Source organism: Toxorhynchites rutilus, chromosome 1 (genome assembly GCF_029784135.1).
Source record: "Toxorhynchites rutilus septentrionalis strain SRP chromosome 1, ASM2978413v1, whole genome shotgun sequence".
Classification (NCBI taxonomy): domain Eukaryota; kingdom Metazoa; phylum Arthropoda; class Insecta; order Diptera; family Culicidae; genus Toxorhynchites; species Toxorhynchites rutilus.
Genome location: NC_073744.1, coordinates 139,090,241 through 139,364,581, shown reverse-complemented (window position 1 = coordinate 139,364,581; position 274,341 = coordinate 139,090,241). Strand labels below are relative to the sequence as shown.

At 37.4% G+C, this 274,341-nt stretch overlaps 3 protein-coding genes across 8 annotated transcripts; 2 read left to right on the top strand and 1 right to left on the bottom strand.

Moving 5' to 3' along the window:
• Nucleotides 1-4,151: 4,151 nt before the first annotated feature.
• On the bottom strand, nucleotides 4,152-22,975 carry LOC129762295 (endoplasmic reticulum resident protein 44). 2 transcript variants are annotated; one of them, XM_055760437.1, is made up of 7 exons: nucleotides 22,596-22,975; nucleotides 21,758-21,833; nucleotides 21,601-21,692; nucleotides 5,896-6,289; nucleotides 5,463-5,729; nucleotides 5,198-5,396; nucleotides 4,152-5,124 (listed from the first exon to the last, which is right to left on the bottom strand). In XM_055760437.1, exons 1-7 carry the CDS (start codon nucleotides 22,641-22,643, stop codon nucleotides 4,962-4,964), a joined length of 1,239 nt encoding a protein of 412 aa, XP_055616412.1. In that variant the 5' UTR covers nucleotides 22,644-22,975; the 3' UTR covers nucleotides 4,152-4,961. The 2 variants fall into 2 exon arrangements, with proteins under 2 accessions (XP_055616412.1, XP_055616413.1); XM_055760438.1 differs by lacking the exon at nucleotides 22,596-22,975 and adding an exon at nucleotides 22,027-22,047.
• Nucleotides 22,976-42,187: 19,212 nt separating this feature from the next.
• Nucleotides 42,188-247,667, top strand: LOC129766399 (protein FAM107B). 5 transcript variants are annotated; one of them, XM_055766925.1, is made up of 7 exons: nucleotides 42,188-42,409; nucleotides 63,076-63,691; nucleotides 101,644-101,709; nucleotides 157,461-157,555; nucleotides 231,117-231,265; nucleotides 231,738-232,041; nucleotides 245,836-247,667. In XM_055766925.1, the coding sequence occupies exons 5-7, from the start codon at nucleotides 231,202-231,204 to the stop codon at nucleotides 246,119-246,121; spliced, it is 654 nt and encodes a 217-aa protein (XP_055622900.1). In that variant the 5' UTR covers nucleotides 42,188-42,409; nucleotides 63,076-63,691; nucleotides 101,644-101,709; nucleotides 157,461-157,555; nucleotides 231,117-231,201; the 3' UTR covers nucleotides 246,122-247,667. The 5 variants fall into 5 exon arrangements, with proteins under 5 accessions (XP_055622900.1, XP_055622905.1, XP_055622910.1 ...); XM_055766930.1 differs by lacking the exon at nucleotides 101,644-101,709; XM_055766935.1 differs by lacking the exon at nucleotides 231,117-231,265 and having other exon boundaries at nucleotides 42,189-42,409.
• On the top strand, nucleotides 150,342-151,189 carry LOC129761481 (uncharacterized). The gene is made up of 2 exons (XM_055759202.1): nucleotides 150,342-150,764; nucleotides 150,824-151,189. The coding sequence occupies exons 1-2, from the start codon at nucleotides 150,342-150,344 to the stop codon at nucleotides 151,187-151,189; spliced, it is 789 nt and encodes a 262-aa protein (XP_055615177.1).
• Nucleotides 247,668-274,341: the final 26,674 nt, after the last annotated feature.

Sequence of the window (274,341 nt, the reverse complement as noted above, 5' to 3'; positions counted from 1 at the left end):
TCAATTTGTACCCCAATATGTTCCCGAAAGACGTAATCCTACGTCAAAAACAGTCAAGCGAAAGAGTTTATTTGTTTTCTTATGTTTTCTAACCATTTAACACTGCGACCAAATACATTCGGTTTAGTGATGTTTCAATCAAGTGCGATCAACGTAAGACCACGTCTTTCGGCAATTTATTAGAGGTGCAATGAATGTTAGGAAGGAATTCCCGCTCTACGCGCACTGGCAAACGATGTTTACTCAACAATTTCTCAAACGAGAAATGGGTGTTGTGAGAAAGGATGAGCGAACCGAAAAATTATGTAATCTGATTTGATACAACAGATATTTTGTCTATTGGAAATGGAATACAAATCATATCACAATACAAGCGATGTATTATGTATTATACAACTTTCGTGTGATTGCTTTCGCTGAATATTCTGCCTTCAACGTAACGCTTCCGTTTCCGAAGTCCCCCAAATATTCAATCATTCATTCATTCAGAATAGATTCAGATGCAACTAAAAACAAATGATCACTGAATCAACGATAGTCCTACGTCACCCTTGCGGTTATACCACATATATAACCCATTTCCTGTTTTTTGGTGCACAACCTTAACACCTGCTTCACCATAGCAACAGTTCAATGCATTGATGACAGAAAACAATCAATGTTAGCTGCTTGGAAAAAGGCTGAATATTTGCCTCAGCAGAGATTCATTACCAACACCCTAGCGTAAATATTTCCCTCCCACTATCTTCCCTCCTTGTTTATATTTATCATTACGACTGCATAATTTGCAACACCAAACAATCGTCAATCATAGCATAAAAAAATTAGGCGATTGTTGCATCGTTACAGGGCCAATGCACACTGGAGCAGAATCAAATGGGGTTTCTGCGTAGCGAAGATGCACTATTTTTACGTACGGGTTATGAAGCACGCACGTACGCATACAAATATCCGTATATCGATGGCTTGATGCAACTAAATATACCCACACTTATCTCTGCTTTGCGCTCTTCTTAACAGAAGCCCTTTCTGTTAATATTGCCAGTCTAGATTAGCTTAGCTGTAATCCTTTGTGGAGAGAGTTTTCCTACCCGTCATGCGAAACCAAATCACTGATAAATTCCAGAACATTTATTTTCTTGGCAAGCTGCCGATAGCCTAGCTTGATGATTCCCCACACAATTTTGTAGCTCAGAACCTTAATGTAATGGCGTTAGTTTGATGCAATGATTGCAATGCCAGAGACATCAACGAATGAATAACTTGGTCGCGTCCACAGCTCAACCCGAAACGAAGGCATGTGATGACGCAAAACAAGGAAGAAAAAGCGATGTTCATTGTTTTGAAAACAGAACGATACTGAAAGTTTGCCTTCCTTCCTTGCTTGAGACTTTAAACTTCTTCAGTTCATTCGACTCTAACCTTCTAAAAGGCCCTTGAAAAATTTTACTTTATCCATAATATTACTCCTCCACCCCCATTGCCTTGAGAAAGGCATTCGATCCCTCGCCGTCCAGCTCGCCTAGCAACGATGTTGTACAGTCGATTTCCTCACGAAGAATTAAAGTTTGCCTCAGCGAGATTAACTGTTTATACTCTAGGCAAATATTCCCCTTCGTTCTTTTTCTTTTCCTTTGTTCACAGAGACTTTACATCTTAAGATTTCCCCTTCGTTGCTCGTCAATAAGTTGCTCGTTATTGACAGCACTGTTCGGGAAAGCACACAAATGGACAGAACAAATGTATGAGGAAATGGGAATGCTTCCAATTTTCATCAATTTAAACCATATACAGACTATGGGATTGTTATGTATAGCATATCAAACAAATCTTAGAAAAATTCCGTTTCGATTGGTATGCAAATCGTTAAAATCTGTTCGTAGCAAAAATAGTTATTAACGTTAACTTTATTTCATAAAAACGTGACATGTTTTCTGATTTGGCACCCTTAATGAAAGACGTAGGCCAAATCCGTGGATCAAACAGCAGTACGATCCGAAATGTTGCATTTCAACAAGATGGGGCTCCGTGCTACACCTCGAACCTTACTCAGAACTGGTTGCAGGAACAGCTGCCGTTCTGGATGAAGGATATGTGACGGCCATCCAGCCTCGATCTTAATCCGCTGGATAACTCAGAATGGCGCGTCATGAAGGCCCAAATACAGTAAGCGTCAGACCAATATTGCAGCAAGTAGAAAACTCGATCGGTGATTAAAATAATTCAAGACTCTCAGAAACATTCCCCTTTTGAATCTATCTATATATATAAAAATGGATTTTTGTCTGTCTGTCTGATTCTTGTGGACTCGGAAACTACTGAACCGATCGACATGAAAATTAGTATGTCGGGGAAGGTTTTTATGATAGTTCGAGACTGCCATACAAATAAAACACAAATTTCTACATTACTCGAGAATTAATCAAGCAAATGAAACGAAATTTGGCATGTGGAAGTTATAGGGTGCAATAAATGATTCTATGGTGGTTAGATACTCCTCCCCCTCTCTTAAGGGAGGCTGCCATACAAATGAAACAAAAATTTATGCATAACTCGAAAACTAATCAAGCAAATGGAACCAAATTTGGCAAATAGAGGTTTTAGGGAGCAATAAATGTTTTTATGGTGGTTTGACACTCCTTTCCCTTCTCTAGAGAGCGAGGGGGGAGGGTGCTGAACAACTCGAGAACTAATCAAACAAATGGAATCAAACTTAGCATATAGAGGTTTTAGGGATCGATTAACGTTTCTATGATAGTTCGACGCTCCTCCCCCTCTCTAGAGGGGGATCACATACAAATGAAAAACAAACTTCTGCAAAACTCGAGAACTAATCAAGCAAATGGAGTCAAATTTGGGATGTGAGGGTTTTTGGGTACGATAAATGTTTCTGTGATGGTATGACACCGTTCCCTCCTCTGGGAAGGCGAGAGGGTCCCATAAAAATAATGAACATATTTCAACCAAACATGACAATTGAAAATTTTAGGAAAACTCTAAAGGAAAATGGGAAAATTCGAAAAATTCAATTCGCATATGTTCTACAATTACATATTGACAAGCATTGTTAGTTCATTTGACGTTTGCGCAAACGAAATTGATTTTCGTTCGAAAGTGGAAATGGATTTTAATATGATAAAACGCACTCCTATATCGTCTTCTATCTATATAAATAAAAATGGATCGCCGAATTTGTTGATAAGAGCCCCCGAGAAAGGAATGGTCCGATTTAGGGCTGTCTTCATTCTATCATATTTTCTGTATCAAACATTTATTCCATATAACGGAGAAATATGTTATTTGCAAGTGGATGAAAAATCTTGCACGAGAATTGTGCCTGAAAATAATCTGATATTCACCACTATTCTTTATTCGAACATTAAATGGGCAAAACGATTCTATTATTTCGAACATTAAATGGGCAAAACGATCGAAATAGGAAAAGCGAAATTATAACTCGAACGAAATAACGGTTGCGAACGAAATGGAAATCCGTCGGAATACAGAATAGGGCTGATTATAATATTGAGTTTTGGTAGAAGTACTGAAATTTCATAGTAAGAAATAATTTTAAAGGGTAGATTAGAAGATCAATCAATGAACAGTTCTGCGATTGGACCCATGAACGTTTGCGTAAAAGGAAAACGTGGATGTGATAACAAAAACCAAATTTTGGGCGGAACGAAGATTGCCGGGTCAGCTAGTAAATAATAAAAAACCAAACCAAAATTCAAGATTTTTTCAACTCTGAAATTGTTCAATGGTGCAAACATTATCACGCATACGGTACAAGAAAACTTTTCCAAATTTTTAAGCTTGCCAACTTCTTTACCTTTAATATATTCACAGCGGGTGTTTAACCCCGAAATTCCTACGTTATGGGGAGGAATGTAGACACGATATTCTAACGTAAATCACTTGTGGACTTGGCAGAGTGAGCTGATTCGTCTTCTGTAGAACTATCTTTTAATGTAGGAACGCATTTGAGTGCTTACTGATCTTTATTTCGTAAACTAGTTCGTTTTCCTACATGAAAATATTCCATCGCGAAAAAGGAGAAACAATTGAGTTCTTTTTAGACAACTGTCTTATAAGAGACATTTTCTACTAGAACTTGTCATCACTGAGTTAGAAAGTGTCTACCAGTATCATTTGTTTAGTTACCTCTATATTTATACATATTTCATGTAGTACGCATTAACAAAAAGGATTTACACAGTTACCATGCTACGCCTATACATACCGAGAAATTACCGCGATTTTATCGCACCGGAAGCAACCTGACGCGTTATAAAGCACGATACGGGCTCGTAATGTGTAATCGCAGATGCGTTCAATTAAACTCATCTAGAACTCCTCTCACTAGTCGTCGTCGTCGTCGTCGTCGTCGTCATCGGAATGCGCCTCTTTCCTCTCCGTTCTACTGTAATGCTGTAACTAAGTATCACTTGTAATTTTTTCCCCAACTTCTCTGTCTATGATCCATCGCTGGATTTTTGTTTGCTGATAAACTAATATTATTTTATTTTACTTTGATGTTGTACACAAGAATAATTTTCCTAGATTGAATCACTGTTCGATAGCACAAAATAATAAAACTTAGCACGGCATTCATAACTCGCTATCATTCGTCCACAGTCATTCTCGCTTTGTTTTCACAATTTAAAACAAAGAGCCTTTTTTTGTAGTTGCCCGGCAAACAATCAAATGGGAAGATAGAAAAATACCGATCAAAACATTAAAAAAAAACAACTGGATCTATTTTTTATCACTAGCACAATTGGGTTGGAAATCATCTTAACACAACTGGACGAAACATTCGAGGAGAGAAAAACAACAGCGAACGTTTTTCTGATTATATCAAAGAACGAACATAAAAAACGAACATTTTTTTTGACACTTTAAATCCAAACTGGGAATAGTAACGAGGGGAAGTACGCGCGGAGCATCCATTCCTCTGTTTAAAGCTCGTCCTTCAGCAGTGTGTACCGTTTGTTCGAGGGACCCAGATTCTTGAACGTGGACTCTGGTGGGGTCGTAGGTTTCTTCACATCCTGATGGATTTCGATCCCCACCACTTCGATGGTGTTGTCATCGTTTCTCTCCGGTCCGTAGTGGAACTCCCTGTTGGGTAGATAAGGCGAAATTATGCAACCTGAAAGGGAGCGACACTGGGAGCAAAAAACACGACACATACCGATGCAGCTTGCCGCTGTACAGATCACTCAAGAACTGTTTGAGTTTGCCCGGCACAAATATATCCTTGTACTCTGGGAACAGGTACATATGCCGGAATGAATCGATCGCAATCAAAGGCAAATCGGATGGGCCCTTTCCGAGGTGATGCAGCGGATGGGCGAAACGTTTCCCGTCGGCCGTCAGGAAGTTAATGTTCTCTGCAAGTGAAAATTGAGATTATCCAACGATCCCTGACAATCTAGGCTTTCCAAAGTGCAACTCACGTTTCTCCGATATCAGCTGCGTTTCGACAATAGTCTTGTAGTCCTTGATCGATTGTAGATCATCGGGTGCATGGAACAGAATCAGGAACGGCAGACCCTCCTCGGTGAGTTCTTCCGCGTTTTCGAAGGTAATCTCACGCACCAGCGGAACGCACTTCTGCTGGATCCAGACGTGAAGATCGTCAAAGTTTTTCATATCTCCCTTAAAGGTTTCATCGTTGGCATCCGTAACGGCGACGTCGGGTCGGAAGACGATGATGGGTTGGCCTAGAGAAAACAATAATTCACGTTCAAGTGTGAAATCTACTATGCAACGAATGTAGTGTTATATGTTGACTACCTAACATTCCTTAACGGTTTGGAAAGCGTCCAGGAGAAAAGCCAATTGAATACATTGATAATGATCTCATTGAGAATCGCGAAATGATCTTACCTGGTGGATGCATCGCCGCTACCGTATCTCCGAATCCGGCGTTGAACACGCAGTCTTCCTTCAGATTTGTTGCCACCCGTCGGAACATGTTGTACTCGGGCATGTCCCTCCGGTCGAAGTAACCGATCACTATCCGCTTTTTGGTGTCCAGAATCTCGAGATCCTTCAGGTTGTGGAACTCCTTGATCGGATCCTCTAGCTGTTTCTTAACGAACTCGGTGAAGGCTTCGACCGTCCGCGCTCCACGATACTCCCGCTTCGTAGGCTGTCCGTTCCGGATGATCTTCAGCGTGGGATACTTGGAGATGTGGAAACGCGTTGCGACCGCAGATTCCTTGTCGCAGTCGACCTTGCCCATCACGACTCGGCCCGCCTCGGGGAACGCTTCGCGGACCTACGAAAAGCGCAATCCAACAATGAAATTTTCTTATGGTGTCATGTTGAATGTACTCTTTTGTGTACAGTGCGTGAAATATAGGGCCCTATTCCAGAAAACGAGACGAGCAATTCGTCTCGTCTCGTCCCGGCTTCAGTAACTGTCGAGACGAGCAAAATATCCTATTCCAGTGCACGAGTTTCATTGAAATGTTTTAAGTGCGATTCACATACAACATCCACGTTACGTTCACGTCCCGTCACGTCACGTTACGTCAGTTATTCTACCATGCAATTAATATGAAAACTTTCACATACACCGGTAACGTAACGACCCGTCAGCATACGTTCAACGAGAACGACCGGTAGGATTTGTAGAAAAGAATAATTGACGGAGAGGAACGGTTCCTTGGGTTTTTGTCTGGGCTTTGTGTCTCGGCTTTTGTTTTGATTTTGGTTGTACAGTAATTTACATCTAATTCGACATTCAGCTAATTGGACAGACCTGTGATGCAACACGTTTAATTGGCCATTTTACCTCTAATTGGACATTTTGTAAACATTGAGTTCGGGACCCAAATTATGGCCCCACATTGAAAGTCGCCACCAGTCGCGAATGTCCAATTACTGATCAAAATCGCCTCCAATGCGACACTAAGTGGTGCCTCGGCATGTCGCATTATAAGTAACTTACTGTACTTTTTATGCCAACATATCTCTTAGTTCCAAATTTCGGAGTGAAAATCATTCGCGACTAGCTGAGAGAAATAGTATATATATATTATTATTGTTGAATAAGGGTCGGACTACGGGGTTCAAGCATTCAAATTCAATGATTTTCATTGAATTTTTCAAAATTTAGGACAGATTCTAGGTATGTTGGTTCGAAAGAGGGCATTGCAATTTAAAATTGTTGTAGGTGGCGACACCATGAATAACATTAAATAAATCAATCGTTTGACATTTGACGTGACGGGCTGGTGGAAGCATTGACTGCATGTGTGAATTGGTGGAGACGTTGACTGAACGTAGACGTTCTTCTCCGTAACGTTCTATGTGAATCGCACATTATTTGGTAGACCGGAGAGACTTCAGTCAGTTTTTCTCGGTATGATCAGTGATGTCAGATGAGAAGACATGTTTTTGTTTTGAGAAAAACAACAAACAATTTTAAAATTGATCAATCGATACTCTTTTCTCAGTGCCAAAATATTAAAAAAAAAACATAACAAAAAGGAATAAGTTTCATATATCTTTTGGTTTCATTGATATTTTTCCTCGAGGTTTCATCACTTAGACCTTTTGTTATAATGGATTTGTTGGGGGCAATGTTTGTTCGCCTAATCAACGATTTATCAAGGAAACTTTTAAATCTATATAAAAAATTTAAAAGTTTCGATTTAAAAGTATATATATATATATATATATATATATATATATATATATATATATATATATATATATATATATATATATATATATGTGTATTTCCAATAAATTTTTTTTTTGTTTTGAATTACTCATTTTCGTGCAACATGTGAAGACCTTTTTCGTGCCATGTTAATATATTCAAAATAGTCATCTAGCATCCCTGGATATGAGTTCAATGTTTACATTTGGTTGTTTTGTTTGGAAGAGGCCCATTCGAAAATCTGTAAAATCTTGCAATTACTGAATTGAATTTGATGGTTGCAGTTGAAAGCATACATTGCTTATGCAATACTAGTTTAGCTGTAGAAGAATACCGATGCTCTCAATCAACAAGGTGAACAAACACATCAAACAAACTAGACGATTCGACTGATTCATTGACGAGCGCGGCCAAACGGTCGTCGAGCCAGACGAGCTACTCGTTTGTTTTTAGTCGAGCTCGGCTTCTGGAATATGAAAACAAACGAGACGAGCGCTCGTCTGCTCGTCTCGCTTTCTGGAATAGGGCCCATAGTAAGCAGCCGATCACAGGATATTCCAAACTGACGCTCTACACTCTACACTTTATGTGAAATAAATTCACAATGCATAAATAGTATCCTAATTTCTTGAACAATTTTGTTTTTTGACATTTTTCGTTCGATAAATTCAAGGTGTATTTACCTTGGATCGATCTTTCATTCCTTACACACACTCAGTGCTATTTTTCTCTTGCTTAAGTTTGTGAAGGGTTGAACTTCACTATGAAGACATGAAGACAATGAATTTACGCGATTTTTTCCTAAACCCTCTACATACCAAATTTGGTTCGGTTTGCTTGCTTAGTTCTTGAGTCATGCAAAAGTTTTTGTTTTCTTTTGTATGGCAGCCCCCCTTAAAGAGGGGGAAGGAGTGATGAATCATCATAAAAGCATTTCTTGCCTCCTAAAACCTCTACATACTAAATTTGGTTCCTTTTGCTTGCTTAGTTCTTGAGTTATGCAGAAATTTGTGTTTCATTTGTATGGCAGTCGTGAATAATGCAGTTGTTGAACATATGGGAATGTAATTTTATTTTCTCTTTTCATACTTTAGAAATGAAACATGACTATTATGTATAATAATGAACATCTCACATATTCTTTAATTAGTTCTCGTTTGAATAGTGAGAAGCATTTAGTATAGGTCAAGGCAAAAATCATTCTGTAAGAACCATTTCTATAATTTTTTTTTTGAATAAAATACCTTCTTTAACTCATAGAGAACCTGAATCTATCCACCTCACGATTGTATAATCTGGAACCGGTTAACAGCATCGGTCAGAAACATAATCTTCATATAACACATCTGATGGATTTCATGGAATTTTCTAAAAGTAGAAAGTGATGCAGATTATCTTTAGACGGATATCAAAATTATGAAAAAAGGGACAGTATCTTGTGAATGCTTTGCTGTTTGCTGTTTGTTTATCTTTTCCTTCCTTAACAAGACAAGACAAGATTCAAAATGTTAGCAAAAAAGCTAAATAAATACGAAATTAAACATACTCCATTCCGCGTGACTAGCTTTTACCATCTAAACACAAGTGAAAAATATACCAGTTTTCCTCCGTGACATGACAGTACCGTGGTATTCATAATAACATCGAGTTCATCAAAGTTGTCACGACGGATGAACGCTTCCGGATTCTACACACACGGTGGCAGCCGTAATAAGGTTGTATACAATTCACTTCGTTTTCACGGTGAAGTGACGTTCGTGATTAGGCCCATAGATTCTTCGTGATTGCGAAAAAGATAGCAACGAAGATGGTCAAAAGAAACACTACCGAAATGTCAAAATTCAAGTTAGAAGGAAAATAGCAGATGATTGAAGTTAGGTTTGATGCAGTGATCTATAACCAGAAACCATGTCCCCATGCATTTCAATTAATCACATTGTCGAGCAATAAATACGAGATTTTTCGAAAGTTTCCCCAAATAAAACCGTATTTTCTAGAGGTTCTAAAATAAAAAATCCTCAAATATTGTGAAACACAATTTTCTGCATTACTCGAGAATTAATCAAGCAAATGAAACGAAATTTGGCGTGTGGAGGGTTTAGGGTACAATAAATATTTCTATGGTGGTTATACACTCCACCCCCCTCTCTTAGTGGGGGGGGGGCTACCATACAAATGAAACACAAATTCCTGCATTACTCGAGAATTAATCAAGCAAACGAAACCAAATTAGGCATATGAAGGTTTTAGGGTGCAATAAATGTTTCTATGGTGGTTAGACACTCCATAATCCCCCCCCCTCGCCACCTGAAGCTGCCATACAAATGAAACTCAAATTTCTACATTACTCGAGGTTTAATCAAACAAATGCAACCAAATTAGGCATCTGGAGGTTTTAGGGGACACAAAACCTTTCCATGGCGAATAGACACTTCTCCCGTCTCTCTAAGGGGGAGGGGGCTGCCATACAAATGAAGTATACATTTCCGCATAATTCAAGCAAACGAAACCAAATTTGGCATGTGGATGTTTTAGGATGCAATCAATGTTTCTATGGTGGTTCGACATTCCTCCCCCTTCTCTCAGGGTGGGCTGTCATACAAAAGGAAAACAAATGTCTGCATAACTCGAAAACTAATCAAGCAAATGGAGCCAAATTTGACATGTGAAGATTTTAGGGGGCCCGAGAAACGTTTCTATGGTGAATAGACAGATCTCCCTCTCTAAGATATCATATTTTCTGTATCAAACATTTATTTCATGTAACGGAGAAAAATGTTATTTGCAAGTGGCTGAAAATCTTGAACGAGAATTGTGTCTGAAAATAATCTGATATTATAATGATGAGTTTTGGTAGAAGTACTAGGATTTTTTGACGTAGAACTACGTCTTTCATTAAGGGTGCCAAATCAGAAAACAGGTCACGTTTTTATGAAATAAAGTCAACGTTAATAACTATTTTTGTCACGAACGGATTTAGACGATTTATATACCAAACGCATCGCAAATTGCCTAAGATTTGTTTTTTATGCTGTATATTACAATCCTCTTATGTGTAGTTGGTTTAAATTGATGAAAATTAGAAGCATTCTCACTATCCCATACATTTGTTCTGCTCATTTGTGAACTTCCCTAACCGTCACATCTCTTTGAGCTGTGGACAGGGATGCCTATAATTTTGCTCTTTAAAAAGCTGGAAGAAAACTAGAAAAAACTAGAAGAAAACTGGATCCTGTAAATCCGTCAGATTTAAAAAGATGGGTAAAAACCCATTCCAAGGATTAAGAAATAAATTTGCTTCGAAGCTTAATATAGTTTATAAAATAGCGAAATAAAAAATTAATTTTTCATATCATTCGAGCAGATTAAAACGGAATTTCCCATTACTCGAAACTGTGAAAAAATATTTGAGGATTATTTTTCGTGAACCTCTAGAAAATACTATTTATTTGGTAATACTTGAAAAATCTCATATTTATTGCTCCATGCACACCATGTCCTTCATGTCATGTCATGTTCAGATTAATTGGGTGCATGAGAACACGGAAACTAACTTCAATTCTCAGTTTTTTTTTTCTGACGCGAATTTTGATTTATGTAGTATTCCGTTTCACCATATTCGTTGTTATCTTTTTCTCAGTCAAGAAGAATGTTGAATAAGAAAAATCAACCTACGGTGTGACATTTTTGTGTGACGTCTTTCAGCTCGTTAACATTTGAATGCGGACATTGGAAATTGCAAAAACAAATGAGAGATGAAACACGTTGTGCAAAATTGTCAAACTTACGTTTTATTAAACTGATTTAGGCAGTGATCTATGTATTAACATTCTGGAATAATTGTTTATCAAGTTTAATTGCCAAAGAAACACTGCTCAAGTGTTACTTTGGTATTGAAATATAAAATATTTGTATTGATATATTATTTCTCTCCAATTTTAACATACATACGCATACTTGCACAATAAGCACTGTAGTGTTTATATATTTTATGCAAAACATGCATTCTCTCTTTATTCGAAAAATGCATTATGCATATATGCATTATTGGAATTTTATGTTCATATCAATCAATGTCAATGGAACACATTTGATGATTATATAAACTGAAATCCAGCATGGCACTCGAGCTCTATAACCTATATGGGTGAGATTTTTTATTATGAACATTGCCAGTCGTGATTGAGCTGGTAGTTCAATTGATCTGAACTTCAGAATGTTTTGGAGAACCTAGAATATCTGATATTTATATGAATTCAAATTATGAATGATGTTTTGCGAAATCGATGCATCAATAATTTTTTTTTTCTTTATTTGAGATACAAGTTGAGAAGTTAACTAAAACTGTGACCAGCTATTCATAAAGTGAATTCAGTTGTAATGCAAATATCTTAACCTAACCTAAATATAAATTATAAATTCACTTTGCTGTGCTTATATTTAGTTGTTGATAATATACACTTTAAAATTTTGTTTGAATATTATAATATTTGTTTCATATTTGAGATTTGATGGAAGCATTGAAGTTCGTAATACCGGTATGAAACACATTTCTAATGGCTAATTCAGTGCGAGGTCTATTGATGAAAAATCTATCTCGATTTCTTGTCAAATGTGAGTGTATATCTGTGTATGGGATTAAGTTTATATTGCTTTGAATGATCCCATGTTTTATTTTATAAATTACAAATATTATGCTAAATTTATACAAATGATTTAATGATAAATGGGTTGCCGTATACAACGCCTCTGAAGGATACAAATTAGGAAGGCGTTTTATAGTTTCTATAACTTTATTCTGCAGTACTTTCAATATGTTAAGGTGTGTCTCAGCAGCAGAGCCCCAGAGACAAACTAAATATGATAAGTGCGGTCGAATATAAGCATTGTATAATTTCCAACAGTTTTGCAAACCTAGACATTTTCGAACCTTTTTTATGGCGAAAATGTATGGTATAATCTTTTGTTTGACTTTTTTGATATGGCTATGCCATTTTAATCTGTTGTCAATTATTAAGCCTAGGTAACTTGTTTCATATACTTGTTTTATTGGTACATTATTAATTGACAAAGTTAATGTAGGCGTAACGTTGGTCATACTAAATACCATAAAATTCGACTTATCAGCATTTACTGACATTCTATTAGCAGAGAACCATTGGTGCATCGAATTCAAATCATGCTGCATCATGTCATTCAAAACACTCAAGGTTTTTGCACGATATTTGCTGACAGTGTCATCTGCATAACATTGCAAGATTCCGTTGAGAGGCAATTTTAGAAGATCATTAACGAATATATTAAAGAGTATTGGTCCCAATATGGATCCTTGTGGGACACCTGTGCAAATGAATATAGGATCACTCAAAGCGTTGTTGACGTAACATATTTGTTTCCGACTTGAGAGATACGATTTTAGAATATTGGAAGCTGAATTGCATATACCGTAATATTTTAGCTTTTCTATTAATATGTTGTGCGGGATGCAGTCAAATGCTTTCCTGAGATCTATAAAGACGCATGCTACAAATTCATCTTTATCTAAACCTTCAATGACAAAATTGATTAGTTCCAGTGTTGCCGATTCAGTATTTGATTTTGGAATGAAACTGAATTGGTTTGAACTAAGTACATGGTTTTGGAAGAGATATTCCTTCAACTGCTGATTTAGTACTTTTCTGGTATTTTAGAAAGCGCTGGTAAAACTGATATTGGACGATAGTTCACTTTATCTTGTTTGCTTCCTGTTTTATACAAAGGTATTACCTTGGCAATTTTCAAAGTATCATCAAATGTTGCACATCTTATCATATTATTTACAAGTTCAGTTATTTTCGAAACCACAAAGGTTTTACATTTTTGCAAAAACTTGACAGATATTTTATCTAAACCACTGGCAGCGCTTGAATTCAGATCTTTTATTATATTTAATATGGTACTCTCCTGGACATATGAAAATTCAAATATTGTATCTATTCTTCGTGGCATATAATCGCGAAAATCATTTGCTATATCGTTTGTAGAGGCATGTTTACCAACATTGATGAAATAGTCGTTGAAACAATTAGCAATTGACTTATCATCAAGTAACACAATTCCATCCTGATGGATTGATAATTTTTGAAAAGTTTCGTCCGATTTTTTTTTATCAAACAGAACTTCTTTCAGCAAATCCCATGTTTTTTTTTGCATTATTACCACACCTATCTAATTTTGATTTGTAATAATTTTTTCCCAATTTTTTTTTATTCCTAAGTGTATTTCTCTCAATGATATATTTTCTGTATAATTCAGTTCTCAACTGAGAGTTAATTGGAGTTTGTTTATATAACTTAAACAATTTGTTTTTATTTTCAATTTCAATCATTAGTGTTGGACTGCTGTACGGTTTTCGAATCTTGAACGATCGGTTTCGCATTTCTTGTTTATTTTCATTGACAATGTGAGTAAGATTTTGTGTAAGATGATCGAAACTGCTACAATCCTGAATAGTTTGCAAAAATGAATGATTGAGAAAACTATCGTATGCAATATATATTTTCGTTTTCACCCTTTCTCTTCTTGGGGGAGTAATTTTAATAGACAAAATAAGAGTTCAATGATGTGATAAGTGGTTTTCCGTATCTTTGACTTTAAGCTGTAGTTTGTGTTCGAATTGATTCGTAATAAAATGAACTATCGTTGTAGTAATCGTATTGGACAAGCGAGTTGCATGGATTGGATTCATGCTATTCAAGAGTAAAAATCCTAAGCTTTGCAATCTACAACGATAGTTTTGAACAAGTTCATTTGAGTCGTCTAGTATATTCAAATTGAAGTCACCGCATATGTACAATGCTTCATGATTTGAAATTATTCGTTCAAACATATCCAGAAAAGGATCGACATTTCTTCCAGGGTTGTAGACCCCCATTAGCTTGATTCCAAAGTCGAGTAATTCAATCATTAGAAAATTATTGACTTCACAGTTATGCTCCATGATTAGTTGACTTCTTAGATGACGAAGCACGAATACAGATACGCCTCCACCTCGATGTTCTCTACAATTATGATATGATGTATAATCGTCAATGTTACAAATTTCACCTTTATGTAACCATGTTTCAGAGAAAACAATAACATGAATAGTTTGTTTCATGTCGTATATCATTTGCGTCAATTCATCCATTTTATTTCTACAACTTCTTGTGTTCAGGTGAAGAATATTCAAATTCGAATTGGACAGCTCAGTTACATCAGTTTTATATACAATGTCAAATAAACTAGGATAATAATCCATCAATAATTACAATAATAATATTTATTTAGAGAAATCAAAGATATGATGATTTTAGTTTGATCCGTTTAGATCACGTATATCGGAAACTTTTTTGGCTCTTGAGTTTTCATCTTTTCGAAGGAATATTTCACCATTCGTGTACCACACAAACATGAAATTATGTTGCCTTTTATATTTACGAGCTGCTCCTAGATGTTGATTTGCTGGCGTAAGATGATGATTGAAGTAAATAGCAGTTGATAGGGCGTTGACGGGCTGCTCTCATGATCTTTTCCTTCATTGTCAGGTTAACAAAGCGAACTAATATCGGTTGGATTCCATTTAGATTTTTCGACGACATACGCCTTACACTTAGGATGTCCTCAACACTACAATTGATGTTCAACAAGGAAAAAATAGATTGCAGCAAATGATGCAAGTTCTCCTCTGCTGCTTTGATTACGTTGGTCACCAACAGATTTCCTTCAAGGTTAGCTTGCTTCAGGGCATTTAATTCAAAGTTTAGTTCCTCCAAATTATGCTGATTAGTGATACAGTCTATTTTGACCGATTTCACATCGTTTTTCAGAGAAACAATATCATCTTTGTGATTGGCAATTACAGTTTTCACAGCTTCAAATTCTTCGGAAATGAACTGTTGCGATGTCTTGATGTTTTCCATTTCATTCTCGAGTTTTATCACAGAGTTTCTAATTTGGGTAGATATTTCATCGATTCTAGCATTCGTTTTATCACTAGCTTCGAGTATATCTTTTCTTATCAGCTTATGTAATTCAGCTAATGATATTGACGTAGGACTACGTCTAACCGGAAGATATAGGGGGTGAAATGGAAATCTAGGCACTGCACAAGTAGGAAAAAATGCAAGATTTGGAACGCTTATAACTCGAGCATTTCTCAATAGATCGCAAAGGTTTTTGCATCAATTGATAGGAAATATATCTACGCATATATCATAACGAATAACATTTCATTTTTCTTGAGATAAATAATTGAATAATTGTGAAATATCAAGCATTGTCAAAATGCACTATGTGCCCATTTTTGATTGGTCCATTTTGTGCTCCTCAAATCGTACCGACCAAAACGGGCAACCAGAGCAGCAGCGAAATAGAATGAAGCACGATTGGGAAGGAAAAAGAAAAAAATGAACGAAACATTGGTCGCAGTCTCACACATGCGTAACTCTCGAACCAGCCAGTCAGCTTAAAAATCCCCGCTCCGCTGCCGTAACGATCACATTCTTTGTGTGGACACCGACTGGACAACATCGTTGCTGGACGGGCTGGACGGCGAGGGATCGAGTGCCTTTCTCAAGGCAAGAGGGCGGAGGTGGTAGCGCTGGAGTAAAGGATGTGTCACATCAAATTGCATCACGGAAAAAACGCTGTAGAAATTTAATTTTTAGGAATTATATCTTCAGCTTTCGCTTATAATCAGATAAGAGTGTATAGATCACGTTGGCCATGCTTCACTGTCAAGTTTTCGTAAATTTGGAAAAATGTCGTCGAACGAAAAAGAGCGTCGTGAATTAATCCTGTGCACTCATTTCGAGAATCCGGGGTTGTCACATCGGGACATCGGTAAGATGCTGGGAATCGTCCAATCCACGGTCAGCAGAGTACTAAAACGATACTTCGAGAACCTAACCATCGACCGGAAGGTGAAGAACGGCAAAAATGGATGCTCCGTCAGTGAAAAAGATCAGAAGCGCGTAGTTAAGCAGTTTAGACGTGATCCGAGATGTTCGGTCCGGGATGTCGCCAATAAGCTGAAATTGTCAAGTTCATTCGTCCAGCGGACCAAGCAGCGGGAGGGCCTGCGTACATACAAGGTTCAGAAGGCTCCTAACCGCGACGAAAGGCAAAACATGGTGGGGAAGACGCGAGCCCGGAAGCTGTACACCGAAATGCTGACGAAGCCGCATTGCCTGGTAATGGACGACGAAACCTACGTCAAAGCGGACTTTCGTCAGCTGCCGGGCCTGTTGTTCTTCTCCGCAGAGGACAAATTCAGCGTTCCGGAGGAGATTCGCAAGCAGAAACTATCCAAGTTTGCCAAAAAGTACATGGTGTGGCAAGCGATCTGCTCTTGCGGAAAGCGGAGCGCCCCCTTCGTGATGACCGGCACGGTAAACGGGCAGGTTTACCTTAAGGAGTGCCTACAGAAGCGCACGAGGGCCCGACCATCTTCTGGCCGGATCTCGCTTCGTGCCACTATTCAAAGGACGTGTTGGAGTGGTACGAAGCCAACGGGGTCACCTTCGTGCCAAAGGAAATGAACCCGCCCAACGCGCCGGAGCTTTGCCCAATAGAGAAATATTGGGCGATTATGAAGCAGGCCCTCCGGAAGAACCCAAAAGTTGTCAAATCGGAGGCGAACTTCAAGAGAAAATGAATTTCTGTTCAAAAAAAACTACAACCTGACGTTGTACAGAACCTTATGGACGGGGTAAAGAGGAAGGTGCGAGCATACGGGCTTGGGCTCGAAGTATGAATAAAAAGAAAATACCAAAAGTTGTTTAATAGTTTTTATTTTACTGTCTAAAATTTTCAAAAGGATCGGTCTACTGGGTGAATTTTTACAGCGTTTTTTCCGTGATGCAATTTGATGTGACACACCCTTTAGAATAGAGTAGAGTTTTCAAAGGGCCTTTCTCAAGGCTAGAGACGAATGAACTGCAAAAGTTTAAAGTCTCTATAATACAATACCTTCCTTCCTTCCGTAACGATCATTCTCATTCAAACCGTACACCACATCGGTTCGCATCACAACACATCAACAAACCAACCGAAGCAGCCATGTCTGGACATGGCAAAGGAGGAAAAGTGAAGGGAAAGGCAAAATCCCGCTCGAACCGTGTTGGTCTGGAGTTTCCCGCAAGGGTAGCTAGGCCGAGCGCGTTAGTACCAGTGCACCAGTCCACCTAGCCGGCGTTATATAGTTTCGGCCGCCGAAGTGATCGAGTTAGCTGGCAAAGCTGCTCGCGACGATAAGAAAACCCGCATTCGGAACAGAACACATTCGGTTCGGTGGACATCAAGACAACAGGCAGTTGCAGCGAGTGGCGAGTGGCAAACGCAATCGCAAAACGGCATCAGGTAGCAGAAGAAAAAAGTTTGTTCTTTATACAAACTGCTTTGGTGGCAAATCCAGAACAAGGCGGCATCGAGGGCGTTCGAAATGGTTTTTTTTTCAAAACCACGAGTACTAAGTTTTCTAAATTGGAACCATTCCATAAAACAAGGCGCTTATCAGGGCCATTAAACCTTCCAAAAAAGAGTTTAGGAAATACAGTTCAATGCTTTCTAAAACATTATCCAAAATAATAATAAAACACAAATTGATTTTTTCATAATTTGTTTGCCAGAATCTGATGAGTATGTGAATTTGGCAGTTGTTCTGAGCTTATTGATAGTTGGGAACTTTCCAGATTATTCAATTTTCACCAATTCTTAAATTGTTTCCAGATTGAAAGTACAGTAATTTACAATTAGTTCGACATTTAGCTAATTGGACGGACATGTAATGCGACTTATTTAGTTGGACATTTTTGTAAACATAGAGATCCAAATTATGACCCCACATTGAAAGTCGACACTGTACCACTGTCATCGCAAATGTTCAATTACAGATTAAAATTACCTCCAATCCGATACTGAGTGGTGGTATTGCTACGTGCCATTGAATGTTATTTACTGTAAAATATGTCACAAGCTGGATGGGAAGAAATTTTCCAACTGTAAAAGCTGTGGCGAGTGGCAAATGCAATCGCTAAACATAAAGGTTTAGCCGAACAAGATGGGGATATCGAGTGATAAGAAAACAATAAACTCTTTAGATTGAAGATAATTTTGTGATCCTGAAAAGGACCCTTTTTAGCCTGCATGTGAATCCAACGAGCGAACAAATCGTAATGAATGTATTTTTTGCCATCGCTCCCTTTTAACGCACATTCGTTCGTCTCGTTGGACTCGCCCCTCTGGCTGAGTCTGCTGATTTGTCTCTATCCTGTGAGTGTGTACCTAGAGTATAAAACACGCGGACCCCAAAAAAATATCTTATTTTCTTTCAAACCGTAAACCCGTGTGGTTGTACGGCATCGGCATCGTGGACGTAACAAAGGAGGACAAGTTAATGGAAAGGCAAAGTCTCACTCGAACCGTGCAGGTCTCCAGTTCCCTGTTGGTCGCATTCACTGATTGCTCCGCAAGGGTAACTAGACCGAACGGATTGGTGCCGGAGCACCAGTATACCTAACAGCGATTATAGAGTTTCGGCCGTCGAAGTGCTTGAGTTGGCTTGCAAAGCTGCTCACGACAATCAGAAAACCCGCATCAAGAACAGAGCAGCTTCGGTTCGGTGCTCATCAAGGCAACAATTAGTTTCAGTGAGTGGCAAAGTGTTTCTCCGGCACGTCCCATTAAATGTAATTTACTGAACAACATGTCACAAGCTGGATGGGAAGAAATTTTCCAACTGTGAAAGCTGTGGCGAGTGGCAAACGCAATAGCTAAACAGGAAGGTTTAACCGAACAAGATGGGAATATCGAGTGATAACAAAAACACAACACCAAAGGTTCTTTTCAGAACCATCAACATATTCATAAAGAGTAAACAGTAAACTAATCCATTTTTCAGGTAGATAGGTAGGTATTCACGTAGGAGAAGAAAATAAAACAATATATTTAAAATATATATTTAACAAAAGCTGTCCCCTTTGTATAGTCCTACGTCACTCCGGTTATGTCCCCGACATTACCCACCCGTCTTTTTTCACTTGGTCTTCATCAGCCGGGTGACGTCTTTAGAGAACTCCCATTGAACTGACAGGAGCCAACATATCGGGTATGCCACTGACGTTTTCCCTTTGTGTTCATATGAATTGGGTATCCCACTGACAGTTCTGCTTGAGATTTTGCTAACGATCCTAGCATCAATCATAGCACCCGGCTGGTCTTCATCACCCGATGAACCAACATCAGACCCACCATCATTATCCTTGTGACTATGAGTGGTGTTTCTGGTATTCACTCGAGATTGTTTATTCCGCTGTGCATCCATACTATTAGCGAATTCGTTTTTAAAACTGAGTCAGTGCCAAACTGACTCTGTAATAAAAAAAAACGTTTTCAGTTTAACGAATGCGGTGGTTTGTTGGTGTGCGTTATATAGTCTGATTTGTTTATATTTACGACGGCAAATGTACAGTGTCGACGTCTGGTGGTGATATTAGTGCTTGGGAGGTAAATTGTTCTCCATCAGATCAGAAGGGCCAAGTGCAGTGTAAACATATAAAAGTTTGAATGAAAATTTTTACTTATATATTTTTTAATATTGTTTGATTACCTAACACATGTAGTTCTGACACTCACTTAACCATTTGTCGATGCATTTCCTGTTTGTTCCACAAATAATTACTATTATAATATAAAACCATCATTAGACACAGTTTTCGTTCAATATTCTGCGATATCGGAAAAAAAACTTTTATTTAATCACATAAAATAAATATTCGATACGTTAAAGTAAATTTTCATTCATAATTTTGATTTTGAAATTTATTCCACCTGAATATCCATCATTATTTTCACCTCCCAATGAAAGCACACGTAGCTTAATGCCGTCTACTCTACTCTTCAAAATCAGAATCCGAATTGGATTACGATTCCAATAATACAAAAGCAAAAGCAGCAGGTTTTCCATTTTCATAGTCTTTATTTTTAGATTTTCCAAAACAATATTCGGAACTTGACAGTTCAGTATAGTTGTATTGGTGAACCCGAGTGCCAACCCGTGAAACATCTCAGTGCGAAACTAACAGCTTTCGGGGCGAACTAGTGTGACACTGAGTGCGAAACTGAGTGAATAAAAAAACGTTTTGACAGCAGTTAGTGCGGCACTAGGGTTGAAACTGAACAAAAACGAACTCGCTATATCAATTTCACTCGGAGAATCACTCATTTGCCGTTTATTTTCATTACGTTTAGTCATAGTAGATAGTACATATACACTAGAAGCACTAGCAATACAACAGCAGCAATACAACAGATTCGTGGAGTAGAACTAGTAGTCGTAAATCCGACAAATCTGTCTTGGAACGTAATTGAGTGCCGACTTCGTTTGTTCTTTTCAGATAAAGTTAGATCACTTTCGGGACAATAGCCCTTGTTCATAATTCAGTCAAACCGAAACCAATTTCTATATTAGTATAGATATAGCTACGACTTCACTTATTCTTTGAAAAAAATCTGATAGAGGGTCTATAGAACTTCCACTTGATCAAACTTACAAACGATTTAAGCGCGAATATACCAATGTTCAAGCAATTTGACTTTCGCGCGTTCGTGATCACAACCTTCCCGGTCGGCTATTACTAATAAGTCAGGTTAAAAACATCGTAAGGATTTCCACCTAATAAAAAAACCTTGTTTATCATCTTCTATTCCTATGAGAAAATAATTTCTAATCAGACTGTTGGGAAATCAGATATTTTTAAAGAAGGAATTAGTGACTAGATTTTGTCAACGTTACTTTACTTAAGAAAGATGAGCTCCATTTTTCTCTTATCTCAGTCTCAAGTAACACATCTCCTAATTAAATAAATTAGCTGCACAAGATAAACCAGAAGTGCACTCACCTTATCCGCCGCTTCATCGAATATAGGCTGCAGGATGTTGCTGAACCTACACCATTCTGCATAGAAGTTAATAAATACTAGTTCATTTGAGGCTGCAAGAAAATTAACACCATTGATAACGGCTTGCGGCGCTCGACCCAAGAACAAGATAAATTACCTATCGTCATAGCAAAATTATCATTGTTGAGTTGTACCGCTCCACTGTCGGTGGGATTGTAGAACAGATAGGCGATCTGAAACGAAGGAAAACGTGGTCAATTCGGTCGCGTTTGATTCTTCGTTTTAAGAAACGATGAAATAGGGTTCATTAAATTTCTCTATTACAGCATGCGAAAGGTCCATACGCATCATAATAAGGCTAATGAAGATGTACGGACCGGAGAAATATTGCGCAAGATAGATGAGACTGGATTTGACGATTGAAACCTGAGGTATCCTGTATTGACTACAATTTGTTACTTTGTTGCAGGCCCCAACTATTTCAGTGACACGCGTACCGACGTAGTTTCAAGGTGTCAACCTGTTCTGATATCGTGACATGTTTTTTTTCTGCCTTTTTTGTTGCGCTGATAAAATTAAGAACGGTCCAAACAATAACACTCATTCATATCGCGCTTTCCCACGCCCCCTCACCCAGGTACCTCTATCAGACGCAACGCACACTCTCTCTTTCGGTGTGTAAAAATGTCATCCTCTGATTCGTCGGAACCGCTGCTGTGTTGTTCGAAGCAGATTGGTTGAAGCATTTGCACACCTCTCGCCCGCGATTGAGTGTCCATAAACGATGAAACAGCAGCAACTTTTCAGATTATTAAAGTATGATTTTGAGTCATGATGCTGGCAAAATTGAGATGAATATGCAAATCAATTAAATATCATCTTCTCCAGGTGAAAGCACAATCACTTTAGCCATGGCGACTATATGAAACCAGCAGAAACGCGAGGCGCGGCTAAGAAGGTAGCAATCAAAGCCGAAAACACAACTCAAAACTCACCATTAAAAAGCTGAATATCGTTATTTTTCCACTACTCAGCAGGCTCATCTTTTTTTTTTGTTGGTGTCAGTCAACTGTTTCGCGAAAGCTGAACAAATTATTAACTAGCGTGGTGAATGCCACCCCGGGCCCCAGCGAAGAATCGGGTGCAAATGTCTGATTTTAATCGAGCACAGCAATGCCGCAGTTGCGTATGTTGACGAATGCAGTCTGACCAGAATCCAACAGCAATTTGATATATTTTTCCGCGATCTGTTGCCAAAAGCGAGAAACACTAGATTTGCCGACGGGTACGAGACAACAGCGACACACACTCATAGGCAGCGGCAGAACGGATAAATTATTTCCGAAAAGCAGCAGCTCTTGACGTTTCACGGGACGATCAGAAGAGACATGAAATGCGCACGTAGATAGATTGTTAAACACGTAACGGCGTTCTGGCGTTATTTGTGGTGAAATGGTTGAGCGTTCAATTGGATAGGGATGTTCAAATCTGAGAGAGAGGAGCCAGCTCGTGTTTGTTGTGATCGCCCTTATGTCAGCGCGAACCAGTCACGGTGAACCAAGGGGAAGTATTGAAATATGTAGAAAACTTTAACATAACATTTTTTTGCAAGAATTTTTTTGTGAAAATGATTTTGACGTCGGACTACATCTTTCATTTCTATACTGGGGTGTAAGTTCAAAGCTTCAAGAACGAGAGCGTTACATTAGAGAAACAGGATTTCGAGCATTGTTAGTTGATAGAAATGGTATGTTAACCGCGTTAACCGGTATGTAATTCGAAAGATAGAATGTCCACGCGTTTTATGTTTGTTAGTTATTGATCCAAAAACTAGTTTCAATAGCTCAAAAATTGCTTTGAAAGCAAGCTATTGAAATCACAAAAATCTGTATAAGCAGGTGCCAGCTTGGAAATCCACTCAATTATGATTGTATAGCGGTTGGATTATGTTATCGCTGCTCAAGATTGATATGGTGAAGCTAATTATATCACACCTTTTAGTTTTGTGGACGAGACTGATTGGTTCACCTTCACTATCTGTTCGGGCGGTTTGAGGAAAACCCGCCGACAACAATGGTCACACACTAACTAGAAATAAACTATCAATTTGTAGGTTAAAAGTTCTCTATATTTCTCTGGTATTTTTCTCTTGCACTTTCACGTTAGGACGTGTTCGCTCTAACTGTTTGGAAAGGAATGATTTCACTTCGTTACGCTGCTTTACTTCATTGCCCACTGATGGGCTGATGCGCAGTGGGGATGACGTGACTGCGATGATGTTACTGTTGTTATTGTTTTAGTGCTTTTTCTCTATGTGGTTCGTTCTGCTTCGGTAGGATTATTTTGGAATTTTGTCATTTGTATCATGGTCGAATGGAATGTGAAACTGAATATCATGCGCGGACTGTACACTGGTTTTGTAGAAAATGGGTTTGTGGCTACTTATAAATTTCATCGTTTGTGGCTCTCAATAGGCGGATTTATAATACATGAATCTAACTTCCGTTGAAAACGGAACACTATCGGTCACTTCGATTGGACCTTCAGTGCTTCTATTGCCTTGATAAGCGACCTGCATGTCAATTTTGAAATTTGAATATGAATTGGTCACCAGCGATAAGCAAGAAACGAAAAAGACGTCGAGAGACTGGCAGTATAACTCTCATTTTCTTCCGAATCGTGATCACTGCCTATGCAAACAGTTGGTACTGCATCCTTTTTAGTCAACCTATTATTATTTCCATCAGACACAAAAAAAACTTTCCTCAAAATGCACCTGGTAGAAACTAATAAAATAATATATTCCACATACGCTGCGGTAATATCGGGGACATAACCGGAGGGACGTAGGACTACGCCAAGGGTTGTCAAAAATATAAATATTGGTTTATTTTTATTTGTTCGAATTTAGGTCAAGTTTTTTTTTTCCAATTCGTTTATTTGTAAGGCTCAATCGCATAAGCTTTGCGGAGCCGCTAACTCAAGTTTTGTTTATACAAAAATTTCATCTTAAATCTATGTTTAGTAGGTTTCGACCGATTACTCGCGGTTTACTCGAGGTTAGAGGGGCAACAATTTTTGTGGGACAGGTCAGGTTAGGGATATGGATATGAGGTATCATTGTCTCAACCGAGGGTTGCCGCACGCACTGTAGCATTGTGCATAATGACCAGGGATAGCATCTGGTGTTCGACTAGCTGTCGAGGGTGGGCGACGGTGAGATGAGGGGACAAGACAAACAAACTAATAACGAAAAAGAAAAAAAACACAAAAGCATTAAATTCTTATACTAGACCGTTTCACAAACATATAGATCAACTGCATATAGCAGATGTCGCGAGTTCCCAACACGTCTCTAACAGGAACATAGGGTTGTCTTCCTTGGACCTCAAGGGCATTCAAAAGGTACTCTCTGGCTGCGTAATTATCCGTACATTGCCAAACTGGGTGATCGATGTCATCGTAACCGTTTCCATACCGACAGACATTGTTTTGAACAAGATTTATTCTGTGGAGGTGCACATCTAGCGAGTAGTGGTTGGACATAAGTCTACTCATTACACGAATGAAGTCACGACTTACGTCCAAACCTTTGAACCACGCTCTCGAAGAAACATTTGGAATAATTGAATATAACCACCGCCCAAGACTTCCAGTGTCCCAATCGGTTTGCCAACTCAAGAGGGAACTCTGACGCAGTAATTGGAAAAAATAATCGTATGAAATCTGTCTATCAAACAATTCGCCTTCCTGGGCACCCACCTTTGCTAGAGTGTCCGCCTTCTCATTGCCAGGAATTGAGCAATGAGAGGGGACCCATACAAAGGTTATCTTATAAGATCTTTCGATCAGTGCACTCATCTGCAGCCTCACTTTTGTGAGGAAATAAGATGGGTGCCTACTAGTTCTCATCGACTGGAGAGCCTCAAGCGAACTGAGACTATCCGAGAAAATGAAGTAATGGTCTGCAGGCTTGTTGGAGATCATCCCCAATGCGAAGTCGATTGCTGCCAGCTCAGCAACATAAACGGAACAAGGTTCCTGCAGTTTACGGAAGGCGCTCGAATTTTCATTGAAAACACCGAAGCCAGTGGATCCATTGAGGCGAGACCCGTCAGTGAAGTATCTTTTCATGCAATTGACTTTTGAGTACTTTCGGTTAAAAATACGGGGAATGTAAGTTGATCGAAGCTGATCTGAGATTCCAAGTATTGCTTGTTTCATCGACAGATCGTATTCAATTGAGGAACTGCTGATGGTGAAGTGAGCACGGTCTGGAGTAAACGATGGAAGACAAATATCTGACGAAATATAGTGGTGGTAAATTCTCATAAACCGAGATTGTATATTTAGATGAAGATTTTTTTCAAAGTTTTCAATCAAAAGTGTGTTCGTGACTCCGCATTTCACCAGTATTCTGAGAGAAAGTTCCCAGAATCGGTTCTGTAGAGGAGTTACTCCTGCCAGAACCTCGAGACTCATGTTATGCGTTTAGTGCATACAGCCAAGAGCTATACGCAGACAATGATATTGAATTCGTTCCAGTTTTAGAAGGTGACTTTTAGCTGCTGAGGGAAAGCAGAAAGAGCCATACTCCAGAATGGATAGAATAGTTGTTTTATAAAGTGTTATGAGATCTCCCGGATTAGCTCCCCACCACGTGCCGCAAATCGATTTAGGTCAAGTTATTTCTCTTCAAAAAAACAAGCTCTAAATACGTAATTCATTGTTTCATATTTATATACAGTGCAGATGTAATGTAGACAAACTAAATGCGCAAACCATTATCAAAGCAGTGGAGCTATAAAACATCCGAATAAAACTTCACCCTCAACATTAGCATGTTGATTGTTTGGTGCCAAGAGCAAAACTTCATCTCAAATGCTGTGGAAAACATCGTTCCCAAATTAATAATCCACAAATTTGTTTCTGCACCACCTTTCGCTGAACGGCTACAGTAATCCGAACCGAACCGGTAATGTTTTGGCAGCGTAGTGATAGCAACCGCCGCAAAACGAAACATTCGAAACACCTTTTGTTTTCAATCGAAGAAAACTGCTCTCGCCGCTGGAAAATGCCTTCTTCACGCCCAGCTTGACTTTCAATCCGGAAACCATGAATAAATTCGCGAAAACTGAATGAACGATCGGAGAAAGTCACAAATGAGCCCAAAACACCCATAAATTCACACAAGATCTCATCCGGCAAAGGAATCATAAAAATTTGTTTGTTATTATTTCGGATATTGTTTTAGAAATTATCGAAATAATTCTTCAGGACAGCTATATCGAAATAGTCAGAAGTAAAAGAAACTTGTGGGCCGATGCTGCTGAAAGCCATGATGTGGGCTGACCTAGTACATCTTTCATTATATCCCACATGATCAGTGTTCAAATTTTCGTTTTCCCCCCATATATTCCTGTTAGACGTAGTCCTACGTCAAAAACCAAATCGAGGATAAAAACGCACAAATGTACTCACTAACAAAGATTCACGTCAAGTTTGAACACTTTTCTCATAGATGAATGACAACAACTTGCTTGATTGAAATTGTCCGATTTGAATTTTCTTGATGAGAAAGCGCAAAAAGAATAAGAAGAAAACAAACTATCTGTCATTCAGCTGGCTCCTCTCTCTCAGGTTCAAATACCTGAATGAGAAACATTGCCCACTCTACATTGTTGTGCCAAATCGGTCCCAGAAAATGGTGTCGATAACGGTACCGATATCGTGCCATTTTGCAATGATTTTGTCGACCTGTCCCTCGTGTTTGACAATCTGTGCCAATCTGGCACTACGTCTACCGAATGCAGAATTGCTCGACCCTTATTATGGCTCTATTGGTTTTTGAGAAAGTTGAAACAAAAAATAAAAATATTTTTTTTTAAAATATTTATCTTTATTTTAATTTAAAGCTATTGTTTCATTATTTTCAACGATAACATAGCATTATGAATCCGCTTGACGGAACAAGTAACGTTTTTTGTTAACTATTTTAAAAGAAGCATTTGCAACTACTGAAATTAAGGAATTTTCACTTTGATTTTCAGCATGGCCGGGTCCAGAACAACTGTTCCAATGCTACCGGTTTCCACAGGGTTTTCATTTTCGATGACATCTAGGAATTCGTGCGTTAGTGCAACTGGTGTTTATGTTCCTCCTGCTCTGGGAACATGAATATTTCTGCGATACTCACACGAGTATAGCCACACATCGGGAAGGCAGTTGATCTTCACTGCTAGCGTTTCCTATTTAATCCGCAACGATTGTATCATCAGTGAAATCCCGACAGCTGTATTTTTCTTCGCTCCTTTGTTCCTGAAATGAAATTGAGAAAATAAAATTTATATCAAATAACAGTAAATTACAAACTAGAGATATTTACGGGTCTTCAACTTAGTTATTGACGTAGAACTACGTCTTTCATTAAGGGTGCCAAATCAGAAAACAGGTCACGTTTTTATGAAATAAAGTTAACGTTAATAACTATTTTTGCCGTGAACGGATTTTGGCGATTTACATAGTAAACGAATCGGAAATTCCCTAAGATTTGTTTAATATGCTATACATTAGAATATCCTGGTTTGTAAATGGTTAAAATACATGAAAACATTAAGCGATTCCATTTTTCCATACATTTGTTCTGTCCTTTGTGTGCTTTCCCGAACAGATCTGTCAATAACGAGCAACTTATTGACGAGCAACGAAGCGGAAATCGTAGGATTTAAAGTCTCCGTGAACAAAGGAAACGAAGAACAATGAAGGGGAATACTTGCCTAGAGTATAAACAGTGAATCTCGCTGAGGCAAACTTTCATTCGGCATCGGACTGTTGAGCAATCCAGTTTACTTTGCTTTCGCTGCGCTTCGATCTAAGATTGGACCCCACCAGTGGTAATCCAACTTGGATATAGTCGTGTGGTTTTTTCAGTTCGTTTTTGGCGTTATTCGTATCGTGTGTTTTTTTTCTGCGTCATGAATTAGACGCTTCGCGTAGTGTGTGATGGGCAAGAAGAAGAGGAAGGCTGGCTCGAGCACTGCAAAAAGCGAACGCATTGCCAGGGGCAATCAAATTTCGAGGCAAGCGTCATCTAGTGAAGCACGCGATGTTGGTGCAGTGAAAAGCGCTCGCACTGAACCTAGCCTTCGCGAGTGTGACACCGCATTGAACAACAGCGAAGTAGGCGACTTTGGCGCGTCGGTCGAAAATGTAAACGCCTTTACCCATTCGCATCGATGGGTGTTACAGCACAAGCTGTGTGGCATAATTCAGTATTTTTCCAAGCAGTTAACATTGTTTGTTCTTAGTCATCATAAGGGCTTCGTTGGTGCCTTTGACATTGCATGAATGCATTAAACTGACGTTATGGCGAAGCAAGCATTAAGGTTGTGCGCCAAAAAAAATCATTTGGGGATTACCAAGCATCTTGAATGTTGTATTGGAATATTATAAGTTATTTGGGTTCGCGTGCCAGTCGCAAAACTGCCTTCAACTAGGATTGCGCTAATCTTGATCATAATCAAGCAATGCTACTGTTTTCGAGGTTGTTGATATTAACAAAAATAGTTTATTCTCTTTGTTAGATACCAAGAAAGTGCAACTTTTTACGAGGCCAGTAATATAAACAGAATCGTTTCTTTTGAGAATAACGCAAAATGATGAGTAGTTTTTATATTCCTAGTAGTTTCAACTCACCAATATATGGCTCTGTATGCGTGCTATGGCGAACGCTTGTTTGGCGCTTGGTTTACGTTGTACGAACGATGCCTAGAGATGCAATTTCACTGAGGCAATACTAAATAACATGTAGCATGATATTTGATACTTGCATGTGTTGTCATTTTTGTTGTTTCCTCGCGGTGCCAAAGATATATTGATGTAGTTATGATATGTGGAATAATGGTGCTGGTGCAACATGTATATAATCGACTGTAGCCGAGTCTATGTCAATTGCGAAAAAAACCAACGGAATAGCGTTCGACGTAAATTTTCAATGCATTGACATGAAATTAATTGCGACTTATGATCAGCTGGTATATTGTTCTGCGAGGGCAAGAATGAATCATCAATCAATTATCAACTGATTCTACAATGAAAAAAAACATTTCAGAGATTATTCTACTAAGCAGTTGTTTCCTAAATTTGACAGCACTATAGAGTAATATCCGAAGGTATAAACAAGCGACTATATAAAATAACAGCGTAGTTCTACGTCAACAATGCGGTCGTATCTTGGACACAACTTCCTATAATTTTTTCGTAATAAAGTTGTTGTTCGTAATTACGAGGAGACGAGTTTATTAATCCATCATTGGCTGAAGAAACTTGTCAATCAATCTAATTGGTTTTGCTCTATTCGAGAGTGGCATTTTTTCTTCGTTTTCAGTTGTATCTGTCCTCTAGGATGATGTTCGCCGTTTGTAGCATTTTGTTTACATGAAACAACGATTCTCTCGGTCGTCTGTAGTGATCCCCGATAATCGTTCGATTAATCGATTAATCGAATACTTCCTACAGAAATCGAATATTAATCGAACGAATACTGCGCCACCTATAATCGAAGCGAACGAATAATTTACGTCGATTAATCGTTCCAAGCCCAGCGATAAAAAAAACGAACGGCCGCTACAGTTTTATCCTGAAAATCAATCATTATTTTTGACGCTCCCCTCCACTCGTAAACGAAGCTCAATGCCGTCAACGCGAATTGAGCTTCGTTTACGAGGTTAGGGGTGCGTAATAGATAATAATTGTATTTCAGGCGGAATGAACACTTTTGATTCCAGATGGCTTTCTAGCAAATGAGAAATATTAGTCTAACTAATTATTTCCCTCAGTATGACGATTAATCGATTAATCGATTATTTGGGGCGATTAATCATATCGAATAACAAACTGCTGAAAAAAATTCGATTAGCTGATGAACGATTAATTTCAAAAATCGGGGATCACTAGTCGTCTGCATCGCTCGCAGGTTTCTACTATTGCTGTTGCTTTGCTTACCTCGACGCAACGTATCATCAATTTTGTCTCCGAACTCCGTGGTGAGTAGAATAATTCCCAGCAAACATTAAATCGCATAACAAGCGTATATATAACATCATATGCCCTAAAATTTGGTTGGCATATAATGCGCCTAACTGGCATATGCATGCAAAAGTGGAGGCCATATACATACATGGCAAATGCTTACCGAATTTGTTTGGATGAATATGCAACTTTGTCCGGCTATAATAGCGATTATGTTGAAATTGATTTGCGATCTAATATGAATCTATTCATGAATTGTCAAAGCACCAAATACGACTTTTGCCATACTCATATACGATTCATTACAGACATTACATATAATCCACTTTTATCAATATACATTATGTTTAAACATGTTTTTCAACTAGAAAATGTTCATTCCTATCGTTTTAAGATGTTTTCCTCTCGTTTTATATATGGACTGATGAATTGTTAATTGTTAACAAAAAAGTGTTTGTCCGCGTTCACGTTCACTACCTTTATATACAACAAACAAAGAAGAAATAGCGGAGAATCCGCGTTGACGGCATTGAGCTTCGTATTACGGAATGGGGGAGTTGGCATGACAATAAGGGTTTGCAGAAGAAATGAACACACTTTCAAAATGAAAATTATGAATGAAAATAATTTTTCCCAAATCAAATTAGTACTCTATGTATTAAAATCACTTTTGCTTGCAAGTAGTGAGAAAATATCATGCAAAAATAATGTCTCAAGATAATTTTATATTATAATGGTAAGTTTTGGTGAGCATATTTGAAAATATATAGAAAATAGTTTAAATTAAGGTCAGAAAAACGTACTTGTAGTAGGTAAATAACGCCAAGAAAAAATTTTCATACACATTTTAGTAATTTAAAACTGCCTTAGGGCCGACTAATCTGATAGAGAATAGTTGGCTTCACACAAACTGATGTAGTATCCAGATGTCGACACCATTCCGCAGGTCATTTGCATTTCTCGTATTCAAAAGGTTTATTCGAGTAGGGAATGTGATATTATGATGAAAATTACGGTTATGTAAAGTGTTGTGAATTAACATAATACTTTGGATATCACACAGGCCTGAAATTAGAATAATTATATTTTGTATGGTGGTGTAAAGCGCAACTGTCGGATATAAGTGAGGAAGGTTGAAAACTACTTTCACACATCTGTTTTGCAGCGTTTGATTTTTTTAAAATTTTGATTTGGCAGCATGACCCCATACTACAATCAAGTATTGGAGAATGGAATGGATGCATGCGAAATAGAACTTTAATAATGCTTTTTTTTTTTGTATGAAACAGTGTACTCTTCTCATGAGGCCACATAGTCGGCCTGATTCTACGCGGCGTGTGAGGTGAGATGACAATTGTCACATCATCATCACGCAACTCACTCTATTCCTACAGTCGTATCGGATGCCGTGAGAGGTTCATTTTATGTATGTGAGAGGATGAACAGCAAGTGACAAGGCGTTCATTCTGCTGGTTGCCAAGTCTGATCAGAGATGCCACATTCGCACATATGTTCACGAATTTGCAGACATTTAACTTTTGTCACAACCTTTTATTCCTGCCGCAGGCTGTTCAAAATAGTGACAAAACATTATTGGTTCCAAATGATGAACGAAACTGGCCAGTTTTGCAGACACTAGTACATATTTACAGATATTTCAGATTTTCATCGCATAAATTGGAGAAAAAAACATCTGACATCCCAGAATTTTATTTATTTCGCTCAGAGAGATTAGATCATTTGTTTAGGATTTAGTCCGCCCAACAAGCAGACGGAAACGGTTGTTTGCATCCTGCAGAGTTTTACGCTTTCGTTTGTTTTGATCGTAATTGCTGCTGATCACTGCGTATTTTGTTGCCCCGGCTCCAGCTCCGATGTTTACCACGGCTTCTGGAATGGATATGTAGTTCAGTGTTGATGACTCGCTACTAGAAATATTGAACATAACACCCATGTAATAGATATATTGTAGAAAAAATAAATTGATTTCATATAATAGAAGGATTTCCAGAGTACTCATTCGCCCGATCGACAGATAACATACTACCGCTTTCACAAGAAATACAAACTGCTTGCAATTCGTCACACGCATTGTGAAAATTTAATATAAATTGAATATATTGATACAATACTATTACTGTTGGGTTATTTAGGACCAGAAACGATGCTTTCTTTCCATTTTTGATAAGTTAAGCATGAAGCGCTGTCGGCACCGCAACACATATCGACGATTGTCACTTAGAAATCGTCACGTAGATTTGAGAGCGGGAATACGGTGAGGGTTCATTCAAGTGAGATTTCTCACGGCATACGCCTGGTGGAATCGCGTGACATACGTGACAATTGTCATCTCACCTCACACGCCGCGTAGAATCAGGCCGAATGTTTAATGTGAGTATCCCAGGAAAGGGCAGAATCTAGATAACATCCTAAGTATTTGACAGAGGAGACTTTTTCAATCTAAAGAATTCCCATTCCCATGGATCACGGTGTAGAGGAATCTTTTTCTCGTGGCGAGTAGTAGAACATATACTTTGTTTTAGTAAGATTCATGGTTAAATGATTGCCGCTGAAATATTCTATGAGTTTCGCTAGATCTGATTCCATGTCCGCTACAATGGTTTGAATATCAGAACGCGGATAGAATAACGCCGAATCGTCTGCAAAAAGTCTTGGTATTCCGTGAAGCGTTAAATTGCCAAAATCATTAATAAAAATCAAGAAGAGTAGAGGACCTATGTTGCTACCTTGAGGAACTCCTATATCAATCGGACGCAGGCTACTACGAACACCGTTAATTATTACGAATTGTTTTCGATCGGACAGGTAGCTTTTTATCAGATCGTTGGCAACTCCTCTTACCCCATATCGATCAAGTTTTTTCAGTATAATTTCGTGGTTAAGAGTGTCGAAAGCTTTCTTGAGATCGATAAATAGGCCTCCTACGATCCTTTTTTGATCAATTTCGCAGATCAGTTCATCGACGAGCTCTGTAATAGCGGTCATTGTTCCACAATCTATCTATCATCTAAGTGTTTATTATCGTCTTCAAAATAGGCCCCTTCTGGAGCAGCACACTTTTTCTAACTAGCAATCCAGCCATCAAAAACTTTTTCTAGCTATATTCAAGAATTGCTTTAAGTTCACGCAGCGAATTCGTTTTTATGTCTTCAATAATTCAATACTGTTAAGTTTCGGTTATCCGCGTTGACGGCATTGAGCATCCTATTACGAAATGGGGGAGTAGGTATGACAATATGGGTTTGCAGAAGAAAAGAACACACTTTTAAAATATAAATTATGAATGAAAATTATTTTTCCTAAATAAAATTAGTACTCTATGTAAATGAAAATCAATTTTGCTTGCAAGTAGCGAAAAAATATACAAAAATTGTGTCTAAAGATAATTTTTTATTATAATGGTAAGTTTTGGTGAGAATATCTGAAAATTCATAGAGAATAGTTTAAATTAGGGTCAGAACAATATACTTCTGGTAGTGGAGGCGATCTGGCGTAGTGGTAACATCCACACCTCTCACGCAAAGATCACAAGTTCAATTCTCACTCCCGACATTCTTCCAAAAAAGGAAGTAAAAGTGACGAACCAGCCGAAATGTGTTGAAAGTCACTATAATAGAGAGTAAAAAAAAAATACTTCTAGTAGATAAATAACGCCAAGAGAAAAATTTAATTCAAATTTTAGTAATTGAAAACTGCTGCTCAACGGGAATAGGAAAAAATTACACCAAATTTCTCGTCGCCAGTAATAAAGGGTTGGATGAACTTGGCATCAAAATTCGATCGTTCAAGCATGTCTTCTGCTACCAGGGCCCTGCTGCATAATCATCCTCATAATATCAGGTACAAGTTACAAGTCTAGAAGCTACAAGTTCTAATATTTTGCCTTGCATAATAATCATACATCGGACTAATAATATTAGTATTTGTTTTATTAGTAACGCGTATGGTTTATGTTTTTTTTCCACTGTTGATATGTGAATTCCCTGACATAACCCGGTATAATTGCATTGGCTTGGCCATGTAAGGTTGTATTCAATTGTTGACGTGACTTGAGTGCGCTTCCACGATTTGTAAGCTCGATATAAGGTCCAATTATTCGCAAATTTTTGGTTCTATCTTCGCAAGAGTCATCCGAAACGATGTAAAACATTAGCTTCATGCTGAAAAGCGAAATTTATTTTCGATGCCTAATATTTCACTCTACGTCATTTTATCATACAAATTTTTTTTTTGTTACTAGATTCATCTAAAACGTACATTTCCGTTGTAGAAATATTCAAACAAAAAATCGATTATTAAAAAAAATTGGTAAATGAAATTACGGGTCCACTCGAAGTTGTAGAAAAAGGTACAAGTCGAAACTAATAATTTGCTGTTGTATTTTGTTCTAGACTCATTATGCAACAGGAATCTACAAGTTACAAGACTAATATTATTAGCGAAATTTCGATCATGCAACAGGGCCCAGATTGCGATAAAAAATAAACCAAAATATGACGAACGGTCTCGTGAGAGATATTTAATTCACGGGATATCTATCTCGAAATTAAATGACGATTTTCGAGCATCATTCCTTTTATTTTGTCTATGATTTTCATCAACTGAAGAGCTCGTGGTCAATAATTTCGTTTTGAGAAGGCTGAATTCAGCCTATTGAAACTGAATGTTGAAGCAAAAAATATTTTTTGGGGCTCTTTCATTTAATTATATCTTTCTTACTTTAAATAATAACCAATAACGCCTAAAAATACACAATAGCAAAACTGCAGACACGTGCGCGAGCATACAAGGAGGGTTAAAACTTTGTTTTATCGTCTTGTACTACATTCATTTTCTAATAACTTTTTTGTGAATGACTTCAATGTTGGTAGATCGCAACCAAACATTTGAACAATAAGTCGCCCGTGGCATTCAAAGGCGGCCGAATATCAATGATTTGCCTCGTCAGGGATGGGCATCCACCTCTTCAACTGATGAAAACATCGGCAAAATAAACGAAATTGTACTTGGAAATTGTCATTTAAGTTCGAGAGAGCAGGCCCGTGAATCAAATATCTTTCACGAGACCGTTCGTCATATTTTGGTTGATGTTTTGGGCATGAGAAAAGTCGCAGCACGACTAGTGCCCAAAGAGCTCAATTTTCTTCAAATAAATCATCACAATCAAGTGGCTACTAAATTCTGATCCCAGGTTTCATCCAACGTATTATTGAATAATTACTGGCGATATGGCCAGTGTGACTTTCTCCAATTTCCGATACTAAATTTACCGCTTCGTGGGAACCGTTTTGACAGCATTGACGATGGTTGCGCACTATACGTGGATTCAGATGAATTATAGAATATGCTTTTGAAACGTTTCAAATTACTAGACCTCTCATATATTTTCGACTGTTTATTTTATGGACTATTTAAATTGTGACCGAACTCGAAGCTTGACCCGACTGACCGAAAGAGATGGGTTTATTTCCATAATTTGTGGATTGTATGTTGGTACTCTAGATAAAGATAAAGATATATAAAGATAAAGAATCTATCTTTCGCTCAATCAGATTTCGCTGCGTGAACTGAAGGCAGTTACTGAATACAGCTATAACAATTGTTTCGATGACTGGATTGTTCGTTGGAAAAAAGTGTATTCCTTTAGAAGGGCACTATTTTGAAGGCGTTAATATAAATTTAGATAATAATTGAAGCATTTTATTTAAAAACACAATTTCCAATATCTGACAAAATGTATGACGGGTATAATGCTTTCCAGATGCTACAGTTACTGCTTTTGATAAGCGTCATTAGAGCATATATAGGATTTCATAGATGCGTCAAGTTTTGCTTTGGTCATTAAAAAAAATAAGTCATCTATCTAGTCAGTTTTCGTCATGAAACAAAAAAACCGATAATAATTTTTATTTTATAGAATTATTTATCATTGAATATTTATTAGTATGATCTATGTTCATTAATTATCCCTCCTATACTCGAGCACATGATCGCATAAAAATTTCAATATAAATTTCATTAAAAAAGTCATAATATTTTTTTGACATGTTTGTTGTTACCTTAAGCATGGTTACCTTAACCTTGTTGGAAGGTACTGCTTCAATCCAAGATGCTTAATGATGTAAACGTTTCGTTCTTGACACTATCAAGGCGCCTAGAAGTATATCCTAAGGTGAGGCCGTTTCGTCACTAAGTTGGTTAGGGGAGCGGTATATGAAAACAGTACGGAAGAAAGCAGAAGGGGAATTATTTGCTTGAAGCGTGAAAGAGACAGACTGATCACGAGCGAGCTTGGGCACAAGCGTATTGTGCTTTGTTTACCAACAAAACACAGTAGACTTCCAAGATGGCTGCAGAGTGGATTTAGCATGTTGGCCCACCTTAGGATGCACTTCTAGGCGCCTTGGACACTATCAGGGCATGACGTGAGACGAGTAGCGAGACGTAACATTCAGAATTATTAACTTTTTGTTTGGTTGTGTGGTTATGGTTTCACATCATCTCGCTGAGGAAAATAACTGAAGGAAAAAATAAAAATAAGCAAATATATATTCGTGAAGAATAGTGCACAACCTCCTTTTGCTCTAGCCAATGACTTGTAACGACCCTTTCCGGATCTTCTGGATCTGGTAATCTCCTTCCCGGTATATGCACAGCATTCTCCTCCTCCCTGAGCGAAATCAGTGGAACCACAATCAGCGTTATTTCTTGTCACCATCGCCGTAAGCTGATAGTACTCTTTTCCCCGCCGATGGGAGCCAAACAGAAGTACATTTTGCTTGGAAAGAAAGGCATTGATTGCGCAGGTAGAAGCGAAAAGATATACTAAAAACATCCTTCTGTACTGTTATGATTCGACAGTAAAGCGCGAGCAGCTATTTTGCCAACGAATACATTTGTCACCAATAGATACGATTTATTTGTAAACAAATTTGTTTTTTCACGAGCAATGGCCGAACAGCAATTTTTCACATTGCGGTCCACCTATAGTACAAGCCTTGCTTCAATCAAGAAAGCGTCCTTCGTAGAATGTGGCGTAGTTTCCATATGAAACACAGGATAAATATTTAGACATACAAACTGACCTCTTGTCTCGTGATTTAATCGTGAACAGTATTCGAGCCAGCTTTTTTGTCTGCTATGTATGAGTCCAACCGGAAAGTTGCCTCACAAACATTGACGACCAAAGCGATTACTTTTACGTATCTCTGCGAGAACAGTTTAGAAAAAAAAACATGTTTTTACATCTTTTAACCTCTCTGTGATATCTCTTGGAGGTCCGCGAGGCACATCATTACAATCAAAGGGGGTTACAGAGGTACAGTAATTGGAAATCCCAGGTTTAGACGCTTAGGAGGAAGGATTTGTCAAACTATAAAGAAGGTCGTTATCCGATGTAGGGACGATTTCGGGTTAGAGTCGCGTCCAAATAAGAGACGAAGTTTATCGGATCTGGAACTCAAATATTGTTGGAAAGATGAGTAGCAATGGACAATACTTTCACTGTTCTCTGCGAGTTTTGAGGTAGGATTACGTCATTCATTTCTGTACTGGGGTGTAAGTTCAAAGTTTCGAAAGCTAGAGAGTGACGCTGGACTGCAAGGTTTTGAACGTTAATACCTCTTTACCGGCTGAATGGACTGGTACAATAATCACTTCATCCGAAAGATAAAATGTCAACGAGTTATATGATTGTCATTTATTGGTCCAAAAAATCGTTTCAACAGCTTAAAAATTGCTTTGAAAGCCAGCTATTGAAGTCATAACAATCTAGCTCACTGATGATGATTGATGATCGCAATGTGTTCCCGAACACGGACGCAAAATCTAGGCACCTGAAGAAACCGTCATAGCGAATACATGCAAGCTGTGGTTTCTTTTGCTCGCTTGCATTAGTGTTTGGGAAACCATAGCGGACACATGCAAGGCGTGAGTACTTTTACTCCCATCAGTTTCTGTTCCGCTTTCGCATGGAACAGTCTTGAAAAATTGTTTGTGTGTGAATGCGTCCGAGCGCAGGAATATTCGCACCAATTTCCGCATCCAACTTGATGTTCCCGTGATGCAATCCAATAGCATCAGTTTCTGTTCTGCTTTCGCATGGAACAGTAATGAAAAATTGCCACATCACAATAAAAACGAAATGAATTTCATGCAGGATTATATAGACTTTATTTCGTTTTCACCGTGAAATGGCGCCCTCAGTTTATATTCTGCGCATGGAATGATCATAAAAATTCTCGTGTTATTCTCACGAAAACAAAAATGAATCACGTATCAGGCATCTTCAGTTGCTTTTACAAGGCCACTCAAATCCCATCGGTTCGTTTCGGGACCTCCAACAAGTTCGGAAGAGTTGAATATTATGTTAACTCTCCTGTACTCGCGTGCAAAATCATAACACGTATACTCGCGCACGGTGTCACAGACCGAAAATTGAACTTCTCTGTAATGTTGACATTGTGTATTTTTCAGGCTTCATTGGCTTTTTTTTGAAAGAGAGGGTACGATTGAATGAAAAAACACCAAAAAATATGTTTTCTTCGTCTTTATTATGTTTTAATAGTCATCTAATTCAGCCTCCTCAAAATAGAGTAATTTTCGATACTTCAACACAAATAACGAAATTCGAATACTGCATATAATTCATGGAAGTATAAAGAGCTATAAAATAGCATAAAAACGTATTAATCGATTGTGGTTTCATTGGAGTAAGAATCAGAACATATCATAACTGCATGCTCGAAACAAACATATTTTGACGTGGGACTACGTCTAACCGGAATATATGGGGGGTAAAATGAAAACATAAACACAGAACATGCAGGAAAAAATGTAAGATTTCGAATGCTTATAACTCGAACATTTTCTACTGGATCGGAAAGATGGTTGCATCGATTGATAGGGAATATTTCTACGCATCTATCACAATTAATAAAATGTTATTTTTCATTAGATAAATAATTGAATAACTGTAAAATGTTTAGCGTTATCTAAACGCCCAAACTGCCTCGTTTTGATTGGCCCGTTTTACGGTTTCCCCAACACAGACTTCAAAACCAAGCAGCGTTGGAGAAATCGACATTGCAAATACATGAAAGTAGGGGGAGCTTTTGTTCCCACCGAAATGTGTTTCCCTAACACATACTTCAAATCCAAGGAGCTTGGGAAAATTGGCATTGCAAATTCATGCAAGTCGGGGGCATTTTTGTTCCGAATAAAAAGTGTTTCCTCAACATAGGCTTCAGAACCAAGGTGTCTAGGGAAATTTGGATTGCAAATTCATGCAGCTCGGGAGTATTCTTGTTCCGACTGAATCTGTTTACCTATAAAGACTTCTAAACCAAGGTGTCTGGGGAAATCGGCATTGCAAATACATGCAAACCGCAAGTACTTTTGTACTCGCTTGCCTTTATGCAGACTAGAGTGCGTTTCCCTAACACGCTCTCACAACGCAAATATATGAAATTCAATTAAATTCGGAAATTGTTTCATCCAATCATAAATTTAATCAATACAAACAAATGATTACTAAGCTAAGGTAGTCCCACGTCAACTTTGCGGTTATATCATAGATATAACCCACCCATTTTTTACATTTCATGCGGTTGTTGCGTGTTTTTCGAGTATTTTTCGAAGAGAAGAATGCATAACGACCTTCTAGATAATTACCAGATGATAAAGGTTCTGGAATAGAAAGTTTGCATATTTCTAATATACTTTGTCTCTGTTTTCATGGTAAACTAAGGGTGCTCATACACTGTTTGACCGAAGCCAAATATTTGACCCTTTTTGACAGATAAAATTTGGTCAACGTGTACTGATCGAATATATTCTACACAAAACATGACAAGCAAATATTCAATTATTGGATGCCTAAAATATTTTTTCAGTCTGTTCTTCGAACCTGTCGGTACATGGTTAGGTTACCTTGGATATTTCAGTTGATTTTTTTTCCATGTTTGGTGTTTGATATTGTTTACTACTGTTTAAAATTGAAGAGTGGCAAACAAAATAGTGTTTGTACAAATATCAAATCAAACCTTATCTGTCAAAAAATATCAAATATTTGACCTCCGGGCAAACAGTGTACGGCCACCTTAAGAATTAATGCCTTTTTTAGATGGGACATAAAAAGATGATATAAAAGGATTTCTAGGAATTTCTTTTTATTTTTCTTGTTTTCTTGGCGATATTGTCCATTATAAAAAAAGTATCCCCGAAACTGTAACTATTAAAAATTACCATAAGCTACCGATTAGTTTATAGTTTAATCTTTACTATTCTTCAACAAGTGAAATTCTTTCACAAGTGTGTATATGTATGACCATTATATTTAGCGAATAAATAAAACATTTATATTTTGCTTTTGAACGTATGAATCTAACGACGAATATATCGACGAATAGTCAATATATGGATCCGTTCAATCCAGTTAGAAAAGGCACTGAAATCAAATAAGAATAGCCCGGTAATGATCGTATGCATTATATTCAATCAATATTCCGCGCCACTAACATTATTTTATACATTTCATTCAACAATATTCTAGAATATAAAAGAGGCACTTGTCCAAAAAAGTTACTCCTGTACTCGCGTCGGTGTGTCAGACCGAAAGTGTTAAAAAAGTGGCATACGTCTCCTTTGTACCAACACATGCGTTACGCTAAACGATGACGAACGACGAATAACGAAGCTAGAGAGAATCGCAAAGTCGTAGTGTTGATATTTTCTGAGAAATGAACGAATTATTGATTTCTCGGTCTGACAGACCAATGCGCGAGTATAGGAGTGTTAATAACATTTCCATACTTATACTCATCCACCCACACACTAAAAAGAAAAACTTTCATCTTTCAGAATATTCATTCATTAATTAATTCAGAATTGATTCAGATGCAATTATAAGTAAAGATTACCGAGCCAACGGGAGTCCTACGTCTACCCTGCGATTATATCACAGATATAACCCACTTCTTGTTTTTTCATATGGAACATTAAGTTTCCCGAAAACAGCGAATTTAGGAAGGTCAAGATGTCAATATGTTTCAATAAACATTTTTTTTCTTGAACAATTGTTTTTACTGCAAACAAGCGGTGACCACGAATTTGGTCTTCGGATGAATGTTAAATTTGACAAGCTGGAGCTATTCGAATAGTAAAAGAGAATTACGAATAATGTTATGTTTCACTTAATAATCTACCAATTTCCAAAATTCTTTGTTGCCGATATCATTGAAATATTTATAGTCGCGAAACAAAACATTCTTATAATAATTAAATAAGGCGCAATTCTTTTGGCGAAACATGTTGCGAAATATAATTGTCCAGCATGCGGTCGCTTGAAATATTTCATCGCCTACAGCATAACTTCTCTCCGAACACTCTCCTCGTATCTTTGTTTTGTTCCATTCATGCTCTCTTTGTCTCGTGGCAGCATAAATTCTCTCCCGCTGGAGAGAATCATAGAGAGAGAAACGCACAACAGGTCATTTGGTGGGTTCAAGTTGCATACTTTCCGAGCCCAAGCAGAATTCAGTTACGTTTTGAATTGCGCGCTGAATGGTTGGTAAATTTACTGTGCCTAGCCAGTGTTGTGTGTAGTATTATCGAAGAATCGATCGCCTCCCGTGCAGTGATTTGAGTAAAACGCCGCGTGTGATTAGTGTATTATTATTGTGGTGCCCACACACAACCCAAGCCGCCGCATCGTTTCCATTGTCATCGTTTGCATTCGCGTGGCAGCCGCAGATTTTTCGTAAGGATCAAATGATTTTGTTTTCGTTTGGGAAGTGGTTGGTGAAATTGTGCGAATCCAGTGGTTAGAAGCTAAAGGAAGCGGCGCAACAATTAGTAAACACAGAGATTGCTTTCGTTTCAAATCTCGGTGTAACGAAAGCTGAAGAGTGAGCAGGTCCGATTCGAAATTTGCCTCGCGGCCACGCACACAAAAAATAAAGAGCAAAGCGAAGGGGCAAAGAGTGATGCTGCCCTCGGAAAGAATTTGACCGACGCTAGGAACCTTTTCGTGTTGGATTTACTGGAAGAATTCGTGACGTACCAGACGTTTGGCTTTCTTTGGCTGTGTAATGTGGCGTGAATAACTCGTTAAGGACTGTCTAGCATGGTCCCGCGCCAGGAACCGGATTGAGAATTGAAACCGTAGGTTGGAAAATATTCGCGTATAAAGAACTTGGAGTGCAGTTTTGAATTGATTGTATCTGGAAAGCATTACCCAAAGACTGTTTTACCTACGCAGAAGTTATTTCATGTATTATACTTCCATTCTGTATATAAACTCAATGGTGGTCTCATTTCGAAGGTTTAAGCTGAGCTATAACTGAGTTAACTGATTATTTAAGATAATCACCGGACCAGCAAGCAAAATAAACAATACACAAATAGATTGGAGAGTTATATCTATGATATAACCGCAAGTTTGACGTGGGAATACCGTTGGCTTAGTAATCATTTGATTGTATTGATTAAATTATTGATTGAATGAAACAATTTTCGAATTCAATTGAATTCAACATATTTGCTTTGTAAGTAAAGATATTGAACAAATGCCATGTAACAGCAATTCATGCATTGCAATGAATTATGTTCTTCGTTGCAAGTAAATTTTAAGACAGCATTTTGCCTTATTATCAAATGGTATGCGTAGAAATTCAGTGAGTATAGGATATGAAGGCATATCTTGCACTACAGTCTTGAATAACCGAGCCAAAGGGTAGAAAAGTTCCCCCGGCTTGCATTAATCAACTTCATCAACTTCAACTTCTTTTTATACTTCTTTTATACTTTTTATATCTGAGATAACGATTTTCCCAGGCTCCTCAGTTTAGAAGTACGTGTTAGGAAAACATATTCCGGTCTGCATAAAGGCAAGCGAGTACTAAAGTACTCGCCGCTCGCGTGCATCCGCAAAGCGAATTTCCCCAGACTCCATGGTTTCGAAGTTTGTGTTAGGGAACACATTTTCGTGGGACAAGAATTCTCCCAACTCGTATGTATTTGTGATGCCGATTTCCCCTAGGCAGTTTGGCTTTGAAGTCTGTTGTTTCTTCAAATTTAGTTTTTTCTTGAATTTTTAAGAGGATTGCGCGAAAAAAAATATTTTATTTTGAATTTAGAGACCCAGTACTGCTCTAATATTTATTTAAATTATGTTTTTTATATGTCTAAATTTGTCGGTATATTACGAGTATTGCATTGTACAAAGATTTTGTTTCCCCGTATCTTAAAATATATGAGATTATCTTTACATTGGATTTAGATGATTTACCAAATTCATAGGAGTCAGCAGTACGATAGAGCTCTGTGAGAAAAAATGAAGTCCTTGTGGAAAGATCCTTCGGATTAATGAGAAGAACACTTAAAAAATCCTAATTATTATTGTTTTTTTTATTTTAATCTTACAATTGAAAACCACGAATACATCGATTTCAAGAAAATAAAAATAATAATGCAGACGATGAAGAAAATTATTTTTTCTGGAAAAAATTTCGCCACATGTAGAAAAAAAGACAAATACGAACGCATTTAACCCTTTTAGTACCGACGAAAAGAACGTGCCTAAGCGAAGAATACCGGGCCGAATCGGCGAATTTGCAGAGGTTTGCGAAAATGCTCGTAAATACGAAATGATATTTACAAAATATAAAAAGCAGCATATTCGGATATACAGGGAGAATAAAACGATACGATTTGTGATTCATTATTTATTGAAAATCATAAGAATAACATGAACATAAGACATAACAAAAATCGTACAAAAGTGATTTCTCTTTTTCCGATGGTAATTGCACATAAAAAAGTCATCATTTGGTCATAGCTCTATATACATTTTTTCAGCCATTTCATGCCAAACCGATATAGTGGTTTTCGTCAAAAGTGGTAGTTTTGTTCTTTATCGCAAAATATTAGACCCGTATTTTTTTTTGTTAGGGTTATCGTTTTTATTTTAGGGTGGCCCGAAAATTCAATTTTTTCGCATTTTTACCAAAAATGCCTTTTTTCAAAAATTTATAACTTTCGACACACTGGACCAATTCAGATGTTCGACATATTACATCGAAGCCTTTTAACTGTTTTTTTTTGAAAAAATACTAGAGTAGCAGAAAATTTGAATTATGTTTTCGTTATTATTGATTGTATTCGTTTTTTATAGTTTTTATGGTCTCGGGACCAAAGACGCTATATTTTTTTATATTTTTTCTGGAAAGCTGAGGATTTTTCACACAACATATCTCGAAACCAGGGAGGCGTTTTTTTTCGTTTTTGAGTTATTATTTTTCACAGTTAACCGATGGTCCGAAAAATTATTTTTTCTCATTTTTTCCACTACAAAACATCATAGCTGTTGATCTACTGAACCGATTCAGATGATCGACATATCAATTTAAAGCCAATGAGCTAGTCTTGTTTGGAAAAATATTATACTCTGAATAAAAATGGATTTTGTTTTCGTAATTATTGATTATATTGATTTTTTATAGCTTACATCGTTTCGGGACCAAGCGCGCCATATTTTTTATGTTTTTCCGAAAAAAGGCATTTTTGGGAAAAAAGAAATACATTATTGTGTTGCTGTTTTAGTAAAGTTATTGAATAAATTCAATTAGAAGACGAAGCTAGCCTTTCTCATGATGTTTCCCTTCGTACTGCCGATTAAAACTTGATTCATTTAGAATCCGGAATCACAAAACCCGCTGTATTTCGGGTTTGATTAAAAGTACAAAACATGTTTTAACATCTGTGTTGGCGCTTACAAAACAATCCTTCTACGTTGTGTTCTTTTTGTAGATTTTCTTCTAACTTCACTTTTTTTCTCCTTTCTATTTTTTTACTTTTATTCAATTTTCTAAAAAACGTCCTATCTGGTTGAGAATCTGTTTATGAATTGAATGTTTATTCTAGCAAATGTCAGTACAGAGCAGCGGCGAAAATGCAATGTTGCCAGACACGCTGGTTTTTTATTCCTAAAATCGGGCGAAATTAATTTTGCTGCATGGGCGTGCAAACGCTTGCATAGTGTATCATCAACAGCATCAAAATACAGATAATTCATTGTTCTTTAAAAAAAATCCTTTACGCTTTGAAAATGTGTACGTTATATCGAGGTAAAATGTACGTTATATCGAGTGACGTCATATCCAGGGCACGTTATATCCAAGTTTCCCTGTATTCGGCTTTACCGAGCGACTAAGGCCAATTACCGATGCCGATTGGCGTAATGTGGACGCATCCTAACATATTCAGACCGGCGGCACTAATCAGCATATAATATAACAAAAAGTTAAGTCTAATAACCATTTTTCACTTGTGTTGCATCGAATATGAACCATTTTAACATTTTATAAAGTTATTTTGAAACACAGACCTCTTGTGATGAGTACAATAAGGCCCCAACGGAGGCGCAACGATATATCGTCGTTGGTATTTTTGGCAAGTGCACCAAACGATGATATATCGATACACCTCAGTAAGATGTACTTTCAGTATTTTTTCTTATTTTTGTCTCAAAGCTATTGAGAACGGCGTGTAAAAAACGAAAAGGTCCATTTTTCACCATAGATCCTATGGAGTACCATATAAGGACTCAAATATATGGTACTACTGCCAAAATGTTCTATTTAGTGCCCTGTACAATATTTTCCATACAGCTGGTGATTTGGTTTGGGGATAATTTTAACTCCCTTACCCAGCCAGAGCCTTGGAAATAGAAAAAAAAAATTTTACCGCGCAACACTGAAAAAATCGATATGAATTAGACTAGTACTGAATCTATAAATCCCTAAAACAAATTTTCAAAATTTCAATATATTTTTTAGTACCTAAATTTTTGATAATTTTTCTTGATACACCGTAGTAAGATGCACATTTTTTTTTTCAAATTTTTATCTCGAAGCTTTTGAGGATGGCGTGAAATAAACGAAAAAGTACGTTTCACACCATTGACTCTATGTTAAACCACATATGGGTTCAAAAAAAAACCGCCAAAATTTCTTATTTGATATTCTACAAGAAGAAGCTTGTATCCTCGATTTCGACTAACCAAAACGATGTTTTTTCCGCTTGGATAACAGTTGAGATTTTTCATAGTTTTGTTCGATAGTTAGTTTAATGACATGTATACTTTATTCAATTTAAAGTTGTTATGAAGTGCCGAAATTGACGCAAAAATCTCATCTATCTATATAAATAAAAATGGAAGACCAAATGTGTTGCTGAGCGGAAAACCCGAAGAAGGAATGGTCTGATTTCAGCCGTCTTTATTTTGTAGTATTAGTCTCTATCCATAGATCAATGTTATTGTAAGAAAAGGTTTTGAAATTTTTGAAAGCATCGAGAGAAAGTTCGAAAAACACAATTCTCATATGTTCCACAATGACATTGTTGTGAGTCCAATTGGATCTCACGTTTGCGTAATTAGGCTTTGTGTTCCGTTAGTGCGAGGCGAAAATAATTCTCAGGTGGAAAATAAAAATTATGAATGAAAATTTACTTTTCTGTATCAAACATGTATTCCATGTAACGGAGAAACATGTTATTCGCAAATGAATCAAGAATCTAGAGCGAAAATTGTGTCTGAAAATAAATTTATATTATAATGACGAGTTTTGGTGGAAGTAATAGGAAATTTATGGAAATTGTCAAGAGCCAAAATGGAAATTGAGGGGCTTAGAATGAAAGGGGTGTAAGTGATTTGATCGATTTCTCTACATCGACTCTCTCTTTTGGCCATAACATAGATGCAAATACATTCCGTAATGTATTTGACAATGTGGAAGATAGGTCATAACCTCATCTATCGGACTCTAGCAAACTTAAATTGGAACGTTTTTGCAGTTGAGTTATTAAAATAAACATCAACTAAAGAAAAAGTTGATGAAGAGAAATCGATCAAGTCACTTACACCCCTTGCATTCTAAGCCCCTCAACTGTAAAGATCAATCAATGGAGAGATCTGCGATTGAACCCACGAACGTTCAATCGTTTCCAGTAAGGAAACGTGAATGTTCGAATAAATTCATATAAAAAAAAATGAGTGGGTTATATCTATGATATAACCGCAAGGTTCACGTGGAACTACCTTAGCTTAGCAATCATTCGTTTGTATTGATTAAATTCTTGATTGAATGAAACAGTTTCCAAATTCAATTGAGTTCAATATATTTGCTCTGTGAGTGAAAAAAATGCCGTGTAAAGTCAATTCATTTATTGTGATTGATTGTTCTTCGTTACAAGTAAATTTAATGACGGACCTTTTACGTTTGGTATGATGACTAGAACAAAATATATGTACGGAAGAATTATCAAACGTTTGATGAACCAGCCTAAGGCTGAAAATCTTTCCAATAAAGACAAAAAAAAATTATCAAACGATTATTTTATTTTACATTTCCCTCTGAAGTTTACATCCCAAAAGTGTACATACTTCTCGAATCTCGAATTTGCTTGAAACTGGGAAGTTCATTCGCTTCTAGTGGCTGCACGATTTTCCCAGGTTCCTAAGTTTAGAAGATCATGTTAGGACAGACATATTCCACTCTGCACAAAGGCAAGCGAGGACAAAAGTACTCGCAGTTTGCATTTATTTGCAGAGCCGATTTCCCCAGAAACCTCGGTTTTGAAGTCGGTGTTAGGGAAACACATTTCAATCGTAACAAAAATACCCCCGATTTGTATGAATTCGCAATGCCGATTTCCCCACGCTTCATGGATTTGAAGTCTGTGTTAGGGAAACACATTCCAGTCGGAACAAAAATACCCCCGACTTGCATGAATTTGAAATACCGATTTCTCCAGGCACCTTGGTTTAGAAATCTCTATTAGGGAACACTTTTCGGTGGGAACAAAAGCTCCCCCTACTTTCGTGTGTTCTTTTTCTTCTTTTTGGCTTTAAGAGGGTTTAAACTTTTCAGTTCACTCGCCTCTAGGCTCTTTCGTGTGTTTGCAATGCCGATTTCGCGGCTTGGTTTTAAAGTCTGTGTTAGGGAACATTTTTCGATGAGAACAAAAGTCCCCCTTCTTTCATGTATTTGCAATGCCGATTTCCCCAAGGCTGCTTGGTTTTGATGGCTGTGTTAGGGAAACCGTAAATCGGGCCAATCAAAACGATGCAGTTAGGGCGTTTAGATAACGCCTAATATTTTACAGTTATTCAATTGTTTATCTAATGAAAAACAACATTTTGTTAGTTGCGATAGATGCGTAGAAATATTCCCTATCAAGTGATGCAAACATCTCTCCTATCCAGTACGAAATGTTCGAGCTATAAGCATTCGAAATCTTTCATTTTTTCCTGCATGTTCTGTGTTTAGGTTTTCATTTTACCCTCCATATATTCCGGTTAGACGTAGTCCCAAGTCAAAATTGAGCGGGACGAAGTTTGCCGGGACAGCTAGTCCATCATAAAAATTTTGAAATTGAAGATTTTTCGCGATGCGATCGATTTTTGTTCTTCAACTTGTACCCCCCCAATATGTTCCCGAAAGACGTAATCCTACGTCGAAAAATCAACCACTCAAGCAATCGAATGAATGGTTAAACTAGATGTGGTGTTGGGGCGAATGTACTCTATTTCAATTTTTCCCCATGCAATTGGATTAGCTTTATTTGTAACCTAGAAATAAGCCGAATTAACTGTTCTCGACCGAAACTTGAAACACTTATTTGGGATCCTCTTTTCATCCTAACAGACCTCATGTTCAGCGTGAACAAAGATGAAAATAGAACCAATTCATTTATTATTCAACATCGACGCTCTTTTCTTGGATATGGATATGTCAATGCAATGCAAATGACAACCTTGAAAGGGAAAAGGAACAAAATCAATTGTGCTCACCGATACGATATTTTGGCAAATTTAGTTCCGGTACAAAACCATCACAGCTACTCGCCATACAACCGAACCCAAACACCTTGATTACATAATCAGAGCGCGCCCACAGTACGAACGCATCCCCTCGCGAACATTCATACAATCGCAAAATTATTGCTGTTTCAATACTTCCACAGCGGCCAAGCGGAATTAAGTTGACGCACAGTCATTACAAACCCGCGCTCGCTACAATTGTAGAGCCCATAGTAGAGTAGAGTCTTAGGTCAAACCTGATTTTCGACTAATTTCGTGGAAACAATTTCGCAGAGGAACTGGAAACGCAGTAATGACAGCGTCGTTTGGATAATAAGTCAAAGGCAAGAGGAAAAAAAAAGATTAGCTACATAATCAAATACTCATTTTCTTCCGCGGTGTTGTTCGTAGTTTTTCGTTTTCTATGCAAAAATCAAACAAGTCAGGTGGCTCCAAACACAGAGTGGTCGACTACAGCACAAAAATGTTTTGTTTATAGGTTTTGAATCTTAAAAAAAAATCGATTTGAATGATTCTTGGAATCGATCGTTTTCAGATGAAATAAACAATTTTCCCATGAGCCTAACTAGAATGAAGATGGGAATAGTCCAGCCAGACTCGTAATTCTATGTTTTGTCTCTGATGTCGTTATAACCATTTGATGCCGTTGTGGTTTTCTGCGAAGTGGCTGATTTTGTCTTGTTTTGTCAACATTCTTAGTTTACGTTGTGCAATCTTGATTTGGTTTTTCGATCGTTGTGATCAATTGTGATCGTTTTTTTTTGCCAGATATGTCTAAGTCGACGTTTTTCTGCAACTGCTACTTTTATGTGTAGACAGAATCATTTTTTGACGTAGGACTACGTCTTTCATTTCTATACCGGGGTGTAAAATCAAAGTTTCGAAAACGAAAGCGTTACGCCGGAGACCGAGATTTTGAGCGTTAAAAGCTCTTAAACAACTGAACGAAATGGTATGATGAACACTTCATTCGAAAGATAAAATGTCTACGCGTCATATACTTGTTACTTTTTCATCCAAAAACTTGTTTCAATAGCCTTAAAATTGCTTTCAAAATAGGCTATTGAAATCACCAATCGGTATATAAGCGAGCGCCGCTCGTAAACCCACTCAGTTATAATTGAACAGCGACTGGAGCATGTTGTCGCTGTTGTGATGAAGGTCACTTCGTTTATCATGAAAGCGCTGATGAACGGTGTTACCAAGAGCCTGTTTGTACACCTTAGGCCAGAAGGGAATCCATCAGGAGGAGAGTGATGCCACGGTTCCGCTTGAAACATCGGAGCAGCCGACACACACACATACACGCGCGGAATCCTCGTTGCTATCATCGTTGCTGAAAAATAATCTACCAGTTCCCCTGGGAATTGAAAAATACATTCATGCGAAAGAGTATTTTAATGTTTTCTATCCATACAACACTGCAACCAAATACATTTGGTTTTGTGATTTTTCAATCAATCGCAATTGACAGGAAAGCTTCTATTATTTTCCCCCATCAGTAGATAATTTTCGTATCCAATGTTGGATGCATAACATGAAAAACGGAAAAATTTTCACATCGCCAAAATCATGTAATATTCGAGTAATCATTTGCTTCTTACTCATATAATGCTGCGACCAAATACATTTCGTTTTTTGATTCTGGGTTTTCGTAAATATTTTTCGAAATGGACCAATTTTTTAACAGAAATTTACTATGACTAACTAAACTCTAAAACTAAAAGATCTACAAAATTTTGGTCATAGAATGAACTGTTTGAAATTGTATTAATTTTAATGAAAAATATCGAAAGCTTTTTGAAAAAAAATTACACATTAAAACAAATTACAAATTTCTAAAAGTGAAATCCGTATTTTTTAAATTCTCGAAAAAATATATGAATAGCTCATATACAGGTCGGACTCGATTATATGTATATGATTCGATCATATACAGTTTAGACTCGACTAAATACAGTTTCAAAAGAAACATTTTTTTTATATTTCAGAAAAAAATGTTATATTTCAACATTATGGTGAAAGTTAATTGGCTATTCTAAGTACAGAATATTGAGGGGATTACAAAAAAAATACATACACCTTTTTGAATTTCTGTTGTTCATAATGTAGGTCAAACTGGTCAAGTTGAATGAAACCGTTTAAAAAAGTTATTGGCTATTTTGTTACAGCGGCCATCTTGGATTTAAATTTTCCATAAATAACTGTGATCTACTGGTCAAGTCCCTTCACTTGATCCCTATTTTGATGGGGTTTGTTTTGAGAAAATATGAAATCCGCCATTTTGTGGTGGCGGCCATCTTGGATTTTTAAAATCATGAAATACGCAGTTTTATAATGACTGCAGAGATAGAGGTGTATTCCAAATTTCAGATCAATCGGTCAACAGGAAGGGGTTCAAATTTTTATTAATGTGGCGAAGCGCTACATACAAACATATTACAAACATACAAACATACAAATTACGGGACAAGCTGATAAAACCGTTTAAAACCTCAGCATTCAAGAAGAAAATATAGAATATAGAATATAGCTATAAAAAAATTATAGGAGGGTTGTGTCCGAGACACGACCGCATAGTTGACGTAGGATTCTGTTAGGCTATCTGTTGTTTTGGATATGTTTGTAAAATCACATTGTTAAACTCTTCGATAATGATTTGGTGGCCCGGAAAAGGCCCGTTTTGTCTGGTTGTTAGGTATTTTTTGTTCATTCGACCAGTGTTCACAACCGAGTGATGATGATAGAAGGATGGTGATTAGTCATTGGATGATGCGTATGACGATAGAAGATGCCAAAGAGGAATGAGATATTATGAAAGCTGCCCTCGTTGGCCCTGAACGAGATGGATCCTGTGTTATGTATGGATAAAATGAAGAAGAAAAAAACTCATCAATGTAATATAAGATGATTATCATTATCGAACACAATTATCAATTTTCCTCACCAGAAAAATGTGTTACTTTATTATAGAGAAAATATATTTGAAATGGAAAAGGTAATTTCATTTATAATTTTTACTTTCTGAGTGTTTATTCAACCCATTTTCATCTTCGCTTTAAACCTAACGGGCACGGAACTCCTTCATTTTCCCAATTTTTCTCGTCGCATGAACTTTCCTTGGGATAAAAAAAATCTTTTCATATTTCAAATCATTTCAACACAACCGCTACCATATACAATTGTACACTTACACTTGTGCTAGAAGTTTTACAATGCATGATCGGTCATTGATATGAAATTTCACGAAGCAACCAACATAAAAGCTCCACATTTAAATTTTATTTATATTCTATTAAACATAAATTCTATTTAGTTCATTGAAACATAATTTTTCAATCTCAATCCATCGAAAAATTCTTATTGGATCGAAAATAAAAAAAAAACACTCGTTCATCGCTCCCAACTTATTCGCCAGCACGTATGCAATCAGCAATGCCCACGCTAGTTACAATGGGCACTATCCATTAGTGCGCGTCGTTTGTTAAACTCAGGTTAGGTTTAGAATTATAGAGACTTTAAACTTTTTCAGTTCATTCGTATCTAGCCTTGAAAGAGGCCCTTGGAAAACCTTACTCTTTCAGCACTACACCTCCACCCTCATTGCCTTGAGATAGGCACTCGATCCCTAGCCGTCCAGCTCGTCCAGCAACGATGGTGTCCAGTCGGTGTCATCACGAAGAATGTTGAGTTTGTTGAACTATCGACCACGATAGTATTTATATGCTGTTTTCCCCCTGGTACCTTGTATTTGAAATCTCTGTTAGGGAATACATGTCGGTGGGAACAAAAGTTCCCATTGCTTTGATGTATTTGCAATGTCGATTTCTCCGTATCTTCAATTTCGACCGATCAGAACGTGGTATTTCCATTTGAAGATTTTTCGATTGTTTGATAGTTAGTTTCATATGAAATATTATTTTATCCATTGTGATGAATTGTTATGGAGTGCTCAGATCGATTGATGCAAAAATCTCGTAAATCCATCAGGAATTAACTGATCAATAATTGTAAGTACGTGAGCCGCCGCACGCGTTGTCAATTTCGACCAATCAGAAAAGGGTGTTTCCGTTAGGATAGAGGGTTGAGATTTTTCAATTGTTCGATAGTTAGTTTCATGACATATATTAAAATGTTATGGAGTGCTGAAATTGATTGACGCAAAAATCTCATCAATCCATCATGAAATGACTGAGCAATATGCGTTTGAAATTGGACAATTTTCACGATGTGCTCGATTTTCGATTTTCAATTTGTAACTCAATATGTTCCCGAAAGACGTAATCTTACGTCAAAAAATAATGAAATAAATTCAGGTAAAAGTAACACGAATCGATTAACATATTTTCTGAAATGTTTCAATCAGCTAAATGTACCGATCGTCGTCATTGTTTACGTTTGTGAAATGTCCATTAAGTACAAATTCAACCATGTATTGATATGCGTCGGTAGTTTCCAGAACTAAATTAATTCAACTTATTTATTGAATAATTCCGTTATCCAAGTTGAGATCCAAAATGAAAACTGGACGTGTAACATTTATTTTAATAAGTTTAAATGTTTACAAAAATGTGGGCTTTATTTCTTTCCGTTTCAACTAGGGCAGTGCATGTTTTGAAAATATGAAACATAATATTATAGGGTTTAGATAGGACATATTCACAGAAAAATGAAAAAAAGATCAATGCTACCCCATTTTACGGTACTTATAAAACTTACTTGAAACATTTATTCGAACTAATTTTTACTCCCTAAAAAACTATTTCTGTATTGTTTATTTTTATTTCTAAGACATCTTAAAAAGTTACGTTTTATCGAGGTAAAAGTTACGTTATATCGAGATAAAAGTTACGTTAATTACGTTCTAAATTTATAACTAAAATTTTTACCAAAAATTTTAACTAATCAAATGTCCCTTGTTTGCGAAAAACAACATGAATCCACAATAATAAATGGACACGGCAAAGACATTTACCAAAAGACGGTGATGTTATCACTCTGGTAGGATGGACACAAGGTAATGCTCGCGGAGAACAATTGATCGTGAAGGTCAACGAATGGTGCCTACGCGAGAACAGCTTTCTAATTATTCCGTTTTCGGAAAAACGGCCTCTCTTTCATGACGATAGATAACAGAACCCGATTGAGCTCGATTGAGGCCATGGTTGAAAAAAAAATCGGCTTGCATTTCATCGATCAGAGCTGAAATAAATCGAATCAAAGCCATCGCCACCGCTATCATGTAAACAAATTGCACAGCAATTGCATCGATGAGGCGGCCGAGCGAATGTTGTTTCGCTTTTGTTTTGATCACCCGAAAAGCCCGACTAATCGCGAGTTGCCAATTTCCGCTCCATGCAAAAAGCAACGATGCAGTTAGAAATACTGTTGAGCGTGAATTGCATGAGTTATCTAACAGCGAAATACAGCGTTGGAAGAGATACTAAGGGTGCTCAATCGCTATTCGACCGAACCAAAATATTTGACACTTTTTGACAGTTAAATTTGATCAACGTGTACTGATCAAATGTATTTGACACGAAACATGACCAGCAAATATTCAGTTATTGAATGCCCATTTTTTTCGATTTGTTCATCAAACCTGTCAGTTGCAATGAGTATTCCAGTATTTTTTTCCATGTTCGATGTTTAACATTATTTGCCATAATCGAAGAGTGACAAACTAAATATTGCTTGTACCAAATCTAAACCAATTATCTGTCAAAGAGTCCTCGTTTACCAGTCATAACAAACAATAATCCCAGGTTCATCTGAAATAGTGCGTTTCTCTTGTATATTAACTCTTTGTGGTCGTTTGTCTGCTCTTAGCCAACACAGCAAAAAATCATGCTAATCTTATATTTTATACAACCAAGTATCAGTTTATGCCTTTCCTACACGAAGATTGATGTCTAGGGAACCTGTTCATGAATCAATACGGTGCTCCTATGAGTAATAGATAACGGTACTCAGTATCAAACAAAGTAGTCACCAACACAAGACAACACACAGTGCGTCGAATGAATTTAGTCATTGTAACACCTTGGTGTGATGGAAAAGATTGTTCATAAGTATCAGAACTACTGTTAGCATAAATGTCTCATGTTATGTTATTGAATAATCGCACAAGTGTCTCAAGCGACAACATCTTTTTCATATAAAAACTTCACATTAATATGCATAGTTAAGTTAATACATATGAGGGGCCCAAAATGAAAGGGGTGTAAGTGACATCATCAATTTCTCTACGTCGACTCTCTCTTTTGGTCATAACATAGCTGCAAACACATTCAGGAAAAAGCATGATTTTAGACTCTCCCCTCCCTCTCCTTGGACAAGCGTGGACATTTTCATACCCCTACCCCCTTTTGTCCACGTGGACATTTTTCCTTTTTTAATTAAAACAATTGGGGAAATAACTGAATTGCGCCTAAATTCCATTTTAACTCCATTTAAGTTTATTTTATTTCAAATTTTACTAGCTGTACCCTGCTGTACCAGCTTTGCTGTGGCCCATTGTTTTTGTATGGTAGAGAAATGACTAGCAAGTACAAAGTACAAAGTACAAAGCACATGTTTCATATAAGTTTAATTTTGAAATACTTGTGAGTATACAATATTTTTTTGTCATCATCAGCGAAGGTATAAAGGTTATCTGGTTTGCCAACACGGTAACACGCAATGTACAGTTGAGCAGGCGAGGAACAATCCGCATCTAAATATAAACTTCGCGACTTCAAAGATTGATCTTGGGTTTACTAATTATGATTGCAAACGCCGATCGAATAAAAATAAATGAATTTAAAATCATCTTTAAATACAATTTTAGTACCCGTTTTTTGAAACATTTGCAAAAAATGTGTTGATATCACATGAAATACAAATTGCATACAATTCATTTCGTTTTCACCGTGAAGTGACGTTCGTGATCAGGTCCTACATATCCGCGTTGACGGCATTGAGCTTCGTATTACGAAATGGGGGAGTAGGCATGATAATATGGGTTTGCAGAAGAAATGAACACGCTTTTAAAATCATAATTATGAATGAAAATTATTTTTTTCTAAATCAATTTAGTACTCTATGTAAATGAAAATCACTTTTGCTTGCAAGTAGTGAAAAAATATCATACAAAAATTGTGTCTAAAGATAATGTTATATTATAATGGTAAGTTTTGGTGAGAATATCTGAAAATTCATAGAAAATAGTTTAAACTAGGGTCAGAACAACGTATTTCTAGTAGGCAAATAACGCAACGAAAAAAATTTCATACAAATTTTAACAATTTAAAACTGCCGTAGAACCGACTAATCTGATAGAGAATAGTTGGCCTTATACAAACTAATGTCGTATCTAGATGTCGACACCATTCCGCCGTCAACGCGAATTTGATACAAGAAAGGTTATTTACGTTCACAGCTTTATTTCAGAAGAGTGCTTACTCCATCTGGAAATCCATAAACATCTTCTATTACTGGCGAAGAAGCAAATAGTCTGATTAATTCGAACATTTTACTACAGAGATATTCTTGATCGAATGAAAAATTATCCTTTCCCTTTGGATTATGAATATTTCATGATATAACGATCGCAGAGCACATCGATGGGCAGTTGTGAAAGTATGAATATGTTCTATACAATATCCAGTCATTGCTTTGACAAATGCATTGTTTCAGGACAGAGTTACAGCGTTCCAAAAATCACCCAAAATTTACGATGTCGCATTCCGCTTCTCCATTTTTTGTTGTTGAGTGCAGTTGTTTGTCCCCTCCGGTAGGGGAAAGTAGGTAAAGACGGACACCCTAAGGTGTAATCTCAATTTTTACACATATATAGCTTTCATGATCGCAGTTGTACAAATTGAAACTTCAGGTCCTTTTCTATCATAATTACCGTTGATACTAGTAAATTTATTCCAACATTGATGTATTCTGGGTCATTGAAAAAAAATGCATCGAAATACATTTCTTCACATGGTCGGGAAAGCCGGACATCTGGAATGGGTAAGACGGACACTAAGGTGGGAAAGATGGACACTTACGGAAAAGTTGTAGTTTTTGTATGTATTTTAGTGTTTTCAGCATTGGGGAGTGTTCTTGAATTACGCTACGATTCGAAAGGCTACTCATGTATTTCGTGGACAGTTTCATCCTTGGAAGGGAACGACAGAAGAGGTCAAATACATACACTCCATGCAAAAAATTCTGGATTTTTGCGGGCCATTGTCCTCGCAAAGGAAGGAAAAGGATCTGAAATAGCCAACAACCTGTCCACGCATATTTTAAATGACCTCCTAGGAAGACGATAATTCATTTGTAAAGTTTAAAGATACACTTAAAAATTTCAAAACGAAAGTTTATTTATAAAGCATTAAAAACAATTCATCGATGGTTTAAGTTCATTTGAGTATTTAAATTAATTCAATTTTCAGTGGGAATAAAAAATAAGAAAAAAAGAAGAATCAAGAGCAGTTCTGACAAATAGTTGCAGCAGAGGTAAAGCATTCAGCGTGGAACCATGAAAGGCATTGTAAGCATATTGTCCAACCTGTCCTGAAATCTGAATCAGAAAACTGGCTTCCGCATTTCTCGCATAGATTATCAGATGAGGTGTCCCCTTTGCCCTTATTTTGCTTAGGCTTCTTCGAAGAGCGTTGTTTTTGTTATTTTTTGATGGATTTAATGTCTTTCAATGCTTTCGCCTTCTTCAAAGTGTCAGCGTATTGAGCAGACGTTATGTCAGCTGCCTTTTCTGCTTGTCGTTTTCTCTTCGTGACTCTCGGGGTGACCATTTTCGGTAACGGAAGTATGATCGACGGAGATATTTCAAACACCGGGTTATTGGCCGTTGAGATGCTGTCCGGTTCTGCGAAATCAGCCATGATGTCTTCGGGAAGCACTTGAACTTCTTTATCCTCACAGGAAATGCGATTTACGGTCGATTGACTAGACGCACATTCAAGATGCAATCGAAACGTCTCTTCTTCACGAAGAATTCAGGATCGGGTTGATCAGTCACCGTGGCCGGGGCAAAGTCATCATCGGAAAAAATATTACGATCAAATGGCCAAATTCCTGTTTTTTCGAACCCATTCTCAGCAATTTCCGTAGTAGCCGCCTTGATGAATGCAGGTTCCATGAGCTCGGCAACGTCATATTGGCTGACAACTTTACCTGGATTCTGTTGTAGGAGACGCTCTACTTCCTGTGCGTAGTACGTCTTGAAAAGTGCCATAAAGGATACATCAAGCGGTTGAAGTTTGTTGCTAGTGTGAGGTGGTAAAACTAGAACCTTAACAAAGTTAGCTCTAGCTTTCTCGGTAAAAGCTAGGTTCTTCGTGTGCGACGAGTGGCCATCAATTATGAGCAAGGCAGGACTGTCTTCAGAAGGTTTTACATGCTCCAAAAAGTGATCGTTTTTTGCCTTTCAATGCCGCTACCTTAGACTTCTTCGGAGGAACCTGTAAGAAAGTATGAATAAAAATTAAACTGATTTTTAAACTAACTACAATGCCAAAACAAATACTAACGGTACAAACACTAGTCTCATCGGCGTTCAAAACACGATCTGGCGTTGACAAAACACGATCTTGGCGTCTTTCAGCGCTTCTTCCAGCAAATCGTAAAACGCAGATGCTGCTGGCTTATTGAAGCCTCTGGCTCGAGCGGCAGAGGTAGCTTCAGGTTTACGGAACGACAATTTGGGATTTCGTTTCAGAAAATTGCTTAGCCAAGCTTTTCCAATAACTTGTTGAACGGGTTTGGCAATCCATTTTTTTCGGCCAGATCAAAAGCAAGCTTTCGAACATTAGTCATCGTTATTCCATAGAACCTCTTTTCCAAATCCAACAGATGTTGCACTAGCTCCTCTTCTTGTTGAGAATTGAATACGGAATCAAGAGGTCCTAGCCGAGTTAATACAGTTGGACTTGTGAAGTGGCGAATCAGTGTGGATCTTGGAATTGCGTAACTTCTTGCTGCTGTCTTCACCGGCGATCCACTTTTTACAGTCTCAATGGCTTGTTCTAACTGCTGAGTTAATACAGTTGGACTTGTGAAGTGGCGAATCAGTGTGGATCTTGGAATTGCGTAACTTCTTGCTGCTGTCTTCACCGGCGATCCACTTTTTACAGTCTCAATGGCTTGTTCTAACTGCTGAGCGGTCCATGACTGCCGGTTACTCTTGCGCTTGTAATTTGTAGGCATCTTTATAGTAAAACCAAAAAGTTTTGTTAAATACCCTAGGAAAATAGTAGTGTCCGTCTTGCCCGAACTTGCAGCTTTTTTATCGAACGACCGTAGCTCTTCCTATACGCGTTGAAAAACCTCTGATTTATCACAGGATAGTTAATGATGGACTAAATAAACACTTACCCGTTGGAGGAACACGTAAAAAACAAAAAATCACGAACTTTTCGCTATTTTCTACGGAGTAAAAATTACATCGAACAGTGTACCCGAGAAGATAATTTTTGTTTTGTTTACAAGCTTGACAGTTCGCTCGCTGGAAATCAACAGTGTGTCTCGAAAGTATTGATACACTTTATTGAAAGTATTTGCATAACTAAAATATTTCAAAAAATTTTAGTTAATGAAATATTAAAAGTGTCCATCTTACCCGCAGTGTCCGTCTTTACCTACTTTCCCCTATATGATCGATCACTGCAAATGTCGATTCATATTCACTCTTTATTTCTGATTCACTTTTAGTCGGTAGCGCAATACGAAACCTTTTCCGCCATAGTTCGGAGAATTTTCTAAGGGTCCTTATCGAACATTCTGCTTTGAGTGTCTAGATGACTTTCAAAGGGCTCGCGGGGAAATCAGACAACTTACGATTCATTCATTCCCAACTATGAAATCAAGCTCAAATCTCAACTAGGAAAGAGTTGTTGAACATTTCTTGCGACCTATTTTTTTGCCTCAAATTAACCCAAATTCAAAAGTACGCTACGTAGAACGATTTAATTGCATTAATGTGAAAGATGAGACAATTTTGCGGGAAAAAGCTTCATTTTGTTGATAGAAACAAACAAGCTTGTCATATATTTTTGGCAGAACATTACCTCGAAAAATTTTAACTTTTCGAAAAAAGAAATACAAAAAAAAATAGTTTACACGAAAAACTATACAGACATTATTATTTTAAGACCAACTGTTCTCGAGATAGAACAAAATCTATATAAAATCATATTCGATGAAAAAAGCCATATGCGTAATAGCATGAAAACTCAATCATAATGGAATCGTTTAATTTTTATAGTTTGGGCTATGAACGTTTAAGCATAACCCCTATCTATAAAAGTCATAGGATCATAGGAAATAGCTCGGTCGTTCAATGAAGAATGATATTAGTAGGACTATATGAAGCACTCTCAGGCATTTCAATCCGTTCATTGATCAATACGGAATACTCAGGTTTGGCGGAATGTTTTAAAAGTCTTGAATATGGAACAGTTTTCATTTAATTTAGAATATATCGGTGATTATATTTGTAAAAGTATTTATTATTCGTGTCCACGTGGACAAAATCTGTACCCCTCCCCCCTCTACGTGGACAAGCGTGGACATTTTCATAACCCCTACCCCCCTAAAGTTGTCCACGTGGTTGGTGATCAGAACCTCATATATCGGATTCTATAGCAAACTCAAATTGGAACGTTTTTGTAGTTGAGTTGTTAATTAAAGAGAAAGTTGATGAAGAGAAATCGATCAAATCACTTACATCTCTTTCCTTCTGAGCCTCTCATATATGGAGTTCACAAAAAAAAAAGTTTAGTTTTCATAATCTTGCATGTATCACTGCTTTATCGAGGAATAATAATTACGATCAGTTCGATACCCATGCCCAAATTTATTACGACCGCAAAGGGTTAAAAGTGGAAATAAAGTCAAAAACAATTGAGGGCCTTAGAATGCAAGGGGTGTAAGTGACTGGATCGATTTCTCTTCATCAACTTTTTCTTTAGTTAATAAATCAACTGCAAAGAGGTTCCAATTTAAGTTTGCTATAGAATCCGATAGATGAGGTTTTGACCTATCTTCCACATTGTCAAATACTACTGGGAATGTATTTGCATCTAAGTTATGACCAGAAGAGAGAGTCGATGTAGAGATATCGATCAAATCACTTACACCCCTTTCATTCTAAGCCCCTCAATTGTCATCCTCGATTGGCGTGAAAAATATATGTTCGGTCTGCTAACTATGATACTGCTCGGAGAAGACATATTGGAGAAGGTGTAATATGCGACACCTTGCAACCTTGCTAGAAACTTGTACAAATACGCCTGTTTTTTTACCTCTAAGATCCGCTACAGCGTTCTATTTGATTGCCGTTCTGATTGACCGCTAGGAGCGTTACAGTGAAATTAATCGTTCGTTCAGATTTTGCGTGAGTTGAACTTTCCACCTTTGGTAATTTCCATAAAATTGTAGACCTAGTGTTATGTTAACCTCGATTGTTCGTCACGAAACGTTTGCGAATGATACCCACAACAGCCAGCCCTTCAGTGTCAAGTGTAGAAGAGTTCATCGATATTTTCCCCATTTCATTTCGAACCCCTTTCTTCTTCGAACACAATGGGAAAAGTTCGGTGGAGGTTTATCTCACGCATCCTCCCCTTTACCATCTAACCTCGGCAGCGGTATGTTCTGGTGGCAACTTCACGCAAAATTGTAACAGATACTGTTTGAAGGTGAAGTTTTTTTTCTGTTATTCCTCTCAAACCCATTACTGCGAGCACACGGGGATCTGTTCGTTATGGTTCACATTTGCGTGAAGCTGTGCGCGGCGATGTGATGCACTTGGCCTTCCCGCAACCCTCGAGTGCCCCTTTTGCGCACATGCGGATGTACATAATAAGCAGGTGCCACCCCCTCTGTTCCCTCCCGGTACTCTACCCTTTGCGGGTTGGCTCCTCTGACCAGAGAGAGAGCGTTATGCCACAAACAGTGGCGGTGGTCGGTTAAAACGGATACGCTCATAGAGGTAATGAAATTATGATTACATTTTTATTGTGCGATTTTAGCTTTGTTCAAACTGAAATGATAACCTGAAATGAAACAGACACAGATTTTGCACGGTTAAGCGTTTGGGCAGAGGCATAACGGATGACCAACACAGAAAGAATGTGTTTTTTTTATGATCACGAAAACGCTTATTTCTGTTCACTTGTTCCGGGCGCTGAAAATAGAAACAATCGGCCATAGAGGAAGCGAAGTGGAGTGGAAGCTATTATAAAACAATAAAAATGCACTGCTCGAAGCTAGATAAGGATCTGCAGAAAATTATTTGTTATTTTCCAACAAACAATGCGTTACCTACTCATCACTTCCAGTTCCGAAGCGCACATCCCGCTTACGGGTTTACGACAGGATAAATGCCCGAAAAAGAAAGGAAACATTTCACCAACCCGAACTTCCTCTCAAAAACCGCTTTCCGCGCGCTCAAATCCGCACTTTACTGTGCGTGTTTGTGTGTACATCATCTCACTTGTGCCATGATGTTTATTTCTCCTTTGTTTTATTCCTCTCGGAAGGTTATCAACACTCGCACCGCCGCTCGTTGCATCCGAAACGTCAACAAACTGCTCGCTGCTGCCGCCGCTAGCGCTGGTGTCTGGTGCCCGTGAGCCCGAGTGTGTGTGTGTCTATATGGAGATTGGAAGCTGCCGTCGCGCGTAGAGAAGAGCATAATCAAAACAACCTGAAGGGAAGGCCAAACAAGTTTTGCGCATCCCGCTGCTGCTGCTGGTCTGGTACTCTTCAATCTTGGTAGTGGTGGTGGTGGTTGTTGTTGTGTACCAGTGTAAAGTTCGCACCTGTGCGACCCAAAGTGTACGTGTGTATTTGTTTGTTTGAGTGTGTGTGTGTAGTGAAAACACAAGGCAAAAAGGGCACAAAAAATATCCCACCCGGTTTATATTGACCGTAAACAGTGGTGCAGTGAAGAAGCACACAGAAACCCATCATCCAGTTGCCCCGCGCTCTGTCATCAAAACAAAAACAGTTGCTGGCGGGCGAAGAGGACGCCGAACTGACAAAAAGAGAAGAGCGCGGAGATAGTGAGAGCAAATCTGTCCTCCGCGCGTTGCACAGATAAATACGGGGACACAAGGAAAAACGTGACAGCGAGAATTTGGCTCCATAATAAGGGTAAGTTGTCGGCAGTTGTCTAAAGTTTCATTCAACCCATTCTTGAGAGATATACGCTGGATAGGGTTACTGCGGGATGGAGCGTTTGAGATGTTCACTTTGCATCTCTCACTTATTGGGTGTCTCATATTTCATGGTTGAAATTGCTTCTATATTAGAATTAGAAAACAGTGATTAGATTGAGTTTATAAATTAGTTCAATAATAGATGAACTGTATAAAAACGTGTTATTTTTGTGCATATAAAGATATTATACACTTCGACGTTATTTGTACATGAAGAAAATTCAGCATTCGTTATAAATCGATCAATTCTGTCCCGACACTTGGTGGCTATCCAAAATGTCATTTGTCATTTTCATGAAGCCAACCTTTATTTAAACCTTTTTCTTATAAGTGCGTTTCCAGGATCAGTGATTGGTTCATTCATTTTTGTCACTCAAATTGTCCAAAATTAGTCTAGACTGCTTCTGCTATGGAGCAATTCCAAATTAAATCGTCCTAAAAATATAGATTTTAAAATCATGTATTTTTGATTCGAATGAAAGTTTATATTCCGTTTGGGTTGGAGGAAATATGACATTAATAGAAATTTAACCCCCTTCCTGTTGACCGTTTGATCTGAAATATGGAACACATCTTTATCTCTGGTGTCATTATAAAACTGCATATTCCATAATCTTGAAAATCCAAGATGGCGGCTGCTACGAAATGGTGAATTATGTATATATTTTCTCAAAATCCCATCAATATGGGTTTCCCCAAAACCCCATCAATATGAGTATCGAATGAAAGGGCTTGACCAGTATAACACAATTATTTATGGAAAATGTAAATCAAAGATGGCGAACGCTACAAAACGGCGGATTACATATTTTCTCAGAACCCATTCAATATATATATCAAATGAAAGGGATTGATTAGCAGAACACAGTTATTTATGAAAAATGCGAATCGGAAATGGCCGCTACCACAAAATGGCGCCACATATATTTTTTTTTTCAAAACCTCATCAATATGGGTTTCAAAAAAAAAGTTCTCGACTAGTAGAACATAGCAGATGATGGAAATCCAATTCCAAGATGGCCGCAGAACCCAAGCAACTAATTACTTTCCAAATGGTTTCATTCAGCTTGACCTGTTTCTATGTATGTTTGTATGTTTGTAGGGTTGTCCCACATAATTAGAAAAATTACCCCGCTCCTGTTGACTGATTGATCTGAAATTTGGAACATATATTTGATTCTATTGTCATAGGTATCATAGTATTTAAGTTATCAATTTTTGTAAAAAATTAAGAAAAAAAATTCGGCTTTTTCCAAAAAGTAGTCTAATTCTTTTTCAAATATTTCAAGTATGCAAAGTTGCTTAAAAGACCCATATCTTTACACCCACAACGTTTCACTACTATCTGAGATGGTGCTGCCAACTCCTAAGACGAGTTGGCATGAAATTTGTCTGTTGATATATTTATATGAAAATTTTAGAAAAATACTTTTTTGAAAAAAATAATTTTAATTTTCACAAAATTTGATGTTTTTCATGAAAACTTAAATTATTTTCTACATTTCATTCTCCAATTAACATTTTGTAGGTCTCATAGTAATTTTCAACAAGTCGAAAATTATAAGGGCTATTCAGTAAAGTGGAATATCAAAATTTTATCACATTTTTTTCATTTTTGAGATTTTCAGTTTTAGTTTTCATTTTTCATGCGGATTTTGACGAATGAACTTAAACCTTCGGATCACATCGATTTTCGATATCCTAACTTTTCGTGTGATTTTTCGCAAAGTTTGATTTTGACAAAACCCGTAATCTTATTTGTACTTCTCCTTTCAGCTAAAGGTTACATTCGAGAAATTTTTGCCCCCGGTTCACTTCAATGTTCCAAATTTTCTCGCCGTATTAACATACCTTGGGCAGAGAAGAAAAACAACAAACCAACAGCTCAAATCGAACGACCCGTTTCAATATACGAATATTGAAAATAAAAATAATCTGGATTTCAAGCCGTTACCAGCAAAACTGCACTCAGTGTTAAACTTACACTTTTATTATGCGTTTTTCAAGTTTCAATCGCACTAACAACACCTGTTAACACAGATGGGTCGGTTTCTTTCACTTTTCCATTTTTTCACAGTTTTCCACAGCAATTGCTAATATTTTGACTCAAGTGTAACTTTTCAATTGGGCGTATCGATTTTAGTAAGAGAAATCATTGATAATTTATATCTCAAAAACAAAAACTCTCTTTTTTATTTACGATAAAAAGCTTCACACTAAAGTATGTAGTTTTTGTTTTTTTTTAAGAATAGAAGTCATGCAGAAAATGAGCCCATGATGGTTAAACTATTTTTGACAAACTTTGTGGAACATTGAATTTTTGAATTTTAGAAACTTTTAATTTTTGTATGTTAACAATCATTTTTAGCCAAACATTATGAATTCTGATATGATTCAAAACAAAAAAGCTCATTTTCAGTTTCCTTCTGAATGCAGCCATTCTTGAGATATTTAAAAAAATATTTCTAAATTATTGTCTTTTTTATAGTAAATAGTCCCTTTTAATATGTTGGTCGTGTTATACCGTCATGTTCAAGAAATTTCATGAATATAATATAATAACTTCCAACAACTTTTCCAAATACATCATTATGGAAAAAATATAGGATTTACGTTGAAAAACATTTGAAGACTTGTGAGTTAATACAAAACGTAACATCTCGAGAATGGCTGCATTTAGAAGGAGACTCATAATGAGCTTTTTTGTTTTTAATCACATCAGGATTCATAATTTGTGACCAAAAATTGATTGGTCACATACCAGAACTGTAAGTTTCAGAAATTCATAAAAATTCAATGCTCCACAAAGTTTGTCAAAATTAGTTTCACCATGTTGGACTCATTTTTTGAATTTTCTACATGACTTCTTTTTTTAATGAAGAAAGTAAAAAAATAAAAAATACATATTTTAGATATTGCAAATTAAAGCTTTTTTTTCGTAAAAAAAAGAGTACTTGTTTTTTCAGTGTATATTTAAACATACATTTAAACATCAATACTCTATATTTCATTCTAAGGCACTATTTCGGTACGACTCATATTTTTTGGGAAATAAATGATCAAAGATTTCTTTTACTAAAATCGATACGTCCTATTGAAAAGTTACACTTGAGTAAAATATTCCCAATTGTTGTGAAAAAATCGTATTTTCTCCAACCGAAACGGAATACAAACTTTCATTCGAGTCAAAATAATCATGTTTTGACATTTGTCGATTCATTGCTCAATCGGCGGAACTTTAAGTTTTTTTTATAAATCTATATACCTTAGAACCCTTGTTATCCGCGGACTAGTCTGGCTAGCTCATCGCGAAAATCGCGGATAACACAATAAAGGAATAAAAATAAGTGCGAAAAACGAAAAAAAGACATTTCAGCATGAAAACTATGTTTTATCAATACAGAAATCATTAAACTATGAAAGCCATGACCAAAACAAAAGTGCATGAAACAATCACTCACTGACAAATTCCGGAAAGGCCAATAGATTTACTATGGAACTCGCTGTCGCGCATAATCCGTACTGCGGATCATCCGCTCGCGGATAATCGGGGTCCACTATAGTTCAAAAATAGCAGCTTTTATAAAAATCTGCCTTATGAGGTAGTCATAGATAATTGTCGGAATTATCATGAAAAAAGACCGATGAGTTATATCTTGGACATACCCGGAGAAATGTAAGATTATACCAAGGGCTGCTAATCTAAATATAGTGTAAATATATTGTTTTCATTTGTTCGAAAAAATTCAAATGACAATGTGACTTGTGCGTGAAGTACTCTAGAAATGCATTAGTTGGCTCGAAAAATTAATTCTTTATGAAAATTGTTGTGGTTGTAAAAGACAAAAATTCGGTGTTGTCATTGCGGCTTCCAAAAACATCGCTCCATACGAAAAGGAAACAACAAATTGTACAATGTTGCACCTTTCGCGAAACGGCAACAGGAAACCCGAACCGAATCGGCTGCTTGGGGACGGCACTACTTTCAATCCGGAAATAGTGCACGAATTGGCGAAAATTGAATGATCGATCGGAAGAAGTCGCCAATAAACCCAAAAACACCCCTTCACACATGCTCCCTTCTGGAAAAATCAGATCGCTTTTTATAATTTCGGATGTTACTTTAGAATGCATTTCACTTTTTGAAATAATTCATGAGTGAAAGTTTTAGTGACCCTGAAAAGAGCCATTAGTTGGCGTGGTTTTATGGAAGTAAGCAAAGATGGTTGATTCGTGAGTCATGTTGTATTCGCTTCATGATTCGATTAATGAGTCATTCTTGTATTCGCGAGTACTGTACTGCACAAGCTGGCAATATGTCGAAATTTGTGTCCTTATTGCCAATGCAGTAATGCATCTCTTCTTCTAGACACACACACTGTAACCACAGGTGATTCTATGTTTTTTCCATTAACACGATTGACAACGCATAAAACAAAAAAAAAACTTACGTGTGATCCAATCGTACACAAACACTCTCCATCTAACGGTATGAAATCCGCCGAGAAATATCTTTTCATCGAGTTTCTTGCTCGTATTCGAAAAGAAAAATCGAAGAAAAGTTCAGGATTGCAATGCAGTTTGGCATTTTTTATTCATAACATTCCTTTCCTCAACAAAAATTTATAACTCAAAAACCTGAAGACCTACGGAATATTCGACAGTAAATGAAATGTGTTAAATTATTTTAATTTTCATTAAAAATATTTCTAAATAATATACGATTTTTTAAAATTAAAGTTTATTTCTCACAAACGTTTTTCTAATTATGAAAAAATATATGAAAAGTCCACACAATAAACTATAAAATGTAGAAAGTTGTTGTTGGAAAAACTCTTCTTGCAGAAGTGCCCTTCTCCCGATGTATGAATGACTTGTGGGTTGTTGTATGAGCTATATTTATAATTTTTTACCACAGTTTGAAAAAAAAAATCGTTTTGAGGAAAATGAATTAGAATTTTGAATTTTCTTTTTCAGTGCATATTTTAAGAAAATGTACATTTTTTTATGTTTTGATATACGGGTTTTTTCAAAATTTGATATTTTTTAATGGAAACTTAAACAATTTTTCATTTCATTCTGTGATTAATTTTTTTTCAGATCTCTTTCAATTAATTTTTTTTCTAAAAATATTTAAGAAAAAAAACTCAAAATGAAAGGAACTTCTAACTCTAGAAGTACAACACCTAAATAATTTTTAAACTGTATTTTATTTAAATTTTAGAAAAAAAAATGGATATGGTATGGATGGCTTGTTGATAACCAACAAGCCATCCATACACCGGAAGAACAGCACCTTTACAGGAGAAGAGTTTTTCTAACCAATAATAACAACTATTCCATGTTTTCTTCGAAAAATTACTACTTACGGCAAACGTCTAAATTTTGTATTGAACAAATCAGAGATTTTTCTTACGCGTCAGCAGACCACACTGCTCCCACTACTTCTTCCACTTCTCTCTCTCTCTCTCTCTCTCTCTCTTTCTCTTTCTCTCTCTCTCTCTCTCTCTCTCTCTTTCTCTTTCTCTCTCTCTCTTTCTCTTCTCTTTCTCTTTCTCTTGAGAAAACGAGAGAGTGAGAAATAGAAAGAAAGAAAGAAAGAGAGCTCTTTCTTTCTCTCTTTCTTTTTCAATATCTCTCTCTTTTTTGTTCTCTCTCTCGCTCGTTCTCCCCCGCCTCTCTCTCTCTCGAGTTCTCTCCCTCTCTTTCTCTCTCTCTCTCTTTCTCTCCCTCTCTCTATCTATCTTTTTCCCTCTCTCTATCTCTCTCTTTATCTCTCTATATCTCTCCCTCTCTCTATCTCTTTGTATATCTCTCTCTCTATCTCTTTATATATCTCTCTCTCTCTATCTCTTTATATATCTCTCTCTCTCTATCTCTTTATATATCTCTCTCTCTATCTATCTCTCTTTCTCTCTTTCCGTCGAATGAATGCTTTCGTTCAGATGATGCGTGACATTTTTCGATAGTTCAATAGATTGTTTTAAAAATATATGTAATTTTTCCAACAATGCACAATGGTCCAGGAGGTGCATTGAAGTGGAAATTAACATTGAGAGCTCGACAGTTATTTTCTAGGCAATAACTGTCTTCGACAAAGTTGTTACATGTGATAGAGCGCTCATTTTTATGTTTTCAAAAATACGATGACAAAATTGTCGATTAAATGAAAAATCAAATTTTCTTATCTTTATAGATAGATGTAAACATAGTTCGATAATGTTGTAGTTTCAGTTATTTGATACATCTTTGTAGAACAAAGTTTTCTATCTCTTGAAATAACTGATATAGCGCCCTTTTTTCTAAGTTGCATTAGGGTCAACATGAAAAAAACTGTTTTTTTGCTCTAACTTTTATGTTTCGAATTCTACATACAAACTGTCTCCGAAGGCTATTAGAACATACTAATACTAACATTTTGCGATGCAACTTGTCAATATCTCAACTTCACTCAAAGTTATTGGTATTTCTTCCCAAAAATATGCTCTGTTCAATTGTTCGTCATTCTTTCTGAGGCAAACATAAACATGATGTGTGATTTTAGAAACTATGTTATTTTATGTGTTTGAGTAAATTAAAATTGAAATCATGAGTTTTTGAGTAAAAACCATCAATAACTTAGGATGTAGATATTGACAAGTTCTGCATCGCAAAATGTTGATCTTGATAAGCTCTAAAATTTTAATTTTCTCAAACACATAAATTAACATAGCTTTGAAAACTACATAATATATAGAGTGAAATTCGTTCTTTCAAATTCCGTCAACAAACATTTTTTATGTTTGCACCAGAAAGAATGACAAACAAATGAGTTAGTTAGAGCAAAAAAAAAGTTTTTTCATGTTGTGCCTAACGCAACTTAGGAAAACAGCGCTATATCGGTTATTTCAAGAGATAGAAAAAAAATTTTGTTCTACAAAGATGTCTCAAATGACTGTGGCTACAACATTGTCAAACTATGTTTACCTCTATCTATAAAGATAAGAAAGTTGTATTTTTTATTTATTTGACAATTTCGGTCATCTTATTTTTGATAACATAAAAATAAGCGCTCTATCATACGCAACAGCTTTGTCGAAAACAGTTTTTGTCTGGAGAATAACTGTCGAGCTCTAAATGCTTATTTCCACTTAAATGCATCTCTTGGACCTTTGTGCAATGGTGTGCGTGTTTTCTTCGTTCATCAGAAAACTTTGAACTTCAAATATCATTTTTTGAGCAGCGCAGCGCATTAGAAGTAGTGATCGCTTTATCCATAGCCGACTATCACAGAAAAGTGTGCGGCATATGATGAAACTATTAACTGTGGATAACGGAAATCCAACGTGCCCCTCGTTTTTATTTCAGTATCATCAATGCCCTTGAATCAAGGAAGGGGTGTGATAAATGCTAACTGCTACTTCCCAAGTTAGTTTTTAGTTTTTAGTACATTATCTGTATTATTATTATGTTTTATCACAATAAAATCGTTTAACTTAAAAAGTACATTTTCTGTATTATTCGTATTTTCTGTATTATTAGTATATACTACAATGAAAACCATTCCACAATTTTTTAAAATGTTCGATTTTTGACATTTTTTTTTCGGAATGTTTTTATGATGTACTGTATTCTATTAGTCAAATCATTTAATTTGATACTAACAATTATGAGGTTGCTAAATATACATGGTCGACCATTTTGCGTCGACGACCTTTCTGAATTTATGTTGTTCATAATGTAGTTTGACCTCCAAGTCAAGTCCATCCGTTTGGTACACTTATCAAAATTAACATTTCTCAAAACTGATATGAAATCAGTCTATAAAATGACGGCCAAATTTCATTTTTCAATAGAAAGTAATACGCAGTATTACAATAATAGCAGAGTTAAAGATGTGTTCCAAATTTCAGATCAACTAGTCAAAAGAAGCGGGGTAAATTGTTTATTAATTTGGAACAACCCTACAGACATACAAATATACATACATACAAATAGGTCAAGTTGAATGAAACCGTTTAAGAAAGTAGTTGGCTATTTTGTTAGTGCGACCATCTTGGATTTCAATTTCCCATAAATATCTGTGATGTACTGGTCTAGCCTCTTCATTTAATACCCATTTTGATGTTTGTTTTGAAAAATATGTAATCCGACATTTTGTAGCGGCCGTCATCTTGGATTTTTAGGATAATGGAATACACAGTTTTATAATGACTGCAGAGATAAAGGTGTGTTCCAAATTTCAGATCAATCGGTCAACAGGAAGGGGGTCAAATTTGTATTTATGTGGTACAGCGCTACAGACAAACATGTTACTGGGCAAGCTAAATAAAACCGTTTAAAAAAATATAATTTTCTTTATTGATATAGACGCGTCAAAATATTTCCAATCAATTTATGCAAACATCTTTGCAAACCATTGAGATGTCGAGTTGTAAGCGTTCGGAATCTTTCATTATTTGTTACAAGTTACAGTGTTAATTCATACAGTAATGTACTTTTAGACGTTGATCGATGTGAATAAAATTTGCTAATCTTAGTATAACAACTTTCTCGTAGTTAACTGAAGTCTAATAATGCTCCTGTCATGTGGGAGAAGTTTAAAAAATGTAAAATGTCTGAACATAACCGATTACAGTCTGGTCAACTTTAAGCGGAAATGCCTTCAAACCACTCTAAGTTAGGTTGTAATCATTTTAAATGTATCAATTAGACGGATTCGAGTTTATTAGCGTTCATCCTATGAACTTATTGAGTGATGTTTTGTAAACATAGGTTTACAGGAAAGAAGGCGTGATTTTCTTCAATCACAAAACTATTCTGAAATACCGTCACTATCGCTGAAACTAGAGTTCGTCGTAACGTAGCATTCAACGCGGCGAAGCAACCCGAAGCTACACAGCAAAAGTGGTTCCGTAATTCAAGCCAAACAAGATAGAGATGCAACAGACCATAGGCGTCGACCAACGTCTGGTCTGGCGGCGAAGCCATGGAACGAACTGTGTGCATTTCCAATTTCGATTGATTTTTCCACGCGCTTTACGTCATTAGAGTTGCTTCCACATTGGGGTGTCGGTCAGGCCGGGTTGAAAAGGGAAAAGTAGGAAAAACAAGCCCAACATTGTAGTGTCGATATCCAAACACCGAACCGAACGGCTGGGCATCACCTGTTGTGTGCGTTGTTGCGTTTCGTCGATGTTGGTTTGCCCTATATCCTGGGGCGAAGGCGCGTATGGGTTGGGAAGAAGCTACACGCTTCGAAGCTGCTCTATTTTTTTAATTATCATTTTATTTCAATCAATAATAACGCTCGTGTCAATCTGGTGTCCGAAGTTGGAATGCCATTCTGATCTTATTTCGCTACGGCGCGATCGCACGGTTTTGCGTAACTTTTCCACCCGGCGGAAAGTGAGAGGAAAGTAGGTGAACTTTCTTCATGCGAACACCACCGCAACACCCGATCGATCAACAGCAGCAGCAGCATAGTTGTTGTGGTGTAAATATGAACACCTTTTTTTGAGACTACATTTTCTGTCTGTTTCGTTCGTTGGTGTCCGATTCGTGAGGGATTATTGAATGAATCGAGGCTGGATTTGATATGGATACCGATTGCGTCTATTTTGCAAAGTGTATAATATATAGTAGAATCGTGTTCGGTTCGATCGGTGGTCCAACTGATTTGGTCATCGGTTGGCCCATCGATTCAACCAGTTGAAAGCAGCCTAGATCGTGAGCAGTCTAATGTGTGCACGTAATAGACATTGATTCCAGATTTGTAAGCTGCTGACATTTCCCGCGGTTTCCCGCGGAGAAAGTCTTATTCATTCCACAGACCACATGCTATGCTATCAGGCTGACATTTACGTCTTCGGTTGACGGTGTTTTAACGTAAATTTCATGATGTTTTGGCAATACAATGAAGGTTAATTATTTGACAACAAAATCACGTTTTGATACTAATTAAATTGCCACCAAAATACTACATAGTTCGGTGCAATTATCAATAGGGGATTTTTTTCGAGTGTTCGACTATCGTTTAATAAATAAAATTGCGACCCCCAGACCTTATTCTTGTTTCCGTGTTAACATGAAACGCGTTGTTAAAAATAACAGAACGGAACACTGGGGAAGTTACTGTAAAATACATCCGCGGCCAGATTTCAAGTGAATTGATTTTTTTTCGCATATTTTAAGAAAAAGATGATTCCCCAAGGAGGATCAATTTGAATTTTGTCTGAAATGTTTCATAGGATTCAACCAAGTTGACCAAGTCTATTCCTCATGCGAAATGAATTCTTGACTTACACGAAAAGCTTTAAGCAACGATCTCAAAGAAGTATTTGAAGGTAATCTCCAACCGAACCGCGTCTTTGAAATACCACTCGATAGTGTTAGCAGCTTGTTATATTTTCACTAAACTTTCCAAGTTCTTTGAGTATTTTAACGTACATAAGAAAGTTTTTTGGAGTACTATTGCGTGTATATTAGGGTGCCAATGAAAATGGTCATCTCGAATTTAAAAAAAAGTTACCCCATAAAAAATGTTCACCCTATGCCCTATGCCAAATATCAGCTCAATCGGACCTAAGGAAGAGTGGCGCAAAGCGGTCAAAGTTTGAGTTTTTTGAAAATCAAAAAATCTCCCAAGGAAATCGTGGTTTTCAAAAAAAAAAAAGTTTGATGCCAAATGTCTTAAAATTGCATGAAACGTCGAGATGTAGTGTCATCTCGAAAAAAAAATTGTAAAAAATCGACACTCTAGGACTCACTTTTTTTCGAAATACGAGACAAAACGTATGGTTTTGGGTACCAATAAGAATAGTTATCTCGATTTTTCATTCGGAACTACCTGCGAAATGTTGATTTGCACGATAATATACCCTATGCAAAATATTAGCTCATTCGAACCTCATTTATTAGTGTCACAGATGTTAAAATTTGCGTTTTTTTGAAAAACTCAAAATCACCGAAAATCGGGGTTTTCAAAAAAAATTGTTGGTGCCAAATGTCTTCAAATTGCATTACTCGTGGAGATTTACTGTTATCCCGAAAAAAAAATTTGCCAAAAAAATTTTTTTTTCTTGGCACTTAGTCGTTTTTTCGTAGAAAAGTCGACTTTTGACAAAAACATTTTTTTTGAGACAACTGTAAATCTCGACGTGTCTTGCAATTTTAAGACGTTTGGCATCAAAAATCTTTTTTGAAAACCCCGATTTCCGGTGATTTTTCGGTTTTCAAAAAAACTCAAATTTTAACGTCTGTGACACTAATAAATGAAAATGCTCGAAAGAGCTAATATTTTGCATAGGGTATATTATCGTGTAAATAAACATTTTGCAACAAGTTCCGGATGAAAAATCGAGATAACTATTTTTATTGGCACTTAACTTCTTGTGGTCGTTTGTCTGCTCTCAGCCACCTTAGCACGAAATCATGCTAATCTTATATTTTACTGAACCGAATATCAGTTTATGCTTTTCATAAACGAAGGTTGATGTTTAGTGAACCTGTTCACGAATTAATACAGTGCTCCTATGAGTAATAGATAACGGTACTCAGTATCAACAAAAGTAGTCACCCACGCAAGACAACGCATCAGTGGCAAAAATGTCCCATAAACAACGGTTAGTAAAAATAAAATTATGAATAGATTATACATTCATATGATTTACTCTTGCAAACTGTTCCGAAAGATTTCACACGAAAACGAATTATAAAATATATTATTTATATAAAAACATCACATTAAAAACATTGTTAAGTTAAAACATATATATAGTTCGCAAAAAAATGTTTATTTTTCATAACCTTGCATGTATTACTGCTTTTTCAAGGAAAAATAATTCCGACCAGTACGACACCCATACCCAAATTTAATACGATCGCATACGTTTCGTCTCGTATTCCGAAAAAAATAAGTCCCAGAGTGTCGATTTTTGACCAAAAAAAATAATTTCGAGATGACACTAGATCTCGACGTTCCATGCAAAATTTTTTTTTTCCAAAACCCCGATTTCTTTTACTCCCCCTTGGATGATTTTTCGATTTTCAAAAAACTCAAACTTTGACCACTCTCCCTTAAGTCCGATTGAGCTGAAATTCGGCATAGGGAGTTTTTTTTCGAGGTGGTGAACATTTTGTATAGGTTAACTTTTTGAAATTTTAGGGTCGATTTTTTCTCATACATTCATTGGCACCCTGTATATATGTCACCCAAATGCAACATTTCTCCGTACGTCAGTATAAATGCATACATCCCATGTTTTCAAGTTATATACTGATTGAAACCAAACATTGAACAATTATAAAATATCAAACCTTATCTGAACGAAAGTCTGACGTTATGACCGGTATTCGCTTCCTCAGTTTTGTGTCTAAAAATTACGTACGGTGAGCACAATTCGCCGTACAGTAGATGGGGATGTAATTTTACTAAGAGATATTGAAAAACTACTTGGATATTTAATACGCTCAGCGTTTCAATGTCGCTCTAGACAGCGATCAATCAAGAGTACACTTTAATGCTGAGCCTGAGAGTTAATTTGCAAATTTTATTGCTGCCTTGTGAATGGTTTGCGCCGTTTAGTTCAAGCATTTAGTTTACTTAAATTATATCTGCACTAAAAATGAATAAGAAACAAAACAATGACCTTTGTTTTCCTACGTCTCTCCGGTTCTGTCCCCGACATTACACACCCGTCTTTTCTACTATTTTCACTATACATGTATCAGGCAAAAACTATTTGCTGATGATACTTCCATGAATTTGTGAGCTCGGAATCATGGTCGATATCCATTAGAGTGCCAATGAAAATGGCTATGGCTCGAATTTTCAAAGAAAAAAAAATTTTTTTTTTGTCAAAAATCGACACTCCGGTCGTTTTTTCGGAATACGAGGCAAAATGTATGGTTTAGGGTGCCAATGAAAATCGTCATATCGATTTTTCATATGACACTTCCTTCGAAGTGTTGGTTAGCACGATAAAATGTCCCCTGCAAAATATTAGCTCATACGGACTTCATGTTCTATTGTCGCAGATTTCAAGATTTTTGTTTTCTGAAAATTGAAGAATCAGGACTTGGAGTAAAGGAAATTGGAGTTTTCAAAAAAAGTTTTCTGATGCCAAATGTCTTAAAATTGCATGAAACGTCGAGATTTACTGTTATATTGAGAAAAAAATTCGTCAAAAATCGATTTTTCAGACAAAAACGACTAAGTGCTGAAAAGTAAATTTTTGACAATTTTTTTTCGAGATAACAGTAAATCTCGACGTTTCATGCAATTTTAAGGCATTTGGAATGAAAAAAACTGTTTTTGAAAACCCGATTTACTTTACTCCCCCTTGGGTGATTGTTCAATTTTCAGAAAACTAAAATTTTGAATTAAACATTGACCGCTGTGCGACACTAGTAAATGAAGTCCGATCGAGCTGATATTTAGGGGTGCTGAAAGTGTACGATATTCTTCTTCTTCTTCTTCTTCTGTAGGAGCATTGAACCACTGCGACCATTAGTTTGATCTATTGTGGTGCACTCCAGTTTACTATATATGCGCTGTCAGTTCGTTCCATCACTCAAGGAATAAGTGATAGTCGCACTAGGACTTTGCATCTCCCCCCAAGAAGGTATGACTTCTTTTAAGAAGTTTCTTACCTTTTTTGGTTCAGCAGACCATATCTCGTTAGGCATAAGAATGCCCTTTCCAAGAATCCGCAGTCTTTGCTGAATCAATACACTGCATTGACACAGTAAATGTTCCGAAGTTTCAGCATCAAAATTGCAGAAACGACATTTATCATCCGTTATTTTCCCAATTTTTTTGAGATGATACCTGCTCGGACAATGTCCGGTCAATAGCCCAGTCAACATACTCAGATCGGCTTTATTCAAGCTGAGTAGGCTGCGTGTTATTCTATTACAAGGTGTAATGAATGATCTTGATTGTCGTGATGTTGATAGAGCTCTCCAGTTGGCTTCAATCATCGATATTTTCCAGGATTTGAGCTCGGATTTCAGACAGGATGTAGATAATCCGCAAAATGGCTCAGGTCCGACGAATTTAGTTGAAGATCCTAATCTTGCTAGAAGATCAGCTTTTTCATTACCTTCTATACCGCAGTGACCAGGCACCCAGTATAGATTAACGTCATTAGTTACAGCTAGTTTTTTTAAAGAAAGAATACATTCCCAAACTAGCTTTGACTGACAAGTATATGCTTTCAATGCATTTAGAGCTGCTTGGCTATCTGAGAAAATACAGATACTGGCATACCTGTGTTTCCTAGCCAAACAAATGTTTGTACATGTTAGAATAGCATGTATTTCTGCTTGAAAAACTGTAGGCCACTGTCCCATTGGAATTGAGACATCTATCCCTGGTCCAGTAATCCCAGCTCCTGTAGATTTTCCAATTTTTGACCCATCTGTGTAAAACACGAGTGATCCCGGACGAGTTATTGGACCACCTTCTTCCCATACGCTGCGATTGAATTCAATCACTTTGAAAGGAACGCTGAAGTTAGTCTCTGTTTCCATCCAGTCTTCGTTCATGATTAATATAGGATTCAGTTGAAAATCTTTCAGGATTTGCAAGTGCCCCTTAAGATCTCCTTGTTGGAATTGTTTCGTACGTTTAAGCCTAAGAGCACCTTTTTCCGCTTCAAGTTGCACATATTGGTGCAGGGGTAGAAGGTATAAAAGAGCATCTAGGGCTTTGGAAGGAATACTGGGCATTGCTCCAGTTATTGATAGGCATGCCAGACGTTGTAGTTTATCAAGCTTTTTCTGAGCTGATATTTGTGTTGTTTTAGGCCACCACACTAACGAAGCATAACTTAACCTGGGTCTCACAATTGCCGAGTATACCCAGTGAATCATTCTCGGTTTTAGACCCCATTTTTTTCCGAATATACTACTACATGCCCAAAGAGCAGTTCGGGCTTTAGAAATAGCATACTCTAGGTGGTCGTTCCAGTTTAGCTTTTGATCAAGTATGACACCTAAATATTTTGTTCGTTTGGAAAGCTCCAATTGTACACCTCCTAATCTAAGATTTGCAATCTTGTACTTTCTTTTCCTGGTGAATGGAATTATAACTGTTTTAGAAGGATTGACGCTGAGTCCTTCCAGTTTGCACCATTTGAGTGTGTAGTTTAGGGCTGTCTGCATTCTGTTGGAAATAGTATGCTCACATATACCCCTAACTAAAATAGTTATGTCATCGGCAAATCCAATGACTTCGTACCCCTGGTTGGTCAGATTGTTGAGAAGTTCATCAACAACAAGAGACCACAGCAAAGGAGACAGAACTCCTCCTTGAGGGCAGCCTCTTGTTGGTTTCGTCGTTAGAGTTGATCCTCCTAATTTGGCTGTTATCATTCGGTTGGCTAACATAGCATGTATCCATTTGGAGATGCACATGTCAAAACCACATTTTTTCATAGCTCTACTTATAGAATTGTGTGAAGCATTATCAAATGCTCCCTCAATATCAAGAAAAGCTGTAAGTGAGATTTCTCTTGCGTCTAAAGACTTCTCTAGTTTTGAAATTAACGTGTGAAGCGCTGTTTCAGTTGATTTATTCGCTTGATAGGCAAATTGAGATTTGTTTAATGGTCTCCTGTTCAAATATGATGATTTGATATGGAGATCAATAATCTTTTCCATCATTTTTAAGATGACAGATGTTAGACTAATTGGTCTATACGCTTTGGGAGTTGTCCTGTCACGATTGCCAGCTTTGGGAATAAATATAACCCGGACTTCTCGCCATTTACTAGGAATGTAGCTTAGTACCATACTAGCTCTAAACATCTCCGTTAGAAGAGGGACAGTGATATCCTTGCATTTTTGTAACAGCACCGGATAAATCCCGTCTGGTCCTGGAGATTTAAAGGGCTTCAAGGAATCCACTGCCCACTCAACCCTTGACTTCGTAAAGACCGCCCTAGCCATTTCATTAGCTCTATTCTCGTCTCTGATTGGACAAGATTGAGCTGTATTGAGGACCTGTGCGTTTCCCGAAGTCATTTGGATTGATCCTGGGAAGTGTGTTTCCATCATGATACTAAGTGTCTCCTGAGAATCGGTTGTGAACTGTCCATTTTCTTTTCTTAGACTACCAAGATCATTGGTATGATCCTTTGAGAGGGCTTTATGGAGTCTTGCTACAGCAGGTATGTTTTCAACTTGCTCACAAGTGAGCTTCCAAGTCCTTCTTTTGGATTTGCGAATTTCTTTATTATATTCCGTTAGACAGTTTTTGTACTCTGTCCAATTAGAAGTAATTTTTGCCTTGTTGAAAAGTTTTCTAGATAATTTCCTAAGCTTTTCGAGTTTTTTGTTCCACCAAGATGCATCCTTACTTGATGTTTTCCGCGTTAGTGGACAGCTTTCTTCAAATGTTGATGAAATATTGGTTCCATATTCCGACGAAACTAGCTCAAGCTGTTCAGTGGAAGAAATAATTTTCAATGACATCGAATTATTGTTGAGAAGTTTGGAATGATAAATATCCCAGTTTGTTTTTCTAGGGTCTCTGAATTGTTCTATCAGAAGATCTCCTGAATTATAATTAAACATTATATGTTTGTGATCAGATAGCGATTCTTCACTTGACACATGCCAATTCTTTAACGTATCTGATAATTTAGAGCTACAGAGTGTTAGATCAAGAACTTCTTGTACGATATTAATTGTGTACGATATTAATTCGGGAGTTATTTTTATGTAACAAAACCATGATTCGGCAGAAAATTGTGTTTAAATTAGTTGAAAATGCAACAAGTTGATAGGTTTTTCACTGTAAATGTGCTATTTAGGATCTATTGTGTAAGATCATGCAGTTTTTTTTATAAAATAAATGGTGCACTTGATGATTTTTTCTCCTATAACAAAACAAAGACGGTCAATTGAGGGCCCTGAGTTTGAACTCACGATCGATCGCTTGGTAAGCAAACGCGTAACCAAGTGGCTACGAAGACCCCCAGGTTGTGTTTTTGACTTAGAACTACGTCTTTTAGGAAGGGTGCCAAATCAGGAAACAGGTCACGTTTTTGTGAAATAAAGTTAACGTTAATAACTATTTTCACAGCGAACAAATTATGATACTTTGCACACCAATGGAATCGGAAATTCTCTAAAATTCGTTTGATATACTATGCAGTAAAATCCACTGATGCCTAAACAGTTTAAATTAATGAAAACTGGAAGCATTCTCATTTTCCCATACATTTGTTCTGCCAATTTGTGTGCATTCTCGAACAGAGCTGTCAATAACGAGCAACTGACCGTTTTCAACATATTTGATTTAAATAAGCCATCCGCGATTCGAATTCACACCACTTCTCGTGTGGTAGTCATCGAAGCAACATGGTTGCCGCAGAGCGTCGAGCGGAAGAGGATTGTTTTCTTTCGGGTGAAGGAGGAGTATGGAATAGAGTTTCTTTCCACAAGGGCCCTTTTCAGGGCTAGAGGTGGAAAACAAAAATAGAATAGAATGATACACAGATGCGAGTGAGCTGGCATAGCACAACGAGCGGTTATCATTCATGCCTAATGCTGAATTCACACACATACACACAAAGCTTGATACAAGGAGAGAAAGCACTCTGTATCGAGGTGTACTACGACAAAGACGAGCAGCGTACGAGAATTTTTTGTGCTAGTGCGGTTATGGAAGAGTATCCAGAATTTTGGAATATAGATATACACTGATATACAGATATACATATATATTTGGATAAACGAATATTTCATGAAAGTATGCTTTAAAATTCCAGCAGGGTAACCTTACTGTTGCATGTTGTGGGGTTCGATCACATGTCAAGCAGAATATAGGAGCAAAAGGGTTCATAATTTGTGATCGATATCTGATTGGGAAGGAGAAGTCTAATGCGAGTATAATTTCTCTCTTTGATTAATGAGCTTCTGAAAAATGATAAATGAATCCTATAAGAATTAAAAATAATCGTATAACAAAGTTGGATAGATGTTCACTTAAAGAATATTGAAATTAAATGAGGTTGTAATAGAATAAATCATTCAAAAAATCATCAATTCCCGCAGACAAATGTTGTATTTTTCTAGTGAAGTAGCCTAAGGCTAATACAAAAGAAATGTACGGTCTGATAAATCAACTCAATTCGTAATTCCAGACAACCGACACAATTTTCCCAAATCTATAACGAAAACATAACAAACAGCTCACTTTTATTACCTGTGTTTAGCTATATTCCTCCGAGCCCTGATAGCACCCACTGACAGCGGAGAATTTTGACCGACTTCGGACAGGTTAGTTTGCCCCGAATTGCTGCACCCTCTTTGTATATTGGCTTAGTTTTTCCTGCTGCAGTTTTTTTTCGTTGTTTGTTTCGTTTCGAAAGGTTGTTTTTGCAGTCGCAGTTTTTTCATAACCACCTAATAGCATATTTAAATCTGAAGCCAAATAAAATTAAAAGAGAGCTCAGCTCGAAATGGTGAAAAAAAAACTTTTTTTTTGCTACTCTCGTTTATGCCACTCTGAAGCCTAGCGGTGGGCAAATATGTACATCGTTAATGGAATTTGTGTGCTGATGCGAGCTAAAGTCCGAAAAGCTGGTCTCAAATTAGGCGCAAGCCGATTGTTTTTTTGTGGGATATTTTGGTCCGTAGCACTGTGAGCGAACTATGGGAGTTTATTGGGGTGGCGTTGTGGTAATGTAATCGAACTGTCGAAAGTGTCAATCTCGCCCTACTTTCGATGCTGCTTTTGAATGTGTCCCGATAAACGTTACATCGTTGTTAGGCAGATAAGCGCTACCAATGGACTATACAAAGTTTATGGGATAGTTTCGCGCGTAACTCATGGAAAAAAAAACTCACAACACGACAGATGCCGGCGATTGGCGATAGCCGCGAACATGTTTCACCGATTTGAACCAGTTTCACGCAATGAAAAGTGCTAACCTCGATCGAACGCTACCTGATTTACAAGCGGGCGGCGCCATAGATTTCCCGCGCCCACCTGTCTTGAGTACCTTGGTCATATCCCGACTCTGGTGCGTTTTTGGTTTGGTAACATTCGGTGTGTATGGATTACGAAATATTGTGTATGTTCGCAAATTCATTTCCGACAGTTTTGTACACGAAGTATCCATTAGAAGATTTATTGAACACGATTACTCGAATTATGTATGTAATGGTACAACACCTTTAGTTTTAGAAGTAGCTCAAACCTTCTTCTGGGTATACATCATCATGTACTTTGGCAGTATACATGCCGATGTTCTAGAAAAAGAAACAACCAAAGTCTCTGATTACACTAAAGCAAATTACCAATCAATTAGGTGTAAGCTTAACTATATCAATTGGCAGGATTTATTTAGAAGTGTGGAAAACATTGAAGTAGCAGAAATGACTTTTTACTCGATGATCAATGAAATTATAGAGGAGGAGATACCAACAAGACAAAAAGGAGAAATATAAACACAAAATATCCGATTTGGTTTAATCAAAACATAAAGAATCTAATAAATAAAAAACAGAAGGCACATAAAATTTATAAGAAATACAAATCTGACGCTAATCTCGAAAAATATCTGAACATTTGCGAACAGCTCAACTCAATTACAACACAACATAAAAACAAAGTCGGACATAAAGTCTAACCCGGAAAGTTCCTTTAATTACACAAAAACAAAATTAAAAAGCAATGGTTTTCCATCACCTTGACCTTGACCGGGGGGAATGACCCAGAATAAATGTGCAACTTATTTTCAACATTTTTTCAAGAAGTTTATATTGAAACAGCTGAGGAGGACCGAGATCGTGACTTTTTGCATTTCTTCCAGCATTTACATGTGATGTTGGAGTTAGAAAACTAATTGACATTGAAATTTTTGACGCATTAGATAAGCTTGATGTTTCGAAAGGGCCAGGTCCTGACGGAATTCCACCGGTTTTTATAAAAAAAATGGCATCTGAATTAACTCATCCACTTTTATGGTTTTTCAATAAGTCATTGGAATCATAAAGGTTCCCAAAAATATGGAAAAACTCTTTTCTTGTACCAATATTCAATTCCGCAATAGGTCCGATGTAAGAAATTATCGTGGAGTAGCAATTATTTCTCGCATTCCAAAACTCTTTGAAGCCATAATAAACCAAAAAAATGGGTGGGTTATATCTATGATATAACCGCAAGGTTGACGTGGGACTACCTTAGCTTAGCAATCATTCGTTTGTATTGATTAAATTCTTGATTGAATGAAACAGTTTCCACATTCAATTGAATTCAATATATTTGCTTTTGAGTAAAAAGATTGAACAAATGCCATGTAAAGTCAATTCATGCATTGTGATAGATTGTTCTTCGTTACAAGTAAATTTAATGACAGACCTTTTACGTTATGTATGATGCCTAGGACAAAATATATGTACGGAAGAATTATCAAACGTTTGATGAACCAGCCTAAGGCTGAAAATCTCTCTAATGAAGACAAAAAAAATTATCAAACGATTATTTTATTTACATTTCTCTCTGAAGTTTACATCTCTCAAGTGTACGTACTTCTCGGACCGCGAATTTGCTTGAAAATGGAAAGTACATTCGCTTCTAGTGTCTGCACGAATTTCACAGGTTCCTAAGTTTAGAAGATCATGTTAGAACAGACATATTGTAGTCTGCACAAAGGCCATCGAGGACAAAAGTACTCGCAGTTTGCATTTATTTGCAGATGATGATGATGATGTTGGATTAAAGAGGCTTTAAACTTTTCAGTTCATTCGCCTCTAAAATTTCCCCACCCCCCATGGATTTGAAGTCTGTGTTAGGGAAACACATTTCTGTCGGATCAAAATACCCCCGACTTACATGTATCTGCAATGCCAATTCCCCCAAGCTCCATGGATTTGAAGTCTGTGTTAGGGAAACATATTTCAATCGGAACAAAAACACCCCCGATTTGTAATAATTCGCAATGCTGATTTCTCCACGCTATATGGATTTGAAGTCTGTGTTAGGGAAACTCATTTCAGTCGGAACAAAAATATTCCCGACTTGCACGAATTTAAAATGCCGATTTCCTCCAGGCACCTTGGTTTAGAAATCTCTGTTAGGAAACACATTTCGGTGGGAACCAAAGCTCCCCCTACTTTCATGTGTTTGCAATGTCGATTTCTACATCGCTGCTTGGTTTTGAAGTCTGTGTTAGGGAACATTCTTCGGTGAGAACAAAAGTCCCCCTACTTTCATGTATTTGCAATGCCGATTTCCCCAAGGCTGCTTGGTTTTGATGGCTGTGTTAGGGAAACCGTAAATCAAGCCAATCAAAACGTGGCAGTTAGGGCGTTTAGATAACGCCTAATATTTTACAGTTATTCAATCGTTTATCTAATGGAAAAATATCATTTCGTTAGTTGCGATAGATGCGTAGAAATATTCCCTATCAATTGATGCAAACATCTTTCCGATCCAGTAAGAAATGTTCGAGTTATAAGCATTCGAAATCTTTCATTTTTTCCTGCATGTTCTGTGTTTAGGTTTTCATTTTACCCCCCCATATATTCCGGTTAGACGTGGTCCCACGTCAAAAACTTTTTCAACAACTAAAAAATTACGAATAAGCAACACGGTTTTTTGAAAGGACGATCAACAACAACAAATTTGCTGGAATTTGTTACATTCACTTTGAATGTAATGGATAATGGTAATCAAGTTGAAGCTCTATACACTGATTTTAGAAAGGCTTTCGACCGCTTCTGCTTCTGCGACTGCTTCTCAAACTTCAAAAAATAGGGAGAGAAGTCAAGCTATTGAAATAGCTAAAATCATATTTGACTGACCGCACGCAAATGGTAAGATTTAATGGGAAAATTCCTAAACCAATATTTGTTACATCCGAAGTTCCCCTAGGCTTGGGGTCACTTTTGTTAATTTTTTTTGTTAATGACGTTTGCGTTTTTCTTAACAGTGTTAAGGCACTTATCTACGCATATGATATGAAGCTGTATACGGAAGTAAAGACTGAAGAAGACTCTCAAACATTCAAAAATGAAGTTGACATATTTTATAATTGGTGCACTAAGAGTTTATTACAGCTCAATGGAAAGGAAATCAACCCATCAGTAGATGTCAACGAGTAAGAGACTTCGGCGTCTTAGATTCGAAACTAACCTTCGTTGATCATTATAATACAATCATCCATAGAGCTAATAAAATGTTGAGCTTCATCAAATGCTTTGGTTACCATTTCCACGATCCGTACACAATAAAACATTGCATATTACATTCTCGAACACTGTAGTATTGTATGGTCCCCCTACATAATTTCACACGAAGACAGAATTGAATCTGTACAAAAGCAATTTTTATTATTTGCACTTCGTAAACCAGGCTGGTCTTCATACCATCTCCCTCCATGTGAGGCACATTGCATGCAAATCAATATGAAAAGCTTAAAAGAACGTCGGAACTCTGTCATGATTCTATTTATTATTGACATCATATCACAACGAGTGGACTCAGAAGAAATATTAGGAAACCTAAATTTTACGCACCGATTAGGCACCTGAGAAACCCTAACATTTTCTACATAGATTACCGAAGAACGAATTATGCCAAATATAGTCCTATTAATCGTATTATGAGCCCCTGTAACCAGTGCTGAAAATATTCACATTCACGACATTCAAATTCGGCGAATTTCTGCCTTGCTTGTATTGATAATCTACTGCTCAAGCGAGAGTCGATAAATATGAAACAACACTATCAATGAACCCCAGTGCCATGAAGTTCATTTTCCATTTGCATCTTCCTTTTAGTCATGGTATTCGTAAGGTCGAAAATGAAGATCATTGCGTGTTAGTGAAAATCAGAGCATGAAATTCAACGTCACCAATTGAGAGTGCAATCGATTAATGGTAAAGGATGGCAATTCATCACACAAAATTCTTGTTTATGACGACTCCGGCAATGGAATGTATAGAACAACTCTTGCTACGTTTTATAAATCCACTTACGATTGCTCGGAAATGGCATACACCACCATTTATATGTGCAATGGGTGACACGTTTTCAATAAAAATTCACTGCAAGCGATGAAGATCAACTTAACGTACGCGATAATCACCTAAATTTATTGACAGTAATGAAAGTGCCTGAATGTAGGCTTTTCGAAATTCGTTCATGCTGTTTTCGATCAATATACCAGACAAAGTTCACGCGTCTCGACTCTTGTGTTATACTCATTATGGCAGATATGGTGTTGAGTTTCAACAGAAGAGAATTCATCCGATACTGGGAAAAATCTGATTCCTTCATTCGTGAATAAATTTTGATAATCTGTGGCACTGCCTGTAACGAACACAGTGAAATAATTGATGTAACCATGTTAAGGTCAATGCTCAAAGACTATCTCAATAGAATAAGATATGATTAAATTTCACTGTAATATTTGGGCAGCATATTTAGTCTACGTTGGTTTGACGAAATAAATAAATAAATAAAAAAAATTTTTGATTATGTTACTTGTTAAAATCGTCTTTTGAATTAAACGGATAAATTATCCATCCAGCTCTCTTTAGTTTTTTTTCAATTTTAAGTAAGTACAGGGTTTTCCAACTTTAAATTCCGAAAGTAAATTGAAATAAAACACACTTAGAATTCGAATTTCGATGAAACTTTTATTTCAAATTAAAGTTTGGTTTATGCCAATATGTGTGAAATACAACATCATTCAAATGTCCACCTAGGGATTCCTCGCACACCTTATTCCGGAACAGGTAATTTCCGATGACTTTTCGGCACATATGGGGCGGTATCTCGGTCATAACTTCACGAATGTTGTTTTTCAAATGTTCAAGAGTTTGCGGAGAGTTGGCATAGACACGGTCTTTCGCATAACCCCACAAAAAATGTCTAGCGGGTTCAAATCGCATGATCTGGACGGTCAATTGGCATCACTAAAACACGAAATTATGCGTCCCTCAAATTTCGTTCGCAATATGGCCATGTTCGGTCGTGTTGTGTGGCACGTGGCGCCGTCCTGCTGAAACCACATGTCATCCGAATCCATATCTTCAATTTGTGGCAAAAAAATCGATTAACATGCGGCCATAGCGCTCACCATTCACAGTTACCGTCTCGCCGTCCTCATTTTCAAAGAAATACGGCCCGATGACTCCACCAGACCATAATGCGCACCAAACAGTGACTTTTGGCGGATGCAATGGCCTCTCAACAATCACGTGTGGATTTTCTGAGCCCCATATACGGAAATTTTGGGTGTTCACATAGCCACCGAGCTCGAAATGTGCCTCATCGCTGAAGAAAATTTGTTGCGAAAATTCCGCATTTTGCTGCTGTTGTTCGTTCACCCAATCGACGTATGCCCGACGCATTCCATGGTCACCATGCTCTAATTTTTGTACCAGTTGAACTTTATATGGATGTAGGTGCAAATCCAAATGCAAAATTCGCCACAATGATGTGTTTGATAAGCCCAATTGCTGAGCACGCCGTGGAATCGAAACATTCGGGTCATCCTCCACACTGGCAGCAACAGCAGCAATATTTTCGGCCGAACGCACATTACGATGATGCACAGGTTTCACAATATCCGCTACGGATCCAGTCGAATTTACGCACTACATTAGCGATTGTGGGCTCTGTAGGCCGTCCATGACGACCAAAATCCGTCCGTAATGCTCGAAAAACATTTTCCGGTTTTTCATCATTTTCATAGTTTAATTTAACAAAATTAACACGTTGTGCGATGCTAAAACGATCCATATTGTAAAATGGCAGACATTCAACTAACGATATGACGCTTTGGTTGACAGCTATGTCAAACGGTTGTCAGCGCAGGGCTGTATACTTTCGGAAGCCCGAAATGGAAAACCCTGTAGTTTTAATTAGTATTAAGAATGTATCGGTCTACAATTTTGATTGACGACAATAAAAAAATAAATAAATACATAAATAAATAAATAAATAAATAAATAAATAAAGAAATGAATAAATTAATAAATAAATAAATAAATAAATAAATTAGTAAATATTAGGCGGTATTTCCGCGAGGTGTCGTTTTAAGCGCGTATTTCTAGTTGTATTCATTGTATCGAGTCATACTATAGCTTGTTTGAAAGGTATTTTTGCGCGCTATAATATAGTCCTTGACAGTGTTTTGTTTGGTTAAGTCGTTCGTGAGTTATAGTGTCGCAAATATGGAGCAAAATAAAGGGAAAATCCGACATATTTTACAGTACTACTATGACAAAAGCAAAAATGCATCTCAAGCTGCCAATAAAATTTGTGCAGTTTATGGACCCGATACAGTTTCCATTTCCACCGCACAACGATGGTTTCAACGTTTTCGTTCTGGTGTAGAGGTCGTCGAAGATGCGCCACGCTCCGGAAGGCCTGTCGTCGAAAATTGCGACAAAATCGCTGAATTAGCCGAGAAAGACCGGCATAGTAGCAGCCGTAGCATCGGCCAAGAGCTGGGGATAAGTCATCAAACCGTTATTAACCATTTGAAGAAGATTGGATTCACAAAGAAGCTCGATGTATGGGTGCCACACACGTTGACGCAAAAAAACATCTTTTACCGTATCGACGCATGTGAATCGCTGCTGAATCGCAACAAAATCGACCCGTTTCTGAAGCGGATGGTGACTGGCGATGAAAAGTGGGTCACTTACGACAACGTGAAGCGCAAACGGTCGTGGTCGAAGCCCGCTGAAGCGGCTCAGACGGTGGCCAAGCCCTCATTATCGGCCAGGATGGTTCTGCTGTGTGTTTGGTGGTATTGTCAAGGAATAATCTATTATGAGCTACTTCCCTATGGCCAAACGCTCAATTCGGACCTGTACTGCCAACAACTGGACCGCTTGAAGGTAGCACTCATGAAGAAGAGACCATCTTTGATAAACAGAGGCCGCATTGTCTTCCATCAGGACAACGCCAGGCCACACACTTCTTTGGTGACGCGCCAGAAGCTCCGGGAGCTCGGATGGGAGGTTCTTTTGCATCCGCCGTATAGTCCGGACCTTGCACCAAGTGACTACCACCTGTTTTTGTCCATGGCGAACGAGCTAGGTAGTCAGAAGTTAGCCACAAAAGAGGCCTGTGAAAATTGGCTATCCGAGTTTTTTGCGAATAAGGAAGCGAGCTTCTATAACAGGGGTATTATGAAGTTGGCATCTCGTTGGGAACAAGTCATCGAACAAAACGGCGCATATTTGACTTAAAACAGATGATTGTTACTAATTCTATGAACAAATGAAAATTCAAAAAAAAAATACCGCAGGACTTTTTTGACAGCCTAATAAATAAGTAAATAAGTAAACAAATAAATAAATAAATGAACCTATTGCATTTATGAAGCCGAGAAGCTTATAGGGTAGGAAATTGACCATCTTTCAGTGGTTCATGATTTATATGCTCCGACATTCCACAATGCAATCTACTCACAATTATCCAAGAATCATTCTTTATATCTTGCGACATGCAGATCTAACCCAACGCGCAACCTCATCTCAATGAACTCAATTATCGTTCATTTCTACCGAAGCCCCCTCCCCCGTCCTGGCTCTAGTAATTGGTCATATTTAAATTAAACCTAATGAATGCGTGCCTTTCATTCTTAATTTCCACGGCGAACGAACACCGAGATGCTGCGACGGGTTGACACGGCTTCAATCTGTCTCCGGAGGCAGCGCAAAGAACGAACCATCCCCAGCCGAGTCAGACTGCAGACTTCTTCTAATTGAATTAATTGATAATCGAGTCTGCATCTTTTTGATGACATGCATAGAATGTGGAGAGCACTTGTTTCTACACACTCTCGGTTCTCGGTTGCATAGCAGAGCGGGACCGTCAGGGCATGTCTCGGGCGACCTTTCTCCGACAGATGGCAATCGTTGACCTCTCTTGTCTCATCTAGCGGAATATTATTAACATACCCGGGCACACTTACCCAAGCTCCGATGAGGGTTGATCAATTAGCGACTGTTGTGCGCGTCGTTTGGTTGGTTTCTTCGAGCTCGAACCACATAATTTAAATTAGTGACGGTTTCGCCGCCCCTAGTCGTGTGTGTGATTCGCCACCTCGTTTTGGATTTCAACAAAACGATGCAATACACGTGTTGATTTCAGCGAAACGAAAGTTGTTTATTTCTGTTCGATTCGAAGCTGATAAGGTTTGATAGAAAATAAAACCGCATTAACGTAAGGGAAGTTGCTCGCGAAGCTTTTCCGCGAAACTGATACTGTTTGCTATTGCATAAGAGTCACTTTTTTCCGATCGCATAATTTGGCAATTCAGTTTCCGTTGACACCATTAGGGCTAATTGGGAGAAAAATATATTTTTATCTTGCAATGTATGCGAAATTGATTAGGCTTGTCCAAAAAAGGAACTAAACAAGGAGGAAGCAACATTAAATTAAACTCTTACCCAACATGGTCGACACACGAATTCATTGTCTCCGACGGACTAAACTCCTCGAGTTCGGGAATCTCCATATGTTTACTAGCGTGTCTAATTCTGGAAAGTAGGTCGATTCTCCAAACTTACCCAGGCGTAACAGGGAAGGATGCCAGACTTTTCTTTTGTGTAGATGGACTTATTGGATTTTTTTTTTCATTTTTTCGAAACCTCGAAAAGTCCGCATGTAACTGATTCCCCATCCTTTTGACTAACCTTAAAAAAAGTAAAAATACAAAAATACTATAGAACTACAAACAGATTCAGAATTTGGCTCCTTTGAATCTATGTAACCGAACCTATAATAATGAAATTCATAAGTCTCGTGAATTTGAAAATGAATTTTAATTTTAAGGATAAGGATAGATAACGGGTGTTAAATAAAAAATGAGAATTTTTCCAATACCTTTCAGTAACTCAAATAAAGAGCGTGAAATTTTCTTTCTCCAAGAAAATTGCTTTTTGAGCTCCCTAGAAACAGTAGGCGTGTTTGGTTGCTAGTTTGAATTTAGTCAAAGCAAAGTTGGCGTCGAAACAGCACGTGCTCCGCGAACGCATTGTACGGTTCTACGAAACGCATTTCCAGCAAGGAAAAAAGTTCACGGTGGCACATTTTAAGGAAGAAAATGTACCTGTCAGTACGGTATATCGTGTCCTGGGTTCCCTGAACGTAGAGCGGAAGGTCGGAAGTGGTCGTCCGGTGACGATAATGACGAAGCAGAGGAAGACATCGTTAAAGAAGCTGTTTGATAACAAGGACGCAACCAGCCTGCGTGACGCCGGTCGGAAATATGGCTGCTCCCACGTATTGATCCATCCCTCAAGATGGAAGGAATCGTCTGTAGGAAGAAGACGAGGTCGCCGGAGTACACGGAGGAGCAGATTGAGACGGTTAAATCACAGTGTCGGTGGATGACCAAAAAATACCGCGGGACGTCTTTCGTTCTGGACGACGAAAGCTATTTTTCGCTGTCCAAAACGCATATGATAATTACTACTTCAGCGACAAGTTATCCACATCGCCTGAAGTGAAATACAAGTTCAAGCACAAGTTTAAAAAAAAGGTTATGTTGTACATCGCCATTTCCGACCGGGGCATTTCAAAGCCTTGGTTTAAGCCGAGCGGTCTGGCAATCAACCAACAAATCTATCGAGAAGAGTGCCTCGATAAAATCCTGCTGCCGTTCCTGAACGAGCATCAACGCGGATGGGAAGTACGTCTTCTGGCCGGACAAGGCGTCTTCCCATTACGCCAAGAAGATGCTGGCGTATCTTGAGGAGATACCGTTCGTGCCGAAAGATCGTAACCCAACAAACTTGCCCCAGTGCCGCCCAATAGAGGATTTCTTTGGCTCACTCAGTGCCCTAATGTATAAAAACAACGAAGCAACTGACTACAAGAATCCAGAATTGTATCCGGAAAATGGACATAAGTGCCGTACAACTTTCTTATGAGAGCGTCGCGACAAAGTTGCGTCGAACAGCAGACCACGGCCCTTATTCAAACATTCACTGACATTTTTTTGAAGAAAATACATTATGTTGTTAATAAAAAATACTAAAATCGATGAAAAAAAATATTTTTTTTTATATGTGATTGAAAAAATTCTCATTTTTTATTTAACACCCGTTACGCACACAATTGAATATAAGCGACTGGCGCACATATGACACCGAAAACCTTGGCAATCTGTCATTTTAGTTGCTGAAAATGCTGAAAAAATTATATTTGAGTGAAACAGAACAAATAGTTGTCCGTGAACTGAAGAAAACTGGTATGATTAACCAGGAAATAGGAAGGAGAGTAAACAGATCCGAAAAATTTTGAGGCGAAACACTAACGATTTGGGGTGGTTTTTCACAGGGGCCAACATTTGCAATTGCCGTGGATCAATTATTGTTTGTTGACTTACTAAAGCACTAAAATAAGGCACTGCGTTTAAACGAATTTTCTACAGATTATGCTTGTTAATTATTGATCCAACAACTTGTTTTAATAGCTCAAAACAAAGTTGGTCTCGCTTACACGCCTTTGCATTATGCTCTTCTCTTTCAATCCCATTTCTTTTCTGCAGCCAAACTGAACGGAGCATTTAGCGAAAACCAAACCGGAAAATAGTTTTGATAGCTTGAAAATTGATTTGAAAACAGGTTATTGAAATCATACAAATCCTTATAGAAACTGGCGCCCGCTCGGAAATCCATTTAGTTGTGATTGTGAACCGGGTGTAGGATGTTCTCGCACGCTCACCAATGCAGTATGCTCTTCTCTCCCAATCCAATTTCTGCCACAGAACTAAACGAAGGTCTTAGTGAAAAACGAAGCATCGATGATAATTCGATACAGATTGCGTACAAATGGTGCCATTGGCTATGGATTCGATAGCGGAAAATACGAAATATATCATATGATTAGAGAATATTTCACCGAGTGAAGCAGTTATAATATCCAAAGTACTCGAATGTCGCAATCGTTTGATGATTCTTATTGAAGGGGAGGACAGTATTATTTGCGCTGGGTATTTCCGAAGAGGAATTGATTTCTACTTTGAGCATTAATAATTGTTTTCCTGCTCAACGAAGTGATATAGTAATAATTTTATTTGAAAAATAAAATATCTAAGAGTTATATGTTTGTTATTTATTGACCTGATAAATATGGTTCCATGGCAAGTTATATCAGGAATTCATGAATCAATGAAATCTTCATCGGTTCTACATTTCTATGGCTTTTTCTTGAATTGCTTGAGAGATGGGAAGTTGAATGACACTTTTCGACATATCAAATAAAAGCTTATAAGCTAGTCATTCTTGGAAAAATTTCAGGTTTTGGTTTTGTCATTATTGATTATATTTTTTTATAGTTGTCGGGACCAAGGGCGCCACATTTTTATATTTTGTATGGAAAGCTGAGGATTTCTTACATAACATATCTCGAAACCAGGGAGGCGTTTTTTTCGTTTTTGAGTTATGATCCATTTTTTCCCAAAAATGACTTCTTTCAAAAATTTATTTCTTTTGTCATGATTTTTTGTAGTGAAAAAAATGTGAAACATTATTTTTCGGACCATCGGTTAACTTTGAAAAATAATAACCCAAAAACGAAAAAAATGCCTCTCTGGTTTCGAGATATGTTATGTGAAAAATTCTCAGCTTTCCTGGAAAAACTTTAAAAAATATAGCCCATTTGGTCCCGAGACCATGAAAACTATAAAAACAAATACAATCAATAATAACATAAATCAAATATTGTGCAACTGACGAATTTCATGTCAACTCGTCTAAGGAGTTGGCAGCACCATCTCAGATATTAATGAAACGTTGTGGGTGTAAATACATGGGTCATTTAAGCAACTTTGCATACGTGAAATATTCGAGAAACAATTAGACTACTTTTTGGAAAGAGCTTAATTTTCTACAAAAATTTATAACTTAAAAACTATGATACCTTCAAAATTCATGTCGAAGGATGAAATGTAGGAAATTGTTGAATTTTTCACAAAAAGTTACCAAAAAAAATTTAGAAAAAAATTTCGCTGACGAAAAAGTTATTTTAAAAATTGAAATTCATTTTTCTCAAAACCATTTTTTTTTACATTTCCAAAAATATATATGAATAGCCCTTACAATTTCCAACAAGTCGTCCATACATTGGAAGATGGGCATTTTTACAGGGAAAAAGTTTTTCGAACAACAACTTTTTCATGTTTTCTTTGAAAAAAATACAACTTATCCTAATTTTGTTTAAAGTTAAGATAGCGATATAGTGTATTCGACAAAGTTTTAGATCTTATTAAAATATAAACTTTTGTCGAAGACATCAACTTTATCTTTTATAGTTTTTAGAATATATGTCATTTTTGTTTGAAAACTCCTGAAAAAAAAATAATATTTTGCTCGTAACATTTTTGTGTGTAAATTCTCACGTTTGACAGTTGGAATGTTGACGTCTTCGACAGAAGTTCACATTTTAAAAAGTTGTTGTTCGAAAAACTTTTCCCTGTAAAAGTGCCCATCTTCGAATGTATGGACGACTTGTTGGAAATTTTGAGGGCTACTCATATATATATTTTTGGGAATTATAAAAAAAGACGGGTGGGTAATGTCGGGGACATAACCGGAGTGACGTAGGACTATACAAAGGGGACAGCTTTTGTTAAATATATATTTTAAATATATTGTTTTATTTTCTTCTCCTACGTGTCTTCTCCTACCTATCTACCTGAAAAATGGATTAGTTTACTGTTTACTCTTTATGAATATGTTGATGGTTCTGAAAAGAACCTTTGGTGTTGTGTTTTTGTTATCACTCGATATTCCCATCTTGTTCGGTTAAACCTTCCTGTTTAGCTATTGCGTTTGCCACTCGCCACAGCTTCACAGTTGGAAAATTTCTTCCCATCCAGCTTGTGACATGTTGTTCAGTAAATTACATTTAATGCGACGTGCCGGAGAAACACTTTGCCACTCACTGAAACTGACTGTTGCCTTGATGAGCGCCGAACCGAAGCTGCTCTGTTCTTGATGCGGGTTTTCTGATTGTCGTGAGCAGCTTTGCAAGCCAACTCGAGCACTCCGACGGCCGAAACTCTATAATCGCTGTTAGGTATACCGGTGCTCCGGCAACAATCCGTTCGGCCTAGTTACCCTTGCGGAGCAATCAGTGAATGCGACCAACAAGGAACTGTAGACCTGTACGGTTCGAGTGAGACTTTGCCTTTCCCTTAACTTGTCCTCCTTTGTTACGTCCACGATGCCGATGCCGTACAACCACTCGGGTTTACGGTTTGAAAGAAAATAAGATATTTTTTTGGGGTCCGCGTGTTTTATACTCTAGCGGTACACACTCACAGGATAGAACCAAAACGGCAGACTCAGCCAGAGGGGCGAGTCCAACGAGACGAACGAATGAGCGTTAAAAGGGAGCGATGGCAAAAAAATACATTCATTACGATTTGTTCGCTCGTTGGATTCACATGCAGGCTAAAAAGGGTCCTTTTCAGGATCACAAAATTATCTTCAATCTAAAGAGTTTATTGTTTTGTTATCACTCGATATCCCCATCTTGTTCGGCTCAATCTTTCTGTTTAGCGATTGCATTTGCCACTCGCCACAGCTTTCACAGTTGGAAAATTTCTTCCCATCCAGCTTGTGACATATTTTACAGTAAATTACATTCAATGGCACGTCGCATTACCACCGCTCAGTGTCGGATTGGAGGTAATTTTAACCTGTAATTGAACATTTGTGATGACAGTGAAACAGTGTCGACTTTCAATGTGGGGTCATAATTTGGACCCCGAACTCTATGTTTACAAAAATGTCCAACTAAATATGTCGCATTACAGGTCCGTCCAATTAGCTAAATATCAAGATAAGTGTAAATTACTGTACTTTCAATCTAGATGCAATTCAAGAATTTGTGAAACTCAATAAGCTCAGAACAACTGCCAAATTCACATACTCATCATATCCTGGCAAACAAATTATGAAAAAATCAATTTGTGTTTTATTATTATTTTGGATATTGTTTTAGAAAGCATTGAACTGTATTTCCTAAACTCTTTTTTGGAAGGTTTAATGGCCCTGAAAAGGGCCTTGTTTTATGGAATGGTTCCAATTCAGAAAACTTAGTACTCGTGGTTTTGAAAAAAAAACATTTCGAACGCCCTCGATGCTGCCTTGTTCTGGATTTGCCACCAAAGCATTTTGTATAAAGAATAAACTTTTTTCTTCTGCTACCTGACGCCGTTTTGCGATTACGTTTGCCACTCGCCACTCGTTGTTGTCTTGATGTGTTCTGTTCTGAATGCGGTTTTTCTTATCGTGGCGAGCAGCTTTGCCAGCCAACTCGATCACTTCGGTGGCCGAAACTATATAACGCCGGCTAAGTGGACTGGTGCACTGGTACTAACGCGCTCGGCCTAGCTACCCTTGCGGGGAACTTCAGATCAACACGGTTCGAGCGGGATTTTGCCTTTCCCTTCACTTTTCCTCCTTTGCCATGTCCAACCATTGCTGCTTGTGTTGGTTTGTTGATCTGATGTGATGCGAAACGATGTGGTGTACGGTTTCGATGAGAATGATCGTTACGGCAGCGGAGCGGGGATTTTTAAGCTGACTTGCTGGCTCGAGAATTACGCATGTGTGAGACTGCGACCAATGTTTCGTTCATTTTTTTCTTTTTCCTTTCCAATCGTGCTTCATTCTATTTCGCTGCTGCTCTGGTTGCCCGTTTTGGTCGGTACGATTTGAGGAGCACAAAATGGACCAATCAAAAATGGGCACATAGTGCATTTGGACAATGCTTGATATTTCACAATTATTCAATTATTTATCTCAAGAAAAGTGAAATGTTATTCGTAATGATAGATGCGTAGATATATTTCCTATCAATTGATGCAAAAACCTTTGCGATCTATTGAGAAATGCTCGAGTTATAAGCGTTCCAAATCTTGCATTTTTTCCTACTTGTTTAGTGCCTAGATTTCCATTTCACTCCCTATATATTCCGGTTAGACGTAGTCCTACGTCAAAATACGTTTTTGAGAAGAATGAATTTTAATTTTTTAAATATTTTGTTTTTCAGCGAAATTTTTTTTCCAAAAAATTTTTGGTATTTTTTTGTAAAAATTTAAACTATTTCCTACATTCCATCCTTCGACATGAATTTTGTAGGTATCATAGTTTTTAAGTTATAAATTTTTGTAAAAATTGGGTTTTTCCAAAAAGTTGTCTAATTTTTTTTGAATATTTCAAGTATGCAAAGTTGCTTAAATCACCCATGTCTTTACACCCACAACGTTTCATTACTATCTGAGATGGTGCTGCCAACGGTCAGTCGAGTTGGCATGAAACTCTTCAACTGTAGTATTTTTTGTAGATTGTAGATCAAAAAAAGACCAGCTAATTGGCTTTAACTTAATATGTCGAACATCTAAAATGGTCCAGTGGTTCGAAAGTTATGAGTTATCGAAAAAAGTCATTTTTGGCCAAAATGCGAAAAAATTGATTTTACGGACCACTCTAAAATGCTGACCATTCGCATTTAGAGTGGCCCTAACAAAATAATTATAAAATGTGACTCTAATAATTTGCGATAAAAACAAAACTACTACTTTTGACGAAAATCTGAGAACCACTATATCGATTTGGCATGGAATGGCTGTATTAGGAAACACTAAGTAATAAGACGCTATCGTAACAAGCATGTTTGGACTCTACAAAGAATGTGATTCAAATTTCGATTTAGCACATAATACTGATAATTGTTGATTTTCGAACGATGTATAAAAGCTGTATGGAACTACGTCTGTTATGAGGACAAACAGTGATTTATCGGAAACGTCTTTTTTTTCAAAATTACTCAAATGTTTTCGAACAAAAAATGTTTGTTTGCATGATGAGCAAACGTGTTACATTGCGTAGAATGCATAACGGCGAAAAAGTGAATTTTGTTCATTTTGTTGTCGCTTATGTCTCCTATACAAACATGGGCAGTAAACACATTAAGCGGGTTCTTAAATCATTATAGTTAAAGTCAATGATGGTGCAGATTTCATTATAGATGAAGAGAATAATTTACTTCATTCGCTCATTAAGCGCTTAAAGCCTCCATTGAATGTTTGCAAATGAGGGAAAGCACTTTTTGATTTTTTAGATTGAAGTAAATTGCACTATTCCCTACGGATCCGTATTTCCGTGATGAAAATCCAATAAATCTCCAGATCTGGCATCCCTGCCTAGCATGATTATTCAATATTGTAAAATTGAATCATCGCTACACCCCACATCTGGTAGGATGGCCCTGATCGACGTTCATCCTATGGCGGCCCTCTGATGGGAGCAAATATCTGTGCACATTGCTGCCCCATCCATGCAAATAGCGGCGATTATGACACGGAAAGATAGTTCGCGTGCATCTTTTTGCCTGTTTCAACAAAACGGTGTGCGGCGGTGTATATATATATTTAACTTCTAGGCAGCTATATGGCAGAAATGTACGAGCTGCTTTTTAGCCGCCCATCCGTAGCGGTGATGGCGGCAGCGGAGTTTGCTGTGCAGAAAACCTAATTTACACAGTGTGCCATAAGCGCTTTGCGATTTTAATTTCACTCGAATTAAAACCTAATTATTTCATCATCATTTTAAATCTCTTAAGGAGCTCCGCGCTCTCGCTTTCGAGCCGAACGATCTGTGCTATGCCCTTCCTTTCGCTTACAAGAGCGGTTTTTTTTTGCGGAAATATACTCATATATGTGCAGAGCGAAAAGCATGACAATTTTGGTAAATTGAATTTCACATCGAGTCCAAATTGTCATTTCTCCGCCATTCGCTTCGACATTCTTCTCCACATTAGGGACTCGAACCCGAAAATGTGGTAAAAGCCATGGAAATTGATACCTACACTTGGTTTCGTTTTGAACGAGACAAGTGCGGTAACCACTTTTTTGGGCCAACCTGTCAATGGTTTGCGGGTGCCCCGCATACATCATCCCGAGTGGCCTCGCGTCGTGTCATCGTTCGTCGCGTTGAACTTTTCCTGTCAGAAGCACTTTTCGAGCAGCCGAGAAAAAGGGCAAAATGTCATCCAACACGTCGACGCCTGAGGGGTAGGCATATTTTCTACGGCTGCGGGACGGAACGGCGCGACTGATTGGTGTTTATTGAATTTGAAGCTTACCTCACCTTGGTTTCCGCGTGGAACGAACTTCGTGCGCAGCGGAAAAATTAGTGGAGCCTACCATGGTGGAATTTCAAAAAATAGCAGAGAGCAGCCACGACAGAAGACATGATAAGACACAATTCCTCCCCCCATGAGTGGGGGAAGTTACGAGTGTTCTTTTGCGTCCGCTGACATCCAGGTTCAAGTCAGCGACCCGAACAGTGGTGTTATGCGAGCTGTGGTAAAAATGAGAGAGATTGGATTTTTATTCAGACTCTTCATATTCAGATATTCAGACTGATAATTAATTTTTATTTATTTTTATTTTACTTGTCTTCGACCTTGACTTCGTACAGACTAATCCTATTAACCTCGGGTTGATATTGCTATTGTACAGGGTTTTCCATTTCGGGCTTCCGAAAGTATACAGCCCTGCGCTGACAACCGTTTGACATAGCTGTCAACCAAAGCGTCATATCGTTAGTTGAATGTCTGCCATTTTACAATATGGATCGTTTTAGCATCGCACAACGTGTTAATTTTGTTAAATTATACTATAAAAATAATGAAAAACCGGAAAATGTTTTTCGAGAATTACGGACGGATTTTGGTCGTCATGGACGGCCTACAGAGCACACAATCGCTAATGTAATGCGTAAATTCGAACAAACTGGATCCGTAGCGGATATTGTGAGACCTGTGCATCATCGTAATGTGCGTTCGGCCGAACATATTGCAGCTGTTGCTGCCAGTGTGGAGGATGACCCGAATGTTTCGATTCCACGGCGTGCTCAGCAATTGGGCTTGTCAAACACATCATTGTGGCGAATTTTGCATTTGGACTTGCACCTACATCCATATAAAGTCCAACTGGTACAAAAATTAGAGCGTGGTGACCATGGAATGCGTCGGGCATACGTCGATTGGGTGAACGAACAACAGCAGCAAAATGCGGAATTTTCGCATCAATTTTCTTCAGCGATGAGGCACATTTCGAGCTCGGTGGCTATGTGAACACCCAAAATTTCCGTACATGGGGCTCAGAAAATCCACACGTGATTGTTGAGAGCCCATTGCATCCGCCAAAAGTCACTGTTTGGTGCGCATTATGGTCTGGTGGAGTCATCGGGCCGTATTTCTTTGAAAATGAGGACGGCGAGACGGTAACTGTGAATGGTTAGCGCTATGGCCGCATGTTAACCGATTTTTTTTGCCACAAATTGAAGATATGGATACGGATGACATGTGGATTCAGCAGGACGGCGCCACGTGCCACACAACACGACCGAACATGGCCATATTGCGAACGAAATTTGAGGGACGCATAATTTCGCGTTTTGGTGATGCCAATTGGCCGTCCAGATCATGCGATTTGAACCCGCTAGACTTTTTTTTGAGGGGTTATGCGAAAGACCGTGTCTATGCCAACTCTCCGCAAACTCTTGAACATTTAAAAGACAACATTCGTGAAGTTATGACCGAGATACCGCCCCATATGTGCCGAAAAGTCATCGAAAATTACCTGTTCCTGATCAAGGTGTGCGAGGAAGCCCTAGGTGGACATTTGAATGATGTTGTATTTCACACATAATAGCATAAACCAAACTTTAATTTGAAATAAAAGTTTCATCGAAATTCGAATTCTAAGTGTGTTTTATTTCAATTTACTTTCGGAATTTAAAGTTGGAAACCCCTGTATGATGATACAGATCTGCATTTCCTTTACATTAGTCTTGGTACCATTTACTAATTTTCTTTTTTTCTTTTTCTTTTTTCAGTGAATCATTAATGAATCATGAATGAACGAGAATTTTTAAACGCTGCCATGCGTCGCCACCGGTCAGGTACAGATACATTTTATCAATGGACATACATAGTGATTTTTAGGCAAAACATAGGAAAAATATCGCGAAGAAAAAACAGGAAGTGGGTTATATCTATGGTATAACCGCAAGGGTGACGTAGGACTAGCGTTGATTTAGAGATCATTTGTTTGAAGTTGAATCTAAATCCATCCTGAATGAATGGATAAATAAATTTTTGGGTGACTTGAAAAACGAGAGCGTTACGTTGGAGGCTCAAGGTTTTTCGTGTTATGCATCCAATATTGGATACGAAAATTTTCTACTGATGGGGACTAATTTTCAGAAGCTTTCCTGTTAATTGCGATTGATTGAAAAATCACAAAACCAAATGTATTTGATTGCAGTGTTATATGGATAGAAAACATTAGAATAAACTATTTCGCTTCAATGTATTTTTCAATTCCCAGGGGAACTGGCAGAGTATATTTCAGCAACAATTAATTCTTTTCAGATTTTCCTCGATACTCGAAGCCCACCAGTGGTTAATACTAACTCGATAACCACCTGTTAATAGCATTTGATAGAAAAATATTTGGTCGCAGTGTTACACGGATAGAAAACATTAAAATAAACTCTTTCACATGAATGTATTTTTCAATTCCCAGGGGAACTGGCAGATTATCTTACCAGCCCTCCAGTGGTTATTGCTAACTCGATAACCACCTGTTAATAGCACTTGATTGAAAAATATTTGGTCGCTGTGTTATATGGTTAGAAAACATTAAAATAGACTCTTTCGCATGAATGTATTTTTCAATTCCCAGGGAACTGGCAGATTATTTTTCAGCAACGATTAGATCTTTCCGGAATTTTCTCGATGCTGAATGGCATCCAAACGAAAATATTCCTTTCAGTTTGGTCTGTAAAAAACTTTTCTGAACACTTATCCATCAAATTTGGAGCCCTGAAAAGGGCAGTTGATTTTATGCTAAGCTAATAGCACGCTCTCCTCGGATACAATGGGCCAGCTGGATGTCCTTGGGCATGATGTGACGCGTTTTGCATGGACAGCACACAAATTGTTATTTTCGAATAGGCCTCCTGCAGCATCATAACCGCGGAACTTTGGAAGCGCAAATCGGTTTTGAAGTCCTGAGCAATTCCACGAATCAAATGCTGCAAAGGTAGATGGCGGATCAGCAATTCCGTCGACTTCTGATAGCGACGAATTTCACGCAAAGTTCCATAAAAGTATAAAATGTAAACCCCACCCTTATTATATTCGTAGCTTACTCTGAGAGAGAAAAGAATAACATCGAAGTAAGTATACAGTAAGCTTATATAATAAAGAGGGTGGGGTTTACATTCTGGACTTTTATGGTTTATAATATGATGCTTCCTTTGCTTTCGTTCATTTCTTACTCTACTCTCGCACCGTGAGGACTCGTTTGTGTGGGACTAAGCACACAGCTCGTTAGTCTTTCGGTGGTGAGGCACCACGAAAGCAGCTCGGATAAGTGCACCAGCCGCGAGGAGTGTGACCACATCGCTATCGACCGGGAACTTTGCGTGAAATTCGTCGCTATCAGAAGTCGACCGAATTGCTGATCCGCCATCTACCTTTGCAGCATTTGATTCGTGGAATTGCTCAGGACTTCAAAACCGATTTGTGCTTTCAAAGCTCCGCGGTTATGACGCTGCAGGAGGCCTATTCGAAGATACCAATCTGTGTGCTATCCATGCAAAACGCGTCACATCATGCCCAAGGACATCCAGCTGGCCCATCGTATCCGAGGAGAGCGTGCTATATTAGCTTAGCATATAATCAACGGCACTTTTCAGGGCTCCAAATTTGATGGATAAGAGTTCAGAAAAGTTTTTTGCAGGCCGAACTGAAATGAGCATTTAGCGAAAATCGTGGTGTCAATGATAATTCGATACCGATAGGCGCCATGGATATGGATTTGATAATGAAGAATATGAAATACATGACATTATGTAGTGAATATTTCCCCATATCGAAGAAAACACTTTGATGAAACTGCATTATAAAATCATTTGTGTACGAATGCCGCAATCTATAGGCGACTCTAATTTGCGCTGGGTTATTTCCTCGGAGGACTCGATTCCTCCTTTGAGCATTAATAATCTCTTTCTGGCAAAACGATGTGGTATGAATCACATTATTTGAATGATAGAATGAAGAAGTTTTCTGCCAATTTCCTTCAACCTCCAAACGTATCTTTCTCCCGTTTGTCGTTTTCGCGTTCGCTAATCCTTTCTCAGAACACCCATTTCTAGTTTGAGAAATTGTTGAGTAAACATTGTTTGCCAGTGCGCGTAGAGCGGGAATTCCTCAAGATTCATTGCACCTCTAATAAATTGCCGAAAGACGTGGTCTTACATTGATCACACTTGATTGAAAAATCCAAAACGAAATGTATTTGGTCGCAGCATTATATGAGTAGGAAGCAAATAATTACTCAAAAATTACATGATTTTGGCGATGTGAAAATTTTTCCGTTTTTCATGTTATGTATCCAACATTGGATTCGAAAATTATCTACTGATGGGGAAAAAAAAATAGAAGCTTTCCTGTCAATTGCGATTGATTGAAAAATCACAAAACCAAATGTATTTGGTTGCAGTGTTGTATGAATAGAAAACATTAAAATAAACTCTTTCGCATGAATGTATTTTTCAATTCCCAGGGGAACTGGTAGATTATTTTTCAGCAACGATGATAGCAACGAGAATTCCGCGCGTGTATGTGTGTGTGTCGGCTGCTCCGATGTTTCAAGCGGAACCGTGGCATCACTCTCCTCCTGATGGATTCCCTTCTGGCCTAAGGTGTACAAACAGGCTCTTGGTAACACCGTTCATCAGCGCTTTCATGATAAATGAAGTGACCTTCATCACAACAGCGACAACATGCTCCAGTCGCTGTTCAATTATAACTGAGTGGGTTTACGAGCGGCGCTCGCTTATATACCGATTGGTGATTTCAATAGTCTATTTTGAAAGCAATTTTAAGGCTATTGAAACAAGTTTTTGGATGAAAAAGTAACAAGTATATGACGCGTAGACATTTTATCTTTCGAATGAAGTGTTCATCATACCATTTCGTTCAGTTGTTTAAGAGCTATTAACGCTCAAAATCTCGGTCTCCGACGTAACGCTTTCGTTTTCGAAACTTTGATTTTACACCCCGGTATAGAAATGAAAGACGTAGTCCTACGTCAAAAGGCATCCTTTTATAGATTTTTAAAGTTATAGTCTGTAATGTAGCCGCTTGAAATACAGTCTAAAAGTTCCCTTCCCTGAAAACGTTGCTATAGTAAGATCAAAAATCGGCCGAACGATGGGATTGCATATAATGTTACGGATTTTCAGAAGGTATACAATTTTTACTGAATCTATATAAATAAAAATGTAAGGCAAAATCTGTTGGTAAGTAGAAAACCCGAAGAAGGGATGGTCCGATTTTAGCCTTCTTTATTTTGTTGTATTCGTCTCTTCCCGTAGATCAATATAGTGGAGAGAAAAATCGGAAAATTCGGAAAATTGAATTCCCACATGTTCGAAAATTACATCATGATAAGCGTTGTTAGTCCATTCGATATTCGATGTGTTCGTAAGTGGAAATGGATTTTCAGGCGAAAACACGCATTTCCATATCTTTTTTTATCCCTTTTGTTTATTTTAGGCTCATTAGCATTTTAGCTGTAACAGAGCCGAATTTGAATCGTGTACATGTCACATGTTTATCATATCTATATTTAGCACATTACACAGTTGCCATTTTTCGTCGTTAGAGTATTCCCTTCTATACCATTGCATATGGTACACATTAGCCATTTTCCGACAACGCAACCGCAAACGCAAAAAATCATCGTGCAAAACAACATTTCGTAGTAAGTTCCGAATGAAAACTCGAGATAACTTTTTTTTATTGTCACCCAAAACCAAACTTTTCGTTTCGTACTCCGGAAAAAAGGCACAGTGTCGATTTTTGACAAAAACACTAGATCTCGCTTGATGACACTAGATCTCGACGTTTCATGCAATTTTAAGACATTTGGCATCATTTGTTTTTTTTCGAAACCCCCAATTTCCTTTACTCCCTCCGTGGGTGATTTTTCGATTTTCAAAAAACTCAAACTTTGCCCACTTTGCGCCACTCTCTCTTGAGTCCGATTGAGCTGATATTTTGCATAGGGTGTTTTTTAGAGGTGAACATTTTTTATGTGGTAACTTTTTGAAATTCGAGATGACCATTGGCACCCTAATCTGCATGCGTGGGTTTATTCTGTTCGTTTTATCTCTCTTTTCGGAAAGCTGCCCGCATTGTCGGTAGTGATATGAGTCGGCAGCGTGATAGGTAGGGTCGGCAACGAAAAAAGAGAATATCACGGTGACACAACTAATGATATCCGATTTTTGAAATTAATCGTTCATTAACTAATCGAATATTTTTCAGCTGTTTGTTATCCGATACGATCAATCGCCTCAAAATAATCGATTAATCGCCACATTGAGAGAAATAATTAGTTAGACTAATATTACCAATTTGCTAGAATTTTTTCATCGTTATTATTATGAGAGATGACGCGTGACCTGTACAATCAACAATGGTGTGTGCATTTTCTATTGTCATGTTTACGCAAGACGGCGCATTAGTAGTAGTGATCGCTTCATACATCGCTGGCTTGCTCTGACGCGCTTGAAGATGCAGAAAAGTGTTTGAATGACAGCGGCTTCAGATGAAAGGGTTGAACCCGGTAGTCTTTACTGCTTTTTTCGCAGTGTTGTGTTGCGTGCGGGCTGTGTGGTGTAATAAAATGTAGTCATCAGATTAAATTCTCTACGGTGGAGAAGTTTCACCCAACAGAAAAGAAAATCTTCATCGTGAGCAGCTTTGCAAGCCAACTCGAGCACTCCGACGGCCGAAACTCTATAATCGCTGTTAGGTATACTGGTGCTCCGGCACCAATCCGTTCGGCCTAGTTACCCTTACGTCCACGATGCCGATGCCGTACAACCACTCGGGTTTACGGTTTGAAAGAAAATAAGATATTTTTTGGGGTCCGCGTGTTTTATACTCTAGCGGTACACACTCACAGGATAGAGACAAATCGGTAGACTTAGCCAGAGGGACGAGTCCAACGAGGCGAACGAATGAGCGTTAAAAGGGAGCGATGGCAAAAAAATACATTCATTACGATTTGTTCGCTCGTTGGATTCACATGCAGGCTAAAAAGGGTCCTTTTCAGGATCACAAAATTATCTTCAATCTAAAGAGTTTATTGTTTTGTTATCACTCGATATCCTCATCTTGTTCGGCTAAACCTTCCTGTTTAGAGATTTGTTGCCACTCGCCACAGCTTTCACAGTTGGAAAATTTCTTCCCATCCAGCTTTGTCACATGTTGTACAGTAAATTACATTCAATGCGACGTGCCGAAGCGCCACTCAGTATCGCATTGGAGGCGATTTTAACCTGTAATTGAACATTTGCGATGACAGTGGTACAGTGTTGACTTTCAATGTGGGGTCATAATTTGGATCTCTATGTTTACAAAAATTTCCAACTAAATAAGTCGCATTACATGTCCGTCCAATTAGCTTAATGTCGAACTAATTGTAAATTACTGTACTTTCAATCTGGAAACAATTTAAGAATTGGTGAAAATTGAATAATCAGGAAAGTCCCCAACTATCAATAAGCTCAGAACAACTGTCAAATTCACATACTCATCAGATCCTGGCAAACAAATTATGAAAAAATCAATTTGTGTTTTATTATTATTTTGGATAATGTTTTAGAAAGCATTGAACTGTATTTCCTAAACTCTTTTTTGGAAGGTTTAATGGCCCTGAAAAGCGCCTTGTTTTATGGAATGGTTCCAATTTAGAAAACTTAGTACTCGTGGTATTGAAGAAAACCATTTCGAACGCCCTCGATGCCGCCTTGTTCTGGATTTGCCACCAAAGCAGTTTGTATAAAGAACAAACTTTTTTCTTCTGCTACCTGATGCCGTTTTGCGATTGCGTTTGCCACTCGCTGCAACTGCCTGTTGTCTTGATGTCCACCGAACCGAATGTGTTCTGTTCCGAATGCGGGTTTTCTTATCGTCGCGAGCAGCTTTGCCAGCTAACTCGATCACTTCGGCGGCCGAAACTATATAACGCCGGCTAGGTGGACTGGTGCACTGGTACTAACGCGCTCGGCCTAGCTACCCTTGCGGGGAACTCCAGATCAACACGGTTCGAGCGGGATTTTGCCTTTCCCTTCACTTTTCCTCCTTTACCATGTCCAGACATGGCTGCTTGGGTTGGTTTGTTGATGTGTTGTGATGCGAACCGATGTGGTGTACGGTTTGAATGAGAATGATCGTTACGGCAGCGGAGCGGGGATTTTTAAGCTGACTGGCTGGCTCGAGAGTTACGCATGTGTGAGACTGCGACCAATGTTTCGTTCATTTTTTTCTTTTTCCTTCCCAATCGTGCTTCATTCTATTTCGCTGCTGCTCTGGTTGCCCGTTTTGGTCGGTACGATTTGAGGAGCACAAAATGGACCAATCAAAAATGGGCACATAGTGCATTTTGACAATGCTTGATATTTCACAATTATTCAATTATTTATCTCAAGAAAAATGAAATGTTATTCGTTATGATAGATGCGTAGATATATTTCCTATCAATTGATGCAAAAACCTTTGCGATCTATTGAGAAATACTCGAGTTATAAGCGTTCCAAATCTTGCATTTTTTCCTACTTGTTCAGTGCCTAGATTTCCATTTCACCCCCTATATCTTCCGGTTAGACGTTGTCCTACGTCAAAAAAATGGACCACCATTTTATAATTTTTATGAAAGAACATGTTATTTGCAAGTGGACGAAAAATCTTGCAGGAGAATTGTGTCTGAAAATAATCTGATATTATAATGATTAGTTTTGTTAGAAATACTAGGAATCTTATAATAAAAGGTAAATTCAACGGTGTCGATTAGAAGAACAATCAATGAACAGTTCTGCGATTGGACCCATGAACTTGCTCATAGTAAGAAAACGTGAATGTTTGAAGATATTGATAACAAAAAACAAATGTTGGGCGGGACGAAGTTTGCCGGGTCAGCTAGTCAATCTAATAAAAAATATTTTCATTGTAAAAAACAAAAATCTAGTCGAGAAATAAAAAAAAACAAAAAGAGAAAAAAATAAGAACAATAATAAAGCTAAATAGTGAAAAAGGAAATCAAGAAATAATGATTCTTTTTCATTCTTATTCATTCGAGAGACATTCAGCCGCCTGGGTTGGTATGATTCTAATGTAAAGAAATGTTGGAATGCAGATGTAAAAATGAAGGAATGAAAAAACAAGAAGAACATCGGAATGAAAATGACAAAGACGAAAAGTTGAAAAAAACTAACCATTTCATACAAATTAAACAATGAATCAAACCGGGTCTTACTCAAACGAAACGGATATTTGATACGTTGAGAACAACAATGAAATAAAATGTTTACAGTTGAAATTTAAAAAATATATATATTAATGAAACGTTGCACATGCATCCCTAGAAAGGGGAATATATACCATGGGTAGAAATATTTTCTGACGTGGTACTACGTCTAACCGGGTTATATGGGGGTTAGGGTGGCAATGGATGTATGAAAAAAAAATCATCATCTAATTTTAAAAAAAGTCGATTTTCGACCAGACATTTTTTTTCAAGATAACATCAGATCTCGACGTTTTAAACATTTTTAAGTCATTTGGCATTGAAATTTTTTTTTCAATTTTCTAAATTTCCTTTACTCCTCCCATGGAAGATTTTCGAGGATGAAAACTTTGAGACACCACTAAATCATGTCCGATTGAGCTGAAACTTTGCACAGATCATTTTTTCGGGCCAATAAACAAAATGTACATGGTCGGTTTTTGAAATTTGACATGATCAATTTCGCTGCCACCCTAATGGGGGCGGAATGAAAACCTAAGCGCAGAACATGCAGCAAAAACTGAAAGATTTCTAATGCTCATAACTCGAGCATTTCTTCATAGAACGGAAAGATGATTACATCAATTGATAGGAAATATTTCTACGCGTCTATCACAATTAATAAAATGTTATTTATCATGAGATAAACAATTAAATAACTGTAAAATATCAAACGTTATCTAATCGCCCTAATGGCCAAGTTTTGATTGGCTCTCTTTATGGGTTCCCCAACACAGACTTCAAAATCGATGTATCTGTGGGAGTCCGCTTTGCAAATATACATGCAAGTCGGGGGTATTTTTGTTCCCACCGAAATGTGTTTCCCTAGGATGGATTTCTAAACAAAGATGCCTGCGGGAATCCGCTTTGCAAGAAAACAAGAAGTGGGTTATATCTGTGATATTGCTGTGGCCTTTTAAAAGCAACTGAAGATGTTTGATAAGTGATTCATTTTTGTTTTCGTACTCCATACTCCATACGCAGAATAGAAACTGAGGGCGCCATTTCGTTTTTATCGTGATGTGGCAATTTCGCATTCACACGCATACAACTTTTCACGACTGTTCCATCCTGAAGCAGAACAAAAACTGATGCTATTAGATTGCATCACGGGAACACCAAGCCGAATGCGTAAATGGGTATGAATATTTCTTCGCTTGGACGCATTCACACGCAAACAATTTTTCATGACTGTTCCATGCGAAAGCAGAACAGAAACTGATGCGGGTGAAAGTACTCACGCCTTGCGTGTGTCCGCTATGGTTTCCCAAACACTAATGCAAGGGAGCAAAACGAATAACAGCTTGCATGTATTCGCTGTGACGGTTTCTCCAGGGTCCTAGATTTTGCGTCCGTGTTCGGGAACACATTGTGATCACCAATCATCATCAATGAGCTAGATTGTTATGATTTCAATAGATTGATTTCAAAGCAATTTTTAAGCAATTGAAACGATTTTTTGGACCAATAAGTGACAATCATATAATTCGTTGACATTTTATCTTTCGGATGAAGAGATTATTATACCACTCCATTCAGCCGGTAAGAAGGTATTAACGTTCAAATCCTTGCAGTCCAGCGTCACTCTCTCGTTTTCGAAACTTTGAACTTACACTCCGGTACAGAAATGAAAGACGTCGTCCTACGTCAATACATCTATGCAAGCTGCGAGTACTTTTGTTCTCGCTAGGCGTCATATCAAACGTAAAAGGACCGTCATCAAATTCACTTGTAACGAAGAACAATGTTTATAACGAACATTGCAATGCATGAATTGATCTTACATGGCAGCTGTGTCAACTTTTTACTTACAAAGCACATACTTATGTAGAATTCAGTTGAATTCGAAAATTGTTTCATTCAATCGATAATTTATTCAACACAATACAAATGCTTACTAAGACAATGGTAGTCCCACGTCAACCTTGCGGTTATATTATATATATAACCCACCCATTTTTTTGACTCAAGAGTAATTTTTCGAAAAGGCGTATGCATTTCAGCATGAACTTTATTTGTAAAATTATATCTTGGAAACTATTGGTTGCATAGAAAAATGAACTGTGAACGAATTAAGGGGAACTAATGAGGCTTTGTGAAAAAATATACAAGGAGTTCGCCATTCGCCATTCAACAAGCATCAAACACGCGCCTAACTGATGCACACAGTTGCAGCGAGAAAACTTCAAGTGGAAATTTCGCTAGCGTTTACAGCTCGAGGGGAAACATAAAACGCAAAACGAGCAGAATAAGCGACCTTTGTTGTTTTGGGCACACAAAGATTCTAATAATTTTCCTCAGAGGAGATGCAATACTTATATGCTAGCGACAGCTTACTTATTTCGCAAAAATTCTCATTTCGCTATCCCCCTTCGTTGTTTCTATTCTTCTTCATCTTCTTATTCTTTTCTTTTTCTTTTTTTTATTCTTATTTTTTATTTACGGAGACTTTAAATCCAACGATTCATTCGTCTCCGACTGTTTCTATTCTAGCGGCTGCATAAGTTGCGCGTTATTGACAGCTCTGTTCGGGAAAGCATACAAATGGACAGAACAAATGTATGGGAAAATGGGAATGCTTCCAATTTTCATCAATTTAAACCATATACAGACTATGGGATTGTAATGTATAGCATATCAAATAAATCTTAGAAAGTTTCTGATTCGATTGGTATGCAAATCGTTAAAATCCGTTCGCAGCAAAGCTAGTTATGAACGTTAACTTTATTTCATAAAAACGTCACCTGTTTTCTGATTTGGTACCCTTAATGTAAGACGTAGTCCTACGTCAAAAGAAAAAAAAATCCAACATTTTGAATAACCTTAAAACCATAATTTCTTTCCATCGTATTTGGAACCATGAATTTTTGTCACTCGTGGAAATAATTATTCTTTTAAGCCGGATGCGTGTACAATGTTTCATTTTGAATCAACATCAATCTTTTTACGCTCAACACTTAGATTTGCAGCCTAAGACAACTTGCAGATGATGGAGTGGTGTCCGTCGTAGGATCAAACGAATCCGACCTGCAAGAACCCTTACAAGATACATTGAACAATTTTTCAACCTGTGCCATTGGGCTAGGGATCGAATTCTCCACGGAGAAAACAGAGATGGTGGTTTTTCTAGGAAGCATAAACCAGCAAAACCAAAGCTTCAACTTTTGGGTAAACCGATCACTCATGCTATGTCATTCAAGTATCTTGGGGTCTGGTTCGACTCCAAATGTACTTGGGGGGTCCATATTAGGTATCTGAGTAAAAAATGTCAACAAAGAATAAACTTTCTCCGTACAATTACCGGCACCTGGTGGGGAGCCCATCCCGAAGATCTTATTATGTTGTATCGAACAACTATTCTCTCAGTGATGGAGTATGGCAGTTTCTGTTTTCAATCAGCTGTCAAAACACACCTCATTAAACTCGAGCGAATTCAGTATCTTTGTCTCCGTATTGCGTTGGGATGTATGCCCTCAACGCATACCATGAGTCTCGAGGTTTTGGCAGGCGTACTTCCACTCAAAGATCGCTTCAATTTATTATCTCTTCGGTTCCTCATCCGGTGTAAGGTTATGAACCCATTGGTGATCGGAAATTTTGAACAGCTGATCGAGCTAAATTTTCAATCTGGGTTCATGAGTCCATATCATGAATTCATCTCCATGCAGGTTGATCCTTCTTCGTATATTCCCAACCGTGTTTGTTTTCCTGACTACATCAATTCCTCTGTGCATTTTGATCTGTCCATGAAGCAGGATATCCATGGAACATCAGATTATCTTCGATCGAGGATCGTTCCAACGATCTTCGATGCAAAGTATGGGGATATCAATTGTGATAATATGTACTTTACTGATGGGTCCTCTATGAATGAGTCCACAGGATTTGGAGTGTTCAACGAATTTTTTAGCATCTCCCACAGTCTTCAGAATCCTTGCTCAGTGTATATTGCTGAATTGGCAGCGATACACTGGGCGCTGGACAGCGTCGCCTCACGACCTGTTGAACACTATTACATTGTAACGGATAGTCTTAGCTCTGTCGAAGCTATCCGTTCAGTGAGGCCGGAAAAGCACTCGCCGTACTTCCTTGAGAGAATACGAGAAATTTTGAGTGCTTTATCCAGACGCTGTTATGTCATTACCTTTGTCTGGGTCCCTTCACATTGCTCAATTCCGGGTAATGAGAGGGCTGACTCATTAGCAAAGGTAGGTGCAACTGAAGGCGATATTTATCAGCGTCAAATCGCCTTCAATGAATTTTATTTTTTAGTCCGCAAAAATACCATAGTTAACTGGCAACGCAAATGGAACGAAGATGAATTGGGCAAGTGGCTCCACTCGATTATCCCTAAGGTTAGCCTCAAACCATGGTTCAAAAGTCTGGACTTGAGTCGGGACTTTATTCGCACCTTCTCCCGACTCATGTCCAATCACTGTTCGTTAGATGCGCTACTCTTTCGTATTAATCTTGCCGACAACAATCTTTGTGTTTGTGGCCAAGGTTACCACGACATCGAGCACGTTGTTTGGTCATGCGAGCTGTATCTTGTCGCCAGATCGAATTTAGTAGTCACCCTTCGGGCCCGAGGAAGGCAGCCCATGGTGCCGGTGAGAGACGTGTTGGCTCGGTTAGACCTTGATTAAATGTCCCAAATATATGTATTTCTTAAAGCTATCGATCTTCGTGTGTGATTGTCCTTATACCCTTAGTTTTTCCTTTTCCTTTTCCTTTGTGAGAGATCGGATCCCTTCTTAAGAATAAGATGAAATGTAAATACATATTAGATATAAGATAGGTTTAAGAATTGAGTTTGATGAGTGTGATTGAGAGTGTGAGTGTGATCATTGTCAATATATCCTCATATCTCCTGCTTTTCCTGAAGAAAATATGTCACCCTTCTAAACTCGAGTCGACCGCGAGTAATCGGTTTCCTATATTATTAACATTAGAATTAAGGAAAAATGTATATATACTAGTAACAATACAGTAAGGAGTTCGGCTCCTTTAAACCTATGTAACTGAGCCTGTAAAAATAAACGATTTAAATAAAAAAAAAAACACTTAGGCGGCGGTGACACTGGATGCAGAGAAGTGATCGTACGAATTGTATGCAATAGTGAAAGTAAACAACCACATTGAGTTGTATTGGTGTGGTTACATTGCTTCCCCCTTGCTTCGTTCGAATTCGTCTGTTTCTATCGAACAAAATTGTTTGTTTCTATTCGTACAATCAAATTTTCGTGCGTACTCCTATCCAAAGTAACCTTAGCCTTAGACGGCCATGAGTACAGTACTGCACACGCGAAATATTCCACAGTTTCAAACGTGTGCGCTACAGCGAATGTTTCACGTTAAAACTAATGTGTTTTTCATTTTATACTGGCTTCAATACATAGTAGGACACTTCGATCTCATAGTTTGGCATCACTGCCTGTGTTATTCTACCAATTATAATTTATCACTACCCGAAATGCTCCGAAAAGTTTTTATGTCTGAATTTTTTTTAATAGAAAACATTTTACGAGTTTGAAATAATGTTATAAAAAATGTAATTTCGACAAAAAAAATTGTTTTATAATGATTTTTGTCGATATTTTTTACTCGTTTATCTTGAGTTGGGACCGCGTGTGCAGTACTACACACGGCTAGTTTTTACCCTTATATGGCAGGTGGGGATGGAATTTTATGCTAGATGGGTCCCTGGCACCATCTAGTATAAGAATCAACCATTGGACCTTCCAGGTTTTTACGAACTTTTTGGCCAAAACAGCATGGCCGTCAAAGTGTTAAATAAGTTGATCCTGACCGGAAGTGCCCAATTTATTTTTTCATGCAATTTGATTCATGAACTGTTGAACTAGTAATTTAACCTACAACTGTACTTGCCAGATATGCTCACTCAAAAGAGAGAATGATCACAAAATAGTGGATCGAAAAACACAATCCCCTGGCTGACTGTCCCGATTTATTACTTTTCGAACTATCAGTTGCAAAATGTTAACGAAATTTTTAGTCGACTGTCACCCACTGTGCCATTCTCAAAGGTCTATCACCTCAAGTCCGAATGCAAGCCAACGGTGCATCCGCCATCTAGTATACCTCTCTTCGCGCCTGTCAGCACAAAGCAAGAGATGAATTTTCCGTTCACCGTCAATGATGGGGAAGGAAAAAGTGTCGCTCCAGAAGCGACGTGGGGGCCGTACTAACCCACCTGCTGCTGCAGCGCAAACGGTGGAAAATGCAGAAAACACAAACTTTATACAAACGCGCGCGCTATGGCATGGAAACAACAGACCGTTTCCTTAATTGCGCCGTAAATTAGTAAATGAACCTCTACTGTGGACCCCTGCTGATGCTTCTGGGAGTGTAGTAATTTGACATTGTAGTAATTTAATCCTTCCACAGCATATGCAACACAGTGCCTATTTGAATTATTGTCCTGTGTTAGCAGTGAGCTTGGTGATGAGAGTTCTTGATCAATGCCGATTGTGTGTGCGAATGTTTCGTACAGCAGCCCTGAAGATTGGGAATCCGGCTACCGAACATCAATGTTGATGCAATGATGCAACGGTGACCTCCCCTAGCAGTCATTGTTGACAAATTGAATGCTCTTTCTCTCTCTGTTGAATGCAGTTTTGGTTCTCAACAATGGGATATTTAAATTGTGGGCTGGCATTGTTTACTCCGACGGCTGGTTTTTGTTTTAAGAGACTAACCGTGTAATACCGGCTGTAACAAAAAAAATAGTTGCCTGAAGCCAACCCATACGGACCATAATTGCTTCTGCGCGCAACAAGTGAAAAATGTGAGTTTTTATTGCAAATAGCTGCTAGTATTCCGCATGAACAATTTAAACGGGAACTAAACAGCTTCATTTGTTTGTTATAATTTGCAGATGAGCACATCATAAATCGCAGAAAATCCAAAGGCTCTCGGAAAGTTTCGACAGAACCGAGCTAACAATCCATGAAATGAGCTTGACTTGACATAATTCACAGCGTCTACAGTCGCGATTGCAATCTCGTAATAACAATAAAATGAACTCTTTTTTGTTGTTGTCGTTGTTGCTGCTGCGCTGCTCGATTTACTGCTTAACACTTAATGTCATTCATCTTCTGTCGCTGCGCGTTTTTTTTTGTTATATTCATCTACCCGTCATCTTCTTTCTCTCTCCTCCATCACATTGGATCTCCGGCAACTCTGACTTTGTTTGTCGGCTTTCTTCCATAACTCATATTTTATTTATTCGCTTTTCCCGCCACAAGCCGAGGCGAGAAGAGACCCACGAAGTTCCCATGTTTGATGAAAAGAAGCCATTGTATTCGGGCATTGTGTGTATGTGTGTGTGTGACTTCATCTCGCACGAGATATCGGATTCTGCCAAGGTTGCGAAAAGTTGGCTAATAAATGGGTCACTTTGCGTGAAACAGTTAATTGGAGTTAAAATCCTCACCAGAGAGAACATAAAACGAATCGTCTGAGTGTGATATGGTGTGTGAATTTATTGGGACTTTTTGATAGCAGCGTTTTACGTCGTAAGCATCTGTATTGCATAGTTCCTTGCACAGAGTTGCTCAATACATTTCCTGACTTTAAGCAAGTTATTTGTTTAGATGATGCAGAGGCGTCTCGTCCGCCTGTTCAAACTGTTCATAGGACAGGTAGACAATCTCAGAATAAAATGTATTTCACATTTGTAGATGGATGAGGAACTATCGAAGGTAATTTTTCTGTGATTTCCATATTATCTCGAATATCCTTATTTTATTTTCTATTTTGGTGGAACTCAAACCCACCGTGAAGAATATAATCTGATAGTTACATCTGACTTCAACACAAACCTTAACGCTACGAAATATGCATTAATGACTACTGGGTTCAAACCATTCATCTGAACCCTCCGTCATCCAAACATAGGGCAAACACAGCCAACTACGTATGAAACGATCACTACTACTAATGCGCCTCTTTGCGTAAAAATGACATTTACGGTTCAATATTTCTGCTGAACAAAACCGATGGAAAATACAAACCACCACTCTTCAGTGATTGTTCGTGGTTGTCATCGATTCTTTTTCTGTTTCTCTTTCTATTCCTGCCGTCATTAAAATTTTAGAAAGGGCACGAGTCCGCGAGAGTATACAGCACCAAACATCCCGAGCGAGCATGATGCGAATAAAAAAAAGGAACCAATTCATTCAAATTCAAATTCCATTACAATCCTGAATGGTGCCTACAAAATTTTGTCTCAGATCCTCTTCCGCCGCCTATCGCCAATAGTAAGTAGATTTGTGGGAAGTTATCAGGCCGGATTTATGCCCGGTTGCTCGACGACGGACCAGATTTTTACACTACGGCAGATCCTCCAAAAGTGCCGCGAGTATCAGGTCCCTACACACCACATCTTCGTCGACTTCAAGGCCGCATATGATACAATCGACCGACGACAGCTATGGAGGATCATGGACGAACACGGCTTTCCCCGAAAGCTGACAAGACTGATTCAGGCAACGATGAACGGTGTGCAGTGCAGTGTGCGGATCTCAGGTGAGCTGTCGGAATTATTTGAGACTCACAGGGGACTTCGACAAGGCGATGGACTCTCCTGTCTGCTCTTCAACGTGGCGCTGGAAGTTGTTATGCGGAGAGCGGGCTTCAACATGCGGGGCACGATTTTCAACAAGTCTAGTCAGTTTATCTGTTTCGCCGACGACGTAGACATAATCGGAAGAACACATGCGACGGTAGCCGACTTGTATACCCGACTGAAACACGAAGCAGGGCTGATTGGGCTTGGGATCAATGCGTCTAAGACTAAAAACATGCTAGCAGGAGGGACTGATCGCAACAGAGTTCTTCTTGGTAGTAGTGTTGTGATCGACGGCGACGAGCTCGAGGTGGTAGAGGAATTTGTCTACCTTGGCACGTTGATAACAACTGACAACAACAACAGCCGTGAAATTCGAAGACGCATTGTCAATGGAAGTCGTGCCTACTATGGGCTCCGCAAATCCTTGAGGTCCAACAAACTCCGACCCCGTACGAAGTGTACCATGTACAAATCCCTAATTCGACCGGTTGTTCTCTATGGGCACGAAGCATGGACGATGCTTGAAGAGGACTCACAAGCGCTTGGAGTTTTCGAACACCGAGTGCTCAGAACAATATACGGTGGTGTACAGGAAAGCGGAGTATGGAGAAGGAGAATGAACCACGAACTGGCGCAACTCTACGGCGAACCCAGCATTCAGAATGTCGCCAAGGCGTCCAGTGATGGGCAGGGTATGTTGCAAGATTGCCGGACAGCAGCCCTGCAAAGATGGTGTTCGCATCGAATCCGGTAGGAACAAGAAGGAGAGGAGCCCAGCGAGCGAGGTGGTTGGACCAGGTGGAGCAGGACTTGGCAAGAATCGGAGCAGCCGGGAGTTGGAGAACTGCAGCCATGGATCGGGATTATTGGCGAAAAATTGTGAAGAAGATCTAATCTCTCAATGGGATGTACAGGGTTTTCCAACTTTAAATTCTAAAAGTAAATTGAAATAAAACACACTTAGAATTCGAATTTCGATGAAACTTTTATTTCAAATTAAAGTTTAGTTTATGCCAATATGTGTGAAATACAACATCATTCAAATGTGCACCTAGGGCTTCCTCGCACACCTTGATCCGGAACAGGTAATTTTCGATGACTTTTCGGCACATATGGGGCGGTAGCTCGGTCATAACTTCACGAATGTTGTCTTTCAAATGAGTTTGCAGAGAGTTGGCATAGACACGGTCTTTCGCATAACCCCACAAAAAAAGTCTAGCGGGTTCAAATCGCATGATCTGGACGGCCAATTGGCATCACCAAAACGCGAAATTATGCGTCTCTCAAATTTCGTTCGCAATATGGCCATGTTCGGTCGTGTTGTGTGGCACGTGGCGCCGTCCTGCTGAAACCACATGTCATCCGTATCCATATCTTCAGTTTGTGGTAAAAAAAAATCGGTTACCAGACCATAATGCGCACCAAACAGTGACTTTTGGCGGATGCAATAGCCTCTCAACAATCACGTGTGGATTTTCTGAGCCCCATATACGGAAATTTTGGGTGTTCACATAGCCACCGAGCTCGAAATGTGCCTTATCGCTGAAGAAAATTTGATGCAAAAAATCAGCATTTTGCTGCTGTTGTTCGTTCACCCAATCGACGTATGCCCGACGCATTCCATGGTCACCACGCTCTAATTTTTGTACCAGTTGGACTTTATATGGATGTAGGTGCAAGTCCAAATGCAAAATTCGCCACAATGATGTGTTTGACAAGCCCAATTGCTGAGCACGCCGTGGAATCGAAACATTCGGGTCATCCTCCACACTGGCAGCAACAGCTGCAATATGTTCGGCCGAACGCACATTACGATGATGCACAGGTCTCACAATATCCGCTACGGATCCAGTTTGTTCGAATTTACGCATTACATTAGCGATCGTGTGCTCTGTAGGCCGTCCATGACGACCAAAATCCGTCCGTAATTCTCGAAAAACATTTGCCGGTTTTTCATCATTTTTATAGTATAATTGAAACATTTATAGTATAATTTAAACATTAAAATTAACACGTTGTGCGATGCTAAAACGATCCATATTGTAAAATGGCAGACATTCAACTAACGATATGACGCTTTGGTTGACAGTTATGTCAAACGGTTGTCAGCGCAGGGCTGTATACTTTCGGAAGCCCGAAATGGAAAACCCTGTACATCACCTTTCTAGAGGCATTTCCCATTCCATATGTGGTAGCATTGCCCTTTTCATGATCTCAGCATAATGGTACTCATAAAATTGACCAAACATCTCCTAAAAATTATGTTGTTGGAGCGTTAAAAAAATTTTTTTGAAAATTTTAGTTTGACACTCCTCCTCTTTCTCTAGGGATACTTTTGGAACACTCTGAAGAAAATGGGAAAATTAAATTCCCATATGTTCTACAATTACTTCGTGACAAGCGTTATTAGTCCATTTGATGTTTGCGCTAACGAAATTGATCTTTGTTCGAAAGTGGAAATGGAAATTCAGATTAAAAAACGCACTTCTATATCTTATAACAATATAAATAAGAACGGATCGCCAAATCTGTTGGTAAGCGCAAAACTCGAGGAAAGAATCCCATGTTACAGAGAAACATGTTTTTTGCAAGTGATTAGAAAATCTTTAACGAGAATTGTGTCTGAAAATAATTTGATTTTATAATGACGAGTTTTGGTAGAAGTACTAGGAAATTTATACTAAAAGGAAATTGTAAAGGTTGAATTGGCATATCAATCAATGAACAGTTCTGCGATTGGACCCATGAACGATCGCTTAGTTCTTCTTCTTCTTCAATGGCACTAACGTTCCTAGAGGAACTTCGCCGTCTCAACGTAGTATTACTTGCGTCATTTTTATTAGTACTTAGTTGAGATTTATATGCCAAATAACACGCATTGAATGCATTCTGAGTGGCAAGCTCTAGAATACGCGTGATCACAGTGCAAGTCGGAGGAAATTTCTTTGACGAAAAATTCCCCCGACCAGAACGGGAATCGAACCCGAACACCCGGCATGTTAGTTGTGACGCTAACCACGACGCTAGCCAAGGGAGCACAGATCGCTTAGTTAGAAAACGTGAATATTTGAAGGTATTGATAACAAAAATCCATTTTGGACGAGACGAAATTCACCGGGTCAGCTATCTATATAAGTCATTCCATGCCAATTTTTGTCAAAAGTCATAATTTTGTTCTTTAACGCAAAACATTAGACCCGTATTTTTTCATTAGGATGCCCATTTCCATTCTAAGTTGGTCCGAAAAATCAATGTTTTCCACTTTTTCCAAAAATGACATTTTTTTCCAAAAATTCATAACTTTTGGACCACTGAACCGATTTAGACAGTCTGCCTTTTGGTAGCCTTTTTTTAATATTGAGCCTGCAAAAAATGGATTTTATTTTCGTAATTATTGATTGTACAGTAAAACCTGTTTTTGTGTGGTTTTTTGTGCGATTTTTTTTGTGCGGATTTTTTTGTGCAATTTTTTTTTGCGGTTATGAAAAGGAGCATATTTGACGAAGTTATCGTCCAATTAGTTTTTTCCGATGGTTTATATGCATTTCAGTGCGAAACAGGCATATTTGCGTTTCAATTATCCACTTCTGAAATCATTACCATCCTCCCATCAAATGCTCTAAGTTTTTGCATGACATGATTTCTAACAGCAACACGTTTCGACATGCAACTAAAAGCACGCGCAACCGAAAAGGCAAACTGTCCCATGGCAAAGCAGGGAAACAAAAGGAAATTGAACGGTGAACGGCGTAGATTTGAGTTATTTTCTTGGTGGAAATTTTTTTATACGGTCCCTATGTACCGCCCATTTTTTTTTTCAAAATGTGTATCGGTTTGCAGGTTTGCAGAACATGTCAATCGCGATAATTTATACATGAAAATGTAACGAGTTAAACATTCATAGTAATTTAAAAAAGGATGTTTCAAAACATGGTGTTGTTGGAAAGACTCTTTTCCTGTAAAAATGCGTATCTTCCGATGTATGAGTTAATTGTTGGAAATTGTAATGGCTGTTTATATCTATTTTTTCAGAATTTAAAAATTTGTTTTTGAAAAACAAAAATTTTAATTTCCAAATTATTTTTTTTCAATGATTTTTTCTTTGATTTTTTTTAATGAAAACATAAATAATTTCCTACATTTCATTCTCTAATCAACATTTTGTAGGTCTTACTGTATTGAGCTTTTTTTTTAAATTTCAGTTATTTTTCACATTTTTTTTCGAAAATGAAGAATGAAATGTAAGAAATTATTTCGGGAAGTAGTTTTTCCAACAACAACTTTTTCATGTTTTATTTGAAAGATTACTATTAATATTTAACTCGTAACATTACCCACAAAAATGTTATGAGTAAAACATATTTTTTCAGGAGTCTTCATACAAAAATGCCATGTATTCCAGAAACATTAAAAGATAGAAAGTTAATATCTTCAACGAATGTTCATATTTTAATAAGATCATAAACTTAGTCGAATACCTTATACAGGTAAACTTCGATATAACGTACATTTCACTTTCAAAATTGTACGTTGTATCGAATTGTACGTTATATCGAAGTATAATAAAGTACTCACAAACGTAGTCTATAATACATAATTGTGTTGCTGTTTTAGTAAAGTTAATGAATAACTTCAATCAGAAGACGAAGCCAGTCTTTCTCATGATGTTTCCCTTCGTACTGTTCATTAAAGCTTGATTCATTTAGAATCCGGAATCACAAAACCAGCTGTATTTCGGGATTGATTAAAGGTACAGAACTTGTTTTAGCATCACAATACAGACAATTCATTGTTCTATCAGAAAAAATTATTGAAAAAATTTTTCCTCCACACTTTGGAAATGTGTACGTTATATCGAGGTAAAATGTACGCTATATCGAGTGACGTTATATCGAGGGTACGTTATAACGAGGGTACGTTATATCGAAGTTTCCCTGTATCGCTTTACTGACTCTAAGCAAAATTAGGATTAGTTGTAATTGTTTCAAAGGAATTCTTTTCATTGTTGAAAAACTTTTTCTTGTGAAAGTGTTCATCTTTCAATGTATGAGTAACTTGTTGGAAATTGTAAGGGTTACCTTTTTTTTTTTGAAAATTAGAAAAAATAGGTTTTTGAGAAAAATTAATTTCAATTTTCAACATATTTTTTATCGACGTATTTTTCTTCAAATTTTTTTGGTATTTTTTTATGAAAATTTAAACAATTATTCCATCCTTTGACCAAATTTTTTTTTGTAAATATTGTAGTTTTTGGAACATAAACTTTTGTAAAAAATAAAGAAAAATTGTTTAGCTTATTTCAAAAAGTAGTATAATTCTTTTTCGAAGATTTCAAGTATACAAAGTTGTCTAAACCCACAAGTTGTCAACCCACAACGTTTCACTGCTATCTGAGATGGTGTCTGCTAGACGGCATGACAATCGATGCGATGTCTCTACCGAACAAAATTGCACCACTGTGTCTGTGTCTGTTTCTCGTTTGCATTCTTCCTTTGCATCAAGAAAAACCGCTGTGTGTGATATCAGCATTGGGAAAGACTACTGTCTGTTCACTGAAGCGAGAGTGTAACTTGGATGATGATAATGTTTTGAGTTTCGAGATTTTCCAGTTTATTCGCATCTAACCTTAAGGCCAATTGGATATAATTTGATATATATTTTTGGATATAAACCTGACGCAGACTAGGTCGAATAAAACCTGATACTGACTTTTAATTCCGCTGTTCCGTTTCTTACCCGATTGTTGCACACAAAAAATGGTTTAAAAGGGTCGCAGGTTGGGTATAGCTGATATAGAACAATGGGAGTGCTTCCAATTAACATTAATTTAAAGCATTTAAGGAATAGCGTATTGTAATGTATAGCATATCAAACTAAACTTAAATTTGTTCATGGCAAAAATTGCTATTTACGTTGAAACTATTTCATTGATGCGTGATTTTTTTTTGATTTGGCATCCTTACTGAAAGACGTAGTCTTAGGTCAAAAAATAGTTTCAACTTGAACTGGCCGTCATTTGTTTGCAACATGTGCGATGAAACAATCATATTCCATAGCGCTTTGAAGTTTTGCTGCGGTTGGTCATATCGATCTAAAACCATCCGCATTGAAGGTTTTGCTTTATGACTGGTTGGAAAAAATACAAAAATACAACTGCTGCAACCTTATTCGTTAGAATTTGCATCTGTGGAAAGAGGCAATAAACGCATTATGCAGATTTCCCAGTGAGGTTCGCGCCTGCAGCTGCATCCTGTTGTTTACCATCCGTGTTTATACCATTTTTCGCTTACTAAAACTAAGCTATAAATCGAGTCTCGATTATCATTTGGAAAGTAAAAATATGTCAGTTACATCCTTTCCAGATTTCAGCGTCTGGCATCTACTATCTCGTTGGCAGGTGGCCAACCAGAGAGGCCTCCATTCGACAGTGGCTTACTTGCGCAAACTTTAGCCTACTGAAAAACAGACAACGATCTGTTTTCAAAGTAGTTCTAGTTCCAATTGTGATACTTTCCCATGCTCTATCTGTTGAACATCTGTTTCGCTCAGTGTTGAAAATAAAAATCAATACACAGCACTATTGCACTTAGAGCTTCGTGTGCTCGTTTAACCTGACTCATTGAGATGAGAACGAATGAACGAACGAAAAAAACATCTGTCATGCTTATGGTAGCAAAAACCAAATCGTTTCAAATTCCACAGCTATATTTCTTTGCTTTAATTTATTCCCTCCGGGCACTCTTCTCCGTTTGTCGAAAAGGAGATCCGCCATATCGCGTCCTTTTCTTTTCATCTCTCAATCTCGGTGTATTCTTGTCCTCTTCTTCGTTTTTTTTTGTGTGTTCCTTGGATCTCAGAATCCGTTCATTTTACTTTCCTGCAGGCCAAACGCTCGTGCACTTCTGACAGACAGTGCTCTCTCTCACATGTGTAGACACAAAGCCCAAGCTTTTTCGTTATAGTTTTGTGGGATCTCTTTTCCCTCAACCCGGGATCATCCCGGATGTGACCAATCTAGTTGACTCCCCGTACACTTTCCAGAGTTTTTTGTACGTCTGTTGTGACTGACTGCCGTTCTCGCGGGCGATGACACCGTGACGATTTTAACACCCAAATAAAATGGTCCGGCAGTGATGGATGGACGTTGCTGCTGGGAGGCGTTCTTGATGAGTAACGCCTGGGGGTGGTGATGGTCACTCGCGCGCTCTCTACCGCTAAAGCATTGGAGCGATGAAAATGCGTTTAGGTAATAAACATGCAGAGCAGCGGACACCAGAGCCGGTAGCAATTCTGTTAACGTTGATGAGATTGTAGATTGGATCTAATGAGATTAGGGTTGTGGACGGACGGTGGCTTCAATTCGCTTGACCGGGTGATGCTTATCGTTAGCTGATGGGGGATTAAATTTTTCTGATAAACGGACTCTGTTGAAGTTGGGGGATGCTGAACAGGCAGTAATTTAAATAAGCATAAAATTCAACTGAACATTTCAACGAATCGGCTCACAAATAGAGCAAACCTATGTTGAATCGTTTCCACGCTGCCATAATACTTTAATTTTTTTGGGGGCCCTCAAAATACCATTTTTGATTCTTTAGAATAGAACGAACTCAAAATTGAAGATCTTTCTACTGAAATCATTACTTGAGAACTACTTTCCTAATCGTGGACCTAATTTGGTCTTCGATAACGTAGTTAGGAAAAAAGAAATTCTAAAAATACATTGGTGAAATGTTTATTTCCAAAATCCTATCATTTTTCAAATAAAAAACACTGACATTATCAGGTATGTAAATTATTAGTTTGGGGTAAAAGTAATCCATTATTTTTGGGTGAAATTCAAAACTATTTTTAGTATGCTTCGAATTGTCCGATTTGTGTCAAATATACACCGTTTTGTTGGAAAATTTGTTGCCATTCTAAAGGTAGCTTCATACTGTCTCTATCATAGATGTCATGGTCCTTATTAGCGAAAAACCATAGCAATAGATTTTTACAGTCTTCTCTTGATCCCAATTTCTTATCACTCTGGGAATTTTCCAATGCGAGAAAAAGGTGATAATCGTTTGGTGCCAGATCCGAACTACAGGTCGGACTCGATTATCCGGGGTTCGATTATCCGGAATTTTAGACTCGATTATCCGGAGTATTTTATTTTTGATTTTCGGAAATTTTGAATAATTTGTATAATAATTCTATTTTAAATGGCTAATATGGGTATCAAAAGAAAGGGCTTGGCTAGTAGAACACAATTATTTATGAAAAATGCAAATCCAAGATGGCGGCCACTACAAAATGGCGGATTGCATATTTTCTCAGAACTCCATCAATATGGGTATCAAATGAAAGGGCTTGACTAGTAGAATACAGTTATTTATGAAAAATGCAAATCCAAGATGGCGGCCACTACAAAATGGCGGATTTTATATTTTTTCAGAACCCCATCAATATGCGTATCAAATGAAAGGGCTTGACTAGTAGAATATAGTTATTTATGAAAAATGCAAATCTAAGTTGGCGGCCACTAAAAATGGTGGATTACTTATTTTCTCAGAACCCCATCAATATGGGTATCAATTGAAAAGGCTTGACTTGTAGAACACAGTTATTTATGAAAAATGCCCAATCAAAAGAAAGTTCTCGACTAGTAGAACATAGCAGATAATGAAAAAACCAATTTCAAGATGGCCGCAGTCCCCAAACAACTAATTACTTTTTGAATGGTTTCATTCAACTTGACCTGTTTCTATGTATGTTTGAATGTTTGTTGGGTTGTCCCACATTAATAGAAAATTGACCCCGTTCCTGTTGAATGGTTGATCTGAAATTTAGGACATACATTTAATTCTACTGCCATAAAACTGCGTATTCCATGATCTTGAAAAATTCAATTTGGCCGCCGCAAAAAAAAGGCTGAATGGCTTGATTAGGAGAATACACTACACTATGAACAACATAAATTCGAGAAGGTCGCCGCCACAAAATTGTCGACTATGTACTTTTTTGCAATCCCCTCAATATTGGTATTAAATGAAATGATTTGACTAATAGAATACAGTACAGGTCGGACTCGATTATACACAGACTCGATTATATGTGATTATATACAATTTTGGATTCGATTATATTCAGTTTGGAAAAAAATATTTTTTTATATTTCTAATATGTACAGTGGGGTGATTTTGATTTTTGACGATTTTGCTTGAATTTTCACCAAGAATTGTTTATGTTTATATCGACATTGCAGCCAAATTAAGAAAGACAGAAGTTGTGCGCCAAAGAACAAATTGTGGAGCGGTTGAAGAACTTCATTTTAATTGATAGAAACAATCTAGTTTAATAAAAAAATTTAGAATAAAATAACACATTAAAAATTATTAACTTTTAAGTGTTTCACTTCCAAAATGTTATTAAAATTCACTAATTTAGTTGTTCCACTACTATATCCTGTACTAAATTTTCTCATCTTTCAAATGAAAGCATTAGAATCGTCTTCCGTAGCGTACTTTTTAATGTAGAGCCAGTATGAAGCAACAGTCCGAAACAAAAAAAAAGTTCTATAACTCTGTCATTGTTGAAATTCCAACATATGCGTAGGAGGATTTTTTCAACAAATATGATCGTCTATCACCTCCTGAGAGAATCTGGATAAATTATTTTTTTTCGTGTGAGAAAGGTGTTTTCTGACTTTGAGGGGATGAATCAAACATCAAATTCCTCTTTTATTTTCAAAAAAACGAAAAATACATGCAAAAACAAATAAAGAAAAAAAAAGTTTAGACTCGATTATCCGGAGGAATCGATTATCCGGATTGGAAAAAAATAACAATACTCTGGATAATCGAGTCCGACCTGTAAATGGTGGATGCATGAAAACATCCTAATCAAGCTCTCGGAATTGTGTGGCTTTGCGTTGTCCTGATGGAACACAACACCTCTTCTGTTGGCTAATTCTGAACGTTTCTAGTCAACCGCTAGCTTCGAACGGTCCATTTGTTGACAGTAGAGATCATAATCAAGTGTATTGTACTGAGAAAAAAATTGAAAAAAAAATTAAGACAAAATAAAAACAATTTTTGGGAATAAATTAAATTTCACGTATTTTACTGTTGCAATATCGGTGCCATAAACATCAATCGCAATTGCAGCGGCCTGGCTTGCATTTTCGCATTTATAAAATAAAAAGTGTAAAATGTAACGAATTTTCTCTTTGTTGATCTCCATTGTTAACACCATGTAACTCATAACTGAATGGAACATACAAAAAACAACAAAAGTATTTGTTTCATTGTGAAATGCCACCTTTCCAACGAGCCTAATTTTGAAATTGTATGATCAATATTACGCGAAATATTGATTACTAAAACCAGAATAATGAGAATGAAGAATGTGAATAGAAGAGCTGGGCGTGAGACGTCCAGAGATGCCAACCTTCCTGATTTTTCAGGACTTTTTGGTATGTTCCATGATAACACTCAATTTTGACTGATTTCCCCTAAATGATTTTGATTATCCGCGATAAATACACTGGAATACCTGTCAAGATGGTCGAAATGATAAAATTAAATCAACACAATGCATAATGCTTACTCTTTCTTTTGTTTATTATCTATCTATTCCAAAACGATATTATTGAAGCGTGAAGTTGCCGTGGAAGAGAGATACTCTACCAGATTAGCACACCCAAAAGTAGTTTCAAATTGTTATATTTTTAACGGAAATAATTAACTGATATTTTTGAATGCTTATAACTTAATCATTTGTGTAAACCTTTACTGATATTTCCACAAAAACTTATCATTATAATATACAATCATCAGATCATCAGATGAGTTTGACCGAAATACTTAGATTGATTGCATTGACGCGCTCCATAAACGCAACGAAAATGCCGTTCTAAAGCAAATCGTGATGGGCGATGAAAATGGACCATTAACGACAATGTTGAGAGGCAAACAACTTGAAGTAGGCGAAATTAACACATTGCGGACCGCTCACGAGATTTCTCGTGTTTCGCGTTCCGTCTGTTACGGATAGATCACGAACTAACCCGTGTTTTCTACACTTGAAGGTAAAATCCTCGGTTACCCAAGAGTCTAACAAGGCCTACCGATGCCTCACCTTCGTCTCATCCACATCGAAGGAAACGATCCCATTCGTGGAATCCGAACAAATGAAGCGTTCAAGTTTGCCACAAAACGTGCGGTTCTTAATATGTTAACCACCATTAGCTTATCCTTAGCTGGTCTTCGTTCGAACAAAGTCACTCTCTGTGTCTGATGGGATTGGAAAGAAATTCTGTATAATGATGATCGAGACAACGACAAGCTTCATGTCTCATTGACAACACGACAAATTATTTTGGAGTATGTTCATCAACTAATCCGATATTGCACCTTTAGATTATCACGAGTTCAGGTTCCTTCCAGTTTTCAACAACAGTTTTTGACGAGAATGAACACATATTTTGGGAGGATAGAGCTTTTTTGGCTGTGTGAAAGATGGCGAAAGATTGTGCAACAAAACTATACATATACAATTGAATGAATGTATGTTTGCCTAAACCCAAAGTTAATTTTTAGCACATTTTCTGGCATCCCGATTTATTACATTAAATGAGCTGAAAGATAACATAAAATGTTCTACTCCCCAATACATGTATATCATTTGTATAATATATATGCAAGAGTCATATAAAAGATTTTCGTATAGTTTGCCAAATACACGACACAGACAGAGAAATATATATTCTCGTTCATGTTCTTCTTTATCGGCTTAGAAAACACCTTCCAACTTCATTTTATGATGAGGTGTAATATTATCACGCTTCTTTATAATAGCACTGGCAGCTATATGGATAGCGTGGTCGTGTAAAGTAACTTCGCATTCCAGCCGACCTTGGTTCGATCCCCATTGACGTCGTATGGAATTTTTTTTTGCACGTTTAACAACTTGAGCATCTTGTGGCCAGGCGTTGTCGTGGAGCTTGTATAAGCAAAGATACTCAATTACCTATTATCTACACATCAACGAAGTTTGTATGAATTCTGAAAGGTTGCTGTCAGTTCCATAGTCGAGTTGGCATGAAATTTGCATATATTAAAATTCATTCGCTCTAGCTTTGGAAGGTCAATTAGACGATCAGAATCAATCATAGGCAAATATGAAAATCGTAGCCGTTATTGTTAAATGTGAAAATTTCAAAACTAACTCTCAGCGTTATAAAAGACTGACGGTTTCTCGTTAGCTGGAGCGAAATTAAAATAGGAATCTTCTTTTTGTTCTTCTTGAAAAAGCTGCAAGAATACAGCAGCGTTTTTCACCAGATGGCATGAAAATGTTCCATCAATACTCCGAAGGAATTTCGCTCTTGGGCTTTGTTTCGAGCAAAACCACTGCGTCCGATATAATCATGAGGAGATACAGTTATCTGCTCGCTAGCTGGAGTGTGTGTATGTGTTTGAAATCACGATCGGCTCATTAATGCCCAATTAGTTGGAACGGGCGGAGTTAAACTTGCAATATTTTCTCTCTCTACAGTGTCCTTGTTGCTTATTGGTTGCAGTACATGTTCACTGCATTTGCATTTCGAGCGGCCGACGTGCGCACATCTGATACTCAGAGGTAGCGTTTTGTCTTCTTATTTTAAAATATAAATTTACTAAACTTCAGTGTTATAAATAATTGAATAATGTATACCCTGACATTAGGCCATATGAATAAAAACAAAATTCAGCTTCACTTCACTTCAATCGAGCAGTGATATTGAGTTTTTACTACGTTTGGCATGTAAAAAGGTAACAACTAAGTATTCACTTTTCGAAAATGGAAGTTTACCTGATTTTGTATGAACAAAACAGCATTTATCAAGTGCGTTTTGATAACAAAGGGTTAACAAGAACCTTTCTACCCAACTATGGGGAAACCAAAGGTTTTTATGTGATTGTTCTTTGATATTATCGTGATTCCTTTCTGTTTACTTCAACAAAATATCGAAGTTCAACGCCCCGCGATGCCGGAACAATAGCAGAACTGAAAGTGTCGAGTGGAGGAGAATATCTTTTTATATTTTTCCAATAGATAAGTTGTTGAGATACATTCAATCGATGGCCTTAAAGTGCTTTTTGCTTTTTTTTTCTTTGCCTACCGCTGCATAGACAAATCAGGAAGTAATATACCTGGTACTATATATATACTTTGCGGATCACAAGCCAAAACAATTTGCTGACAAATGTTTGACAAAGTAAAAGCTATGTTCGAAATTCTAAAATTAGTAAAGAAATTAGTAAAGTGACCTGTTATTCATACGAATTCAAGTAAATACTAGAAAAGTTTACTTTACTTGAAAACGTGCAGAATAAGTAAATACTTTTTTTCACTCATATGGCCTATTGTTTGGTTATAGGCTTCGTTTTAACATCATTTACAGGTATCGATACAGCATGTAATTTACTTAGCATTTATAAAAAAGGGATTGTCAAAACCAGTAATTAAATGTTTACGTTAGCAAATCCCTTTAAATACAAGCATCGTTAATTTTTCAGTTTTTGTAATTGCTTTAACAATTTGGTTCGCTGTTTTCATGTCAAGTGCTAGAAAAGGTAAGAATCTACTATGGAAGGATGAACAAATGATCTTTTGAAATCTAAAACCTTCATCAAAATTAGTATTGAAAAAGTGTTCGAACTTTGAGTCAGTGACAAAAATGGTGTTCGGAATTTGAGCCAAATGTAATTGAAAGTACTTTTAGTTTTTTACCATGAATATGTATTTGTAAATCAATTGTATTGTAGTCAAGTGAAGAAAAGGCTCTATTGTATCCAAGAATTAAATATTCATTTAAATATTTAATTTGATATTGTACCCAAAATCAAAATTATTTCGCGAAAAAGTACCATTTTGAGAATTTGAGACAAAACCGACATACATATTGTATCTCGCTGATACGTTAGTTGCTCGTTATTGACATTACGGATAGGTCAACACAGAAATGAACAAAACAATGTATGGAAAAGTGGGAATGATTCCAAAGAACAACTCTGAACTAGTTTTTAACGTTAAAACTATTTCATTATAACGTAACCTGTTTTCCTGTTTGACACCTTTACTTTTTAGCAGAGATCGAAATTCTCGCTCGGCTGCGCGATAAATATTCAGTCAATCAATCTAGTTTTCGATGAACCGTGTATTGTTGATATTTTCGTCTCTTCATTTTCACCGAAAATTCTTTTTCAGAGAGAAAGAGATGTGGAAAATCTCTATCTCGGAATTTCAATGAGAATATGGAGCGAAAAATCAGAGCTAACTTCACCAACGTTAGTCTGTTAGGAAGGCGTCCAAACGATTTGCATTTGGACAGCGTCTGAATTGTACAAATATTAATCCATCTCATGTTCACTTCACGATGAAACCTAATATTGCCGCATGTTTTCATGCAATGTTTTCAGCTGTACTGAAGAAGTGAAAAACCATTATCGGCATCAATGAGTCAATGAAAACGAAAACATTTTTCGGCAATCATAACTCGACGAAAAATAAAAATCGGCATTGAATTTCTCGCGAGAATCGAAGTGAGCGTATGACATTCTCTCGCCTCTCATTATCTCAGCTATTTTTCCCCGTGGGTGAAAACGGATCTTTTTCGTCTCAAATCGGCGAGCATTTCGATCTCTGCTTTTTAGTGGTTCTACGTCAAAAATTCTAAATTAAAAATATCGAAATGAGTCCTGTAATTGTTTTGCATGTGTCCAGGAATGTTTCCTCTTGAGTCCAGTAGAAAATATGTATCGCAATCCACTATGATAGGAGTTAAGATCAAAATTTCCCATAAAATTACACCTTTTGACGTAGGACTACGTCTTCGATTTCGATATAGGGGGGTCACTCTGATAAAAACGAATCGAAACATTATGTGATTTCAAATGCATATTACGCAAAATCGTTTTTGCGATATATGTCATTCTATTAGATAGTACATTATTCAGCAATTTCTTTGATTGAAATACAAATAGTTAAGATAGTAAAACAAGCGAAAAATTTCACGAATAAAGCAGGTATGTTTTTTAGATTTTACTTTTTTATTTTCATGTTTGCACACCATTTTAAATCTTTTATTGCGTTATCTTCGATGACCTTGCTTGAGTATAGAGTTCACACAATACCGCGATCGTCTTCTTTCAGAGAAATACAAACCCCCACTCGATATATCATATTTTGCACTGATTGGCTCGTTTGAAAATGTCACACCCTGTATCACCACTTAAACACCATATCCTTAGAAGTGTCTCATTGGTTTAGCACATAATTCATGGCGTGATGTGGTGTGAAAGTGAACATCAAAGACACTGGCTGCAATCCACTTTATTATCTTAGCTCTAGAACTATTGAGCACGTTTTATGACACGACTCAACGCGAACAGGGCCGCTCTGTCTGCACAGAGAGCGAAAATATGCATCTTTCGCCTAAATCTAGGACAAAAAGGCAAACTTGCTGTTTGATAATATAGATTACGTAATCGCCATGGCGATTACGAGAACAACAGCGAGCCCTTGCTCACTTTCGCTTTCTCCGGAGCAATTATCGTTTGTCTTTCCCTCCCCGAATTAGCAGCGATCGAAAATCGACGACGACCGATCCGAATCGGGCAAGATTTCCTTGAACCGCGCGATTGCATTTCCAATAGATCCGATACTGCAGCTGGAAGCCGTCGGAGGGAGGGAAGCTCCACTTCCTCTCCGCCCTCATTATTCCATTCACCCCCATTAATTGTTGCTGCATATGTTATCTCCGCAAGAAGAGGAAAACTACAACAAAACTGTGGAAATCATTACCTTCGCATCGGGTTTTTTTTTTGGCTGCGAAAAAAAGAAGCGCTAAGCGATTCCCGGCAGAGCCGTTCCGTGGCGTCATTAACTCATAAGATGATGAGCGGCGGCACTAAAATGTATGCGAGTGTTCGCGCGGATGAGGAAACTGTATTTGGTCAGCTAGCAGATGCATACACGGACCTTGAAATTTTGTCGGTATGAATATATATGTTTATATATCGATGAGAACAACGAGCATTAACTTTGTTTGGCAACCGAATGCTGTTTTTTATTATTATATCGTTATAAGGTTTTTTTTTGTTTTCCAAAATTGCCACATTGCGAAACGCGCTGCTTTATGTTGATTATTCTTTATCGCAATCGCCTGCGGATGAAGAAGTTTCTCCGCCACATTGCGGCTATTGGCGGGCGTTAATTGCCTCAAGCTGGGGCATAATGGCCTAGTGATGAACTAATCAAACAAATCAAGGTTAAATGCGTTGAATGAGCGCGTTTTCGTGCGCCGCTTTGTTAAGTGTTTAGGTCTGGAACTTGTTTAGTTTTAGACGACTCATATTCCAAGGTTATTGGCTGACTCTTGACCGATTTTGGGAAACATACAATGCACGCTAAGTTTATCGGAAAAGTGTCATTTCAAATCACAGAGTTCATAATGATAAATAAATACCATCGCTAACTGGCAACGTAAATGGAACGAAGATGAATTGGGCCGGTGGTTTCACTCGATTATCCCTAAGGTTAGCCTCAAACCATGGTTCAAAAGTCTGGACTTAAGTCGGGACTTTATTCGCACCTTCTCTCGACTCATGTCCAATCACTGTTCGTTAGACGCGCTACTCTTTCGTTTTAATCTTGCCGATGGCAATATCTGTGCTTGTGGCCAAGGTTACCACGACATCGAACACGTTGTTTGGTCGTGCGAGGAGTATCTTGTTGCCAGATCGAATTTAGAAAACTCTCTTCGGACTAGAGGAAGGCAGCCCAATGTGCCGGTGAGAGATGTGTTAGCTGGTTTAGACCTTGATTACATGTCCCAAATATATGTCTTCCTAAAAGCTATCAATCTTCGTGTGTGATTGTCCTTATATCCTTATATTCTCCTTTTCCTTTCCCTTCGCGAGAAATCAAATCCCTTCTTACTAACAATAGAATAAGGTGAAATGTAAATACATGTTAGATATAAGATAGGCTTAAGAATTGAGTATGATGAATGTGAGTGCGAATGTGAGTGTGAACATTGTCAACATATCCTTATATCCCATCCTTTTCCTGAAACAAAATGTCACCCTTCTAAACTCGAGCAAGCCGCGAGTAATCGGTTCTCTACTTCATTAACATTAGAATTAATGAAAAATGTTTATATATACTTGTAACTATACAAATAGGAGTTTGGCTCCTTTAAACTTATGTAACTGAGCCTGTAAAAATAAACGATTTAATAAAAAAAAAAAAAATAATGATAAACTTCCTAACAGCATCCGTTTTCGAAATATTTCAAATTTAATTTAGATAAATTGAAAAAAATACGAAAATCACGTTTCTTTAACAACAGCAATAGATTTTCCGAAACGTTTGATAATTTTGCTCACAAACATCTCTTTAACACCAAGACGATTCGATGAATTGGTCAGAAGTTGTACCTACTTTCCGCTTACTACTCTCCCACGATTACGTACCTGAAAGTTTCTGTACTTAGTGTATAAAATGGTTCGTAGTTTGATTCTGATAATTTGTGCCATTTGAGGACACATACAAGGATCACCACAATAGATCAAATTAATGTTGGCTCGAGGCTCCAACAGAATATTTTGAATACAAACATGAACATATTTGAATAATTTTATAAGTAAAAGTGATATATTTGGTGCAACGGTGCCATTAAAAAGTTATGAGTGTCTACAGCAAAACTATGTATTTCAATGTCACCCAGCACTTTGTGAAATATTTTGTGTTGATATGATTCAATTTGGGTAGTACATAATAATTGCAGAAATCCACGGTGTAGACTCTTAATAACCAGTCGTTAAAGACGTTAATTGTGCTCCCGTGGCCGAGTGGTTAGCGTCAAACCTAACATGCCGGGGGTTCGGGTTCGATTCCCGTTCTGGTCGGGGAAATTTGTCTTCAAAGAAATTTCTTCTGACTTGCACTGTGGTCACGCGTATTCTAGAGCTTGCCACTCAGAATGCATTCAAGGCGTGTTATTTGGCATAGAAATCTCAACTAAGTACTAATGAAAATGACGCAAGTAATACTACGTTGAGACGGCGGAGTTCCTCTAGGAACGTTAGTGCCATATAAGAAGAAAAAGAAGAAGAAAGACGTTAATGGTTGGTCGGACACCGTCCAGCAGTAGATGGGCAACATCGAGCCCGAACCGGGCTACAAAAAAGGTTGTTTTAATTTTTTTAAATGTTTGTGCTCCCTTGGCCGAGTGGTTAGCGTCATAACTAACATGTCGGGTGTTCGGGTTCGATTCCCGTTCTGGTCGGGGGAATTTTTCGTCAAAGAAATTTCCTCCGACTTGCACTGTGATAACGCGTATTCTAGAGCTTGCCACTCAGAATGCATTCAAGGCGTGTTATTTGGCATAGAAATCTCAACTGAGTACTAATAAAAATGACGCAAGTAATACTACGTTGAGACGGCAAAGTTCCTCTAGGAAGGTTAGTGCCATTGAAGAAGAAGAAGAAGAAGGACTGTAAGTGTTGTGTCCTAGTCCCGGGTTGCGTCTAGTGAGTGAATAGTCACGATATAGAGGCAGCCCCTTTGATCGCCAATGTTAACCTGTCATTCCTTTCCTTATCCTAGTGAATGCAAGTACGTGATTGGCATAATTATCGCCTATTTAAAGTTGCAATCATCTAAACTGGCTTCTATTCTTAAGCGTCATCAAATGTGATCTTTGTGCGATTTCGCTGGTTCAGGAGATTTCAGGTTCACGAAAAGCGTTTACAAAGTATTCAGTCTACCCTAGCACCAGCTCTGACTCAATTTTCACTTCCTCGCTTATTTATTTATTTATTTATAATTATACTACATCCCATTGAGAGATTAGATCTTCTTCACAATTTTTCGCCAATAATCCCGATCCATGTCAGCAGTTCTCCAACTCTCGGCTGCGCCGATTCTTACCAAGTCCTGCTCCACCTGGTCCAACCACCTCGCTCGTTGGTTCCCTCTCCTTCTTGTTCCTACCGGATTTGATGTGAACACCATCTTTGCAGGGCTGCTGTCCGGCAATCTCGCAACATGCCCTGCCCATCGCACACGTCCAGCCTTGGCAACTTTCTGGATGCTGGGTTCGCCGTAGTGTTGCGCCAGTTCGTGATTCATTTTCCTTCTCCATACTCCGTTTTCCTTAATACCACCGTATATTGTTCTGAACTCTCGGCGTTCGAAAACACAAGGGTATACAAGGCCTTCGATACAATCGATCATAATGTATTACTAAAAAAATTGAATATCTATGATATTCGAGGAATAGCCAACGACCTCGTGCAAAATTATCTCACCGATAGACACCAATATGTTGCATTGAATAATGCCAGAAGTATCCTGCGTCCAATAAATATAGGAGTACCCCAGGGTAGTAATATCGGGCCTACATACATTAATGATATAGGTAACCTTCCGTTGATAGGAACAGCTAGACTATTTGCTGACGACACTGCATTATTTTCTCCTTGTTCTGAATCAAAAACCGTCGCCTCAAATATTGAAAATGATCTAAATGTTCTTCTTACTTATTTTCAAGACAATCTTTGGTCACTTAATCTGTCAAAAACAAAATATATGTTCTTCCACTCACCTAGGTAAAAAATCATCGTTTGTCCCGACCCAAAGGTCGGGGATATTTCAATTGACAAGGTTAACCACTTCAAATATCTTGGAATTCAGCTAGACACGACCTTATCATGGACACAACAAGTAAATTCTTTGGAGAGAAAAATTTCTTCACTCTGGGGTTTATTAAAGAGTATCCCACTTTGTGGCCAAGAAAGCGTTAATCAATTTCTACTTTGCATGTATACACTCACTGTTGCAATATGGAATAATAGTATGGGGGCATGCATGTAAAACAAAACTAAAAAAATTACAAGTGTTGCAGAATAGATGTTTGAAAATCTTATACAGACTACCAATTCTTCATCCTACTTCGGACTTGTACTCTGACGATTCTCATAGTATACTGCCTCTTATTGGACTGCGCGAATTACAGACTGTAAAATTTATTCACAGCGTTATAAATGACAATAATATCCATCACAACCTGACAATACCTACAGCAAATCACCAACACTCCACACGACAAGCCAAAAATTTAATGCGAAGTCGGGCAACAACCAATGTTGGTCAACAGCGCATTTTGTTTAATGGACCTTCCCGTTTCAATGCTTTGCCACCGGAAATCCGAGCAATAACACGTTCAGATCTTTTTAAAAATAAATTGAAGCTATACCTAAAATCGATCATAAGAGTTTTCCTAATATAGATTTCTAGCAACCACAATAATCCACCTCAGTGTTTATCTTTCTTATTTTTGTATACTTGCCAGTTTTTCTCATAATTTTGTACAATCTATGTTTTATATTCAAATTTTTGTTGTTTCTATTTATCTTTTTTACTATGTTATATTCTTATATTATATTGGATCCCTTAAAAGAAATACTATTTTCACTGGGATCCATACATCTTTGCTTTACATGTTATTGTCCGCTCACATCGTACCTAAATATCTTGTTTTGTCCTGTGGAAGTGGAATTTTTCGCAAAAAATTATTGGTGTCCAACTCTAGGATTCTCGAATAAGAGTTTCTTCGAGATGGGGGTGAGTGGAGGGGAAAAAAAAAGTCGGCTACCGTCGCATGTGTTCTTCCGATTATGTCCACGTCGTCGGCAAAGCATATAAACTGGCTAGACTTATTGAAAATGGTGCCCCGCATGTTGAAGCCCGCTCTCCGCATAACAACTTCCAGCGCCACGTTGAAGAGCAGACAGGAGAGTCCATCGCCTTGTCGAAGTCCCCTGTGAGTGATCAAATGATTCCGACAGCTCACCTGAGATCCGCACAATGCATCGCACACCGTTCATCGTTGCCTGAATCAGTCTTGTCAGCTTACGGGGAAAGCCGTGTTCGTCCATGATCCTCCATAGCTGTCGTCGGTCGATTGTATCATATGCGACCTTGAAGTCAACGAAGATGTGGTGCGTAGGGACCTGGTACTCGCGGCATTTTTGGATTATCTGCCGCAGTGTAAAAAGCTGGTCCGTCGTCGAGCAACCGAGCATGAATCCGGCCTGATAACTTCCCACAAATCTACTTACTAAATCTACTTTTTATATATGCGGCAGATTACCCCGTCCTTCTACTCCTCCAATAGCTGTTCGGTGTCCCAGATCCTGACTATCAACCGGTGCATACACTCTAAAAGTTTTCCCGGACCTCCCTTGAAGAGCTTCGCTACGAGGCCATCCTTACCAACTGCTTTGTGGTTCTTCAGCTGACTAATGGCCTCCTTAACTTCACCCATCGTCGGGGGTGGTACGTCGTCGTTGTTCACTACACCGATGTAGTCCTCCTCAACACCATCTTGGTCTCCTGTCTGCGCGCTGTTCAGGTTGTTCCTGCACATTTCGGCCCGCGGCACAAAGCCTTTGTTCGAGGCGTTTAGTTTCTTGAATAACTTCCGCGATTCTCGAGAACGATAAAGCAGCTCCATCTCCTCACACTCTTTCGCTTCCAGGCGGCGCTTTTTTGCTGCTTTCGCATCAGTCTGTATCGTTCCACGTTTTGTCGAGTCGCTCGTTGCTGCATGGCTGCGCGTGCTGCATCCTCCTCGTGCAGGAGCGCTCGGCACTCATCAAACCATTCGTTCCGTTGTTCTCGTTGTTCATACCCGATGACGGTCTCTGCTGTGCTGCTAATTGCTGCTAATTGCTGCTATTAAGGTGTTCAAGCGTTCATCGAGGGGAACAGCACCCAGTTCGTCTACCCTCGGTAACGCAGCTTCAAGACGCTGCGAGTATGTTGCAGCAACGTTCGACTCCTGTAGTCGTCGTAGGTGGTACCGTGGTTTCTTATGTTATTGACGACTGACAGTTTAGAACGCAGTTTGACCATCACCAGATAGTGGTCTGATAGTGGCTGTTAGCGCCACGATAGGTTCTGACGTCGATGATATCCGAGAAGTGCCGACCGTCGATCAAAACGTGATCAATTTGTGTTTCTGTTTTCTGTGGTGATCTCCAGGTGTAACGGTATTGGAGGCTGTGCTGGAAGAAGGTGCTACGTATGGCCATGTTCTTGGAGGCAGCGAAGTCTGCACAAGAAGTCTGCTCAATCTGCACATTCTTCCGTTGATCGGCAACCAGCCAATCACCCGTTTCTGAATCTTCCCCATCACAATGAAAGCTGTACCCAGTTCGTGTGTGTTGCCGCAGTTCTGGTAGATGGTATACCCACCTTGGAACGACCACACCATCGAACCTTTCCAGCACACCTCCTGCAGCGTTGAAATTGCTGATTACGTTGAAATTGAAATTACGATGTTGAAATTGCGAACTCTCAATATTTCCGAAAGAATTCGGGTACTCGCAAGGAATTTGAGAGACTTGCAGTTCCATGTTCCGAGTTTTCAATTATTTAATCTCTAGGCCGTGTTCTTTGCGTGGGTCTAGTCCGATTGTTCTGTCTTGAATTTCTTTGTGAATTTTCTTGTGCGTTTCATTTTTACGGATGGCTTGCAGGGCGTGCCCCAACCTCTTGTCTCGCCGAGTCCCCGCTGGCACGAAGATAGTGATCAGCCGCCCCTGACATGGGGATCAGACGCTGTTTTGAGCCGTACCTCCATGGTGAACAGACGCTCGGGGTTGGTTACCCGATCTTCACTATGGTTACTCGTACCCCAGCCGGCACCACGGGGAGGTAGGGATAGGAGTTACTGGACAGGAAACTAAGGACCACGAACGGGGTCTATTTTATGCCTGCAGGTACGCGAAGTACCGATGGTACGCTTAGTCCAGTCATTTACCAACCAGTCATTTCCTTGCTTAGTAAACATGAAATTCTACAGCGCAATTATAGTATCAGATAGCAGATCTAAGAAGCAAGTTAACTCGTAACAAAATGGGTTAATTGACCACAGTGGTGCAGGGTTTCAACTTTTAATCTTTATTTTCAAATTTGTTGGTATCATTGTGCATCATTGACTGCAATGTTTGCTGTAATGTTAAATAATATTTTCAAGAAGCAATAGTTTTGTTACCCCAGAGATGTTCAATGTACAGAGGAATTAAATAAGAATCCGGGATCACTCTTGAGTAGTTGCTAATGAATTCGTTCATATCACGCAATGCGAGTCGCTTAGGAAAACGTACACTTTAATATGACAACTCAATCAACATAAAAAATCCAAAATAACTCAAACAAACACTTGCCTCACCAACATAAAACGCTCAAGGTTCGAAGTTGACATTGAAACAATGCCGTGCTCACATTCCAGAGCAAATAAAGTATAAAACATTAGGCTTATCTCGCATCAAAGTGAAAACGAAAACATGTCACTATCAAAATCCCTCGAATCGACATCATCTTCCATTAAGCTCTCGTTTCAAACCCGAGTCGAAGGCGTGATCTAATTCCGTCACGCGTAAACACTATACATATTTGGTGTAAATCGAGCTGTCGAGCCTGTTTACAACTTAAGCCTCTACCTCTCTCACTTCCTCACCTACTTCAACTCTAATGAAAGCCAAAAAAGAAATAAAAACATAGCCGCAATCTGTTTGCTCAACAAACTGTTTAAATAAGGCAAAACAATCGATTCTCTCTCTATTCCCGGGATGAAAAAATATGGCCACGGCAAACTCCTGACGCAAGCAACACTCTTTAAGCGTAGAAAAACTTAAATAAGGCACCATCGTCATCTCCGGCCGTGCAGAGGTTACATTGTGAGATTCTTTTCGGGGGGAAACTGGGTGGCAATGACGACATCCTCCCACCCAGTCAGTCAGTGTACAGTGGGTTACTTGGCTTAATCGGTTCCGACGTGATGCATACATAGGCTGAGTGTATGACACAGTAATGTAAATATAGGCTGCCTCATATCAGCCCAGACGCAGCAGCAGCCAGCGATCCGAGGCCTCCAGGAAAGGCTATGTTAGCATAATTTCCTCGCCGTCGCCGTCGTCGTCTGCTCGGATAACCCTCACCAGAGCGTTTACCTTTTCAGACTCGCGTATATATTCACGAGGTGTAATTACGGCTGCCCCCGCAGACAAACAAATATAGGGGAGCGCGAGCGTCTTTTGTACAAACACAAACAAAAAATAAACAACAGCCCCATCGTGATCATCGGTCGTCAAGTTTAACGAAATTAGTTTACGACGACGACGAAGGCGACGCAACATGGCGTTCTCCGACATTGTTGTTCCCGCGCCGGCGAAAAGCCGCACTTTTGAAAGTCGTAAAATGAGTAGTAGTATAATTATTGTTAATAAGAAGCTAATGCTTCGCAATTGCCAGCGCGCGATTGCGAAATATCGTAACTGTCGCTGAATTGTTTTGTGAGGTTTCGTTTTCCATCAACTGACTGACTGACTGACTGACAAACAAAATGGAGCGATGCTCCATTGTTAAACGGGTAACAATAGACAAACTTAAAAACACGTGTTGTGCAAACGGATTTTACGACCTTTTGCGGGCGTCCGAATCAAGGGAATGCTCGAGTGGAGCCGTTTTGCCCCCGGGGGTCGTGTTGTTGAACTGAGTTGGGCAAAAACTCAGTTATGAACGCAATAACTTGTAAATGATATACTATTCCGGATTATTAAATTTGAATAAACGGCTGTGATGCGCAGCTATAATAGTTACGTTCCGGTGAAGTAATTTTTTAGCCCATACCATTTATTGGGGGTCGAATAATTTTCCTCGTTTAAGCTTATTTTCATCGATCTCGATATGTTTTGATAATTCTTTCGTTTCATCATGAGTTGAACGATTTTCCGGTTACGAGCAATCAGGAATTATACAACAACACTACCCTTCAGAAAATTAATTCAGTTTTAGGAATTTATCGGTCGTCTCCTAAAAGTATTTGTACAAAGTTTTTCACCTTTCCCTTCGGTCTGGTTCTCCTTGGGTTGGGATATGTGCCCGATATCCACACTTGGGATTCAATTCTGTTTCGATTCTTCCTCTTTCGCAATCAACATTTGGTTGGATAACACAGTGTATCCCTTACAAAGGTTTTTTTTTTTTATTTTTTTTTATTTTTTTTTTTATCTGTATTATAGTGATTTTCAACTCATTTGGCTGGTTCGTCACTTTTTACTTCCATTTTTGGAAGAATGTCGGGAGTGAGAATTGAACTCGTGACCTTCAGCGTGAGAGGCATGGATGTTACCACTACGCCAGATCGCCTCCCCCTTACAAAGGTCTCTTTTAACACATTATTTCATTTCATTTCTATTTAAAAAAAATTGTGAAACAATTTTTCGCCTTCAATTTTTAACCGAAGAACACAGGTCTCAGCGTTGAAAAATATTTACTTCACAATCGGTTTGAAATGCGCTACACATAAACCCTAGGCAACGAATCGACTACTACTCCAGAAATCATAATCCTTTCATGAGGAATAAAACATATTTACCTTTGAAAATTTTAAACTATTGAAACAGTTGAAAAATTGGTGGCAATATAGTTGCCACTGCCCGTTAACCCCGAAAACACTGTTTGCCGTTGCCTTGTAAATCCACTTTATGGCACCTTTGGTTATTCAAAAATCAAAACAATATTACTAGTACAGCGATACTGCAAAACAAAACTGTTTTTTTTTATAAAGTTTCAAAGAAAAGGCAGCTTGGTTTTGATGTCTCTGTTAGGGAACACATTTCGGAGGCAGCAAAAGTTCCCTCTACTTTGATGTACACGGAAACTTCGATATAACGTCACTCGATATAACGTACATTTTACCTCGATATAACGTACACATTTCCAAAGTGTAGAGGAAAAAAATTCAATATTTTTTTCCTGATATAACAATGAATTATCTGTATTGTGATGCTAAAACAAGTTTTGTACCTTCAATCAATCCCGAAATACAGCTGGTTTTGTGATTCCGGATTCTAAATGAACCAAGTTTTAATCAACAGTACGAAGGGAAACATCATGAGAAAGGCTGGCTTCGTCTTCTGATTGAAGTTATTCATTAACTTTACTAAAGCAGCAACACAACAATGTATTATAGACTACGTTTGTGAGTTCTTTATTATGCTTCGATATAACGTACAATTCGATACAACGTAAAATTTTGAAAGTGAAATGTACGTTATATCGAAGTTTACCTGTATTTGCAATGCCGATTTCTTCGTATCTTTAATTTCGACCAATCAGAACGAGGTATTTCCGTTTGGAGATTCTTCGATTGTTTGATAGTTAGTTTAATATAATATATTATTTTATTCATTGTGATGAATTGATTGGATTGCTCAGATCGATTGGTGCAAATATCTCGTAAATCCATCAGGAAATAACTGAGAAATAATTGTAAGTAAATGAGCAGCCGCTTCTGTCGTCAATTTCGACCATTCAGACCTGGGTATTTCCGTTAGGATAGGGGGTGAGATTTCTAAATTGTTCGATAGTTCATGACATATATTATTTCATTCAATTAGAAAAAAATGGGTGGGTTATATCTATGATATAACCGCAAGGTTTTCGTAGGACTACCTTAGCTTAGCAATCATTTGTTTGTATTGATTAAATTGTTGATTGAATGAAACGATTTCCGAATTCAATTGAATTCAATATATTTGCTTTGTGAGTAAAGAGATTGAAAAAATGCCATGTTTCATGCATTGTGACAGATTATGATCTTCATTACAAGTAAATTTAATGACAGTCCTTTCACGTTTGGTGTATATTTAGACAAGATATGTGAACGGAAGAATTATCAAACGATTATTTATCTTACATTTCCCTCTGAAGTTTGCATCTCTCAAGTGTACGTATATTTCGAACCGCGAATTTGCATGATATGATGAACTTCAGGCACTCAGTTTCGATTTTGACATGTACGTCGAACGCATATTGTTTAACCAATAGGCGTTATCGCAGCAAATGTATATCAACATTTTGCCTAATCATCAAATGGTATGCGTAGAAATTCAGTGAGCAGAAGATATGAATGCATATCCTTCAATACAATCTTGAATAACCGAGCCAAAGCGTTGTGTTCGTACCCGCATTTGTAATCTGTGTTAGGAAAAAAGTTTTCAGAGTGCAAAAAAAAAACATACGGTTGCAGAAGTACCCCCGCCTTGCATGAATCAACAATATTCTAGTCTGCACAAAGATAAGCGAGTGTAAAAGTACTCACAGTTTGAATTTATTTGCAAAGCCCATTTCCCCAGACACCTTGGTTTAGAAGTCTGTGTTGGGGAAACACATTTCAGTCGGAACAAAAATACCCCCGACTTTCATGTATTTGCAATGCCAATTTCCCCACGTTCCATGGATTAGAAGTCTGTGTTAGGGAAACACATTTCAGTCGGATCAAAAATACCCCCGACTTTCATGTATTTGCAATGCCGATTTCTCCAACACTGTTTGGTTTTGAAGTCTGTGTTAGGGAACACATTTCGGTGAGAACAAAAGTCCCCTTACTTCCATGTGCATTGCAATGCCGATTTCCCCAAGGCTGCTTGATTATGATGGCTGTGTTCGGGAAACCGTAAATCGGGCCAATCAAAACGAGGCAGTTAGGGCGTTTAGATAACGCATAACATTTTACGGTTATTCAATTGTATATCTAATGGAAAATAACATTGTATGATTTGCGATAAATGCGTAGAAATATTCCCTATCAATTGATGTAAACATCTTTCCGATCCAGTAAGAAATGTTCGAGTTATAAGCATTCGGAATCTTTCGTTTTTCCCTGCATGTTCTGTGTTTAGGTTTTCATTTTACTCCCCATATTCTCTGGTTAGACGTAGTCCCACGTCAAAAAAATGTTATGGAGTGCCGGAATCGATTGACGCAAAAATCTCATCAATCCATCATGAAATGACTGAGCCATAAGCCTTTTGAATTGGACAATTTTCACGATGTGCTCGATTTTCGATTTTCAATTCGTACCCCAATATGTTCCCGAAATACGTAATTCTACGTCAAAACAGTGCCTTGAAGTACACGATTTCAGCCCTTCTCGTTATCTGAAAAAAATCCAGTAAATTGTTAGTAAGTAAAGCTGCCGCTATGGTATGAATTTTTGTTATGAAGGATACATCTTCCAAAAATTGTCTTATATTATTAAAATGATAATTTCTATTGTTTCACTAGCTGATCCGGCAAACTTCGTCCCGCCCAAAATTTGTTTTTTGTTATCAATACCATCAAATATTCACGTATTCTTACAAAGCGCAAGTTCATGGGTCCAATCGCAGAACTGTTCATTGATTGATCTTCTAATCGACCCCGTTGAATTTACCCTTTACTAAAAAAATCCTAGAACTTCTACCAAAACTCGCCATTATAATAACAGGTATAATATCAGATTATTTTCAGACACAATTCTCGTGCAAGATTTTTCAACCACTTGCAAATAACATGTTTCTCCGTTACATGGAATAAATGTTTGATACATAAAATATGATAGAATAAAGACAGACCCCTCCCCTCTTCTCTTCTTAGAGATAGGGGAGGAGTGTCTATTCACCATAGAAACGTTTCGGGCCCCCTAAAATCTTCACATGCCAAATTTGGCTCCATTTGCTTGATTAGTTTTCGAGTTATGCACAAATTTGGTTTTCATTCGTATGACAGTCCACCCTAAGAGAGGGGGGGGGGGGAGTGTCGAACCACCATAGAAATATTTATTGCCCCCTAAACCGTCACATGCAAAACTTGGTTTCGTTTGCTTGATTAATTCTCGAGTAATGCAGAAATTTGTGTTTCATTTGTATGGCAGACGTTTGTGCGCGCTTTGAAGGTTGCAGTACACTTTTGGACAGGCCAAGTCGTTGTTATTTTCGCATGTTTGAAAATTTAATTAGAAATATAAATTTGAATTAGAAATATGAATTAAGTTTGAAACCAGAAAAAACCGTTATGCAATCTGAGTGTCCGAAATTCGAATTTATTCTATCCGAAATAATTAGTGTCCGGAATTTGATTCCTGTCCGTTCCAATAGAAAAACACTTTCATTCGATATTTTTTATGTTTTCAATTCAAAGTGAAAAGCCTTAAAAGCAAATTGAATGAATTTATTAATAATGTCAACCAATTAATACCTGGGCATAAAGTTTAGATCTGTTTTCTGCATCAAATGTCTTAAGTGTTCGAAACATGATTCAAAATGGTAGTATAATTCTTGTTAGATTTGAAAAGTGCGATTTAACATTGCAGCAGCCTTTAGAGTCGAATCATTGAAATCAAATCTCTTTCTCATGTACTAGGACAAGGGTGGCCAAACTTTTGGGCATTACGGACGACTAATTGTTCAAATGTTAGGCGGCGGTCTACCAACGTTGACTGTATAGAAAATAAAACAAAGTTTTAACTCTCCTGTACTCGCGTGTAAAATCATACCCGTAGCTCGCGCACGGTCACATGCTGTGCTTGTCTCTAAAGTTTTGCCATTGTGTATTTATAGACGTTATTTGTATTTATTCAAAGTAGTAAAAGTTATAATTAAATAAAAAAACTCCAGGAAATATTTTTTTTCTACGACTTCATTTAGTTTCAATAGTCTTTCAATACAGCCTCCTCAAAACCAAATTTGGTCTGTATGTGAGACTGTATGCTCGAGTATAGGAGGGTTAACAAGTTGATCCCCGAATTTTTATTGCTGCGCTTTCCATTCAACCCGCATCAAGAGCGTTTGCACAATATCAGCGTCGGTCCCAGCTCCCAAAGATACTAATAGTCAGTCAGAATTTCGACTAGTAAGTAGTCAGATTTTGTATAACATTTTTTTTGTAACTTTTGTCAGTCCCAGTCAGTTAGCGCTTTCCTACCAAAAAGCTCAACGTCGGCCACGCGGGGCTCAACGTGTCATTAAAGGAAAAACATAGGTCATACTAACAAATGTTCAATGATAAATTCTTTTATAGAATAAACATAATTATCGGTTACTAAATAATTGATGAGTAATACTCTATTTTCTGTAAAGTCGATTCTTATAATTACCACACCGAACAAACTTCCGTATTTTGTAAATCGATAGAATCTCATCGAATCGAAGTTCTTTCTCGAACATCGACGAATTTCATATTTTGAAACGTTGCCGAAATGTTCCCCAAAGCAAAACACCAGAAATGCAACAAGCAAACCAAACAGCTCGAAAAGTTATGCCAACAACTTTCACACGACTGTATATATAACAGCAAAATAGAGCTAATCAGCAAAGTTTTGTTCAGTTTTGTTTTGTTGTTTTGTTCAGAATAACATAATATTTTAGAAATTTCCAATTTCTCATTCATCACTATATATTCATGGCTATATTTCTCGATAGAAATCTGCACAATTAATTCACATTACTTATCATAGTTTTAGAATTAAAATAACAATAATGCAATCAAACTCGAATTCTTCAAAGGCGAAGTTTCTCCAAAAATTCAGTTTTCATTGATCTTTGAAACCTTACGCCGAATGTTTCCAGCATTTTCAATTGGTCATTTAACAAAGGATATTCCTGGAGAAAACTTTGTTGAAATTGTTCCTAGTGATTTTTTTTTGCTTTATTATAAGCTATGGTCGAACAACTGGATATTAAATAACTAACAATCTGAAAGATAATACAGGGTCTTTCAGATTAAACGCTAACGCAAAAAAAAATCGAGTAGCTCCTTATAAAAAAAAATTTCTCCGTCGATGGTATCACCGCATTCCCCACTTCGGGACGATAATATTCGGCTACTCGTTCAATCTGATCGGATGTTTTTTTGTGTTAAGATGTACAATTTACAAGAACGTGTATTTTTAGTGAAATCATATTACTCGAGCAACCGAAGCCTTAATGGAACTTTGTCCTCTTAGGCGGCTCGCACACCGGAGCGATAAGCAACTAACAACTATCAACATGCAATAAGCAATATTATCGCCAATGGGTTTTTCCATTTAATTTTTGTTGATCTCGCACACCGACGCAATACGATATCGCTATCGCCTTTGTAGAGCAACACATATTGCTAGCAACACAACGTGTCGGTTGAAAAGCAACTTATCGCCCATAATTTGGTAAATTTCGTTCAATAGGCAGGTTGTTTGCATAATTGCTTTGGTATACGAAGCAAAACAAAATAAATATGTTGCCTGTTGCATATTGCGTATTGCAGCTTGTAGTTGCTTATTGCTCCGGTGTGCGAGCCGCCTTATGGTAAGAATTTCAACATTTCTCGTTGTCGATTACTTCCTCTGGGGATACGTGAAGGACCGTTGCTATGTTAATAAGTCCCAAAATTTGGAGGAACTTAAAGAAGAAATAGTTCGGATTTTCAGCCGCATCGAAGTCGTAATGTCAGAGTTGTGCATGAAGAATTTTGTTCCCGTTTTGAACGCGTTTTCAACGAAAGGGGTGGTCACATCGAAAATGTCCTAAAATAAGCTTTATTTCAGTTTAAAAAAAATAAAAAACGGTTCACTTTTGTAGAAGTTATTAAAATTTGTTGCGTGAGCATTTAATCTGCAAGACCCTGTATTAAAACGGAAACTTCAATGAAGAAATCTATTCTTAAAACCGATATGTTTTATCAAGGTTAGCATAAACACCTTATAAAATATTCACGGCAAAAGGTGGGATTATAAAGTACTAGCCGACCTGGGAAACTTCGTCCCGCCCAAAATTTATTTTTCGTTATCACATCCAGATTTTCTTTCTAAGCGCACGTTCATGGGTCCAATCGCAGAACTGTTCATTGATTGATCTTCTAATCTACCCTTTAAAATTATTTTTTACTATAAATAATATAAGACTAACTGACCCGGCAAACTTCGTTCCGCCCAAAATTTGTTTTTTGTTATCAATACCTTCATCGGACAATTCCTTTCTCGAGTTTTGCTCTTATCAACACATTCGGCGATCCATTTTTACTTATGTAGATAGAAGAAGAGATAGGAGTCCGTTTTTTCACATTAAAATCCATTTCCACTCTCGAACGAAGATCAATTTCGTTACCGCAAACATCAAATGGACTAACAACGCTTGTCAATATGTAATTGTAGAACACATACGAATTGAATTTTTCGAATTTTCCTTCTGAGTTTTCCGAAAATTTTCAATTGTCATGTTTGGTTGAAATATGGGCATTATTTTTATGGGCCCCCTTAGAGGAGGAATGGATGTCGTACCATCATAGAAACATTTCTCGTACCCAAAAACGTTTACATCCCAAATTTGGCTCCATTTGCTTAATTAGTTCTCGAGTTATGCAGAAATTTGGGTTTCATTTATATGGGAGCACCCCCCTTACAACATCCCCACCAGTTGCTAAATTCGGTTGCTAAACTCAATTAGGCAACCCTTCACTATAACTTGGCAACCACACCGGGAGTTGCCATTCTGGTTAGTAAAATAATAACGCACCCCCTGGGTAGCAGCTTGTTCGTGAATTTGGCAGCACAGTAGCAACTCATCGCAAGGTTGCTATTCGCAGTAAACGTCAAAATGTTGTTTTGATTCTCCGTTTTGATAAAGTTGTTTTATGAAATAGTGATTTTTACGTGATAATATTACTTCGAAATGAGTGCATCGAAAAGAGGAAGCAACTGGACGATTCCTGAGGACGAGGCGTTATGCCTAGCATGGTTGAATACATCACAAGACGCAAGTGTTGGCATAAACCAACGGTCGCAAGCCATGTACGACCGTGTTTACGGAAGTTTCCTTGAAATCTGCACGGAAAAATCAGTACCAGGGAACCCAGAACTTCGTGCCCCGAGTGGGATTAATGCTAGGTGGCATCATATAAGCAAAATGGTCAGCAAATTCGTTGGTTGTCTGGCGCAAATTGAAAACCGATGTCCAAGCGGAGCTACGTCGGAAGATTTTATTAAACAAGCTGTTACACTGTTTGCGTTGACGGAGAAATCATTCTTCACGTTAATGCACTGTTACGTGCTACTACAAAATGCTCCGAAGTGGCTGCTGTATCACTGCGTGAAGGTACGCATATCATTTCTGTTGAGATAAACACACATATTTAAAAAAAATGTCTATTTTAGGCACCAGCTACCCAAAAACGAGGACATTCGGAAACTGCTGAGTCGGCCCAAAGTGATACCAGCATGACTAATGCTGAGTCTACATCCACCAGTCGTCCGATCGGACAGAAGGCCGCTAAGGGTCGGAAGATTGTACTTGGATCCGAATATGCTCAAGCTGGTTTAAAAATCGCCAAAGCTGGAAGTGAACTGGCTGCAGCTGCAAAGGAAAGGCTCACCTACAGCAAGCAAAAAGCCCAAGCTTTAAGCAGGATGGCCAATCACACAATCATGTCGATGAATCTTGATGGTTTGAATGAGACTGCTCGTAAATTTTATTTGTTGGAACCACAAAGGGTTCTTGCCGAAACCAGACAGCAAGCCTGAGATGAACTGGAATCGAGCTCGATTCATTCAGATGATGAAGAAGTGCTAGATGTGGGAGTTTTTCTATAACATGGAAAATATATTTGTAATCAGTAAATTCTTGAGTTCGGACAATGTTATCGAAACTTATGTTGTTCAATAAAAATTGAGAAAAAATTAAGCATCATTGAAAAAGGTATCAAACTACTCTTCATCGCCTTTGACACTCCACAAGTGCTCAATCAGATCATTCTGAAGTTGATGATGAAGCCTGGCATTATGCACTTCTTGATACCTATTCAAATACGCTGCAAAATCATCCACAGGTACTTCGTCATTAATGTTTTCATGTACAAAGCTTAGTGTAGGATCATCTCTTTCATCTTCGATTATCATATTATGAAGCATAATGCAGGTACGCATAATGGATTTCAAATCGGCTTTACTCCAAATTCTACCTGGGTTTTTAATAATGGCGAACCGGGCCATCAACACCCCAAAAGCACGCTCAACGTCTTTCCTAGCAGATTCTTGCTTTTCTGCAAAATACTAAAAAAAATAAAAAATAAAACATTAATCTACGGAACAAAAATTTGCTCCATCAAGCTTACCTTCCGTTTTTGACCAACGGGAGGAGGGATCGTTTGCACTAAAGGGTGTGTCACATCAAATTGCATCACGGAAAAAACGCTGTAGAAATTCGCCCAGTAGACCGATCCTTTTGGAAATTTTAGACAGTAAAATAAAAACTATTAAACAACTTTTGGCATTTTCTTTTTATTCATACTTCGAGCCCAAGCCCGTATGCTCGCACCTTCCTCTGTACCCCGTCCATAAGGTTCTGTACAACGTCAGGTTGTAGTTTTTTTTGAACAGAAATCCATTTTCTCTTGAAGTCCGCCTCCGATTTGACAACTTTTGGGTTCTTCCGGAGGGCCTGCTTCATAATCGCCCAATATTTCTCTATTGGGCGAAGCTCCGGCGCGTTGGGCGGGTTCATTTCCTTTGGCACGAAGGTGACCCCGTTGGCTTCGTACCACTCCAACACGTCCTTTGAATAGTGGCACGAAGCGAGATCCAGCTAGAAGATGGTCGGGCCCTCGTGCTGCTTCAATAGTGGTAGTAAGCGCTTCTGTAGGCACTCCTTAAGGTAAACCTGCCCGTTTACGGGACATTGATTTCAAACGACACTGGTGGGGTTTTTCCGTTGTAGATGTTGGAGAAAAGCGAGGATCTATTCATCACAGTTATATCGTTATTGGATCCGGGCATGCCAAAAAAGGCATGCCAGATCCATAGATCATAGGACGCAACTATCTCGAGGATGATCGTTGGTTTCTTCTCTTATATTGTCCCGCCCAGGCAGTAGGACAGTTCTTCCACTGCCAATTACTACAATCAAGGGATCTAAACATGCCCGGAAAACCACGTTCCTCCCCGACACGTAGCAGACGATCCAAATCAGCACGAGTTGGTGACCGCAAATATTCGTCACTATATACTTGATCCACTGTACGGCAGAATTCCAACAGGCACTTTCGAGCCGTGGATTCACTATTCCGAACGTATTCGTCTATTGCATCCGATGGAGATCCATAGGCTAACTGACGAAAGGCAGCCGTGCACTTTTGGAAACCTGTTAATCCCTGTTTTCCAGTGGCATCTGGTCGCTGAATAAAATATTCGTTTCTCTCCTCAACCGCCATTTTAATCCTTAAAAACAACCTGCGACGCATACGGAATCGTCGTCGAAACTGATCATCGGTATATAGCGGAGCCTCGGAAAAATAATCACTGAAGAACCGAGCAGCACCTTCTTTAGCGCGACGGTAAATGTTCGGTCGTTTTCCTGGCCGCGAACCACCCCGGTTCTGTTCAGACGGGCCCTCGGACGGGTATAAATATGGACAGGTCAATGATGTACGAAGCGTAGAAGTTTATCGAAGGAATAATTTCGCTTTCTCTCATTGTTTGTGCGTCCAGTAACTGAAATAGAACAAAAAGAGAAAACGATATAAAAAAGAGTTCAATAGTATTCCCTTCACTTTCCATCATGCATTGGATGTGATTATGGATGTGACTGTCCATTTCAACCCCACAAGTGCAATTATTTCAATAATTTAAATTTACCACTTACGAACAAATTTACTTTTCCGTACATACCTAATATCGCTTAACTCACAAACCGAAATATCAAACATCAGTGAATTAAATTTTGCAATTAAATCACTCAAAATGCTTAATATCTAAGTCGGAAAAATTACATCCATACGCGGAATCACGATTGATTTTCTGTTTTTGTTTCCCTATTCCACTTCCAGTCAGCATTCATTGTCATAGGATGGTTTAAATATTATAGAATAGAAGAATAGAAGGGGTTCCCATCAACTGAAATTTGAAATTCATAATGCAACTATACAAATCAACCACCTGTCCATCATACCCCCACTGTCCGTCTTACCCGCGGTTCCCCTACTAGGATAACCCCACTTGTTATAAATTCAACACTTGGAAAATCTGTACCCATCTATACTTTTGGGCAAAAATCTGTAATCTGTAGCGCACAGAATCTGTACCGAGAAAATCGGAAAAAAAATGGTTTACATTCAAAGTTCGGAAGCAACCTAGAAAACATATTTATACAAATTGAAAACCACAATTGCTCGATGAATATTTCATATGCCTAGCAGCGGCAATTTGCATGCCAAACTTCAGTTGCTGTTGTGTGAAACAGAAGTAGTGAACCATTTGGTTTAACTTCAACTAGCTTTGTCTCCGTATTGCGTTGGGATGTATGCCCTCAACGCATACCATGAGTCTCGAGGTTTTGGCAGGCGTACTCCCACTAAAAGATCGCTTCAATTTATTATCTCTTCGGTTCCTCATCCGGTGTAAGGTTATGAATCCATTGGTGATCGGAAATTTTGAGCAATTGATCGAGCTAAATTTTCATTCTGGATTCATGAGTTCATATCATGAATTCACCTCTATGCAGGTTGTTCCTTCTTCGTATATTCCCAACCGTGTTTGTTTTCCTGACTACATCAATTCCTCTGTACATTTCGATCTGTTCATGAAGGAGAAAATCCATGAAAATCCAGATTATCTTAGATTGGGGTTCGTTCCTACAATCTTCAATGCAAAGTATGGGCGTATCAATTGTGATAATATATACTTTACTGATGGGTCCTCTATGAATGAGTCCACAGGATTTGGAGTGTTCAACGTATTTTTTAGCACCTCACACAGTCTTCAGAATCCTTGCTCGGTATATATTGCTGAATTGGCAGCGATATACTGGGCGCTGGACAGCGTCGCCTCACGACCTGTTGAACACTATTACATTGTAACGGATAGTCTTAGCTCTGTCGAAGCTATCCGTTCAGTGAGGCCGGAAAAGCACTCGCCGTACTTCCTTGAGAGAATACGAGAAATTTTGAGTGCTTTATCCAGACGCTGTTATGTCATTACCTTTGTCTGGGTCCCTTCACATTGCTCAATTCCGGATAATGAGAGGGCTGACCCGTGGCCGAGTGGTTAGCGTCATAACTAACATGCCGGGTGTTCGGGTTCGATTCCCGTTCTGGTCGGGGGAATTTTTCGTCAAAGAAATTTTCTCCGACTTGCACTGTGATCACGCGTATTCTAGAGCTTGCCACTCAGAATGCATTCAAGGCGTGTTATTTGGCATAGAAATCTTAACTAAGTACTAATAAAAATGACGCAAGTAATACTACGTTGAGACGGCGAAGTTCCTCTAGGAACGTTAGTGCCATTGAAGAAGAAGAAGAAGAAGAAGAGAGGGCTGACTCATTGGCAAAGGTAGGTGCAATTGAAAGCGATATATATCAGCGCCAAATCGCCTTCAATGAATTTTATTCTTTAGTTCGCAAAAATACCATCGCTAACTGGCAACGCAAGTGGAATGAAGATGAATTGGGCCGGTGGTTTCACTCGATTATCCCAAAGGTTAGCCTCAAACCGTGGTTCAAAAGTCTGGACTTGAGTCGGGACTTTATTCGCACCTTCTCCCGACTCATGTCCAATCACTGTTCGTTAGATGCACTACTCTTCCGTTTCAATCTTGCCAGCAGCAATCTCTGCGTTTGTGGCCAAGGTTATCACGACATCGAGCACGTTGTTTGGTCGTGCGAGGTGTATCTGGTCGCCAGATCGAATTTAGAAAACTCCCTTCGGGCCCGAGGAAGACAGCCCAATGTGCCGGTGAGAGATGTGTTGGCTCGGTTAGACCTTGATTACATGTCCCATATATATGTTTTCCTTAAAGCTATAGATCTTCGTGTGTGATTGTCCCTACATCCTTATACCCTCCTTTCCTTCCTTTGCGGGTAATTCGTCCCCTTGCTATAAATAGTAGAATAAGTTGAAATGCAAATAAACTATAGATATACGAATAGATTTAAAAATTGAGTGCTCATCAACATTGTTACAATTTCCTTATATCCCATCCTTCTCCTAAAAATATGTCACCCTTCTAAACTCGAGTACACCGCGAGTAATCGGTTTTCCACCTTACTAACCATAGATGTAAGAAAATTTTATATATATATATAGTTTTAAAAATATATTTAAGAATTCGGCTCCTTTAAACTTAAGTAACTGAGCCTGTAAAAATAAACGAATTAATAAAAAAAAAAACTTCAACTACGAGTATCAACATCTTGCATGTGCCAACCAGCCATTAAGAAGCATTTAGCGCAGCTTGTTTACATCCATTCAATGTACCCTTCCACAATTTGGTGTTATGAGAAATTTCGTCGTTACACAAACACCACCCTGGCATGTAATTAACGAATGAGCACGCCAGAGCCAATTCTTTCGCGTGGGAGGCAAAAGCCCCGCAGGGGCTTATGCTGAAAAGAGCCTACACATAGCGAACACTAAATCAAGGTCTCATTTGCACTATTTTCTCTGCTCATCTCTCGACGACACTCGACATGAAATGTACAGTTTTTTTTTTCATCCACTGCACGTCGACATCATTATTCTGCTGGAGCCTCGGAGTGTGACACCGGTGTCATAATTGGGCCTCCCCAGTGTTAATTTACAAGTACAGAGAGTGCAACGTGTGTGTGTGTGTTCCAACTCAGCTATCACACCATCTGCGGATATAGTTATGTCTTTGGTACGGGCCACGTAAGCCTCCATCGAACATTTCCTGCTTTCCGCAAACACAAAATATCAATTTTTCATAACCATGTGGACGCACCCAGCGCTCGAAGCGGGCGGGCCATACCCTGGGCTGGCGCGGAATTCCTGATTAACAATCAAGATTCGCGACACGACGCTCTGCGTGCTGCGCGCTTGTGGGTGGCGGCATCCATTGCTCAGCGAAAATAATAAAAAAAAAACAACCGACACAATTTCTTCACGCCTTTGGGGCAATAGGGTAACGTTTTAGTACACGAACAACACCTAATTAACACCCCCGGCAACATGCCGATGTTAATTTCGGCATCAAACATAGATTGTGCGTTTGTTTGTTGCCGTTTGTTCCTTCCATCATCAACCTCGAGATACGATAGGTGTTGGTAATCGATTTGGAGCAACGATTTCGTTGATTTGCAAATTGCGTTTGATGATGAGAGAAAAAAAACAGTGCGTTTCGCGATGCTATTTCTATGCATCGCGGCGTTGACTGTTAATTCAGTGGAGCATACAATTGATACCGGTGTATCAGAAGCATGGCATGGGCGGCGTCGTTTGTTCAATCAATCACCATTAATTGAGCTATTAACCGTGTGAAAAAAAAAACGCATCGATGTGCTGTGCAATGATGCGTTCGATGGATTTGGTCATAAATTTTGTTGCAAACATAACGTGGCAAAAACTAAACAGACTTAAAAAATCAACCTTTTTAGCCTATAATATTCCATGAAATGTCATTCATTGTATTTTTTATTCCAAGCTGGTCCGAAAGCCCGTCACAAATCAATAAGTGTATCTAAGTTTTCAATAACTACTTTTATTCTCGATAAAATATTTAAAATGAAAATAATTGGGTAATGAGACACTTAAACCACTAAGTGTTGTCACAGTGACAACTAAATGCGTAAATAAACTTCTGGTTTCATATTCCTCTTATCTGTCCTTTGTTTCCAAAATAAGTAATCGTAAACGGTGATAGCAGGTCATATCGTTTACAATCTGTTCCTATTTCTATTTGTTTATTTCGGTTATCATATGTTTCCGTATGTCTCACTGATATGCATACTTGTACAGATAGAACTCGGAAATCTAATCAAACTCTTTGTTCTGTCTATTCTTTCAGATTTCCTTCAGCATCTTTGAACTGCTGATAAGACGACGACAGGCCCAGAGAGAGGGCACAAACCAGCGTTCGGCGTCAAGCGCTGTTGACCAGTGGTAAGTGGAGTTCATTTTTTCCAACAACGAATTGTAAGTCTTAGTATAACAGCGCGTTTATCGTTTCGACGATTCCAGAGTGGGAACTTGAACTAGTCGAAAATTCAACCGAGTCACGAAGGGCAGTCTCTACGCATACGCGCTGCTCACGCACATACTTGACACCGATAAGAGGGCGTGCACGCGTCCGTTGTTTCGTTTCCGTTATTGATGGTGGTATCCCTAATGGGGAAAATATTCCGATATTGGTTTATCTGGACGACGCACACGTTCTCAAGTGTATGCCCCTATACACCCTAACTCGTACAGCTGTACCCAAAGCGTGATCTCCTGGAGGGCATTTCCACTTCCCATTAAGGTGAAGGTGGAAGCTAGCCACAAATGGCTGCCACAATGGCGCTCATTTCTTTCATCTCCCTCCCTCACCCCTCGCCCGAAAATCAGAAATTTTGTGAAACAGTGTGAAGAAAATGATCGTTTTCCTATCAAGTAATATCAACCAAACTATAATCGATTACTCACAAGATATTAAATTTTCATCTGCTGTCGCACTGTATAGTGAAAAACGTCGGAAAACTCGAGCTAGTGCTCTGAAAGTTAAATTTCCATTATTCAATCTTCGGCAATGGTTTTGTTTGTATTGGTGAAAGCATGGTTATTTTTTCGACACTGATGCCAGACAACATCATCGAAACAGCTATAAAAACCACTCAATAAAATGTTATTCCGGAGTCATAGCGTCCCATGTCATGAAAATCAATAGAATAAAATTGTGTTGATATCAATACAATTATTATTTTTACGTTTAATGGGTCTATAATGTAAGTTTTAGCAACTTTAACATTGGGTAAGAAAATTGTATTGCAGAGCTCGGAACACTGCCACGGCTGCTTATGCTTTCAAAACCAGAAAACGGTAAAGTATTACATTCAATCAAAATGCCTCGGCCAACGAAGAGAAGGGCTCTCCAACGTGAATATGTGAAAACAATACGATCAACGAAGGAAAATAATAAGGAATTATCAACATCGAATTACTGTACGGAAGAACTTGTTAAAACCAAAAGAGCCCCATTTCGCATGTGTTATAAATTTGCTCATGTTACGCTCGCGTATGATCAGAATTTTACTTCATATGCAAATACACCTTCTATATATATTTAAATTTGCAATTTTTCATCGGAACATATCGTTCATACATTTTACTTTAGTATTGAATTGTTATTTTTTTTCAAATGTATTCAAAAACTCGTGTCAATGAAGCACCACACAGTCTGATAAGGGAATTGATCTATTTACGTGTGCTTTCCTCTTCTCTAACAAACACTATTACCCCATTTTTACACGTGGGTTTACCTATACTACTACAATGGCTAGCTTCCACCTTCACCTTAAGGTGAAGGTGGAAGCTAGCCACAAATGGCTGCCACAATGACGCTCATTTCTTTCATCTCCCTCCCTCACCCCTCGCCCGAAAATCAGAAATTTTGTGGAACAGTGTGAAGAAAATGATCGTTTGCGCACACTTCCCACCAAGTAGTATTAACCAAAATCTAATCGATTACTCACCAAATATTACATTTTCATCTGCCGTCGCAATGTAGGGGAGTCGGGGGTAAGACGGACAGTGGGGGTTTAATGGACAGGTGGTTGATTTGTATAGTCGCATTATGAATTTAAAATTTCTGTTGATGGGAAACCCTTCTACATGCTATTCTATAATATTTAAATCATCATATGACAATGAATACTGATCAAAAGTGGAATAGAGAAACAAAAACCGAAAATCGAACATGATTCCGCGTGTGGATGTAACTTTTGCGGCTTCGATATTAAGCATTTCGAGTGGTTTATTTGCAAAATTGAATTCGCTGATGGTTATATTTTGGTTTGTGAGTTGACAGAGAAGCAATATTAGGTATGTACGGAAAAGTAAATTCATTCGTAATTGGTAAATTTAAATTATTGAAATAATAGGTTGAATGGACAGTCACTTTCATAATCCCATCCAATGCATGATGGAAAGGGAAGGGAAGAAAATTGAACTCTTTTTTCCATTGCTTTCTCTTTTTGTTCTATTTCTGTTACTGGACGCACAAACACTGAAAGAGAGTGAAATTATTCCTCTCGCGAGCGATAAACCTCTACGCTTCGTATATTATGAACCTGTCCATATCCCCCCCACTACATGTCCATTCTATTCGCACCGATAAAAATGTTCCACTTTTCGGCTTGTTTTATTTTCAGTAAAAAACATGGAAAAACATATTTTTATAAAACATTTGGCCAGTTATTTCGAAAACCAGTATATTGAACTGTAAGAAACTGCTTTTAAAATTTTGAAAACATGAGTTTCCAAAGATCTTCTTCTTCTTGAATGGCGCTAACGTTCGCTGTGGAACTTTTGCCGTCTCAACGAATGCATTAACTAGCGTCATTTATTAATACTTAGTTGAGATTCCTTAAGCCAAATAACACGCCTTGAATGTATTCCGAGGGGCAAGCTCTTGAATACGTGTGACCACAGTGCAAGTCAAAGGAAATTTCTTTGACGAAAAATCCTCTGGCCAGGACGGAAATCGAACCCGAACACCCGGCATGATAATGTGCGACGCTAACCATTCGGCCACGGGTGCACTATGCTTCCAAAGATACTCCCATATAGCGGAAAACGTCGTAAAACTCGAGCTATTGCTCTGAAAGTAAACTTTTCATTTTTCAATTTTCTGCAATGGTTTTGTTTGTATTGGTGAAAACATCTTTATTTTTTCGACACTGATACCAGACAACGGGCCTGATCACGAACATCACTGTCACAAACGCTTTCACGTCACTTACACTTCACTTAATCTTTTTGTGTCTATGTCACGGACAGTTGCGTGTAAAAATAAACTCCGTGAAGTGAAAGAGTTCATTCACGTTTATAAGAGACATGTGAGTTGCATGATTCCGGGCGTTTGAACGTTATTTTTTTTTCCAAAATATATATTTTTATCAAGGCTCATATGGCGTTAGCCTGACGGGGCCGGAGTTCAATATTTTGACAGTTTTTCTTATTATCTATGTTAGTAATATGTAACCGATTACTCGCGGTCGGCTCGAGGTTAGTATTACAAGTGTTCTCGTAATTGGGATGTTGCTGTCTCCAATGCTCTGTACGTGTGCCCGACACGGGATACTTCCTATTGGGATGCAGCTGACCATTAATCAGCAACGCCCCCCTAGTATGTACCCCATATCTAGCGTGGTGCGTCTTCTCGACTCGAGGAATCCAGGATAGAATGGTCACTAGCCGGCGCAATCATCAGCTCGTGTAGAGTTGTCATGAGCGGTACAACCTTTGGCTCTTGTTGAATCATCAGTGGACTGCACAACCTTTGGCCCGTGTATCTGTAAAGAGTGTGTGTATGTATTGCCGCGACTAAGTAAAAGTTTATAGATCGGATAGGAGGGATATGAAACAGGGACACAACGAAGGAAACATCATTAAACGTTGACATCGGCGTTTCTGAGGAACAGGTATAGATGAAGCAGAAGATCAGGATCACGGCTAACTAAGTTATCCCGGACGGGGATATCCGATTGTCTGCCTTGTGCTCTCAGTGCTCTAGAGAGCTGAGAGCGAGCAGCATGGAACCGGATACACGACCAGCCAACATGCTCGATGTCGTGGTAGCCACGTTATGTCGGTTGCATAATTTCGGACGTTTGAACGTTATGTAGGTAAAACAAATAAGTGTATGAGATAGTTAGAGGCGAATGAACTACAAAGTTTAAAGCCTCTTAAAAACAAAGAAGAAGAAGAAGTGTATGAGATAATATGCCATTTAATTGAACGTATGTTTTAGAATGATAAGTTTGCGATTATACCTCGATGATTTCAATGCCAACTATTCGGACTCATTCCATGAATCATTTGCTTGGTGCGTTAATTTGCTGAATCAAACGCTGGTTCAAAGATGAGGAGGAATAGTTGCTCTTGAATAATGTAGTTGCTGAACATATGGGAATGCAATTTTATTTCCTCTTTCTATAAATTACTCTAGAGATAAAGCATGACTATCATGAGTTTAATAATCGATATCTTGCACACTATTGTACTCAGCTCTGTCTTACTCGTTTGAATAGTGAGAAGTATTTAGTATAGGTCAACGGTAAAATAATTTTTTTAAGAACCGTTTCTACAATTTTGATGAATAATAATATCTTCTATATCTCAAAATAAACCCGAATTTATCCATCTCATGATCAGTATAATCTGGGCTACTCTCATATGGAATTCTGAAGTTTAATCCTCTTATCCTTCCCATTCCTGGTAATTTGATATACGGGACATGCGGTTTGATATAATTATTTAAACAGAAACTGGTCAGTAGCGTCGGTCACAAGCATAATTTTCATATGAAACATCTGACGAGTTTCAAGGAATTTGCCAAAAGCAGAAAATGATTCAGATTTTCTTTAGACGGATATCTAAATTATGGAAAAGGAACTAGAGAATAATTTAAAAATTATTAATTTAAAAGCATTGCAATGATAGATTTACTTTTTCCTTATTTGAAACTTAAATATTCTTTCATTCAAAGTATGTCTTCAGAACAATATCGTTGAAAATATCTATTACGTAAAAACAAAAGATCAATGGCCCTATTCGATGTAACTATCGTCCTGATTCGGGTCTTGTCCACCAATTGGGGTTGCAACTCTCTGTTAGTCTATTCCATAAAATAGAAACAAAAAAATTCTATTCAATTAGGAGAATCGAAATTAGACCTTTCGCCATGTTTCAATCGGTCTAAGGGAGCTACATTTTTAGTCCCCAATTACATCCCATAGTGCATTCATCGAATCCTAATAAACAAATTCACGTCCTCTGGATACGTCAGGATTTCGTTCTAAAAATGCCACCAAGCGGATAAATTGCTGTTTTTTTTATCTTTTCTTTCTTAAAAAGCAAGACAAAACAAATATACTTGTTTTTCCCCGTGACGTGACAGTATCGTGATATTCATAATAACACCGAGTTCATCAAAGTTGTCACGACGGATGAACTCTTCTGGATTCTACACACACGATGACAGCCGTAATAAGGTTGTATACGATTCACTTCGTTTTCACCTTGAAGTGACGTTCGTGATCAGGCCAAACATCATTGAAACAGATATAAAAACCATTCAATAAAATTTTATTCCTGAGTCATAGCGTTCATGACATGACAATCAATAAAATAAAATTGTGTTGATATCAATACAATTATTATTTTTACGTTTAATTACTCTACAATGTAAGTTTTAGCAACTTACCCATGATTGGGTAAGAAAATTGTATTGCAGAGCTCGGAACACTGCCACGGCTGCCTATGCTTTCAAAAACAGTAAACGGAAAAGTATTGCATTCAATCAAAATGCCTCGGCCAACGAAGAGAAGGGTTAAGGCTCTCCAACGTGAATATGTGAAAACAATACGATCAACGAAGGAAAATATTAAGGAATTATCAACATCGAGTTACTGTGCGGAAGAACTTGTTGATAACAAAAGAGCCCCAATTCGCTTGTGTTACAAATTTGCTCATGTTACGCTCGCGTATGATCAGAATTTTACTTCATATGCAAATGCACCTTCTATATATATTTATATTTGCAATTGTCCATCGGAACAAATCGTTCATACATTTTACTTTAGTATTGAATTGTTATTTTTTTCAAATGTATTCAAAGACTCGTGTCAAGGAAGCACCACACAGTCTGATAAGTGAGTTAATCTATTTACGTGTGCTTTGCTCTTTTCTCACAAACATTATTACCCCATTTTTACACGTGGGTTTACCTATACTACTACAATGGCTAGCTTCCACCTTCACCTTAAAGTCAGAAAGTCATATTTTTTTCTGAATTCACGGAATTTTTCGTGTTTTTTTTGCAATCCATCGGATGAAAAGTCCTATGTTGCGTAAATAAACAAACCGATGAAATACCGATGTTTGAAATTGATTTAACTATGACTGATATCTCCTAAGAATGTGTATTATTGGTGACTTAAAAGAAATCATCTGAATTTTCATTTTTTATCCATTAAATAAAATGTTACACCGGAGAAAAAGCATTTGAAAAACTAAAAGAGCCTGGCCGGGTAAGGGAGCAAAAAGTGCTCCCAAACCAAATCACTAGCTGTATGGCAAATATTGTGCACCCATACCTCGCTATACGGCCGCTCTTTATACGGCATTTTTCCAAATTTCGTATCTAGGCCGTGAAGTGAGGTATGGGTGTATAGGATATTAAATAAGGAATTTTGGCGGTTTTTTTTATCAAACCCTAGGTGGTTTAGCATAGGATCTGTAGTGAAAAACGTACTTTTTCGTTTATTTCACGCCATTCTCAAATGCTTCGAGATAAAAAATTGAAAAAATACTGAATTTATCAAAAATTTAAGTACTAAGAAAAATATTGAAATTTTGATTTTTTTTTGGGATTTAGAGATTCGGTACTACTCTAATTCATATTTTAATGGCTTTTCTAGATATTTGTGATTTTTTCAGATTTTTTTCAGTGTTGTGCGGCACAAAAAAATTTTTTTTTATATTTCCAAAGGGTCTGGCTAGGTAAGTGGGTAAAAAGTGCCCACAAATCACATCACCAGTTGTATGGAAAATATTGTATGGGGTACTAAATAAAACATTTTGTCAGTAGTACCAAATATTTGAGTTCTTATATGGATACACCATAGGATCTAATGGAGAAAAATGCACCTTTTGGTTTTTTTCACGCCTTTCTCAATAGCTTTGAGACAATAATAAGAAAAACATATTGGAAGTACATCTTACTAAGGTGTATCGATAAATATCTTCAAACATTTTTTCATCAAAAAATCTAAGAATAAAAAAAAATACGCGGTACAAAAAAAAATTGATATATTTTCTGGCATTTCGAAATTTTGAAAAAAATATATAACTTTTAGACCCTCTTCTGATCTAATTTTTATTGAAATGCGTTCGCATGTGTCTTTTTTTCTACATGTAGCGTAATTTCTTCCTGAATTTTTAAGTGCATTGCGAAACACAAAAATAATTTTCTTCATCGTCTGCGTTATTATTTTTATTTTCTTGAAATTGATTATTATATTGTATTCGTGGTTTTCAATTGTAACATTAAAATAAAAAAAATAATAATAATTTGTATTTTTTTAAGTGTTCTTCTCATTAATCCGAATAATCTATTTCACTTTCTATTTTCCTATGAATTTGGTAAATCATCTAAATCCAATTTGAAGACAATCTCATATATTTCAAGATATGAGAAAAAAATCTTTGTTTAGCTCAATGCTCTAAATATACCGACAAAATTTAGACAAACAAGTAAAATTTAAATAAATATAAATGGGTCTCTAAATTCAAAACAAATTAAAAATTCCCAAAGGCCAAAAAAAAAGATTTTTTATGAAAAAATTGTTTGAAAATATTGATGGATACACCTTAGCAAGATGCACTCTCAGTGTTTTTTTTTTCATATTTTTTGTCTCAAAGCTATTAAAAATGGCGTGAAATATACAAAAAAAATTTTTTTTGAACCGCGCAACACTGAAAAAAATCTGAAAAAACCACACATATCTAGCAAAGCCGTAGGAACACATTCAAATATGCATTAGAATAGTACTGAATCTCTAAATCCCAAAAAATGTTTTCAAAATTTCAATATTTTGAGTACTTCTTTTTTTGATAAAAAAAAATTGAGCATTTGAGGATGGCGTGAGATAAACGAAAAAGTACGTTTTCCCTATAGATCCTATGCTAAACCACATAGGGGTCCAAAAACCGCCAAAAATTTCTTATTTAATACCTTATACAATGTTTACCATACAGCTGGTGATTTGGTTTGGGGGCACTTTTTACTCGCTTACCCTGCCAGGCCCTTTGATACAAAAAAAAGGTCATTCTAAAATGGCTGATTTTTGACGTGGGACTACGTCTAACTGGAGTATATGGGGGTGAAATGAAAACCTAAACACAGAACATGCAGGGAAAAATGAATGAAAAAATGAATGTTTGCATCAATTGATAGGAAATATTTCTACGTGTCTATTGAAATTAATAAAATGTTATTTTTCATGAGATAAACAATTGAATAACTATAAAATGTCAAGCGTTATCTAAACGCAATAACTGCCAAGTTTTGATTGGCCCGATTCACGGTTTCCCCAACACAGACTTCAAAATCAATGTACCTGTGGGAATCCGCGTTGCAAATATACATGCAAGTCGGGGGTACTTTTGTTCCCACCGAGCTGTGTTTCCCTAACACGGACTGCAAAATCAATGTACCTGGGGGAATCCTCCTTTGCAAATACATACAAGTAGGGGGTATTTTCGTTCACACCAAAATGTGTTTCCCTAACACGGACTTCAAAATCAATGTGCCTGTGGCAATCCGCTTTGCAAATATATGCAAGCTGCGAGTACTTTTACACTCGGAAAATCAGATACTAGTGGTGAATGAGCTTTCGCTGTTCGAGAACTACGTAAACATGAGAGATGTAATAATTGCAGAGGGAAATGTTAAATACAATGATCGATTGACAATTCTTCCGTTCACATATTTTGGTAGTCCTAGGCATTATATCTAACGTAAAAGGACGTTCATCAAATTTGCTTGTAACGCAGAACATAATCTATTACAATGCATGAATTGATCTTACATGGCAACTGTTCAAACTTTTTACTTACAAAGCAAATAGGCTGAATTCAATTGAATTCAGAAATTGTTCCATTCAATCGATAATTAAATCAATACAATACAAACGCTTACTAAGGCAACGGTAGTCCCACGTAAACGTTGCGGTTATATCATAGATATAACCCACTAATTTTTTTTTCAAGAACGACAACATACTTGTCTTCCCTTTTATTCGAGACGCTTTGGAAAACTTGTATAAATGTGTTTAGGTAGTGTTGAATTATAGAAGCTTTAAATTTATTAAAAAATTTGTATTTTGTTCTGTCAATTTGTGTACTTTCCCGAACCGAGCTGTCAATAACGGGCAACTTATCGACGAGCAACGAAGGGGAAATCGTAAGATTTAAAGTCTCCGTGAACAAAGGAAAAGAAGAAGAACTTTCATTCGTTTCAACATCGTTGCTGGGCGAGCTGGTGAACGGTGAGGGATCGAATGCTCAAGTCAATGTGGGTGGGAGAGTAATACGAGGAAAAAGTAAAGTTGTATTCAATGTATCAATGCATTGAACTAACGCTATGGTGAAGCAGGTGTTAAGGTTGTGCACCAAAAAATTATTTGGGGAATACCAAGTTGTTCAATAAGTTATAATAAGTTATTAATTTATTTGGGCCAATTGCAAAACTCCCTTCAACTAGGATTTCATTTGCGCTAATCTTGATCATAATGAAGCAGTGCTACTCTTTTCGAGGCTGTTGAGATTAACAGAAACAGTTTATTTCGTTTATTTAGTCTCCAAGAATGTAAATGTCGGTCTGGAATTTTGTATGTGATTTGGTTTCGCTTGCCAATAGCAAAACTTTCCTCACTAAGGATGATAACTGCGCTTATCTTGAGCATGTATTGTTCTGCGAGGACAAGAATGAATCATGAAATGATTTTACAATAAAAAAAATATTTCAGGGCGACTAAACTGGTAGAATGGTTATTTATAAAATTTCGTAGCATTATAAAATAATATTCGCAGCTATAAACAAGCGACTTGAATTAAACTACAGCGTAGTTCTACGACAACACGGTCGTGTCTTTGGCACAACCTCCTATATATATTTTTTTTAATAATTATTTAAATACGTTGATCAATTCTCAAGTTATATCGCGACGAACGTACACCAACACATTTTTGTTTATATATAGATATTAAAATATATAATAATATAAGAGTTGATGGGCCTCTTTCTCATTATAATGGGTCGCTTTTGAACAAGGTCAGTCCCTTGAAAGTGAGCTATTACGAAGAAAATTCAAAAAATGAGCTTAATATTTTTTGATGATTTTTATGACAGTGTTTGTTATTAATGAGAAAACAACAACTTTTTACCAATTCATTGAATTTTCTATTATTATTGAGTAAATGTTTTTTTTTAAGTAAAAAACAATTGGTCACTATGTGCCAGAATGAACCTTGGATATTTCTCAAAATTTGGCTGGGTTTTTTATTTGATTCTTTTCTTTCACGTTCTTTGACATTCTCCCTGCTTTGGCTTTACTTTGACTTGTTTCTTTTCTTCCCTTATCATATTTCAAGATATTTTATCTTCACTTGGTCCTTCTTGTTATACAAACCTAGCCAAAGTTCTCGTTGCCACCGCAAACACGTACTAGAGGTTTTCGCTTGTGATCAATGACACATGAAATGCCAGTTCCACGATAGGATCCTTGAAGTAGTTGTTAATGAACCAAGCTAGAATCTCGTCATCCAATCCCTTCTAATCTCGCCTAAGCTGCTGTTGATCAGGTTGGTCCTGCATTTTCATTTACTGGCTGTTATATATTTGATGTTAATGTACAGAAATCAATCTCGTTCACATTCCATGAGCAAATGCCACGGGTTTTGAAGCTTTTACTAAGGTATTTCTTCGAGTTCGAAAAACGTTCTACCACTGTTTCCAAAAGTTCGCCTTGTTTATCCTGACAAAACTAATGCTGCTGCATAACTCAGAACAATACTTTAAACCAAATTTTCTTCAACGGATCGGAAAAAAAACTTCATCCAGCGGCTAGAGGAATCTGTCTGAAACATAAATCTGATTATAGAATGGATGAATGGTCGTGAATGATGAATGAAAATCCGTAAAGATTGTACCGAATCCCGTAGAAGGTGTCTATGGATCCTTATTTCCGTTCAATATTGTAGATGTGAAGATATTCCCATAGAGCTGGTTGCATCTTTGACCGGAACGTATCTGGATTTCAGGAGCATTCTGAAGAGACCACTGGTGCTACTGTTGCCAATGCCCGTTGGTGAAGCGTGGAGCAATTTTTCTTCGGTACCATGTTTCGCCAACTCCTCCTCCAGCAGTAGCAATACCAGCAAGAACTCGCAGAACAAAATGTAGACGTTGAAACGAGCTGTATAAACAATTTACGTATCTACAATAATGGATGTGTTAAAATCACTCGAGTCTTCTCCCGAGGTGGGGCTGATAGTGTTGTGGTGGGCAGGAATCTCAACCGGTAAGACTCGAGCACATCTGGTTCATATTTTTCGCCTCATTGGTGTTTATCACTTGGGCGTGTGGATGATTGCGCGCCGTTTCCGCCGGCTGACTGAATAATTAAATGGTTAATTATTCGGGAGAGCTTATGTTTCAAAACGTCGGCTATCAGTAGCGGCGCAACTGGGAAAATCACCGTTAGAGGTGTGCACATCGGGAGTCCCGTGATAAGTAGCCTGGAACCGTCTGGCAAACGACCTTGTACTTGATAAGCTCTGTAATTGCGTAGGTGTTGTGAGAAATTTACCGGGTAATTATTAATCTAGAGCTCATTCGTTGAGGAGCTATGAAATTGGAAAACGTTTGAATAAAATATCATGTGCGAGCTTTAAGAAGTAACCTAAACCAAGTAGTGTTCCATATCGGTCACATTTTTTCTTTCTTTTCTTTACATTGTCGAGTAGTGCACCATGGTGCACCTTGTGAACCACTTGTCTCCAGTGTTGAGTTCGACTTTCATGTGTTTCCTACTTATCTTCCACCGTCATCGTCATCATCATCTTCATCCGTGCATCAGGTTCCATTTCCATTTTCTCAAGCTACGTCACGTAGGTTTTTCCGCTTGCTTTTCTTGGGCTCCCTTCCGCCCATCACCCCCACAATCTTCGGTTAGTTACGCTTGAACGGGTAGATACCCTTAAAAATGAAACTATGAAAACAAAACCGAGCACAAAAAAGGCATAGACCAGGAAAAGAGTTCGATCGAGAGCGGCCTTTTCACGCCAAACATGGTTTTCTGGCCAGCCTCACTCTCGTTTTGGCGGCGGCGGCGCGGGCAGAGATAACGAAGTGACCATTTATGGTCATAATTAAAATGCGCGTGTGTGAACAGTGCTGAGCAGAGAGGGGAAGGGAATGCAATGAGGAGTCCAGGGTCTGGTGTTTATGCAAATATTGAAATCGAATTTGCGAAGGTGATTCGCCTCCGCTTTGGTCGCGATAGTGGAAACGTGCAAGCGAATCTAATTAAAGATTACTAGAAGGTATGCGATAAGGTTTTTTTTTGTTTGCTACCGCTATCGATTTCATAAAGTACCGATTGTTTATGACTTGAGATAAGCTTATATTTGGTGATGTTATCAAATAGTCTCCGAATATTAACCCGAATCGGGAAGTGTCTAATCCTTGGATATAAATTACATAATTTTTATAGAATAAAAAAGAAATCATCATCATTATTGAAGAAAAATTGCTCGAGGGATAAGTTTTCATAAGATCATTAGCTTGTGCAGGACATGTCCAAAAATCAACCACACTCGCATTCTGCAGAATTGCGTCTGGCTAGTGGTTGAGGAATGTGAGTTTCTTGACGATCCGTTGAGATCCGTTCAATGACATTTCATTCAGTGGAATCCGAAATGATTATAACAAAAAAAATATATCAAAATTACAAAAAAACTATTAGCTATTAGCTAGTCTAAATGTATCTGTTCTGGGATAGTCTTTTGAGTTTATTAATTGTTTTTCTTTCACACCCCTGAAAATCTGATAGGTTGGAGATTAGAGAAACATAGTTCAAAAGGACTATCATACAAAACAATGCTGAATTCTCCAAAAAAATCATATTTTAGGTGCTTTACGGTCTTCACAATTAAGAAGTTTGGTTTAACACCTCTCACCCCTTTGCATGTTTATTTATCTTATTTTTGACATGGAATTTCCACCATTCTTCATTCCACAGGAGCGGCTAATAGCCCGCATTATTACGATTTAAATAGTTGGAGTTATTACAAGTCTTCGGTTTTGGTATGAATTAAGCATGAAGATAAAATACACAGCATTTAAAATCTACAAGTTTCTTATTTCTTATTATTGATGTGTCTATGGATAGTGGACAGGAATATTGCAGGGAAAAATGTATTTCTCTGGTTTTATTTGATGTGATAAATATATTTTTGCCCAAGTCATTGATTAACTTCTGTTTGAGAATGTTCCAGAATGATCTTCTACTACCGAGATATTTCCGATTGAACAGCTTTTTCGTCTTCGATTATGCATGTTTGATGAAATAATGATGGAAAAACAAATCGATAGGTAGTTTTGAAGACTAGAAAAAATATACACAAGTTTTTTTTTGTATTTTCCACATCGGTTCTATAAAACTAGAAAAACAGGTTTTGAAGCACATTTTTTAAAATTTACTCCACTTTTGTTGTATATATATATATAATATATATATATATATATATATATATATATATATATATATATATAGAGAACCTCCCATCCGAGCTCCCGGAGCTTCTGGCGCGTCACCAAAGAAGTGTGTGGCCTGGCGTTGTCCGGATGGAAGACAATGCGGCCTCTGTTTATCAAAGATGGCCATCTTCTTCATGAGTGCTACCTTCAAGCGGTCCAGTTGTTGGCAGTACAGGTCCGAATTGAGCGTTTGGCCATAGGGAAGCAGCTCATAATAGATTATTCCTTGACAATCCCACCAAACACACAACAGAACCTTCCTGGCCGTTAATGAGGGCTTGACCACCGTCTGAGCCGCTTCAGCGGGCTTCGACCACGACCGTTTGCGCTTCACGTTGTCGTAAGTGACCCACTTTTCATCGCCAGTCACCATCCGCTTCAGAAACGGGTCGAATTTGTTGCGATTCAGCAGCGATTAACATGCATCGATACGGTCAAAGATGTTTTTTTTGCGTCAACGTGTGTGGCACCCATACATCGAGCTTCTTTGTAAATCCAAGTTTCTTCAAATGGTTAATAACGGTTTGATGACTTATCCCTGCTCATAGCACGCAAAAATACCTTTCCAACAAGCTATAGTATGACTCGATACAATGAATACAACTAGAACTACGCGCTTACAACGACACCTCGCGGAAATACCGCAGGACTTTTTTGACAGCCTAATATCACGAAATCATAAGTATTTTCAACTTGTTTTTTGTTTCTTCAATCAAATGTAATCAATGTAATCAATGACGATATATTTTTTTTTTTCGTTTACCGATCCTCATATTCTCCACCTACCATTCCACCCTGTTATGTGTCAGACTGATATTCATTAATCATTTTCAGTTAGACAGTTCCCACCAGAAGCTGATTTTCTTTTTTTGTTCGTTACAAACTGTTTGACGGTTATGAGTACATATAATAAACGGGCCTTTCCAGGGCTACTATTTGGATTTTCAAAAGAGTTAAACTAACAGATTTCTGAACAATGTATTCCTCCACTTTAAAAAAAATCTCTACGTGGTACATCCTTCAAATTGATACTTTTTGAGAGATGGAAGATGATTATAGAACATAACGGTTCCTATACACCATAATAACCCCACAAATATCGTGTATTCATTTCGCATCAAGATTGGAAAAAACTTATGCGGCACCCTAATATAATCGCTTGTGAACATGTGTATGTCAACTGGAAAGACTGCCGCGATAGCTGTTATAGCAGGCTCATAGAAGGTTATAGGTTATAGAAGGTTATATAAGAAAATTGCACTGAATATGCATCGTCAGCATGTGTATTATTCCCGCAATAGATGAATACTCAATCATCCAACATTTCTACTTAAATCAACTAAAATCAAAACCTTCTACTGAAGAGTTATTTGTAAAATTGTATATTTTTTGCTAGGAGAAGGCTTGTGTGAATTTAGGAGTGCGTTCGGACTTATTTTTAACTTTTTTCGATCGATCGTTTGATTCTTGCAAATTCGTGCATTTTTTCAGGATAACAAGTAGCGTCAAGAGCTGCGCATTTCACACCGATAATGAATAAGGTATTTTTCAGCGGTGGGAGCTTTGTTCTTTGGAGAAAAACTGAAGGTGGAAATTTGTTCCGCATTGGTTGCATTTGACAATTTGTTCAAATTGACTTCCAATTGCTTTGCGAATTGTTCGTGGCCCTCAGGGCAAACATTCATTTGTTGGCCCTTGTCAGTGCTACCGAGTATTTGTACCAAAAGTACATTATTAAATTTCTACATTTATTCGTGCCGTCAATAGTGTTGTAGTTTTATGTAAACAATGCGGTCGTGTACTGGATACCATGCTATTGATTATTTTCTCTCGAAAGTACAGCAAAGCGCCGATTGTCCGCGGTGCGGAGTATCGAAATAATCAGAAACATCTTAAAAATCTGAAAAATCTATAATAATCAAAAAAAAACCCAGAAAAATTGAAAAATTTTAAAAGTTTAAGAAAATGCGTAAAGGCAAAACAAATTAAAAGCATATGAAGCGCCCAATATTTAATTTAATTAGTTCCGCGTATGGTGAACTTGGCCCACTTTACGTTTCCAATACTCTCGAATTGCTTATTGTTTATTCGTCAAATTTCCGGGGGACAAGTTCAAAAACGCGGTGTTTAATTTCGTTCTGTTTGATTCCATAAAGGGACCCGCGCAAAGTCAGCACCACGGGAACGTGTGTGTACGATACGAGCGCGCCCTAAATTTAAGTTAGTAAATAGAAAGAAAACAAAAAATGTAAACATTCACGAATAATAAAAACATTCGAGCCGGTCAGGCTCGAGAGAGTACTGAACAGAAATTCTATCGCGCCGGTTGCGTTAATTTATTTCGTTCCTGCTCCGAAATCTTCCGTTGGGCGATAGTGTTAGTCGTTTGAGTTAGTTAAAACCAGTGGCAGAAGGCCGGCAACGCACATAAAATATCAAAAGCATGAATAATATAAAAACATTAAAAGTATGAAAAATAAAAAAATATTTAAGATTTTCCATTTTAAAAAAATTATGCATAATTTGAAACATCCCGAAATTAATATATAAAAAATATATTAAATATCTGAAAATTAGGAAAAAATATGAAAAATTTGAGAAGTTTAAGAAATGCGTAAAGGCAAAAAAAAATTAAAAGCATAAAATATGAAAAGCATGAATAATATAAAAACATTAAAAGTATGAAAAATAAAAAAATATGCATAATTTTTTTTTTAATGGAAAATCTTAAATAATTTGAAACATCCCGAAATATATAAAAAATATATTAAATATCTGAAAATTAGAAAAAAAAATATGAAAGATATTTTTTTTGTACAGACCCCGTTCGATTTTGGCAACACGCCCGAATATTTTGTGTTGCCAAAATCGAACCGTGCCAAAAACGAACGGTTTTTTTTCATATTTGTTTTTACTTTTTAGTAGACATAAATATTTTGGGATGAATGAAAAGATACCTAACGCGAATATTTTAATTTTTGCAACACGATAACATACATTACGCATTCATGTAAGTGTTATTATCATGAATCAGATTGACTTCCATTCAAAGGCTCCCATTGTCCGTTCGGCATTGTTTACAAACGCTGTTTCTCGTGATTGATTATTTGATCATTGTTCATTTTGTTGAAAGCGCACTGTTTACGATAAAATTTTGATGCCAAATGTCTTAGAATTGCATGACACGTCGAGAATTACAGTTATCTCAAAATATTTTTTTTCGAATATCGACTTTTCAGATGAAAAAACGACCGAGCGCCAAAACAATTTTGTTTTAAATTTGTTTTTCGAGATAACCGTGAATATCGACGTTCCGTGCAATTATAAAACATTTGACATCAAAATTTTTGACGTGGGACTACGTCTAACCGGAGTAAATGGGGAGTAAAATGAAAACCTAAACACAGAACATGCAGGAAAAAATTAAAGATTCCGAATGCTAATAACTCGAACATTTCTTACTGGATCGGAAAGAAGTTTACATCAATTGATAGGGAATATTTCTACGCATTTATCGCAAATCATACAATGTTATTTTCCATTAGATATACAATTGAATAACCGTAAAATGTTATGCGTTATCTAAATGCCATAACTGCCTCGTTTTGATTGGCCCGACTTACGGTTTCCCCAACACAGCCATCAAAGTCAAGCAGCCTTGGGGAAAACGGCAATGCAAATACATGAGAGTATGGGGACTTTTGTTCTCACCGAAATGTGTTCCCTAACACAGACTTCAATTCCGTGGAGTGTGGGGAAATTGGCATTGCAAATTTATGCAAGTCAGGGGCATTTTTGTTCAGACTTAAATGTGTTTCCCTAACACATACTTCAAATCCATGGAGCGTGAAGAAATTGGTATTGCAAATTTATGCAAGTTGGGGGTATTTGTGTTCCGACTGAAATGTGTTTCCCTAAGACAAACTTTAAATCCAAGGTGCGTGAGGAAACTGGCATTGAAAATACATGTAAGTCGGGGTCATTTTTGTTCCAACTGAAATGTGTTTGCCTATTACAGACTTCCAAACTAAGGTGTCTGGGAAATTGGCTTTGCAAATGAATGCAAACTGCGAGTACTTTTGTACTATGAACCTGGTAAAATCGTGCAGACACTAGAGGCGAATGAACTTTCAAGTTTGAAGCCTCTATAGTATGAAAAGTAGAAGTTGAAGTTGTTGATTCATGCAAACCGGGGGTACTTCTGCACCCGCATTTTTTTGCACTCCGAAAAGTGTTTTCCTAACACTGATTATAAAAGCGGGTACACAACGCTTTGGCTCGGTTATTCAAGATTGCATTGAAGAATATGCCTTCATATCCTGTGCTCACTGAATTTTCACGCATATCATTTGATGATTAGGCAAAATGTTGATAACCATTTGCTGCAATAACGCCTATCGATTAAACAATATGCGTTCGACGTTCGTTCGACGACGTTCGAAACTGAGTGCCTGAAGTTCATTAAATCAAGCAAATTTGCGGTTCGAGAAGTACGAGCACTTGAGAGATGCAAAGCTTAGAGGGAAATGAAGAATAAAATAATCGTTGAATAATTCTTTCGTTCAAATATTTTGTCCTAGGCATCATACCAAACCTTACAGAACTATCATTAAATTTACTTGTAACGAAGGACATAATATATCACAATGCATGAATTGACCTTACATGGCATTTATTCATTTTTTTACTATACAATTAAATTCAATTGTTTCATTCAATCAAAAATTTTATCGATACAAACAAATGATTGCCAAGCTAAGGTAGTCCCACGTCAACCTTGCGGTTATACCTTATATATAACCCACCTATTTTTTTTTTGAAAACCCCGATTTCCGGCAATTTATCGATTTTCAAAAAACTCACTTTGACCGCTTTGCACCACTCATGCACATGCACATGCAGATGAGTTCACAAATGTCCTATGTACATATTATGTTCACCAATTTCCTACTTTTTGGATTCCAATCCTTATCCCGGAACCAGTTGACCGATTCCAGTCATTTTTAATGGCAACATAAAGGATCATAATATCTTTCTTTTGTTAAGCTTAAATTGGTTGAATGAAAGACGAGAAAACTAAAAAAACAGGATTTAAGAAAACCGTTCGTTTTTGGTACATGTGCCAAAATTGAATCTCTACATACAAGATTCTAACAATTTGAAAAAAATCGCGTAATTTCGTGCAAATTTCGCCATCACGGAAAAAAATGGCATAAACAAAGAATCCAGTGTATCTGAAAATTATGACAAATATAATAAATATGACAAATTTAAAAATTCTTTAGAGCTTGGGCTTGAGCTTGGTAGACTGTACACTTCGTAGTTGCTCTCCGTGATTGACCTGAACCAGCGAAATAGCACAATGAACACGTTGAATTACGCTTGAAAGTAGCAAATCATTCTCATTGTACAAGTTTCGGTGAATGAGCTTCAAATAGTCAATAACGGCCACGGTTTCACAGTCACCATGGGAAGGGAAGGAATGTTAGTAGGATATTCGCTGTCCGAAGGCCAGAAGGGTCGCCTCTATAGCGTGGTTTCCTAGCGATTATCAGAGAAGGGATAGTTGTTAATGGGGAAAGGTAAAAATTAGGATTCACTGTGGTAAGTGGTGTGATTAGGAGTTTATCCATTTCTTTCTTTGCATAATAACAGTGCATGATAGCCATTACAACCATCCTCCCTATGGGCTTTGGACCCTCTGTTCTGGTTCTCAAAAGTTTCACGTTTTTTCCGAACATTCTACTATAGATATCTGTCATTCGCAGGCGGAGTTGAAATTCGTGCTATCACTTAAGCATTTTCTACATTTCCGATAATTTTGGCCCCCAACGGAGCGTGATATGTTTACTCATTTTGCACCATCGATCCATCGCATTTCGCCATCACGACATGATATACATGCGCGCTGAATGTCGAATCGTGCCATATCTTTCAAATCGGTGATATTCGTCAACCTTGAATTCAAATCAATAAAATCAAGGATCCCACACCATTCATCGAAGCGAAATTTTCTCTGAAGTGTCCGGGCAGCATTGAGCTCGGTGAATATTTGATGCCATGACAAATTTTGTTATACCATAATTGACCTTCAATTCAAGTGTGAAGGCATGCCTTTCAATCGAAATTAGCTATGGTTGGCTATAAATGACCGGTGAAATAATTTATCACGTCACCACTCACAGCTCACTCCGTGATATATGCTGACACGATACGGATGCGACCAGAAACAGAAACGCCGGAGCCAACCGGAGGTGCAGTAAACGGTAGAAGTTTAACACCAGTCGAGTCACCTCTCTAATGGCGCATTGGCGGTCATTTCTGGCGTATAATTTATCGTGGCTAACCACAAGCATCACTTAGCGTCGATTACAGATTTTCTCTCCGGTGTCATTTCGTCGGTCGCCATCACAACGCTCTCGAACCCGATTAGGATGGACGCTGAAACTTTATGGAGGGTCCGATCATTGGACACACATCCTTGACAGCGCGTGTTCATAATAAAATGTTGCACCGAAGAGACGCTACGGGCGGATATGTTTCCAGTTTGCGTTCGGAGGAAAGTGATCGGTTTTGTCATTATATGCATCGGATGCACGCAGCGATTATTGGAAAATCGATAGGTATCTTGTACGTCAAATTTAGCTGTGGAATGATATATCAAACGCAACAGATTCGAAAATCGTATAACAGATATAAACACCTCGTTTGGCATTTCCTTCTGTGTGTTGTTGACCCGGTTTTGAACCATCAAAATCCAACACGAAACTAAACCAACTCAAGCAATTAAAGTTTTTCGACAAGTCGAATTCGTTTATTGGGGGAGATATTCATAAAACCATCAACAGGCTTGCTACCAAATGGCGAGTGGGGGCATTGAGCGTAAATTATAAGCTGCCCTGCCCTGAAGAGATCAATAAACGGCGAGTCTCTGTCTGGGGCAGGGCTTCAAGCCGCACCGAAACTAGGCCACATCCGCTGCAGAAACATGCATAGTTAAAATAGACCGATATCAATTTCGCTCTCATGTGAGCAGGACGACGACGTCAATGATTAATCAATTTGGTGGAAAATTCGATACCATGCAGGGCTTAAAATATCCGCGCGAGTTTACCCCCATATCGCAGTCGGTGGTGTTTCCTCGCGGTAGGATATTAATAGATAGTCACCACAAGGATTATCAAGGACATTTATTCCGGTCGCGGACTTCAATCGCTACCGAAGGGCGATTGGCTTTTTTTGTGGGCGATTTGCTTTTGTTCCTTTCATCGGGAAATGACGATCTTTTTTTTCCGCTGTGCAGCACAAAGGGTGATTGTTATATATTTATGCAATTTTCATCACGAGGAGAAGCTTAATTCAATCCGAGGGTTAGGGAGTTTCCACGAAAAAAGTCTGCGTCGGGACAGATATCGACTTGTGCGGCGCTGTTATGTCCTGGGAAGGAGCCATCATCGTAGCTGTTCAATCATCGCAGCCGTCATGCGAAAGGAAGAAGCAACAAATTTCTTATCCGTTTTTATATCCGCTGCTATGTCTGGCTGTGTGTTTTGGAGCGTATATCCCTTCCCCCTCGTCTCACTGTCGGCGGCATCAAAATGAGTGAGACCGTTTATCGTTATCGTTGAAGCCAGAGCCGATGGAATGGAACTTTGGAAAGCAACAATCAGCAAGGGAGGAGGAGTTTCCTGTTTAGCGAAAAGTGACTTTATCGAATTTTTACGCGTACACTTCAGCCTGATAGCTTTTAGTGATCAATTGTGTTATCGATGGAACTAGAAATAAATTTATCGGGAACGGGAACGAATCATTGCTTCGGTATGTATTGCTCTACATGACCGAGCATTTTGTAGCTTTGAAGCTACATCTGTATATTCTTTATTTGTATATTTATAATTGAATCACTATCAATTTGTTCAGGCTTTTTTAGAATTTTTGAATTGTATTCAGATTTTTTAGATTTTTCATGTTATAATTTTTTTAATTTTTAATTTTTTTATGGTTTCAATATTTCTAATTTTTCTGATTTTTTTTAATTTTCAAAATTTTGTATACTATTCATATATTTTAGATTTTTCAGATCTTAAAATTTCAGTTCACCAAATTCTAAGATTTTTATTATTTTTCAGAATTTTGAAATAAAAGTTCTAACAAACGTGAAAAATCTGAAAAATGCAAATCTAAAAATCTAAAAATCTGACTTTCAGATTTTAAAATTCAAAAATCCTGAAGAAGGGCAAATCAACCAAAATAGTCGATTTTCATGATGTGATTTATTTTAAATCTTGCACAAAAATTTTCTTGATAATTTTTTCGAATACAGCTCGGACTCGATTATATACAATTTTGTACTCGTATATACAGTTTGGAAAAAAAAAAATTTTTATGCTTCAAATATGACTTATTTCAAGAAAAAATGTAACCTTTCAATGTAAAGCTGTAATTTAAGTGGCTATTATATGTACAATGGGGTAAAAATCGTGATTTTTGAAGATTTTTCTTCAATTTTCACCAGGAATTGTTTATCGATATTGCAGCCAAATTGCAGGAGTTGGGTGCCAAAGAACAAATTGTAGAGCGGTTAAAGAGTTTCAATTTAATTGATAGAAACAATCTAGTTTAATATAAGTTTTTAGGATGAAATTAACACATTTTAAATTATTAACTTTAAAGTTCGTCACTTCCAAAATGTTATTAAAATCCACTAATTTAGATGTTCCACTACTATATCCTGTACTAAATTTTCTCATCTTTCAAATGAAAGCAGAATCGTCTTCCGTAGCGTACTTTGTAATGTAGAGCCAGTTTGAGGCAACAGAGTCCGAAACAAAAAAAAAGTTTCATAACTCTGTCATTGTTGAAATTCGAACATATGCGTAAAAGCATTTTTTTCATCAAATGATCGTTTGTCACCTCCTGAGAGAATCTGGATTAATATATTTTTTTCATGTGAAAGGTGTTTTCTGACTTTAAGGGGATGAATCAAAAATCAAATTCTTATTTTACATTCAAAAAACAAAAAATACATGCAAAAAAAAGAATTAAAAATTGTTTTTTTGACTCGATTATATACAGTGAAAAGAAATCAGAAACTGTCCGCGGTGTAGTCATAACATGAAATCCAGATTTCTGATTAAATTATGCTGCTTGACAAAGTTCTTGTTGATGCACTATTCAAGGCAAATAACATTTCAAATGAATTCTAATCCAGAAAATGTTTTTAAAGTATTTAATATTAAATTCTTCTTTCAGTAATTTTTTATAACAGCGTACATCCCGGTTTTTTTACGCGGGAGATGCGTACCTCGTAAAAAAAAAGGCACTTATGCGGCACTTATTTCCTTCATAAGCGCTAAGCTCCGTTATAAGCACTAATAACCGTAAAATGCTCTGAGGGAACATAAGAGAAAAATGTGAGCTGAGGGAGAGATGTGATATTGCACGGGTCTTTTTTTTGTAACAGGTCTTTAAATTGTAAAATTTGAAAATTCGAAACATTTCAAAAAACTTAAAATCTGAAAAAAAAGAAAAGAAATGAAAATCTGGAAATAAACATAAATCTAAAAATCTAAAAATCTGAAGCATCTGAAAATTATGAACAATCATTTTTCTAGACTTTCAGATGTTCAGATTTTTTTCCAGAATTATGTAATCAAAAATCTGAAAGTCCTTAAAAGAATTAAAAATTTAAAGATCTGAAAATACAAGAAAATCTGAATCTATAAAAAAGGAAATCTGATGATTTTCAGATGCTTTGAATTTTTCAATTTTTAAAGAATATTCAGATTTGTATTTTTTTTAAATTTTCCATTTTCTTTCAGGTTTTCAAAATTTTCAATTGTTTTATTTGTTGTTTTAGATTTTTTATATTTATTATTATTGTTAGATTTTTATATTTGTTCACATTTTTCAGGTTTTTCAAATTAAAACAAAATATTTTTTTAGATTTTTAGAATTCTCGGATTGATAATTTTTTATATTTTTCAAATTTTAAAAATTGTTAAAAATTTTCAGGATTTTCATGTTTTTCATAATTTTTATATTTTTTATTTTTATTTATATTTTTCATAATGCCAACTTTTCTAATGTTTTCCATATTTTCAAAATTCTAAGATTTTCTTTATTTTTCAGTTTTTTATTTTTTTCAAATAATATAATTTATTTAATATTTTTTATCTTCTTCTTCTTCTTCAATGGCACTAACGTTCCTAGAGAAACTTCGCCGTCTCAACGTAGTATTACTTGCGTCATTTTTATTAGTACTTAGTTGAGATTTCTATGCCAAATAACACGCCTTGAATGCATTCTGAGTGGCAAGCTCTAGAATACGCGTGATCACAGTGCAAGTCGGAGGAAATTTCTTTGACGAAAAATTCCCCCGACCAGAAAGGGAATCGAACCCGAACATCCGGCATATTAGTTATGACGCTAACCACTCGGCCACGGGAGCACAATATATATATATATTTTATATTATTCATATTTTTATTGAATTTTTTCTGTTAGGTTGAGGAAAAGGTATTCCATTATTTTCTCGATGGCATTTCACTCTAACTGTTTTTTTTATTGTTTCATTCAGTTAGAAGTTATGAGGAAGTCAACAAAGAGAATTCGGTACGTTTTACACTTTTTCTTTTACACATTTTACTCGCATTGCAAAACTTCCTGAGTGATAGGCAATTGGGATCAGGAGAAGACTGTAAAAATCGATTGCTAGAGTTTTTCGTCAATAAGGATCTCTACTACTATGAGAGAGGCATTATGAAGCTGCCCTTAGAATGGCAACATATTTTACAACAAAACAGTGCATGTTTGACCCAAATCGGACAACTCGAAAAAAAGATTTTAATTTTAGGTAAAAAATGGATTACTTTTCCCCAGCTTGATATTTCACTTTTTTGTACTCCCACATTACCCCACATTTTTCAGATTAATTATTATTTTTAAAACTTTTCGTTTTTATTTTTAAGATTTTCCTGATATTTCATTTTTTATTCCAAAATTTTAAGAATTTAATATTTTTGTTCAAATTGATATTTTCAATATTTTCTTTTTTCTTATAATTTTTAGTCCATTAGTCCATTATTTTTCAAATTTTTCATATTTTCATATTATTCTCATATTTTTAAAATTTTCCAAAATTTCAATATTTTTAACAATTTTTTTCGGATTATTCAGATTTTCAAAAAAATTTCAAACTTTTTCTTTTCTTTAAATATTTTTCATGATTTTAATATTGTTCATATTGTTCATATTTTTTTAATTTTTTATATTTCAAGATTTTCTAGCCTTTCCAAATAATCTCATATTGTTACCTTTTTTAAATTTTCCTTTCTTTTACACTTTTTCGGAATGTTTAGACTTTCAATTTTTTTTTAAATATGTTTATATTTTTCATATTTTCAAGATTTTCTCAAATTTTTCATTTTCCTAACCAGTTAACTGTGATTGACGAGTATACTCGTCATACGTATAAATCAGTGACCATTAACTATTTCACACATTAAGGACCGCACGTTTTGGGGCAAGCTTGTACACTTCATTTGTTCGGATTCCACGAATGAGATCGTTTCCTTCTGTGTGGATAAGACGAAAACGAGCCATCGGTAGACCTTGTTAGATTCGTGGGAGACCTAGAATTTAACCATCAAATGTAGAAAACACGGGTTATTTCGTGATCCATCTGTAATAGACGGAACGCGAAACACGAGAATTCTTGTGAGCGGTCCGCAATGTGTTAAATTGCAATTTTTGGGAAAAACAAAACATATTCTCAAATTTATCATTTTGAGGCTAAAACATTTTTGAGATTTCTCTTAGTTTTATTCACATTTTTCAAACTTTTTCGATTTTTTATATTTGTGTTAGCTTTTCCATATTTTAGTACTTTTTTAGATTTTTCATATTGTTTATATTTTTTATACTTTTCATATTTTAAGATTTTAAGCCTTTCCATTTTTTAATCTTCTCTGATTTTCCGATTTTTTAGAATTTTCTTTTTTTGTTAAACTTATGTTTTTCATACTCGTCACAATTTTTAGTATTATATTCAGAATGGAATTTCAGATTTTATCTTGCATATTTTTCATATTTTTATCAGTTTTTTATATTTATTATAAATTTTTCAAATTTTCCGATAATATGAAATTTGTTCACCTTTTTTTCTGATTTTTTTAAATTCCATACATTTTTTATGTAATTCTTTCAGATTCTCAAATTTCTAATTCAGATTCCATATCCAATGGCAGATTTTAGACTCTCAAATTACGAATTTAAAAAAAAACATTAGTTTTCCAGATTCAGATTAACGATATTTGAAATCATAATACCCGATACCAACTTCAAATCTTGAATTTCATTGAAACGCCATTTTATTTTATTTTTTAGAATTGTGTCTTTTGAAAAACTTTTGGTAAATACTATGAATTAATCTTAATTACGATGTTATATGAATGTGTTGCAATAAAAAATGTAAAAAATTGAAACTTTTTATTTTGGATTGGATTTTTTTAGTTTCTTCATTTTTAAATGAAGTATACCATTCTCATGACTAATTGATTGATAAATACAAATTTATTAAAGAAGATATAAATATATTCATATCTATGTTGACAGAAAAAAAAATTTATTTCATTCATATACAGGTCGGACTCGATTATCCGGAGTATTTTTTTTTTTCTTATTTTTAGATTGGAAATTTTGAAAAATTTGAATGATAATTCCATATTGAATAATCAATATGGGAATCAAACCCTTTCACCTCGACTAGCAGAACACAATTATTTATGAAAAACGTAAATCCAAGATGGCGGCCACTACAAAATTGCAGGTTACATGTTTTCTCAGAAACCAATCAATATGGATATCAAATGAAAGAGATATCTAGTAGAAAACAGTTATTTATGAAAAATTCAAATCCAAAATGGTCACCACCACAAAATGGCGCCATATAGATTTTTTTTACAACCCCATTAATATGTGTATCAAATGAAAGGGCTTGACCAGTAAAACATAGTTATTTATGAAAAATGCAAATTCAAAATGGCCGCCACCACAGAATGGCGCCGTATTTTTTTTTTCAAAGCCCCATCAATATGGGTATCAAATGAAAGTGCTCGACTGGTAAAACACAGTAGATCATAAAAAAAATCAAATCCAAGATGACCGCAGTTCCCAAATAAACAATTACTTTTCATTCATTCAGCTTGCCCTGTTTGTATGTATGTTTGAGGGATTGTAGGGTTTTCTCACATTAATTGAAATTTGACCCCGTTTAATTCTACTGTCATTATAAAACTGCGTATTTCATGATCTTGAAAAATTCAATTCGGCCGCCGCTAAAAAAATGGCTAAATGGCTTGACTTGGAGAATACTAGATAAATTCGAAAAGGTCGCCGCCGCAAAATGGCCGGCTGTGTATTTTTTGCAATCCCCTCAATATTGGTATCCAATGGGTTCTGAGAAAATATGTAATCCGCCATTTTGTAGCGGCCGTCATCTTGGATTTTCAAGATCATGGAATACGCTGTTTTATAATGACACCAGAAATAAAGATGTGTCCTCAATTTCAGATCAATCAGTGAACAAGAAGGGGGTTAAATTTCTATTAATGTGGTACAGCGCTACAGACAAAGTTACAAAGTTACAAAGTCACAAACATACAAACGGATCAAGCTAGATAAAACCGTTTAATAAATAAGTGCAAATCATAATTATTTTACGTTTGCCGAGAGAAAATTCGTTTTTTAATGATTCGATTATCCGGAGGATTCGGTTATCCGGAGGGTTGAAAAAAATAAATACTCCGGATAATCAAGTCCGACCTGTATTGTACTCCAAATAAAATGGTTTAATACAAAATTAAGGAGATATAGACGAACTCGACTAGCCATTGGGAGCACCATCTCAGATTGCAGTTAAAGATTGCATTAAAAATATCAAACAAATTCTTTTTGACGTGGGACTACGTCTAACCGGAGTATATGAGGGGTAAAATGAAAACCTAAACACAGAACATGCTGGAAAAAATGAAAGATTCCGAATGTTCATAACTCGAACATTTCTTACTGGATCGGAAAGATTTTTGCATCAATTGATAGGGAATATTTCTACGCTTCTATCGCAATTAATAAAATGTTATTTTCCATTAGATAAACAATTGAATAACTGTGAAATGTTAAGTGTTATCCAAACGTCCTAACTGCCTCGTTTCGATTGGCCCGACTTACGGGTTCGCTAACACAGCCATCAAAAACAAGCAGCCTTGAGGATGTCGGCATTGCAAACACACGAAACTTGGGGGTATTTTTGTTCCGACTGAGTGTGTTTCCCTAACATAGACTTCAAATCCATGGAGCGTAGGGAAATTGGCATTGCAAATACATGCAGTTCGGGGGTAATTTTGTTCCGACTGAAATATGTTTCCCCAATACAGACTTCAGACCAAGATCGGCCTTTCAAACAAATGCAAATTGCGAGTACTCTTGAACTCCCTTGCCTTTGTGCAAACTAGAAAATGTTTCCTTAAGACGTTCTCCTAAACATAGGAACCTGGGAAAATCGTGCAGACACTAGAGGTGAATGATCTTTCAAGTATATTTCCTCTATAGTATAAAAGGTAGAAGTTGAAGTTGTTGATTCGTGCAAGCCGGGGGTACTTTTTTGCACCCGAAAAGTGTTTTCCTAACACGGATTACAAAAGCGGGTACGAACACAACGCTTTGGTTATTCAAGATTGCATTGAAGGATATGCCTTCATATCTTCTGCTCACTGAATTTCTACGCATACCATTTGATGAGTAGGAAAAATGTTGATAACAATTTGCTGCGATAAAGCCTATTGATTAAACAATATGCGTTCGACGCACATGTCAAAATTGAAACTGAGTGTCTGAAGTTTATCAAATCAAGCAAATTCGCTGTTCGAGAAGTACATACACTTGAGAGATGCAATCTTCAGCAGGAAATGTAAAATAAAATAATCGTTTGATAATTCTTCCGTACACATATTTTGTCTCAGGCATCATACCGAACGTAAAAGAACTGTCATTAAATTAACATTTAACGAAGAACATAATATATCACAATGCATGAATTGACCTTACATGGCATTATACAATCATTTTACTCACAAATATATTGAAGTCAATTGAATTCGGAAATTGTTTCATTCAATCAAAAATTCAATCAATGCGGAAATTGGCATTGCAAATACATGTAAGTCGGGGGCATTTTTGTTCCGGCTGAAATGTGTTTACCCAACACAAACTTCTGAACCAAGATGTCTGGGGAAATTGGCATTGCAAATTCATGCAGGTCGAGTGTATTTTTCTTCCGACTGAAATGTGTTTCTCTAACACAGACTTTAAATCCAAGGAGCGTGGGGAAATTGGCATTGCAAATACACGCAATTCGGGGGCATTTTTATTCCGGTTGAAATGTGTTTACCAATTACAGACTTCTAAATGAAGGTGTCAAGAGAACTCGGAATTGCAAAAACATGCCAATCGGGGGCATTTTTGTTCCGACTGAAATGTCGGAACTGTCATTCATTTTACTTGTAACGAAGAACATAATCTATCCAAATGCATGAATTGACCTCACATGGCATTATACAATCTGTTTACTCACAAAGCAAATATATTGATTTCAATTGAATTCCGAGATTGTTTTATTCAATCAAAAATTAAATCAATACAAACAAATAATTCCTAAGCTAAGGTAGTCCCACGTCAACCTTGCGGTTATATCATAGATATAACCCACCCATTTTTTTTCATTTTCTCGAAAAAAGTTTTTTTTTAATTCTGAAAAAACAAATTTAAATAGCCTTTAATCTAACCAAGAGTTGTGAAATTTTTGAGGCATTGAGACTGTAATTTGATGATTTAGTTCATCGAATGTGCACAGCACCAATCTTTCAAGCACCAACTTCTTGCTGAAGATGATTATTTCGGGAATTCCAAGCGTCAAACACTGTATGTAACCATGGATAGAATTCTTTCTGCCTTGTCTTTTGTGGATTTGGAGGAGGTGTGATATATTAAGAGCTGCCAAAACCTGACAAAACTTGTAAAACTGTTTGGGATCGAGATGAATGGTTTGCTGAAGATGAAAAGTTATTTTTGTCTACAATTTTTCATACCATAAACATTTTGTTTTCTATACAAGAAATTACGATTACACAATCATATTAAATCAATGATATGGTTCTAGTAGAACAGTACTACAACAGAAGAATCAGAAACAAAAACGTAAATCCAGTTCATAATATCACGCTGTATATGCGGAAGCTCGAGCAGCTTTCGCATTACGAATTGCATCTTCTCATTACTCTTGTAATTGGGCAAACTCCGAATGTAACATGATAATCCAAGCTAACATAAGAAACAGTCACTTATGTTCATAGAAAGGTACTTTGGCTAATCCAGGATGGAAAGAATGTAGAAAAACCACACCATCTCGAACACATAATTACCATCCCGCCAGCGAACCGCACAAATATATTTCCCCTTAATGTGCATAGGAAAAACAAGCAATTCCGATTTCCCTGAAGTGCAATGTTGTGCCATCAGCAGGAGATGGTAGCGATTATGAAGTCGGCCGGATTCATTCGACAATAATACCAGTTTTCACTCGTCGCAGAATCTCGTGCTTATTATCCCGTCTCCGTCTCCGACAACCCGGTTCAAATGATGAAGATTTGTCTGAATCCCCCTCGCGTACCAAATTCAACTACCTCCGAGAGAGATTCGAGTGAACGGGAGTGGGTCCTCGTTATGGGCTGCACGTGTGCCTTGCCGTTGAACTGTCGTGCTCGTGCCTTGTTGCAATGGCATTCCTGCGTGCGGTTCGCTACAGCCAGGAGCTCCCCGATCTACGAGGGTGGTGTGGTGGCCCCCACAACACGGAAGAGCAACAAGTTTGGCCCCCTCGCCGAGAATTGCGGGAAGATGAGATGCAAACATGTTTCACGCGTTGTTCCGTTTTACCTCCGTTCGTTAGCTCCCGACCGAACGGCACCACAAACGTCGTTGGCTGGTTTTCTGAAACCGCAATTCTGCATTGAAACAGGTTTTTGGGGGGCAATAGTTGCGATCGATGCAACGAATGTTGGTGTGAGTGGGCAATAAGAGAGTAATAATAAACGAGTGTTTTGGTAATGTACCCGCCGTGAAGGCGGCGAACACAGAAAGATATACAGTCATGAAAGAAGGTGTCGAGGTTTCGCGGCTCCAGCCTGCCGCCACAAGACATTGTAGGTCGCGAAAGGGCAAAGGCCAAGGCTCGCTTCACCAGGGCCAATGTGAACTTGAGTCATGAACAGCCGGTGAACAAACAAGAAGGTAGTATTTTGGTTCGATTGAAGACCCAGGATTCTCACCTTCGCTACCGAATCGAGCTTGCTTAGACACTCCACTGACGTACGTACCAGCAAACATGTATACACCGTAAATATTGGAGTAAATAACGCCACCACCGTAACATTGATCACGGACTGAGAGTTATTGAACCCGCGAAAATGTACACATTTCCATACAATAATATGTATAAACTCTCACTCTTCCCTGTTGGCACATTACCCTATGCTAAGCTTATGTTGGCTTTTCTTCGCTCGAAACACCGCGAGCAAGCGAACGCGTTGTGATGGACCCAACGGTGATATAAAAATAAACATGAGTTATTGATTTTTGATTCCCCTGGTGCCGTCATCCGCGCCCTTTCACCCACTACCCACAGCACGTAATTGCGATGCGTGGCTGGGTTCGAATATGTTGAGAATCTTCGTTCGATGCGAAAGGTTTCCGTTCCCTGGAAGCGATAGTGGAATGTATGCTACTTTCCTCGGTTACTTTCTTCGAGTTTCTCTGAATTTTGAATAGGTGTGGACAACCGCTACAGCATATTCAGGAAGATATCTTGGAACTTGTTTCGCTGGTCCCTAGCCATGTCAATCAATCATTTAGTTAAGTCAACAAGGTGGGATATTATTCTACAACAGTGGTTTTCAACCTTTTTTGCTCCATCCCCCCCTTTACGAAAATTAAACCCATTGCTTTCCCCTATCAGTATTTTGTAAAAAAGTATGTATGCTCAGTAAAATAAAAGAATACAGGCGGTTTTCAAGTTGATGCGAATATACAAATTTGATTTTATAGTTGTATCTGATAACAAAAAAGGTATATAAAGACAGTATGGCACTTGAAAAAGGAAATCGGGGTTTTCGAAAAAAAATTTTGATGCCAAATGTCTTAAAATTGCATGAAACGAGAATCTAGTGTCATCTCGTAATTTTTTTTTTGTCAATAATCGGCATTCAAAAGAACTCAAACTTTAACGTTTGTGACACTAGTGACACTACCATAGAAATGGAACACAAATTTCTGCATAACTTGAGAACTGACCGAGAAAATGGAACCAAATTTGACATATGGAGGTATGGTACAATAAACGTTTTTATGGTGGTTTGACATTATGTTGCTGAACAACTCGAGAACTAATTAAACAAATGGAATCAAGCTTAGCAAATAGAGGTTTGAGGGATCGATAAACGTTTCTATGGTAGTTCGAAACTCCTCCCCCCTCTCTTAAGGGGGGCTCCAATATACAAATGAAACACAAATTTCTGCATAACGCGGGAACTAATCAAGCAAATTGAACCATATTTGACATATGAAGGCTTTAGAGGGCACGAAACGTTTCTATGATGGTTCGACACACCTACCCCCTCTCTAAGGGCACTGGAGCTGCTGGACCCATGAAAGTGCGCTTAGTAAAAAAACGTGGATGTGATAACGAAACATAAATTTTGGGCGAGATAAAGTTTGCCGGGTCAGCTAGTAGCCCTTATAATTTTCGACTTGTTGAAAATTACTAGAAGACCTACAAAATGTTAATTGGAGAATGAAATGTACAAAATTATTTAAGTTTTCATGAAGAATATTAAACTTTTTTGTTTAATTACTTGGAAGAAAGTTTGTGAAATTAAAATTATTTTTTTTTCAAAAACGCATTTTTCTAAAATTTTCATAAAAATATATGCTATCCTTACAATTTCCAATAAGTCACGTATACATCGGAAGATGGACACTTTCACAAGGAAAAAATATTCCTGACAATAACTTTTTCATGTTTTCTTTGAAAAATTACGATTAATGTTTAACTCGCAACTTTTTTGTGTATAAATTATCGCTATTATGTTCTGCAAACTTTTTTCTGTTTAGAAACGTGTTAAGCACATGTCAAACGCGGGAATTTACACACTAAAATGTTATGGGTAAAACATTACTTTTTCAGGAGTTTCCATACAAAATGCCTCATATTCCAGGAACTATAAAAGATAGAAAGTTGATGTCTTCGACAAAAGTTCATATTTTAATGAGATCTGAAAGTTTGTCGAATACGCTATATCGCTATCCTGACTTTAAACATAATTAGTATTAGTAGTATTTTTTTCAAAAAAAAACACGAAAAAAGAAACTGCTACAAAAACTTTTTCCCTGCAAAAGTGCTTATTGGAAATTTTAAGGGCTATTCAGATAAGAATTTTAGAAATATACGTTTTTGAGAAAATTGATTTTTAATTTTTAAAATAATTTTTTTCGGTGTAAATTTTCTTAACAATTGTTTACGAAAATTTAAACAATTTTTACATTTCATCATTTGATCAGAGTTTTGAAGGTGTTATAGTTTTTGAGTTATAATTTTTTGTAAAATATAAAGAAAAAAATGGCGACCCTTTTCAAAAAGTAGTATTATTTTTCGAAGATTTCAAGTATGCAAAGTTGCTTAAATGACCAATGTATTTATACCTACAACGTTTCACTGCAACCTGGGATGTTGCTGCCAATGGCCAGTCAAGTTGGTACGGAATTTGTCAGTTCTAACATTATAAAAATGAATATTTTTGAAGCTTTCGTCAAAAAGTAAACAGTTACTGTACTGACCTAAAATTGGTCAAACGGTTAAAAATTGCATTTTCACTGGTTCAGGTCATACACGGAGTGAAACTACGAGACGTAATGGTACAACTCAAACTGTAATAGCCGAATGCGTCAAAAATGTCGCAAAAATCATCGAAGTCGACAGACATGCTGATGGTAGCATCGCCCAAGAGGTAGAGATCTGCCATAAAACAGTTCTAGACCATTACACAAAGCTGAGTTCAAAAAAAAAAATGGGTGGGTTATATCTATGATATAACCGCAAGGTTGACGTAGGACTACCTTAGCTTAGCAATCATTCGTTTGTATTAATTAAATTCTTGATTGAATGAAACAGTTTCCACATTCAATTGAATTCAATATATTTGCTTTGTGAGTAAAAAGATTGAACAAATGCCATGTAAAGTCAATTCATGCATTGTGATAGATTGTTCTTCGTTACAAGTAAATTTAATGACAGACCTTTTACGTTATGTATGATGCCTAGGACAAAATATATGTATGGAAGAATTATCAAACGTTTGATGAACCAGCCTAAGGCTGAAAATCTCTCTAATAAAGACAAAAAAAAATCAAACGATTATTTTATTTACATTTCTCTCTGAAGTTTACATCTCTCAAGTGTACGTACTTCTCGGACCGCGAATTTGCTTGAAAATGGAAAGTACATTCGCTTCTAGTGTCTGCACGAATTTCACAGGTTCCTAAGTTTAGAAGATCATGTTAGGACAGACATATTGTAGCCTGCACAAAGGCAAGCGAGGACAAAAGTACTCGCAGTTTGCATTGATTTGCAGATGATGATGATGATGTTGGAGAGGCTTTAAACTTTCATTCGCCTCTAAAATTTCCCCACGCTCCATGGATTTGAAGTCTGTGTTAGGGAAACACATTTCAGTCGGAACAAAAATATTCCCGACTTGCACGAATTTAAAATGCCGATTTCCTCCAGGCACCTTGGTTTAGAAATCTCTGTTAGGAAACACATTTCGGTGGGAACGAAAGCTCCCCCTACTTTCATGTGTTTGCAATGTCGATTTCCCCAAGACTGCTTGGTTTTGATGGCTGTGTTAGGGATCCGTAAATCGGGCCAATCAAAACGTGGCAGTTAGGGCGTTTAGATAACGCCTAATATTTTACAGTTATTCAATCGTTTATCTAATGAAAAAATATCATTTCGTTAGTTGCGATAGATGCGTAGAAATATTCCCTATCAATTGATGCAAACATCTTTCCGATCCAGTAAGAAATGTTCGAGTTATAAGCATTCGAAATCTTTCATTTTTTCCTGCATGTTCTGTGTTTAGGTTTTCATTTCCCCCCCCCATATATTCCGGTTAGACGTGGTCCCACGTCAAAACTCACGATGGTTTGGTAACCCTAAAATATATCAAATTGAATTTCCATCCGCGAAGCTTAGGCCAACCGGAAAAAAATCGAATGGTGACTGGGAATGAAAAATGGATCACACACGACAACAATCTACGGAAACAATCGCAGTCAATGAACGGTGACGCCAAAATCAAACGGTGGACAAACCAGTACTAACGACCAGGGTGGCCCTGCTGTGCATTTGGCGGGTTTAGAAAGGAATAGTTCGATAATCCCTTGGTTCCACTAAATTCGGATTACTATTGTCGACAGCCGAACCAGAGATGACCAACAGGAGAGGTTATTGTGTTTCGTCAGTAAACGTTCTTAATAATGATAAATTGAGGCATACTGAAATTACCTTCAAAATGACAACAGTTTATCGAACAAAGTGGTTCATAATTGACCCAGATCGGATCATTCTAACTATGCTGAATAAATACTCTAAATTAACGCTAAAATAATGAATGTCTTTTTCCCAGATATAATTTGATATTGAGTTATTTTTTTCACAACCTTCTTTTGTTGGAGCCAAAAGTTTGTTTTGTTTTCGAGATTGTTGAAGAGAATGATGAAATAGAATGCGGTGCAGATCATTTCAGCTTTTCTCGGCTTCTAGTTTTCAGCTGATTCTTTTACTCGTTTAAATTTGATATCCTTTACGGAAAGCCAGTCTAGCCTTTCTAAATCGAATTAGCATAGATCATACACATTTCGCAATCAATGTTCTACTACTGAAAGTCCAGTCTGAGTGAGTACCTTTTCAACAATTTGAAACTGGCTTTCGTGCTGTCTAGTCCGCTTTTCCCCTTTGCACGTGGACATAGTTTGCTTTTATACCTATGCACATTCGCACCCACCGAACCAGACAAGATTGGTTTCTCGTGAGCATGTGTTTCTAGCTCGATGGTTGCAATTCGAACAGAGTCTATTCGTTTTAAAATAACATACAATTTTGAAAATACATCCTCTCCATCGGAAATTCACACGATATCGATTTATGAAATCTAATTAACTTGAAACGGGGTAACGCTATGCCGCTGCTGCGTATTATCATCGAAGCACCACTGGAGCTGGAAAAGCTGGAAAAATAGGGCACCGTCCAATATGACCTTGACGCAACCAGGTGTGCAGTTGGTTGCACTCGTGTCGCGTCACAATAATAATTAGAGCGCCAATGACATGACAATGCGAGCGCGCGAGTCAATGGTGGTGGTCACGCGCCATGATGCGCTCCATTGATTTCGGGTGTATTCGAACGGAACCCTCTCGGTGCTGCTGCTGTTGTGTGTGACCTTGGCAATGGAATAACTTATCGCACGGAAGAGTTTACTTTAGCCTCGAACACGGTTGGCAGATCTGGCATTAGTTAGCCCAAGAATCGTAACGTCAGTGGCGCGGCTCATGAAACGAATTTCATGCATCAGTGTAGGTGTGTAAGGAAAAAGATCAATAGGCGCGGCGCCTGCAAGTCAGCTGATGCAGATCCGATGATTTGGTTATGTACTTCATCCTTCCGAATGCAAACTCTTCACAGCCGAATGGGATTAGCTTGCTAGTGTTTTTCCTCTGTTAACATTAGTAGTAAAAAATAATGAATCGCTTCGATTGATTCATTGATTTTTTCTATTATAGAGGCTTGAAACTACGGTGGTGTGGGTGTTATTGCTATATTAGTACTACTGGGTTTGTTTTTCTATTCAAAAGACCGAACAGAAGCCTCTGCGAAATAAAAAAAGAGAATTTTTGAATTTTATTCTTTCTTCACCCAGTGATGAATCAACAGGGGTTCCGAGGGCTAATAGTTGATTATCAAATTTTCAAATTGCCTTCAAAAGACTACGAGAGAGTTGGTTTGACCTTCTAACTGGCACATTCAAGGCTAGAGACTATTTAAATTGAAGATTTTTATAGTTGAAAGAAAAAAGGGTAATTACGGTTTTGCTCCCGTCAGCGAGTGATCATGAACCTTTTCCAAGGCTAAGAGTTCATCTAACGTTTTCCAGGTGGTCTTCCTCAAAGCTTCGAGAGAGGTAAAGAGAAAAGAGAGAAAGATTAAAAATACAGAGAAGAGAGAGAGGAGAGAGAGAGAAGATAAAGATAAAGAAAAAGAGAGCTAGAGAGAGAGTGAAAAAAAGATAAGGAAAGGGCGAGTGAGAAAGAGATAAAGAAAGACAGAAAGAGAGAAAGAGAGAGAGACACAGAAAGAAAGAGACACGTGAATAGAGGAAGGGAGAAGGAGAGACGCAGAGAAAAAGAAAGAAAGAGAGACAAAGAAAAGAGAAGAGAATGAAGCAGAAAGAAAAAGAAACAAAGAGAGACAAAGAGAAGAGAAGAAAAAGAATCAGAAAGAAAAAGAAATAGATAGAGAGAAAAACCGAAATAAAAATTTGAAACTGAAGAATGAGAAAAAAGAAGATAAACAGAGGAACCGAGAAACAGAAATAGAGAAAGAGAAGATGGGAGAAAGAGAGGAATAGTGGAAGAGAAAAGAGTGGAAGAAGAACATATATAGAGAGAAAAACAAAAAAAAACAGAGAAATTGAGAAAGAGAGTGAGGAAGAGAGATTTAAATTGTCGTTTTTAAGGCTCGATGCGTGTGGACTGTTATGCCAAAAGTCTTAAAAGCAAAATTTTTCTCTACCAATTGCATTGCAAAGTAAAAAAAGAATAAGAAGCACGTGCAACCCATGTTAGAAATACACCCAGGTTTTTTACGCAGGGGATACGTATCTCGTAAAAAAACACGTTACTTCGAAAATCTGCGTAAAAATCCCCGATAAAAAAGTTGATGGGTCTTGAATTGAGTTTTTCATTGTTCCAAACTTGTATTATTTTTTTTTGTTTCATCAAATGAATGCCCTGGGAAACACACAAAAATACCATTAAAGCCGTTACTACCCTTTTCATCTGTTTATTCAATCATGCAGAAGAAGACAAAGAGTCATCATGTATCATTTTTAAACACAAGTCTAAATAGTTAAGACCTAGTTAAGCCTGAGTCAAATCAATCTATGACTACAAAAATATACTATAGATAAAAATATCATTATCTCCTTCGTTACCAGGTTGTCTGGAACATTGTTAGTAATAACTCTATAGCCCTGTAAGATCGCGACGACTCAAGCTATCATAATCTGATTTACGTGGGTATACCCTTTCGATCTTCTAAATTAGCAGCCATTTAAATTCATTCATCTAATGATATATAACACAACATATGTCGCAATAACCATTTTGAGTAATTTGCGTTTGAAAACTCTTAATAAATCGTTGCATTTTTCGTAGAGTGACCCCCCTATATAGAAATCAAAGACATAGTCCTATGTCAAAACGGCGTTAATTTGAACTTTCGCGTGAAGAACAAGTTCACCTGAGAATCCACGGGAGAATTGTGATAGGGTGTGGAACTAGTTTCCGTCATGAGCACTAGATTTAATCCAAAATGTTTAAATGTTCAAAAAGCTTCGGTTGAGGGAGAAATGGACCGCGAATCTGCGTTGATTAGAAGATCCGCGATCATTTGAAAATCCGCGTAGAAAACCTGGGTGTAGTGTAGTCTTTGCTGCGGCAGCTCGTAAAGCTCGTTCAGTATTTAGAGTAGAAACTTTTTTGAACACATTTGCAGCATCGATGTAAGAAAACCGGAGAATGCCGAGTTCCGCGTGGATATGCTGCAGTGCTCACGGTTGAGTTTGACTTTCGATGCGACAAAACCACATAAAGCTTCGGCCTCCGAAAATTATTACTAAAAAGTAGTCATTCAATAGTATGATTTATCCCGCGACAACGATGCGATCATGTCTTGGAAACCACTCTTTATATTTTTTCGGTCAAAGCTCGCTGCAAGCAAATCGGTCTGTAGATCTCCTCCGTTACAATTTAACTTGGTTCAAAATTTAACAAATATTATCAAACATCGTATGACTCAGACTTTTATCTCTTTTCAAAACACAAAATTACCACTTCACAACTATATAGGACACTAGCTGACCCGGCAAACTGCGTCCTGCCCAAAATTTGTTTTTTGTTATCAATACCTTCAAACATTCACGTTTTTTACTAAGCGCAAGTTCATGAGTCAAATCGCAGAACTGTTAATTGATTGATATCCTAATCGACCCCGTTGAATTTACCTATTACTATAAAATTCCTAGTACTTCTCCCAAAACTCATCATTATAATATCAGATTATTTTCGGACACAATTCTCGTTCAAGATTCTTCAACCACTTAACAACCGCTTGTTATGTTAAGTGTTAATGTTTCTCCGTTACATGGAATAAATGTTTGATACAGGAAATATGATAGAATAAAGACAGTCCTAAATCGGACAATTCCTTCCTCCAGTTTTGCTCTTATCAACGTATTCGGCAATCCATTTTCATTGGTATATATAGAAGAAGATAAAGATATTTCGTTAGCGCAAACATCAAATGGACTAACAACGCTTGTCACTATGTAATTGTAGAACATATTGGAATTAAATTTTCCGAATTTTCCCTATTTCCTTCAGACTTTTCCGAAAATTTTCAATTGTCATGTTTGATTGGGATATTTTTGGTTGAAATATGTGTAACATTTTTATGGGACCCCCTCTCCATTCCAGAGGAGGGAGGGGTGTCATACCATCATCCAAAATTCTAAATTGTGCTTGATTAGTTCTTGAGTTATGCAAAAGTTTGTATTTCATTGGTATGGCAGCCCCCCCCTTAGAGAGGGGGGAGGAGTGTATTCATCATAGAAACGTTTCGTGCCCCCTAAAACCTTCACATGCCTGCATCATCATATTTTTACATTTCAACAAAACAGTTCAAACGCAAACACAACCACTTATTTACAAAGCCACATTAGTTCTGACAAATGCCTAATTTGGCTCCATTTTCTGGATTGATTCTCGAGTTTTGCAGAAATTTGTGTTTCATTCGTATGGCAGACATCTCCCCCTCCCCTTCTTAGAAAGATGGGAGGAATGTTGAGCCACCTTAGAAATGTTTCTTGCCCCCTAGAACCTCCACATGTCAGATTTGGCTCCGTTTGCTTGATTAGTTCTTGAATTATGCAGAAATGTATGCTTCATTTGTATGGCAGTCCCCCACCTCCCCTCAGAGAGAGGAGAGGAATGTCTATTCACTATAGAAACGTTTCATGTCCCCTAAAACCTTCGCATGCCAAATTTGGCTCCATTTACTTGTTTAGTTTTCGAGTTATACAGAAATTAGTCTTTCATTTGTATGACAGTTCCCCCTTAGAGAGGGGGTGGAGTGTCTAAGTATTGTAAAAACATTTATTGCATCCTTAAACCCCCACATGCCAAATTTGGCTTCATTTTCTTGATTAATTCTCGAGTAATGCAGAAACTTGTGTTTCATTTGTATGGCAGCTCCCCCTTAGAGAGAGGGGAGGAGTGTCTAATCACCATAGAAACATTTATTGCACCCTAAAACCTCCACATGCCAAATTTGGTTTCATTTGCTTGATTAATTCTTGAGTAATGCAGAAATTTGTGTTTCATTTGTATGACATTTATTGCACCCTAAAACCTCTATATGCCTAATTTGGCTTTATTTGCTTGATTAATTCTCGAGCAATGCAGAAAATTGTGTTTCATTTGTATGGCAGCCTCCCCTCAGAGAGGGGGGAGGGGCCCCAAAACCCCAGGGATTTGTGTTTTTTGTAAAAAATGAGTGGGTTATATCTATAATAAAACCGCAAGTTTGACGTGGGATCATTTGTTTGTATCGATTAAATTAGTTTATTATTAAATTAAATTAGGTAAATTAGTTAAAAAGTGAATGAAATAATTTTCAAAATCAATTGAATTCAACATGTTTGCTGTGTAAGTAAAGAATTTGAACAAACGCCATGTAATGTAAGGTAATTTGGTCTTGATGGCTGTATCAGGTAACACATTTCGGTGGGAACACAAGTTCCCCCAATTTGCATGTATTTGCAATGCTTCTTCTTCTTTTGCTTTGTTTACGGAGACTAAATCTAACGATTCATTCGTCTCCGATATCCTCTTTGTTTCTATTTTTATTATTTCAAGTTCAAAATTTCTTATATTTTTTTGAAAAGATCAGTTTCTTTTGAAAATTCTATTAAATTATTTTCCTGAGTTTCGTTACTAAGAATATCTCTAAAGTTCTATCCTATATTATTCCCATTTCTAGCGTCCTTTGTATGTTGGCAATCCAGTAGTGAGTGACTTACAGAAATGTGAGCCTCATTGCAAGAGCACTGAGGTTTTTCTTTCCTTTGAATTAGATAAGAATGAGTGATTTTGGTGTGGCCGATTCGAAAACGGGCGAAACCCTGTCTTTCTTTACTGTTATTTCTGTCATGCCATGAAAGAGTGGTGTTTTTAATTTTTTGAAGAAAAGCTGTTCCACTGTTTCTCCAAGCTATGTCCCAACTGTGGCGGATCTGTTCTGTCGCACCTAAAGTTTCGCATCAGGGCGAGGAATATTAAGGGGTTCTTGGGTACTACTTTACCGGCTAATTTGTCGGAGTTCCGGTATGACCAACAGAAGGTGATATTATTATTAGAAGCTGCTTCTTCTATTTGAGTGATCCATGGGTGAAGGTTTTTATCTTTTTGAAGAGCCTGGAGACAGCTCACGAAATCAGAAAATATAACAGTAGGAAGTAGGAATCATTTATGTGCTCTTGGGTAGCGATTGGAAGCAAAAAAGCTTCTGCACTAAAAATTGTGCATTGAGGAGGAAGTGAGGAATTACCAGTATATCAGTTCTCGAAAAATCCTTAATGTTCAATTCGGAACTTTGTTCCAACGAGGTGATCAAAAAAGGCTTTTACATAAGAATGAATATTTCCTGCACGAACCTCCTTGAGTAAATCAAGGTTGACATTCGATGGTTTTACATTTCAATTCCTTTCCATGACCGCTGAATGTACACATATATCGGGAAGATCCTGATTCATGTGTTCCTTGAATCGGTCCATTGCCCGAGATATTAATGGGACATCATGGTCGTGTTTCGAAATTGAAAGGTAACGGATAGCTCTATTGGTTACAATCTTCGTAACGAGATGATATTTACAATGCTAATTTCCCCAGGCACCTTGATTTTCATGGCTGTGTTGGGTAAACCGTAAATCGGGCCAATCAAATCGGGACAGTTAGTACGTTTAGATAGCGCTTGGCATTTTACAGTCATTCAAATACTTATCTGAGGAAAAATAACATTGATAGATGCGTAGAATCATTTCATTTTAATTGATGCAAACATCTTTTCGATCTATTAAGAAATGTTCGAATTATAATTCATTTTTTCTGCATGTTTCGGTTTTCATGTTAACCCCCCACCCCCCCCATATATTCCGGTTAAACGTAGTCCCACGTCAAAAAGCTTTATGCATAATCCAAATTAATATTATCGCCATTAAAATGAATGCATACACTTTTTCCAACGAACAATCCAGTCATCGAAACACTTTTTATATCTGTATTAGAGATAGACAAAACGGTTCATTTCAATGAGCGGCTCAGAGCCGTGCGCTCAATGAAAAGAGCCGGCTCATTTGAGCGGCTCGATGGCTCTTTTCAAGAACTGGTTTATTCGTATATGTAAAGAATGGAAGACGTAAAAAATAAGGTTTAAAACAATAATCAGTGCAGAGAATAGTAAAAATATTACTTTACTGAAGGTTTTCTCTGATATAGTTCCATCTCAACAATCTTCTTTACTTTTTTTTATTTATAAACATTATCTTTTCAATGTTATCTGATGAAAGTCTATTACATCTTTCACTGCAAACTTGTCCTGCTTTCGGGAAAAAAACATAATATTTTCAAAAAAATGGTAGAGCCGATAGATTTCTTTTCATTCCACCAAAGCAAAGGGTCGCTTATTCTCAGCAAATGTGGTTCCACTAAATATTTATCTACAATAGATATTGTAGCAACATTTGCATCATGTGAGGATTGAAGATTGCCAACCAATGCATAAAACTTCTCCCATACAGATGAACGCGCTTCATGACTAACGATTTGTGGTATTTTCGAATGCGTGTATTCTATGGGTGTCATTTTTAGCGTCCTTATCAACGACTGGTGTGCATAGTTGTACTTTCTGTTATCCCCAAAACCTTGCTGCTTGAAGCGAGGATCTAGCAGTATTGGTTAGGCTACTAATTCGTCTGACTCAAGACTTGTAAATCGCCTTACCAGCTCCGAAGCCATTTTTACAGAGCTTTTTTATAATCACTAGAACTGATTTCTCTTGATACATATAATGTTGATAATGTCGAATTATCAGTCGGGAGAGTGGAGCAGTTTTCTATAACGACACAGTTTTCTCCCCGTTTTATATCCCAAACTTTTTTAAAATTTCGAATGGAATGTTTTCATGATTAACTGTATTATATTAGTCAAATTGTTTCATTGCGGGAGTTGCATGCAAAAAGTAATTGACTATCTTGTAGTTGGATTTTTCATAAATAACTGATGGGGTTTTCAGAAGAAATGTAGTCTGCCATTTAGTAACGGTCGCCATTTTGGATTTACATTTTTCATTAATAACTATGTTCTACTAGTCAAGTCCTCTCATTAGATACCCATATTGATGAGTTTTTTAAAAAATACATAATTCGCCATTTTGGGGTGGCGGCCATTTTGGATATGCATTTTCATAAATAATTGTGTTCTACTAGTCAAGCCATTTGATTTGATACCCATATTGATGGGATTTATACGAAATTTGTTGTCTCCCATTTTGTAACGTCCGCCATCTTAGATTTCCATTTTACATAAATAACTGCACTACTACTAGTCAAGCCCTTTCATTTGATACCCATATTGATGGGGGTTCGAGAAAATATGTAATCCGCTAAAATTTACAAACATTCAAAGCTAAATAAAACCACTTAAAAAGCAGCATGGAAAACATATATTTCTTCCGCACTTCCGCATGCCAAGGTTCGTCAGAACGAGCGTACGATCCACGGTCCTTTTCCAATAAGCCGGCTCTTAAAAGAAACACTTCTTTCTTTAGTTTTTTTTTGAACCGTGGATCTCAAATGAACGGCTCTTAAATGAACCGCGGTTCAAAAAGAGCTACGGTTTATAAAAGAACCGTGGGTCTTTTTTGAACCGTGGGTCTTTCTTGAACCGTGGTTCATTTGAGAGTCGTTCATTCAAGAACCGTTCATTTGAGAGCCGCGGATCATTTTTGAAGAACCGTGTATCGTACGCTCTTTCTGACGTGCCGGCTCAAATGAGCGGCTCGTGAGCGCTCCCCATCTCTAATCTGTATTCAGGAATTGCCTTCAGTTTACGCAGTGAATTCGTTTTTATGTCTTCTATGCTGTCAAAACGGGAAAAAGCTACATGGGCCATATTTAAAAAGTACGGTGTTTGTTCTATTGACCGTTTGCAAAACGAAATTTCTCAAAATATCTTTGACCAATAGAGTTATCCATATTAAAAATCGCAGAGTAGAAAAGGCTAAGTTGTTCTAAAAGGCGTTGTAAACAAACTAAATGACAGATCGCGCTCAAAAATTTGCATTAAGCCCACTGACAGTAATACCAACCTAAAACGAAAAATTAAAAAAATGAAAAATGTTCAGTGGGAATATATTTCACAGAATGTATGACCTTATGGCAATTTAAGTGATTAATACTCAGTTCAAAAGACACACTAAACAGCCATTCGTATACTTATGAATAGAATACATTTATTCACTTTAATTTCATTTTTATTTAGCTATACAACATAGTCTGATTTACAATACTGTTGTATGCTATTCGTCGCTTGGTTTTTAGATGGTGCGACTTGGAAAGGTTTCGATCATCTCCACTGTTCGTAGGAGGACCATTGTGAAACTTCTGATTTTCGTCCCGAGTACCACCAGGCCTGGGCAAGGGCACTTACAATGCACAATGGTCCAGGAGATGCATTTAAGTGCAAATTAGCATTTAGAGCTCGACAGTTATTCTCTAGACAAAAACCGTCTTCGACAAAGTTGTTACGTATGATAAAGCGCTCATTTTTATGTTGCCAAAAATAGGGTGACCAACATTTTTGATGAAATAAAAAATCTAACTTTCTTATCTCTATAGATAGAGGTAAACATAGTTCGACAATGTTATAGTCCCAGTTATTGAAAACATTTTTGCAGAACAAAGTTTTTTTGTATCTCTTGAAATAACCGATATAGCGCATTTTTCCTAATTCGCGTTGGGGTTATCATTAAAAAAAACTGTTTTTTTTTGCTCTAACTTTTATATTTCAAATTCTACATACAAACAATTCAGACAATTTTGATGTAGAATTTTAGATATAAAACATAGAGTAGAATAACCGTTTTTTCATGGTTATCCTAATGCAACTTAGTTAAAAAACAACGTTAGATAAAAACTGTCCTCGACAAAGTTGTTACATATGATAGAGCGCTCATTTTTATGTTATCAAAAATATAGTGACCACAATTTTCGATGAAATAAAAAATCTAACTTTCTTATCTCTATAGATAGAGATAAACATAGTTCGACAATATTGTAGCCCCAATTATTTTAATTAACTTTGTTGAACAAAGCTTTTTCTATCCTTTAATATAATCGATTTAGCGCTTTTTTCCTAAGTTGCAGTACCATGACCATGACCATGAACCATGTGACCATGAAAAAGCGGGTTTTTTTTTGCTCTAACTTTTATATTTCAAATTCTACATCAAAACTGTCTTCGTACGACTTTTAGAGCTCATGATTTCAATTTTAATTTACTCAAACAAGAAACATAACATAGTTTTGAAAAACATACAGTATGTAGAGTGAACTCTGTGTTTTCAAATGCCGCCAATAAACTTTGTTTATGTTTGCTCCAGAAAGAATGGCAAGCGATTGAAGAGATCGCATTTTTTTGGGAAGAAATATCAATAACTTTGAGTGAAATTGAGATGTAGACAAGATCTGCATCGCAAAATGTTTGTATTAGTATGTTCTAAAAGTCTTTCGAAGACAGTTTGTATGTAGAATTGGAAATATAAAAGTTAGAGCAAAATAAAATTTTTTTTTCAATGATAACCCCAACGCACATTAGAAAAAAAGCGCTATATCGGTTATTTCAAAAGATACAGAAAAATTTTGTTCTACAAAAATGCTTTAAATAACTGGGACTATAACATTGTCGAACTACGTTTACCTCTATCCATAGAGATAAGAAAGTTAGATTTTTTTTATTTCATCGAAAATGTTGGTCACCCTATTTTTGGCAACATAAAAATGAGAGCTTTATCATACGTAACAACTTGGTCGAAGACAGTTTTTGTCTAGAGAATAACTGTCGAGCTCTAAATGCTAATTTCCACTTGAATGCATCTCCTGGACCATTGTGCAATGGCATCTCACTTAGAGAAGCTCTGTTTCTGGGTCTACGTGGCTTTCACTGGATTTTGAATACCCCTAACCAGTTCTTCTGACTAGAGCGGGAATCGAACCCGAGACCTAAATATTGGTAAGCGCCACGCTAATCACTAGGCCATGGACACATGCATTAGAGGAAATTGTCATTCTGAAACAAATAATTGTATTCCGGAGATTATCGCCCTCCGGAGCATAATTGAGAAGGATGCAGCGATTATACAACAATTCCCTCGTGCATCAAAAGTACGAAGAATTCACACAGCAGCAGCAGCAGCCCAGGAAGTAAGACCGCCAGAGCGAGATGAACAGCTGTCTGTGTGTCGAGTGATTATGAAAACGCCAAGTGGCGACATAATTTCCACCACCGACACTTCCAGCAATCCATCCATCAGTCGTCAGCAAATGATCAAACAAAACGACGCCACGGAAAATGAATAGAGTGACAATTGCGTGTGCGATAGCCTGGTTTTACGATCCTCCCATGTCATAACGAATGGATTAATCATCTTTGTGTTTTGTTTTAGTTTTTCGACGCATCTAATTATGTTGTCGATCACCAAAGGCGGAGCAGTGGAAAGTTTTCTCAATTAGGTCAGATATATTTTTTTTCCAAGTGGAAGTTTTGAATGATATGGATAGGAACTTAATACGGTCATCCCACTTTGAACACCAAATGTTAATATGATTGAGTATTTTTTTTCATGCAATTGGGTCATGTATATCTTACCCAATCAATCAAATTCAACGCTCAAACGATTTTCTCGGAAAGGAAAGCTTCGCTTAAGGAACACATCAAACGACACACACACACATGCCCTCTACCCGGCAAGGCAAGAAACGGGACGAAAAAAAGTTCCACGGCCATTATTATTAAAATTGACACGTCCTTTGTGACCTACAAATCACGCGCACAATCGACCATTCCCGGTCGACATCCCTCCCGTTGACGAATAGCGTTTCGCAGCGCATTCGGAATGCGCGATGACCGCATATTTTTGACAGCGCGCTCAACTTGGTTTGGTGGTGCGTATCAAATAGAAGGCATGCGCGCGGGGGTGGTAGGCATTCCGCCAGCAGATGGACGAATAAATGCATTTTAACCACCGGGTACGAACAAAAAAGCAAACAACAGGAATCGATCGTTTTGGTTTGCGCTATTTTTGTGGTGTTTTCGAGGCGATTTGTAAGTCAAAGCACGTCTCCAAGTGGATATGTTAATAATGTAGTACCTATGCGGTTCTGGTCGAAGTTGGACCGGGACAAGCATTCAAGAGTGTCTGTCTTTTTCCGCCACTGGTTGGGATATGCAATCGTTTCTGCACTCTATTTATTTAAATTTGTTGAAGGTTCTTTCGGGTTGACGAAAGATAACAACATTTATTTGGGGCACTTATTGGGAATGCGAACACCAACCAGATCTGAGAGGATTTCAGATGTTATAAGTAGACTGAGTCATTGTTTCAAAAAGCTTGTTCGAGACAATTTCATTATTTATTATTGTTATCATTCGAATTATGTACATCCTGTCAATTATATTCCGGAAATTTGTGTTTTTAAAGAAAATGCTTCATTTATCATCTGAATTCATAATATCGCCTTCGAAAGCGAAAGTAAGTATGCTACCAAGCATAGTGCACGTAGTTTATTGTGCAGTGACAAATATGTAAATATCCATGTATATTCATCTCTAAAAATCATCAAAATTCGTTATTGGCGTTAGCTCTGAGGTGCCCTTTCCAGTGCTATTGATTGTGTAATGAAAAGAACATTGAAGTTAAATTGTCAAAACTATCGCCGCTGCTAAGCAGACATTGTAACAGACAAAAGAAGTGATTTCGAGCAGTTTGTGCACTCAATCTTGTCCAAAATGTTGGAGGATGAAGTTAGTAAACGACTGCGTAGTAACTCAGTTCGCAATGTAGCCCCGGCAGCTACCAAAGAAATGAGTGTAGCTGAGCTCGCAAGCTTGATGACTTTTCAGCTGTCCGCATATTCACAAAGCGCTAAGGATGATAACAAAAAACTCGGAGATAAGCTGGACAGACTAACATCACAAATGGAGAGCATGAAGTTGGAACTCTCTGCAGATATTCAGACACTGCGAGATGAGTGCAATAGATCTCATTCTGAGTTAGCAGCAACGGTGGGTAAAAACAAGGATGACACTACCCAAGCACTGGAGTTTGTTACGAGGATGGATGACTTGATCGTCAGCGGAGTTCCCTATACCGACGGTGAAAATCTCCTGGAGTATTTCCATAGATGGTGTCTTACTTTAGGATATAAGGACAACAACTTTCCTTCCGTGGATATTCGCCGACTATCATCGAAGAAGCTTGAGACAGGCAACAGTGCGGCTATTTTGATACAATTCGCTTTTACTGTGCACAGGAATGATTTCTTCTCTCGATACATGCGAAAACGTACCCTTTCGTTATCACCGATTGGTTTCTCTGTTGACAAACGCATATTTGTTAACGAGAATCTCGGACCTACTGCAAGGCAGATAAGATCGAAGGCTTTACAAATGAAGAAAGAAGGAAAATTACGCACTGTTACAACCAAAAACGGCATGGTATTCATAAAACGAAACTCAGATGATCAGAGTGTACCAGTATCATCAATGAACGAGCTGGAGCTGTTTTTCAAAAGGAATTAACCAACACGTATTTGTTCTACTGTAATATGAAAATTGTCATGTATAAGATATCGATAAAGTTCAATGTAGTTAAGTTTGATAAAATGCTCGAAATAACCCTCCTCCAATATGCTGATCGTCATAGTAATGATAATGGATAATTTTAGCAATAGTAATGCCTCTACAGATTGGTGTGTACCAGGAATAGTTATGAAATCGGCTTTTTACCCCGGTAGGCTCTCAATATGCTTCGCAAATAGTCAATCAATATGTGCTCGGAAGTTAAGTAAGCTTCATGAATTGAAACAAGTTTTTCATATATCTGAAGTTGATATTGCATGCATTTGTGAAACTTGAATGAATGAGCGCATTGATAGTAGTTTGATTGCTATTGATGGTTACAATATCATTAGGAACGATAGAACTAAAAGGATGGGCGGAGGAATAGTTATTTATCTCAAAAGAGGTTTATGTTATCGTATTGTTGATCAGTCAAACAATGATACCGATAGAATCACTGAGTTTTTGATGATAGAATTGTTAATCGAAGGGACGAAAATTCTGTTAGCTGCTTTTTATAACCCTCCGGGAGTTGACGCCTCGATCACTTTGGATATATTGCTACAGAAATATGGTTCGCTTTACAGTCATATATACTTTTTGGGTGATTTCAACACAAATTTGTTAAACTCTGTATTATTTTCAACGACACGGTTCATGGATGTTTTATCCAGCCATCAGATGGAAAGCTTGGGTCGTGAGCCTACTTATTTCTATAACAATGGCTCTTCTCAACTTGACCTCATTTTATCCAATAGTGTTTCTCGAGTTCTCAGATTCAACCAAATACAAATTCCGGTTTTATCAAACCATGATCTCATCTTTGCATCACTGGATTACAGTATCGTAACTGAATGTAACAATGTTAGTTATCGTGATTACAATCGCATAGATGTTGATGGTCTTAGAACGACCTTAAGTGAATTCGATTGAGATTGTTTTTATTCGTCATTTGATACTGACGTTTTAGTAGATTATTTTAACTCTGTTGTTACTAATTTATATGATCAATATGTACCTATGATAACATTCAGACCATCCAAAACAAGAACGAATCCATGGTTTAACAGTGCTATTGGTAGAGCAATAGTCGATCGTGATCTAGCGTTCAGGCAGTGGAAAACATCACATGAGCACGTCCATCATGAACTATACAAAAGGCTTCGCAATCATGTGACTTATCTCATACATAAATCTAAGCAGCAATTTTATAAAAATCTATTAAATCCTGCACATTCTCCTAAGGTTTTGTGGAAACGTTTTTGTGATATGGGAATAGGAAAGTCGTCCACATACACAGTCATTAATTTTAACGCTAATGAGATTAATGAATATTTTTCCAGCAACTATCTAGACACAGACCAACAGCCACTTTTTACGATGAGACTTCATGAAAATCAGTTTAGTTTCAATGTAGTCAGCGATGTTGAAGTTATTAATGCTCTGTATGAAATCTCGTCTAATGCTATTGGTACTGATAATATTTCTCCTCGCTTTTTGAAGATAATTCTGCCATTAGTCGTAAGACAAGTTACTTTCATATTTAATACAATCATCACTACACAAAAGTTCCCAACTGCATGGAAATATTCAAAAATAATCCCAATTAGAAAGAAAAGTACGTTAACTTCCATCGATAACCTTCGTCCCATCAGCATTTTGAGTGTGCTTTCGAAAGCATTTGAGCGCATTATCAAAAATCAAATATGTTTACATACTCATGAAAATAGACTTTTGAACGAATATCAATCAGGATACCGCCCTAAACATAGCACCAAAACAGCTATGCTCAAAATATTCGATGACATAGGGTTGATTATGGACGAAGGCAAACCAGTAGTTTTTATCATACTGGATTTTTCCAAAGCGTTCGATACTATATCGCATAGTATTTTATGCAGAAAACTAGCAAACAAGTTTGGGTTTTCTGGCAGTGCTGTCGAATTAATTAGTTCATACTTATGTAATCGTTTTCAAACTGTGTGGAATAATTTCAATTTTTCTAATTTTCTTCCGATTAGATCAGGAGTGCCTCAAGGTTCTGTTTTGGGGCCAATTTTGTTTTCGTTATACATAAACGACCTTCCGAACACTTTAAAATATTGCATGGTTCACCTCTATGCAGATGACGTGCAACTATATCATAAATGTACTTTACAAAATACAAATGTAATCGCTTTCCAAGTGAATGAAGATTTGGCTCGTATTTCTGAGTGGTCATTGAGAAATAGATTGTCAATCAATGTTAAAAAGTCGTACGCAATGTTCATAGGGGGGGATGCTAGAAATAATGTTGACAGGCCGTGTTTGAGGCTGAATGACTCATTATTGCCATTTGTTAGCTTTGTTACCAGCTTGGGCTACAAAATCCAGGAAAATATGGAATGACACAATTTTATTCTCGAACAATGTGGAAAAGTGTATGGAAAACTACGCTCATTGCAGCTTAGTGGTAGTTTTCTGAGTCTTGATATTAAATTAAAATTGTTTAAATCGCTTATCCTTCCTCATTTTATGTCGTGCGATTTCCATTTGATACAGTCTTCATCAGTTGCAATCAACAAACTAAAAATAGCTTTAAATTCATGTGTACGTTTCGTGTTCAATCTAAATAGTTTTTCGCATGTTTCACATTTGCAGTCAAAGTTACTTGGATGCTCGTTTCAAAGCTTTGGGAAGCTTAGATGTTGCTTGCTGATATTCCAACTAATAAAAAACAAAGAACCACAATATATGTTCAGTAAATTGAGACCATTGAGAAGCGTTCGCTGTCGGAAGTTTGTAATTCCGCGGTACCACTAGATGAAATATGGCAATTCATTCTTTGTCAGAGGCGTTGCAATTTGGAATTCACTACCGAATGATTTAACTTTGGAAAGATCAGATTCAGCATTTAGGAGAGGGTTCGAGCACTTTCGTGAAAATTAATTTAAAAATGTGTTAGATTAGAAAAATTATAAAAATTTCCAAGGTATGTGTCACTAGTTCTACCGTGTAAATGCATTGTAACATTTGAAAAGGCATTGCCTTAAGTTGCAGAATAAACAGTAATAATAATAATAATAATAATAATAATAATAATAAATAGGGCCCTTCTGAAGCAATACACTTTTTTCAACGAACAATCCAGTCATCGAAACAGAAATTGCCTCCAGTTCATGCAGCGAGCTTGTCTATTTTGATCGTTCAAACATGTCTTCATGAAAAGGTGGATGGTCGTCATCGACGTGTCAAATCGTTCATCTTACCTTGCTCTTAATGACGCTGTGAACATATTGAATGACAGATCGGGCTCAAAATTAACGTTAAGACCACAGGCAGTAGTACCAAAAAAAAAAATGGAAAATGTTCAACGGGAATATTTAAAATTACAAAGTTCCGGTGTATATCTAACAGAATATATTGCACGATTAAATTGCATCACATGCAAATTTCTCTAACCTCTGAGCCTTTGGGTTTCTTTCATCTTTCTCCTTCAGTAGATTTTGAGAAAAAAGTTACATGTGAATTGTTTACCAAGGGTTCATCAACAGTTGTGCAAAAGTCGAAACAAAGTTGAAGTAACAGCTAATTCGCGAAAATGGCTTAACATGTACTTCGAAATTAAGAATCGTGATCAGTGTTGTTACATTTAAATCTGTACCAGAGGGGTTCGAAATCTTTCTCATCTGGACTTTTTCTTCCAAAAATCTGTACCATCGAAATTATTCGTTGTAGAGAAAAATCCATTTTATTAGCATAGAAGCGATACTTCGGCGTAAAAGTCATCATGTACCTTAATGCAGCTTTGTTCAAATGTAAGAGATTCCACCCGCGGAAAAAATCGGTACTTTTTGACGAAAATCTGTACTCTGTACCGTACAGAATCTGTACCAAAAATAACGAAAAAGTCTGTACCCTTCCAGATAAATCTGTACGTGTGGCAACACTGATCATGATAACGTGATGTAGGACAAAATGGAAGTCGTACGATTTACCGATTTTTCATACAACCCTAATCCTGATGAATATGTCCATTAGAGTGCCAATGGATGTATGGGAAAAAAGGGACCCTCGAATTTTCAAAGCGAACTTGATTAGAAATGTTGATTCTCACGAAAAACTACCCTATGCAAAATATCAGCTCAATCGGACTTCGTTTACTAGTGTCGCACAGCGGTCAAAGTGTGAGTTTTCTGAAAACCGAAAAATCACCCAAGGGGGGAGTAAAGGAAATCGGAGTTTTCAAAAAAACAAAAAAAAATTATGCCAAATGTCTTAGAATTGCATGAAACGTCGAGATTTACTATTATCATTAGCGTTTGGCGGTCAACGATTCGATAACACTGAAGAAATTCGTGACGCAGTTACATCATACTTCAAACAGTTGGACGCTACGCACTGCGCGCTCGGAATAGAAAAACTCGTGTCACGCTATGAAAAATGCCTCGAAACGTTACGGCGATTATGTAGAAAAATAGAAAATAAAACGTAGATTACGAAATTCACCTTGTTTTTTGTCCTTACTTTATTTTTCCGCGATTCCTGAGGTACTGGAACCTTTTTTTTAAACGACCCTCGTATATACATTTCTAAAAATTTCCCACTTTTATGCGACCTAAAAGTGGGAAATTTTTAGATTTTTAGGTCGAGTTTCGTTTATTTTTAAACAGCGAATGAAAGATTTTTGGATGAACTTCTAGGAAAAATTATAGTCATGCGTCTCACATATCTAGACTAGATCATAGAGATTAGTTTTTAATATAGTTTTTCCGTCATTAAGATATACTTTCATTAATAAAACATGTGATTTAATATTTAGAGAGATATACATGTTGCTTCCGTGGCCGTGTGACTGAAAAAAACATAAATTGAAAAAAAAAAAAATAGGTGGGTTATATCTATGATATAACCGCAAGGTTGACGTGGGACTAACTTGGCTTAGCAATCATTTGTTTGTATTGATTAAATTTTTGATTGAATGAAACAAATTCCGAATTCAATTCAATTTAATATACTGGCTTTGTGAGTAAAAAGATTGTATAATGCAATGTAAGGTCAATTCATGCATTGTGATAGATTATGTTCTTCGTTACAAGTAAATCTTCGTTACAAGTAAATTTATTGACAGTCCTTTTACGTTTAGTATGACGCCCAGGACAAAATATGTGAACAGAAGAATCATCAAACGATTATTTTATTTTAGATTTCCTTCTGAAGTTTGCATCTCTCAAGTGTACGATTTCTCGAACCGCGAATTTGCTTGATTTGATGATCTTCAGGCACTCAGTTTCGATTTTGACATGCACGTCGAACGCATATTGTTTAACCAATAGGCGTTATCGCAGCAAATGGTTATCAGCATTTTGCCTAATCATCGAATGGTATGCGTAGAAATTCCGTGAGCAGAAGATATGAAGGCATATCCTTCAATGCAATCATGAATAACCGAGCCAAAGCGTTGTGTTCGTACCCGCTTTTGTAATCCGTGTTAGGAAAACACTTTTCGAAGTGCAAAAAAACATGCGGGTGCAGAAGTACCCTCGGCTTGCATGAATCAAAAACTTCAACTTCTACTTTTTATACTATAAAAGATATAAACTCGAAAGTTCATTCGTCTCTAGTGTCTGCACGATTTTCCCAAGTTCCTATGTTTAGGAGACCGTGTTAAGGAAAAATATTCTAGTTTGCACCAAGGCAAGCAAGTACAAAAGTACCTGCAGTTTTCATTTATTTGCAAAGCCGATTTCCCCAGACACTTTGGTTCTGAAGTCTGTGTTGGGGAAAGACACTTGAGTCGGGACAAAAATACCCCCGACCTGCATGTTTTTGCAATGTCAATTTCCCTACTCTCCATCGATTAGAAATCTGTGTTAGGGAAACACATTTCAGTCAGAACAAAATACCCCCGACTTTCATGTATTTGCAATGTTGATTTCTCCAAGGCTACTTGGTTTTGATGGCTGTGTTAGGGAAACCGTGAATCGGGCCAATCAAAACGAGGCAGTTAGGGCGTTTAAATAACGCTTAACATTTTACAGCTTTTTAATTGTTTATCTAATGAAAAATAACATTCTATTAATTGCGATAGAAGCGTAGACATACTCCCTATCAATTGATGCGCACATCTTTCCGATCCAGTAAGAAATGTTCGAGTTATAAGCATTCGGAATCTTTCATTTTTTCCTGCGTGTTCTGTGTTTAGGTTTTCATTTTACCCCCCATATTAGACGTATTCCCACGTCAAAATGATTCGACACGATCGCATTGTTAACATAGGACTACGAAGTAATTATATTTAACCGGCAGCCTTTGAATGAAAACGAAATTAAATTTGAGATTAAACACATTAATAGAAGTTGTTGGTGGTTTCGAAAAGGGTCAATGGTTTTCATAATTTTGTTGCTTGTGAAAAAGAGTTCAAAAATACTAGTGATTGCCATGGCATTCTTTGGTTTAGGGGCTGTCCACATACCACGTGGACAGAAAAAGCACGATTTTGGACTCCCCCCTCCCCCTCCGTGGACAAACGTGGACATTTTCATACCCCTCCCCCAGTTGTCCACGTGGACATTTTTCCTTTTTTATTTGAGGAAATAGCCGAATTGCGCAAAAGTTAAATTTTAAGTCCATTTGAGTTTATGTTGTTTCAAATTTCACTAGCTGTACCATGCCACACTTTGCTGTGACACATTGAGGCTTTATTGCAAAACAAAACATATGTTTCATATGAGTTTAATTTTGAAATACTTGTAATACTTTGTTTTTCTATTATCTGCGAAGATATAAAGACTATCTGGTTTCCCAACACGGAAACGGGAGGCGATCTGGCGTAGTGGTAACATCCATATCTCTCACGCAGAGATCACGAGTTCAATTCTCACTCCCGACATTCTTCCAAAAATGGAACTAAAACCACCAGCCAAAACCACAAATGGAACTAAACGAACCAGCCGAAATGTGTTGAATGTAAAATAATAAAATCATAACCATAATATTATACTGTTTATACTATACTTTTTATTAATTTATATCCGTACTATCCGTTTGTACTGCAGTTTTTTGCAAGACCCTTAGAATATGACTTTGGCATGTGTTATTGTAATAGAGATAATAGAGAGAAAAAAACAACACGGAAACGCGTAATATATAGTTGAACAATCCACATCCGAATATAAAACACATAATTCCAAAGATACATATTCAATATTAGAAAGTTAATTTACGTTCACAGCTTTATCTCAGAAGTGTGTTTCTTCTATCTGGAAATCTTAAAGCTTCCTGAGGTATTGGCAGTAGCAACAACAATCCTTGAAGTGGATTGTATATTGTATATGAGCCTCATCAGTGCCGAATTTTTCGAGTTTTTGAAGGGCACCAAAACGAACAGAACATTTTATATGCATAGATTTTATCAATTAAAAGAATTTCAGGAAAAGAAAAGATGAAGTAGGAAGCATGTACTGATATTTATAGATCTTCACTTGACAAAGGATTGAGGAGTAACGGGTCGAAACTTTAACTTTAATTTCGGAACACCTGTAGCTTCGATATAATTGATCATATGAAAATAAAAAAATACAGCATTTTCTAGCTACAAATTTCTAGTTTAGGGATATCGTACGTATGTATTTTTAGTTTGATATGTATATGCGTTGTAGACAAGTCATTGCAACAAAAATAAAGTGTTTTTGGTTCGCTTTTGAAGTTTCTATTGATTTCTAAAATATATTCCCAATAACAATCTAATCAACCTGATTATTCAACCTGATTTTCGATGTGGCATTTTGCTCCTCTTTTTTTGTTGAGTGTAGTTCTTTGCCCCCTCCGGAATACGATTGATCACAGGAAATGTCGGTTCATTTACACACTCGATTCACTTTTAGTCGTCAACACAATACGAAACCTTTACCGCAATAGTTCGGGGAATTTTCAGAGGGCACTAATAGCTTATTAAAAATATTTTCAATTTATATTTTCTTATTTTTCATCTGCTTATTGACCATTCTTCACTAAGTGTCTAGATGGCTTCCAAAGAGCTCGTGGGGAAAACTTACATAAAAAAACTCACGACTCATTGATTTTTTTTACTAACTTTGCCCCAAAAGTTATTTGTATTGCTCTTTAGTTTTTCCCATTTATGTTGTTTTGATTTTCCTCCACTTGAATCCTTATCAAAAAATCACTTATGAAATTTCAACAGTTTACTAGAGAGTAATTCGACGCCAAATAAATCAGCCACTGCCCCTCCTCACCCATTATTTTAAATTTGTTCTTTTTTTCCAAAAAAAAATATAACTCTTCCCGATTGAAATAAGTTTTTGAGAGATCAATTAACTTTCTATTAAAATTCAAAGAAATTTTCTTATACAGGTTGTTAGGTAGTCGAGCCGGAATATTTCAGGTGATAGAGGATCATGTTTGATGATAAAAATCTTCCACACTTATTGTACGATATGTATGACCAGCAGCTTAGCAACACTGTTACCGACAAGCTACCAACCTCTAAGCACAGAATAAAGGTGAAAAAAGGCTTTCAGCCATTCAAGTATAAGATCGTAACGAGGAAACATCCATGTATTACCGTTATACAATAAATGTACAATTAAACTATAATTGAGTTGCTGAGTTCGAGTGGAGACAATTTTGGGCGTCGGTGCATTTTTTTTTGTTTGTCGATATCGTGGAACATTTTTATTAACTGCATCCAGTTCTGGCGTCATAACGATGTGTGAGTGTTCGTCTTCATCGAGTGAGACGCTACTATGTCTTGGTGAATGTATCACAACCTAAGAAATACAAAGCTGGGATTAGCGTACAGCATGTTGGATAAGTTGTCTTTTTTCATCACTTTTCAAAAAATTCTAAACCCATAAAATCGTAAAATTATAAAATTTTGGAAATTAAAAAAAAATAAATTAGGAGTTTTCGATCGGGCAGTCGTCGGGAGAGGACGTGTATTTTTTTCACTCCTCGTTCGGTTCTTTCTTCGTCGTCAGACATGTTCTAACATGCCTGTACCAATATTCCTTACCTGAATAAGATTTGCCCAATATTATTTCATTCGACGATGGCAATTTATGGTGTCGGTGGTTTGTGATGGTGTGAAAAGGGAAACCAATCAAGCCTAAAAAAGTGAAAGTGTTTTTGATTTTTTTTTCTTTTGTTCTGCTTTCTGTGTAATATTTATTTTAATAAGTAGATTCCGATGTTTTTCCTCGCGAGTGTTAAGGAGATCAAAATTGTGAGTGAATGAGACTTGAGGAGCTCAGTTGCGTAAAGTGGAATATTCCGCCAATCATAATATCCATTATCATGATGAATTCGGATGTTCTGCTAACGCTAGAGGAAATATGGTGTGCTATCCGTGTTTTGTTTCTCCAACCTTCTCTCCTATACTGCAATCTGTGTGCGTGTGTGAAAATCATGTTCTTCGAAATGAACTCATCACTTGCACCAATACGGACACATTTAATAACAGTGGTGATATTATCACTGAAACAAGGAGCTCTGTGACGGTCCGCCAGCAGTATTATGCCAAAATAATAACAGCTAAGTTCACAAATTAGTATTTACATTTACCAGTTTCAGCCGCAGACTCAATTATTGAGAACTATTTCTAGATCAACATTTTAGTTGCAGATATTGGATGATATAATATAGTTTCGTATTTCACTTTTTTCCAGTGCCATTCAATCATACGATGTAGTAATGTTAGTAATCCATCATAGCGGTTCTTCGACTTCGCTTGGTTAGCGCGAACACTCACACTGACATTGCAAAAAATCTTATACTAATAGTAATGCGACATAACTTGTTAGGCTCGGCATGAATGGACAGTGTACTTTTAGTTAGAGCAAATCCTTGTACTGGCTTGTCACAGTGAGCTTGGTGCTCTTAATGCACGATAAAAAAATCAACGAGTATTTAGTTTCTGAGTCTGAATTGAATCTGAGATAAAACAGATAATTTTTTTGTTATACACACACATTATCTAGATTAATTCTTTAATAGTTATTTTTTTTATTCTCCAATTTTTTGATTTTTCATGAAAAGTACGTATGATAAATAATTGAAAATATAGATTTATCTTGGTTGCCTTCTCAGATTTCCCAAGAATAACTCTCCTCCGTTGCGTTTGAACTTTGATAAACGTACATACGATAAATAATAGAATATAAGTCGGTTCAATTCATTTTACAGGTTTTCCTTCTCAGGATACCGGAATATAATTTCTGCCGCGTGTCGTGACACGAAATTTTAGGGTTTCGTTCCGTCGAGTGGTCATTAGTTCGCGTTTACATAATCACATCACTTACCACAGTGAATCCTGATACTACCTCTCCCTACTAACAACTATCCCTCCCATGATAAACGCTAGGGAACCACGCTATAGAGGCGACCCTTCTGGCCTTCGGGCGGCGAATATCATACTAACATTCCTTACTTTCCCCTGGTGGCTGTAAGGACGTGGCCGGCGTCGTTATTGACCATTTAAAGCTCGAATCACCGAAAATTGCACAACGAGAATGATTTGCTAGTCCCAAGCGTCATTCTGTGTGTTCTTTGTGCAATTTGGTTGGTTCAGGTCAATCACGGAGAGCAACTACGAATTGTACAGTCTACCCAAGCTCAAGCTCAATTAAACTATAATTGAGTTGCTATTGCCTTCGTTTAGTCACAACACTACACTTATGGTCAAATCTCAACTACGGAAGAATTATTGAACATTTCTTTTTGTGCCTTAAACTGATTTTGATTCAAAAAGTACGCTGCTTAGCCCGATTCAATTGCTTCCATTTGAGGAAATTTTGCATAAAATTCTGTTGCGAAACATTTAAATTAGGGGAAGATAACAAGAAGGAAAACAGTGTGGCATCAAGGAAAGAATTGTAGAGTGGTTGGAGAGCTTCAATTTGGTTGATGAAAACAATCCAGTTAATCATGCATTTTTGGAAAATTAATAAAAACCCATAAAAGACACTACATTTTAAAGTTCTTCTTTACTTGTTAAGGTTTCTTAATTGCATTAAATTGAATGTTTTCTAAATTAGAGTTAGTTCAAGACATGAAATTAGGCTCAAGAGAAGTTCTACAACGGTGTCCTACTTGAGAATTGACCATATGCGTAGAAGAATCTTTTTCATCAAATATGATCCTCTATCACCTCCTAAAATATTTCGAATCAGCTACCTAATTCCATGCATATTCTCATCAGAACACTGGCTCAATTGTTTTAAGTTTGACGACTAGTGGTGCATGGACAATCTCTCGCGAATGTAAATATTGTTTCCTAGAAATTGACGAAATTAAAACACTTTGGAAGAATGATTTTACGCGAATGAATGATTTTTTTTTCATACAGAATGAAAAACTATACAGACATTAGTATCCTATGACTCACTGTTCTTGAAATATAATAAAATGTATAGGAAATTATATTAGATAAAAAAACCATTCACGCATTTCATTAAACATCAACAATTATGAAATCGTTTATTTTTGTAGCATACTCCGTTCCTATAAAAAAATTCGATCATAGGAATTAGCTTGGTCATTCACAGTTTACGTGAGATAAAATACATGAACTTTTGACACACATAACATGAACTACCATAGCCACACATAACGCACAACACGAGAGAAAACAAGATAGTGTTTTCAGCAAATCAAATCCAGTTCTTTTCAGAAAGAGTTTATCAAATACTGCGGTCAAATACATTATTTTTGTAATTTATTCGATCAACGTAAGATTACATCTTTCGAGCACTTATTAGGGGTACAATGAATCTTGAGAAAGACAATTCATTCCGGCTCGACACTCACACAAACAATGTTCACTCATCAATGTCACAAAAGGGAAGTGGGTGTTGTGAGGGAGAGCAGAGTGAGCGCTACATTTATGTAGACTGTTTGGAAGCGACAGTTATGTTGTCTATGGGAAATGGTATACAGATTAAATCACACATAAAGGGGAGAAAGAATCTTGACCCTTTTAGTTTTGTGGACAAGACCAATTGGTTCACCTTCACTATCGGTCAATTCGATTGGATCTTCAGTGATACTATTGCCTTGATTAGCGACCTGCATGTCAAATTTAAAATTTGCATATGAATGGTCCATCAGTGATGGGCAGGAATATCATGGCAAAGATGACGAGAGACTGGTAGGATAATTCTCATCTTCATCCGAATCGTGATCACTGCCTGTTAAAATTGCAGACACAGCATCCTTTTTAGTCAACCTATTATTATTTCCTTCGGACACAAACAAAATTCCCTCAAAATGCACCAGAGAGAAATCAATGTTAACTCTTTTAATTGGAAGATTAGCACTTATTTTATATATTCCACATATGTTGCATATTCAAATTGCATCGGAGAATATACAATCATCGCCCACATTGCAAAAATCGATTCACTGAGCTTGCAGCAATAAATCAAACTGGAACCAGTGAAAGAATGAATGAAAGAATGAAAGAATTCGCGAAAACTGAATGAAAGATCGTAAAAAGTCACAAATGAGCCCAAAACACCCATAAATTCACAAAAGATCTCCACCGACAAACAAATCATAAAAAAACAGTTTGCTTCTTATTTCGGATATTGTTTTAGTAATCATCGAAATAATTCTATAGAACAACTGTATCGAAATTATCAAAAGTAAAAAAAAATGCTGGAATGGGCCGATGCTGATGGAAGCCATGATGTGGGCTGACCTGGTACATCTTTTATTATTTCCTACATGATCCTTTTTATACCCCCATATATTCCTGTTAGATGCAGTTCTATGTCAAAAATCAAATCGGGGATAAAAACGCACAAAAGTATTCACAAACAAAGGTTCACGTCAAGTTTGAACACTTTTCTCACAAATGAATGACAACAACTTGCTTGATTGAAATTGTCAGATTGGAATTTTCTTGATGATGATGCGTAAGAAGAATAAGAAGAAAACAATCTATCTGTCATTCAGCTGGCTCCTCTCTCTTAGGTTTGCACCATTTGTAACCTCGATTGCACGCGAGAGATTACACGACAATAAAATTGGGAAAAAATGGAGGAAAATGGCAAAATTAAGAAAAAATAATTTCCATATGTTCTACAGTGACATAATAGCAGGCTTTGTTGATCCAACTGAAATTCGCGTTGACGGCATTGAGCTTCGTGTTCCGTTGGTGCGAAAGCGAAAATGGTAATGGATTCTCAGGTGGAATAATGCACTCTAAAACTTTTCCGTATCGGATAAGTATTCCATGTCATGTAGTAACATGTTTTTCACAAGTGTTTGAAATTTATAGAAAGTGATTAAGTAAGAGACTAAGCTATCAAATAAAGTTGAGTAGAAATTTTTATTCCATTTCTAACAATTCGAAACTTCTTTCGGGGTTGCTAGCCTGACAGCCTAGCCTAGTATGCTACACCACCCCCCTTTGGGTGAATGATGCAATGAAATGGAGCATTCAGCTTTTGTCAACATAATTCAAAAAAATGTTAAAAGGAATTTGTTGTCCCAAAACTTCGTTATAATGTTTATTCGTACATTTTTTTTGGTTTTTCTTACTCGTGTGGGAAAGATATAGTAATAATATTAAACTTAATTTAATTCTAACCGAATTTCTCACTTTTTAGCTAAATGCTAAATGCTAAATGCTAAAAATTTTAACCTATCTCATTTTTTTTTTTTTTTTGAGATTAGGCTCGGTATTTGTAACACATCTTAAACTCTAATTAATCTATTTTTATGTACTAATAATGGTTGATTGGGTTGCAAATTAATTATTTCACAATTTGGTTCATGAATGTTTTTGATTTTGAATGGTCCTCTATAAAAGGAATCTAGTTTTTTCTATTTTCGTTTTTTAGATACACCAAATCTCCTATACTTAAGTTTATTGGATTTGCTGATCTATCAGCTAATTCTTTTCGTAACTGTTTTTGTTCTGATAATTTTTGTTTAACTATTTCGTGGGCTTTCTGAAATTTATACTTTATTTCATTACTATAGAGATCAAAATTGTAAACAGGTTCAATGCCATTAGTAAATGTTTCTTGAGGTAATTTAGCTTTGACACCAAATAAAAGTTCATAGGGAGTGTTATTTGACACTTGAACGAATATGATGCAAGCGTATCTAACATGCGCGTAAGAACATTTCGAAATTGAGCTGCATGTTTGCTCTTTTGGAAAACGTCAAGATTCTCTAATTTATGATCTTTGGAAATGCTATAGAAATCTAGTATGATACAGAGAGTTTTGCTCATGAAATTCAAATCAAAACACCACCACCAATCTTTTTGACTAGACTGGGTGGTCCTTATTTTGCGATGCAGCCTCGTGGGAAAGCATTTCACACCCATTTCATTATCTATCGATCTGTTTCCGTCTTGCCCACTCCGCGAGGATTATTCCTCGGTGGTAGACAGAATTCAATTTCTGTCAATTTTTATCCGATTTCCGTTCATCTGGAAATTGAAGTGCTTCAGACTGGGAGGGCTCAACAAGTCACGTTTGGTGTTTTCGGTGTTTCATGGTGGATAGTAATTCCACCGTGTCTTGCCGTAACCGCTGTACGAGTGTCCACGCGAATTAAAATTACCATCCTCTAATGGCACGATTATTGTCCGGTTGTTTTCAAAATGACAGCCGTAGAAGAAAGTATGTTTTTTAATATGTTCCGAACGACAGCGGCTAATCGCTTGATCTGATTCATAAACCAGCTGCTCGTATGTATGTATGTAAGTGTGAGTGTGGGACGAGAGAAGAGTACTCAAGCGCATAAATTGCCATCGTGTTGCCACAGACAGAGTAATTACCACATAGCATAAATACAGTGGCGGCGGGTCGAATTGAACAACGCCGCGCGTATTGACGCCGAGCCGAACTCTCTGAGCTGCATGCGGAAATGGAAGTGGAAAGTCTCGTTTACGGTTTGCGGTGGTTGCAGGCAGCGTTGGCCTTCTGGTTATGTTCGTGGCCACTAGATGCTGTCACACCTGTGGTCGGCGGGTAACCACATTTTCTAGTGCTGGAGTTGTCCCCTGTGAATGAAAGTCGATGCGAAGACGAAACGCACATTGGAAATGACGTTTGTTTTATTATTGTAATGTTGCGGTGCTCGGTGTCGATGTTGCTGCTTGTTAAATAGTGGCAGCTCATGTTTTCATTATTCACGGTGTGATGTAACGAGATTCGTGGTACTTAAGCGCGTTCATCAAGGGCTATAATTTGTTAAAATTACATGAAGCAACATTGAGCTGAAGTGTCTTCATCCGTGGAAAGTGTGACTCGAACAATCTTTGAGACTACGCGTAAACCCCACCAATTTTTCAATTCCATGAAACAGCATTCATTACTTCATCGTGAATGTTAACCGAATGTACATTATAATTTATAGATATGTATTCTATGACACGAATCGCAATTATCCAAAAACATTCATTACCGAAAATTACAATTTCCAAAAAAAAAGCAATGTTAATACAGTATTAACCCTTTGAGGACGCTTGTCTAAATATATTTTTTTCAGGTGCGCTCCAATACCTATCGTCCACAGCGGGTTAAATGTAGCTACAAAAAATCAATGTGAAATGACGAAGCAAAAAGAGCAAAATTCACTATCTAAGCGAACGATTATGGATTCAATCCGAGAACCATTCAAAATTGCTTTTCTAACTGTCCTTTTTCAAGGCTAGGAGCGCATGAAATTAGTGGTCTACAGCCTTTATAATAGAGAAAAAAGATAAATTTTTCCGCGTTGACGAAGGTGTAATACCGACATCTACGGTGCTATAAAATAATTAATCTTTTGAGGCTAAGAATGAATCCAGCTAACTTTTGATACCCTGTTCTGAAGTGAAGCGTAGTCCACTCAAAGACAGACATCAGACATAGATCGAAACAAATGGTAGTCGGAAGAGACAAAGTTTGGGCTATTAGGCGGTTGAACCAGAATTTTCCATTCAATGGTTTTCAACTGAAACAACAACATGAGGCCGAGCGTTGGCATGATCGAATATTATCGAATCGTGTCTGATCGCATTATCTGGCTGTTGCCTATAGAAGTCTCCATTGGTCGGTTGACCAACTTTTTCGGTTGACCCGGATGCTTTTTGTCTTTAACACTAAAATCATCATTTTTGAATCATCCAAACCATTCCCTACAAAATATATCTATTCAACTATCCATGTCACCTTGAACCATTATGGAAACGGAACGAATTAAGTTGCATACCCAATAAAATAATATCCGAAGTGATAAGCAAACGAATTGAATAAAATAACTTGGAGGCATGAGAATAGGTCGTAATATGTATACGATACCCCTAAAATACCGATTACCACATATTTGATACTGATGATCGACATGTACGCGAAGGCAGAGAGCGAATAATATTCATATACACCCATATCTCGCTTTACGGCCTAGATAGGTTCCACGAAATCTGGCCGCAAAGCGAAAAGCCATATAAGGAATCAATCGGTTCCAAATTTGTTAAATATGTAACATGGTTCATCATTCAAGCTTTTAAAAAAATATTTTCGTTTAAATCAAAAATACCTACATAACAAGTACAGGGTTTACCAATTTTAAATTCCGAAAGTAAATTGAAATAAAACACACTTAGAATTCGAATTTCGATGAAACTTTTATTTCAAATTAAAGTTTGGTTTATGTCATTATGTGTGAAATACAACATCATTCAAATGTCCACCTAGGGCTTCCTCGCACACCTTGATCAGGAACAGGTAATTTTCGATGACTTTTCGGCACATATGGGGCGGTATCTCGGTCATAACTTCACGAATGTTGTCTTTCAAATGTTCAAGACTTTGCGGAGAATTTGCATAGACACGGTCTTTCGCATAACCCCACAAAAGAAGTCTAGCGGCTTCAAATCGCATGATCTGGACGGCCAATTGGCATCACCAAAACGCGAAATTATGCGTCCCTCAAATTTCGTTCGCAATATGGCCATGTTCGGTCGTGTTGTGTGGCACGTGGCGCCGTCCTGCTGAAACCCCATGTCATCCGTATCCATATCTTCAATTTGTGGCAAAAAAAATCGGTTAACATGCTTCCATAGCGCTCACTATTCACAGTTACCGTCTCGCCGTCCTCATTTTCAAAGAAATACGGCCCGATGACTCCACCAGACCATAATGCGCACCAAACAGTGACTTTTGGCGGATGCAATGGCCTCTCAACAATCACGTGTGGATTTTCTGAGCCCCATATACGGAAATTTTGGGTGTTCACATAGCCACCGAGCTCGAAATGTGCCTCATAGCTGAAGAAAATGTGATGCGAAAATTCAGCATTTTGCTGCTGTTGTTCGTTCACCCAATCGACGTATGCCCGACGCATTCCATGGTCACCATGCTCTAATTTTTGTACCAGTTGGATTTTATCTGGATGTAGGTGCAAGTCCAAATGCAAAATTCGCCACAATGATGTGTTTGACAAGCCCAATTGCTGAGCACGCCGTGGAATCGAAACATTCGGGTCATCCTCCAAACTGGCAGCAACAGCAGCAATATTTTCGGCCGAATGCACATTACGATGATGCACAGGTTTCACAATATCCGCTACGGATCCAGTCGAATTTACGCACTACATTAGCGATTGTGGGCTCTGTAGGCCGTCCATGGCGACCAAAATCCGTCCGTAATGCTCGAAAAACATTTGCCGGTTTTTCATCATTTTCATAGTATAATTTAACAAAATTAACACGTTGTGCGATGCTAAAACGATCCATATTGTAAAATGGCAGACATTCAACTAACGATATGAAGCTTTGGTTGACAGCTATGTCAAACGGTTGTCAGCGCGGGGCTGTACGTTTAAAATTTGTGCATACATACATACATAAATGTCTCTAATCGTTTCCTATGTTTCCAAGTAAAACATCCACAGACAAGTTTAAACCACACACCGGATAAAGCTTGTAAACAAGAGGAAATATAAAAGAGTTTGCATGTAGATATATAGACACCGAAAAAAAATAGTTTGCCGCTATAGCGAAACATATTAGGCCGTAGATCGAAACTTCTTACGTTGCACATCTAATATTTATCTTGTAAATTGAACATTCCCAAATATTTTTTTCAAAAAACACAGATAAAGGCTTGGTGATTATGCGAAAACCTGATTTTCATGCCCTGCGGCTAAACGTGTCTCGGGAAAAAACGACGTTTGAATGTTTATATCCAACGATGCCGCTTTGTGTGTGTGATTGTGACGCACGTCCTTTCAATAAAAGTGACTTAAATATAGTATTACTACAGCACATCAGTATCCCAATAAAAAGAACATTCCTAGTTGTTTTGCAAGTGTTTCAAGTTTTTTTTTTCAAGTGCGGCTAAACGAATGTCTATCACCGTATTGGGGTTCAAATTGAAAAACAGAACATCGGTCGCATCGTGGAAATTATCCAATTTCAAATTACTTATTGTTCATTCATTTTCTGATGGATTTACAAAATATTTACATCGATCGATTTAGGCACTTCCCAACAATTTATTACATTGAAGGAATATATATTTTATTTAATTATATACTTTATCAAGCTGAATATCGAACAATTGTAAAATTTCGATCATTATCTGCACGAAAAACCTGGTTCTGATTGGTCGAGCACAAGTAATCTGTGCTTTCCCAGTTGCTCATTCAGTACGAATATGGGACTGTGCAATGAATTAATGCATCTTAATGCATCGAAATCCGGAAACTAAAGCGTTTCAACTACTAAAAAATATTGACATAATAACATATGACATGAAAAATTACCGTTAATATAGCATTCATGTAAGTTATGAATGACAGAATTCCACAAAATCATGTTATATTTGCTAGAAATTAGTAAATAGCTTCATTGTGCCGTGATTTGAAATCCAATCACTTTTGCTTCAAATTCCGTACACATTTTGGCAGCAGTATTTCTTAGAGAGAAATTAGTTATTGATTTTTAGAGCTTATTATTCTATTGTTATTCTATAGTAATTTTAAACCAAACATCAATAATGAACAAATGCACCATTTGATATCTGGATATGTTATGTAAAAAATTCTCAGCTTTCAATAAAAATATTTAAAAAATGTAAAAAAATAGCGCCTTTGGTCCCGAAACCATGTAAATTATATAAAAAAAAAATACAATCAATTATCATGGAAATGAAATCCAATTTTTTGCAAGTGTAATTTGTTTCAATGAAAATTATTTCATTGGCCTCAATTTGATATGTTGTTAAACAGAATCGGTCCAATAAAAATTAAGTCCCAAAAAGTCGATTTTCGGCCAAAATTTATTTTTTCGTTATAACACCAGATCTCGACGTTTTATGCATTTTTAAGTCATTTGGCATCGAAAAAAAAATCGATTTTCTAAATTTCCTTCACTCCTCCCTTGGAAGATTTTCGAGGATGAAAAAATCAAAACTTTGAGTGCTTTGAGGCACCCCTAAATCATGTGCGATTGAGCTGAAACTTTGCACAGATCATTTTTTTTTGAACCAATGAACAAAATGCACATGGTCGGTTCTTTAAATTTAAATTTTTTTTCCATACCTTCATTGCCTCTCAGGCTAAGTCGCAAAAGGTCGATTTCGGCCAAATCTTTTGTTTAATGCATTTTAAGTCACTTCGATTCTATTTTCCACAAGGGTTCTCAGACTTGCCTAACAAAACAAAATGCGGGTCCAAATTTTTCGATAAGTCAACATTAGGGTGGCAGCGAAAACGGTCATGCCAAATTTCAAAAATTTTGTTAATTGACCCAAAAAAAATTACCGTTGCAAAGTATCAGCTCAATCGGACATGTTTTGCTTCAGAGCGCTCGGAGTTTTGATTCTTTGATCTTCAAAAATCGAAAGGAAGTTTGGAAAATCGAACTTTTTTTTTTGATGCCAAAAGACTTAAAAATGCATGAATCGAATTCTGGTGTCACCTTGAAAAAAAAGTTTTGGCCGAAAATCGATTTTGGCACTTAGCCTGATAGGCAATGAAGGTATGGAAAAAAATTATCGAATTTAAAGAACCGACCATGTACATTTTGTTTTCTGGTCCAAAAATGACCTGTGCAAAATTTCAGCTCAATCGGACACGATTTAGGGGTTCCTCAAAATTTTGATTTTTTGGCCACTCAGGCTATGTCCAAAAAAGTCGATTTTCGGCAATTTTATTTTTCCGAGATAACACCAGATCTCGTCGTTTTATGCATTTTTAAGTCATTTGGCATCGAAAAAAAATCGATTTTCCAAATTTCCTTTGCTCCCCCTTGGAAGATTTTAGAGGATAAAAAAATCAAAATTTTGAGAGCTTTGAGGCACCCCTAAATCATGTCCGATTGAGCGGAAATTTTGCACAGGTCATTGTTTTGGGCCAATAAACAAAATGTACATGGTCGGATTTTGAAATTTCACATGACCATTTTCGCTGCCACCCTAATTTACATTACCAAAGCAAAATCGAAGCATTTTTCTGGTAGATGGTTTTCTGTCGAATTTCTGAGACCATCTTCTTCTTCTTGAATGGCGTTAACGTTCCCTGTAGAACTTTTGCCGTCTCAACGTATTCATTAACTAGCGTCATTTGATAATACAGCCATTCCATGCCAAACCGATATAGTGGTTCTAAGATTTTCGTCAGAAGTGGTAGTTTTGTTCTTCATCGCAAATTATTAGACCTGTATTTTTTTATTTTTTTGTTAGGGTGACCATTTTCATTCTAGGGTGGTCCGAAAAATCAATTTTTTCGCATTTTTGCCAATCAATTTTTTTTTTCAAAAATTCATAACTTTCGAACCACTGGTCCAATTTAGATGTTCGATATATCAAATTAAAGCTAAATAATTTCTTGGAAAAATGCTACAGTTACAGAAAATTTGAATTATGTTTTTTTTCATAAATCGTTAATTTTTACAGGCTCAGTTACATTAGTTTAAAGGAGCCGAATTCTTAAATATATTTTTTAAAACTATACATATACAATTTTCCTAACACTATGGTTAGTAAGATGGAAAACCGATTACTCGCGGTTCACTCGAGTTTAGAAGGGTGACATATTCTTTCAGGAAAGGGATGGGATATAAGGGAATTGTTACAATGTTGATGATCACACTCAATTCTTAAATCTATTCGTATATCTATTGTATATTTACATTTCAACTTATTTTACTGTTTATACCAAGGGGGCCAATCGCTCGCAATGGATGAAAAGGAGGGTATAAGTACATAGGGACAATCACACACGAAGATCGATAGCTTTAAGGAAAACATATATTTAGGTCATGTAATCAAGGTCTAACAAGGTCTAACCGAGCCAACACATCTCTCACCGGCACATTGGGCTGTCTTCCTCGGGCCCGAAGGGAGTTTTCTAAATTCGATCTGGCGACAAGATACACCTCGCACGACCAAACAACATGCTCGATGTCGTGATAACCTTGACCACAGACGCAGAGATTGTTGCTGGCAAGATTGAAACGAAAGAGAAGCGCATCTAACGAACAGTGATTGGACATGAGTCGGGAGAAGGTGCGAATAAAGTCCCGACTCAAGTCTAGACTTTTGAACCACGGTTTGAGGCTAACCTTAGGGATAATCGAGTGAAACCACCGGCCCAATTCATCTTCGTTCCATTTGCGTTGCCAGTTAGCGATGATATTTTTACGGATTAAAGAATAAAATTCATTGAAGGCGATTTGACGCTGATAAATGTCGCCTTCAATCGCACCTACCTTTGCTAATGAGTCAGCCCTCTCATTACCCGGAATTGAGCAATGAGAAGGGACCCAGACAAAGGTAATGACTTAACAGCGTCTGGATAAAGCACTCAAAATTTATCGTATTCTCTCAAGGAAGTACGGCGAGTGCTTTTCCGGCCTCACTGAACGGATAGCTTCGACAGAGCTAAGAAAATCCGTTACAATGTAATAGTGTTCAACAGGTCGTAAGGCGACGCTGTCCAGCGCCCAGTATATCGCTGCCAATTCAGCAATATATACTGAGCAAGGATTCTGAAGACTGTGGGAGGTGCTAAAAATTTCGTTGAACACTCCAAATCCTGTGGACTCATTCATAGAGGACCCATCAGTAAAGTACATATTATCACAATTGATACCCCCATACTTTGAATCGAAGATCGTTGGAGCGATCCTCGATCGTTGATAATCTGAATATCCATGGATATCCTGCTTCATGGACAGATCAAAATGTACAGAGGAATTGATGTAGTCAGAAAAACAAACACGGTTGGGAATATACGAAGAAGGATCAACCTGCATGGTGATGAATTCATGATATGAACTCATGGATCCAGAGTGAAAATTTAACTCGATCAGCTGCTCAAAATTTCCGATCACCAATGGGTTCATGACCTTACACCGGATGAAGAGATAATAATTTGAAGCGATCTTTTAGTGGGAGTACGCCTGCCAAAACCTCGAGACTCATGGTATGCGTTGAGGGCATACATCCCAACGCAATACGGAGACAAAGATACTGAATTCGCTCGAGTTTAATGAGGTGTGTTTTGGCAGCTGATTGAAAACAGAAACTGCCATACTCCATCACTGAGAGAATTGTTGTTCGATACAACATTATAAGATCTTCGTTTTTTTTTATTGTGTTTTTTATAGTTTTCAAGGTCTCGGGACCAAAGGTGCTATATTTTTTTATATTTTTGCTGGAAAGAATTTTTGAGAATTTTTCACATAACATATGTCGAAACCAGGGAGGCGTTTTTTTCGTTTTTAAGTTATGATTTTTAAAAGATAACCGATGGTCCGAAAAATCATTTTTCCCCATTTTTTCCACTACAAAAAATCATAACTTTTGATCTACTCGACCGATTCAAATGATCAACATATCAAATGAAAGCCAATGAGCTAGTCTTGTTTGAAAAAATATTACACTCTGAATTAAAATGGATTTTGTTTTCGTAATTATTGATTATATTTGTTTTTTATAGCTTACATCGTTTCGGGACCAAGGGCGCCATATTTTTTCATATTTTTTACTGAAAGCTGAGGTTTTTTCACATGATATATCCAAATACCAGAGAGGTGTTATTTTTCGTTTTTATGTTATGATTTTTCAAAGTTAACATGTTATCAGTTTTCGTTCAATATTTCTATGCGGCTAGACTGGATGTATGTGACTATAATCCAACAAATTGACAAATGTGTTATTTTTTCAAAAAATTCTAGCTAGTAGGTTTTAATTTGATATATCGATCATCTGAATCGGTCCAGTACTTCAAAAGTAATAAATTTATAGAAAAAGTCATTTTTTGGGAAAAAAGGGAAAAATGATTTTTCGGACCATCGGTTAACTTTGAAAAATCATAACTCAAAAACGAAAAAAACGCCTTCCTGGTTTCGACATATGTTATGTGAAAAATTCTCAGCTTTCCAGAAAAAATATCAAAAAATATAGCACCTTTGGTCCTGAGACCATGAAAACTATAAAAAGCAAATACAATCAATAATAACGAAAACATAATTCAAATTTTCTGTAACTGTAGTATTTTTCCAAGAAAGGCCAGCTATTTGGCTTTAATTTGATATGTCGAACATCTAAATTGGTCCAGTGGTTCGAAAGTTATGAATTTTTGGAAAAAGTCATTTTTGGCCAAAATGCGAAAAAATGGATTTTACGAATCACCCTAGAATAGAAATGGTCCCCTTTACAAAAAAAAATATCGGTTTGGCATGGAATGGCTGAATGCTTAGTTGAGAATTCTTTAGCCAAATAACACGCCCTGAATGTATTCCGAGGGACAAGCTCTTGAATACGCGTGACCACAGTGCAAGTCGGAGGAAATTTCTTCGACAATAAATCCCCCGGCCAGAACGGGAATCGATCCCGAACACCCGGCATGATAATGTGAGACGCTAACCGCTCGGCCACGGGTGCACGGGTGCACGCACTAAAATCATATCGACATTATAAAGAAGTTCCCTTTCATTAGATCCACTCACTGTCTGGTGAGAAGAAGAAAAACAAATACAAAGACAATTCGAAAAATACTTATTCAGTGCTTCGGCTTTCCTACATTTCAAGCTTCAGAATAGCTTAATGGACACTTCGAACTTGGAACTTATCTTGAAGAATTTATCAGTTTATTTTGTAGGTGAATAGCTTAGGTTTTCCATTTGATCTAAATTCGATCAAGCATTCAATTTCTTCTGTCACGAAAGAAAAAAAAACCTAAAGATCGAAACTCCTATATCCAATTCATCGCACAGACGTCCGCTTGTGATTGATCTGGGCTGTGCGGTAATCCAAACCACCAGTAATGGGTTAATACAAACGAACAAAAGAGGAGGCACTTTTTCCGCGAACTTCATAATGGTAAATTATAAAGCAATGCCAGACATCAGGGGATCGGGCAACGTGGCGGCCGGTGGGTCGAACGAACGTGATTAAGTATAGCGAATTTTGGAGGCCCCCCTCCCCGGTTCTCTCTGGTACCGTGGCCCAACCGTCTGCCCTCCAGTCTGGCGTTTGCTCGGTTTGGAAGGAAAGTGGAACCAATTCATGCAATAATCTGACTTTTATTGTATCTTCCCGCTCTCTACCCACTCTCTACAGCGCTATAGGTAAATAACATACTCACTGATTATTACACAACTTTTCTTTTTTTTTTGGTTTTTCTACGTGTATCACATTATGAAGCTCCCGAATGGCAACATGATAATCTATATTAAGCACTTTACTTTTTCTCTCGTTTTGTCAACAAATTGCGCCCAACCAAAAGCGGTAACTGGTACTGTTATTGTTTTCGATTAAATGGCCGTTTGGCGTGAATGGTGTGAATAACAGTTGTGGAATTATACTCGAACATGTACCGACCGCAGCTAAAACCAACCGAAAACATACGGGAAAAAATGAAACTTTTCGAGCAAGGTTTGAATGAAGTATCATAATAATTAGCTTGCTAACTAGAGGTAGATTATCATGAACAAATTCGATTTTACTCGAGTCCATCTCTACCCTTCGGTTTAGTAAGTCAGCTATCAGCACCTCATCGATGATCGTTAAAAATAATTCTCCTCTCATAATCACGTTTCGCTTACAAGCAGTTGAAAAAAATACTTACTAATAGCTTAGAATATCATGGCGCGAAAAGCGCCAATCGGCACTCACGTTTTTATCAACCACATCGCTTGTGGTCAGACAGTTGGTGCTCTCTGTCCGACCGAATACGGTTGTGTTTCGTTGTTCGCTCCTTATCGCTACATATATCTGCTCGACAAGTAGCTCTCCCTCTCCGCTCGCCCCATATTTAGAGTAACACTCATCCAGCGAAAACAACTTGACAAGGTGTGATCTAATCAATGTTTGTTTGTTTATTTGCTTCGCCCTGCCGCTCGAACAGATGCCAACCTGGAGTGCGTTGGCCAGCGGAGAAGATTCTCGGACACAGTGAGCGCGGAGGAGGCCGTCTCGGAAAGCGGCGACAGCTCGTTTTCAAAGGATTCTTATCACCAAACCATCAGCTCGGCAACGTACCAGCTGGGACCCGAAACGGATAGAATGATGCCACCGATTAACCACGCAGCAGCATCTGGGGCCATGACCGATGCCCAGGGGCTTATCGTGCCCAAAAAGATCACCAACCCCTGCCTGGAGTCAATGGACCGACAGAACCTGCACCGGGAACTGATGTTCAACCAGAAAATGTGAGTATCAGCAGCGCAAACATTATTAACGGAAAATTCACATCTGATAGATATTTCGACGATGTTGGTTCAATTAATATTGTTTATGGATCAAATAACCCTATTGAGAAATGCCATACATTTTTTTTGCATAAATATATATTTATTCCATCCTAAATCTAAGCAAAAATAGCATTACAAAATAATGCTTCTTTAGTATGATTGTTTTTTTTATTATTTTGAATGGTACATATATTGATTTTTGACGTAGGACTACGTCTTTCATTTCTGTACCGGAGAGTAAGTTCAAAGTTTCGGAAACGAGAGCGTGACTTGGAGTGCAAGGTTTCAAATGTTAATAACTCTTTGGCGGCTGAACGAAGTGGTATGAAAATCACTTCATTCGAAGGATACAATGTCAAAGCTTTATATGATTAACGGGTGTTAAATAAAAAATGAGATTTTTTTCAACCACATATATAAAAAATGATTAATTTATTTTTTTTTCATCGATTTCAGTATTTTTTATTAATAACATAATGTATTTTCTTCAAAAAAATGTCAGTGAATGTTTGAGTAAGGGCCGTGGTCTGTTGTTCGACGCAACTTTGTCGCGATGCTCTCATAAGAACGTTGTACGGCACTTACGTCCATTTTCCGGATACAATTCCGGATTCTTGTAGTCAGTTGCTTCGTGTCCTTGGCCCTCCAATTGTTTTTATACACTAGGGCACTGAGCCAAAGAAATCGTTTATTGGGCGGCACTGGGGCAAGTTTGTTGGGTTACGATCTTTCGGCACGAACGGTATCTTTTTCTCCTCAAGATACGCCAGCGTCTTCTTGGCGTAATGGGAAGACGCCTTGTCCGGCCAGAAGACGTACTTCCCATCCGCGTGATGCTCGTTTAGGAACGGCAGCAGGATTTTATCGAGGCACTCTTCTCGATAGATTTGTTGGTTGATTGCCAGACCGCTCGGCTTAAACCAAGGCTTTGAAATGCCCCGGTCGGAAATGGCGATGTATAACATAACCTTTTTTTCAAACTTGTGCTTGAACTTGTATTTTACTTCAGGCGGTGTGGATGACTTGTCGCTGGAGTAGTAATTATCATTTCCTGGAATATGCGTTTTGGACAGCGGAAAATAGCTTTCGTCGTCCAGAACGAAAGACGTCCCGCGGTATTTTTTGGTCATCCACCGACACTGTGATTTAACCATCTCAATCTGCTCCTCCGTGTACTCCGGCGACCTCGTCTTCTTCCTGCAGACGATTCCTTCCATCTTGAGGGTCCGATGGATCAATACGTGGGAGCAGCCATATTTCCGACCGGCGTCACGCAGGCTGGTTGCATCCTTGTTGTCAAACAGCTTCTTTAACGATGTCTTCCTCTGCTTCGTCATTATCGTCACCGGACGACCACTTCCGACCTTCCGCTCTACGTTCAGGGAACCCAGGACACGATATACCGTACTGACAGGTACATTTTCTTCCTTAAATAGTGCCACCGTGAACTTTTTTCCTTGCTGGAAATGCGTTTCGTAGAACCGTACAATGCGTTCGCGGAGCACGTGCTGTTTCGACGCCATCTTTGCTTTGACTAAATTCAAACTGGCAAAACCAAACACGCCTACTGTTTCTAGGGAGCCCAAAGAGCAATTTTCTTGGAGAAAGAAAATTTTAGGCTCTTTATTTGAATTACTGAAAGGTATTGAAAAAATTCTCATTTTTTATTTAACACCCGTTACTTATTGTTACTTATTGACTGGAAAAATTGTTTCAATAGCCTGAAAAATGTTTTGAAAACAGAGTATTGAAATCACACAAATCTGTGTTTAAGCTGGCGCCCACTCGGAAATATACCAAAGAAACCATATTGTTCGATGAAATCAAAAGTTTTAATCAGGTGCCGAAAATATTCCCGTTCATGACATTCAAATACGGCGAATTTCCGCCGGCCTTGTATTGATAACTTACTGCTCAAGCGAGAGTCAATAAATATGAAACAACACTATCAATGAACACCAGTGGAATGAACATCATTTTCATTTGCATCTTGATTTTCGTCATGATATTCGTAACGTCGAAATTGAAGATCATTGCGTGTTAGTGAAAATCCAAGCATAAAATTCAATGTCAACCAATTGAGAGTGAATGTATAGTATAACTATGTATCGCTATGTTTTATGAATCTATTCCCGATATGGCATACACCCCCAAATATTAGGCTGTCAAAAAAGTCCTGCGGTATTTTTTTAAATTTTCATTTGTTCATAAAATTAGTAAAAAAATCATCTGTTTTAAGTCAAATATGCGCTGTTTTGTTCGATGACTTGTTCCCAACGAGATGCCAACTTCATAATACCCCTGTTATAGAAGCTCGCTTCCTTATTGGCAAAAAAACTCGGATAGCCAATTTTCACAGGCCTCTTTTGTGGATAACTTCTGACTACCTAGCTCGTTCGCCATGGACAAAAACAGGTGGTAGTCACTTGGTGCAAGGTCCGGACTATACGGCGGATGCAAAAGAACCTCCCATCCGAGCTCCCGGAGCTTCTGGAGCGTCACCAAAGAAGTGTGTGGCCTGGCGTTGTCCTGATGGAAGACAATGCGGCCTCTGTTTATCAAAGATGGCCCCTTCTTCATGAGTGCTACCTTCAAGCGGTCTAGTTGTTGGCAGTACAGGTCCGAATTGAGCGTTTGGCCATAGGAAAGCAGCTCATAATAGATTATTCCTTGACAATCCCACCAAACACACAGCAGAACCTTCCTGGCCGTTAATGAGGGCTTGGCCACCGCCTGAGCCGCTTCAGCGGGCTTCGACCACGACCGTTTGCGCTTCACGTTGTCGTAAGTGACCCACTTTTCATCGCCAGTCACCATCCGCTTCAGAAACGGGTCGATTTTGTTGCGATTCAGCAGCGATTCACATGCGTCGATACGGTCAAAGAAGTTTTTTTGCGTCACCGTGTGTGGCACCCATACATCGAGCTTCTTTGTGAATCCAAGCTTCTTCAAATGGTTAATAACGGTTTGATGACTTATCCCCAGCTCTTGGCCGATGCTACGGCTGCTACTTTCTCGGCTAATTCAGCGATTTTGTCGCAATTTTCGACGACAGGCCTTCCGGAGCATGGCGCATCTTCGACGACCTCTACACCAGAACGAAAACGTTGAAACCATCGTTGTGCAGTGGAAATGGAAACTGTATCGGGTCCATAAACTGCACAAATTTTATTGGCAGCTTGAGATGCATTTTTGCCTTTGTCATAGTAGTACTGTAAAATATGTCGGATTTTCCCTTTATTTTGCTCCATATTTGCGACACTATAACTCACGAACGACTTAACCAAACAAAACACTGTCAAGGACTACATTATAGCGCGCAAAAATACCTTTCCAACAAGCTATAGTATGACTCTATACAATGAATACAACTAGAACTACGCGCTTACAACGACACCTCGCGGAAATACCGCAGGACTTTTTTGACAGCCTAATATATGGGCAACATCTGTGACCATAATGGACGAGCGGAAAACACACATAATCATGCTTTGATTTCCGGTTTTAAGATACTGGCTCTAAATGACCAGCGATGACAGAAAACCCCTACGATATGGGTATTGGATGAAAGCGCTTCAAGAGCAGAAGTCGAATATCGTATTCCGATGCCATTTTGGGAAAGAAGATGGTGGCTTCCGGTTCATTGAAAACGGCCGTGGAAGACCGAAAATGGAGATAGTGAAGTGGAGTTACACAAATAAAGTGTTAGAAACTAAGATCGTGTTAGAACGAAATGGCGGTGATAAAAGAGCATAGAAAGCGGAAACGGACCGTACCTCTCACGCTGAAGGTCACTAGTTCAATTCTTACTCCCGACATTCTTCCAAAAATGGAAGTGACGAACCAGCCGAAAAGTATTGAAAGTCACTATAATACAGTATAAAAAAAGAAAAAGAAACGGAAACGGAACGATCAACGCCTTTCAGCGCTAAACGTCGCTTAACCGCTCAACACCGCACAGCGGTCAACGCTCAACGAAAACTAATGTTGCCTTTTCCGGATTCCTGGTCCTTTCTTTGTTTTCTAAATATGGATATCAAACACGTTTTCAACAAAAATTCACTGCAAGGGATAAAGACCAACCAGTGTTTGGATTTTGATCAATATCGAATGATACACAATGTGTCATGAAGGTAACCTATCACGAACATATAACCAAATAGAAGTGGATCATTCAGATACTTGTATGGATGACAATAATCACTTGTGTTACACTAAATGATTAAGGTGAAGGTCAATGGCGCTAATTTTAAGCTAGCCACAATGGCGCTCATTTCTTTCATCTCCCTCCCTCACCCCTCGCCCGAAAATCAATAATTTTGCGAAATAGTGTGAAGAAAATGATCGTTTTCGCACATTTCCCATCATGTAATATCAACCAAACTCTAATCGATTACTCACAAGTTATTAAATTTCCATCTGCTGGTGCAATGTATAGTGAAAAACGTCGGAAAACTCGAGCTAGTGCTCTGAAAGTTAAATTTTCATTTTTCAATCTTCGGCAATAGTTTTGTTTGTATTGGTGAAAGCATCGTTTTTTTCAATACTGATGCGAGTCAACATCATTGAAACAGCTAGAAAAAACCACTCAATAAAATGTTATTCCTGAGTCATAGCGTTTCATGTCATAAAAACCAATAGAATAGAATTGTGTTGATATCAATACAATTATTATTTTTACGTTTAATGGGTCTATAATGTAAGTTTTAGCAACTTTAACATTGGGTAAGAAAATTGTATTGCAGAGCTCGAAACACTGCCACGGCTGCCTATGCTTTCAAAAACAGTAAACGGAAAAGTATTACTTTCAATCAAAATGCCTCGGCCAACGAAGCGAAGGGTTAAGGCTCTCCAACGTGAATATGTGAAAACAATACGATCAACGAAGGAAAATATTAAGGAATTATCAACATCGAGTTACTATGCGGAAGAACTTGTTAATACCAAAAGAGCCCCAATTCGCATGTGTTATAAATTTGCTCATGTTACGCTCGCGTAACATCAGAATTTTACTTCATATGAAAATGCACCTTCTATATATTTATATTTGCAATTGTTCATCGGAACATATCGTCCCTACATTTTACTTTAGTATTGAATTGTTATTTTCTTTTTTCAAATGTATTCAAAGACTCGTGTCAATGTAGCGCCACACAGTCTGATAAGTGAATTGAATATTTACATGTGCTTTGCTCTTCTCTCACAAACACTATTACCCCATTTTTGCACGTGGTTTTACCTATACTACTACAATGGCTAGCTTCCACCTTCACCTTAAACCAAGAGAGAAACGAAGACTGTTGATTGCATATCCGAACTGTACCAAACATCGCACACTATTTCCGAAGCCTGCATACAAGTTTGAACCACATATATCGTCCCGTTCTGCACGGACAAGTGCAAAGCAATACATGATACAAGAAAAATTACGTCATCATTCGGTCACCATTTTCGGAAAGCAACGAATGGGAAAAGAGATAAAACGAGAGAGTTTTTGTTTCTCACTGGAGCGGTGTTGCTAGTAAAACTATGCGGTGTACAGTGAAACCTGTTTTTGTACGGTTTTTTCTTGTGCGATTTTTTTTTGTGCGATTTTTTTTCTGTGCGGTGTATGAAAAGAAGCATATTTGACGAAGTTATCGTCCATTTAGTTTTTTTCGATGGTTATGCATTTCAGTGCGAAAAAAGCATATTTGCGTCTCAATTATCCACTTCTGAAATCATTCTTCTCCTCCCATCAAATGCTCTAAGTTTTTCTAAGTTTTTGCATGACATGATTTCTAACAGCAACATGTTTCGACATGCAACTTAAAGCATAAAACAGCCACGCGCAACCGAAAAGGCAAAGTGTCCCATCGCAAAACAAGTAAACATAAGGAAATTGAACGGTGAACGGCGTGAATTTGAGTTATTTTCCTGGGGGAAACTTTTTTTATGCGGTCTCTATCTACCGCACAAAAAAAGGTTTTTTTCAAAATGTGTACCGAACACGATTTTTTAACGCTACTGGTGAAGTTTTGCACGATTTTCCCTATCCCTATCCCCCGCACAAAAAAGGTTTGCCTAGATATGAATATTAAGACGCGTCCACATTACACCAATCGGCCTTGGCCGCCCGAAAGCCAACTAAATGTGAACGTACCGCCCGGGCTTGCCGACGTGCCGAAACCCGAATCGAATCAAAACGAAATAAGTGGGTCCGGTTCGAGAATGTCGAACCAAAACAAAACGAAGTAAATTAGCGTTGACGACATTGTGCTTCGTGTGTTCGTGACGGCTTCGTGCATCCAATGGGACATCGGCTTCGTGCACCCGATGGGGTGTCCACATTACATATCGAACCGAATATGCCGCCTGGTACTGGCCGATCGGCATCATTCGGCATAATGTGGACGCGCCTTTAGTGTGGCAGCGAAAATGGTCATGTCAAATTTCAAAAACCTACCATGTACATTTTGTTTATTGGCCCAAAAAAATATCTGTGCAAAGTTTCAGCTCGATCGGACATGATTTAGGGGTGCCTCAAAGCGCTCAAAGTTTTGATTTTTTGATCCTGGGAAATAGGGGAACCCCAATTTTGGATCCTGGGAGTAAAGGAAATCGGGGTTTTCGAAAAAAAAAATTTGATGCCAAATGTCTTAAAATGGCATGAAACGTCGAGATCTAGTGTCATCTCGAAATTTTTTTTGTCAAAAATCGGAACTCTGAGATTTAGTTTTCTTTTCGGCATGCGATACGAAAAATGGATTTGCGCCACTCTCCCTTAAGTCCGATTGAGCTGAAATTTGGTATAGGGTGTTTTTTCGAGGTGGTGAACATTTTGTATAGGGTAACTTTTTGAAAATTTAGGGTCGATTTTTTCCCATACATTCATTGGCACCCTAATATACAGTCATACCTCGATATAAAGCAACCTCGATATAACGTAACTTTTTAAGATGTCTTAGAATTAAAAATAAACAATACAGAAATAGTTTTTGGAGTATAAATTATTTCGAATAAATGTTTCTAGTAAGTTTTATAAGTACCGTAAAATGGGGTAGCATTGGTCTTTTTCTCAATTTTTTGTGAATATGTCCTATCTAAACCGTATAGTATAATGTTTTATATTTTCAAAACGTGTATTGCCCTAGTTGACACGGAAAGAAATGAAGCCCACATTTTTTTAAACATTTAATCTTCTTAAAATAAATGTTACACGTCCAGTTTTCATTTTGGATCTCAACATGGATAACGGAGTTATTCAATAAAGTTGAATTAATTTAATTCTGGAAACTACCGACGCATATCTATACATGGTTGAATTTGTACTTAATGGACATTTCACAAACGTAAACAATGACGCCGATCAGTACATTTAGCTGATTGAAACATTTCAGAAAATATGTTAATCGATTCGTGTTACTTTTACCTGAATTTATCTCATTATTTTTTAATATTAAGAAACTTGTGGAAAAGCAATGTACGGATTGTTTTGTATTACAGTCCACGACAATTTCCCTTATGAAATACGCATGCCTTCAACCTGATATTCTTGAACGGTCTTTCCACTTGGTATTATTATGGCATTTTTTGAACTTTTAGCATAGCTTCGAACATGTTTCGACAACAAAATCCAGAAGAATTTCCATTTAGAAATAAACTAAGTCAAACATAGAAACTATGAAATATCCGGCCAAACTAATATCCGTTTCATCACTAATTGATACGAATTTCACTTCAGTTTTTTTCAGATCATTTCCTCTATTTAAAAGTGACCGTTAGTATACGGAAATTATCTTAAATAGGCATAAGAAAGGTTTATAAATACTACTGGGTGATAGAAAATTTGTTTTTGTGCATTTTTGAGTAACCATGAACAGTTTTGCATCAATCAAAGAACATTTGTTTTTGCTACATAACGTAACGAGAAAAAAAATAAAGTTGCCTTATATCGAGATATAACTGTAAATAAAAATGGATCGCCGAATGTGTTGATGAGAGCAAAACTCGAGGAAGGAATTGTTCGATTTTGGGCTGTCTTTATTCCATCATATTTTCTGTGTCTAATATTTATTCCATGTAACGGAGAAACTTGTTATTTGCAAGTGGTTGAAAAATCTTGAGCGAGAATTCTCGCGTAACTTTTGAGAAGGTCCTATGTAACATTCACATAAACTCGAGAAAAACGAAGGAGACCGGAACATTGATCCGCGAATTGTTTCAAAAGGAATCGATCTTTATCACTACTTTTACCACTAGCAGCCAATAATAACTATGAAAAACCAATCGTAACTGTTGTAATGTGATTTTAGTTTGAAATTGAAGCCTCCGAGCGAAAAATGTTACATAGGATGTTTTGACAGACCGCTTTGCACATTGGACAAATTACGTTGCATGATGTAAATTTGAAAATAACTACTGAACAACGATCCAAATACTTGCACTTTGTGCTAAAAGCAGATCATTATTGTTGTTACTCGTTGAATTGCACTAAAAACTGTTTCTACACCCGAAAATAACAAAAACTCAAAGTGGCCGAAGTGCGACTTCGTGTTGTTTTGATTGCTTTGTTACTTCGGACGTATCGAGCGTCAGAGGAAAGTGGCGTCCGAAGTAACCGAAGTGGTCCGAAGTCGAGTGGTTTAAATTCGAATCTGTACATTGGAGATTTTTTGTATCACAGCAACTCCAAATGAAATCGTCCTAAAAATGCAGATTTTAAAAACTTGTATTTTTGATTCCAATGAAAGTGTGTATTCCGTTTGGGCTGAGGAAATATGAGTTTTCCACAGTAATTGGGATTTTTTTACTCAAGCGTACCTTTTGAAAAGGGCGTATCGATTTTAGTAAGAGAAATCTTTGATAATTTATATCTCGAAAACTATGAGTCGTACCGAAATAGTGTCTTAGAAAGAGTTATAGAGTATTGATGGTTGAATATGAAAAAAATGTACACTGAGAAAAAAATAGTACTCTTTTTTTTATTTACAAAATAAAAATTCAATTTGCAGTATCCAAAATACATATTTTTTTTTTTCATACCAAATAGAAGTCATGTAGAAAATTCAAAAAATGGACCCAAGATGGTAAAACTATTTTTGACGAACTTTGTGGAACATCGAATTTTTAGGAATCTTCGAAACTTCGAGGTTTTGTATGTTAGCAGCCATTTTTAATCACGAATTATGAATCCTGATGTTATTCAAAACAAAAACGGTTATTGTCAATCTCCTTCTAAATGCAACCTTTCTCGAGATATTAAATAAATATTTCTAATTTATTGTTTTTTTATAGTGAATAATCCCTTTTAATATGTTTGTCGTGTTATACCGTCATGTTCATGAAATTTTATGAATTTGCTTATAATTTCCAACATCTTTTCCGAATACATCATTATGGTTCATTTTTTGACTCAAGTGTAACTTTTGAAAAGGTAGTATCGATTTTAGTAAGAGAAATCTTTGATAATTTATATCTCAAAAAATATGAGCCGTACCGAAATAGTGTGTTAGAAACAGTTATAGAGTATTGTTTGCTTAATTTGAAAAAAAAATATACACTGAGAAGAAAAATTAGTACTCTTTTTTTTATTTACAAAATAAAATTTAAATTTGCGATATCCAAAAATATGTATTTTTTATATTTTTTTCAATTTTTTCATATAAAATAGAAGTCATGTAGAAAATTTAAAAAATGGGCCCAAGATGGTAAAACTATTTTTGACGAAATTTGTGGAACATCGAATTTTTAGGAATTTTCGAAACTTCGAATTTTTGTATGTTAGCAATCATTTTTAGCCACAAATTATGAATCCTAATGTGATTTAAAACATTTATTATCAATCACCTTCTAAATGTAGCCATTCTCGAGATATTTAAAAAAATATTTGTAATTTATTGTCTTTTTAATAGTAAATAGGCCCTTTAAATATGTTTGTCGTGTTATACCATTTTCATGAGACTTTATGAATTCGCTTATAATTTCGAACAATTTTTCCAAATACATCGTTATGATAAAGACATATGTTTAGGAGTTACGTTACGAAACATTCGAAGACATGTGGATTAATACAAAACGTAGCGAAACTAAAAATTTTTTTTTGTCTTAATACAAACTTCAATCAATCAAAAAAATTGTTGGAAATTATAAAAAAAATCATAAAATTCCATGAACATGACGGTATAACACGACAAACATATTAAAAGAGATTATTTACTATAAAAAAGATTATAAATTAGAAATATTTTTTTAAATATCTCGAGAATGGTTGCATTTAGAAGGAGATTGATAATAACCTTATTTGTTTTAAATCACATCAGAATTCATAATTTCTGGCTAAGAATGATTGCTAACATACAAAAATTCGAAGTTTCGAAAATTCCTAAAAATTCGATGTTCCACAAATTTCGTCAAAAATAGTTTTACCATCTTGGGCCCATTTTTTAAATTTTCTACATGACTTCTGTTTTATATGAACAAATTGAAAAAAATATTTAAAAAAAACATTTTTTGATATCGCCAATTAAAATTTTATTTTGTAAATAAAAAAAAAGAGTACTAATTTTTCTTCTCAGTGTATATTTTTTTCAAATTAAACCAACAATACTCTATAACTCTTTCTAACACACTATTTCGGTATGACTCATATTTTTTGAGATATAAATTATCAAAGATTTCTCTTACTCAAATCGATACGCCCTTTTAAAAAGTTACGCTTGAGTCAAAAAATTAACCATGATGATGTATTTGGAAAAGTTGTTGGAAATTATAAGCAAATTCATAAAATTCCATGAACATGACGGTATAACACGACAAACATATTAAAAAAGATTATTTACTATAAAAAAGACAATAAATTAGAAATATTTTTTTAAATATTTCGAGAATGGCTAGATTCAAAAGGAGATTGATAATGACCTTTTTTGTTTTAAATAACATCAGGATTCATAATTTGTGGCTAAAAATAATTGTTAACATACAAAAATTCGAAGTTTCGAAAATTCCTAAAAATTCGATGTTCCACAAATTTCGTCAAAAATAGTTTTACCATCTTGGGCCCATTTTTTAAATTTTCTACATGACTTCTGTTTTATATGAACAAATTGAAAAAAATATTTTAAAAAAACATTTTTTGATATCGCAAATTAAAATTTTATTTTGTAAATAAAAAAAAAGAGTACTAATTTTTCTTCTCAGTGTATATTTTTTTCAAATTAAACCAACAATACTCTATAACTCTTTCTAACACACTATTTCGGTATGACTCATATTTTTTGAGATATAAATTATCAAAGATTTCTCTTACTCAAATCGATACGCCCTTTTAAAAAGTTACGCTTGAGTCAAAAAATTAACCATGATGATGTATTTGGAAAAGTTGTTGGAAATTATAAGCAAATTCATAAAATTCCATGAACATGACGGTATAACACGACAAACATATTAAAAAAGATTATTTACTATAAAAAAGACAATAAATTAGAAATATTTTTTTAAATATTTCGAGAATGGCTAGATTCAAAAGGAGATTGATAATGACCTTTTTTGTTTTAAATAACATCAGGATTCATAATTTGTGGCTAAAAATAATTGTTAACATACAAAAATTCGAAGTTTCGAAAATTCCTAAAAATTCGATGTTCCACAAATTTCGTCAAAAATAGTTTTACCATCTTGGGCCCATTTTTTAAATTTTCTACATGACTTCTGTTTTATATGAACAAATTGAAAAAAATATTTTAAAAAAACATTTTTTGATATCGCAAATTAAAATTTTATTTTGTAAATAAAAAAAAAGAGTACTAATTTTTCTTCTCAGTGTATATTTTTTTCAAATTAAACCAACAATACTCTATAACTCTTCCTAACACACTATTTCGGTATGACTCATATTTTTTGAGATATAAATTATCAAAGATTTCTCTTACTCAAATCGATACGCCCTTTTAAAAAGTTACGCTTGAGTCAAAAAATTAACCATGATGATGTATTTGGAAAAGTTGTTGGAAATTATAAGCAAATTCATAAAATTCCATGAACATGACGGTATAACACGACAAACATATTAAAAAAGATTATTTACTATAAAAAAGACAATAAATTAGAAATATTTTTTAAAATATTTCGAGAATGGCTAGATTCAAAAGGAGATTGATAATGACCTTTTTTGTTTTAAATAACATCAGGATTCATAATTTGTGGCTAAAAATAATTGTTAACATACAAAAATTCGAAGTTTCGAAAATTCCTAAAAATTCGATGTTCCACAAAGTTCGTCAAAAATAGTTTTACCATCTTGGTCCCATTTTTTAAATTTTCTACATGACTTCTATTTTGTATGAAAAAATAAAAAAAATAAATAAAAAATATGTTTTGGATATTGCAAATTGAATTTTTATTTTGTAAATAAAAAAAGAGTACTATTTTTTTTTCTAAGTGTACATTTTTTTCATATTCAACCATCAATACTCTAAAACTCTTTCTAAGACACTATTTCGGTACGACTCATAGTTTTTGAGATATAAATTATCAAAGATTTCTCTTACTAAAATCGATACGCCCTTTTCAAAAGTTACGCTTGAGTCAAAAAAAATCCCAATCCCTGTGGAAAACTCATATTTCCTCTAACCCTAACGGAATACACACCTTCATTCGAATCAAAAATACTCAAGTTTTGTCATTTGTCGATTTCATTTGGAATTGCTTATCAGTGATAAAAATGTGAAAAGGATAGATACTTGAACGATTGTTTTCTCAATGCATTCAATGATTGAGAACTAATAGTGTGCATCCATTAACTCGATTTGTTTACATTTGTTGCTTAGGGCCTTTTCAAAAGTTACGCGAGAATTGTCTGTAAATAATCTGATATTCTAATGATGAGTTTTGGTAGAAGTACCAGGAATTTTATAGTAAAGGGTAATTTCAATGGGTCGATTAGAAGATCAATCAACGAACAATTCTGCGATTGGACCGATGAACATGCGCTTAGTAAGCAAACGTGAATGGTTGAAGGTTAGGGTGGCAGCGAAAATGGTAATGTCAAATTTCAAAAACCTACCATGTACATTTTGTTCATTGGCCCAAAAAATGATCTGTGCAAAGTTTCAGCCCGATCGGACATGATTTAGGGGTGCCTCAAAGCACTCGAAGTTTTGATTTTTTGCCCACTCAGGCCCAAAAAGTCGATATTCGGCCAAAATTTTTTTCGTGATAACACCAGATCTCGACGTTTTATGCACTTTTGAGTCATTTGGCATCGAAAAAAAATTGCATTTTTAAGTCATTTGGAAACGAAAAAAAAATCGATTTTCTAAATTTCCTTTAAGATTTTCCCTTGGAAGATTTTCGAGGATCAAAAAATCAAAACTGTCCATGTCGAGATGAGACCAGATCTCGACGTTTTATGCACTTTTAAGTCATTTGGCATCGAAAAAAATTTCGATTTTCCAAATTTCCTTTCTCCCCCCTTGGAAGATTTTCGAGGATCAAAACATCAAAACTTTGAGCGCTTTGAGGCACCCCTAAATCATGTCCGATCGAGCTGAAACTGTGCACAGATAATTTTTTAGGCCAATAAACAAAATGTACATGGTCGGTTTTTGAAAATCGATTATGAATTTTTTCCCATACATCCATTGCCACCCTATTGAAGGTATTGATAACAAAAATAAATTTTGAGCGGGACGAAGTTTGCCGGGTCAACTAGATCATTATAAACAAATTACCTTGTGGAAAAATACTAAACATACACCCATTCTCTTCCCGCAGGGGCAAAAACGTGCTGAACCAAAAATCCGAACTCCAGCGAGCCCTCGAGAAGCAGAAGGAGCGCCAGGTACTGGCCGCGCAGAACCTCGCCAAGCAGCAGGCCCAGGAGCAATCAATCGCCAACGAACTCGGTCGGGTGATAATGCAACGAGCGGCACGTCTTGAGCAGAAGAACCTGGCGGCGGCAGCCGCTGGCAACCAGCAGGACCAGGCCGATTCCATCAATCCGGAGTATCTGAATGCCCGTGCGAAATTGCGTGCCACAACGGCGGTCTTCTCGAAATAAGTGTCAAACCTATTTCCACCTCCCTATAAGTCCCTTCCTCGCCTTGCCCCCACTCCTCAGAGCATTTGTTTTCTTTCTATTCTGCTGTCCATCAGTAGTAGCGATGTAAGATTGATTTTAGCCTGTAACATTGACGAACTCGAAGTAATTTTAGTGATAAGTTTCCCCCTCCCACTATTTTAATGTTTAAGTTTTAACACCTAGACGACCCGAGTGATAACGACACAAATGATTTCCGTTCTGCGTATGGATGCGCGTGTGGATGTGAGGAGTCTCAACGGATGTTGAATATCTGACACAGATTTTGCAATTATCTTAGATAAATGGGAGAGAGAGAAACGGATCCGGAGGTGCACAGAAACGAAGGATTTTTTCGGTTTCGGCGAGAACGGTGCTCTGCTTTTGAGATCGTAATATTTAAGGTTACGATCGGAAGAGCAGGGCCGCATGCTTTAAGTAGTTATAATGAGTTATTTTTTTATAATTCTTTTACTTTTAGATAGAATGATCTGTTGATTGGATAAATGAGAGGAAACTAGTTTACGTTCGAAAAAGAAAGAGAGAGAGAGAGAGCGGAAGGATTTCGGGGAAATAATCGAAGCAAAATTGTGATACAAAACGAAACAAAACAAACAATAACTGCAGCACTCGTTGATGGCAGAAAATTTCCCGGAGATCCTTCGCAAGTGAGCGTAGTGAAAATTTTCCAAACTAAGCCGCAAGGGAATATTAACACTAACAGATAAGCGTCAGATACCATATTCATTGTAGTGTAAGCTAAAATAACAGAACAAACTCGTAAATAAGACGGATGGAACTGCTAGCAGCACGCAATCATCATCATAATACTCAAACAATAAAATCAAACAAGAAAACATGCATGAATGTAACGGAGTTTAGTGTTACACGACATTCTCCAACCATCATATCTACCCAAACCACCTCCCATCGTAACATACAACCATCAAATCCCACATCAAAGTGTAAAAGTAGAAGTAACGCAAGTTAACAGAGAGAACCACCTTTTCCACAAAAACTGAGTAGACGATCCAGCTATGTACACACCCAAAAGACTCTTGGAACCCGACTTTGGCCTTGTTAGAAATTCGTATTTAGAGAGAAAGTAAGAACAACAGAACACTATTCATATATAGAGAACTTTTACCACACAACGCCACAACACGAACCGCCTGTCTCCCGTGTTTTTTGGAAACAACAATAACTGCAGTCAAAAGTAGGACCGTTCTGTAAGTATTTATTGGGAAACGATATTAGGTAGTACGACCAAAAAAAAAACATACAAAAAAGGAAAATTTGTAGGAGAGGAAAACATTGATGTTTGTTCACTGTTGGTAGAACGAGTTTACATAATGTACCATTAACCCACGTAGGTTTAGAGCTTATGTGGAAAGTAGTGATTGATTGATGATGATGGGTTATAAACAGAAAAAAAAACCGATGATGTGTAGTGTTGTAGCGACAGTTCTAGCGATTTTACATTCGTGCGTTAAAAGTAAAATATTATTTTAAATGAGCAATAAAATGACGCCAGCATGTTGACTTGATTACTTCGAAAGGTCCCAGGCTCAAGCCGTTTCTGCAGGCACTCTTCCTTATTCATTGTCGCGTCCTTTGTCTTGTTTGCGATGAGAACAGAGGCGAATGAACTGCAAAGTTTAAAGCCTCTTAAAAGAAAGAAAGAAAGATGAGAACTTTTGTCCACAGCTGCAAATCCCTTGCCAAATCAAGAACTTTCTGGCAAATTTATCAGCGGAAACGAATGGGGACATCTGGAAGTTACCTTATAAAATCTCACGCCTGGGAGTAGTCTAAAATCCATCTTCACGTCCGTTTCGTCACCCATCAGCATGCATCCTTCGTACTTCGTCAAAACTTTGTTGTACCACTTTCGAGTGCGTCTTTTGATCAAATTTTACTTCATCGCCCTGTTTGGTTGCTTGCAAGCACCTTTCGCAAGAGGATTCTCTAGACCAGGGGTTTTAAAACTGGTTTGGGCAAAATACCCCTTTTTTAGAATGAAGTCCTTAGACCCCCATAGCAAAATTTTTTTGAAAATCCTATCTTTAGTTTTTTTTACTGAATAATTATCAATTTGAAAACAGTGCAGTTGGTTAAATGAATAAACTTGACATTATTTTCTCACGGAGGCGATTTGGCGTAGTGGTAACATCCGCACCTCTCACGCAAAAGGCCACGAGTTCAATTCACACTTCCGACATTCTTCCAAAAAATGGAAGTAATGTGACAAACCAAACGTGTTGAAGGTGACTATAGAACTGAAAAAAAAAAATTTCTCATCATATTCAACAAAATAAATAGAGAAAAAATTTAGTAAATATGAATTGTAATAAATAATTATTAATACACATTACTCACAAACTATAAAAACATTTAAATCAATTCAAATTCAAATCAAATCACAAACCAATCTATCCACAACTACCAAAATATCAAAATAAGGTATAATATTGGCGTTCGTTGATTTTCAAACGGTTCGTTCGGTTTCGCGTTGTTTTTAAACCATAATTAGTCCTTTTTCGACAAAGTATGATGATGGAAAAACGAGAAGATGTTTTTCGGCAATGTCTCACATCGCAAGATACTGTTTTTCAATGTTTCATTATAACTAGAACATATGACAACCTTGGCTGCACTCCTGCCTCATCTGTGCTGATGATAATCTACTTTTCTTGCAATATCACCTTGGCTCCTTCCATTCCATTCCATAGGGATCAGATTTTTTGCTACTAAATGCTGTCTGTGAATCACGCAGTGAATGGCCAGTACCTTACGCAGTTGTAACTTTGAGTGAGCTGTAAAACCACGATGACGACCAACCATTGACGGTGTACCATCAGTCTCAATGTTCTTCCATGGAATAGCTTTTTCGTTAAAAAAAAAACCGATTGATTCTCCTCTGGTATCAGTCTTCATATATGTAGAAAAAATCATTTCTCGGCAAATATTTTCATCTTTAATATATCGAACAACAGAGCTTCATTGCTGGGTAATGAAGACTCGTCCAACTGGAGAGAAAATCTGTTGGTCTATTGAACGAAATTTAAATGGAATGTCCAAAAACTTTCTTGCCGCCTTAATAGTTCAACCAACGAACGAAAACAGTTCAAGATTATCTATATATATATATATATATATATATATATATATATATATATATATATATATATATATATATATATATATATATATATATATAAATGGAATTTCTGTCTGTCTGTTTGTCTGTCTGATTCTTATGAACTAAGAAACTACTGAACCGATCGACATGAAAATTGGTATGTAGGGGTTTTTGGGGCCGAGGAAGGTTTTCGTGATAGTTTGAGACCCCTTCCCCCTCTCTTAGGGGGGCTGCCACACAAATTAAACACAAATTTCTACATTACTCGGGAATTAATAAAGCAAATGAAACGAAAAGCAAATGAAACGCATATGGGGGTTTTAGGGTGCAATAAATGTTTCTATGATGGTTAGACTCTTCACCCCCCCTCTCTAAGGGGGAGCTGCCATACAAAAAAACAAAAATTTCTGCATTACTCGAGAATTAATCAAGCAAATGAAACCAAATTAGGAATATGGAGGTTTTAGGGTGCAATGAATGTTTCATACAAAAGAAACACCAATTTCAAACACATTACCTTGCACGAACCTGTTCACTTTTTTTTACTTACCGAATTTTTCATCTTCAACTTTTTGTCCTTTTTTATTTTCATCTTGTACAAACTCATCGTCTTTTTGAGTTTTTAAAATGTACAGCAATAATATTTTCTACAAAGATATTTGTCATTCTCAAGGTTGCCACGAATATTATGTATTTTACAGATTTTTCGCCCAATTTCAAATACAGAATCTGTATATACAGAATTACAGATTTTCAAAGATACATAATTTAAAGAAATTTTTTTCAAATCCAAATTTAAATGTTAAATTAATTACATTTTCTCTGTCTACCTTCTTACTAATAAACTATGTTTTCTTTGAGTTGAGTCATGAGGATATGTACCTTTATTTATAAAAATGTTGAACCATATGAAATATCATCTCACTTCTCCATTTCTGCCCAGAATGTTTGTGGGACACTTTTTGATAATTCCACATTCATCAGCGTGTGTTGAGTGAATATTCTCACTTCACAATGCAAAAAAAACATTGTTCTGAAATCGGTTGGCTTCTACAATGATGGAATCTATTTTGAAAGCTAAGAACTACGTATCGGCTCAAGGAGGAGCGTCAAGGACTAAATTGACGGAAAATTTAAGAAAAGCAAAGTTCAACAAAACCATGTATAAACATCATACAATCTATTATGAGAAAATATTTTTTATGAATTATTTTGTTGTATTGATACGACTTAAGCAAACCATAAATAAGAACAATAAATTCAAAATGAAAATAAACCTTTCTTTCCATTTTCCGTAAGTTTTTTGATGCAGATTTTTTGCTAAAAATACAGATATACCGATTCTTTCAGAAAATTTTACAGGATCGAATGCGGAAACCCTGGTCATTCTAATAACAGGGTGGTTCACGTAACACGACTTATGGAGCATCTTAAGTATTTCAAGTAAGTGTTATTTTATATGGGTCGATATTCAGACCCCGTCGACCCCCAAAATCAATTTTCGTTTCTGTTTCTGGGAAACCGAAATCGACCCCACTTTGAGAAACCCTGCTCTAGACGATAGAGTAGTGCGGGGCAAAGGTGCGCACTGGCCGTTTTGGAGCAAACGAGCATAAAATTTCGACAACAGTATATTCGTTTGAAACATTATTACACCAGCAGCTTACACATATAAACAAGATACATTTAATGAAAGTGGCAAAAAGTTAGGAGGTAAAAAGGGTTCTGCGAAGTTTTGAACTATTTTTTTCAGTTTTGGAGATGATGATTAACTTACCTAAAAAAACTGGAAAGTTCGAAACTACACTGTCAAGGAAACCTTCATTCTAAGTAGATGATTGTGCGTATTCGTTTTTGTGAAAAAGTTCAAGAGCTTTTTTTAAAAATTCGACTAGTTCAAAAATTGCTTGTGGGGCAAAGGTGCGCACCAGAGTTTTGCTCTAAAAAAAACAAAAAAAATGTTTTCATCCAAATTTGTAACGGGACTCACAAGAAGAAAACTGGTTTGAAGGAATGCACTCCAGAAATGCTCAAATGGTCCGACAGGGGCTTCGGAAGGGAGTTTCAAAGCGTCGGATTGGGGCAGACCTCGATATTTCTGAATCAGCTCTGAAGAAGAGGCTCATATCAGTGAGTGATTTATGATTTCAATCATCTTTAATTGACATTTCTACTTCTGCTGGGATGTGCCAGAGAGCACCTAGGGCTGTTCAGACAAGTATTTACGAGTGAGCAGTCTGAGCATCTGGCGAAACACTGTAGAGCACTGGGCAAAGCTTTCTATGGTATGCGTTCTGGCGTTCGATTTTGCGGATGCCAACAACCTCCAGCACGAATTTAATCAAGTTGCAAAACTGGCAGGAAGAGATTCGGATTTTAGCTTCATGAGGAACCATCGTATGTCTCTTCGAACCCCACAACAGCGCTCCTCAGAACCGAATCCAAGACGAGGAAAAACATTTTTAGGAGGTTGTGTTAAAGACATGACCGCATTGTTGACATAGAACTACGCGGTGGTTTAATTCAAGTCGCCTGTTTATAACTGCGGATTTTATTTTATAATCCAACGAAAATTTTGAAATGACCATTATACCAGTTTGGTCGCTCTGAAATGTTTTTTTTTTATTGTAGAATCATTTGATGATTCATTCTTGTACTCGCAGAACAATACTTTGCTCGAGATGAGCGCAGCTCTCATCCTTAGTGAAGAAAGTTTTGCTACTGGTAAGCAAAACCAAATCACATACAAAATGCCAGAACGAAATTTACTTTCTTGGTGACTAAATAAACGAAATAAACTCTATCTGCACGTCAACCCAAATAAATAAATAAATTATTATAACTTATTGAATAACTTGGTATTCCCCCATTTAATTTTTGGTGCACAACCTTAACACCTGCTTCGCCATAGCATCAGTTCAATGCATTGATGCAATGTCAAAGGCACCAACGAAGCCTTTATGATGACAGAAAACAAACAATGTTAACTGCTTGGAAAAAGGCTGAATATTTTCCTCAGTAAAGATTTATTACTAATACCCTAGCGTAAATAATTCCCTCCCGCTTTTACTTACGGGATATGGAGCACGCACGTATGCATATCGTACAAATATCCATATATCGATGACTTGAAGCAACTAAATAAACACACACTTATCTCTGTTTTGCGCTCTCCTCAACAGAAGCCTTTTCGGTTAATATTGTCAGTCTAGATTGGCTTAGCTGTCATCCTTTGTGAAGAGAGTTTTCCTACCGTCATGCGAAACCAAATCACGGTCAAAATTCCAGAACATTTATTTTCTTGGTGAGCTGACGATAGCCTAGCTTGATGATTCCCCACACAATTGTGTAGCTCAGAACCTTAATGCAATGGCGTCAGTTTGATGCAATGATTGCAATGCTAGAGACATCAGCGAGTGAGTAATTTGGTCGCGTCCACAGCTCAATCCGAAACGAAGACATATGATGACGCAAAACAAGGAAGAACAAGCGATTGTCATTGATTCTGTATTCAAGAACGATACTGAAAGTTTGCCTTCCTTCCTTGCTTGAGACTTTAAACTTCTTCAGTCCATTCGTCTCTAACCTTCAAAAAGGCCCTTAGAAACTTTACTTTTTCCTCGTGTTACTTCTCCACCCCCATTGCCTTGAGAAAGGCATTCGATCCCTCGCCGTCCAGCTCGCCCAGCAACGATATTGTTCAGTCGATTTCCTCACGAAGAATGAAAATTTGCCTCAGCGAGATCCACTGTTTAAACTTTTCAGTTCATTCGCCTCTAATATTTCCCCTTCGTTACTCGTCGATAAGTTGCTCGTTATTGACAGCTCTGTTAGGGAAAGCACACAAATGGACAGAACAAATGTATGAGGAAATGGGAATGCTTCCAATTTTCATCATCTTGAACCATATACAGACTATGGGATTGTAATGTATAGCATATCAAACAAATCTTAGGGAATTTCCGATTCGTTTGGTATATAAATCGCCAAAATCCGTTCACGGCAAAAATAGTTATTAACGTTAACTTTATTTCATAATTTCATAATTTTTCTGTTTTCTGATTTGGCACCCTTAATGAAAGACGTAGTTCTACGTCAAAAAAATAAAAAAAAACCTTCATATTTTTGTCGATTAGGCATTCAAGAATATACCCTAGAGAGGATTTATCGAAAATCTTATTATTTATTTATCGTGTTAGAGCCATTTCAGTGATGCGGTATCTAACCTGGTACAGCTATAACAGTGAAATTCAAACACGTTTTTCTCGAAGCTAGTTTTTTCAAACTGGCGTACACGATATCTCATGTTCTATCGCATGAACCACTGAAAAATGATATTTTTTTTAAATTTTACTATTTAAAAAAAATCGGGAAACGTTAGAAAAAATGTTTTGAACCGCATTTTGTTTTTCAAACGGCTGCCATTTTGTCAAAAAAGATGTTTTTGACTTGTCCGTGGTTCGTGCGATAGCGGCATCTTTACTGATTCAGAATATGTTCGATTTTTTTGTTTCAGATAACCAGAAAGGCTGGGATCGTGTACGCCATGCTACAACTTTTTTTTTAAATCTTCTCACTCCATCAGCTGTTAACTATTCTAGTTAAGAATATGTTTTCTCCGTTCAATTTTTGTTTTATTGTTAAAAGCTAGATGAACAAATAATGATAGAATTGATAGTAAAATAATCTTTGTTTTATTTTTACGATGCTCGAAAAAAAAATCCGAAATTCGTGTCTCTACACTAGAACACCCCCTTAAGCCAAATTTATCCTGTTCATAAAAACGGAAATTATTACATCAGATAACCTGCATATGGTTTGTTGGCAATATTTTACTCGCGTCTGTTCTCAAGTACAGAGAGCGAAAATTGATTGAGGTCAAATCATTTCTACAGGAATACGGTCTCGAGCAGTGACTGCCTACACATACAGTCGCTGGTGAATAAGAAAACATCACCTTTGGTAAATTTGGATTTTAACACTCCTGTACTCGCGCATTGGTCTGTCAGACCGAGAAATCAATAATTCGTTCATTTCTCAGAAAATATCAACATTAAGACTTTGCGATTCTCTCTAGCTTCGTTATTCGTCGTTCGTCATCGTTTAGCGTATCGCATGTGTTGGTACAAAAGGAACGTGTACCACTTTTTTAACACTTCCGGTCTGACATACCGACGCGAGTATAGGTGTAATTTTTTTGGACAAGAACCTTTTTTCCTATTTTAGAAAATTGTTCAATGAAATGTATAAATTAATGTTAGTGGCGTGGAATATTTATTGAATATAATGCATAAAATCATTGATTTCAGTCCCTTTTGTAACTGGATTGAACGGATTCATATATTTTCTATTCTTAGATATATTCGTCGTTAGATTCATACGTTCAAAAGCAAAATGTAAATGTTTGACTTTCGTATAGTTATTCGCTAAATATAATGGTCATATATATACACACTTGTGAAAGAATTGTAAACAGTAAACTATAAACTAATCGGTGGTTTATGGTAATTTTTAACAGTTACAGTTTCGGGGATATTTTATCATAATGGACAACATCGACAAGAAAACAAGAAAAAGAAAAGGAAGTTCCTAGAAATCCTTTTATATCATCTTTTTATGCCCCATCTAAAAAAAGGCATTACTTCTTAGTTTACCAAGAATACAGAGACAAAGAATATCAGAATATTAGAATATTAGAATTATGCAAACTTTATATTCCAGAACCTTCATCATCTAGTAATTATCTAGTACATTCTTTTCTTTGATAAAAGACCCGAAAAATACGCAACAACTGCATGTAAAATGTTTATTCCGAGCATGCAGTTATGCTATGTTCTGATTCTTACCGTTCTGAATCATATTTCGGCACTTTGTTCTAATATCTTGAAATGCCTAATGCACTGATGATATAACTATCAAATTAATATCACAATTGCTTCTTTAGAGTAATCCCCTGGTTTCACTATCATTTCACATGAGAACTACATTTAAATTATAACATAATCGACAGAAATCTTACAACACTACTCATTATAGTTTGTGTTTGACGTTTCCTTAGCGTGAGCACGTAAAATTCATCCGTTCATAAATATTTAAATTTCTCCCGTGTTTCATCAGTTCTCATCATTGTTAACAGTTTACTGTGATTGCTTGGTAAGTGTTTCGAAGTTGACTATAAAATATAATCAAGTGTAATGTAATTTTCGTCCAAAAAATTACAAAATAAAGTGGCCGAAATTTGAATTCAATCTGTCCGAAATTTGATTTAGTGTCCGAAGTTTGATTCTTATTCGCATCATTTGAAAAGCATTTTATTCGATAATTTTTTTATGTTTTCAGTCAAATAGATACCAAAGTAGAAAGCTTAAAAGCACATTGAACTAATTTATTAAAAATATCAACCGAATAATACCTGTGCATAAAGTTTAGATCTGTTTTCTGCATCATATGCCTTAAGCGTCCGAAATATGATTCAGAACGGTACTCCAATGAAACCACAATCGATTAATACGTTGTAATGTTGTTTCATAGCTATTTATACTGCCACGAATTATATTCAGTTGCTTACTTTTAAATAATAACAGTGAAAAATTCGAAATTCGTTATTTGTGTTTGAGTATTAAAAAGTAATTCTGTTTTGAGGATGCTGAATTAGATGACTATTAAAACATAATAAAGATGAAGAAAACATATTTTTTGGAGTTTTTTTCATTCAATCATACCCTCTGTTTCAAATAAATGCCAATAAAGCCTGAAAAAAAAACAATGGCAACATTACAGAGAAATTCAATTTTTGGTCTATGACACCGTGCGCGAGTATACGTGTTATGATATTGCACGTGAGTACAGGGAGGGTTAAAGAAATTTTGTTGTCAGCAAAATAATCAGAAACGCTACTCTGTATGAACCGAGCTTCAAATAAACGATCGAAGCGACAATGGTGGTTTTATGACCAAATACTCTTTGAGTTTGTGTCCAGGCTTACTGACAAAAGAGTGAGTGTCCCTCTATAGGCTGTTTCTATGTTATTGATTTTCTACCACATGATGACTGGTGAGCTATCTGTCAGGTTTTTATATAGAATGTTTGAATTTGACGTTTAGATAATTTATTGAACGTTGTAGCTAGATGTCACCAGATGGCATTAGTATAGTGCTGTTCATGTCTAACCACAGTGGGTACAATATCGTATATTTTCCTGTTTGTTCCACGTCACATTTATTGCGCTATGATACAACAAAAAAAAAGATAATTGAGAGAAAATAAGTTAGGGGCAGGACTATCTGCTTTAAATAAATAAATAACAAAAGTAGAGAAAAGATCTCAAAAAGGTATTTCTTAAAAATTCTTAAAAAAAATACATATGAATTGCTCATATGATAACTAACTGCTTTCAATTCTACGAAGTGTATAAAAATATAGATAAAGACGATAGGCGCGAAACATTAAAAAAAAACTAAAATTCCAGTGTTTCATAACTATAAAGGGTGTGTCACATCAAATTGCATCACGGAAAAAACGCTGTAGAAATTCGCCCAGTAGACCGATCCTTTTGAAAATTTTAGACAGTAAAATAAAAACTATTCAACAACTTTTGGCATTTTCTTTTTATTCATACTTCGAGCCCAAGCCCGTATGCTCGCACCTTCCTCTTTACCCCGTCCATAAGGTTCTGTACAACGTCAGGTTGTAGTTTTTTTTTTGAACAGAAATCCATTTTCTCTTGAAGTCCGCCTCCGATTTGACTACTTTTGGGTTCTTCCGGAGGGCCTGCTTCATAATCGCCCAATATTTCTCTATTGGGCGAAGCTCCGGCGCGTTGGGCGGGTTCATTTCCTTTGGCACGAAGGTGACCCCGTTGGCTTCGTACCACTCCAACACGTCCTTTGAATAGTGGTACGAAGCGAGATCCGGCCAGAAGATGGTCGGGCCCTCGTGCTGCTTCAATAATGGTAGTAAGCGCTTCTGTAGGCACTCCTTAAGGTAAACCTGCCCGTTTACCGTGCCGGTCATCACGAAGGGGGCGCTCCGCTTTCCGCAAGAGCAGATCGCTTGCCACACCATCTACTTTTTGGCAAACTTGGATAGTTTCTGCTTGCGAATCTCCTCCGGAACGCTGAATTTGTCCTCTGCGGAGAAGAACAACAGGCCCGGCAGCTGACGAAAGTCCGCTTTGACGTAGGTTTCGTCGTCCATTATCAGGCAATGCGCCTTCGTCAGCATTTCGGTGTACAGCTTCCGGGCTCGCGTCTTCCCCACCATGTTTTGCCTTTCGTCGCGGTTAGGAGCCTTCTGAACCTTGTATGTACGCAGGCCCTCCCGCTGCTTGGTCCGCTGGACGAATGAACTTGACAAATTCAGCTTATTGGCGACATCCCGGACCGAACTTCTCGGATCACGTCTAAACTGCTTAACTACGCGCTTGTGATCTTTTTCACTGACGGAGCATCCATTTTTGCTGTTCTTCACCTTCCGGTCGATGGTTAGGTTCTCGAAGTATCGTTTTAGTACTCTGCTGACCGTGGATTGGACGATTCCCAGCATCTTACCGATGTCCCGATGTGACAACTCCGGATTCTCGAAATGAGTGCACAGGATTAATTCACGACGCTCTTTTTCGTTCGACGACATTTTTCCAAATTTACGAAAAATTGACAGTGAAGCATGGCCAACGTGATCTATACACTCTTATCTGATTATAAGCGAAAGCTGAAGATATAATTCCTAAAAATTAAATTTCTACAGCGTTTTTTCCGTGATGCAATTTGATGTGACACTCCCTTTAGAACCAGATGGAAAAACTCTCACTCCTTTACAAAATTAACGACAATTTTACATGAATTACGATAAGTTTCTAATTCGTGAGTCATCTTTAGTTCAAAATCAGTTTAATCGGGGTGTTTACGACCAAGCTGCGCCATGTTGTAGTGTGTATCTCGTTCTACGCAGAGGATTACTGCTCGTTCAAGCTCTTCAATTGACTCATACTGCTTGTAAGCTGCATCTACTATTCGTATGATCATTCCCCATAAATTCCTGACAGGGTTTTGATTTGGTAAACAAGCTGACCCGTCCAGAATCTGAAGCTCCTATTCATTAAACCATGCCAGGACCTTCCAGACTTTATGAATTGATGTCAAATTACCCAATTATCAAATTGTTTTTGATCCAAAATAGCAGTAAATGACTCTGAAGTACTTCATTGCACTTCTGACTGTTCATTCGTGTAGATCAGGGTTTCTTAAAGTGGTCGATATCGACCCCCTGGGGTCGATTTCGGTCTCCCAGAGGTCGACATGAACGAAAAATGATTTTGGGGGTCGACGAGGTCTGAAAATCGACCCCTGTTGAATATTACAAGTCTATGTTTTAAGCTTTCAAGATACAGTTTAAGTTGTGTTACGTGATCCAACATGATTTTTAGAAGAAAGTATTATTGTTATAATTGAAAAACTTAACAAATAGATGAATGCGTATAAGATGACAAATTTGGCATTTGCGTTCTGAAATTTGTTGGAACTTGAATACACTAATTTACTGATTTAATTCAAGAGATTACATTAGTAAAAATACAAAGAAAATCACCAGGCTCATCTTATAACACTTTTTTTTTAAAAAATATCACTACCGCGTGATTTTTATATTTTTTTTCAAAAATTGATTGCCTGCTCCAGTATTTGTGAGTAATTTGTATTAACATATCTACAATTAAATCAATGTTTATATACTTTTACATCTATATATTTTGTTTAATTTTTAAGACAAAATGATCTCAATTTACCCCGATTATCCCACGGTTGCCAGACTTCCAGATTTTGGTAAAGCATACAGATATCCAGACCGTTCTTTGTCTAGTCCAGACGTTCCGCACTGTGCCCAGATTTTTCCAGATTAAAAAAAAATCTGCAATCACATTTGCCTTTATTGTTGGTTTGGAAAACTAGTTTGCGCTAGAAACAGTTATTCAAAATAGCATCACTAATTTCACCGAAGTGATTGGGAGCCCAGAGCACTGATGCTTATTTAGTTGATGCTGGTTTCTACAAAATATGTAGTAATTGTCTTGGAGGATTGACGGATTTCTTGAAGCATACTGCGACTGAGAAGTAAAAAAGCGACCGCTATGATCACGAGTATTCTCGGAGATGGTCAACACGAGGAGCCCATTAGTCATTTGCGAAGCAATCCGTTCAGTTTAATTGCCGACGAATCGACGAATCTGACGAAGAAATAGTCACTAGCCTTGAGAGGTAGCAGCGCACTGTTTGTTTGTCCGGAGGTCAAATAATTGGCACTTTTTGACAGATAAAGTTTGGTTTGAAATTTTTACAAACACTGTTTGGTTTGCCGATTCGAAGAACAGACCAAACAAATATTTTGGGTATCCAATATTTTTTAAGCAACTGAATATGCTTGTGCTTGTCGTGTTTTGTGTCGAATATATTGATCGAATTTCATCTGTTAAATGAGTCAAATATTTGGCTTTGGTCAAACAGTGTATGGGCACCCTTAGTAGCCAGAACTAGCTATTGAGCAATTCCAAATCGAAATCGACAAATGACAAAACATGAGTATTTTTGATTCGAATGAAAGTGTGTATTCCGTTTGGGTTAGAGGAAATATGAGTTTTCCACAGCAATTGGGAATTTTTTGACTCAAACGTAACTTTTGAAAAGGGCGTATCGATTTGAGTAAGAGAAATCTTTGATAATTTATATCTCAAAAACTATGAGTCGTACCGAAATAGTGTCTTAGAAAGAGTTTTAGAGTATTGATGGTTGAATATGAAAAAAATGTACACTGAGAAAAAAAAGACGGGTGGGTAATGTCGGGGACATAACCGGAGTGACGTAGGACTATACTAAGGGGACAGCTTTTGTTAAATATATATTTTAAATATATTGTTTTATTTTCTTCTCCTACGTGAATACCAACCTATCTACCTGAATAATGGATTAGTTTACTGTTTACTCTTTATGAACATGTTGATGGTTCTGAAAAGAACCTTTGGTGTTGTGTTTTTGTTATCACTCGATATTCCCATCTTGTTCGGTTAAACCTTCCTGTTTGGCTATTGCGTTTGCCACTCGCCACAGCTTTCACAGTTGGAAAATTTCTTCCCATCCAGCTTGTGACATGTTGTTCAGTAAATTACATTTAATGCGACGTGCCGGAGAAACACTTTGCCACTCACTGAAACTAATTGTTGCCTTGATGAGCGCCGAACCGAAGCTGCTTTGTTTTTGATGCGGGTTTTCTGATTGTCGTGAGCAGCTTTGCAAGCCAACTCGAGCACTCCGACGGCCTCTATATACTCTATAATTGCTGTTAGGTATTGCTGGTGCTCCGGCACCAATCCGTTCGGCCTAGTTACCCTTGCGGAGCAATCAGTGAATGCGACCAACAGGGAACTGGAGACCTGCACGGTTCGAGTGAGACTTTGCCTTTCCCTTAACTTGTCCTCCTTTGTTACGTTCACGATACCGATGCCGTACCACCACACGGGTTTACGGTTTGAAAGAAAATAAGATATTTTTTTGGGGTCCGCGTGTTTTATACTCTAGCGGTACACACTCACAGGATAGAGACAAATCGGCAGACTCAGCCAGAGGGGCGAGTCCAACGAGACGAACGAATGAGCGTTAAAAGAGAGCGATGGCAAAAAAATACATTCATTCCGATTTGTTCGCTCGTTGGATTCACATGCAGGCTAAAAAGGGTCCTTTTCAGGATCACAAAATTATCTTCAATCTAAAGAGTTTATTGTTTTGTTATCACTCGATATCCCCATCTTGTTCGGCTCAATCTTTCTGTTTAGCGATTGCATTTGCCACTCGCCACAGCTTTCACAGTTGGAAAATTTCTTCCCATCCAGCTTGTGACATATTTTACAGTAAATTACATTCAATGGCACGTCGCATTACCACCGCTCAGTGTCGGATTGGAGGTAATTTTAACCTGTAATTGAACATTTGTGCTGACAGTGAAACAGTGTCGACTTTCAATGTGGGGTCATAATTTGGACCCCGAACTCTATGTTTACAAAAATGTCCAACTAAATATGTCGCATTACAGGTCCGTCCAATTAGCTAAATATCAAGATAAGTGTAAATTACTGTACTTTCAATCTAGATGCAATTCAAGAATTTGTGAAAATCAATCAGCTCAGAACAACTGCCAAATTCACATACTCATCATATCCTGGCAAACAAATTATGAAAAAATCAATTTGTGTTTTATTATTATTTTGGATATTGTTTTAGAAAGCATTGAACTGTATTTCCTAAACTCTTTTTTGGAAGGTTTAATGGCCCTGAAAAGCGCCTTGTTTTATGGAATGGTTCCAATTCAGAAAACTTAGTACTCGTGGTTTTGAAAAAAAAACATTTCGAACGCCCTCGATGCCGCCTTGTTCTGGATTTGCCACCAAAGCAGTTTGTATAAAGAACAAACTTTTTTCTTCTGCTACCTGATGCCGTTTTGCGATTGCGTTTGCCACTCGCCACTCGCTGCAACTGCCTGTTGTCTTGATGTCCACCGAACTGAATGTGTTCTGTTCCGAATACGGGTTTTCTTATCGTCGCGAGCAGCTTTGCCAGCTAACTCGATCACTTCGGCGGCCGAAACTATATAACGCCGGCTAGGTGGACTGGTGCACTGGTACTAACGCGCTCGGCCTAGCTACCCTTGCGGGGAACTCCAGACCAACACGCTTTCCCTTCACTTTTCCTCCTTTACCATGTCCAGACATGGCTGCTTGTGTTGGTTTGTTAATGTGATGTGATGCGAAACGATGTGGTGTACGGTTTGAATGAGAATGATCGTTACGGCAGCGGAGCGGGGATTTTTAAGCTGACTGGCTGGCTCGAGAGTTACGCATGTGTGAGACTGCGACCAATGTTTCGTTAATTTTTTCGTTTTCCTTTCCAATCGTGCTTCATTCTATTTCGCTGCTGCTCTGGTTGCCCGTTTTGGTCGGTACGATTTGAGGAGCACAAAATGGACCAATCAAAAATGGGCACATAGTGCATTTTGACAATGCTTGATATTTCACAATTATTCAATTATTTATCTCAAGAAAAATGAAATGTTATTCGTTATGATAGATGCGTAGATATATTTCCTATCAATTGATGCAAAAACCTTTCCGATCTATTGAGAAATGCTCGAGTTATAAGCGTTCCAAATCTTGCATTTTTTCCTACTTGTTCAGTGCCTAGATTTCCATTTCACCCCCTATATCTTCCGGTTAGACGTAGTCCTACGTCAAAATAGTACTCTTTTTTTTATTTACAAAATAAAAATTCAATTTGCAATATCCAAAACACATATTTTTTTATTTATTTTTTTTATTTTTTCATACAAAATAGAAGTCATGTAGAAAATTCAAAAAATGCGCCCAAGATGGTAAAACTATTTTTGACGAACTTTGTGGAAGATCGAATTTTTAGGAATCTTCGAAACTTCGAGTTTTTGTATGTTAGCAGTCATTTTCAATCACAAATTATGAATCCTGATGTTATTCAAAACAAAAACGGTTATTATCAATCTCCTTCTGAATGCAACCATTCTCGAGATATTAAAAAAAATATTTCTAATTTATTGTTTTTTTTTATAGTGAATAATTCCTTTTAATATGTTTGTCGTGTTATACTGTCATGTTCATGAAATTTTATGAATTTGCTTATAATTTCCAACAACTTTTCCGAATACATCATTATGGTTCATTTTTTGACTCAAGTGTAACTTTTGAAAAGGCAGTATCGATTTTAGTAAGAGAAATCTTTGATAATTTATATCTAAAAAAATATGAGTCGTACCGAAATAGTGTGTTAGAAACAGTAATAGAGTATTGTTGGCTTAATTTGAATAAAATATACACTGAGAAAAAAAATTAGTACTCTTTTTTTTTATTTACAACATAAAATTTTAATTTGCGATTTCCAAAAATATGTATTTTTTAAAAAAAATTTCATACAAAATAGAAGTCATGTAGAAAATTTAAAAAATTGGCCCAAGATGGTAAAACTATTTTTGACGAAATTTGTGGAACATTGAATTTTTAGGAATTTTCGAAACTTCGAATTTTTGTATGTTAGCAATCATTCTTAGCCACAAATTATGAATTCTGATGTGGTTTAAAACAAAAAAGGTTATCATCAATCTTCTTCTAAATGCAACCATTGTCGAGATATTTAAAAAAAAATATTTCTAATTTATAATCTTTTTTATAGTAAATAATCTCTTTTAATATGTTTGTCGGCTCAGTGTATATTGCTGAATTGGCAGCGATATACTGGGCGCTGGACAGCGTCGCCTCACGACCTGTTGAACACTATTACATTGTAACGGATAGTCTTAGCTCTGTCGAAGCTATCCGTTCAGTGAGGCCGGAAAAGCACTCGCCGTACTTCCTTGAGAGAATACGAGAAATTTTGAGTGCTTTATCCAGACGCTGTTATGTCATTACCTTTGTGTGAGTCCCTTCTCATTGCTCAATTCCGGGTAATGAGAGGGCTGACTCATTAGCAAAGGTAGGTGCGATTGAAGGCGATATTTATCAGCGTCAAATCGCTTTCAATGAATTTTACTCTTTAGTCCGTAAAAATACCATCGCTAACTGGCAACGCAAATGGAACGAAGATGAATTGGGCCGGTGGCTTCACTCGATTATCTAAGGTTAGCCTCAAACCATGGTTCAAAAGTCTGGACTTGAGTCGGGACTTTATTCGCACCTTCTCCCGACTCATGTCCAATCACTGTTCGTTAGACGCGCTACTCTTTCGTTTCAATCTGGCCGGCAGCAATATCTGCGTTTGTGACCGAGGTTACCATGACATCGAACACGTTGTTTGGTCGTGTGAGGTGTATCTTGTTGCCAGATCGAATTTAGAGAACTCCCTTCGGGCTAGAGGAAGGCAGCCCAATGTGCTGGTGAGAGATGTGTTGGCTCGGTTAGACCTTGATTACATGTCCCAAATATATGTTTTCCTTAAATCTATCGATGTTCGTGTGTGATTATCCTTATATCCTTATACCCTCCATTTCTTCCTTTGTGAGTAATTGGTCCGCTTGCTATAAGCAGGAGAATGTGTAAATTCACAACAGATGTACGAATAGATTTAAGAATTGAGTGTGTGTGATTATCAACATTGTAATAATTTCCTTATACCCCATCCTTTTCCTGAGAAAAATATGTCACCCTTTTAATCTCGAGTCCACCGCGAGTAATCGGTTTCCCACATTACTAACCATAGATTTAAGAAAATTGTTCATATATATAGTTTTAAAAATATATTTAAGATTTCGGCTCCTTTAAACTTATGTAACTGAGCCTGTAAAAATAAACGAATTTATAAAAAAAAATATGTTTGTCGTGTTATACCGTCATGTTCATGAAATTTTATAAATTTTCTTATAATTTCCAACAATTATTTTGATTGATTGAAGATTGTATTAAGATAAAAAGGATTTTTTAGTTTCGCTACGTTTTGTATTAACCCACATGTCTTCGAATGTTTCGTAACGTAACTCCTAAACATATGTCTTTACCATAACGATGTATTTGGAAAAGTTGTTGGAAATTATGAGCGAATTCATGAAATCTCATGAACATGATGGTATAACACGACAAACATATTTAAAGGGCCTATTTACTATAAACAAAGGTCGGACTCGATTATCCGGGATTCGATTATACAGAATTTTAGACTCGATTATCCGGAGTATTTTATTTTTGAACCCCATCAATATGGGTATCAAATGAAAGGGCTTGACTAGTAGAACACAGTCATTTATGAAAAATGCAAATCTAAGATGGCGGCCACTACAAAATGGCGAATTTTCTATTTTCTCAGAACCTCATCAATATGGGCATAACTTGAAAAGGCTTGACTAATAGAACATAGTTATTTATGAAAAATGCCCAAAAATGTATCAAAAAAAAGTTCTCAACTAGTAGAACATAGCAGATATTAAAAAATCCAATTTGAAGATGACCGCAGTCCCCAAACAACTAATTACTTTTTGAATGGTTTCATTCAGCTTGCCCTGTTTCTATGTATGTTTGAGTGTTCGTAGGATTGCCCCACATTAATTGAAATTTGACCCCGTTCCTGATCACTGATTGGTCTGAAATTTGGAACAACCCTTTAATTCTATTGCCATTATAAAACTGCGTATTCCATGATCTTGAAAAATCCAATTTGGCCGCCGCTAAAAAATGGCTGAATGGCTTGACTTGGAGAATACACTACATTATCAACAACACAAACATGTCGAAGGAACGGATGTGATATTTACTAACTAACTTGTCTTATTATTTTCTAACTTTTAGCACATTAATCCGTATAACCTTAAAAGCTGTTTTATTTATTTTATTTTCTAGTTTTTAGTAAATTATCTGTACCATTAGCATACTACAATGGTATCTCTACAATAAAACCATTCAACTTTTTTTTCAAATTTTTATTTCTTACCTAACTTTCTCCGGAATATTTTTATTATTTACTGTATTCTATTAGCCAAATCATTTTATTTGTTACAGGGTAACTTCGATATAACGTACATTTTACTTTCTAAATTGTACATTATATCGAAACATAATAAAGAGCTCAGAAACGTAGCTTATATTACTTTATTGTGTTGCTGTTTGAGTAAGGTCAATGGATAAATTCAACTAGAAGACGAAGCCTACCTTTCTCATGATGTTTCTCTTCGTACTGTTGTTTAAATTTTGATTCATTTAGAATCCGGAATCACAAAACAGTTGTACTTCGGGATTGGTTAAAAGTACAAACCAAGCTTCAGTATCAAAATACAGATAATTCATTGTTCTTTCAGAAAAATACTATTCAAAAAAATATTCCTTTGGACTTTGAAAATGTGTACGTTATAACGAGGGTACGCCATATCGAAGTTTCCCTGTATTGAGGGGAATGCAAAAAATACATAGTCGACTATTTAGTGTGGCGGTTACCTTTTCGAATTTATGTTGTTCATAATGTAGTCTATTCTCCAAGTCAAGCCATTCAGCCATTTTTTAGAGGCGGTCAAATTGAATTTTCAAACAGTTTATATAATTTTATAATGACAGTATAATTAAAGGTATGTTCCAAATTTCAGAACAATCAGTGATCAGGAACGGGGTCAAATTTAAATTAATGTGGGGCAATCCTACAAACACTCAAACATACATACAAACAGGGCAAGCTTTTGAACTCAATTATATACAGTTTGGAAAAAAATATTTTTTTTATATTTCAAATATGACTTATTTCAAGAAGAAATGTAACCTTTCAACGTTAAGGTGAAATTTGAGTGAAATTACATGTACAGTGGGGTAAAAGTAGTGATTTTTGGAGATTTTGCTTGATTTTTTACCAGGAATTCTTTATATCGATATTGCAGCCAAATTAAGAAAGATACAATTTGGATGTCAAAGAACAAATTGTAGAGCGGTTTGAGAGCTTCAATTTAATTGATAGGAACAATCCAATTAGTACAATTTTTAGGATGAAAGTAATAGTGAAGGGTGTGTCACATCAAATTGCATCACGAAAAAAACGCTGTAGAAATTTAATTTTTAGGAATTATATCTTCAGCTTTCGCTTATAATCAGATAAGAGTGTATAGATCACGTTGGCCATGCTTCACTGTCAATTTTTCGTAAATTTGGAAAAATGTCGTCGAACGAAAAAGAGCGTCGTGAATTAATCCTGTGCACTCATTTCGAGAATCCGGAGTTGTCACATCGGGACATCGGTAAGATGCTGGGAATCGTCCAATCCACGGTCAGCAGAGTACTAAAACGATACTTCAAGAACCTAACCATCGACCGGAATGTGAAGAACGGCAAAAATGGATGCTCCGTCAGTGAAAAAGACCACAAGCGCGTAGTTAAGCAGTTTAGACGTGATCCGAGAAGTTCGGTCCGGGATGTCGCCAATAAGCTGAATTTGTCAAGTTCATTCGTCCAGCGGACCAAGCAGCGGGAGGGCTTGCGTACATACAAGGTTCAGAAGGCTCCTAACCGCGACGAAAGGCAAAACATGGTGGGGAAGACGCGAGCCCGGAAGCTGTACACCGAAATGCTGACGAAGGCGCATTGCCTGGTAATGGACGACGAAACCTACGTCAAAGCGGACTTTCGTCAGCTGCCGGGCCTGTTGTTCTTCTCCGCAGAGGACAAATTCAGCGTTCCGGAGGAGATTCGCAAGCAGAAACTATCCAAGTTTGCCAAAAAGTAGATGGTGTGGCAAGCGATCTGCTCTTGCGGAAAGCGGAGCGCCCCCTTCGTGATGACCGGCACGGTAAACGGGCAGGTTTACCTTAAGGAGTGCCTACAGAAGCGCTTACTACCACTATTGAAGCAGCACGAGGGCCCGACCATCTTCTGGCCGGATCTCGCTTCGTGCCACTATTCAAAGGACGTGTTGGAGTGGTACGAAGCCAACGGGGTCACCTTCGTGCCAAAGGAAATGAACCCGCCCAACGCGCCGGAGCTTCGCCCAATAGAGAAATATTGGGCGATTATGAAGCAGGCCCTCCGGAAGAACCCAAAAGTAGTCAAATCGGAGGCGGACTTCAAGAGAAAATGGATTTCTGTTCAAAAAAAAACTACAACCTGACGTTGTACAGAACCTTATGGACGGGGTAAAGAGGAAGGTACGAGCATACGGGCTTGGGCTCGAAGTATGAATAAAAAGAAAATTCCAAAAGTAGTTTAATAGTTTTTATTTTACTGTCTAAAATTTTCAAAAGGATCGGTCTACTGGGCGAATTTCTACAGCGTTTTTTCCGTGATGCAATTTGATGTGACACACCCTTTAACACATTAAAAATTATCAACTTTTAAGTTTTTCACTTCCAAAATGTTATTAAAATACACTAATTTAGATGTTCCACTACTATATACTATACTAAATTTTCTCATCTTTCAAATGAAGGCAACAGAGTTGTCTTCCGTAGCGTACTTTTCAATGTAGAGCCAGTTTGAGGCAACAGAGTCCGAAACAGAAAAAAAAGTTCTATAACTCTGTCATTGTTGAAATTCGAACATATGCGTAGAAGGATTTTTTTCATCAAACATGATCGCCTATCACCTCCTGAGAGAATCTGGATAAATTTATTTTTTTTCATGTGAGAAAGGTGTTTTCTGACTTTAGGGGATGAATCAAAAATAAAATTCCTCTTTTATATTCAAAAAACAAAAAATACATGCAAAAAAAACGAATAAAAAAAAATTTTTTTTTGACTCGATTATCCGGAGAATTCGATTATCGGGAGTGAAAAAAAATCAATACTCCGGATAATCGAGTCCGACCTGTATTATGAAAACTCAACCATTATGGAATTCTCGCGTAACTTTTGAAAAGGTCCTATGTAACAAATGTAAACAAATCGAGTTAATGGATGCACGCTATTAGTTTTCAATCGTTGAATGCATTACAAAAACACTCGTTCACGTATCTATCTTCTTCATCTTTTCATCGCCGATACAAAAAATATCCAATGTATAGATTAGGATTTTTAGCACCCGGCTGTTACCTCGGACGCCACTTTCCTCCGACGCACGAAACGTCCGAAATAACAATGCGGTCAAAACAACACGAAGTCGTCGGTCGAAGTCGGACGTTTCGAGTGTTTGTTTCTTTCGGGTGTTGTTATCCATTTCAGTGCAATTCATCGAGTGATAACAATGATAATCTGTTTTCAGAACAAAATGCTGATATTTGGATTGTCGTTTAGTAGTTAGTTTCAAATTGTTGTCGTGCAACGTAATAAGACCAATGTGTAAACGCGAGCAGTCAAAACGACCAATGTAACATTTTTGCGAAAACTATAATTCGAATAATATAGTTTTCGCAAAAATGTAACATGAATGCGAACATGAATGCGAAACTATAATTCGAATGAAATAACGATTTCGAACGAACTGGAAATCCGTCGGGATACAGAATAGGGCTGCTTTACTGATTCAGAATCTGTTCGATTTTTTTGTTTCAGATAACCAGAAGGACTGGAATCGTGTACGCCATGGCACAACTTTTTTTTGAACACCCTCACTTCACCAGCATGTAACTATTCTAATTATGAATATTTTTTTTCCGTCCTATTTTTGTTTTATTGTTGAAAGATAGATAAACGAATAATGATACAATGGATAGTAAAAATATTCTTTGTTTTATTTTTACGGAGTTCGAAAAAACGTCCGAAATTCGTGTCTCTACACTAGAATACCCCCTTAAGACAATTCGCGGAATAATGTTCGGGTCTCCTCGAGTTGACGAAAATGTTACATTGGAGTTTACGTGAGTTTTTTTTTCAGAATATGGATTTCAGTGAAGAAGTCCAAAGATTTAATAAAAATATGCGAAGTACCCTCAAGTACCTTAATCAGTTAATTGATAATTACGAAATACTCAGGTTGGGCGGAGTTTTAAAATTCTTGAATACGGAACAGTTTTTATTTAATTTATAATGTATCGGTGATTATATTTGAAAAAATATTTATTCTTCGTGTCCACGTGGACTATACCCCCTCCCCCCTCTCCGTGGACAAGCGTGGACATTTTGATTCCCCCTACCCCCCTAATGTTGTCCACGTGGTATGTGGACAGCCCATTATTTGTTCAATTGTTCACTTGTTTTATTGTTTCCACTGTTGATGGCTCAGGCGAAACAAATGCTGGATAAATCTGCCGTCTAATGGTATATATTATAACATATATCGTAAGAACGATTCTGCGTAATGTGCATTTGAAAACTCTTAATAAACGTTACATTTTTCGTAGAGTGACCAAAAGACGTAGTCCTACGTCAAAAATACTACAGAATTCGTATTCATAATTTATATTTTCAAATCAATTTGAACAACTTTGGATGAACCTAAGGTCGGGCAACATGAAAGCCTGCTTTCTGACGCATATTTTATGACTTGTTGACAATCCTCCTTTGTCCACGGACAATTTGTTGCGCACTTTCGGTCCGAAGACCCGATTTTCCCATGACCGCCTGAGCAAAGCAGAGATACAGAGAGGGTCGCTCTGATTACAGCACTTTTGGTGCGGTAAAACTATACGAGAACCGAAAAAATGAAAATAAAACAAAAGTGACAGGTTGCAAAAGGACACTGACAACGGCCAGGACCCCGAGGCCGACGAAACTAGTGTTTCATTTCGCAGAATTCCTAGATAAGGTAGCACACCACACTTTGTGACCTGCTTTCCAGCAAGCGCGCTCGGGTTTACCCGTGGATAACGAGAAGGTGCGTGAAGATGATGGCACTAAATGAGCAACTTTCGGTTGTTCCTTTTTTTTCTGGGCCGGGGCCTCAGAAGTCGGGAGCGGTCTACTTTATGGTTCGGTTGCTCCCTGCTCTGTGACAGTTTATTGTTGTCATTTTGTGTAACTTGGAACGGAACAATACGCTCGGGTGCGCTCCCGCTGGTCTGGTTAATGATTTTTAGAACCCGGTAGCTAATGGTTATTGTTAATGTTTGGTTTGGGCGGAAGCTTTGATGTTCGGGTGGATACGAAGACGGTACCTATTCTGCAGTGCATCAATTGCTAATTGTCGATTTTTTTTGCCCCTATGCAGCATAATCGCGAACGAGTTCGGTGGTTGAATCGATCCGCATCAGATCAATCATCTCAATGATTGTCGCGTGAATCCAAGAATTTATTGAATGCAGCTTTCCGTTGGTAAAATCAGTTGGAGACCACACACTGCTTTATTGACAAACAATCGAGCGGGGTTTGGCACTACCAGACGACGATTCCACCCCGGGAGGGATACCCATTTTTTGGCTGGTTTATTTGTCGAATTAATATTTCCAATGTTGGGTCCATCCCATTGACGACAGTCCCGTCAAATAAGGGAGGAAGGGTTGATTGCTAGGAATTGATCCCTGTGCCCTCTGCTGCCTATGGAAAGGGTTCGACCGAAAGAGTCGTCTTTTTCCGCTTTTTTCGTTTTGTTTTCGTTTGAAGAAAACGCTATTTGATGGATCGTTGAATGTGTCAAAAAACGTCAATCGGTAAGCGGAAAATACTTAGCGCGCGCTGCGTGAACCGAATCGACTGTTTGTATTTTCCACTCTCTCTCTCTCGTCAAACACATCTTTGCCAGGCCCCATTGTTCCTTCATTCATGAAGCCGAGGGGCCACTCGCGGCGGGAATCCACAGCCGAATTTCGTCTCCGTCTTCGGGGTTTCTATTGTTCAATTAGAGACGCTCTATTCGGGGCGAAAGAGTGAAAAATTGATTGTTTGGTAAAGAATTACATCGAGAATAAAGCGTGTAGCATGTGCCCCACAATGAGAACTCGGTTTTTCTTCTATGCTATGCGCTATGCTCTTTTATCCATCGCGCTGTGGTCTACGAGCGAGATGAGAGTGATTTTCGGCTGATTAATGATTTGTTGACTCGAATTAATTAATGGATTGTGTACACTGTTTTGTTGTGTTGTGTGCGAAGTGGTATCGATCCGTGCGGTTGGGCAAACCCATATACACATTACGTTAATAGCCGTTGAGACTGAGAGGTTGGCTGAGTTCATTGATGTGATCCGGACTGATCGTTATGATGAGTTTCACTTTTTATGAGCCTTAAGATGATGCAATTTAATTAAATTTTACCCAATCAATGATAAGTTTTCAAGATTCGGTTTACTTCAGACAAAACTCGGCTTCAATCGTTCAGTGATTAGTAAAACACTTAAAGGAAGCTTCAGATTAGAGATGAAACGGATATCCAGTAACTATCCGATATCCGACCTATCCGGCCAATATGGCGGATATGAAAAAAAAAAAATAAATTTTCAAGACAAATCATATTTGTTTTCAAAATTAAATTGATATTATCTTATAACATTAATTCAATAACACTATGACTTTTATTATATTTTTTTAACCGATCGATTACGATTTGTTTCGTACACCAGGTCAGCGTTTGCATTTGGTCCGCTCTTTCGAAAATTAAATCGTACGGGAAGGGGTTAAAGGTAATTTTTATTTTCTCTATTTTGTAATATTTGTTAGTTTATGAATAAGTACACCTCTTTTAAAGGGTGTGTCACATCAAATTGCATCACGGAAAAAATGCTGTAGAAATTCGCCCAGTAGACCGATCCTTTTGAAAATTTTAGACAGTAAAATAAAAACTATTAAACAACTTTTGGCATTTTCTTTTTATTCATACTTCGAGCCCTAGCCCGTATGCTCGCACCTTCCTCTTTACCCCGTCCATAAGGTTCTGTACAACGTCAGGTTGTAGTTTTTTTTAACAGAAATCCATTTTCTCTTGAAGTCCGCCTCCGATTTGACAACTTTTGGGTTCTTCCGGAGGGCCTGCTTCATAATCGCCCAATATTTCTCTATTGGGCGAAGCTCCGGCGCGTTGGGCGGGTTCATTTCCTTTGGCACGAAGGTGACCCCGTTGGCTTCGTACCACTCCAACACGTCCTTTGAATAGTGGCACGAAGCGAGATCCAGCCAGAAGATGGTCGGGTCCTCATGCTGCTTCAATAGTGGTAGTAAGCGCTTCTGTAGGCGCTCCTTAAGGTAAACCTGCCCGTTTACCGTGCCGGTCATCACGAAGGGGGCGCTCCGCTTTCCGCAAGAGCAGATCGCTTGCCACACCATGTACTTTTTGGCAAACTTGGATAGTTTCTGCTTGCGAATCTACTCCGGAACGCTGAATTTGTCCTCTGCGGAGAGAACAACAGGCACGGCAGCTGACGAAAGTCCGCTTTGACGTAGGTTTCGTCGTCCATTACCAGGCAATGCGGCTTCGTCAGCATTTCGGTGTACAGCTTCCGGGCTCGCGTCTTCCCCACCATGTTCTGCCTTTCGTCGCGGTTAGGAGCCTTCTGAACCTTGTATGTACGCAAGCCCTCCCGCTGCTTGGTCCGCTGGACGAATGAACTTGACAAATTCAGCTTATTGGCGACATCCCGGACCGAACTTCTCGGATCACGTCTAAACTGCTTAACTACGCGCTTGTGATCTTTTTCACTGACGGAGCATCCATTTTTGCCGTTCTTCACCTTCCGGTCGATGGTTAGGTTCTCGAAGTATCGTTTTAGTACTCTGCTGACCGTAGATTGGACGATTCCCAGCATCTTACCGATGTCCCGATGTGACAACTCCGGATTCTCGAAATGAGTGCGCAGGATTAATTCACGACGCTCTTTTTCGTTCGACGACATTTTTCCAAATTTACGAAAAATTGACAGTGAAGCATGGCCAACGTGATCTATACACTCTTATCTGATTATAAGCGAAAGCTGAAGATATAATTCCTAAAAATTTAATTTCTACAGCGTTTTTTCCGTGATGCAATTTGATGTGACACACCCTTTAATTAATGTAATGAGAAAGCTTATGTCTTATTTCTTTTCTTACATATTTCGATTATTTTGTAAATTATTCAGTTTCATTAAAAAGACAAACAGAATCAAAATCAACTGTATCAGCAAAAAAAAAAAAAGAAATATCATTGACATCCGTGTGATGATTATTCGCTATAGTTCTTCTCTTTTCTGCTAGGGTCAGAATAAAGCAGCATATAGTTCATCAAGTCCTTATTACTGTAAATTCTTGATGCTTTCCTTGTATGCTTCAACCTGTTCTCCCTGATCAGCCTGTGTGTAGCTTCTAAAGCCTCTTCCGATAACTGGTCAATAGTCAGATCAAATGCTTCCATAATATCTGAGCTGTGTACCAATAACTTATGCACAGTTACAGGCATAAAATACTATCCGTACAGGCTTATGTAGAGATCTCTTGTATCCGACAATAGTTTCTGGTATTTGGACATTTCAATTTTTCGCCCCGACGATATTATACGGAGAATTATAGCGAAATTCGTTATCAGCTCCACACTTACCACTGTTATTTCCGAGCTGGTTTGTGGATCCGAGAACAATTTTCGTGCAGTGTTGCCGTCATTGCTTGAACATTACCCCGGTTTCGGCTTGTCGACAATTAGACCCATTCTTGACTTGAACGCCTCTTCAATTTCTCGCTTCCTGCTTTCATACTCTTGCTTATGTTC

Coding starts and splice junctions, on each gene's coding strand:
- LOC129762295 (XM_055760437.1), bottom strand. CDS start 22,643: ATGAGCCTGCTGAGTAGTGGAAAAATAACGATATTCAGCTTTTTAATG. Junction 21,834..22,595: donor CGATATTCAGCTTTTTAATG/GTGAGTTTTGAG, acceptor CCTTCGTTTCAG/ATCGCCTATCTGTTCTACAA. Junction 5,125..5,197: donor TACAGCGGCAAGCTGCATCG/GTATGTGTCGTG, acceptor TCTACCCAACAG/GGAGTTCCACTACGGACCGG.
- LOC129761481 (XM_055759202.1), top strand. CDS start 150,342: ATGAGTGCATCGAAAAGAGGAAGCAACTGGACGATTCCTGAGGACGAG. Junction 150,765..150,823: donor TGCTGTATCACTGCGTGAAG/GTACGCATATCA, acceptor TGTCTATTTTAG/GCACCAGCTACCCAAAAACG.
- LOC129766399 (XM_055766930.1), top strand. CDS start 231,202: ATGTACCGACCGCAGCTAAAACCAACCGAAAACATACGGGAAAAAATG. Junction 231,266..231,737: donor AATGAAACTTTTCGAGCAAG/GTTTGAATGAAG, acceptor CCGCTCGAACAG/ATGCCAACCTGGAGTGCGTT. Junction 232,042..245,835: donor CTGATGTTCAACCAGAAAAT/GTGAGTATCAGC, acceptor CTCTTCCCGCAG/GGGCAAAAACGTGCTGAACC.